This window comes from Hetaerina americana, unplaced genomic scaffold (assembly GCF_022747635.1).
Source record: "Hetaerina americana unplaced genomic scaffold, ioHetAmer1.1.p SCAF_2, whole genome shotgun sequence".
NCBI classification, from domain to species: domain Eukaryota; kingdom Metazoa; phylum Arthropoda; class Insecta; order Odonata; family Calopterygidae; genus Hetaerina; species Hetaerina americana.
The window spans coordinates 54,258,595-54,546,952 of record NW_027286763.1 but is presented as its reverse complement, the minus strand read 5'-3'; the positions used below and the strand labels follow the sequence as shown (position 1 = coordinate 54,546,952).

General features: G+C 37.9%; 7 protein-coding genes across 7 annotated transcripts; 6 read left to right on the top strand and 1 right to left on the bottom strand.

Moving 5' to 3' along the window:
* Positions 1–10,012: 10,012 nt before the first annotated feature.
* Positions 10,013–25,395, top strand: LOC139687512 (F-box only protein 6-like). The gene is made up of 6 exons (XM_071584704.1): positions 10,013–10,365; positions 13,564–13,735; positions 19,441–19,634; positions 21,878–22,130; positions 24,771–24,903; positions 25,065–25,395. The coding sequence occupies exons 1-6, from the start codon at positions 10,317–10,319 to the stop codon at positions 25,233–25,235; spliced, it is 972 nt and encodes a 323-aa protein (XP_071440805.1). The 5' UTR covers positions 10,013–10,316; the 3' UTR covers positions 25,236–25,395.
* A 9,302-nt stretch (positions 25,396–34,697) lies between these two features.
* Positions 34,698–36,202, top strand: LOC139688326 (F-box only protein 2-like). Its single transcript, XM_071585825.1, has 4 exons — positions 34,698–34,716; positions 34,818–35,070; positions 35,502–35,634; positions 35,883–36,202. Exons 2-4 carry the CDS (start codon positions 34,841–34,843, stop codon positions 36,015–36,017), a joined length of 498 nt encoding a protein of 165 aa, XP_071441926.1. The 5' UTR covers positions 34,698–34,716; positions 34,818–34,840; the 3' UTR covers positions 36,018–36,202.
* A 2,886-nt stretch (positions 36,203–39,088) lies between these two features.
* Patr-1 (Protein associated with topo II related - 1) lies at positions 39,089–77,960 on the top strand. Its single transcript, XM_071585003.1, has 14 exons — positions 39,089–39,199; positions 39,735–39,831; positions 39,944–40,047; positions 40,687–40,791; positions 48,547–48,768; positions 55,897–56,361; positions 58,578–58,671; positions 59,191–59,506; positions 63,125–63,383; positions 65,649–65,825; positions 67,974–68,099; positions 71,453–71,614; positions 72,000–72,281; positions 76,052–77,960. Exons 1-14 carry the CDS (start codon positions 39,149–39,151, stop codon positions 76,448–76,450), a joined length of 2,859 nt encoding a protein of 952 aa, XP_071441104.1. The 5' UTR covers positions 39,089–39,148; the 3' UTR covers positions 76,451–77,960.
* A 7,349-nt stretch (positions 77,961–85,309) lies between these two features.
* dia (diaphanous related formin 1) lies at positions 85,310–205,495 on the top strand. The gene is made up of 20 exons (XM_071584724.1): positions 85,310–85,492; positions 85,772–85,880; positions 180,186–180,368; positions 181,890–181,978; positions 183,759–183,968; positions 185,220–185,532; positions 185,684–185,794; positions 186,350–186,585; positions 187,005–187,132; positions 187,243–187,406; positions 188,721–189,089; positions 191,827–192,021; positions 192,156–192,389; positions 192,738–192,824; positions 193,742–193,894; positions 197,324–197,578; positions 197,764–197,928; positions 198,798–199,038; positions 200,496–200,562; positions 204,058–205,495. Exons 2-20 carry the CDS (start codon positions 85,848–85,850, stop codon positions 204,077–204,079), a joined length of 3,255 nt encoding a protein of 1,084 aa, XP_071440825.1. The 5' UTR covers positions 85,310–85,492; positions 85,772–85,847; the 3' UTR covers positions 204,080–205,495.
* A 7,525-nt stretch (positions 205,496–213,020) lies between these two features.
* LOC139688104 (uncharacterized) lies at positions 213,021–215,384 on the top strand. Its single transcript, XM_071585531.1, has 2 exons — positions 213,021–214,706; positions 215,361–215,384. Exons 1-2 carry the CDS (start codon positions 213,021–213,023, stop codon positions 215,382–215,384), a joined length of 1,710 nt encoding a protein of 569 aa, XP_071441632.1.
* A 1,766-nt stretch (positions 215,385–217,150) lies between these two features.
* Positions 217,151–238,771, top strand: LOC139687562 (uncharacterized). Its single transcript, XM_071584774.1, has 3 exons — positions 217,151–217,462; positions 236,198–236,317; positions 237,219–238,771. The coding sequence occupies exons 1-3, from the start codon at positions 217,327–217,329 to the stop codon at positions 237,305–237,307; spliced, it is 345 nt and encodes a 114-aa protein (XP_071440875.1). The 5' UTR covers positions 217,151–217,326; the 3' UTR covers positions 237,308–238,771.
* Positions 238,772–241,808: 3,037 nt separating this feature from the next.
* Positions 241,809–251,924, bottom strand: rept (RuvB-like helicase 2 rept). Its single transcript, XM_071584678.1, has 11 exons — positions 251,881–251,924; positions 250,483–250,596; positions 250,270–250,390; positions 249,950–250,100; positions 249,457–249,619; positions 249,023–249,251; positions 247,671–247,783; positions 246,269–246,489; positions 246,021–246,159; positions 242,094–242,196; positions 241,809–241,965 (listed from the first exon to the last, which is right to left on the bottom strand). Exons 1-11 carry the CDS (start codon positions 251,884–251,886, stop codon positions 241,934–241,936), a joined length of 1,392 nt encoding a protein of 463 aa, XP_071440779.1. The 5' UTR covers positions 251,887–251,924; the 3' UTR covers positions 241,809–241,933.
* Between the last annotated feature and the right edge of the window lie 36,434 nt (positions 251,925–288,358).

Here is a 288,358-nt window from a genome sequence, read left to right as displayed (position 1 = left end):
TCGCCGGATACAAATATCAGTTTTCACCTGTTTGTTGTGCTCTCAGTGACTCTCGAACGTCATTTCGCGTTTATCGCAGGCAAAGAAAGTATTCTTTTGATTACATGAGTTTACTTTATTTAGGATGTTTATGTTAATTTTGCGAACAATTTTGTAAAACATAATTTCATACGTAACTTTTTACGTTATTTCAACTACAGTGTCGTTTTATTTTATCCTCGCCGATGCAAATGTCTTATTTCGTTGAATAATTATTTCCGACACCCTACCCAAAATCAATTTGCTTACTTTTCGATACTGACTAGAGACTACTTTTAGCGGGATTTAATGGTAGTTATTTAAGCAATCATTTACTTTAACAAATGAAAAAGTGCTCACATTGAGCACTAGTTCATTTATTTCAGTCGAAACATTTATGTATATACAGGGTCTGTCCAATAAATACGCGAACTGAGACCATGAAAACTTTCTATAACAAAATTTAGTCTACATCGATTTTGCCCCCTCCAAAGTACTCTCCATTCGTTGCTATGCACTTATTCCATCTTCTTTTCCACTGTTTAAAGCACCCTTGGAAGTCTTCGGCAGTTATGCTTTTTTAGTTTTCTCGTCGTTTCTTGCGTTATTGTGTCCACATTTTCCCAGTTGTCCCCTAATCACTTACTAATTTTGGGAATAGGAAAAAGTTGCAGGGGGGCGAGATCTGGAGAATAAGGAGGATGATCATGAATGGTGATTGAATTTTTGCCAGAAACTGGCGAACAATTAATGCTGAATGTGCAGGTGCATTGTCATGGCCTTTCCATCCATTCATTGCCTTGAGTCAAATTTGGTCCCATGCGATCTCTCAAACGCTTGAGAACTGCAAGGTAGAACTCGGCATTTACTGTTTGTCCTTCCGGAAGAAACTCACTATGAACAACACCTTCGGCATCAAAGGAAACTAGAAGCAAGCTTTTGCTCATCAATCGGCTTCTTCTTAATTTTTTGGTTTGATTTAATCCACTTGAAACCTGATGTTTTCTTCGAAACATTATCACTACAAGCAGCTGTCAACATCTCAGTAAGTTAATTATAACTTTCACCGCACTTCACCAAAAACTTAATATTGATTCGTTGCTCCGTGATTTCGTCAATTTCCATTTTCGACGAGCAGTAAAAACAAGGACAAGAGAAACTAACATAACTGGCACCATACGCACAGCTTGACGATCCGCCAAGCCCAGACGGCTCATTGGGTCTCAGGCAACTAGCACCGCTAGTGGGCGTGGTCCACGTCATGGCCGCCATATTGCACCAGTTCGCGTATTTATTGGTCAGACCTCGTATTTATTATTTCTTTCGCAATTCTATGGATTCCATTGTTATTTTTACTATTGCAGATGATCCCCAAATTATCAAGCCCAACATGTAAACAAACCAAACAAGTTAATATTCTAAAACCATTTTAAAATCCCACCTCCAAGGTTCGGAAAATTAACATTCTGCCTGATGAGACAAATTTATTTGCAAAGTCCATGGACAGGGTATTCATAAAATCATGAGCGAGGGTAAATAATTAGGATCTCAAAAAAAGTAATTCACGCCACCACGCGAGAAGTCAGTTTATTGGTGAGGTAGTATGTACTACAGATCATACAGGAAAATCGAATGTCCTGAATGCATGATATTTCACTCCACTGCGGTAGTTAAAATTATTCCATGATAGATGACTTCTTTCAATCCAATGTGGTGAGCATCGACATAGTCCAATATGGCGAGGAGTTTCAACGTGACCACACCCATTTCGACTAGAGCCACCTGCTTAGGAGTTCATCATTTTAATGACACCTAAAAGCTAGTACGCACTGGGATTCTTTTTTCAGAATCCTTCTCGCAGACGCTCGGGTTCATGTCACACACTGTTTGCCCCGCAACATTGTCGCTCTGACAATCGTGTACGCATCTAGTTTGAATCTGAGCCATATCGAACGAGGTCGCGCTTTCAGGGATTGCAGTAGCACTCATCATGCAGTACATCACTCTCCGGAGTAAAAAAAAGGCTAAAAAGGAGCTACCGCGTTGTTGGATGCGTGGTTTTTCAAGGATCAGAATAAGCAGGGGCACAATCTTCTTGGCCCTCTCATTGGAGGATGAAATAAGATTAAGAAATTTTGTTCGTGTGAGTCCAGTCAATTTTGAATGTCTTCTGGAAATACCTGGCCATATATTTCGAAAAAGGAGACGAACTTTAAGGTGGCAGTTTCTGCTACCAACAGGCTTGCAGTCACTCTCCGTTTCCTCGCTAGTGGAGACTCATATACAAGCCTCATATTATTATTAGGTAATCTACCGGTTAAGGAAGGTTTTTGTATGGACATAATTACTAATCAAATAATTTGTGACCCCTAGCAAAACACAACATCCTACTCTACATCAGGTCCCTCTTCAGCTCTGAGTACTTTCTTCCTCCCTTCATCCCGTCCAACATCCCTATCTTGTTCCTTCCCTTTCCTCGCTTGCCTAGCATTCTCCCCTCAATCGCAGTCTTCAACATCCCACTGCCGGTCAATACACCCTTCATCCACTTTTTCTACCTCCATAGGATTTCTCCCAACAAACCCCTCTCTTCGCCCACCATACCAAGTACTTCCTCATTTGTTTTCTTCTCTGTCCATTTCACCTTCTCCATTCTTCTCCACACCCACATTTCAAAAGCCTCCAATCTACGTCCATCCTCCTGCTTCAATGACCACGTTTCCGCGCCGTACATAGCTACGCTCCATATCAAAGTTTTTACGAGTCTTTTCTGAACATCCTTACTCAACGTACCTCTCAACTCCCTCCTCCTTGTGGAAGCCTCTTTGCCTAGCGCAATTTTTCTCCTTGCCTCCCTACTACTTTGACTGTGTTGGTCCAAAACACTTCCGAGATATGTAAACTTTCCTACCTGCTCTAGTTTTTGCCCTCCTATTTTAATGTTTAGCTTAGCCTTTTTTTCTTGAAAATCGCATAACCTTTGTTTTATTAATATTGATTCTCATCCCATATCTGTCTCACTGAATTTCCAATTCACTCAGCAATGCTTGCAACCCCTTGGCTGACTGACAAACTAAAGCTTGGTCATCAGCGAACCTAACTGATTCTATGAATTCCCCGCCCACTTTCTTCCTACCTCCAGTTCTTCCCATGCCTCTTTAATCATTTCTTCTACATAAAGGTTGAACAGCAACGGGGAAAATGGGCAACCCTGCCTTACACTTCTTCCTAACATTGCCCATCCGGACTCCCCGTTCCCCACTCGCCCCTGAGCAGTCTGAGACATGTACAGGTTGCGGATTAGCATCCTTTCCCTCCAATCTATTCCTATTTTCTGCAATATACTCATTAGCTTTTCCCAATTCACTCTATCAAACGCTTTTTCGAAATCTACGAAACAGGCAAATACCTCCTGGTTGTGTTCTATATTCCTCTCGATTAATAATCTCATTACTGCAATGGCATCACGCGTACCTCTCCCCTTCCTAAACCCAAACTGATCATCCCCTAAGTAATCATTTGCCCTACTCTCTATCCTTTTGTTTATGATCCTGAGAACAACTTTAGCTGCGTGGGATATCAAACTTACTGTCCTGAAGCCTCATATATACTTTCAAAATTTCTTTACAGATAATATCTGGATTTGTTCCTGAAGTCTGCACAGCCATCGCCATTGCGTTGAGAATGTGTAGAAGGGTAACTTTTTTCTTGCATGGAGTAGGTACATGTTCAATTATTCCTCATTTTGCAATAAAAAAGGAAATATTATTTTTTCTTTGTAATTATTCAATTCTCAATTTACATTTTAAAAAAGAAATATTATTTTTAGAAATATAAAAATAAGAGATTTAAAACGAAGTTTACATTGGCATGTAATTCTTCACGTAGGAGGACGAAGAATGCGAGCCGTAGTCGAGTGTGCAGTCACTCCCACTTGGTGAAGGAGCTGCCCTAATAATAGGGCCATCAGAGTAGGATGCGGTGGAGTGAGAAGGGGTAGTAAGCAATGAACGTTAATTATCGGCGTATAAACCGCTTAGTAAATAAAAAATAACCTGAGTTATATTCTGCTTTGCCAGATTAACTTCCTACTGTGGTCTGTTGGCGATTCGTAAAGAATCACTCATGAAATCGGCAAAAATTGATTGACTATCCCTCATCGCAACCGCGTCAGACAAAGATTTCATGCATTGCAAAGCCTCAAAGCTGATATCATCAGGAGTGTTGCATACTTTTTTGCGCTTGGGTGGTAGAAAAATCGGACTCTCTGGTAGGCTGTCCGCACTTTCCACTTCTCAAATAACTGTAAAGTGGAACATGTTGTCCACATTATCACTGCTATCAATAGAAAAACGAAGAAAAAACAGTCAGGAAAGTGCGGAAATGGTAGAGAGGTTCACTCCGCTTGAGATTCACGTGCGCATTGACTCAATGCTGCGCGACTTTCAGTCAATAATCCCATTTCGGATGAGATTCAAAAAATACTAAAACGCTTCACACGAGATGCAAGAATCATTGTTATGGGGAGTCCCGAATGCAAGAAATGAATCCCAGACGTAGCTCGCGCGACAAAGAGTCCGAACAAAGAATCCCAGAATAATGCTCCGCAGGCCTGTTTTAAAAATAAGAAATCATCAGCTTTTGTCAATTAAAGGGTGCCCCTAATTGAATTTTTCGATGTAAATACAAATTAAATAAATGCTTACTTACTGTATCAGATGTGCAGTATATATAGCTTAGGGGTAGTTCCAGAAATTTTAATTAGCCATTGCTACATTACACACTACACATCGAAAATCGTAAGTCGTTTAGACGTTCTAATTCGCTTAACATAAATTTACCCACTAATGTGAAATGTAATGTAAAAATGTTACACTGTTTATTTAACTTGAAAACTTCTTGAGGGAATTCGTGAAAATTTTGTCCTTAGTACCGGAAATTGATAATCTGTCGTCATTCACACAAAATATTTCCGGATGCAGTATTTTCCTGTCGATTTGAGCAGTGCCAATAAGTTTGTAATTAAGACAATTGTTAGCTGGTAAATGGTTGAAGCGGCGCTAATGATAATGATGGGTTTATACAAGTGCGCTCACAAAAAAAACATCGTAAGAGCACTTTCGGAGAAGCTATGGATCTCAGTGATTGTCCTTTCAGGGGTACATTAAAAAAGTGCCATATTCACGGAAAAGAAAGTGCAACCGACATCTACTTCGGTGAATGATATATTGTCATTTCTGAAGAGATCGGTGAAAAGTTATCTGGAAGCGGTGAAACTAGAAGCAAAGGGTGAATTTGCTTCCTTACGTGTTTCTGGGCCAGATTCTTAAAAAGGCGAGCTATTAAGTTAATCTGGCCGTCAGGCCATTCTTTTTCCCTCAAGTTTCGATCCTCCCTCGGGGAAGTCTCCGCGATCAGCAACATCCAAATGGTTGTGTAACAAAAAAGAAATTATGACTAAATTGTAATGATACTATCTAAAACAAGAAGGAATCACGGTTAAATATATTATCAGACTTCCAAAGATTAAAAAATAAACTCTGTGACATAGACATTCTTCAAAACTGTGATCTGGAAAAGGTTGATTTTGTATGTTTTTCAGACCACTGGTTAAGTCTATCAGAATTAAAATGTGTTGACATCATGGGTTATTCTCTGGGAAGCTACTCTTGTCAGTGTGAATTTAAAAATGGAGGCACCAGCATCTTTTTTAAACGCGGTATTAACTTCAAATCTGTAAAATTTTCCAACATTGCAGTGATTCAAAATATTTTGAATTTCCAATTGCTCAAATACCAAAGCATAAAATGGCTCTTATCTGTCAGTACAGATCCCCTGTTGGAAATTTTGATATTTTTATAGAGAATTGAACGATTTTATTGGAGAATATTCAGCAGAATACCAGTCGCATTGTATTATGTGGTGACTTTAATGTAAACTTATTAAATATATACTATGAAAAAGACAAATTAAGTAAGTTATAGACTACTTTTATGTTCATGCATTAGTAACTGAGGAAAATAGGATAACAACCATTAGCAGAACATTTATAGATCAGGTCATGACAAACTTAGATAATTATTATGTTAATACCATGTACTTTGGCTTCTCAGATCACAGAGGGATTTTGCTTGACATTAGAGTCGGCAAATGAAAAATTGTAACTCCCAATGTGTTAAGAGAACTTCTCTTGAGGACCAAATGCAGCTTCTAAGTTTTGATTTAAAAAGTGAATCTTGGGATGAGGTTTATACAACTAATACTTTTGGTAACAAAATGAATGGATTTTTTGACAAATTCAACTTTTACTTTGGAAAAAATTTTCCAGTTATGAATTTAAAAGTGACCAATATACATTTTATTTTACAAAAAGTGTACCCAGCTAACAAGTGAAATAATAAACCTTAGCAAGAAAAAAGGAATTCATATCAGCTGGCCAAAACAACTGAAAATGAAACTCTTAACAAAATATAAAAAAATAGAGAAAATTCCTTAAGGAAATTGTTGCAAAATGCCATTATAATGGCATTTTGATCATAAATTGAAAAAATAAAATCAAGACTTCTTGGTAAATTAAACATAGGGAAACAACTGAAATTAGTCCTGACAGCTGGTGGTGTGCAATCAAATTCTACTGTCATTGTAAATACTCTTCATGATTTTTTAATGAGATTTCAGGAAAAAATATTTCCAATTCCATATATCTTACTTCTATTTCTGAATCTGTTGCCCATCCACATTCCATGTATTTATATCCTGGGACCAGAGATAAATTATCAGCATAGGCTATACTCTTGGCAACAAGCTTTGTTCAGGTAGAGATGATATATGGGACAAAGTAATTAAATTCTATCCCTCAATTTGCTAAGCCCCTTGTATATCTCTGCAACCTGTGTCTATCTCAAGATTTTTTTGTTTTTTAGTATTTTTCATTATACCTGAAGTTGAGCAAAGTTATACCAATACACAAAAAGAGCGATGTGAACGATAAAGGAAACTTTAAGACAATAAGTTTAATCCCTGCTATTTCTAAAATTTTTGAAAAGGTTATGTTAAAATATATTGTTAACTTCCAAGAAAAGTACTCCATTTTTTCCAACCAACATGGTTTTAGAAAAGGTAATTCAACATCTATAGCACTCCATAAATTCATTAAAAATGGACGATAAATATTTACCCTACAGTATGTGCCTTGATCTAACTAAGGACTTTTGACACAGTAAATCATGAGATTCTGTTGAGGAAATTAAAAAAATATGGTGTTTTGGGCATCTCAAATATGTAGTTCATCTATAGCACTCCATAAATTCATTAAAAATGGACGATAAATATTTACCCTACAGTATGTGCCTTGATCTAACTAAGGACTTTTGACACAGTAAATCATGAGATTCTGTTGAGGAAATTAAAAAAATATGGTGTTTTGGGCATCTCAAATATGTAGTTCAGATCATATCTTCGGGAAAGACTTCTAGTTGAAATATCCTATCTTAATCAAACAAAAAATTACAAAGTGAACTATAAATCAGTTAAAAAGGAGGTTAAAAGTGTTGTTCAGGGCTCCATCCTGGCTCCTTTCCTGTATCTACTCTTTAAGGAAACATTAGAGCAACTAAGGAAAAGGCATATAAGACCCTGGTAAGACCAATTTTAGAGTACTCATCACTTGTATGGGACCCGCACAAAGAAGGACATGGTACAACGAAAGGCTGCCCGATATGTACTGGGGAAGCATAGGAGGATGGAGAGTGTGTCTGAAATGTTAAAAATGCTGGACTAGGAACCTTTACAAAGTAGAAGAAAAATAAGCAGACTTTGTGGAATGTTTCGCATTCTGAAGGGAGCTTAGGTGGAACTAAGGAGAGAGGCAGAAAATTTCATAGGGAGGAATGATCACAAATTCAAGGTAAACTGCTGGGCACAAAGAATAAATTTAAAAGATTTCATTTCTTAATAAAACAATTGTTGATTGGAACAGTTTACCTGCAAAACTATTCGAGCCCTTTCCTGAGTGAATACTTTTAAGAAAAGATGTAAGCAATTTATATAATATATTTGATTGACGAGTGTCAAATTATATGTAACAGCTTCATTTTTTATTTTTTTCTTGCTGATTGATTGATGTTGATGAGATGGGGATTTTCTTGTTTTGTGTTTGGAAGTTTCCTTTAAGTGTACTTTTTTTTACTGACTGATTTTATTAATTATATTTTGCGATTACTTGGGACTTGTATGCCACCTAACATTGTCTATCTACAAATGTAAAGTTTAATAATAATAATAAATAATATGCCAGATTGTACCTTCAATGCCAAATCTATTCTTTTTGCTGATGATACTACCAATCTAATGAATACCAAAACCAGTCCTGAGCTACAACAAAAAGAAGATACCATATTAATATGCCTTCAAAATTGGTTTCAAAACAACTTGTCAATAAATGTACAAAAACAATATACATAAATTTTGGCAAAAATCCTTCACTTTTAAATTTTTTGGGTGTTCAGACTGAATTATCCCTAAAATGGTCTTTCTATACTGACAACTTAAAATCTAAACTTAATAAAACTATTTTTCACCTGAGGTATTTCTTTTTTAGTACTAGCTTAAATATCCTAAAATGTATTTATCATTCAAATTTTCAATCTCAATTATCATATGGCATTATATCCTGGGGTGGCTCAAGCCATAGCCAAAAGATTTTTAAAGTGCAAAAACTGCACAAGCTGTCTTAACCTTATCTTTCAGACACCCCTGCAGACATCTTCATGAACTGCAAATCATGCCATTGGCTGCCGTTTATATATTCAATCTAATCTTATTTGTTAAGAATAACATGCATTTATGTGAACAAAACCTAAATATCTACAATCATGAATCACGTTCTAAACTTGAAAAACAAATTGAGGCTAGATCGTCTGATTTGAGTGATGAAGGACCATGCCACCAAGGAGCCAATTTATTTTACATGCTACCACCAGATTTGAAAGTATCTTCTTCAAAATATTTTAAGCACAATCTTAAAGCATACTTGTTTATTAAACTTTAGTACTCAGATACTCAGTGGATGAATTTTGGGCATTATGTAAAGAAAGGTCTAAAATGTTGTTTGTTAAATATCCCTATATAATGTAATCTAAATAACCTTTTTTTCCTGTGATGTATACTAACAAAATTGATGCACATTTTTTTGTTACATGACAAAATCATGCTGAATCACCTTATGGGGAGTTGAGGAGTGAGAATGAGGAGTTGCCTGAAATAAAGTCAACGTAAGGTTAAAACAGCTGGTGCAGTTTTTACACTAGAAAAATTTGTTGGCTATGGTTTGAGCCACGCCAGAATATAATGCCATGTGATAATCGAGATTGAAAATTTGAATGATAAATACATTTTAGGATATTTAAGCTAGTACTAAAAAACAAATACCTCAGGTAAAAAAGATTTTATCTAGTTTATATTTTAGTTGTAAATATAGATAGACCATTTTAGGGATGATTCAATCTGAACACCCAAGAAATTTAAAAGTGAAGGATTTTTGCCAAAATGTATGCATACTGATTTTGTACATTTATTGACAATAAGTTGTTTTGAAACCAATCTTGAAGGCATATTACTTACCCTGGAGTGAAATGCCATCTAATTGGATATAAAGTCAGAAAGTATTATACATAATGCCATCTGACCTAATAATTAAAGCAAAATATAAGATAAGCATAATTTATATTAAATATAGTCCAATAAGAGAAAATGAATACCAAGTACCACACATCGCCCAAGTTACTACATCTACATAATACCCTTAATACATTAAGAGAAAGAAATGAAAACAATTAGAATGTCAGCCGAATGAATTGTGATGTGAACTGAGAATTACGCAAAAACCGTTTCACGGTTTTGCGACTGCACACAAATGTTTAAGAGCTAATCCATATATCTACATTCGGACCTCATCTGTTAAAATCTTTTTTTCGCTACATAGATGACAGGACTACTGCGCAGGATGTCCTGACCGTCTTGCCAAAGGAGTTAGCTTTCCTTGGTACAAACTCAAGCAAGTTTATCATTAGCCGCCAAATACTTAGGCACCTAAACGCATGCTGCATAAATGCGTGCCTCCTAATGCCATTTGAATTTGGACGCCGCATTAGTCAATCAACTTACATCTTTGCTCTTACCTAGAGCCAGTATATCCTTCAGTGTTGCGCGCGCATACTAGTTGCTTAATCAGCGTAGCGCCGCTGCTACATTAGCTCATCGTGACTAATCGCCGAAAAGTGGATAGTTTTGGTGAGACCATGGGGAATATCCCCGCAACAAATAGCAATGATGATTTAGCTGAAAAAGGTAAGATAATTGTCATGTGGTGAAGTTCTCACGTTATTTTACTTGCTATCACTGTCTTAATTTAGCCATTCGTACGTTGTGGCCCTCTCAAGTGCTACAATTTTGATGAGTATTTCCTAGCCTGTCGACTGATGGTATTCTACAAACGGCATCGAAAATGTCATCGTAAGTTTGTCTGTTTAAGCGTCCGGCGATAGCATTGTTTGCGAAGGATGTCATTCTAGTGTCAGGGACGAAATGGAGAAGAAAGAAGTTAATGCCATCTGCACGATGATTCAAGTTGATGTAAGGTTGGCAAAAGAAAAACGTATTCTTTCAATCAAAGGCATTGGTTGAAGTGATAGTTCCTAGCAATTGAAAAACAGCAGGCACGGATTATTTATGTTCAATGAATAGTGTTATTTACATATTCGTCGGTTCAATTTTTAGTCACATTACTCATAGTTACCTCGTAATTCATAATAATTTTAATGTCATGAATGTGGTAGGTAATAGGGTCTAATATAAAATTGCGGAACAAGAAATGTTAAGCACTATTTTGTAAAGTTTTCTCTTTCTCCGTGCATATCCATTTGCCTCTGTAAACATCATTTATGCCACTTGTCATTGATTAAATAAAATTTGAATACGGAGTGGCTTCATAAAATAAAATCAACTTAAGGCAAACGTAAAGTATAGAAATTTTCTTTCAAATTGAAACTCGAGAGCCTTCTAATGAAGTGCTATTATTCATTAAATGGATTTTTAAATGACAAATAATTGTTGTGCTTCGTGTTATTAATGCATACACTTAATGTATATGTTCTCTTTCAAGCATGGTCATATTTTTGAAGTATACTTGTATGTTGTACTTTTCTTTGTGTTATATGGCGCCTTTACCCACATGATACGCAGGTCAGTGAACAATAAAATATTATTATTGCCGTTTTAAAAGTTAACGACTAGTTTCCTGGCACGGAATCTCTGTCCAACACCTCGCAGGTACTCTATTCTCATCCACAAGCCATAGTTCGAGCAAAAGTAGCTGTTGTACAAAAAGTCATTTTTTTTTAATTTATCAAACAACAATGGGTAGCGGTAGTCCAGGGGTAGAGCGTCGGACCACTAACCGGGTGGCCCAAATTCGATTCTCGGGCCAGCCCCTCTGGGCACCTGCAGCTCCACCCAAGCTATGTGATCTTTCGGGTACCAGGCCTTCCTGGGAATCCATATTCAGTACAGGGAAAGGAACTGTCCCCCCCCCCCTTCCCTGATGTGTGATTTTCACATGGCATCAGGCTTAGTACTGGGTGAACTCTTATCATCACCTACCAAACCAACCTTTGGGTTGATTACTGTGTTAATGCTTATCAAACAATAATTTAATTCAAAATTAATTGCGCAAAAATATCAAATGATTACATTATGCAGCTTTATTTCATCCAATAATACAAACTACTTTCGTCCAACAGCCTAATCCTTTTCTTTCCCTTTCCTCACTGACCTAAATTTCTCCCCTCTTATCACAATCAATCAGTCTTCAATATCCTCAGAGAACTCAAAAAAAATGGACAGAATCTTCGTCGCACCCTACAAAATGAATTGATTGATTCTGTAGCCTTCTCTTTAAAGTTATTCAAACACATATTTTCACACTCTAGTAAACGAATAAAAATTAGCGGCATTAACTCCCTGAATTTTCATCAATTCTCATGTTTACATTGTGTTTTGTATGACAATTTTGGCAAGTGACTACCACAAAACAATGCATTTGCTGATGCTATTTCAGTGATGCCATTATGCCACTGGCTTGGCTGCCCGACACTCAAATAGCATCCAGAGATGTCATCGGCAACAAATATGGAATAACTTCTGATGCCATGTCACATTGCTCAGCAAATAGCATCGGGCGCCATCATTAGGGAATAACCCCTCTAGACATGGTAAGAAGGGCTAGTGCATTCTAATGACTTCTAGGGCTGTGGGTTGCCATATATTATTATCAGAGGTAATCTACCTGTGAAGGTACATCCACGCAATACCTCGCAAGCCATTGCAAGGGCATGTGGTAAATAGCCAGGTATTTGACATGTATTCCCTCTTATTTTATCGAGCACATGGCACCCTGCTATCCACCAAAAACCACGTGGAAAGGGGGCAACCCAACACCAGTCATGCAACATGCCTACACATATTACAATTGTTGCATAGTTTGCTGCTCTTCCTATGCCTGCACAAAAATTAAATGAAAAAACATTAAAAGAGGGCAGACATACATGCTGTTCAGTCACTCATTACTGGTTAGTATTCTACACATTCCGGACAGAAAATTGACAAAGACAATAGACTTTATATATTTCACCTACACCCCACCTAGAACAAGGGCTGACACCAGACTTTGAGATAGTTTTGTGGGAATTTAATATTGTATACCCTATTGCCAACATTGCATACCTATTACTTTCTTAGATGCTCCCCCTTCTATTGTTGCTGCAAATGGTGCACGGCAGAAACGAATACTTGAGCCTATTTGTTCGGTAGTCTTAACTTTTTAATTTTGTGACAATTGCAATGCAAATAGGGGGCTTAATATTATCTCCAATGTCGGATGCGAAACCACAGGCTTTATATCTTTGTAATTAGTTTAATCTAGCCCTGAGTCTTCACATATTTGAAGTCCCACCGCAGATTATGTATCAGGTGTGTGATGCTTTGTATCCTTACATACAAATTTTTCAAAAACCTAGCAGCCTTCCTCTGCACCCTATTCAATTCTGTAATCAATGTTTTTTGAAATGGGATCCACGTGCTTCACGCAAATTCTATGCGAGGACTTACTAAAGTAAAATTGCACTTTTCCATAGCTGCACCTTCCAACAATATGTTTGACAAATGTCAATTTGTTTTTAGCAGTACAGGGGGTGGAAATAGGTGCTTAAATTTATACTGTCTTGCTGCCTAATGAGTTTGAACACCCTAAATCGAGTGATTTGGGCTCCAAAATGACGAGTCTGGACACAGCTTTGCTGAACTTGGCCCACAAGGAGCTAGAACACAACTGCAGCAGGCAGCAGTCATGGGCTAGCTCCTCGTGGACCAAGTTAAGTTGACTTTTCTATCTCTCTCTCTATTAAGGGTTGATCAGTGAATTTGCAAACATTGTATTGTACTATTTTGTGATTCAGTAGCAGGCACATCTGATGCTTAAGTTTATTGCAGGTCATGATAGAATGGATAGTAGGGGGAGTGAAGATGATGGAAACTTTAATCCAGGAGATGGAGAAATACAAGGTGACAAAGAAAATGGATTATTCTTGTCATCATACTACATTCCTGAAGAAGTGCTTGGCCATATATTATCATTTGTGGACTCCCAGGCTCTTGTGTTTAGGTAATTACCTAGGTGCTTATTTGTTGTAATCTGTATATTTGTGTATGTGTGTGTGTATAAATATATATATTATTAAAGTTTCCACTCCCATGTTAAGACCAAGGGCCTTACTGAAAAGTGACACTACAGTGGTCATGGATATGGAGCGTAGTTATGTATGGTGCGGAAACATGGTCACTGAAGCAGGATGATAGATACAGATTGGAGGCTTTTGAAATGTGGGTGTTGATAAGGATGGAGACGGTGAAATGGACAGAAAGGAAAGCAAATGAGGAAGTGCTAGGTATGGTGGGTGAGGAGAGGGGATTGTTGGGAGAAATCATAAGAAGACAGGAAAAATAGATGAAGGGCTTATTGATTGGCTGTGGGATGTTGAAGACTGTCAAAGAAGAGAGAATCTTAAGCAAAAGAGGAAAGGGCAGGATAGGGATTTTGGACAAATTAAAGGGAAGAAGTATGCAGAAATGAAGAGGGGCATGTTGTAGAACAGGATGTTGGGTTTTGTTTTGTTAGGAGAGCAAAGTTTGTCCATCAAAACCTACCATAACCAGTTGATTACACAATAAAAATATATATATTCACATTTCACATGGAAATAGAAACAAGGAAAAGGGATAGGAGCATACGTAAAAGACAAACACAGGAGAGGTGAGGAAGGTGAAATCGAGCAGATCACAAGTGCCAAAATATTTCCTTGACCGGGACTTTAAACACTAGATCTCTTTACTTTTTCCTGTTCAACTTTCATCCTTGCATTCCAATCCCTTTTCCTTGTATCTAATTCCATGTGAATGAATATTCTCATGGAAATGTGACTTTGCCATATGGTGGGTTTCCATGTTTGAGCATATATATTTATATAAAATTATAGCTTGCACTGCTATGTTAAGACTAAAGGCCATACTCAGGAATGATACTACATTGGTCGCTACCACTACATAAGTTAATAACAGAATTAAATGCCACCATAATGTTGATACTTTCTCATGGTAATATTGATAAGTTTCACAATATATTTAGAAGCTGCAATGGGATTGGGAGTTGAAGCAAAGATGGACACGAAGTTTATTAACTAAGTATATTTTAATATTAATATCTCAGTGTACTTCCAATTCAGCCAAGTAGAAACCATAGTAATGTTCTAAGAGAGTAAATTTTTGATAATGTTGTATATTTGGCTCTTAGAGGAGGATGAATGTATTCAGTTGGGTACATAATGTGTATAACCTGGGCAATATGTCATGAAGAAACAGGCCCCGAGGAAAATACACATTTGAAAGAGCCGGGTGGCCATCCTTTTCGTAACCCTGACATAGGTCAAGTTTTGGGAATGAGTAGTCCAACATGACTTTGCCAGTTGTGTTGAAAGCACACCCCAGAGTTTCTTCGCTCCAAAATACCACTAACTAATTCCGGTGTCAATGTAATTCACGATGTTGACCCAATATTAGCTCCCATTCTATGAAAACTAATTGCCAAATGTTTGTCTTATTCATTTTTCATTTTTATTATATCCATGAAATTCTTGACTTATTTCCAGTACATGGTGCTGAAGTAAATATTGAATAGTGGAATTGTAAGCAGAAGGATGATCGCACTTATTTGAAGCAGTTCATATTTGAATAATACTTCTTGCACATAATACCAGTGTGAAATAGTGCTACTGCTATTTGAATACTGCAGCACCACGGAATACTAATATTGTCATCTTAAGGTACATAGCTAACTTGCCATAATTACCCGCATAAAAATAATTTTGTTTAATTTTTCTAAGATGACTTTTGCTTGACTGCATCACTCACAATATCATACTTCTTTAATTTTCAATGACTGTAAAAGTAGTGAAATTTTAACTAACTGTGACATGAAGTTCACATCTTGACTGGCATTATGTCAGTCTTAATCATGTTTCATTTTCCCCCTTAGTGCGGCTGATTTTTGTATTATATCATGGAAATTATCGCCAGCTTCACTCACAGGAGAATATAATGTGGCAAAAAAGTCAACTCTCCCACTACGAGATTACTTGTACTGCTGTCTCTGAATAAGGATTCGCAGTAGAAGCAACACTAGTATTCTTGCCCTATCTTAAGAATGAAATAAGAAAATTAAAAATGCATGTCACATTCTACAGTATCTATTCATATCACCTTAATGAGATTGGCAAATCCAGTAAAAACAAAAAAAATCAGAAATGTAGAGGGGAAATGAATTTAGCATTAAAAGTTTGATGTAAATCATATCCACCCAAAGTTAAAATATAGTGGAAGGACAACTAACCTAAGTAAACATTGTAAAATTTTCCCCCTGCTGGGTCATGATTATAAAGAAAGTAGCTCACCAAATAGCTTTTCCATCTTTTAAAGAAAGGTAGTGTATTGCACCTTGCATTATGTATAAATTAAATTGTATATAAAAATTGATGAAGTAAAGCCCATTTCAAATTGTCTGCAGAACATATTGAACCGCTACAATCCAAGCTATCGCATACATATGTGCACTTAGAGCTGCTTATGCCAAAACCTAAGAACTATGCAAAACTTAAATAAAACTAAAATTAACTATAAAAGATGAAATGTGAAAGTAAATATATGGAGGTAATCTTAAGAAGAAACAAATAGTGAATTCATTTTATTATAATGGATGACAGGCCATGTAAAATTAATTATTTTGTTCATTAGCATTTCCTATATATCCCTACTTATCTTTAATGGGCTTAGATTGTTCTCTTTATTGCTTGACTACCAAAGGTAGAATAACTGTAAAAGAACTGAAGTCTGAATTTAGTGGACAAAAAGAGGTGTCTTATGTTACTTTCTCCTCATGGCATGATCACTTGGGGCACATTTGTTGGAGTGCATGAAGAAGATAACATTCCTTAGGTTGGGTAGGAGTCACTGGGGTGTGATTTGTGCATCCAAGTAAAAATGTTCTTAAAGAAATTCCCTGTGAATTAAGTTGTGAAATTGGGAGAATTTTTTGAGCATGTGCATTCAAATGTTCTGAGGCCAATCACACCAGATACAATGGGGAGGTTGCATGTTCATTGGTGAATACTCTTTTAAGTAATTAAATTAAGAATACAAAGTATCTTTCCGCTGTCTTTTATTTGCGTACAACCGGTTTCAACGCTCAAGCGTCATCATCAGGTAGGGTACCTGATGATGAAGCTTGAGCGTTGAAACCGGTTGTACGCAAATGAAAGGCTGTGGAAAGATACTTTGTATTTTTAATTTAATTAAAATGAATTTCCACAAGGTTGAGCCGGGAATAATTGAACTCTTTTAAGTATTTAATGACCACCCCAATCCATAGGATGGCAAATGCTTTTGAAGTGTTTATGAAGCACCAGTCCAGGGTAGAATGAGAAAAAGGAGAGGAAGAAGAAGAAATTACAGTCTGACAATTTAAGGGAGTACACTGGATATTCCTTCAAGGGTCATCTGGAATGGAGTGGAATCCTTCACCATCTTTCCATTTCATATAAACCTCTATCATTAGTAAGAGAAAGAAGCTGAGGTTTATTTGAGGCAAAATGGGAATATATTAAAAAAGGGACAGTAGAAACAATAGGAAAAAGCAAGGAAATCATGGATTATGGGATGATTAAAAAATATGTGAAAGAAGGAAATGGAAGAACATAAACACAGAGTAATGAAAAGGATGTACCGAGTGTTAAATATTGAATTGAGATGGGTAACAAGTAGAGAGAAAGAAGTGTGGTGGAAGACAGAGTGCAAGGATATGGAAAGTTTGCAGAGGAAAGGTGAAATTTGTGAGTTATACTGGAAGGTGAAAACACTATGAGAAAGTAAGAAGGGAACATCTGTGTTAACAATTAGAGTTAAGTCTGGAAAAATACTGGTTAAAACAGAAAAAATCCAAGAGAAGTGGAAGGTATATGAGGTCTATCCAATAAATACACAAACTGGTGCTGTCTGGTGGCCATGATGCAGACTCTAACCCCGCCCACTAGCGGCGCTAGTTGCTAGTTGTGGTGTATCATCAAGCTGTGCAGATGGTGACAGTTGTGTTAGTTTCTGTTGTCCTTGTTTTTACTGTTTGTCGAAAATGGAAATTGACGAATTCACGGAGCAGCAGCATCAAGTTTTTGGTGAAGTGTGGCAAAAGTTATCAAGAAATTACTGAAATGTTGACAGCTGTTTACGCTGATAATGCTCTGAAGAAACCATCTGTTTTGAAATTTAATTAAACATTATTAGATTAAGCATTTTAAAGACGGCTGGCAAGATGCCAAGGATGATGCAAGGCTGGGATGACCTTATACCACCTGTGTTGGTGTCAACATTGATCGTGTGTGGTCCCTTGTCCTTACCCTTTCCAAATGATAGCTGATGAACTGAGTTTAGGAAAATCAACAGTGCATACTATTTTAACTGAACATTTGGGTTTTAATAAAATGTGTGCAAAAAGCATGCCCAAGCTGCTGACGCCAGATCAAAAGTTAAAAAGAGTTGAATGTGTTTTTGACTGGAAAAATTCACTTGGAAGCGATGCTGGATTTCTCAATAGGGTAATCACTTGTGACGAATCGTGGTGTTACAAGTATGACATTGAACTAAAATCGCGAAGCAAGGAGTGGAAAGCAAAAGATGACCCTTGAACCAAAAAATCATGAAATAGCAGATCAAAAATCAAAGTCATGCCCCTGGTTTTTTTTAATTTCAAAGGTGTTGTTCATAATGAATTTCTTCCTGAAAGACTAACAGTAAAGGCTGAGTTCTACCTTACCCTCAAGCGTTTTAGAGGTTGCGTGCGACCATATTTGACCCAAGGTGATGGATGGATCCTCCATGACAATGCACCTGCACATTCAGCTTTGATTGTTAATCAGTTTCTGGCAAAAAATTCAATCACCATTCTTGATCATCCTCCTTATTCACCAGATCTCGCCCCCTGCAACATTTTTCCTATTCTAAAAAGGTGATGAGGGGACATCACTGGGAAGATGTAGACACAATAAAGGAAGAAACGACGGGAAAACTAAAAAGCATAACTTCCGAGGACTTCCAAGGGTGCTTTAAACAGTGGAAAAGAAACAAATGGAGAGTACTTTGAAGGGGACAAGACCAATGTGGACTAAATTTTTCAAAAATGTTTTTATGGCCTCAGTTCCTGTATTTATTGGACATACCTCGTATATAGAAGAACTTAGGCCAGAAAGATTTGACAGAAAAAGAATGTGATGGAGATAGTGTAGGTCCGGACTTACTTACTGTAAGGTTGTAATAGGACTAAGGGAAATAAATTAAATTTGGGATTTGGGGAAATGAATTAAATAAAGAGGAATTTGTTATATCAATTGGGTTTGCTGATAACCAAGCTCTAGTTCGCCCATCAGCCAATGGGTTGCAAGCATTGCTGAGTAGGTAGAATGTTAGGCAAATGAAGATGGAGTAGGATTGGGATGTTGGACAGGATGAAAGAAGTATATGGAGATGAATAGGGAATTTGTTGTAGAGTAGGATGTTGGGTTGTGTTTTGTTTTGAGAGAGAAGATAATTATTTAGTAGTTGGTCCACCTAAAACCTACCTTAACCAGTAGATTACCTTTAAAAATAATATTTATGTATGTATGCATGCATGCATGCACAAGCACATATTAGATTTCTCTGTGGCATATATAAAAGGAAATTGTTACTCAATTAATGCAGTTAAATTATTAATTCTCTAATTTTTTTTAGTTGTAGATTTGTGTGCCACAATTGGAAATGTTTGGTTGACAGCTTGGCATTGAAGTGGCGTGCTGAACGAATAGGATTCAAGAATTTAAAAGAAAATCCTGGTCTGTTATGCAAGCTAAACTGGATAGACTACTATTGGCTCACCCACAAACTTCCTTTCGAGTGTAATTTATTGAAAAATAACTGTGGGCAAAGTAAGTTATTAAAAACTGGTGTATGCCATGCTTGAGTTAACATTTTAATATATATGCCTCTTTATATTTGCAACCTAATAGTCTCCCTTCAAGCATGCCTGTGCCCTAGTATTCAATTTGTAAAACTCTAGTATTATTGTTTAAGATCCTGGAAGTTGTTTTGTCTCTTGTCCTCATGTAATCCCTGTTAATCTAAATCAGTATTTTTCAAAAAACAGGTGGTATCTGACATCATTAGTCTAAGAGATCCTTGTTCAATATCTGACATTTATTAAACTATGAATACGCGTCTATTTTATTAAATTGACAAACAATCATTCTCATTTTGAAGTTGATTTTTTGGTCTATACCTATGTGTAATTATTGCTAAAAATCTTGTCAAAAAATCTTCTATTTGGATACACTTCTTTGTAAGAATTTTATTGACTCGATGAGGTCCATGGAGAAAGATCAAAGGCCATTATATTTTGGCCTCGCCAGTTGTTAACACAAGTAAAGAATAGCCATGGTTTCATAATAAGAGATCTAGTTCCTACTCCTTTAGAGTATTGGTTTTTGTTGTGTAATTGATTTTTTCTGATTGTTTTATACATGGCCTGGTATAAATTGAGCTTTACACAATTACTTCTATAAAAGCACCAGTACTTCAAATTTAAAGACTCTTGTTGATATTGTTTCCAGCTTTGTCGGAACAGAAGGATTGATGGGCAGGAAAAAAGCACAGGTTATCAATAAAAAAATTGTTGCTTATCCAAAATGTCTAATTTGCAGAAGTTTGTGCCTTTTCCGTTATGGTCTGCCAGGCAGGGGTCACCAATTAAGCCAATTCTGCTTGACTTGACTGCCTCTCCCTTGAGCTCTATTCCTCTTATAGCACACTTGACTGACCTCCAATGATTTTCAAGAAGGTTTACGAATTCAAGTGAAGAAGAGATCCAGTGAAATGGGTCTTTTAACCTTTGTTTAATATACCCTTCTGGCTGCCACAAGGTTGTTTAAATTTGTGCATCAGTCACTCACTCTGATATTCACTTGTGAGTCAACAGCATGCATGAATGAATTTACATACATTATTACATTTACATGAATTTTTATACAGCTAATGGCATCTGCTCCAATCAAATTATCGACCTATTTTAAAGCTAAGGTTTAGAGTCCATAGCAAATATTGTCTACTAGATATTACATGAAATTCCTATTGTTTTCCTTACTTCATTGTCTTCTTCAGTACTCCATACCGTCTACATGCCTTCACACCATCTGAAAAGGCTATTCTCTTCCTTCATGGTGATCCAATGTTTACTCTTCCGTTGTGGTAGGTACTCCATCGGCATTTGCTAGCTGTTTGTGGACCTTTAATTTCCTGGCTCTCAGTGTCATCGCAGGGTATCAGTTCTGGAATTTATTCCTGGCAACCATTATAGCTATCCTGGTCTTTTTCAGTCCTTTCATTGGTATTTATTACTCAGTGGATCTTTCTTTCTTTCGAAAACTGTCTTCAGTAAACTACTGTGCCTTAGAATGTAGTCGTGAGTTATCCTCTTCTTCTTATCATTTTCAAGTTATGCTTTTCTCTTCACTAGACTAAACAAAAAATATTATCTCTCAAAAACTGTTAAATTTATTATTTTAATTTGTACTTAGGCATAATTGGATCTCTGGAGATGGAATGTATATTCTTTGGTATCACCTAATTTTAATTGTGAGGATCCAAATGATGCAGTGGCTAATGCATTCACCTCCCACTCAGAGGGCCCAGGGTCGAATCCTGGAGGTAGCAGATCTTTATTATTGGTGTCCCAATCCCTACTTGAGGTGCTTTGTGGAGAGCACTTTGAGTGAGTACGCCCACCATTCCCTTAAATAGCTGATTGCCATAATAATAGTATATTTTAATAACATTCTCATTGGGAGGTTGAAACAAATAATTTTGTGTATTTTATAAATGATTGAACCTCTATATTCCTCCAACCCTTGTAATACATAATATCTGCCATTTCTGATCAATCATTTTCATATTTGGAGTGATCAGTAGTCAATTTTTTTGGATGAAAAGTCTCCTGTCATTGTGATATTTATTCACTATAGGTCATCCCTATAGCTTAGAAAATTTAATCTGTCATAATCTTTTCCTTTTTTTTAGTTGGGTTACTTTCTCCAGATATTGTTTTTAGGAATTTAATAATATATTAGTTCTTAGTAGGTTCCATTAATGCAATTTGCCCAAAACTTTTATTTTTCAGATAGTTTTGAAAGTTGGGTTATCGTCAAAAATGGTGGTGACGGTTGGAAAGTTGAATCTTGCCCGCAGGGAACTGAGAGTATTCCACCAGTCAATTACAGAGGCGAGTCACATCCTGATTTCATGGGCCTATCAAGCTGCTTTGTCACTTCATTCAGTACCTGCACTAAGTTTCAGGTCATCAACCTTAATAAGAATGGGTTGACTCCAAATTTTATGGATAATGTGCAACCGCCAATTCAAATTAGTGAATGGTAAGCAAAAATTTTAAGACTTGACAATTTTTCTTTGTAGTTGTCAGCTACAAGTAAGCAAATTGCCTACTATGTAATAAGTGAGTGGGATTGTAAACATCAGCTCTTTTTAGGATGCATAGAGTTAATGGAAATTCAGTTGCATATATATTGTTTCAATTTTGGTGTGTTCTCACTGTTGAAAGTCAATGTGTCAAAATGCTTAGGGATTATGGTAATGCTTTGAGTTTGAGCCATTTTTATTGTTGAAAATGTACTTATTGAGTCATTACAATAAATTATATAAAAGATGGTAGCAAAGACATTAGTAAAATGTAGATTACGATACATAATAGGTAAATCAAAGTTTAACTTAATTTTTATGTGAAAATAAATTGACAATATATTTAACACATGTTTCCAAATTCCATTGGGTATTTCACACCGTAGTTGGTCATCCTCAGATCTCATTGGTATGGCACATTGGATTTGGTACTTTCCTTTATTTCTACTGGATTGATTTAAAATTGAGAAGTGATGAGAGTATTTTGGGATCTAATGGACGGTAGAGTTTAGCAATATAGGCAATATTATCTATGCATCTGCAAGTTCATTAAGTTGGTTGTGTTAAAATTTGGGAGCAAATCAATTGCATCCACATTTTTATGATGGAATCAACACATAATTTTGCCTGAGAATCAAGTAATTGCAATCATTTTTATGAATGTGTTTCCAAGTATTTGGTGGAATTTTGTATATTTCAATCGATGGAGTCAACAAGAGCCAACAAATGTGAGGAACCTCTGAGCCTAGTTTCACATGTCTCCAAAGTATTAGCAAGAATAATCAGTTGGCAGGTGAAATAAAAAATTGAAGACACCCTGTCAGAAAACCAATCCAGTTTCAGGAAGAACAGGAGCATGACAGAGACTATACTTAGTCTAAGGATTATGGTTTGAAAAATGATTCATATCAACAAGCTGCTGATTCGACTTTCTAACAAACTTGGAGAAGATCTTGGAGATGATAACTTTGAGTAGAATCAGATGTTCAAGTTGCTGCACAACTTAGAATGGATTATAAACTCTATCAATTCTATGAAAACCAATTCGAGTGCAATGAGAGAGAGAAGAAAAAGAAATGTTGAAATAAACGAAAGGGTTAAACGAGGATGAAATCTCTTAGCTGCATGGTTCAACATGCACTGAGAAGAGACAATAATAGAAACACAAGGAATCTGCATTGAGTATATTAAGGTGAATGGAGAAGAAATTAACGTGATGGATTTTACAGAGGACCTAAGAGTCACAGCAGAAACCCAAAAACCTGCAAGCATCCTTGAACAGAATGAATTAAGAATTGCATCAATATAGCATGAAACTGAGGAAGAACATGCAGTGGTTTCTCTGGCCGGGTTCAAGGGAGGGGAGTCCCAGGAAAAGCTGTAGGCCAGTCGCAGGTGGCCTTTGTGGAATGTGGATCGTTTGTTTGCAAAACCTACAGGTATATTATATGACATTATGTTTCGTCATTAACCAGTTATTGGAACAGTGCTACACCATCAAATTTTGCTTGAATATGTATTACTGTTAAAAATATAAATCCTATGCTCAAATAAGATATGACAACAAACAAGAAAGTAATCTGTGAAAACATTCATATGGAATGTGATATTGTATGGATCAGAAACATGGAACATAGAAAAAGTTGACCAGAGGAGGATGGAAGCCTTCAAAACATGGTTCTGATGATTAAAATGACTGATAAAACCAAGGTGAAGACATGTTTTGAAGAATATAAGAGTAAAAGATCAAATAATGCCCCTTAAGCAAAAAAGAACCAGATAGATTGGGCACACCATGAGAGACAATGATAATGCGAGGAATATAATATTTGAGAAAAATAGATGGAAAGGTCCGGCAAGGAAAGCCAAGAGGGTTATAGGGCAGAAGAGCTTCCAGGACATAAAATTATTATGAGAAGGGGTGGAATGGAGGGCTGCAATGAAACTTGATGTTGCATATTGATATTGACAGATGTAAGGCTTGCATACACACACCAGCTGTGTATTGTCAGGTTTGGCTGACTAGGTGACCTTAAGGAGACAATGGTTTCACCAGCATTCTATTTCACATCCTCAAGTGTAACTGTTGCCACCTGGAGGTAAACTTTGCAGTGAAACCTTCTAAGGTACATTTCATGGTCTGCATGCTGCTGAGGGCTTCACTCCATACTGACACATGGTGGTGAAACTTGCCCAACCAGGACATATTTTCCAATGTCTGTTGTGTGAGTGTGTGGTTGCATTTTATTCCAAAGATAGGTATTGCATAGCTTCCTTCATCTTGTATGGGAAATTTACAAAAATGTATTGAAAAATATCATACGATAATGAATCACAATGATTAAATTGTGTTCAAGTACCTTTTTTAGCGTTGTAGATTGATGCTTGATGTCAGGCACAGGAATTTTTCAGTTTGCACTTTTAATTCTGTGTACTAAAATTTACAATACAATTCTTAGATAGGAAATGCAATATACTATCTTATAATGTCATTCAATTTCCAGTCTCTTACTTACCTCCCAACTTTCTGCATGTATTTGGTACAGGGGTAACTAAATATGTTAAAAATACAATTGTGCGTATTTTGTTACTTTTAGGACTGTTTGTCGACATGACTGTGGATGTATTTATGAGCTGAATGTGTCACTTTTGGATGAAAACATGAAGACTGTAACGCAGTTTAAGGCTAATGAAAATTTTCACCATCTTCCTAGAGAAATATGGCACCAGGTAAAGGCAAATAAATGTATAAAATAATGTGGGGGGGAGAAATCATCTGTAAAATGATTTTTATGTATATAGTATTTATTATTATTATTATTAGGTTATTCATTGACTATGTCATCAAACATATCACTTTCAACACACACTTCATTTCATATTACTTTCAGGTCAGTCATATATTCCAAAACTATGGTCCTGGTGTTCGCCATATTAGATTTGAACATAGTGGAGTGGATTCACAATTTTGGAAAGGCCATTATGGAAGTAAAATGTCTGGAGGTTCTGTCAGAGTACTGGATAGGATAAAAGAAAATACCTGGGATGCTCCACTTGAATAAGAAGACATGGTCTTGTTTGTTGATGTTGTGTAAATAAATAACTTATTTTTTAAATTTTATTTTGATAACTTTTTAAGTATTCCCTTTTGGTATTTATTTTGTTTAATGTACCTTACTTTGTGAAAGGTGATTAAAAAGCTTGGCTTATACTCTTGAAGAATATACAAGAATCAGTGTAGAACTTTTGACCTGGAAACCTTTTTCCCCAGACATAACCTTAAGCTCTGCAGTAAATTAAAATTAGACTCAATCAAACTTGGTTTGGTAATATCGAAGGCCATTGCATGGTCACCAATAATCAAACATTCCTTTGCCCGAACAATTTATGAGCTAACAGGCCTTTTAGTGCCCTCTGGTGAGCTGAAAGTGATAGGCCTGTCACTGCCAACAACCTAATTTAATGTTTACATTCATTTGTCTATGAAAAGGGATCAGTTTAACTGCTACTGTCAGACATTTATTTGGCCCCCGCATAAAGCTATTACGAACTGCTCACCGCCAGTATAGTTCATCTATTTGTGGTATTATACCATTCGAAATAAGTCTCACCACCTGGAGCGGTAATGAAAGGCGGAGAGAGACTGCTGGACAGTATTACTCCACCAGAAGGGAGTCTCAGCATCTAAAGCGATTACGAACAAGTTTCGGACTGAGTGATACCACTCTATGGGGCAGAGTTGCACCCCAGCCAGGTACCCTGTCTTTGGAATTCTGCGTGGGTATATTTTCAATATGGCAGCAGTTTGTATACATCAGTGGTCTTCACCTGGTGTATTAAAATCATGAAATTTGGGTGTTGAAGTGCATTAAACACTATTATTTTGTATTAAAAATAACCAGAACAGTTGACTAAAAACAGGTGGAGTAAAATCAATAATATTGGTTCTTCAAAAAAGTATTTTGTAAGAACTATGCTGAACATCTCTGTTTTATCAATGCATTGTAATTATTAATTTTTTTAGCGATGCCTATGTTATATGCGGCATATATTTAGTTAATTTTAACTCTGAGCTCTTTAATTTTAAATACTTTATTTCATTCGCATTGGTCGTTTGAGCAAAATTAGAGAAGTAATTCATGAAACCAAACGTTCCTGTTTTGAATGAATCCACAAAACTCCATTAAAAGTTATTGCTGTGGCATCCCCTGCAGTTTCTTGGAAAGGACATGCTCATGAATGCGGAATGGAAGTAACCACTTTGCAATAAGTAATTATGAATTTGTGAAGCATTGTGTTCCTGTACATAATTTGTTTGGTAGTAATTCTTGTGTACACAATAGTGATTTGCCAAATCTCTTCATCTATAATTTTCACATTCTTTGTTGATTATCCAGAGCTACTTTAATTATTACCATTCTTGATGAAGTTCTCTCGGGTCTTCTACTGGGTTAGGGGTCCCATGTTGGCCGACATTTCGATGCCAGACTCGTGCATCGTCTTCAGGGATGATGATTGCCACTCGGTTTTTGGCCGCCTTTTATACATGCTCGGACTCAGGTGACTGCCGATTGGTCCGACGAAGGGGAGCCTCCTGATTGGTCACCGGGTCGTTGTGCTTTACTCCTTTCTCTTTTCACCTCCATTAGCACAGGTTTCCACATGTGGCTGAGGGAATAGCCGGAATCCCTGTTGAAATTCCGTCCTGCCATTTTAATTTCAATGGATTCCTTGATAATGGGGTCCCAGTAACCACCGGCACGGGAAAGTAGCTTGGTCCCGTTGAAATCAATTGCGTGATCCATCCCGATGCTGTGTTGGGCGATGGCTGATTTTTCCACCTGCCCTTGTCGTAGATTTCTTTTATGTTCCTTTAACCTCATCTCGATGGTCCGCCCTGTCTCTCCAATGTAGACCTCCCCGCAGGCACACGGGACTTGGTATATGCCCAGGGTCTTTAAGCCAATTGGGTCCTTCGCTCTGACAAACAAGTTTCTGATTTTCCCCGTGGTTTATGGATTGCCTCGATTTTATGCCTCGCCAGTATCCTGGATATTTTCCCGGATATCGAGGCGATGTTCGGCAAGCAGGCCCTGGCTAATGGTTTTTCTTTTTCCTCCGCCGTGCATGGTTGCGGGTCAAAGGACCTTTTTAGGGCCAAGGAGATTTCACGTGTACTATACCCATTCTGGAGGAAGGTGGTTTTCAGGTGGTTAATCTCCTCCGGCAAGCTAGAGACCCAAGAGAACTTCATCAAGCAGATACACTGGGAAAGCACCAAATCTTACTATTACCATTCTGTTTATGCTATTACAAAAAGGCATAATAAAAGATTCCTGGGTTATGACCGCATCTGTGACTGTTTACAGGAATTTATTCTGTACCAGGGACCAAAACAGAGCACTTTCACTCACACATTCAAAGAGGGCCTAAATACTGGGTGAATATTAGTCAAATTGAACGAAGTCAAGGGATGGCAACAAACAGGGAAAGATGAGGGTGTGCGTTGGGTATGCATGTCCGGTAATGCATGTATATGGATATGCTGTATGTGTACCCTCAGCTTCACCCAAGCTGTGTGATTTTTCAAGTACCAGATTGTCCTGGGAAACCGCTGATGGCACAGAGAAAGGAACTCCTTCCTGCACCTTGATATTTGAATTTCACATGCTCTTGGGCTTAGTACACTAGGTGACTTCTACCCTCACCTATCAAACCTACCTTAAGATTGGTAATTGTAGTTTGATTTGGCAGGAATACAAGCTTTTGACATAAAGTCCTGTTCAAGTATAATGTCATTGATATTTTTTTAAATAGTTTTAGATGCTTAAGATCAGCAGAATCGATTAATAAGAATTCTACTATATTTGGTGCATTCTCTTGTATTTGAGGTATTTAAGCTGAATTTTAACACTTTTTTATACCTTTCTCTACATTTTATTTGATTCTGAAATTTGCTCATTTTGGTATGTTCCGAGGGAGCACATACCTTATAGTGGTGGGGGATGTCAAGATCATCCCTTGAGAATGGATACTAGCTTGTATAGAAAAATGAAGTCGCGAAAAGAAAGCTTAATAATTAGCTTCGGAAGGACATGCTGGAGAAAATATACCAAAACTGACTTGTAGAGTTTCATAACCATTGAAAGTGTCTGCAGTGTATCGCAAGGGTATCATATCCTCCAATACTAAAATGTCAAGCCAGTCTTGGATGACTGAACCCATAACTTAGATCATATTACAATTGTTCAATGAAAGAAGAATGTCAAATATAAAAAATTGATAAATGAAGTGCAATAGGTGTGCATGGGAAAGAAACAAGAGTTAGTGGTTGTGATGAATTGATTTGCTGTGATTATGTGAAAATAAATGAGCAAGTTTAGTGGTTGATGAAATATATGTGGATGCTTTTGCTTTGTGGTCAGGAGTTTCAGCAGTCTGCACCAAGGCTCGATTATATAGGAGAAGACTATGATGGGTTTAAGGAAATTCAAGTTAGTCTCTCCCAAATCACTCCTGACATAACATGAAAATAGTCACTTGAAGAATTGGTATTGTAACTTGCTGTATACCCTTGGATGGTAAGACTAAATGTGAGAAGTATTAGTTCTGTGGAAAATTGAGAGGATTTTTACATGATGCTGGTGAAATATAATTGTTTTATGAGATGAGAATGGTAGGGTTGTTGTTACGAGGGATATCCCTGAAATAGTGTCCCAATCACTTTTGTGTACCAAGAGAAAGTGGCAATAGTGAAGACGAGTTTTTGTTTTGAAAGAACAGTGTCTTGAATACGTACTTGTTTAAAACTTAAATTCTTTCAGTTGTGACATGGAAATGGGGCTATTTAAAGAGGATTGTTAATTTTTTGTACATGATGAAACAATGGGTAAATGAAAGAGAATTGCTTATAGACATGCTGGATGTGGAACAGCCTTGTTTGGTAGATCCAAAAGATGAATGCATGGTTGGGATATATGTCATGACTGGAAATTTTAATGTGCCCATTTTCCTGTATGCTGATGATAGTCTTAATAGCTGAGAGTCCATGAAGTCTTGGTTTATAAGGAGAAATGATTCCATTACAGCTTTTTAAGGGCACATGAGAAAATAATTGAATGTCTGGAAAGTCTGTATATCTTGGCAGAATGTTTGTGAATTATGGAGTGAATGAATAGATTAAAAGACTAGGGAATTCCCTTACATTCTTATGGTGGGCAGAAAGATGGAAGCTGCCTACCCATGCACGCAGTCCTTTGTTAAAGAGGAAATTGAGTGGAAGTTGATTGTAAAACTACAGGTGATATTATGTGTTTGATAAGGAGGACATAATAAAAGATTGGAAATAATATTTTTAAGCAATACACAATGGGGGAGGACTAAGAGAGTATAAGGTTGAAGAGGAAGAACAATTTAATGCTAGATTTTGTAGAAAATGATTAAGAAAGGTAAGGGATCATGTATGTGTGCCCAAAGAAAGCTTTTGATCAGGAAGATTGGAATAAGCTGTTTGAAGTGCTAAAGGAGGTGGGTGTACAGTTGGAGGAAAGAAAACCGATATGGAACTTATATAAGAATAATAGGCTGTTATAAGGGATGTAATGTGTGGGGAAGAAGTAAAAATAGAAAAAGGTGTCAAGTATGGGTGCTCACCCTTACTAAAACTCTTCAATGTATAAATAGAGAAAGCAATAGATGGCCTCCTTGGATGGATAGTGGGGGAATGGTAGTGCAGGGGAAGATGATCTGAATCCTTGATCCACTGACGTCATGAGTGTTGGAAGAACTGAAAAATACTCTTTCAAAAATAGAACACATCCTTAACAGCCAATATAATCTATGGCTGAATCAGCAATGTCAAAAGTCCTAGTTATTGGCCAAGATGGAGAGACTGATGTCAAAATTACAAAGTTGGGTGAAAGGTTGTTGGGGAAATTTAATGAATTTTTCTGCTTAGGAGGCAAATTAATTTCGGATGCGAAATGCTGAGTAGGAATTCTTGGAGCTAAGATTGCTGTTAAGAAAAGGAGACATCACTTCAAACTCCATCATCTTAACATTTGGAAAGAAGTCAGTCTAGATCTTTGTATACAGTTTACTGCTGTATAGTTGCAAGAATGGACTTGGGAATAAGCAGAGAAGAAATAACTGAAGGGACAAGATAAGTTTGGCAACGATGTTGAAGAATGCAAAAATATTAAGAGAAGTAGATGACGGATAGTCCCTGAGCAAGACAAACAGAGCATGGGGTGGCATCAGCTACAGCATGAACGGTTAATGAACCCTATGTTAGAGCAGAATAAAGAAGGAAAAAGTATGGAGGACTAAGATTGGAATACGTGAAGCAGATAATGGGGGACATGGATTGTGGAAGGTTTCCAGTGCTAAAAAGGATAAAAAAGATAGTGAGAAAGGAAGCTGTCCAAGCTAATCTTGATGGATTGATAACTAAAGGAGATGGAAGATAGCCGTAGTTTAACTGAAAAATATCAGACTTTGAACCATCGGCTACAAATTCTGAGGTTTGACTAAGCCAAGACATCTAACCACCCAAATTAACACCAAAAGTTGGCGGCGGTTATAGCTGGTACCCGCGGGGTCGGACTTACGAGGTTGACAAGGTGAGGAGGGAGACAAAGCAACTGCCTCTCTGTGCCCACGCTACTGGTCATATTGCTATGGATTTTTGGGAGTGAACAGTGGGACAATACCTCAGCAGCCGGAGGTCAATTGCTCTTGCTATCCTGATCAATCTAGCGGCCAGATTGTGTGAGGAGTGTCTACGTCGATGAGAACTGGTCTAGACCAAAGCGTAAGCCAGTTATTGCCATGCATTTGCATCGGGGCAAATGATTTGATGCACTAGGTTTTAATTAAAAACCCCGATAATGTAGAAAAAAAGCTATTTTTTCCGTGTAGATATTCCTCCATTCATTTAAGAGAATTCTTTTTAGCACGGCCAACGTAAGTTAAGACGAAATAATTCGCTTAAATTTGGGAATACATTTGCATTTCGGTAGCCGTTCCCTCTAAAACTCGCGCGAAATCTGAAAAAAAATCCGTGAGGTCGTAAGTCATTTGCGCAAGATGCCATTCTATCTCCTTCCATGCGTCACCAATTGAACTCTTCGAAGATGAATGAACTCACCGCGGTTTTAACGAAGATGATGAAGCGAAACTGTTCTGTGCGACTCAGAGCGTACCGCCTCGCGTCTTGAAATACTGACAAGTTAATATACAACATTTCTTCTCATAACTCTCGTCCGTAACTCAACTCACCAAAGATGAAAGAACCTTTAAATTGAGTAGTTAATACGGAATAATACTCTCAGCCACCTTGGTATCTGAATCTTTGGTGGCCTAACATCACTAACAATGAAAGAGGAATATTAACGAGGAAAGCATAACCAATTAACATGACGGTGGAATTCATCAGTGAGAGGAAGGATTCCACTGCTACATGGTGAAGATACTTTTTAAGTCTACTCTTCTTGAGGTTAATATAAAAAAGTTGAGCTGGTAAACAAGATGTTAAGGTGCATAAAATGAGATGTACGTCAAGTAACACGGTGCGTTTAGTCGGGATTAGGACATTAACTTGCTAAAAATAATTCTCTTAGATAAATGGAAGAATTATCTACATGGAAAAAGTAGCTTTTTTCCACATTTTCGGAGTTTTTAATTAAAACCTAGTGCATCAAATCATTTGCCGCTATGCAAATGCATTGCGATAACTGGCTTACGCTTTGGTCTAGGCCAGTTCTCATCGACGTAGACACTCCTCGCATAATATGGCCACTAGATTGAGCAGGGTAGCAAGAGCAATTGACCTCCGGCTGCTGAGGTATTGTCCCACTGTTCACTCCCAAAAATCCATAGCAATATGACCAGTAGCGTGGGCACAGAGAAGCAGTTGCCTTGTCTCCCCCCTCACCTTGTCAACCTCGTAAGTCCGACCCCGCGTGTACCACCTAGAACCGCCGCCAACTTTTGGTGTTAATTTGGGGTGGTTAGACGTCTTGGCTTAGTCAGACCCCAGAATTTGTAGCTGATGGTTCAAGTAGAGTTTTCACCTGATGGATTCACGTAAAAATACTATTGAGGTAGGCAACAGGAAACCAAATCAATTTTTGAAGAAAACACGAGAAACATGCAGAGCTCATCGAATTTATGCCATTAAACTTCAAAAAAAACTTAATTCTCCTCATAGGCATAAAATTTTCGAAATAGAATGACGCCAAATAATTTGAATTGTTCAAATTGAACTCAGCCTCACTCGAACCTTTTCAGCTTAGTTCATCGTTATTTAGGTGCTCATCTAGGTATTTTTAGGACAATGCTTTACCTTTTTAATGCCCATTGCACTGGTATTAGTTATTCGCAACTATGATATCTGCCATTATTTGTGAATCCGAGAAAATATTTCTTGACAATAATGATAACAAAATCGTACCCGAATATAAAATTAACGTAGTAACGTTAATATCCTGCGATTCGATTTTGAAGCTTTTACTCATTTAATACGCTCGACTGCTCATGTTAGTAACCAATCAAAATCAAATTTTAAGAATGAAATGATAAATGGTTCTAGTTTTGCCCCTTTTTGTGACAATGGTAAAAAAATCGACGGTACGTGATAATTCAATTGAAAGATTAAATACTTTTATTTAAATTTCCCATGGGTATTCTACGTTATAATGGAAGTAATAAACCTGAAGCAGATTTTTTTCCATATTACTTGTGCATCACCAAAACAATACTCTTGGCTGAATTTAATGTCCCTATGTTACACAGTATGGAAACTTTAAGGATTATTACGCATCTCATAGGGTATATTAAAAATTTAAAAGGAGCAATCTGGATTATCTCCGGAAAACACATAGATCAGCTAACAACCTGCATTACTCGAACTGCAATGAATCAATCTGCAATGACTTCGGGTTCCTCGTCTATGTATTTCATATGCTAAACTGTATATACATAAATACCAGTTTGAATGATTTTGCTGCTAATTCAAATATTCATTACCACAATGCCAAGAACGGAACGTAAGTCACACTACCACCCATTCGAGCTCAGAAAATAAAACCCCGTCATTAAGAAATGTGTTTAAGGTTTTATGATAAACCAGCAGAAAAAAAGCAATTGTGTTCATGGAATGAATGTGCGCACAAGCCTGTATTATTCCTAATCAAAAAATGTACTAATCCGTGAGTATTTAGGTTTTAAACCTTAATTTTATCACTGTATTGGATTTTTTTGAAGTTTTATTTCTTTATTTTCGTTTCTTTTCATTTTTCCTCCCTCCCATGACCTGACTGACGTGGTTTATACATTTGATTTTTGCAAGAACTAGTTTTGGGTAAATGAAGAGCTATTACTATTATCAATTGCTCCGGTTAAGATCTAGAGCTTAATTCCCAAGTTTTAATTCGTGTTCCATTCGGGAAAATCAACTTATTCGCCGAAGGGAGCGTGTCGTTGCGGTGTCCGGTGCACCGACTTATCACCGAGGTGACGAGCTCGTGCTCCGGAGATGAATATTGAATCGTTATCTCTCCGATTCCTATGTGATTAGGTTAGTAAAGAAAGTAAACCGATTTAAATTCGAAAAGTATAAATGATTTCGATAATTTTATCGGCAATATTTCAGTTCGGCTACCTCACACTGGCGTTTGAAATTAAATCTGATTTTCTTCTTGTTTCTCCCACTGATCAGAGATAAATTTTATCTCCTTCGAGATAGTAAGCATACCAATAGTTTGTTCCCCTTTTAGTAGGCAGTATCGGCACTTCCGCAATACTTTGACATGGCTTCCCTCTTACTCACATATATAGCATACTTGTTTTTGGGATACGTTATTATAACAATTATATCCCGTTGCGTGGGCGTCGGAAACGGAGAGGATGAAGACGACGGTGGTGCAGATACACCCGACAGCCCGAGCGGAGGTGGTGGGAAAGGAGATGGGAAATGCGACGGAAATTTATTGAGAAATAATTGTGGTCAAGGCGAGTTTCCTTAGATTTTAAAAGTTCATAAATGTGAGCTTGCCTCTCGTCATTGTGACTTCTGTCGGCAGGCTCTCGTCAGTTACCGTTTTCCTGGATTCCTATTCGCAGGAATCATGCCTCTCTTTGCGTCGCTATTCTCCCTCAACACGCGATTCTTACACGTAACTCTCGGCAAACTGAACACTACACTACACGTCATCCAACCTTTGCGAACCTGTGACTAAGCCACGAGTCCAACGCGAGTAGCCCAGAGTCTAGCACAAATGTATTTCTTCTGAAATCGATCATAGGATAGAATAGGAGCCCTCGTGAAAAATAAGAATTTTTAGAGGTCATTTTAAGTGTCATTTATTAGTTTAGCCGTACTTCATTACGGCAAACCCATGGACAATATGACTCCATGACATGGTAGGTTTAAGAGATTGCCGAAGCCCGCTTCATTTGTCCGGATTCCGTCGGAACTTCAACGGTCCCCTTAACACTTGTGTGTTTTTTCTCGACTGTACCGCTAACATTTCTGTTGAAACGGTGAAGACATCTGATGGGTTCTGTCGAGGATATTATCCTAATGAAGGTGCAATAGCATTAGAAATTAAACATCCACTTATGAGTTGTACATTAAATTGCAGATCAGCTACAGTATTGGACAGTGATGAAGAACCAAGGTGGTGGTTGGAGGATGGAAAGCACCCCCGTGAAATGCGATTCACTACCAACAGTTGACACGGACGGTAGTCCGATTAGGGACTTCGGCGGCTTTACGTCTTGCTTCGCCACACCCTCCGCTCTTTGTATGAAAGAGCAGCTGGTGGACCTAATCTCATGCGGTTTCACGCGTGAATATCTCGATAAAAACCAGCCCCCAATAGAGATAAGCGAGTGGTAAGTTTCCAAAATGTCACAGCATTTGCGGCAAAAGGGCCATAAAAAAATTTGAGGCTACAAACATTTTTTGGCCAGCATTTTCTCAGTCGTGTATTCCGTTGTACAAGAGCTATTAAAAAACAAGAATTTTTAAAAATTTCTGCTAATGGTGAGTTAAACATTAGCCATTTAATATTAAATTCTCCAGTCCAGGCAATATATGCATACTGTATACACTTCGGCGATAATCAGTCAATTCTCGGAAAAAACTCGAGAAATCTTCAGGTTAGAGGACGGTCAAGCTTTGATTGCTTTTATTTGATGGTATCATGGCCCCATCAAGCATATCGACCAGAAAATGTCTTAAAATAAGTGCATATTTTTTGTTTTATTTTGAATATAGTGCTTTAGAATTTGTGCATAATAATCTTAAGATGCTCTGCTCACAGGTGTGCTTGCCGCGACGATTGCGGAGGTACTTATCTTCTGAATGTTACTCTTCTGGACGAGAATAAGCACAATATGGGAAATTATCATGTTGAGGAAGACCTATCAGGGCCCAAGGGGAAGGAATGGAAAAAGGTAATGGAGAATTAATAGAATGCGATAGTAAGCCCTCTTTGAATTTATTAAATTTAGTCATGGATATATGATTAATGAGCTTTGCAATGTGTAACTGTGCGTTAGAATATAGACAATTTTACCGATTCTGTTTCGTTCAGGTTCAAAACATGATGGAACTTTTTTCTAATGCTCTTCATACATCCGAAAAGTAAAATATTGAAACAATCTATTCACGGCATCTAAATTAATTGCTAATTTTTTTCCAGGTATCGCATACGTTTTCGGAGTATGGAGAAGGAATACGGTACGTGTCCTTCAATCACGCGGGATCAGGTTCAGCACACACGCCTGGTGATTTTGGGAGTAAAATGTCCGGTGGGATTGTGAGAGTATTGGAGTGACCACAGCAAAACCAGTAGCGACAGCATTCACGTGCAAGAGAACAGAATATTGGATCATATTTGTGACTTTCATATCTTGTGAAACTATTAGTCGGTGGAAGATTGGAAATGTCTGTGAAACTGATGAAAAGGATCCTTTGTGACGGCATCCTCTTCAGAGTTACACATTTTTACGAGGAGTTTTGAAAAATGATTGCGCACAAAATTAATTTGCTCCACAGAATATACAGACTCAGTAACTTTGTTCTAATTCGTGAGTTTTGCCGTGCTTTGGATAGAGATATTGAGCTCCTTATCAATAAAAAATATTGTAAATTCAACCTTTTAATTAGAAACATAAAAAGTGTAATTTCTCTTTCGTGTCATTTCGTGCATTGTGTAAGAATTTTGACGTGTGTTGCGGAAAGACATTTACCAATAGCTTTTTTACCCATCAATGATATTAATAGTGACTTTAAATTCGTTTGTAGCTGGGATTTGGGACTCATAAAATAATGAGTGAAAGAGCTTTGAATATCAAGCTCGTTTTTTGTACAATCTAAACCTAACTTACCCTCGTGTCTTAGAGTATTGTACTTTGAAGTAAAGTTTAAAAGGTGAAGTCTTATGGATTATGCACTTACCATACGTTTTTATGCCACTCGATTTGATGACTGAAAGTATTCATTCTGGCACGGTTTGAAAGAAGAGAAACCCAATTCCACCGTGCGGTGAAATAATTGCTTCCAATCTGTGCTCTTTAAACTGGATAAACGATTGTATTGGAATTATGGTTCCCTTCTTATCGTTGCAATTGCGTAGTGCTTATCTAATTACTTGCCTCTTGTCGGCATTTTCCTTTCGCGCGTTCCTTTACAGCTGAAACTGAAATAAAAATAACCTCGAAACGTAAAAACTTCATTCAAACTTCTCTCATCTGTTTATATTTGAAACTGAAGTTCATAGAGCATAATAGAGACCAGGTTGGCCATTGGAATCAATTATTTTACCTGGCTCTTCATGGGAATGAATGATTCTGGGAGGTGTCCAGTGTTCTTTTCCTTCATGATTTAGTGCCTGATTTCGCTGTAAAAACGTCCCCTATCTTATAGAATTGCTAAAAGTATGGTTAATCTTCATCGTCTATCTGTCTTCGTCATATTTTCAAAGAGATCAATAAATGGAATACTTAGTATGGGTACATCAAGAGGGCGGTGGCAAGTAGCTTAATAGACTCCTAAGATACCCCGGGAGTTGTCCAAGTCTTGCGGAACACCACGGGGGGGGCATCATAGATATGTCAAAGAAGATATGGCGAGTGGTCAATATTCAAAAACATCTGGTCCATTGTTGCCGATTGCTCTAAGGATAGGTTTTCATCGTTAAAGTTTAGTAGTGCCAAAAGTGTTTCGTAGTTAGTAGTAGTTTTAAGGGAGGTGAACGACATCTAAGGTCATTTTCGCTATCAGAGATGGACAGGAAAGGATGACGGGTGGAGAGAAACCCGGCGTCGGCATTAGCCTTCTCCTAACGAAAGGCGCCAAGGGGTCCGAAGCTGAACGTCCCATCCGACGGACGGCGTACTCACTCAAAGTGCCCCACACAAAACACCTCAAGCGGGGATCGGGATACCGCTGAAAAATATTTGTTGTCTCCAGGATTTGAACCCGGGCTCTCCCGGTGGGAAGCCTGTATGTACGTTAGCCAATGCGCTATCTCGATCCCCAAGTGCTTCGTCGAAAGTTGCTTATTAAGAGGGTGACATTGTGGAGACTGCTCGGAAAAAAAATTTACAAGCAATATACCAACCAAATAGAAATTAACCTTGATACCTTGATTTACTTACTACCTCCGTATGAAAAGCACGGGATATTACTCTTCGTATGGAACGATGAACTTGATGTCTCCATTTTTCGACTTACATATCGTATTTTTTGAGGGATAGTATTGCTTATAGAGGAATTAATCCGATGTATTTGGACTGTCTATTCTCGCTCATTGCGTACTATATTTAACATGTGTTAATAGGACAATATACTTCTCATTTTAAGCTTTTTCCTCTACTTCGAAGATAATAGTTGTCCTGTTGGTACATTATTTCTGGCTCACCAATCAGCGGTGTCTTTTCACAAAAATAACTGTAGGGGTAGAAACCTGATATTTATCGTTGTCGAGGCTGTACAGAACAAGCAAATATTGTATATTTTATGTCGGTATTCCTCCGAAACAAGTGCTTTTTATTTGTCCAAAGAATATGACCTGCTATTACAAAGATATTGCATGAAATAAAATTTTAGAAATAGATTTCCACCTATGTTGTTTCAATGGGTGTGGTAAATTATTGACCAGTTTTTTATCATCCCCGAGTGAAACCTGCATTAACTTACATGAGCGGAATGGGCATAAACGCCAAGATCATATCTCACCGTAAATGTCAGCCATTTAGCTTCACCTTTTATTCCGCATTTTGCGACCCCAGAGGAACTTTGGTGGTCCGTTGGATTGATTTGCATCCTTTTCAACGTTTACTACCATCGAATGCTGACAGAGTTTTCGTCCTTACAATGATCCGAGGATAATTTTTATTGGCATAAAGAATACTCGCTAGCAGGAATCTTTAAATTCTTTTGTTCCCATGTTATCGCTCGTGATTGAGAAATGGTGGAGTGCGTCACATGATCATATACAAACATTAGTATCCTGAATTTCTAAACCTATACCCTCGTATGTAATGAACGGAAGATCTGCATACTCCGATCCCGAAAATAATACCAGGAAATTGGGCCAAAATGGTCTGACATATGATGTAGAATGTAATAATGAATCCTCTTTACCGGTCTCTGTTGAATATAGGAAACTAGCTCTAAATGTAACCAATAGGATAAAGAAAATTATGAAACAAAATTGTCCAAAAACAAAGGGGTATGAAATTAAATTGATATTTAATGAAGTAAATCTTTTTTAATCCGGTACGAATCACTTTAGTAGATCCTAGCAAGAGCAGCCGATATTGCGATGTTATTATTGGATTTTAATTCCCGCTTATTAGTGCATCAGTTTTCTATGTATGCCTCTAGCGGAGATTAATGGAACTTCAATCCGCCATGACATCTGATTTCCTATGTTGACGTGAGAAGACATGACATTTGGGAATGGAAGAACAATTGGCAGATTCCTTTTTTGGGTTCGACGCAACCTTATCAGTTAGTTTTATATATACGTTTTGCGTTTGCTGCGTTAATTTTATATCTGAACCATAGCATGGCAAGAAATAATAACCTAATACGAGCCAAGGTTCCAATTCTGCAACCACATGATTGATGATTTCTCTTTATATCATTACGGTTTCGTTTACAGCTGTGATGTTTACTAAATTCATACAATTTAGAATCAAAACTTGACTTTCGTTACCATTTCGAATAACCACTTTGTACTGTTGTACTTCACTAAATTGTCAACCAAAGCAAACCCGCGGCTTCAAAACGATATCTTCAGAAAGAAACCAAATCGTCATAAGTTGCACATTTTTATTGCATGTAAATTGGGAAAACATAACATTTAATGCTAAAACCTAACTCAATAAATATGTAAGTATTTCATGAAAAGGAAAAGCTTCTTGTCATGCCATGAGTTCAGTGCGTATTCGTACGTGATTCTGTTGGTGTAGAAAGTATGTGCCCAGATTACTGAAGCTATAGTCACTAAGCAGAACATTAGTTTAATCAATCTGTTGTGTAGGGTACACCTGATGACTTGAATGACGAAACTGAGGATGGACAAGACGAGGAATTTTACGATGCGCTGAATGAGGAGACTTTTGGAACTGATGCCGTCGGTAAGTTTCACAGTATTGCTATCCTTTTGTAGTAGATATTTTGTTTTAAAATTTGATACAATAGAGTTATATGTAATAATTTATTAAACGAGAATTCTCTTTGTAAATGCAGAGGGTGATTGGGAACAGGACCATGAAAAACTTGCTGAAATAACGGAGAGTGCTCGTGTGAGAAGTAATAGCTATAATGGAGCTGGGGATCGCTACAATGAAAATGTGAGTGAAACATTAGGAAGAATAGTAACTCAATGATATCTCTTGCCTATCTTTAAGAGAATATTTTTTTCAAGATTCAAAGGTATTCTGTATTAAATCTCTATTGCGTAATGTGGATAAGATATCAAGGTAAATAATTTTTCTTCACATTTAATATCATTAGAACTGCGTGAAATTATTTATGATTTGGTCTGTGTAATCATTGTATTCATATGGTTTTCACGCCTGCGTTTCTCATCGAGTTTTAAATAAAAATAATGCTTCTTTTTAAAATGTTCTTGTAGTTACATTCGTTGTTGTGTTGATAATGTTTACACTAAGTGTCCACAAGAAATTTGGAACAGAGAATGTTGATTCAGTAATAAACTCAAGTACATATTACGTTTAATTTAAACCAAAACCATGATTACAATAATCTGGTTCGTAATTTTCCCTGATGAACTTCTGAACCGAATCAGGTATTTGCAATCTTGTTTGTGGACACAGCAATAAAATTTGAACCAAAAATTTACTTTGAACACCACTGGTGCTACAATAATTTCTTACTCCATATGTTACTCTATTACAAAAATGTATCGTTTTAAAACTCTTAAAAGCGGTGTGTACTAGGCTTATAATTTAATGGACTGCTGTTTATAGGGTGCTGATCTCGATGGAGTGGTTGGGGGTGACAGTGATCTTGCGGACAGTATTTCTCGCATGGTTTTTGAAGATCAAGAAGAGATATTATCACCGAGCTCTAAGGTATGAGTCTTTCAGAATGGAAATAGATTATGAATTGGGAATAAGTAATCATGCACTCAGTGAAACACCATGGATTGTTGTAATTGTTGTCATTTTATTCTACATTTGTAGGAATCCATTTCAGAATCTTGCAAACATATGTTTTATTGCATCATGGCGACTAGAGACTCACTATCCTTCCAATTGTCATTTATTTTAAATATGTTTATGTGTTTGTTTCTCTCTACTTGCTGGGAGTAGGTAGACACTGTTTATATCATTTGCTTGTTATAACAAAGAGGAAATCAGTTGTTTAGTCTTGCAGTGAACATCCTGAAAGTATTACATATATGCAATCCTGAAAGGATTAAATAATCCTGATGTGAGGCATTTTGAAATCACTGCTAAAGTTATGAATTCCCTTCTGTGTTGGGTATTATTTATTCCTGCTCCCAATTGCTCTGCATTCCTTAGTTTTTGTTATGAATTCAGCTATATACTGATACCAAAGAACTGTCCACTAATAATGTTGATTCTGAACCCTCCTTTCCTATGTAGCATAAGTTGTCATCCTCAAATAATACGTAACTTACTTAAATTCTTCAAGAAACCATATTCATGTGATAATTTACCTGGCCAATAATTAAAGCATTTGAAAGTAATCCAGTTTGAACAGAGTGGCAGTAAATAGCCAGCTGCTGTGCTTATAATTTTTTAAGTATGCCTAAAGGTATTTGCTGGAAGCCAGTCAAAGTTTAGGCAAACCAAGAGTGGAAACAATGTTTACTCTAAATGTTCACAAGAAACATGGGAGAAAGAATATTGTTTCAACGCTTAAATTGTTGAATATTGTATATGTTTTCATGATTTCCAGTAGGCTTATTAGCTTTATGGCCTGCAAATATTAATACTGCATGAAGTATTATTAGGTTTTATTAATTCACTGAATGGCTAACATTTTTGGGTTCACATGGCTAAGCATTGCAAATGTGTAAACTTGGTTATTGTTCATTAGCATATTCAAAAAGTGGAAGTCCTTGTTCGCTAAATGCTTATTTTCATGATTCAAGCGATTTCTGGAAAAAATTTCTGAATGATTAATGGGTATAAATAATCTCCAACAATCCTCCACAAAGCACCTCAAGTAGGGATTGAGATACCATTTTTCAGTGGTGTCTCGATCCCTACTTGAGGTGCCTTGTGGAGGGCACTTAGAGTGAGTATGCCGTTGTTCGGGTGGGACTTTAAGCTACGGACCCCTGGGTGCCTATCGTTAAAAGTAGGCTAATGCTGATGCCGGGTTTCTCTCCACCCTTCATCCTTTCCTGTCCGTCTCTAATGGCACAAATGACCTTAGATTTCAGTTGTCTCCCCTAAAATACTACTGCAAATTTAGATTTTTCGAATTTCGTTGTTAAAATGTTTGGTTAGAAAATTAAATGTGCTCTTGAGTGATATCTGAAAAATGAACTGGACAAGAGTTTAAAATTAGAGTCTGATGTTGTCTCCAGTAAATAAATATCCTTAATTGCAGTGAATATTTGAGACACAGGATTGATATATTGTAATAATATTGAGACAATCCCAATAATTGAGACTTATCATTGGGTCATTCCAAAAACTAATTAGATGTCTTATTATATAAAAACATTATCCATCGAGTGAAAAATGAAAGTAGTGAAAAATTTTTGAAAATGTTGTAAAGCCTGCCAGATTTTCAACCAATTAAATGAGTCCTTGAATTTTCCTATTTGTAATTTTTTACTTGTTATCTGGTGTTTCATTCCGCAAGGAAGATTTTTCTTCAATGTTACATTAGGCCATAATTTCGTCTTGAAATTATTTAGGTTTTATTGGAAGAAAAAGTAATGTTGTTTAATGAGGCCCTCAGGGATGGATATAGTTGGTGAGCTCTTGTCTGATGACATATTCTCTTCCTTAGATTTGTAAACCTAGGTTCCTATTCAAGTACTCCTCTTTCTATTCATATCTGGATTGCTTCTCAATTTGTCACCAATCATTTTGGATTTCTCTCTCTGGTTGTGTAATGATTTCAATCATGGTCAGCATACCTATTGGTGTTCAAGTGAAAAGTGTCTTTTTGCTCCCTGGTATATATTAGAATTCTTTAGGTATTATTGTGCAGCTGATTGATTTGACTGGTTCTAAAAGTTCTTCTTATTCGGGATCTGGTGTTATTAAAATTTCATATTAAATTAGGTACTTGCAAAAGAAGTTTAAATAAATGACTACTCTGTGATTTAACACAACTAACCATGGCCACCAACACCATGTAAAAGCCCTACCCATGACATTATTATATAATGTGTAAAATTGTTGAATATTCAACTTATGCATAATTGTAGAGAAGTATGAATTGCTCATTCATGGTCTTAAATATGTCTCTCTGTATATTATGATTTTGTTTTCGAAGTATTAAAAATTCATCCAATGTAAGATGGTTAGCAGTGTATACAGTCAGAAAGGGTTGGAATTGGCTAATCCATCCATGTAGTAAGTTAAAAGAAATAAAAATAATAAGCATAATTCAAATTTAAAAATACCTATCTAGTCTAAATAATTAAAAAAAAAGTAATTTACCCTTATCTTCCTGCAAAATGGAACCAGAAATACCTACATGCTACATATTCGTATGTACCTACAAAAAACAAATGCTTTTTGTGGTGATGCATTTGACAAGTAAACATATTACATTATAATTTGCTGCTGCTACAAATAGTAAGCTACCACTTCATGATCTTATTTTTGCGTGAAGAAGTTAAGTGAATGGACTGTATCACAATGAAGTTTATTGTGAAGAGTGGAAAATTGGTACCAAGAGTCATTTTGAATGTGAGAGATCCTTAAGAGTGGCATATGTATTTGTAGTTCTATTTTGACTCAATTTCATCACAGAGTAACCATTTAAATTGGTAAAAACATAATTAACTTTAATCTTAGTTCATTCAACTGACTTTAGACCAATTTTATGACAGTTACCATTTTCAAATCATATTTTGTTCATTGTGAGATAAAATTTCAATAAAAAAAATTATTATTTCTGATAATGTTTTCATATACTGTAGGCAATCTATTTATTCAGTTTTTCTTAAACTTATTACATAATTTTTGTGTTCTGAGCTTGGAGATTTAGAAAATTCATCTTTTAACCGTTTGTAATTGACATTGGCATGATGTACCTCCTTCAGTATTCGGAAACAACTGTAAGACTTGGCATTTATTCACCCACATGTATAGAGGAATTAACCTAATTTACCCTTCTTGAAGAGCGCATTCTTTTTAATCATCTTTAATCTTGAATACTGTATTAGTCCAGTATTCCCATCGAAGGAGAGGACCTGGCCAATCACCTGAAAACCATCAAAATTGATTATGAGAGAAAATTCCAATAAATATCAGGAGATACTCAACAGTAACTTATTAATGCAGTTGTCCACTAAAGGTGCTTTACAATGCCACTATTCCATAGTGTGAAAATCATTTGCCTTGACTGATTCGAACTCGGATCATGCTGTCCAGGTTCAAATGCCAATCAAGGCGAATTATTTATTCTCTCTGAAATTGTTGCTTTGATTATGAGGAGTTGGAAATATGTGTGTAAGTTTAGGAAGCTATGAAATTGAGATAAGTTGTATACTTAGCTTTGAAAATCTGGAAAGTCTGGTACATATAACATAAAATCATGAAATGCCAAGATTTTTTCGGATGAAACTGTCAAAGAATATATTTTATCCAAAATATTAGTCTCTTAAATAGCGTTTTAAATTAGAAATATTTTTCCCCCAGCATTGGAGGAGGTTATATAATTATATTTACTTACCTCCTGCAAGCTACCTTAGGGACATGTTAGGCCATCAGCCATCAAAAGGAAAATGATGATTTTCAACATTTAGTATAGAAGATGGTAATTCAGTTAGTAAGCAGTTTATGTGACTAGTTACATCTAATATTTTATGTTATCATAAATGTGAATTGGTTTTAGGGAAACAGGCCATCCATGGGTTCAGTGGTCCATTTCTCCTAGTGTGTGACAGTGCAGACTTAACACTCATCTTCCATACTACAGAATATTTCCCTTTTTTTCTCATATTAATCACATGCTATAACCATTTTTCTGGTAGCATGTATTGTTTATAATCTTCTTTTATTTGTTCCTCACTAATATTTTCTAACCCTTCAAGTAAGAAATTACAATTTTCATTGTGTTTGATTTTTTTTACATTCCATTGAACAGAATTAATTGATTGTTTTGGCACCAGATCTCATATCTATTACTATGCTTAATTTAATTGTACTTGTAATTGTGAGATTTAATCTTTCCTTAATAGTTTCATTCAAAGTTTCTTTCGCTTATACTACAGAGATGTGGAATCGATTAAATATATGTGCTGCTGAGTGAGTTTAATGTAGAAATGCTGGTGACAGAGATGAATAATTTGTGCATTGTATTTTCTACTCTGATAAGCCACCATCAATGGTTTTCTTTGGAGTTAGCAAATTTTTGAACTGAGAAACGATGATAGAATTTTTAAATCCTGATAATTGATTTTTGACACTCATACTGCAAATGCGAGTTATTGTATTCACTCCTCTTTATGCATTGAATATTTGAAATTTGTATCTGTATATTTTAAGGATAATAAGCCAAAAACCCATGAAAATAAATGAAAGTAATGGTTGCTTTAATGTGTTTTCCTATCAAATATAAATTGCCCAGTTTGCTCTAGAAGCAGTGTCAGACTGACATAAAAATTGATTAAATAAATTTCCTGGATTCCTCCCATCCCTGTGCCACCAGGGTGCATTAAAATAGTAGATTCATATGATTCCTCATACATATTCCGACTTGGATGCTTCAATAGGTAATGGTTTGCTTTTGCATAATTTTCTGAGCAAACCAAGTACATATGTTCGTCTCTGGTAACAGCATTGCTGCTTAATCACATTGATGATTTTTTCTGTTCAATGTAATTTTTCCTGATATAATAATTAAGTTTACTGTTGTGATTGAGATTTAATATAGGCTTGCTCAAATGAACCAAAAGCTCTCCTAATGGCTATCATTCTATGGTCTATAGGTGTGATGTGGTCATGCAAATTCATTGAAGTTAATGTATTTAAAATATTTTTCAGTATATCAATAATTGAAATTCATGTTTAAGATCACCATATTTGATGGCATAAAGACACACTCTCATTTCAGTAGGGCAAACTTAAGAAAAAAGTTTTAACCGGCCACGTAAATGCACGACACCCTACCAACTTTTTTATGGTTCCTTATAGTTTTTTCATTCCAGTTAAGCCAAATAGATTGCACAATTGTGGATCAAAATGTCTTACTGCTACTCTGTTTCCATGCTCCCTAGTATAGTCTAACACAAAAACAGTTTAAAGTGAATCGTGTAGCTTAATCTCTTGTCTCCTGTTGTCATATTTAGTACAGTAATTTGAAAAATAAATAATTCCGCTCAGTAAGAAGAGCATATGCTGTTTTCTATGATCAGTTGTGATAAAATATGATTAAGTGCATTTGATATCTCACTTACACCTCTTTAGGCATCACACAAGCAAGCAACTTAATAGTCGCGTCACATAATAGGTTTGAGCTTAATTATAACAATCTCAACTACAACATTATTCAATTGAATAATAAACATTATATTTCAATAAATATAATGGAGCCGAAATAGGTAGTACTGACCATCTGGAGTAAAAATAACATTTGAGTATTGAGCATAAACCCATCCAGTCCAACCCTTCCCATATACTACCTTGATCAAAAAGTTCCCGGAATAACCACCGTGTGGCGCTCCCATCGTTCCGATTTGAGTTCTGTTTTTTTTTGTTAAATTGGTACATCTGTTGTTGATATTCCCTTTAAATCTTAGTGTCATAACTTGACATTTGCAAAAGTTACGTAGCCAAGAGTACATCTATCTCTGTGTGTGTTGGCGATTTTTTACAATTTCAGAAATGGATTTAAATTTGCAACAACGAACTTGTATTAAATTTTGCGTAAAAAACGGATTTAGTGGCGCACGCACGTTGGAAATGTTGGAAAAGTGTTTCGGCAACGATTCTCTAAAAAAACGGTCGTTTACCAGTGGCACGAGCGGTTCAGAAGTGGTCGTGAGTCAATCGAAGATGATGAACGCAGTGGCAGACCATCGACATCGAAAGTCGGTGAAAAAATTGATAAAGTAAAAGAAATGTTGGTCAATAACCGCAAATTAACCATCAGAGAAATAGCGGAGGACTTGAACATTGCCTATGGATCCGCCCAAGACATTGTGGTTAATGATTTGGGTTTCCGTCGTGTAGCAGCAAAGTTGGTGCCAAAAGACCTCAATTTCATGCAAAAAAGAGACCGTGTTGACGTCGCAAAAGACATGATTTGCGAGGCTGAATCCGATCCCACATTCATCAAAAGGATCATTACTGGAGACGAGACGTGGGTTTATGAGTACGACACGCAATCCAGACATCAGGCAAGTGAATGGCGTTCACCAAATGAGCCGAGACCAAAAAAACCACGTCGTTTTCAGTCAAAAAAGAAGGCAATGCTGACGGTTTTCATGGATTACAACGGTGTAGTGCATCATGAATTTTTGCCAGAAGGCCAGACAGTAAACAAAGAGTATTATTTGGGCGTTATGAGACGTTTGCGTGAAGCAATTCGCCGAAAGAGACCAGAAATGTGGGCAGAAAACTCGTGGATTTTGCACCATGATAACGCACCGTCGCACAGTGCTATCATTATTCGTAATTTTTTGACGAAAAATGCAACAAATACCATCCAACAGCCACCGAATTCACCTGATTTGGCTCCCTGTGACTTCTTTCTGTTCAATCGAGTTAAAAAACCATTACGGGGAACGCGTTTTAGCAGCCGAGAGGAAGTAATGGAAAAATCGCAGGAAGCACTGATGGACATACCGAAAACCGACCGTAACTTTTGCAAATGTCAAGTTATGACACTAAGATTTAAAGGGAATATCAACAACAGATGTACCAATTTAACAAAAAAAACAGAACTCAAATCGGAACGATGGGAGCGGCACACGGTGGTTATTCCGGGAACTTTTTGATCAAGGTAGTAAGACTTGGCCAAGTTTATTTAACCAAAATATTGGAAAAAAGTGTATATTATCAAAAATGGTTTATTGAAAGCATGCTAAATGAAATAATGACATCCACAAAAAGATTCAGGCACATGAGATATGAAAAAGTAACAACTTTAATTTGAGTATCATTTGACCAATGTATTTCATTGCTTAAATCAACGGAATTCATATCTCTGGAAACGTCCTTGTGTCAGATTTTCCCTCCAAAGTTTAAAAATGTGGTGTTTCTTTTAATGACTAATATTAGAAATCCAATTCACGGGATCAAGATGGTGTGGCTTCCCACCCTGAGGGCCCGGGTTCAAATCCCGGCGGTGTTGAATATTTTTCAGAGGTATCTCGATTTCTACTTGAGGTGCTTTGTGGAGGGCACTTAGAGTGAGTACGCCGTCCGTCGGATGGGATGTTAAGCTGCTGACCCCTTGGCGCCTTTCGTTAAGAGTAGGCTAATGCTGACGATGGGTTTCTCTCCTCCCTTCATCCTTTCCTGTCCATCCCCTATGGCACAAATGACCTCAGCTGTCGGTCGCCTCCCCTAAATACTACTACTCCAATTCACTCAATAAGCTCCCTGAAGACAGTTCAGTGCATTATTTTTTTACGATTGCTAATTTACATTTTATGTCCTCAGGGCACACGGAATTATCCATTGCAAATGGAAAACTTTGATGGCAGCTACAGTAGTTCTGCACCATCAGGATTTTCCTTATGGTCGAACGGTGGGCTGTCTAAGGGACCACAACACCAACCTGTTATGACAGTGCCAGCTGCTTCGGGTACAATATGGGACCCAGCTGTTTTGCAAACTTCTTCTGCAAAGGATTCTGGAAATGCCCTCTCCAGTTTAATACCAGTAGGTTATTTGCATTTTTAATTTATAAGATGCAATATCATTTTCATTTCATAGTCATGCCACATTTTGTTTCATTTTCTTCTGTCTCAAGATTCAGAATTTTTTGTAAGGTAACTGAATGCTAAGTTAAACATTACTCTTCAATATTATACTTTTGTTTACAGTCTGATTAATACCATAGCAGTGTTATGTTGATTAAAATTGACCTTGATATAAATTGTGAATTCATGAGGCAAAATATTGCTGAAGGAAAGATGTACTTTTCTGCAGGAATGAAAAGATAAGAAATCAAAATCTTTTGGCAAGATTTAATCTATCATATTAATTTCTCACAGAATTATTTGTTTGATCAAGTACACCTGACTTCACATAGGCGGTGCCTCATCACTCATAATTTTTTTATGTGCTAATACTACCTTGATCAAAAATTTCCCGGAATTTATTCAGAAAATTAAAAATACAAGTTTATTCATCTAAATCTATATTGTCCCCTTCAAAGTAATCCCCATCGACTGCAACACACTTATGCCAGCGCTTGATCCAATCCTCGAAACATTTTTTATATTCGGTTTTCGGTATGTCCATCAGTGCTTCCTGCGATTTTTCCATTACTTCCTCTCGGCTGCTAAAACGCGTTCCCCGTAATGGATTTTTAACTCGATTGAACAGAAAGAAGTCACAGGGAGCCAAATCAGGTGAATTCGGTGGCTGTTGGATGGTATTTGTTGCATTTTTCGTCAAAAAATTACGAATAATGATAGCACTGTGCGACGGTGCGTTATCATTGGTGCAAAATCCACGAGTTTTCTGCCCACATTTCTGGTCTCTTTCGGCGAATTGCTTCACGCAAACGTCTCATAACGCCCAAATAATACTCTTTGTTTACTGTCTGGCCTTCTGGCAAAAATTCATGATGCACTACACCGTTGTAATCCATGAAAACCGTCAGCATTGCCTTCTTTTTTGACTGAAAACGACGTGGTTTTTTTGGTCTCGGCTCATTTGGTGAACGCCATTCACTTGCCTGATGTCTGGATTGCGTGTCGTACTCATAAACCCACGTCTCGTCTCCAGTAATGATCCTTTTGATGAATGTGGGATCGGATTCAGCCTCGCAAATCATGTCTTTTGCGACGTCAACACGGTCTCTTTTTTGCATGAAATTGAGGTACTTTGCTGCTACACGACGGAAACCCAAATCATTAACCACAATGTCTTGGGCGGATCCATAGGCAATGTTCAAGTCCTCCGCTATTTCTCTGATGGTTAATTTGCGGTTATTGACCAACATTTCTTTTACTTTATCAATTTTTTCACCGACTTTCGATGCCGATGGTCTACCACTGCGTTCATCATCTTCGATTGACTCACGACCACTTCTGAACCGCTCGTGCCACTGGTAAACGACCGTTTTTTTTAGAGAATCGTTGCCGAAACACTTTTCCAACATTTCCAACGTCCGTGCGCCACTAAATCCGTTTTTTACGCAAAATTTAATACAAGTTCGTTGTTGCAAATTTAAATCCATTTCTGAAATTGTAAAAAATCGCCAACACACACAGAGATAGATGTACTCTTGGCTACGTAACTTTTGCAAATGTCAAGTTATGACACTAAGATTTAAAGGGAATATCAACAACAGATGTACCAATTTAACAAAAAAAACAGAACTCAAATCGGAACGTTGGGAGCGGCACACGGTGGTTATTCCGGGAACTTTTTGATCAAGGTAGTATACTACTTTCAAACCATTGTTGAGCCATATTTTCTTGCAAGTGACCCCACTTAGTGCACTGCCTCGAACAAGACTGTAGCAAATCACAGTCATGTTCCAGGAAGTTGCCAGATTTACGCTAATGGCAATTCATTTCTGTTAAAAATGCATTAGGCATGGTCCAAATTACTTAAATCTCTAGTATAGGTTAGTTATTTGTTGAGAGATTTGTTTGAGAGATTAATCAATGTCAAAAAAAAGAATTTCATGCATTTAATTTGATAGTGGCTTATATCATTTAATTTTGGGGTGAATTTTGGTTTTAAAATATTAAACTTCCGAGTATAATAAAAATTTATATGTACTATGATAGTTTAAAATTAACTCCTTTTGAAAATGCAACTTCATGATTGCAGATTCTGCATGATATATGCATCAGATGATATCTTCTCTATGTTTACATTCAGAAAATGTTTTTTGCAAGAATTTATTTTACTCAATGCTAATGAATTGGCCAAAAATTGCCCACTAGATGTGATCATTTTGCACCTTTAATTCAAGAACATCAGGTGGCAGTGGAAACATTTCCCTCGTAGACGTTGAATCCTAACTTTAAATAATTTGGGGTAATTTAGTATTTGGCCCTTCTACCTTGAGTTGGAAGTGTTTGCTGATTCTGTAGGCAAGCAGCTGACACATCAGTTTACTCTTTTTTTCAGTGTGTGAAAGATTAGGCCATATTATTTATCTCATTTTTTGCACATTCTGTGGAATGACATTGTATTCTGAGAAGTTTGAAAACATTTGTTCCTTTGCGAAGTTAAAATTGTCTAATTTTGTCATGAGCATTATTTGGGGGTGTGCAGTGAAGATTACTGTTAAACCTAAAATTTATATATTTCAGGGGACCAGTAAAAACATGAAATTTTGCAATGAAAAAGAAATTGAGGTCAATGGGATTGGGGGGATAAAAAAAAGTGAATTATTATGTTTAAAAAATTAAATATAGCCATTTTATAAAGAAATGAGGAATAAAAGCAAATTTGTTTATTTAAACATACAGTAAATGTAATGAAACCCTTGTATTTTGAAAAATAAAATGTGCAACTTCTCAATTTGAAATGAGAGGTCTTACCACAGTACGTTTAATTCACTTTGTTAAATTACGTAACGTGTTAATACAATCAATTCATCATTAAGTATTCCACTACCACAGGCAATACTTGCTGTCTGTAAATGCTTTCCAAGCAATTGAGGCCCTCTAGAAAAGGATGTTTTATATTTGAAATGCAATGTTCGTAGTTATTGTTCAGGACAAGCAGGGTGGAAGTCAACCGTAAGTAAACTGGCCAAATGACTGAATAACCCTAGATTATGAGGTAGTTATTGCTTGCCAAAAAGTTCTTTCCTATTTGGCCCAGTATTGGATTATAATTGTTCAACTTCCTGTCAAGTTTCCTTATATCCAAATGTACTTCTCATATAATTTTCAGCTTCTGATCAAAATTCAATGTGTTTTATGATATTTAAATCTATTAAAGTCAATCAAAATCCAGCTGAAATTAAATAATATGTTGTACCAAGATCTGTCAACTGGGACATAGCTAGCAGAAGAAGAATGTTATCTATGATATTTTTATCTTTGGTGATTGTGCATTGGTTGTGTGAATTAAATTAACTGAATTCAATGGTGATTTATGCCTAAGATACTTTATTGTCTTGTGTGTGTGTGTGTCATTCATCATCGTAATCAAGATAAAACACTTCATATCAACTCAGAATTTATAGATGAGTAAAAAATATAGTATAACTCATTGATTATGTGCATAGTATTTAGTTATTTAGCATTAGTCCAAAAACAGCACATTTTGACCTTTACATTGGACTAGCATCAGTGATGACAATGGTCACATTTCCAAAGACCCAAGCGCTAGGTGGAGGAAAACACACCCAGGCAGGAATCGAACCCACGACCCTTGGAATGGCAGACGAGGAAGTTACCTCGCCACCATCAGGGTCGGCATTAGTATGTGTGATTCCATTTGGAAAATTGTAAATGGGACTGGGGATTGTAGGGAGTAGGAAAAGGGTATAGGCTGAAGAATATAATTAGCAATATGGCACAAAGAAGGATGAAAATTTCAATTCTGAAAGAAATGGCATGCCTAAATATAGGCGTACAATTTGCTGTAAGAATGATATTTTTATGCTGCTTTCTGGTACCACTAGATTTGTTCTATTGCAGTAGATATTATTAGGCTCTTAGGCTGATGCTCATTAGAAAAATAAAATGATAGCAGCACTGGTAACTGCTTAAAGAAAATGTCCCATAGTGTCAAGAGGTTTCTTAAGTTCAAAGAGTGTGCTGGCTATAATTTTTAAAGGTTTTCAAGATCAATAGGTTATCTTTTCTCTTGATTGTAAAGATGTGGGAATAACCTTCCAAAACTCTGTCATAAAGCCAGGAGCATAAGTGCTATAGTAATTTTCACCTTTTTTCAATTGATAGTAAGGGTAGTATAACTGTTCAATCCGTTTCTTAGACACCCTGCTAGAGTAATGCCTGCATTACACTATTTGATTTCATCATATTTTTCCGGTACTTCGAGGATGAGCCTAAATATAGCAATTGCCTATATGTGCCAAAATGTATCATTGTTTTGTAGAAGATTGTTAGGACTGAGCAAGTTCAATTAACCAATAATTATATGCTATTGACCAAAATTTTAAAGTAGTTTTAGCAATTGACTTTGTATGGAAATGGTTCATTAAAAGGCATTCCTGAGACCTTAGTAAAATATTAAGACTCGGGAAGATAGGATGCAATTCATTCATATAAATATTGTTGTTTACCTTCTCACACCTGTAAGCACATTACAAAATTAGGAATTCCCCCATTTTATAAATACCTGTGATTTCAAACAGCTTCCAGAATATGCTCTTAAAATATGGTTTTTATTAGCAGTTCACGTATGTAAATATTTTATGGTTGAAGTGTGAAATCTGTTGGTTGACAGAATTTCATCTTTAGAATACATAGAGACTCATGTATGTACTTAGTTGATCATTGGACCCATTCAGTAAATGGGTTTTTGTGGGTCGATTAAGGTTGTATATGAAAATGACAGTATTCCTGCTACGCATGCACATTTGATAATCATGTTGTAGATTAGTATTTTAAGTGGATCAGAGATAAGATTTTGTATAAACCTATAAGTGGCCATGTTATTCCATGAGAGTAGTGTTAAGTTCAAAGATTTTGTAGGTATTCAACAATGCTCTCTTTTGTATCCGTATTTGGTGTCATAATCAAATTAATGTTAAAAATTATATCCTTTCAGTTCCATGATGGTGAATTGATTATTTTTTATTTATTGGTTGTTTTTGTGAAAATAGTTTTCCGATGTTTGCATCACCCAGTATTTACTTAGAAGTAAGAATAAGAATATTTACAGTATGGAGAAGGAATGAATTCCCATTGAATATTTTAAACAACATAATCATTACACTTTTGTCACAATGGAATCATAGACAAATACGTTAACTTTTTCCAGCAACATCATTAGGATTGTATGCAGGAAATAATGTAAGTATGATAACTCGATTTAATAATCAATACAAAATGTAATAACTAATAGTGGAGAATAGTGTCTACAGTTGGCTCTTGGTTTGGCAACTATACAGTCAAGGCCTTAACATACAGGGTCCGTACAATAAGTATCGTGACTGGTTTGCTGTAGCCTGAGCTGAGAGGTGGGTGGGGGTCTGACCAGTTGGCTCAGTAGAGGTGTTCCCCTGCACTCAGGCGCGCTTAAGTTCAGTTGCCTCCGGGCATGCATTGAGACAGGAGGTGGATTTTTGTGACATGTGATTGTTTGTGGTGTCGTCACGCCAGCATGGAGCGCACCATCAAGCAACACTACGCTGTGAAGTTTTGCGTTAAACCCGGGAAATCCACATCAGAGACCCTTGAACTCATTAAACAGGCAGGCTTATGGGGATGATGCCTGAAGCTGTACAAGAGTTTTTGAGTGGCACAAAATGTTTAAGGAAGGCCGGAAGCTCGTCAAGGATGGGCGCTGCGTCAGATGCCCGAAGATCACTCAAACCAATGCTCAGGTGGCCAAAGTGAAAAAAGTTTTGGATGCTGACAGGCATTTAACCATCACCCTTATCAGTGAGGAGACCGGCCTTTCAGTCAGAACCGTCTACACCATTGTAACAGAGGGTCTTGCAATTAAGAAAGTGTGTGTGAAGCTGGTGCTGAAAGTCTTGAGCGAGGAACAAAAACTGTCACAGGTGGAAATTTTGGACTGCATTCAGGAATATGAAGATTTTCTCAACAACGCGCAACCTCAAAGGAAAGCTCAAAAGTAGCTCAAAGGATATCGGTTTGACTCTACGAGGTGGTTCAAGCAGCAACGACAAAGGCTCTGAACAGTATTCCGGAAACAGACTTCCAGTGGGCTTTTGACGAGTGGCAGGCGTGCTGAACTAAGTGTATTAATGCAGGAGGAATGTATTTTGAAGATTATTAAGTAACTGTAATGATAACTGCGATAAATTTTGATTTTTGGAACCAGTCCCGATATTTATTGTACGGACCCAGTATCAAAAGAATATATAATTTGTAAGCAAATGAAGAATTTACTGGACTGGAAATGAATCCCCATGCTGACCTTACGTTTGAAGAGAGAGACATTTTTATGCAGGTTTCATGTTGATGATGATTGTGGATTTATAGTCATGCTAGCATTTAAGGTATTGTGACTTGCTTTAAATCTTTGGGCTCAAATAAAACTTCAGGATTCACTAGGTGGAAATTTTTTATATCCATCAAATGAAAGAGAGGACATACTTTTCCACAGAATAATCCTAGGGAAAAGTATGTTCTTTCTTTCGTTTGATGCATCCTTGGGTACAGATTTTCATAGTTTATATGAGATGACTAAAAAATATTTATCATGGTCATTTTTATAAAAAGGAAGGGTGTACAGTTCCTCAGTTTTGTGGCTCCACCCTTTCTCTCCATTAGCATTAAATATAATACTTTTGGAAGGATAACAAGGTGCTTTATTTATAATTATTTCATGCAAGAATTTTGCCTCGTGGAGTTACAACTTTTTTCTATTTTTATCCATTTGTATTTTAAATATAATTGACTCCTATGCTCACCATAGACGATGTTAAATATGCATTGTAAACCACTGTTCTGGAGTCTTAAAAATTTTACCCTTGGGTCTTGGGAGTAATCTGAATATTTAAATATTTGTAATGTATTAATATTTTTACTGTACCTTTTTTAAGGTATGAGTTTTCCTGTGATATGTTCTTTCTGATTTGAAACAATTCCTATCAAGGAAACTGTTTTGGGGGACCTCACAAAAATATTTCTGTGATTGTTATGTGATCAGAGCGTAAGGACAGTGAAGGACCTGGAACGTCACCTTCTCCACGGGAGGGACGGGCAGAGTGAGCAAAGTGCCCCCTCCCCCTCTGGTCCCTTGGGAGGCCCCATTGGTCCACTGCCGAAGCCATCTGCAGCGTGGCTGCTGGAGGATATCGAGAGGGAGCTGACCTCCACCTCGGTGTCATCCCAGACCACCACCACCGCTCCCACATCATCTGCTTCTCCTGCCTCAATTCTCCCCCCATCCACTACATTGTCGGCCTCAACCCTCACCCCGACACCAGCAGCAGCACCAGTGGTGACCCCCGTCGGCATGGGGAGAACATTTTCGACCCACAGGCCACCACTCAACCTCCAGAGAACTCTGCCCCATCACATTCCCCCCCACCAGCAACACCCTCCTGGCATCCCGCCCCCACCACACGCATTCCTCCCAGGAAATCTTCCTCCAGCAATGCTCCCACCCCAGGTTTGGATCATAATTTTGATGTCACCATTGAATTCTTGTTGATGCTTGGGAGCTAAAAGGGAGCATAGCATGCTTTGGCAAGTCTTCTGATTGCTATTACACATTTTTACTGGTTCAACCAACACATTTTCACTTCTATCTTGAAAGTATACAGAGGCACTGGTGGTCAGTACACAATATTTGTGCTTAAAGTAGTGGAAGCTTTCATTAGGCTAAGTAGTTAAGCTACAACCAAGACGTTCCATGTCATTTGTAATTTGTGCCAATTGAATACCGCTGTCTTTTTTAGAACTTGACTTTAGAAACTGATTAGTATATTTATTCAAGGTATTGCCTAGTTCACTAGTTAAGCTGCTTTTGCATGGTGAAATGTTTCAGGAAATCAGGTGCAAGAAACTTGTAGAAGAGCATAAATGACAAATAAATCGCATCCACTTTTAACTTGAATCGATTTGGACAGTTCACTACTATCCATCCAAGTTCTGGTTCTGGGCTTCCTTAAAAATTTCTTTTATGATATGTGATGCTGTTGACTAGAATTAATTAATCAAAACTCTCATTTGTAAAACACTCAGTAATGCACAGTTATTGGTCAGCACACTATGGAAGCCAGCTGAACCAACTTTTGACTACCTCAATAAGGGTCCAGTGTTGTTGAAGCTTATTAATGTGACTACTCTTTCTTTATTTATATTTTGACACATCAGCAATAAACGTTGTGTTTTATCACATGATGATTTAGTGGCTCTATTTCATAAAAGATTCTTTGATATTGTGAAATTGTCCAAGTTATACAGTTTATATGAATCAAACCATAAGAAACCCATGATTGCACTAAAGACATCTTGCTATCCTGAATTCCAATTTTTGCTTTGGGCTCTTTAATTTCTAAAAGACAAGGTTTTATTGTGTCATTAATAAATACACGATTGCATGAATATTTTATTATGGTTTTCACATGCACACTATGTTTTTCCAGCTATCTGAAGTTTTGATGCTTGACACACAATACTCCTAGAGCTAGACATTACGTTCACTGAGTTATACTCACCACTACTTTCAGCATACCTTTCTTACTTAACAATATTGTTTTGCTGCTGCATTTTGTGCTTCATAATGCTAGCATATTTCCTAAGTTTATGTTTTTGATCTTCCGTTGTGCCTTATTGTAAATAAAATATAACTGACAAACATGCATTTTTGGTGCCTTGGGAGTTCTTCTTTACATTTTTAAATGCTGTTTTTGTGAATTAAGTATTGTATATGTGTAAGAATTATCAATTCTCATGGCTCCATTCTTCCTTTTGACAGTGATGTGTTGTTGATTCTTAATAGCTAGGTCACTGTCCTCATATTTTAGTTACCTTTCAGCTATTGTTATGCATTTTTGAATCACTGAATGTCATTGATGGTTTTTTATTGCATAAAAAATGTATTTAGTTTTGTCTTCCCTCAGTTATGCTTAAAATAGACATCATCCATGGCATCCTTGTTGCTTATTATACAGCATGTCATACAAAGAAATTTATTACTTATTTATGTATGCATCTTCGTTACTTTAAGGAAATGTGAACTTAAAATTGTCTCAAGTAAAGGGTTAGAGTTTCTTTTTATTCTCCCAACCACAAGTTACCTATCACAACATGGATAGTTCTTGTTATTTAAATTACAAACTTACATACTGCCACAGTATGGAATTGCATATATTGGGATTGGGAATTAAAGTCAATTTGCTTTATCTCAACTGCCCTAATGAATCATTTTGTTGTGCTTGCATACTACTGTGTTTATCAATTTTCTCTGTTAATTTTCCTACTGTCTTCATATGGGTTTGCATGGGAAATAGTGCTTTTGCATGTGTGTTTTGGTTTGATGTTGAAAATTTTCAATGTGTGTGCTTTGTTTAAATTTTTATTTTAAATACATTATTCCTATATATGTATTTTCTTTGTAAATGATACAAAACTTATTGGCTTTCTAAAGGAGTAATGAAATTTAATATAGCAATATGTTGTACTATATAAATTTTTAACTTCACCAAATTTTAACTCTCTATTTTAAAGGTTTAGCACGAATGTTAAAAGAATGGCCTATATTAGGCCCTTTCTTGTTTTTTAAATAAAATTGTGTTCATAGTTCTATATTTAGATCCATTAGAATGTATCAGTGTTCCATCAAAATATTTGTTTTACGCAATTCCTTCTTTCTTTGGGCAGGCTTCAGCTCCCCCATTGTCAATAGTTGATTTGGCTGTTAGGCAAATGATTCAACCACCCCTAGCAGCCATTGCTCAAAACCAAAGGCTGATGGGTGAGTAGTAACAGTGTATTTGATTAAAGATAATTATACCTCTCTTTTTATCCAATTATCCTAAACTTTTATTCTCATCTTAGCATTTTTTAACATATCATGGTGAACATTTTCAAATTAATCTATTTCTTGTCACAGCAAGTGGACATTTTCTAATCATTCTCTAGTTTTGTTAATACCTTTTAATTCTTCTAAGTAACTTTTTTGGTTTGCAAGTAGTGCAATCAGAATCATTTGGTCTGGAAAGTTTATTCTTTTTCTTAATTTATTCCAGTTTTATAGCTCATTAAAACTTGCATACTTTTGTCTTCTACCTCTATCAATACTGGATTCAATTTTTTCACAGTTATAACCCGGAAACACTAAGTTATTCGCTTAACAGCTATTAAATGCATCACAAAATTTTTCATCAGAAGTGGCAGAGGATTATCATTTCATTAGGCTGTTAGATTAGGTCCCAGCTTGCTATAAATGCACGTAATCATATTAACTATTCTATATTACTTTCCTTTGTTGCAGGAACAGGAGGTCCTGCCAACATGCTTCTATTCATGTCCAAAGATGGAGGACCACAGCAGCGAGGTGATTCATCTAAAGGCTTTTTGGATGCCATGAGGGTCTCTGATCGGCTTGGCTCGAGAGTGCCACATCCTAATCATTTGCATCAGGGTGGTGTGCTGCCCAATTTTAACCATCCACTCCATCAGCACTCTCATCCGCATAGGGTGGGTCCAGACTTCGGACGGCCTCATGGCTTCCCTCCAGGTCACAATGGACAAATGCCTCGTTTCCCGCATCCTCCATATCCTATTCCTAACCAACAAATGCAGCATCGGTAAGTGTTTCCAGTATTTCACTTAGGGAGCAAAACTTTCTTCTACGTATACATACCAATGTATTATTTTCCCTCCGATGTATTGAGGACTCTCTGTTCTAATTTTGCTGTACTGCAACCTAATGGGATTTTTAATCTTGAAATTTTAGTGTGTAATTTATGAATTTGGGAAAATGATTTGATCTCCTTGCTGGAAAATTGGTTTAAATCACCAACTAAACAAATGGGCTGTTGTGGCCCATTGTATTGACTTAATTACAAATAACTTAGAGGTATATTTATTGATCCTTTTCAAAGATCAAAAAAGGTGAATAATTTTTTCCATTGGAAAAACAGCACAAAAATGGCCTTTAATTAACAAGGTTGTTCTTTTGAATCCTTCTGCTCCTTTTTTCCATAGTAAAGGCCTTCCTTGGGGATCGAATTCTTATATTTATTATAATCTTAACAGTTTATTCCCCTAAACCTCATCAAATACATATTTTTTTCATAGGTGTTGCATAAGGTTTAAAGAAGCATATTGTTTCAGTCTTCTTATGATATTATTTTAAGTTGTTTGTCAAACTTCAACTAAGGTGGTATTCTCTTTAAGGTACCAAGTTTCTCTCAAAACTTTTCCTTCAGATCTTGTAAAATTTTATGTTTAGAATTATAGGTTAAGACTACTTTCTGGGTTATATGGTAGAAACTTGATATTGCATAACAGCTGGGGACCATCAATACCAGTGTAACGTAAAATCAAGATTATTTTCATAATAACAAATGACCTTTGGTTTTCATGCATGCAGTAAAACCACTTATTATGATTATCTAGGGACCAAAGAAAAAAGTGTGAAATGCGGGAAAAGGAAAGAATTTACACCTCAATAAGCTTAGTTACTGAAGTCATTGTAGTATCATTAACATCCTAAATAACTGGCATAGCTAATAACTGGCACTGGCACTACATCACAATCAGCATAAAATCCTGCCTTCCTAAAGCAGTTACATATTCTAGATTCTGTAACTTACTTAGCAAGCTTGTGATAAATATGTTGTGTAAGGCATCTACGAGGGTAATCCTAGAAGTACCCAACCCAACAAAGAAAAAACAAAAATTTTGGAAAAAAATGTGTTTATTTTTCAACATAATCTCCTTTCAGCTCTATTCACTTTTCCCAGCAATGTTCAATAAGTTAGATACCCTTTTTATAATAATAACTCTCTTGCTCCTCAAAACAGCCATTAACTGCTGGCATCACTTCTTCACGTTGGAAAATCTCCGACCTCCGAGACATTTTTTCGAGTTTGCAATAAGAAAATAATCCGAGGGGTTAAATCTGGAAAATAGGGTGCATGAGGTAGCAATTCAAACTTAAATTCATGAATTTTGGTGATTGCAATAGCAAATTTGTGAGCTGGTGCATTGTCTTGATGAGAAAACACATTCCTCATTAGCCAAATGCTGCTTTCTCATAAAAAATTATTACTTCGGTTCGTTCCTGGTTACTCAATATGGAGACCCTTCAATGATTAATAGACAAATGATGTGAATTGCACCATTTCACATGAAACATTTTTTGGGCAAAGTAATACCCACAGATCACATCAGTGCAATCTTATCCATGCAAAGTAGATCAGTAAGTCTTCAGTCCTAATTCCTGATTCATCGAGCCAGCATAACTTCACGATGATTAAGTGCATAGGTAAAACATTTTCTTCACCAACATCTACAAATTTCATGCCATTTAGATTAAATTTTGATTAGTGGGGTGCCCCCTGCTGAGGGAATACTTATTACATCTAGGGATTCATTTTGCCATACACATTACTGTGATCACTAATAGAAGACCATCACCTGACTGAAGGTCAGAAGGTCCCCTTAGTGTGTTCCTGATCTCCTTGGCTTTAAAAAACCGTGAGCCGATGTGTCTATCGTGAGTCCTTCCATTATAGGGTAGTTCAATAAGTTTATTGGAAACTATAAAAGCCAAATCAGTATGCCAGGTTTTCTCCTTTACCCCTCCACCTTGCTGTATCTATGATTACTAGAAGGGGCAGGTGCTTTCTCTCTCAGTGGTGACCCATAGGAAATTTTTTACTACTTAATGACTTATTTCAAAAGCCAGGAGTCTATTAAGCTTGTGCTGCTGTTGTGTTCTCAATGCTTCAGAGTTAAATTACTTCATCATTAATCATTTTTGAAAATCATTCAAAATTGAAATAATTTTTTATAGTACTACGAATTCTGCTTTTGTTTTAAAGCTTCAGAGTCTCTCTTAAGGAGACATATTTTCTAAATATCTGTTTTTTATGATTTTTCTGATGCACTTGAAGCTTCATTGCACATATGATTTTCAATCATACAATATGGGTTTTTGTGAGTTACAAAGTAAATCTCAAATCCATTTCAATGCTGATTTTAAAATAGAATCAAAGCTAAAATAACAAGTTCCAAGATTTGTGATTTGAAGTGTGTATGCATCTATAATTCACTCAACTTTTGTGTATTACTGATACATCAATAATAATCCTTGATGGGTGTAGTGTATAGGTATTTTTTGTAATTATAATACCTAATGAATAATAATTTTACTATTAAAAGTAAATATGTATGAATTTTATCACTCTAGGTCAATATATTTTTGTGTTAATGTGCAAATTTCAAAATTACTCTTATTATTTTCATGTGTGTACATCCTATACTTATGTTAGTTTTATTTCCCTGTAAATGATGATCTTTTTTAAAGAAGCCTGACAAGGATTCACATCAGCGATCATTTCTTTATTTTGGGAATGTTTATAGCGGCACAGACACTTAAAAAACTTTTAAAAGTAGTGTGTGAATATCCCTAATAAATGGAGGACCATGTTTACAGAGGCAGATTTTAGTGGAACTCCGTGGTCATCAGTCATAATTAATTTCTTCTGCCTCTATTTTTTGGATGTGAAAATGTCAAATTTTATGACCTTTATTCATATCTATGTTACTCAATGTGTGCGAGAAGACTCAAATCACCTGGTAAGAAGGCCAGCATACAATCTGCCTAACCCAGTCCATGCTTTCTGTAATTGCAAAACCAATCATTCTAGACAATACAATAATGAAAATGAAAAACAGTACAATTGGAAAATAAAATATGAAAAAATTCACAGTGGAAAAAACAGTAATAGGTAAACTCCAAATGTTCCATTCATCTGGTGGAAAATAATTGAAACAATATTTGACTTATAATTGAACTTAAACAGAAGATCATCAAAAATTTAAGGTCAATAAGACAAAAATATTCAGTGGCAAAATTGGAACCCAAACACTGAACCCATTATGACAGCCTAACATATTACATTTCACCATTGTGGTTCTGCATTCCAACTCCTAGAAATAATGTATGTGAAGTTCTTCATACTTTTTGCTGTGTTTAATCATGAACATCTTATAAATTATGTATTATAAACTCAAAAGTTGTGTCCTTCTGTGATCAGAGAGATTAGGGGACATGCAATTATCATTAAAATGTGACCTCTCATCCTGATCCTATTGTTAATAATGTAGTTCACTCTCTGCACACCATTTGTGTAGCATTTAGCTCTTCAGTTCATGTTTGTGAAGCTCCTGGATAATATCTTCTCTCTGTTCAGGGGATTTTTTGCTGGTCGACAAGGGAATGCAGTTGGTAATTTCCAGCAGCAGTTTCACCAACACCATCATCATCCTCCACCTCATCTTATCCATGGCCACCTAGGTGGTCATCATCCTCATCTGCACCATCTAAATGGCAGTGAGGAATGGGATGAATACGCTGGTCTCATGACACAATGGGAGAAACAGTTTCTTCTCAACATTCAGAGAATGCAGTTGCAGTCAGATAGGCCATATGTGGATGACTATTATTACACAGTGAGTTCCTTTTGTTCTCATCTTAACATTATAGTTCTTGTCAATGACATATCAAGGGAAATTTCTTTGTCTCAAAAACTGCATGACTGATCAAATTTTATCTTACAAAAACAGGCCTTATTGCAATTCTGCCGACTTCATATCTGCATTTAGATATAGATTTACCACAGTTTTATTGTATCAAAATTAAATTGAGAATAGATTAAGAAAAGAATCTTTTTGTTCAATTTTGGTAGAGGTAAATACCCACAGTGCACTTTAGACTGAATAAATATATACTCCTGAAGGAAGTACAGTTGTATCCCAATTGATAGGAAGCTGAATCATGTTACTCTGTCTACGGGTGGTCAGGAGTGCACCTTAGCTGAAGTGTCACGTGAAATTTGTGCATTTGCTGAGGGCTTGGGCATTACATTTTTGTTGATGTTCACCCTCTATTTCGGTGGCAATATCTAGGTTAAAAGGTGTGTCTGGTACTTGGGCTTATACAAATTAGGCTTCCCCATCTCTTCAACTTCCTAATGAAGGGCAAAAGTAAGCTTGTCAACATTATGAGACCTTGTCAATATCATTTGCCAAAAAGCCTGTGATACCCACGAACTCGAGAGACAGTTGTTTCCAAAAAACCATTCGTTTGTTTTTCAACTTCTTCCCAGGATCCTGTGATAACTTATATTGTGTTTACATCAAGTGACAATGTATAGATGCATGAAAATAAGATTATTTTGCCCTAATGTTCAGAAACGGCTAAAGCTGAATGGTATTCTTAGACAGTGGCCAATTGTGTGTGGATTTGCCATAAGTCAAGGCTTGCATAACTTCAGGGGTCTGCTTTCAAAGTGTATTTTACTGACCAGTGCACTCATACCCCACCTATTTATTTAGTAGTTTGTGGGAAATGTCCTTTTCAAAGCTCAATTGTTTCCTATGGGACTTGAGTAATTTGTGTCTGCTCATAAACAGATTTCAGAAATTCTAAACATTGACAGAATCTTCCCACTTCAATTGATTTTGTTAGAAGAAATTGACAGGATGTTAAGCAGCTGGATAATCAGTATGATGAGTTTCTTATTAATTTGAAATCCATGCAAGTTAGTGGGAGATTAAAATTGTTCTGTTAGCTGGCCAATTTTAGATCAGACAGAGGAATAAGACGGTGGAATGATCATTGAAATGTGTGCCATGACTTGAAGAAAGTATTTACAGAAATACCACATATGTAATTTATACAAAGGTAATGAGGCAAGAAGTGTTTCTCAGCCTCCTTCCTGACACATTTGATGGTTAATGTGTGACAATAGACAAGGTGCAAAGATGATTATTGCCAAGTTCAGGAAAGAACTTTTTATCCACCTTCAAGTGTACAATTGCCTTTTCAGGTGAAATAGAGGTAATCAAGATACATTTAATGTTTTGATGTCTCATATTTATATCATTTTGGGCCCCTAATCTTTAGTCGCTAGTGGTTAGTAAATAATGGCATTTAAGAAAGACATTGAAATCCTGTTGAAATAAAAATGGTGTATCAAAAGAATTATAACATTATGAATAATTTCCAAGAAATGGTATATTGTCATGTAATTTAAATGTGATGTAACAGATTAAAGTGAGACTTTCATAACACATCTACAACAATAGCTCAATATTAAGAGGAATTCTATTCCAAAGAAACTGCGGGAGATGCCGCAACAGTAACTTTTAACGGAGTCATCCACTAATGTGCATTTCAATGCAACAATTTCAGAGTGTAAAAATCATTCACCTTGACTGGGACTCGAACCCAGATCCCTCAATATCCGGTCGAGTGCTTTAGCCACTTAAGCTACTGAGGCGTCCTCTTAAACTCTGAAATTTTGGGGCTTTTAAAGGAACTAGATGTTGTGACAAAATACCGTACATACAATGTCACATGCATTCGTAGTCGTGCGCGAGGTGCCACTGTCCACGAGGTTAAAGCCAACTTTAAACACTTATGGTGTTAATACTTTGACAAATTCCAATCCAAGGAATTCTATATTTGTGAAAAATTAGATTCTTTTAGTGATTGCTTCAAGAAATGAGCTTAATTAGAATGTATTCATATTTATGAGTTGCTACTTTGTATTATATTGTACATTTTTCTTCATTCTTTCCATCTTATTTCTGAGTTACCATTTGTTTCAGTAAAAAAAAGGCATAATCATCATAATTTGACTCGGCTTACATTAATTATTTTTAATTATGTCTCTGTGTTTAATGATTACCAATTACCTTTCATTACATTAGATGTATGCTAGAAGGAAAAAGGAGAGAGAGATGGCTGCTGGAGGAAAGGGTAATGGCCTGTTAGCACAGACAAAGTCTCTGGAACGTGAACATAATTTACGTGAGAAGGACAACAAAAGAACAGAGCACCACAAGTACACCCCAGCTCAGTTTGAAAACTCATTGGGAAAGCTACAGGTAATTTTATTTTTAAGTTTATAAAGTGTTACTCCCAGGAATATAAGCCTGTTTTGTATTTGAAGTATGAAGTGAAATATGATATTATTTTTTGGTTTTGTCAATGGTTTTTTCTGTCACTAATTTGTTTTCCTGATATATCTAAGCTGTCTTTATAAGATATTAAAATGAATTTATTGACTTTGTAATTCCACTCACTTTATTTTAAAAAATGACCCAGGTTTTGATGTTGAACGTCATCACTAGGTGGTCCTTATAGAAGCGAACTTCATCTAAATACCTTCTAAGGGGGGGTAGAGGGGGATAAAATGTAACTGGGAGGAAAAGAGGATTACATCTTTCGGTGTCAATCATTGACTTTGAAGAGTAGAATGTCTAGGAGTGGGCAGTGGGAGGGATACAAAATTTTGTTGGCAAGTTCATCCTTGCAACAGATGAGAATTTTTCAAAATTTCTAACTGCTCCAAAGCATTGAGCCTTTGACCTTTGTTTTCAAAATGAAGAATTTTAGTCTCAAAGTCTTTTTTGTGGTCACTTTCAATGAGGTGCTTCGCGAAGAGGGATGTTATGTTTTTATTCTTTACACATCTTTGGTGTTCTTTTATCCTTTCTTTAATTTTTGTCTTGTATGCCCAATATGCTTCAGGTTACATTCAGTGTGCTTTAATGCATGTACTCCATTCCTCATGTCTTTGGGAACTTTGTCTTTAGTTTAAGAGATAAGGTTCAGAGGCATGAACCACGGTAAAAGAAACTTATAAAAAATATTTTTATAAGTCTTATAGTGGAATGCAGTAATGTATATATGTACTATGTATCAGTTTTTCAATATTTAAATGTTAAAAATTGACGGTCATATTTGGGTGGTTTTGGATGGGCGCACATACTAGCCATCACTATGTTTCTAGGGTTTGCCTAATGAGACCCAAAGTGACACCATGCTTGGCAGGAAAACCTAAATCATTCTGCATACTGTCTACTCCCCTTCATTCCAGTCAATTTGCCTATCCTTGTCCTCCTCTCTACTATATTCTTCAACCTCCCATCCTCTATTAAGTTGCTGTACATATGCTTTTCTTGCCTCCTCTGGATTTCTCCCTTCAAAGCTTTCTCCTCCTTACCAGTCTAGTATTTGCATTTTTCATTTCCACCATCCATGGTGTAATCTGAAAAGTCTCTAATGTATGCACATCATATTGCCTAGACAACCCCAAGTTTTTTCAAGCTACACAATAAAAAGCTCCTCATCAAAAAATTTAATTAACTAACTTAACCTTATGGCACAACTAATTTGACCGCCTTGGTCCAAAACATTTCTAAGATAGGTAAAATGTTATACTGGCTCTAGTTTTTGCCCTCTAATTTTAACTTTTAACCAAGCTTCCTTTTTCTGAAAATCCCCTAACCTTCAATTTGTTTATATTGATTCTCATCTCATATCTGTTGCATGATTTTTGAATGACCTATGCAATGATTGTAACCCTTTGTCTGACTGACTAACTAAATCTTGATCATCTGCAAATCTTACTCAATTATAGGATTAAAATGGGGTGAGAAAACGTTCCTAGCTTTTTTTCAGAACTGATATCAACATGACCGGCAAATGAGAAAGCTGCTTCAGTGTTATCTGTACCCCAGAACATACTTACTGCAAGTTCCACTTCAGTGAGATGTTAAGTGTAATTGTAACATGGAATAAAACACCATGTTATATTACATGTAAAGAACATGTACCGTGTATCCTAACTCTTAACATAAAGTTTTGAATTTTTATAATTTTAATTTTTGTGTGGAAAAAGTAGCTTGACACAAACAGTTTCTAATTGGCTCTAATATGCTCTAATTATTTGGGAGCTAGGCTCTATCCTGAAGTGGTGCATCATTAGCAGCAAATGAGAAAACACACACTCACTGGCAACTCAAGTAGCAGCCATTCCCAGTAAATTGCATACTGAAAGTCACATTTCAGGGAAATGGTTTATGTTGTCTTTTACTCCTTGCATGGATGCTCACCCTATCAATAAGCATTACACAGTTCATAAGAAATTTGCAATAATGCAATATGTAAGGCTTACAGTTCAGGCTGAGCGTGGATGAGCTAGAATTTTCATTATTAAGGATAATTAATGTATTTTTCCATTTTAATAGGTGGTAAGTGTAATGGCTCCCCGTAAAATAATTGATCTGGACATGACTCCTCCTGAGAAATTAGAAACAGGAGGATCACAATTGACAGCAAGGGACTCAAGAAGAATCAAGTTGGAGATTGAAAGGGTAAATATTGTTTTCAAAGTTAGTTCTCATTTTTCTTTGTATTGTATAGGGGAAGTTAACACATTTTGTCCAAAATGCATATGTGCATTTTTTTATTCTGTGTATTATTCAATCTTGGAAATTATATGTATGCAAGAAGGATATTTGAATTAAATAGCATTTTTAAGAAGTTTTACTTCTGTTAGGCAAATAAAGAAGGTTCTTCTGTCACTTTGTCAGTTGATTGTCCATAAGCAATAGCTGCAATAAAAAGATATTTAGCTCCAAATATGTCATCAATTTTATTAATTTTGTCAGATTGAATTCAGTAATTTATTTTTACAGCACTTGGGAAAACAAACAGTCCCAGCAATGTTGCTTTATGGAATTGTATCTTACTAAAATATTTGCTTTTAAATGTTATTTTGTATGAAAATGTTGAAATAAGATACTTTCATTCCATCATACATTATTCTTTATGACTAAAAGTCTATTATTAAGAATCATGCATTTCTTTGAAAAATCTTTTGGGCAAAACTGCTATCAGCAAAGGTAAACTTGCCAATGCAGATTAATCTGATGAATTATTCATTTTCTTACTTACGGTTCTTTAAAATCCCATGGGAATGTGAACAAGGTTTTAAATGGAATGTTATTCCATTTGGGGTAAGTTTAATATAATATTGTTTGATAATACACATTTGTTGAGTTGATTGTCATTTATTTTCTTTTAAAACTGGATTATCATTTTTATTGCAATTATGGCATAGACTGACAATATTAAATAATATTTCCTTGAGCCATATGCCTTAGTCACCCTCTGCGGCTTAAAACAAATATTATTTAATATAGTTAGTCTAAAAAGAAGGCTGTGTAAGAAGCTCAATTTATCCTTTCAACGTGTATGACATGATAAGTATTAACATCAAAGTCATGACTAGGGTGTACAAAGTGGAAAAGTAGAAATGTCCTGATTTCAGGCATTTTTCCTGGTTGACTGAAAATGATGTATTCTTGGTTTTCAATTTATTTGATCTTAGATTTATATTATCACCAGAAAGTCGCAAAATCATGATCTAGCAATTATGTGCTATAATTCATCACTCTGGCAATGCTCCATACCATTTCCTTTATTAATGCAACACACTTCTGGTCAAGAGCAATATTACAGCTTCCTATTTCATTCATTTCTGATGCTACTTCAAACCACAGAAAATGGTTCTTAATTACTGTTTGAATTTTAATATGTGGAAATACCATGCAAAATATTGTGTACATGTGTATTATTTATTCATGGGTTGTTATCATCTTGATGGAGTAGTCTGGTGGTTAACGGAGGTTTTTGGTTGATTTGCTGCCCAAATACTGCTACAATTCTAAGCTCCGTCCAATGCAACACTAAATAAATACTTTTAAATGCCCTGAATCCATTTTTACTTCCTCCTGTAAATTTCTTATGGATATAATAGGTTTGGCAAACCCTGGCTAAACTGGACTATATAGGGCTGGGGGTTGTTCAGATTAGATTGGATCTGGATAATCCATGTTTTGACACACACAAAACCCCATGGAATGTTTTCCCCCTATTATTGTGCACTAATGCTGGTCAATGACTTCCTGCAGCTACATATGATGCTTTAGAGCCCCAAAATATAAGAAGATCCCTCTCAAATGTGGGATAAACTTATTTAAATAATAAAATATTGCAGATTTTGCCAAAAAATTGATTCTTTGGTAAATCATAAATATCTTTGGAAAAAACTGTCAATGAGTACCTTAAGTACTTCAAGCAATGATAAATTCCTAACAGAAACGTCAATATCCATTTTGTGGCAAAAATTCACATTGTTTTTATGCTCAAAGTTGTTTTATGTCACTGTCACTCTCATTTGGTGCTAATGTCAAGAGGTATGTTAGTTTTTCTGCCGCTAGACCCAACGTACAAGATATGTTTATCAGCAGGGTACAGCATTTATAGAATACAATCAGGATGTATTTGCCTGTTTTGTAGATTTCAAAAAGGCATTAGTTAAGTGAATTGTGAAAAATTAATGAATATACTGTAGGAATAGGAATAGATAGGAGGGACAGAGATTCTTGATGGGCAGTGTTAGGAAGAGGTATTAGGCAGAGAAGGATATCACCGGTGCTGTTCAATGTAAATGTGGAGGAAATGATTAAAGAGGAATGGGAAGAACTCGGGATAGGAATTAAAATCTGTGGGGAATCCATAAAATCAGTTAGGTTTGTTGATGACCAAACTCTAGTTTGTCAGTCAGCCAAGGGGTTGCAAGCATTGCTGAGTGAATTGGAAATTCAGTGCAATAGATATAGAATGGGAATCAATATAAATGAAACAAAGGTTATGGGATTTTCCTGAAAGAGAAAGGCTAATCTAAACATTAAAATAAGAGGGCAAAAACTAGAACAGGTGGAACAATTTACATATCTCGGAAGTGTTTTGGACCAAAATGGTAATAGTTGTAGGGACGTAAGGAGAATAATTGCGTTAGGCAAAGAAACTTCCATAAGGAGGACTTTAGGAAAAAGCTCATCAAAACTTTGATGTGGAGCATAGTTATGTATGGCGTGGAAACATGGTCATTGAAGCAGAATGATAGATGTAGATTGGAGGCTTTTGAAATGTGGGTGTGGAAAGGAAAACAAATGAGGATGTATGGTGGGCAAAGATGGGGGATTGTTGGGAGAAATTATAAGGAGGCTGGAAAAATGGATGAAGGGCATATCAATGGGCAGTGGGATGTTGAAGACTATAATAAAGGGTAGAATGTTAGGCAAATAAAGGAGGAGCAGGAATAGGATAGGGATGTTGGATATGATTAAGGGAGGAAGCAAGTACACAGAGATGAAGAGGGGCTTGTTGTAGAGTAGGATATCGGGTTGTATTTTGTTGGGAGAAACAAAATGTTTATTTGATGGAGGTGTCCATCCAAAACCTACCTAATAAACAGCATTGCTACTTCTCATGATCCCTTAATAAGCCACCTGCAGTACACATCAGGACTCTCCATCTGGATGATATGGGAGTCCAGATTAGCGAGGGTTTACCATATTTAAATTTAGGACCTATGCATTGGTAGGCACCATGTGTCAATGCCCTGGATTCTTACCTTAACTTTTACTGAACCCATTTGATTGGCATGAGTGCCCTCCAAGTGGTTTCCGCCTGGGTTCTACACCTACTAAATTAACTCAGCAGGCTTAAAGGACAATTTTTGTAAGCTAATATTTATGTTTAAATTTGAAGGCATGGGAGTATTCTAAACTGGCTGTGTAAATATTTAGTTTTACATTCATTAATGTTAACATTATGGAACTGGTCATTTATATATGTGGAATTTTTTTAATTACAGTTGTATACATTCCTTCTCCAAATTGAAGACTTAAAAATACCTTGGATTGAAAAACAGGATTTTACTACCACAGAGAGCAAAGAAGATCTTTTGGCCAAAATCCTCAATTCTCTCCAACAGGAAGAAAAGCTTTCAGCAATTTTGAATTTTAGGAAAGGAAAAGTGAGTATTGACTTATTCCTTATGGATATCAATCTTGAAACTAGAATGGTACATTAATCTTCCTACCAAATGCAAAATGAACTCATAATTTTGGAATAACAAGATTTCATATATTTACGATTGAGTTGTTTGGAACCTTAATTATTTACTATACTGCATACCTGTTAAGTGATTCCAAATGCATGATTAATTTTTTAAATACTAAGTTGGTTGTGATGATATAAACTCATTTGGGTAATATTTTATATTGTCAATATATTATGATTTAACATTGTGTCATATGATTAAATTCAAAGGCTTGCTACTTCATAAAACTTAAGGAAGCAGGCTTGGCTAAACAAGTACTGTTTGGGTTTGTTTCAACACACTCCTTCATATTTTCCAGATGCTGGTTGTGAGATTACTTCCACATTTAGAACCTGAATTGCAGACACAGCTATGGATATACTTGTTCAGAAATCTGCCAAGTGTTATTCGCAAGGATTCGGCAGATAGCTGCTTGCCCCTCTTCATTCCTCACTTTCAGAAGTGGGCCTCAGAAGTCGGTCCTGGTGCTCTATCGCAGATAGTGTCGACCCTTGTCCCCAACTCCACACTAGCTCATTCCCGCTCTCCATCCCCTCTAGTTAGCTCCAAGAATCCTCTAACAGTTGCACTGGGAAACAAGGTGAGCTAACTTCATGAATTGTAAATTATTCATTCATATGAGGTGCATTCTCTGAGGCTCATAAAGGAAGAGAAATGAGCTGTAATGAGATGGTTATGTTTGTTAGTTTTTCCTCCTTTTTCGCCATACCACTGACTCAGTTTCTCAGTTACATATTTTGCAACTTATTGAGTTATTTATTTGAACCAAGAATGCCTCTAATATGGTCAAACATAATTATTTCAATCCTACTTAATTTCAATTTGTGTATCTTGTCAATCTGTGTGCATTTTAGGCCAAATTTAGTCTGCTATTCGTTCCTCTCAAAATATTGTGTAGTTGTTAGTAGAGATTATTTGAAATTCTATTGTGAAGTGATCATTGATCTGGTCCTATTACCCTCAAATCATCATTTATTGCAAAATCATTATCGGAGATATTAAAGTAATGAATTTTTGTTTTGTGCTTTCAAATGCCAGAATGATTTTATTGAAGAAGTATATCTGATCTACTTTGACTTCAAGAGGGTTGGCTTAATAATAGATTGTTTGATAAGTGCCTCAAGAACATGAACAGTTAAAAATGGATCATTTGTGTAAAGTGGTTATATTGCCATTCTAAATATGAATGTAAATGTTCCCACTAAAAAGTAATATGCGAGTAAGAAGGATAGGATCTTATGCGTATTCCAGGTAGCAAGTAGCCCTTTTCATTAATGTAGTATTTATTTGCTCTTTATGGAAGAACAAGGTGAGCAGCTATTTGTGGACTTGTTCATATAATGCCCTTATTTCCAATTTGCAAACTTCTTGTGCTCTTCCTTTCCAGAAGTATTGCAGGAGAATGAGATAAGAGTTAAGTGTTCAAGTTGAGGGCATAACTACATGCATTTGCAAATTCTTTGGCTTTAGATAATATAAAGAATTCCATGTCGACCATTACAAAAATGGTCCTGTCTTCTATGTGCAGAAGTTCTTCATGCTACAAATCCACATTTTTGTGTCTAATATGTAGAAATGTTCTATACCATTAATTTTTAGTTGTGATGGAATGTCACGGTCATGTAGATATTTAATGCTTCATTTATGGTACATATTTTTGCTTGCTATGGTAGCTTGATTTTTCATTTCCCAAATGATCAAACAATACATGAAGCTCATGATAGGAAGTTTTTTGGTCTAATTGATGGTTGTGAGTATGTTGACTGCTTGATACATACTAGTCCTCATTGGTTGCATCCTGAAAAATTTTATAATGCCTTTTGAGTTAAAGCTTCCTACTTCAAAATGGATCCTCACAACAGCATGGTTCTAATCTTAAACTTTGCAAGCCATGACTTCCCTTAAAAACTTCTTTGGCAATTGATTCAGACATTTTAACAAGGTCGGCAAAAATCACTTTTGCCTTATCACAAATGATATTGTCATTAATATTGTCGCGTTGCAATTGCTTTTCCTGTATCCATATGAGAATCAACCTTTCAACATTATTGAGAATATGTGCCTGTCGCATACATACTCTAGTCACTATTTGAAACATCTATCTCCTTTATTTTGTCCTTCTTGAAGAAAATGAAAATCATTGATGCTAACTGATTTATAATGTTCATACAAGATCAGCCACGCTCACCCGATTTTCAGTGACTTTACTTTTCATTTCTACAGTTATTATTATTATTTCATGGCTTTCTTCTTGTGGATTTTTCTTCAGGGTTAAATTTTAAACTATGCACAAAACATTATGAAACTTAGCACCAAAGAATCACTAATATTAAGTCTGAACACAAGTTTAGAAAAATGTCTGATCACTAGCAACACTAAAATGCTAGCGGAGTGAGTGCTAAACATAAACTGAAGTAGCACGCATGCAATCATTCTGGGAATTCCCCTCTATTCTTTACGGATTATGCGAAAAGTCACATGTTAAGCGAGTTATTTTCAGAATCAACAAATTTGCTCTTTATGCAAATTGCTCGCTATGCAAGGTGCTCATCAAGCAAGATTCCACAAAGAAAAAATTCCTGCAATTTTAGGCATACAAGGAGAGTATGACTTAAATGAAGATAACTTAGATCTAGGCACTGAATGGCGAGATAGGAAGAGCATTAAAGGCATTGAAATCAAATATGATCATGGAAAGTAGGTAATATTCCTGTAGAACTACATAAGGTTTTAGGGAAATGTAGGGGAATGTTTTAATGGACTAATTTGTAGCATTTGCAAGGGAGGTATTTGATCAGAAGATTTAATTTGATCAACTTCAGTTCCTATACCAGAAAAGGTAAAGGCTACTTCATGTGAAGACTGCTGAACAATAAGTGTGATTTTGCACGCAGCTGAATTGGTTCTCAGGAACATCAATAAGAGGATGGAGGGTGGGACAAATGAACACCTAGGGGATAATAAGTTTGGGCTCAGGAAAGGGAAAGGCATGCATGTTGCCATAGCAGTAATGAGGTCACTGATAGATAGGAACATAAAAATCAATCGGGATGTATTTATCAGTTTCTTAGATTTGGAGGAAGCATTTGATAGAGTGTATTGGTTAGAATTAATAAATATTTTGCGGAAAATAGGCATAGATTGGAAGGATAGGAGACTTATCCGCAACCTATACTTGTCTCAGGTGCAAGTGGCTGATAGAGACAGGGGATGGGCGGAAGAAGAGTGAGACAGTTTCATCCATTATCGCATTTGATGCTCAACATGTATATGGAGGCAATGGCAAAAGTGGCATGGGAAGAATTAGGGATAGAAATGAAAGGCAGTTCATAAAATAAACAGGTTTGCCTGTGATCAAAGCTTCAGTTTGCCAGTTATCCAAGGTAATAGGTATAGGATGATAATAAATGTAAATAAGACAAATGTAATGGAGTTTTGGAGAAAGATGAAAGCTAAGTTAAATATTAAAATATGAGTTCATAAACTAGAGCAGGGAAACAGTTTACCCACCGTGGAAGTGTTCTCGACCAAAATGGTCAAATAAATAGTTACATAAGAAGAAGAATAGCATCAAGTAAAATGTTTTTACAAGGAGGAGGAATTGGTGTCAGGAATATTAAATAAAGATGTAAAGAAAATACTCGTTAAAATTCTGATATGAAGCATGGTTTTGTTTAATGTGGAAATGGGATCATGATGATGAATAGGATCAGCAAGATGATAAGTGTAGATTGTAGGCTTTTGAAATGTGGGTTTGAAAAAAGATGCAAACTGTGAAATGGACATAAATGAAAGCAGGCAAGGAATTGCCAGGCATGGTATAGGAAGGGAGAGGATTATTGCTAGAAATTTAATGAGGCATGAAAGATAGTTTTTGGGCATTTTGATTGGCTATGAGTAGTTGAAGACTGTGATAGAGGGGAGAACATCAGGTATGCAAGGAAGGGGTAGGAATATGATAGGCATGTTGGGGTGGATGAAAGGAGGAAGGAATTGTGTGGAATTGAAGAAGGGTTTATTTTACTTTAGGATGTCAGGTTGTTTTGTTGGAAGATGCTAGGAAATGTATCATTACACCATTTTTTAATCTGTGCCCATTCAAAATCTACCTTAAATGGTAGAATACCAATGATAGTAATGATATTGTACATTTAAATATGTTTTCTTGTGGCGTATGTATGAAAGCCACTAGTAATCCTCCAAGTTGTTTTTTTTTTATTATTAATCTCCCATATCTAAATTAAGTGTAATCCTCTAGTCTAGAATCTAGTGGCCTTTCTTATTATTTTCACATTTCATCTTCAATGCCTTACCTAATGATTACATTTTCATATTTATTCATTAATTTAGTTTGGGTCATCATCAGTGGTGACTATCGCAGAAAGGATAATCGAACTTCAGTCAAAGGGTGTTCTGAATGAAGGTACTATGGAAGGGGGTGGAGATAGGAGTGAACTATCCAGTAAGCATGGATTGTGGAGCAAGTTCCTGGATAGCTTATTCGATTCAGCAGCTGCAGTACCAGAAGCAGCTGCCACATTCAAGGGTTCAATACTCAGTCAGCATCGCCTCACCTCCACACCCAAAGGCCTTGGTTCTTCTCCTTCACCAACACTGCCTACTCTACCTGAAGGAGAGAGTTGGACAATCTCAGTTGAGAGATTGGCTGCACTCAGCAAGGCCCTGCACAGCTTAAATGAAGAGGCAGCGCCTGTCAAAAGTTCTGCCAAGTTGGTAGCAGACAGCTAGAAACAGGCTTTACTATGAGGACACATCAAACAAGTGCACTCAAATGCTTAATGCCATTTGTTTCAGTTAAGGAGTTTATTTATTTGATGACTGTATGTTCGCACACCATCCAAGAAAATGAGAATAATGTTTCTGCTGTTGGTGGCAGGTAATTTCAATAAGAAGAAGAATGAGCTGCTTTGTTTGTGCTATTTTTTATAATCTGTGAACAAAAGACAAGATGCACGCACACTCTATGTGCATTCTAACATTTTTTATGGATTAGTATCAGTTAAACAATCATGTCTGCCATTGAGTGGAATTACTTCATCAGTTAAATCAAGTGAATTATGTCATCATGGATGTTAAATTTTATTTCTGACCATTTTTTGAGTTATCAAATTCTTAGGTCAATTGTTAATATGTGCAATCAAGTTTTGGGTTAGCATTCCGTACAACTTGGCATGAAATATCATGAGGCAGTGTTGTTTACTATTTATTAAAAATGAGAGTCTTGTTGAAAATGTCAACTCTCACATATCTAGAACATTTTAAAATTGATTACTTTGATGTATGATTAAAGTGTTGCAAATAACTTCTTTGTCTAACAGTTGTATAAACTATCATTGGTAGACGCTAACCTCATGCTATTTTGGTAATTGCGTCGAGTGTGCTTAATTGGCATGTGTTATATTTCAGCTAATGTAAAGAATTAATTTTAGTTGACATCAAACATAAGGAATATGAAATCTACATGAGTTACATGTAAATAATTTTATGATTTTGCTATTGATTTTGTTGTTTTGTATTGTGCAGAGAAGTTTTACTATTATTGATTTGTTATGTTGCAGCTTGCTGGCTGTCTATGTTGTAAATGAGACTGATAATACCAGCACCGTTATGCATTGAAAGTGTGTATGGAGGAATAGCAGTGACATTCTTGTGGTAAAAAGAAATGTGTACATAAATGTTTCGTCTCCCCTTCAATGCATGACACAGTCTGTATGCCACAATCAACAGGTTTTACACTATTATTGATTTGACTTCAACTATTCATTTTCACTTCCAAGGATTCATTACTGTTATTATTTTATGGAAGCATTGCAGTGATAACACTTTAAATGGAATAAATACTCTTTAAGACAGGGATCTCAGGTTGCCCGGAAGAGAAGGAATAATACTGAAAATTAGGTTTAATTGTTAAGGTGTCTTAATTTCTTTAGTGAGAATCTTCTGAATCACAGTTCTTCTTGGTTTTTCAAGCAAACTTACTTTTCTTTAGTAGCATTTTTTGGTATTCATTTTGAATGGAGATCTGAAGATGGGAGATGCAAAGCTTCAAACCTGTCACTTAATTTTATGCATTAGAAGTGGGAAGTACATCAAATTTTCCCCGCTACTGTGATGAAATGGTTGTGTACAAAATTTGTAAGCCATTGTTTTCCCGTCTGATGTAAATACAAGTGTCCCATCATAATGCATGACATGAAGTTATGATTGATGCCGTGAATAAATTTGATTTTTTATTTAACCTGGATTGTTGTAATTGAAGTTGGAATTTATTTATAATTTGTAATCATCGTTAGGTGTTATAAAATATTAATTTTCATCTCCAGTAATAAAATCTAGTATTGTTCCACCTGTTCAAGTGTTCTGGGTGATAATCAGTTTTGGCATGAATTCATAACAATGACTCATTTATGTTAAGCTTAGTCATATGGGTATATGGGATCATCATATCATATGATGCTTGGGCAGCAAGATTACTTCCTACACCTCCTCCCCTCCAAATATTTTACCCTTGCATTTCATCAGTTGACCTCCAAAGAAGGGTAGCTTGGATATATCCTCATGGAGATGGTGAAATTGGTACTTTTCAAAGTTGTATGAAATATACTTTCTCCCCAGAGGAACTGAATCAGCCTTTAAAATTTTAAATCTAAGAAACTCTGGGAAATTCCATAATTGTAACTTTTAACAGAGTCATCTACTAATAAGCATTAGAATGCAACAATTTCAAATTGTAAAAATCATCCCAGTCAAGGGGAATGATTTTACACTTTGAAATTGTTTCATTGCTAATAAAATTCACCAATTTGCAATATAGACACATTCCTGTGTATTGCAAGAGGAGCAAAAGTATAGTTATGATCAATCTCAGTTGAATTACAATGATTTAAAAACTAGTTGACAATGGTGATGTGTAGGCTAAAGGATGAACTTGCCTCAAGACAAGGGTTGTGCATTCATGCATAAATACTACACTGTCCAATAAGTAGGCAAACTGAGGCCATAAAAACTATTTTGCAAAATTTAGTCTACATTAATTTTGTCCCCTTCAAAGTACTCTCCATTTGTTGCCATGCACTTATTCATTAAATATAAATTCCAGTTAATGACTGCATTCAATTTTCTTAACCACCACCCCTGCCTTATCCTTTTGAAATGAATGCTACACTTCATTACAGCTAAATTATGGTCAGAGTCCCCATGCCCTCGTGGGAAGCTGTGTGACACTGTTCCTAAATCTGTACCTAACTGTAATATAATATAACTAATACCTTTCTGAGTTCCCTGACATTTTCCATGAATATACAAGCCTTTTGTGGTGTCTAAGTGTTAGTGATTCCCTATCTCTTGCAGAATTCATTTTTTTTCCCCATGGTCAATCCTGGTACCTAAACCGTAGTCCCCCACCTCGTCACCATCTCTTCCTTCACCTTCCATTGCATTTCAATCCCCCATCACTATCAAATGTTTCCCTGCAGGAGCACATGCGATTATGTCCTCTTAATTGATCCAATACCCTATCAACTCCTCCCTCCTAATGATTGCTTGGTGGTATGTACAAGGTCTGTTTTATTTTGCAAAATTTCGTCTACATCGATTTTGTCCCCCACAAAGTACTCTCCATTCATTGCTATGCACTTATTCCATCTTCTTTTCCACTGTTTAAAGCACCCTTGGAAGTCCTTGGCAGTTAGGCTTTTTAGTTTTCTTGCTTTATTGTGTCCACATCTTCCCAGTGATGTCCCCTCACCACATTTTTGCAGTTTGGGAAGAGGAAAAAGTTGCAGGGGTGCTAATCAAGATCTGGCAAATGAGGAGGATGATCAAGGATGGTAATTGAATTTTTTGCCAGAAACTGGTGAGCAATCAATGCTGAATGTTCATTGTCATGGTGAAGGATCCCACCATCCTCTTTGATTCATGTGGTAGCACACAACGCGTGCAATCTCTCAAACGCTTGAGAACTGTAAAGTAGAATGCATTTACTGTTCATCCTAGAGGAAGAAATTTGTAATCACCAAAACCTCCAACATCAAAGAAAACCAGGAGCGTGATTGATTTTTGATCGGCCTTTCCTTGATTTTTTGTTTTGATTTAATCCACTTGAAAACAGATTTTTTCTTCAGAGAATTATCACCGTAAACAGCTGTCAACATTTCAGTAATTTCTTGATAACTTTTACCGCACTTCATGAAATTTCGTGTTTCCATTTTCGATAATCAGTAAAAACAAGGACAACAGAAACTAACATAACTAGCACCATACACACAGCGCAACGATCTGCCAAGCCCAGATGGCTCATTTGGTCTCAGGCAACTAGCATCACAATTGGGTGGGGCTATAGTGTGTATCATGGCAGCCAGATTGCACCAGTTCGTGCATTTATTACACAAACCACCTAGAACTTAAGGTACATGAAAAAAATTGTTAACTGGATAATACTTGAGGACCAAGTTTTTCCATGATTGGTAAATACTGTTTCCAAGTAACATAGGCTAGGTTTAGCCAAGAAGAATACTTGGGAATTTTCAATTTACAATATCCTGGTTGACAAAGATTTTATAGCCTACACAGGATAACCTAAAATAGGTCACAGTGTGACAGTCCCTAATTAGATATCTTTTAATAAGGATTCCTGGAGTTGATATTTCATTTTATAGCTGGCAGGGCATACAAATGTGATGACTTTAAGTTATAAGGATGTTTGAGTGAAAAGTTATTTGATGGCATATTATTGATCCTGTGGAGACTGGGTGAATGGGACCCAGAAATCAAGTAAGGTTAGTTATGGGGCGGAAAGTATGTTAGGCTCAATGGTCTGAGGCTTATCTTAGTAGAAATTCATGATTACTGAATACACGTTGGTAGACAATGCGTATTTTCAAAGTAAATTTGTTTTATGACTACCAGTTTTGATACATAGTTAACATTATATCATATTTCTGATGATGCCTATACATTGAAAATGGTGGTGACTAAATAAATTACTGTGGAAATGTACATAGTTTACTTATCCAGTAGTTATGATGGGATCATTTTTCATGGCCTAAAAATTAGTACACTCATGGGGAGGAAAAACAATAAGTTACTGTATTTTGTTATTGCCTAAACAATCTCTTCGAGTTTCTTACATAGCCATAAAAATGTTATCTGTCACTGCCCAAGTGCTCCGAATTAGATGCACGTACAATGATAATGAAAGTATGTTGGGTGATGTTATTCTTTTGAATGCAGAGGTAGGATAAAATGCAAAACTTAAATGTATTCAAACATTAGGTGTGATATTTTATTCGAGGTAATACCACTGTTAATGTTGAAATTGAGTACTTATAACTGTAATTAATTATGAGATGATGTTCTGATTAAAGCCATAATTGGCTGTTATTAGTAATTTCAAGATTTTAGGTTTTTGATTTGTCATATTTTTATATCTTTCCAGTTCCCTGTGCAAACAAGGACTTTATTACTGATTACTATGACTCAGCAATCAATTATCTTCTGGCCAAGTTTCTAGAACTTCGACCAGAAATTTCATCAGCTTAGCTTAGCCTTAAAAATTAGCTTGAAACTGCAATGTGGATAGAGCAATGAAATGCAATTATATAATTTGAATTTTTGAAAAGGAGCCATATTTTTATTCAAGCATTTTACAGTGTGACCACCCGTTCAGGAAAAACCTATGAAATAGGCTCCTCAGGAATTCGACCAGAAGGCCTGAAATTTGTGAAAATGTATTTCAATCTTCTAGTATCTTCAAATTTTCATCAACTGACTTATGTTTTCCACCACTCCCCTATCTCAATTCGTTATTTCTTTTGTCTTTTACCCCTTCCATGACTTTGCCAACCACTGCTGGGGTGCTGACGGAAGTCTCCTATCTTAGCTTTATCCACCGTTTAGGTATATTTAATGGGAAATATGGCACCATATCATCTGATGCACGGTATGCTAGGAAGACTAGAATTAAAGTAATACTGACTCAAAGTTCCCAAGATTTGCTCGCCCCCACCAGCCCAGCTTCAGGTTGGGGCAAGCAAATCAATATTACACAATATTGATCATATCGAATGATTTGATGTATAATTATTTTATGTATGATTAATATTAGGTATATAATAATTGATTGACATGATATATGATTTTATATCAAATTAATATTGCAATTTGATGTGCATTTGGCATGCATTTTTTATTGTGCAGTGTACCTTTCATTCATGCCAATGTTTCATTTCATCTCCTTTTATGTCCATTTTTAATTGCTACTGTTGTCCTCTTGGCATTTTGTATGATGTTGCTCCTTTGTTTGGTGTTGACTTTTCGAGGGCTAGCTAAATGAATGAAGTATGCTTTGTGATGGAGGAGATAGGACTTATGGGAAAGATTAGCAGAAGCTTGAAATTAATTAAGGCATTTGAAAGAGAATGCAAATAGCTTGAACTGAAAATGGCTAGCACTATTTTTTAATTGTTGTCTTTGTTTACCATTTTGAAAATGCAAAGTAAGAATTAGGTCTTCTTTCATACTTCTCTGCTTTGAGTGATGCAGGCTGTGAATCCCTATCATTTGCATAACTGCATGAAGCATTCAGGCAAACAATGCATGTGAACATTCGCAATTGTGGATATCTTATTCAGTAACCACCCATAAGGTGAAAGAACAACCCACTCATTTTGTTTCATCTCTAAATATTTGACAAGTTTTGAAATGCTCTGTTCTAGTTGTTTGACATTCATTAAGTCCTAAAAATCAGAGACAAGAACAAGAATTTCATTTTACTGTTTGAGTGGACACCCTGATATCAAATCATCTCAATTCACTAATGATGGCCAAGAAAAAATCCAAAAAAATGGAACCAAACGAACAAGAATACAACGAATAAATCTTTTTTATCTATATATAAATAAAGTATGGAGAATTTTAATGGATAGATAACAGTAGAGGTAAGAATGTGGCATTGTATAAATATTCTTACAACTTCATGGTAGATGCATCAAAGAATATTTTAAATGTTGGTCCTTTGGATGTCCAACAGATTACATGATATTGCCAGGAATACATGTATATTCCACCATTTCTCTTGGTTTGGCAAACTATGGGCTACTTTGTTTTTCATGTGCAACCTTGAGCTTTTCTCATCGACAGTTATACTGCTGTTGTGGCTGGTATTCTTAGGTTGGCCATGGCATCGAAAGAAAGTGTATGTTGTCAGTTAATCTCTAATAACCTGGCCCCATAGCTAAGAATGTCTCTAAACCTGAAATAAATGTACAGATTAGGTAGCTAAGTCAATTGACTATCTTATTTTATCTAAGTTTGTATTATGTTATTTTTTAAACAATCAAGTTACACATATCTTATTTCCTGCATGGTTTTTAGTCCGAATGCAGGTAAGCAAGCATATTCATGTCTTAAGGAATACAACCTATCATGTTTCTTAGTGCTGAACATGTCTTTGGATGAAAGCTATCTGAACTAAAAACTATTGCTGTCATGGAAGAAGTTTGATATTACTAATCAGCTAACCTCTTCTTTCCATTGGAAAATTGTGGATGTATGACAGAAAATATTTACCCTTTCACATCTGAAATGACTCCCACACTGTGGACACAAATGACTCCTTTTTGTGCCCTGGTTATTAGGAAAAGACTATGAGGGATAAATTATAGGAAAGTAACATGGAATGCAGATGTAAATAATATGTTTGTATCAAAACATTTTCAAACTTAGTTTTGGAGTAAAAGAATATGAAAATGTTTATAACTGACAGTTAACATCCATCTAAAGAAATCTCCATGTGTGATCCTTGTCCTGGTATTCTTCCATTAAGATGGATTTTGAAAGGACACAAACTTAACTCCCTGACAATTCTTAGCCTCAAATAAAACAGCCTGACTTCCTAAACTATAAGTATTTCAATACTATATGCTTTCTACCTCCCTTCATTTCATCAACATGCCTATTCTAATACTTCTTCTTCCTTACTTGCCCATTATTCACCCCCTGTTACAGACTTCAACATTCCATTGCATTTCGAAATATTCTTTATCCAGCTTTGCCTCCTTTATATTTTTTCCAAAATCTTCCTCCTCCCACACTATGCCTAGTATCTCTTCATTTGTTTTCCTCTCGATCCATTTCACTTTTTCCATCTAATTTTTTCTTGACATCCTTGCTCAACATCCCTGCCATTAATTTCCTCTTCTTTGTGAAAGCTTCTTTGTCTCATGCAAATCTTTTCATACCCATACTGCTTCGACCAATTTAGTCCAAAACATTATTAGTGGTCACCAAAACATTATTCATAAACATTTATAGAGAGAGGAATAGCAAGCATAGTATGCATACTATTAGAAGCAAAAGATGTAGTAATGCTGGTCATCTTTGCTGTGGCTAAAATATCTTGGTTTTGCTGGAAGTTGATATTTTAATTCTGAATCCAGTTTGCGCATTGTTAATATAAATTATTCTTGATTTATGAACCTATATAACTCTTCTTAGTAGTGCTGGTTAGGTGACTAGAGACAACAGAGGAAATGGACATGGGTTATTTAGAAATCATCATCTATATAATTTCTTTCCCAGCTTGAATGGAAGTATAATATTTGATTACGAATGCTAGGAAAATATTTTGTTGCAAATTGGCATTCATATAGTGTCAGTGGAGTAGTGATATGTAATATGTCTGATTAAGTTAAAGTATTTGATTGAGAAAGAATTCTTGTCAGAGTGAGGTTCATCTTTTTAAATTTACATAGTGTTGTTTTTATTCACTAACTCCCTTACCATGAGCCCCCCATATATTGATTAATGGCATGCCTTTAGAGTAAAAATATCAACAATATCTTTATCTGAAGAAATTTATACTAAATATACTTCCGTGCTAGATAATGATACAAACACAAATAATTGTAATCAAGTGTATTTTATTGAAATTATGGTTAGGTACCATAGTTTCAATCCGATATCACTGTTGTCAGCCAATTATTCATAGATTGCCACTCAAAATTATCTTTCCCTCAATGTGAATTTTCAAAAATGTTGTTGAAGTAAACGGAAGTTTGTAAATTCACAAAAGTTATTAAGAAGGAAAACACAGATAAAGTTATTTACGGATTGCAAAATAATTTTATTTGTCTGATAAAGGATTTTTGTTTGTTATTTTTCGAGATATTATTAGCAAAACTTATGTGAGAGAGAAATGTAACTGAATTTTAACATTGGATATCCATTTATAAATACAAATTAATATATACAATGTTAATGATATATGTTAACGTATATTAATAAATATTCGTTAATATATTATTTTTCATTCGTGTTTACAAAATTCAAAATTCGCACTGACGTATTTCAAAGAGCTAATTTGACAAGTGCTGCTACCTTTGAATATTTCTTGAACCAAACATATTGTAATTTTTAAGTTATTTGACGCAATGATGAGATATATAACATTTTTTATTTTATTTAAACCTTTTTAGAGGAAAACAGCAAAACTCACATAAATTGGTTGTCTCTCTGTATTACTTTTTATAAGAGCTCTCTGTTGGCCATACTGGCTCGATTACACAGAAAGTCAGCTTGTGGCAGAACTTGAAGTCGCTAGTTGATCTCATATCGCGTTTGAGTTGTGTCGGTCGTTGGTGATTTGAAAAGGTCGTTAAGAGTTTTCTTTATAAGGTTTTTTAAATCATGTCGTGTGCATTATTTCTTGTTCAAAGTGTTATTCTTGGATACTAAACCACTTGTAGGATTTGCTGTTACTTAAAACCACGGGTAAGTAACTTAGAACGAGTAGAAATTTTATGAAAAATGTACAGACGACTAGTTGTCGATGAACTTACAAATTCTTAGTTGTAAATGTAATTGAGCGATTGTTTACCTCTCGCAGTAATGGATATATCTTGTTAATTCAGTTCTCTTTGACTGTAGAACCTTTTGCATGAACATTTATTGCGTATTTTGAAACCCATAGGCAACTTTAACGGTATTGTGAGAATGCGTGTTATTGTTGTCAAATGTGAATGATTAATTTTGGGAATCCCTTCCTCTTAGGATACAAACGGAGCCTCTACAGCTTTAAGATTGACAATGTTTGGATTTGTGGGGAAAAGGAAAATATAGTTTTACAATGTCCAGGCAGGAAAAAGCCAAGTCAGGATTTGTGAGTATACCTTTCATCTTTTTCGGCGAACCGTTTTTTCAGAGCGAACGCAAAATATTTCTGAGGGTTTCTTATTTTTAAAATTTGTGATTTTTAAGCTTATAAATTACTTTTTTAGTTAACATTACTTTCAAAGTCTAGTGTGAGTGAGAGATGCACGATAATAATTTGGCTGGTATGTGGATAATCTTCATTCATGCTTACATCTGGTACATGCATACTTCTACTATTTTCTTTGGTAAAAACTGACATAGTAATGTACGTTGTTGCCCGAAAAGACAAATGACTTGTTGGTTTAATATCTTGTAATTTTTTTAAAATATTAAAATATTCCATGTTAGCTATAACTCGAGTTGCGACAAGGTGATTATTGCCATTATTTTTATGAAATGAAGTCCTCTTCTTCTTTCCGTCTCGTTTGCCCTTAAAAGTAACGGGCCATTTCTCTCGCCAATGGAACATATCGAACCTAGGCGCTGGGATTAAATCCATTGCAATGAGCTGTGACAACACTTCCGGGTAGTTCTTTCGTTCTGAATTGGTAATATACATACTTTACGCAGGTATCTTTTAATCTCATATGCACATGAGGATGGCAAAGTTGTTTTCATTTGGAGCGCTACATTGATCTCATGTAGCTTACTCAAATAAAATGTTGACGGTGTGTTTGTATAAGCTTTAAGATCTCTTTGGGGTGTTCCATTGTTAATGTGGCAAAGACTCCAGATTGCCGATCCCAGAATTTGCCCTGTCCCTCAATAAACGTTGCTATAATATATTCTCCTTTACTACAAATAATTGTGCTTTACATTTCATCCAAAATTTGAGTTTGGATGCAATAAGCCTAAAATGATTAGCACTGCCGGTACAATATTTTGATAGTGCTTTGACCCCTTGAATTTCGTTTTTATAATTATATAGAAAAAGATAGTTGGTTAACATTTTGTAATGACACCGCCCCTAATCTGTGAGACAGTGAAGGAATTTTGCAAATATGTGAGCACGCAATTTCAATGCGGAAACGAGATTCTATCCGAGAAACGAGTTGGCATATTTTATTTTCGTACTCTGCAGTTTAGTAATAGGAAGAAGTTGTATGACACCTGGCAGCGAAATGTTTCACAGAACGAGTCAATCTATGCGAATTTAAGCTCTTCGTGTCCTCTACCAGATCAATCCATTTTCCATCCCATCCATTCTGTGATGTACATTTAAATGTATTTACAATCTATGGCACAGTCGCCATTCTTAGTTTGCAATGAAAATATATTTCGCTTCCTAGTGTCTTCAGAATGTGTTGGCTCTGATGTGTGTTTAAAACTTGGTGTTAGGATCTGCTATTCCTCGGTACCTTTAGGGTACTGATATATCTTTGAACTCGTTCGTTTCAGTTTTCCCTTGTCATTCACGGATAACTTTGAATGGCTAATGTACCTCACAAATGGTTGGCAAGTGGAAGATTTTCCAGCATTCCAGCATTATTGTAAATACTGTGATTATTGTGAATTGCGAAAAATGTCTAAAATTTGAAATAGGCTTTTTTGCCTTTTGCCGTACACACCTGTTATTTCCGGGTTGGTTGAGACACAAGTTTGTGAGGTCAAGTTTGACTTCACAGACAAAATTGACTAGCCTGAGTATAATTGGCGACGAAAGGAAATTTATTTTGTGGTGCAGATAAGTAATTCTAGAGAGGCAGATCTAGAAACTTCCTAGAAGAAGTTGGTTGTTCTTTTAAGGGTCCGTTACCCCTTATAGATGGTCAGTATTGAAAATGGACCCAAATGTTTGCCCGAAACTGTGACGATATTTTTTTAAATTTTTGCCGCAGCTTGATAACTTTATGGCTATGAGTGTTGCAATTGGCAGCACGCAAACCTAATCCTATTGATTGATCCGAACGTTTTACGATGAGGGCAATGACGCGTCCTTTGTTCCTACTTATATGTATGGTGGTCATTTTGGTCATATCAACGACAAATGTGAATGCTTAATTCTTTGCCTGGACCTAATACTTCCTTTATTCATGCATATTGAAGTACATATGATATTTGCGAGTGATAACTCGCACTTAAATGGCAAGGATAATAATACTTCTCTACTCAATCATTGATTCCTTCATTTTTTTCGGTTTGCCTTGTTCATTGAGTATTAAGGAATTGGGAGAATAAAATGAAGAGTGTCACAATTCCTTTGGTATTGGATCTTAACCACGAGGATATGCCAGCTTTGGGCTGTAGGAATAATTTTTTTTAGAGGCCATCCCAATTGCTGATGTAATTTTGATCCATAGTTATGAGTTTTATTTGGAATTCAGTAATATTATAGGTAGTTGCGGCAGTATGGAGGGAAACTCTGTGTGAGGAATTGTCTCTTTCACTAATGATTGCGATTCCGAGTTAAAAGTTCACGCAACGCACACTTGTCGTCCCTGGAAATCTCCGCCACAAGGGATGTTGTTTAGGTGAGCTGATTTTGATATTAATGAAGATACTCCTAAGCCATTTTATACGTCATGGAATGAACAAAACTTTTCTCCGCGTATATATTCTCTTGAGTCTTCTCACAATGTCTGGGATGAGTACGTATTTTGCTGTACATAGTGAACGGCTGCGACACTCAAGCTGCGCGAGGCATATCCTCTTCCGAATTCTTTTAAAATACATGTGCTCTGGACCATGACATCTACGTGAGTTTCAAGTTGATATGCCTACCTTTACTCAATTAAAAAAGGGTAAACTAGGAAATATTTAACAGATTCAATCAGGTGAGAGGAGAATGTTTTGAGAAGACGGGTTACACTAGAAGTGTCTCAGGTGAATGTGTAGGAAGAGGCTCTCAAGGTACCGAATATTAGGGTTTTCAGGAACAAGAATACGTATAAAACATTTTAAGAATGTGAAAGGATAGGGTAGCGCAGAAGAAATAGCAGAAGAGACCTTTTCCTTTTGTAACCTAAATACAGGCTTTTCGCGACAATGGGGAAAGGAATCCTCGGATTGGGATGACGTGGGGGGCATGCAGATAAATTTTCTGAAGTTTAATATTTGTTGGCGTTGGGGGGTTTTTAAATGTATCTTCATATACGTATAGAGCTACCAGCTGTAAAATCTTCATTTACGCAAGTCACTCGTTAGACTCAGGGGACGGATGAGTTCGGGAGGCCTTAGGTCGGGCGCCTTTCATCTTTGGAGTGGTGTCGGTATATCTCCTAAACACATGAAGAGGAGGGACGAGAAGAAGGAGAAATCATTCTTCTCTCATTGTGGGAATAAATGGATCCCTCATCCTAAGATCGTATTTGAATGAACTTGTTGAGGGCGCGCCCTTTCTATGTGCGGCTACGTTTTTAAGTTAATGTTTTGGTGCCTCGAAAACTGAGATAATCTGCAGTGGGGCTAATATTCCAGTCGAAATCGAAAGTTATTACAAATTTAGGCGGCCACTTTTTCGATGGCCAGGTTATTTAATTGGATACGCATTTCTTCGGCTTATCCACTAAGGCGTTACCTCCGAGCCTCGAAGAAACGTATCGGCCCACCAGCGCTTAGACTATGAATACAAAAACAAATTTTTGCGTCATTTAACATCATTTGTAACGTCACAATGCTCTATAAGCTCGGATATTTTGTTCCGTCATGGTTTTAAGATGTTTTTTCAATGACAGCACTTCACCAGCTTCCTCGACACACATTTACTATGCAACTGCCTTGAGCGAATTTGCCATGGAATATCAATTTATTTATTTTTTATCAAAGTCGAGTAGTTATTAAACATCTTTTACTAAACTAATTTATTGTATACACCTCGTATCTGCCACTATCAAGGTGACGAATCAGATGAGTGGTCGTATACGAGTATACGAAAAAAGATTATATTAGGAATGGGTCCCGTATCTCGTAGGTATTAGGAAGAGGGGGGTTTAGGATTTTTTTGGTTGGATTGTTCTGAGAGTGGGGGAGAGATAAATCGAGGGATAAGGTGCGTCAGTCTCCACATGAAGTCACAATCTGATAACATAAGGAAGAGACGAGTAAACAAAGATATTTAGAAAGTCACTTTCCCACTTCTTGGACGTCTGCCGCTCCGTGAGAAGTTGGCGAATATGTAGGAGGGGAGAATAGGAAGAGAAAACGTGGTGATTACTAAGTGTAACACTGGAATGCAGGGCTATTAACAATTTAAAATAGTTCTAAGAAATCTATCTTTTGACCTCTTTTCATATGATTAACACTTGAGGGATGAGGAGGACTAAAATGTTTATTTTAACGAAGGTGTTTGGAAAAATTAGAATCATCGTCGCAAACAATAAGACAATTTATGTTAATTTCCTATATCCTTACATTTTCAGTTAGCCGAACCAATGTATTGAACACCACTATTCTCACACATCCTATTTCACCTCACACTTCTTTCCAGATAACACTTTTTATTAAATTTTGAACAATATCCTCTCCACATTTAGAGAATCATTATAATACATCCGATATATTTACTATAAATTTTGTCTATATATTTACAAATTAGACCCTTCTACGCAGGATCCCAAATGATGTGCGTGTATTAAGGGTGAGGTTTAACTACGCGTCATAACACCTTAACTTTTTCATTCGAGTGTTAGCGTAAGGATAAATTAATCAATTTCCCAAAAAAGATGCGCATACCTGTGCATTTTTTCATCAGCTGGAGACCCCAAGCCTAAAAGAATCGCCAATATTGTTGAGCTCGCTAGAATGATCCTCACAGACCATTTTATTTTTTTTTAAATATGGATATTTGAATTTTTAGATTCGCCGCTTCTCGCACTCTGCACGCCATTTTTTATATCTCCGGGATTTACAGGTAGTAGGCCTGTAGTCCTTTTGTTTGGCCATTTCTCTTTCAAATTTTCTCTTGCCATTTATTCCTTGGCCTCCGACCTCTCTTTTTCCTATCCTCCGTCTGCCAGTTCCAAGCCTTCAGTGGTTTTCTTGCCCTCGTTTATGAGGCGTAGATGGTCATAACATTTTAGTTGCTTTTCATTTATTGTACCTATGATTGTGTACTCCTCTGCGGTCCGTCGTCGTATTTCTTCATTTCTAACATGATAAGTTAGGTTAAACCGCAGCATCTTCTCCAATGCCATTTCCGCTCTCAGTAGGCTTTGTGGCATGCCATTACTTTTTATCCATACTTCGAACTCATACATCATTGCTTTTTCTATCCTTGATTTGTGTATAATTTTATTTTTTTTTGCGTTAAACTTTTGTTCCACAGAATTGCATAATCGTATGGTTGAGGTTATTTCTTAGTTAATTTCATTGATTCTTGAAGGGGATGTTGCAATTATAAATCTTGTGTAGGAAATCTGAATCCAGTAATCTAGCAACCATCCTATGGTTTTTAATCATCTCATTGTCCAGGTTACCCTCATGGTCCAGTTTCTCTCAGTTTACTTAACGACCGTTCGATGCGTTACGAAAGTGTTAGTTTCAATGCACGCGTTTCATTTATGTCATTTCTGAACCACATCTTGCCGGCAAAACGAGGAGGGGTGTGTGTGTGTGTGGTTTGATTTTCGAGTCGCGTAAAAGATTGCATCGCCTCAATCTTTAGTTTTTTTTAAATGGCATATCAATTTCTCTGTTCGTGGCTCTCCACCTGTGGTTTGCTTTATCTTTATCTCATTGGAGTTTCATTTGCATCTCCTCTAGGCTTAACCTTAGCAGAGTCGCCTTTCACTTCTTACGGAATCATTACGTTTACGTACTTATCCCGCTATTATTATTCACTGTCGGGTCCTTCTCTTTTCGGTAATAAATATTGCATCGGTGTCCGTTGGGAAGGGCTAGTTTTTTTTTTGGGAATGGTATCTATTTAAGTTTGTGTAACCTATGTCAAATAAATCCACCGTCTAGTTATTTAATGGTGATTATTAGTACGATAATTTGTTTCTTATACTATACCTAATATGCACTTCAAGCATAATTTCTGTTGGAGTAAGCACTCTCTTTAACACTTGTCCTAGCGTTCATGCCAGCAAGGCCGGAAGTGACTATCTCTATCGGGTGCGTAGAAAGATTTTGAAATCTTCTGGTCCAAAAGATACTTAAAATATGAAGGAGAGTAACATTTGATGTAAAAATTTGGTTGCTAGCTGTATACTCATTTGTCCTTTTCGTAACTGGAAAGTGAGGGTTCAGAAACTAAACCATCTCTATGTAATAGTAGCAGTAGCTGTAATAGCAGCAGTTTAATACGCTTTGAGTAGGCCTATTATTACCCTCCCCCATTGTCGTTCATATGTCAAGTCATTGTTCGGACACCGACGTAGTCGTATTCAGTGTAAATGCAAAAATTGGATTATATTAATTAATAACTTTTTCCAGTTAAATATTAATGTAACTGGGAAAAATCCTTCAACCGTAATCATTTCGTTTTATATCTGTCTTAAGTAGTTTTCTCCCGCAGTTAATGACTCATTAAAGTCGTAGCAACTCGATATTCGAGTGTTGTTGAAGTATTGATGTCGTAGGTATAAATGCGCTTATTGATGTGTTGTACGAAAATGGTGATCAACATTTCAAGTCTGTTTCCGTCAATTATTTACGTGACTCATAATTGCTACACCTTGGCACACCTAGCGCACTAAATATGCGGCAGGTTTTGCATGCTTACGTGTATATAGTTTTCCATCATTTCGGATAGCTATGGGCTCTTCAAGTTGTGTAACTTCAACTTCTTTTGCGCGCCAGTGGGTTTCAGCAGAAGTCTGTGTTATGTCATTTTCATAGTTGTTTCGATACTAAATTACATTAATGTGCACGGTTCGTCTCACTTCTTTTCAATATCCCGCGAAACCCCTCAGTTGTTCGTTCTTGGGCATAATTTAAAGTCATTCCCCGACGGGCGTAGTCTTCCCGTTGCCGAACGCGCATATGCTGTTGTCTGCCCCTCCTCGCCTAGGTCAATTACGTAGGACACAGACTTCATAAGAAATAATGGTGAATCCTAATACAGAAATGGGCCTTTCCCTTGGATGGATGTATGACCGATCAACGTATTCACATCGTTAATGCTCCTTAAATTTAGTATAAAAAGAAGATAAAAATCTCTATGCGTGGATTGGAAATGATTTTTCAATGGGTAGATCTCCTCAGGTCACTTTTTTCTTGCCTTCCCCGTTTTTGATCGTCATCTCGTCGGACATTTCGCGCCGAAGGATTTTTTTTCCGTGCCCCCTTTCCAACTCCTCTCCTGACTGCAAATGGAATGGATCGATCAGTGAATTTGCATAAACCGTGCGGGCATTGTGGTCCTAATCGCCCGCTTCAAAAGACGGGATCTCCCGAGCGCGGGTGCGGTCCTCAACGGAGGCAATTAATTTGCGTATTGTCGGTGGGAGGATGGGCGTGGGACGGGACGCGGAGTGGGAGGGGGAGATGGTGGGTGGAGGGTGGTCCCTCTGCGAGATCGCGTGGTCGACTTCACGTTAACGTCAGCCGGGCCGGACACTTGTTGCGATCCACTTATTCCCTATCTTCCTCCTACCCACCCTCTCCTCGCATCGTATACCCTCAATTTGGCCACGGAGAAAAAATAACCATACATATATATCCCTCTGGGACTCGCCTACGTTGTTTCTCTACGCGCATGCCTCGAGCTTCTGCGCTCGTTTGGATTTCTCGTCTCCTCCTGGTGAAATATGCGTTTCTTGTGCCAATGCATATCGTTGCCAACGAATAGGAAACACCTCTTCAAGAGGTGGAAAAACTCATTTTACCGAGAATTCGTGACGTGCACTCTCATCGCCCTTCGAAAGCAAGGCGTTGCGTTCATCATGTAGTCTAGGTTATGCATATTTCGGGAAAAAGTAAAATTTTCAGCTTTGAAAACTCCAAGAAGTGTCAATATTTTTCTTGAGTTATTGAAAATTGGCAACTTTCAACAGAATAAAATGTAATGCGACCGGTTTCAATGTAACTACATCATCATCAGGTTGACCTTTGACCTGATGATGATGTAGTTACATTGAAACCAGTCAATTTACATTTTGTATTGGGGAAAGTTGCTGTTTTAATTAATCATGATATTCCACCATATCACACCTGAACCGTCTCTTTTTATTTTTCTTGAGATTTCAGAAATATAATGTGGGGCTTCTGTTAATTTTACGTCGCTACCTCAGCCGGCTGTAACTTATAGTTCCTTAAATCTATATTGGTGAATATCATCTCTATAAATATGTCTACCCATAATATATATATATATGGGTAGATACCCATATATGTATATATATATATATATATATATATATATATATATATATATATATACACACACACTCGTATTTATATATAAACACCATAAAAACAGTAACCAACCCGCCAGTCGATTTATTAGGTGATGGTAGGGTTCACCCTGTCCTAAGCCTGATGGCGTGTGAAATTCACACAGCAGGGTCCGTTCCTTTCCCTGTGCCGGTTATGGAATCCCAGGAAGATTTGGCACATAGCTGGGGTGGAGGTGCAGGTGCCCAGAGAGGCTTGCCTGGGAATCGAGCCCGGGCCCTCCGGTCAGTAGTCTGTCCCTGGACTACCGCAGCCCGCACACACACACACACACATATAATATATATACTCGTATATATATATATACACTCATATATACAGAAACAGATATAAGGAAAAGGGATAGGAACACATATAAAGGACGAACACAATAGAGGTGGGGAAGGCGGAATCGAACGTTTCTGTATATATGAGTATTTATTCGCCGTTTGGCGGGATTTCGTGTTTGAATGTGTATTTGGCCAATGTGGCTCATCTCTTTCTTCTGGCTATGCGTGCCACGAAACGCACTGTTCCTTTCCTGTATGATGTTGTATGAATTCTAACCCACTGTCCTTTCCTTTCCTTGTGTATTGTCTATTTCTCCTTTGGTGGGTGAAACTGCCCCCTGACGCCATCTCTTGGCTGAAAGAATCGGGGCGCTTGGCGACATATTAGACCCACGGATCTCAGGGTAAATTGACTATCCTCGATAGCTCAAGTGGTTAAGAGCATCCGCCCGGCAAGTGGAAAGATCCGGTGTTCGAGTCCCGGTTGAGGAAATATTTTTACTCTTGTGATCCGTTCGATTCCGCCTTCCCTACCTATATTGTGTTCGTCCTTTATGTGTGTTCCTATCCCTTTTCCTTATATCTGTTTCTGTATATATGAGTATTTATTCGCCGTTTGGCGGGATTTCGTGTTTGAATGTATATATATATATGTGTGTGTGTGTGTGTGTGTGTGTGTTTTTTTTTGGTGAGTGATGACATTAACGTAATGCATATTCATGTGTATTGTATCGGATAAGGTATCAATATGCAGATTTAAAACCATTTTGAGGATCTTATTTATTTTTGAAACGTGCTCTAATACTTAATTTTGACTATTTATGGGTCGCCAATTTTTGAAACTATATGAATTCGGCTGCTTTTTCCCACAAATTGTTTGATATCATTTGAAAAAAAGGCTTGTAGGAATGCTGGTGCTGGAATGTTCACGCTAATACAAATTTACATAGTTTCGCTGATGATAACAACTTATGGTGAGAACGACATGTATTTCTGCGTCATTGATTGATAATTCTTTCGCTGTTAGTCCTCCGCTGCCTTAAGAGCATGTGTATAAATCTTCCATTTTAATTGTCATAACCTATGGAAACCAACGTTGTAAGATCCTGAGTTATCATCCTTATCGTATTCTTCCCATGGACGCGCATTCACGGCGGTCGCAAGGACGGGAGAGGGAGAGAAGCGTTCGTTTTTTTGATCTCTCCTCTTTCCCATCTTGTTTTTCCTCTCTCGCCGCCGAATAGAGATTTGAAAGTGACGCGGCTGCGTTATCCCATTCTTAAAAATAGACGTGATTATTATTCCCCCTCTCGCGTGGGGCCTTATCTCCCCCTCCCTCACTCCCCCATCCCTTTCTTCCTTTCCGCGGCCTTCAGCTGAACCTCATCGAATTGACCTTGACATCACCGTTAAAATCATTACGAAAAAATCTAGGCTCAAGACATTTGCCGTCTAGTCGGCGGGTGAAAATTTTTGGCATCAGTGCTCTGCTCGAGTTCAAAGAGACCTGATTGATTTGTGTTCGTCGGTGTCAAGGAACCCCCGAGCCATTACCTAAAGAACCGATGTTTTTCTATTCTAGACAACTTGAGTTCATTGAAATGTCTCGTTTCTTTTCCGCAAATTCCACCTTTGAAAGAAAATGTATACCAAATATGGCTGAAATGGCAAATAGTTTAGGGATGCCTTGTCAGGTCGTAAAGCATTTGTAAATGTACTGCTCGGGAACATAATTTACGGTATTAGGATAGGACTTGGGGCGTGTTGTTATCCGGAATCTGGAAGGAAATGTATTATCTAAGACGATTCGAAACGAATTGAGGGCGAGAAGAGAAAATATTAGACGAGCTTTGGGTGAGTGATGGGATCGGAAAGAAAATAAAACCTGTTGGCTCACATCTGGAGAAATGCTAGTTTATGACTGCCATTATACGTAATCTCTGCCCTCCGCCACCTGGGTGCCTCCTAGGACAGAGCCCGCAAAACCTTTTTTTTTCGTGGATCGTTGTTGATGCTCATCTCTCGTCACGAACCGTCTCCTCGCAGTTATCTCTGTCCAATTGCGGTGTGCCAATCCCCGCAAATAATGCCACCGAGATCCACCCATTGTGTTATCTTTTTATTTTGTCAGGGAATTGTGGAGGCTCTCTACCTCTACGCTCGCCTCTTATGATCTGGGAGAAATATTATTTGTGTATTCCAAACGCATTTCACTGGCTACAGATATTCCCACAGGAATATTGTTATTGAAAAAATGTAAAACTCCAATAGCCGTAAACAGTTAACCTTTCTAAACAAATTACAAATGATATTTAGTTGGCTAACGCCACAAGTCAAAGTTGGGCTAAAAGGTAAAAAGGAAAGGGATAAGAAAGGTAAGTACGAATACGCGTATTTCGGCCACAAAGTAGCCCTCTTCAGCGTACTGAAGGTGAATCGTCACGAGAAGTGAGTAATATTGTCATGCTTATATTATGTATAAAGGCTTATTATTATGTGAATGTTTTATTATCTTTTGAAAGGAAACAAAATTTCAATTGCCATATTTTGAAGGTAATAATTTAATCATGCCGGTAAAATTCAAAAAATCATGGTCAGAAATACCTGATTACGAGGTAAAATTGTGATTTTTGGACGTTATTTTTGGAAATTGTGAATATTAGACCGAAGAATTCCACATTTTAATAAACAACGGCGCTCTTCGAGAGATGCATGAAATGTTTTTCTTCTCTCCGATAATGTCTCACGACAGTTAAGCATCGTAGTGGTCCCTGCAATGTGTTCAGTGAAATGATAGCGGTGCCATGGCTCCCTAAGAGTAAGCTCATGGAAATAAAAATGTAAAAAAATCATATCGCCTATCACCTCTAGAAGTTATGCCTCTTCCTCTTAAAACACCATGTATGAAGGCCAAGAACATGTGCCTATTTATGTTCTTGTAGGAAATTACATACTTGTATACTATATAAACGCGGAAGGTTCTACCACTCTCACTTTTATCTTGCGTAAGTCTTGGTCAAAGTGTATGTAGCAAAAATGTTACTCCCACTTCTCTTAAATGACCTCATGTGTCGTGTTCTCGAGGGCAGGTGTTCTTGGAAGTAATTTCCCGAAAGCACACCTGCGTGCGCGGGTGAGAGGTAGAGCTTGTGTTTTTCACATTTTCAGTGTTTTCTGATCCTATAGGGGAGTAAAACAAAAACACTAATGATTGTGATAGGCACATTAAATATGAATTTGTTGAAATCCGTATTTAGACATTAATTAAAGACCCACGTGGAAGAACATATTAATGAATAATATTTTGAAATACGGAGTAAACCACTGTTGTCTACGTATTGTAACTCACGATCGGGCGATATTTTCACTCTGAAAAAATAATTTTGTTTTTTTTTTAATGCCATTTCATATTAGGTTTCTTCCTTTCTCTGTCCAAGCGCTGAGCATTACCAAAAGTTTTTCGAAGTATTACTTTTGGTTACACTGCAGTCCTTAAGCAAAGACATTCCATTGCCCTCGTAGCTCTATTTTTCTCATTGCATCCACTTCATACGATTTGCTGCAGCTGCGTTGAGTGAGGGAAGGAGTTCACGTATTCCCGCTAAATGAACTTTCTTCCTACAATTAATTAAGTACGAGAGTTTTTACTTCAAGACAAGTTTTGTCTCGCGATAGGAACGTTGAAACAGGATCGCGGTCAAACCTTTACTCTCAAGGGGTAGAATTGTTGACGACTAACCCTTAAGGTACCTGTTTAAAATCCCAAGTGTCGGCTTTAGACAACAAAAATAAAACATTCAAGTGGTGTGATTTTCTGGTTATTGTAACTTCGTTCGGAAACCTTATAGCGGTCAACCGGAAAGGAACTGATTCGCTTCATCCAAATTTGATTCGCATTAAGGCTCATAGTTCCGTGTGAGCCTCTCCTATCCAGACTAAACTTCGTAATTTGATTACCTTGGAATGGAGAAGGAATGTATATTTCAGGTGACTCGAAAACTGACTCTCGGATTAAGTGGAGTTTCCATGACTGCTTTTTTAAATTTAGAATATTCAACATTCAGTTACACTCGTGCTGAGCTCTTTTCATGGATTGCGTCCCGTCATTTCTTCGCACAGTTGGAAACGACGATGATAAGCGTTTGCATGAGTGGCACGTGTTGAAAGTATTTCCTGGGCAGGTGTGCAGGAGCAGGTACTCACCGCGCTTGGTTGTGTCCAGTTTTTAGTCCCTCCCTGGGCTGATGGTGTAAAAATACAAAGCGGAGGAGAAATAGAAGGCATTGGACTAGTCGCGAACCAGTATCAGACCCGCGCGTGTTTCTCTTCGTGTATAGTTTACGTCCACATTAGTGGGTGTTTCGTTTTCGGCTGTCGCAATTTGCGATGGCGTGCACTTGCGTTGTCGCCTCGCCAACTGCGTGCCGATGATCGTGCTTCGTGCTCCATTCCTACGCGATAGCGAAAGTTTGGATGAAAGCCGCAGTTGTCCGATTATAAAGGTCAATATTTTCTTCAGTCTTCGCTCCGCATATCCGTTCGCAGCTGTTATTCATATGGATCGCTGCACTTGAATTTCTTCTAAAGAGACCCAATTAATTATTTGCTGTATAAGTTGGGGTTTTTTGGTATTCACTGATATTTTTCTTCCCAATATGGTCTTGCGTAATAGTTCTTACAATTAGCTCATGGCGCATAATGTGGCCAATAAGCACACCACTTTGCTTACGTTATATAGTATTTCGAAGTGTGTCTTTCTTCTCCGATTCATAGAGGATCATCGTCGTTGTTAGCCTCATCAATCAATCAAATATTTTTAATATTTTCTTGCGATAAAACATTTAGAATGACCTGCTTTCGAATTTAACTTCCGTAAAAATTGATAAAGACTTATTTAAAAGTACGTGGGATATCGTAAACTTTTAATTATGGCTAAAAATAATCGAGCTTGAAACTTGATTTTTGTTTGTTATTCCCTACATAGTCATACCCAGAGTTTTACATTCACACCAGCGTTTCTTGAACTTACCATGGCCGTCATTATACAGGAACTGTAGAACCTGTAGAACTCAGCAGATTGTGTGTAAAATCATTGTTCCGCCTCTTAAATGAGGTCATTTGTGTTGTCAAATATCCGACCCCGCTATGGTTTTTAGAGTTCTGGGAATAAGAAAAAGTCGCTTGGGGCGATATCGGGATGGATTTCCCTCCATCTAGGGCTTGGTTGTATGTGATCGTCTTCAATATAATGTCTGTAATGTAGGGTTAGGTGGAAGAAGGGACTATTAGTCTCAACCTCGCCCAATTAAGTCGATAAATAAATAAATAAATAAAAAATTGCCTGTCACGCCATGGTCGCGATTGCAGGTCGCGCCGTGTTTGCCTCTGTTAAGGAATGTAGTCATGGAACCCAGCGTACTGACGCCTTTGACTTGGACAGTTCTTCGTGAATAATTTGCCATACACTTCCGTAACGTAGATCAGTCTCATTCATGGTCATTTGGATGGTTGCTCTTCGGTATAATGGGATAACGTCCACTTCCTTCAATGTGGTATTATCGTATGTCAGTGATAGTCTGTTGGAGATATTTGGCCAGTTTGAAAATTCCTTTTCCACCTCACAACTACGAGTATGTCATATGACGGGCTATCATTTCCAAAAACAGCCATGATATCATCGTGGATTTGTCGGGTACTCTGATCATTCAAATGAAGGAACTTAATCACTCTGCGAACCTTTTATCTTCTTCATACTGCGAGTTACATTAATCTAGGGCTCTCTCTCTAGGAAAGAAAGAAAATCAACGTTAATTGCTGTAATTTACAACATTATGGACATGCGTGTCAATTAATAAGAAAAATAAATTATATCCAGATATCGAGGCTATTTCTCAGTAAAAATTACTTGAAAACGTTACCCTCACGTATGCATTAAATTACTTAGCATGTAAAAATATACTTAAGTTAACTTAAATACTTGAATTTGTTCAGACAATCCTGTGAATGAATTGGATACTCCAGGTTCTGCCGAATACTGGGAAACACTTTCAAATGCATTCCCTACTTTCGCTTCTCGTTCCAAGTAGGATTAATGCGCTTCGTACGCCCTGGTTGTGTTATTTCCTCCCCCTTCGTCCACGGTACAGGCAGACGCAGGCGAGGGAAAAAAAAGGAAAACGAGTATCCGTTTAAGGGCTGTGATGCGTAACTTTCCCCGGCGGTAAGAAAGAACAAGTTGTCTGTAAATGTCCGCGGGCCGCAGCGTGGCGTCATTCTCCCAGGATTACGCATTTATGAGGATGACAACACTGAAGGAATGTGCAGTACTTGTTACTTCTTGTTGTTACGTGTACGTAACTAATTCTAAGATAACTGGAGAGGGAAGAGAGATGGTTATTTTTTATTTCCCACTGTGCACTTACGCTCCCTTTCTTTCAAATTGCGCCTCAAAATTCGCCAAGAAATTGTCCTTCATCGGGAGATTTGGGTCATTTGTGCGAATGAGTCACAATTTTATGTAATCTATTCAGTTCGCATGGCTCTTTGAATAAATTATGGGTGGTTAGATTTAGGTCTACGTGATATTTGACTGTTAATAATCATTTCCAAAATATTAACGTGAAGAAGTTGCTTTGACGAATATACAGGTAATTTTCATCATAAATTTTTCGTTGGAATATATCACAATAGTTTTGTAATAAAAATCAGCAAGGCGTATCGATCTTTTTAGAATTATTTGCTCTAAATAATGAAATACTACGTACTGGTTTCAGTTTTCATCCTGTCTATAGATTTCCCCAGGAAACAGACGTGATGTATGATTTGCCTGATAGGTTCTATCTTCTATATTTTACTCTATATATTTTTTATAATATCAAATTTTTTGAAGTTTTGGAATATAAAAATTTCCTTAGCTTCATTGAGGAAAGCCACGATTTTTGCAAGTTCAGGTTTCGGATAAATTATACGGAATTAATATATTTGGTAAAATTATTAATTTTAGAGCATTTATATTTCTAAATTAATTTTTTTGATCGACGTAATCCAGAAATAAAATGATTGCACGGGAATATTTGTCCAACGTGTTGTACATCGTGTGTGGTGATATGAATAGGTGAATGTTTATATCTTAAAGTTAGTAATTAGCCAAAAGATTATTATTTGGATTTGAGCTATAAGCAAACGGTTAGTGAAAATTTCGCTCTTCACGATATTTTCTCGACCTATCCGAACGATTTGATGGAAATTATCGAATTCACTGAGATGGCGACTGGGTTGGCGTCGAATGACATCCAAGCGTTGAACTCGTTCGTGATCGAAAGTGCTCTCGTGTACTTGCGGTTATGGTACAAGGAAAAGTCAAATTTCTCCTTGGACACGAACGTACGAGTGAATTCCTACGTAGACGCCGCCTGTGAAACTTTTCATTTTTTCACGTCTCGAACGAAAAGGGGTGCATTGCTGTTTTATTACCAATCTCGTTGCGTTTGGTGTAAGGAGAATATCAAAAATATGGGTAGAAACGCGACAAAAGTGAATGAAATGTCGATAGACGGGTAAGGTAACCTCTCCCAAGTCTTAAATGAGTCACAGAATATTTTTTGCTCCGTATGACGCCATACTTCTTTCGCCATCGCTGAATTCGCTTCCCGTAGACGTACTTACTCGGTGCTGTGCTCCTGTGTTCACCACCGCAATAAACCGTACCGCACCACCGCCACAGTTACTGAAAAGATTAGGATTTGACTCGTTTCTGTAGATTTGGTATTATTATAATTTGGAATCATGGGTTAGCTCTTGAACGATCTGATTGATATAAGTCGAATGGATGGAAAAAGATAATGCGACAGTTTTCGCTTCGACCGTTGGGTGCATCGGGAAAAAAAAACCGAGCGAACCAACGCCCGTCTCGTAGAGGGGAATGAGAAGTTAAATGAGAAGAAGCGTACGCGCGCTACTCCGCCTTGGGAGTTCGTTTTCAAGCGTGCGTTGGGTGCGGTAGAGATTTCACCATTCCGGGAAAAGATTCCATTCTCTGTTGCATGCGGAGTAGTCGGGAGTTGAAAAAAGTTTACTTTCGCCGCATGCGAAATCGAAGTGCTTTACTCATTCTCGGTCGCCATTTGTGAAGAACGTCATTCAAAGCCAAGTGCTAGGTCGGAATAATGGATTCTCGAGACAAGATGCTGTTCGTCGTGATGTACCTGCAAATGCTAATTGTGATTACCATTAGGATTTCAATTCGAATATTAATTGATCGCAACCCCTATTTAGTACCAAATCTCTTACGCCCTAATAGCTCTTCCGCCAAACGTTGTAATTAATATATGATAATTATATTTTCATTTAGCCCAGAAATCACATTGAGAAAAAGGAAACGGAACGGAAAAACTTGCATAATTAACTGGTTTTGGTGCTTTAGGTGACCTAAAAGGAATGACTTGGAGTGAGGTTACCATTAATTTCGCCCAGTAATTGAGTCACAAGTGAAAAATACGAGCGAAAAATCGTACCAACACTTGTTATTATAAACTCAGCTAAAATGCATTCTTGCTTCATTTATGTAAATAGCCATTTTTTTCACACTTTAAGGGGAACTTTAGGCATACCTAATTTTACAATGAGGCCGTTAATTTTTTTACAGAGTCGCACTATGATTGAGCAAAGGTAACAATTTACCTCCCATTATACGTTAAGAAAAGGATTTTCCATGACAGAGGTTTTGTAGCCACTTCTCATATAGTCTCAAAACTTTATTCGTTATAAACAGATAAATACCTCAACCATCTTAAGGAAGCCATCTTAGATTTAAAAATAAGCAAAAAAATGCTCGTGGCTATTTTGTGTACTCATTACTATAATAATTATATTTTTTGTAGAAATACATATGGTTTAACCGAGTCTAGTATTATTTATTTATTCAGAATTAGTCCGAAAACAGCACATTTTGGCCTTTACATCGAACTTTTAACAATGATAACAATGGTCACATTTACAAACACCCAAGCCCTAGATGAAGGGAAATTCACCCAGGCGGGAATCGAACCCGCGACCCTTGGAATGGCAGACGAGGACGTTACCCCGCCGCCACCGGGGTCGGCAATGGCAATTACATTTAACCAACCAGCTTTAATTGGCCTACGTACTTGTTCCTTGGTCTTCTTCCCGGGGCCTTCCCTTCTTACTTCCCATTAATGTGTTTCTAACAATTTCATTGTCTCAGGGTGCGCCCGTTCCAACTGTTTCCTCATTTCTTATTTCGCTTCTCCTTTTGATCTTTAGCGTCCGCCTCGTGCATCAGGTTTCCATAGCTTCTATTTTTGAATCCATATACACCTATTTGGAATCTTTGGAATAAATTAAGAACGATTCTCGCCTGGAGAGGAGTATTTTGTATAGGGTATAATTATCGATACATTTAATGCAATCCTTTTTGTGTTGTGATATAGTTTTATTTGCGAGGGAAGAGTGCCAGCATAATATTTCCAGGGTATATGAACGCAGTATGTAGTTTTATATAAGAATATCAATGTATGTCCTTTGAATAAAAATATTGGCGTCCTTCAGGACGACGCACTGAATTCAGTCGGCTATTTTTCCCCTCTCCGCGTACAACGATTTATACGTTAGCCGCGTGGTTCGCATCGGGCATGCATGGAAACCTAACCCTACTCAGCGCGGCGTATCATTTCACTCTTCCCTTACCACGGCTGCCTCTCAAGAGCGCCGTGCCCTACCGACCTCCTCACGCGGCCTACCACATCCATTCACTGTGATGCCTCCGCGCCTTTTATTTCGGCTGCATCCCTCTCCCTCTTCCTTCCGGCGGATGGATAGTGTTAGTTAACAAATAAGAACACCCACGTGAGGAGGTGGATTTCTGGTATTTAAGGGACTGTTATAATGGGAGCGATGCATGTTCACTTCTACATAATGTCCCATGGTACGAGCTTCAACAGCCGATTTTAACGCCTGTTGTGATCACGCTTACGTTCTGTATCAATTGTTTCATGGGGAACAAATTAGTTCCATTTCTTTGGCAAGGGAAAGGTCACATGTCATGCACAAGTTTCACTTAGCATGAACACATTTTCGTGATAATTGACTGATACCATGGCCGTTGTTCCAAATGGTTGCCATGGTCCGGAGTATAATGAGAAATGTCCTGAATTACGATGATTTGTGTTGTCAGTTCCCAGATTGATGTAACAATGTTTTTTTCTGACTTAGTCGAACATACGTTTTAACCATGTAACTGAGCGTGCATTGCTAATAATGAAATAATGGCTTCTTACATAAATTGGCTCCTTAGGTTTCTCACTCTTGCCTTTCACCGTGTGTACTATCTCGTTACTCATATCTCTTTTCATCTTCATAGTGACGCTGTGGATGTCAAACCCCGATTTTGTTATCCTAATCGAGAGTTAACATTCCAACATACTTCTCTTAAGTATGGAAATCCATTTATTTATTATGAGTTGCTGTTTTATTATTGATTAATCCCAGTGACTTTCGGTACAGTCAATTGAATACAGTGAACCTTTTTTACGTGTCATCAGGGGATTCATTATGCGATAAAAACCAATTAAGGAACGTAACGAAGAGAGAAGCACGATTTTGCGAAAGTTGTTTACAAGTGTGGGAGAAACGTATGATCTTGCGGCTCCTGGTTAACCATCCATTGGAATCCACCGAATGAAAACGATGGCGAAGATTAGGATGTATATTTTCCCAGGTAAGGCAGATTTTTGGTAAGGCACCACTAAATACTTCGGAATGGTTGCTCCTATTTACAGAACTTCTTCGATCTATGATAAACTTTGAGCATAACTTCAAAATTGCAATTGGAGTATTACGGTGCGACCTTTAGAGTTGGGGATATTCCTGCATAAAATGGGAGTTGACGTGGTCTATTCCAGGCATAAAACCTATCTTCAAGACATTTAGGTAGGTTATCGCCAAAATTATATTGCTCTCTTTGTTTTAACATGTTGGTTGAACATTTTATCTTTTTGAGTGTCGTATCCTAGAGGCTTAACATCTGATGTATTTACGTAAGGGCACTATATCGATTCATTATTGACTTATCTACCTGGTGATAACTTTTCAGCTCACGGTCTGTCGGTATCAGCGCTATCGTTTTACGCAGACAAAGGTTTCCCCTCATTCCAGAGAGCGTTTCTGCTCTCCGAGCAGACTTCCTGCCAGTTGCATTTTTGACTTTCTGTGGTGCGGTTCATATTGTCTGGAAATCTGCGGAAGCTACCGTTGGAATATTTATTTTGCTTTGGTGTGGTGTGTGTTTTTGCGTGGAAGCATGTCGAACAACGAGCTTTTAGTGATCTTTGCATAATTTACTGCTTACACGCCTTTTGATGAGTCCGTAGTCGGTTTCGCGTGTGATATTTGTGTTCGGTGGTTGGCATGGATCCTCGGGTGAATCTTCGGAGGAAATACAGCGTGCGAGTGGGAGCGATAGCCAGAGGAAAGGTAATGACTCATAATAATTGGTGCTGATACATGCGCCCCCAATGCAAAATCATTGGGCAATGCTTTCAGTATCCTTCTCGGTTTTTGCTTATCATCAAGTGTTTCGTCGGGATATTCATTCCGTTTATTATTAATCTTCTGGTTATTAGGTTCTTGGTTATTTAGGCATAGCGTGACGTGTACCCCATATTTTTCCCGTTGAAAATTTCTCCGCAGTGAGTCCCTCTTAGCATCCAAAGGTTACATATCCATTACTAATGGCTTGTAGCCCGTTCGCCTCGATTTCAGACTGACGAAACGGAGTTTTTTTTGCTCTTAATGTCTTGCCGAATTCCATGATCTTCTTTCTTTCCCTCATTTGCCCTCGGGAGTTCTCATTCCTCCAGAAGTTGGCGCAGGAATGATTGGGATCTCTCGAGTTTTCTCGAACTTCCCTCTCAGTTGAGTGCCGTGGTGTAGCCGTATAAATTCAAGACTTCGCTCTCGAACTCACTTCTCGCCGGCCGCATTCACTTGTATAGTGATAGCGAACCTTTTTAGTCCTTGCGAGACGTCGAAGGTCTGTGACGTATTCAAGCATGAGATCCGCATAATATTTTGCCAGCGACTGCGGAAGCCGTGAATTCATCCCACAAAGAGAGATCTGCCAAGTGACTCTTCACCATAAGCGATGTTCACTCCCAATGAAGCCTCATTCGCCCAAAAGTGCGGAAAATGAAAAAAAAAGCGTTATCAATTTAGGTTTGTATCGGCAGGCGTGAGTGTGACCGCATTCCGTGAAGTTCCTCTTGTGGCGGGCGGCCTTGGGACGTAATTTCTCAGGACAGAACCGCTGCATCTTTTGGAACGCATCTCGATTTTTCGCAATCAAGTTGCTGAGTTTCGTGAAATTTGTACGTGGTTTCAAGTTTTCTTTTATATACCGAAGTGGTTGCATTTATTTTCCTTTGTACTTCTGGGAACGTCATTAAGTATCAGTTAAATCGCGGAATCAAGTTAAAAGCCATATAATTTCATGTAATCCAATCCACATCTGACACGAGAAAAAGACATCGTGTGTTTCTTGTAAGCGGAAAATGTTTCAATGGTGTTCGCCATTTTGCGTTCCTAGGAATGACAGTAATGCTACCGGTAATGTCACTGAGCAAATTTTTCATGAAAATTGAGAATATTCCTAAGACCCACCGCTGCTCAAGAGTAGAAGTATTGCGAGAATGACGAACTATATGGTGTGTAAAATAACAATACGACTGGTAGCCACGAACTTATAAGAGGCATGGAACTTAACGGTGGAGGATGAAAATACCATAAAGATAAGGAAGAACCCGCGTAGATCGTGTGTAATCTTGGGGTAAGATTCCATGCAGAATAGCTGGATCTACAAAGACTTAAACCTAAAAAGAGTAATGTAGCCTTTTGAAGTAGAATCCGTCTAATACAAGCATGCGTGTATTGGCTATCGACTCCATTTTTGTTTTTTTTTATGGTTGATATTTTTATCTACAGTTTTGTGCTGATTACATCCCAGGTCTGCCTGTGATCAGCACATGCACCCCGTGGTGATAGGGGATACATTTTATCCTTTTAGAAGTTGTGCAAGCCAGCAAGTTATAGAAGATATGAAAGCAAAATTGTGGATTTATTTACTTCCTGACTCATCTATTTTAATATCTCTAACATTTACTGTTGCATTTGTCTTGTCAAATCATTTGATTAAACTGGCAAATGTTTGCAGCTTACCAATGTTATCACATAATAAATAAAGTATGCGGTTGCAATATCGTTTCGTATCCATGGTTGTTAGTGCGCTTGTCAGAGATTTGATCATGTGTGATGAGATTTATTATTTAAGATATCGATTAATTTTTCCTGACTCAGCAGCCCCGCTTGCAAGTAATATTGAGAAAATCGGTTCGGTGGGGCCGCTGGTAAATCGGAGAAATAATTCAGAGCTAACAGACTCAGAAAATATTTATCATTCAAACAAAAGTTGATATAAGATTTAATTTCGTTTTATGCCCTTAAAATGGATGTGAAAGAATGTTGTGAGAACCTATCGATTCGGCGCTCGGGAACATTTGTAACCGCTATGATGGCCCACCGACTCCCGATGATTCCCAAACGTCACTCGTAAGAGGCGTGGTCTCTTCAGTCACGTCATCTCATGTTTTTTTTTATTTACGGTGCTCTCTTTTCTCTTTATCTCGACCTACTCGCGAGCCTGTTGCGTTTCCACATCCGTCAATGTCGTTCAAGGAAATTATTGATTGTGCACGATCGGTTATTATCAGAAATAAGTTAAGTGACCATAATTCGGATTGAATATTTCATTATTTGGCAGAACTTACGAAATGCAGGCCAATTCTTTTCCCACTGAAATGCCTGCATGCCATACATTTCACGTAGCTGAGATGATAAATTGAAATGTTGGTTTTGGAGGTTAAGGTTTCAATTCTTAGTGTATATACTGTTTAGGTTGGTAGCAATCCTATGGAGGCAGCAAAAGTGGCTGAAGGGGGTATTGACCGGCAGCGGGATGTTGAAGACTGTAATTGAGGGGAGAATGTTAGGCAAACGAGGAAAGGGAAGGAACAGGATAGGGATGTTGGACGGGATGAAGGGAGGAAGAAAGTACTCAGAGCTGAAGAGGGACCTGATGTAGAGTAGGATGTTGTGTTTTGCTAGGGGCCACAAATTATTTAATTAGTAATTACGTCCATCCAAAAACCTACCTTAACCGGTAGATTACCTAATAATAATAATAATAATAATAATAATACTGTTTAGGAGAAAGTACAAGAATTATATTTCCGGTGGTGAAAATTTGCGAGCATTGAATGTATTTTTCGAAAATTTGAAATCATTATATTAATATTAAGAGAAACTACATCTTAGTTTTTCTTCGCTACGTACCGTTATAATTTTCCTGTTTGTCTGGGAAACATATTTACATATTTACCTGTATTGTTAAATGACTTCAGTTCCATGCCTTCACTTACCTTCTTTTCGTAAGCGCAATTGTTTAATTCGTTTTCAAATACTCCTTCCATTGATAATCAACTGTCGAAATTTTGAAAATGATTCGCTTATTCTCTTCTTCTATTTCCTATTCAAGTACGTTGCCATCTTGTTGCCTCTTGAGAATCTCGTTTTCCAGCTTACGATTTCGTGTCTCTGACCACAGATTTACGACGCTGACTAGCCATTCCAATACTTTGGCAGCCTCGTTAGTGGCGCAGTAGAATTATTTTAATAATTTTTTAAAAGTCCTGTGATATAGTCTAATCTATTGCCTTTTGCACCTTTTCGGTTCCGCCCTCATGTTGTAAACACACGTTAATGGAATGCCAGTGAAGGTTAAATGACTCAGGATGCTGTCACCGTCGTTCCTGGCTTTGGATACTTTCGTAAATAAGCATTTGCATCGCGACTAAAATATTTGTGCGATGACTAATTACTTTGTTATGTCCTGCGCACGCATATTGTATGTCCTCCGGGCTTCTTTATTTATTGGTAGAAGCGCTTCGTTTTTTTATGATATATATGTCACTTCTGTTGTGCAATCAGCGGAAATATTTTCGGGTTTTGATCATAATTTACATCTTAGCCGAAGGAGAGAGTATGCATTGGAACAAAGTAGTAAACAATTGGTGAAATGAGGAATCGATTTTCATAAATGGGTGATTGATTTTTATGTTTTAAATTGAAAATCTGGGTTGAGGTCACAGGGAGTCGGAATTCCATAATTTCCGTTTTAGATTTCGAAGTGAGGACAGATTTTTCTCAAATAGGGGACATATTTTTGTCCTTAAGAAAAGAGAAAAGCGGCCGTTTGGCTGCGGGTTGGTACCTTTCGCAATTCTGATGTTACTGGTTTGGGCTGCGGCAAAATACGTGTTTTATATTTTTGATATGACGCGTTTCGAACAGAAGTGATATTGCTGCTGATGGTTATCATTTGTTCTGTATCAGAGTTATTTTTCATTTATGTGACCATAATAAAGATGCAACATTATCATTGTAATGGCAATAATTCGTTTTCTAATAGCTTTAAAAGTAAAAATATCGGTGTTGCTCTAGAGTGATACAGACTTTTTTGATTTAATTTTTATAATAAAGTCATAACATTCCCATTCCCATTAGCCCTTCTCTTTCGGGGTAGGCAGAGCCATAGAAAGTCTGATGTTATGAAATGTGAGAAAACTTTCATTTACTAATTAATTTGTTCATTGTCATTTAGAGCTCATGCTTCTTCAGGCTCTGTCACCTGTTTGCATTTTCTTTCGCTAGACTAGAATTTCTTTCGTTAGTACTACAATTTCTTTTAAATTCTCAATTGAGATTCATGTATTCCAATATTCGATTTCGAGAATAGGGTAATTTATCTGTCGTAAATAATATGAATCCGCGTAGATTGGAAGCTACCGTATACAGCGAATAAAATATTTTGGCGATTGTCCCTCCGAAAGTGACGTGATGTGCTAATGTCGTGATTGTCAGCCTGTCTCTCAGGTCGACGCGAGACCATCTGCCGCGCGGTGTGGCGTTCATAGACATACTTTTGGGAGCAAATTTTGTTCATCTCCCTCGTGAGGCTCCCCAGGATTTCTCGACCGACTTCTCTTTTATTCCTCGACACGAGTCCCGCCGTGAACGTAGATTTAGTCTCAACTGTGGTAGAACATCGTCAAGGCAATTAGCCAGCCCGATATGTCTGCCAGAATCTCGTGGTAGACGGCCCACGAGATGAGTAAGGAATAGAAAAGGAATGAGCAGCATTTAGTGTCCTGCTGTACTCATGTTGAAATGTGAAAACAAGCCTGAGTTAGTTCATAGTGGAGACTTGTTTTTAAGTTGATTAATGCTGAAAATTACATCGCAGTGAGATGAAAAGCGCAACAAAACCTGAAATAATTTTGGCGCCATCATTACAGTTCGACGGAAAGGTTCAGGCGAAGTTTGATTGGTTTTGGTATTCGGGTGAGAGGACGTAGATTCAAAAAGAGCAGGTGTCACGAGATAGGTCCTCTAGGCGACCTTGCGTTCCTCGGCCATTCTTAGTTAGATTCCCTAAACCCGCAAAAGAAGATCATGGCCTGAATTTTAAGTTCCCATGGGGCTCTTTTTCGACTTGTCATCGAGTATCCCGGCGAGTGTTGTGCATGATGTTCTTCTTAATCGCAGATCACCCCAGGATATACTATGATGACGGGACGCAGGCCACAGGCGACAGCGTTTTCATTAGAACTCCGAAGTGTACTCTTTGAGCACTCGGGGGGCCGAATTGTGGGCCATCGAGGGAATGATACAGGACGGTACTCAGTAGAAGTCGAGACAATCTTCACCAGGCCCGAGAGAAGTTGGTGATGAGTAAGCGTCCGAGATGCTGAGCTGTCGCAAGGTCGTCCAGCCATCCCTGCTGACCTCTTCGCCCCTCCTCCGCTTCTAGGCATCCCCCTCTCTATCTCGCCGACTCCTTCCTCCTCACCCCCCCTCTCTCCAGCTCTTTCACCACCCGCCAGAGACGAGCACCGTTACGACCTCATGGGGGAGCATTCCCACGCGCCCTCTTGCATTCGTACGTGTACCACACGCGCGCAGGGCCCTCCTCCGTCCGGTGTTGGGGCGGTGGGCAAGGGATTCCTTTGGGGATATAGATTCCCCCCAACCACCTATCGGCAGCCCGCGGCCTCTTCTCCCCCCCCCCCCTCCCCCGCGTCTATACCCTTCCCCCTGCCGAGATCACCTGCGTGGATTCGAGAGAGGCAGGAGGAGGTGGGTGGCTGGTTGGGGTGGTGCGCCCACGTGACAGCTGGCCGACTGCGTTGCCAGATGTACAACGTTATAATACTCGCTGCCTCTCTCTCAACTTCTTCGCTCCCTCGACTGCTTTATTGCTTTTGATGGTGCGTGCGTTTATATGTGCGAAGTGGCGGTCGGACTAGAGTGGGCGAATTTTCAATAAACATTCTATGGACGTAATCCGCGGAGAAATTTAGAGCTGCTCTGAAGAAGTTTATTATCATTATCGAACTTCACCGGTGAAGTATACCGAGTACCCTGTGCTGGGTTGTGTGTCGAAATCGGAGAATGACGCTTGGTGTATTATTATTAGGCAAAGGCGTTGAAATATACTAACCGCCCAATATTAGATCATTTGTGTATTAGCCATAAATAACTAGGCGTATCGTTATCTGAGAAGACCGAAATTTTTCCCGATTTGCGTGATCGCACCGAAAATAGCCAATAAATGGAATGAATCCTTCTTCCACGAGGGAAATAAATGTGTGCCAACGTAATAATTTATGCAAGTAGTATTTATGTGAGTGTAGTTACTTGATTTTGTAAATGGCTATTGCAGATTTGTTTAAAAAATACTTCATAATTTTATGTTCCTGCCTTTTTTACGAGCCAATTTTCAGATAAATCTGATGTTATCTTTTTTTTAAATTGATTAACAAATTAAACTTCATTCGACGATCAGTTCGTGTTTGTGAATTCTGCAACCATGAAATGAATTTTATAGATTTTGATTCTTTATCCTAAAAGACAGTTTAATTGTTCAACATTACCCCACAATAGCATAATATTATTTGCTCAATATCAATTGTGAATTTATCATCATCTTCAGAGAAGTTCAGTTGAGATTGCATCAGCCGTTGGTGGTTTAGCATTTGGGATTAAATACTTGAAATAATTTGAATTTTTTCTATCCAGTAAGTGGGTTAATTTAAACTTCGATGGGGTTGAAAGTGCCATGAAGTAGCGCGCTGAGTTTTGAAATTAGTGTAATGCGTCTCGCATTTACTTAATTCCTGACAGTGTGCATGAGATGCGAGTGGAAACATTAAGTTAATTTTACATTTGTCAAGTGTAACTTAAGAATCTGCTGAAATATTGCATGATGATTAGAGTGGGAACCTACAGGTTCAATATCATACTTTTACAGTTACTTGAAGTAGCTTACAGCTACGGGATCCCGTTACTAAGCTGCATGAATTATGGCACGCATTGCGTGATGACAAGTGGGCTGGACGTAATGTTAGAAGTTGGGTTGACGTAAACACCAAAAACAACTTCAGTTAAGTCGTTCGGTGGGGGGGGGGTGACGAGAGATATAATTGTTTAACACCAGGGAGTATTGTTTTGATTAAAACGAAAACGCAAACAATTGGACGTCCAATGTTTCTATTACTTGTAGTTTGAATTCAAGCATCGCGAAAACTACCCATGATACCGCGAACCCATTCTCTCGCGAAGTTTTCTTTTGCTGCCGTTTTATTTTTTTTTAGCTCACCTGCAGAGTTTTTTCGGCTTGACGAGGGACATCTCCGCATCTGAAGCGGTAACTTCTCATTCCATCGCGTGGAAAAAATGTAGGCGGGGGAGCTCGCAATCAGGCGCAGGCTTTGGACCACTGTTTCGCTCCGCTTCGCTTGGGAATTCCTTGTAGAAATCCACAGCCCCTTTCCCTTGAATCCCCGGAAGTCCATCGTTTGGTATTGTGATGTACGGTTTTAACTGTATTCACGCGCTAGAATCGAACGTGCTTGTATCAGTGGAGGTATTCATGAATTCATTTGATTTTCATAGTCCTAGGGAGTGAAAAATGGGCGAATGAGCTCCTGGCGGTTATTTTCTGTTATTTTTCTAAACTACTAGTTCAGTTCGTTTGTCCCTATGTCAATTGTGCGAAATAAATGACGCACTCTGAGTGTTATTAAGAGATGTAAGGCTTTAATTTGCTAAGTGACGGATGATCACGTTCACTAATTTCCTTTTCGGGGAATTCACCTCAGAAAATCACCCTCCGTTGAATGCCACTACCCCGGAATCCTCCGTTGCTCTACGTCCATTTGTATCGTGCAGGGAAATTTTTGACGTAGTAAAAATGATCGCGTGATGAAATACCAATTAGGTCGTTGCGCATCACATCATCGCGCGGTGAGTCATTTAATATAATTTTTTTGTGAACTAGTGCCATCTCGTCCGTGGACAGTTGTGAAATTGAAACGCTCGACAATCAATCTTTGATAATTTTATCGGACAAAACTTTGGACATTTGATGATTTCATTCAAGATGAAGGGAGCCTTGCCACACGGGGATAGCAGCGTTTGTTGCTCTGATAACTTTGGTTTCTTAGAAACCCTAGCACGGAACCGTAGGTGTAGTTCTTATGTTGGGTGGGGGTGGTCGAGGGGTAACCGTTTCGCCTCCTTGAGCCTAACTACGCTCGTACCTGGGAAGATTTGTTGGACCGTACGCTTTCACTCAGGCGTTATGGCTCCCCACATGGATGAATTTTCATAACAAAACAAGTACGAAAGCAGACGCGCTTGTGGACCGTTTGAATTTGGTTACCGCGAAAGCGACGGAGCGTTGTGGACCGGAGGAGAGTGTGGATTGGCACTGTGGTTGTTTTGCGGGCGGGAGGGGGCGAGAGGGGTTGGGAGTTGTGTGGTGGCGAGGGCGGCAAAGGAGCGTGGAGGAAGAGGTCATGCGTACGCACGGACACACCCGCGGTTCCTTTTCATGCGAGAAGTCTCACTCAGATGGTCTCCGCAACCCGGAAAAAGGTCGAAGTACTGGGTTGCATTCACCTCTTGCCTCCCTGGGACCCCCTCCAACCCCGCAGTTCCACCCCACAAGACGCTTTCCCCTCCCGGTCGTCATCGCCCGACCACAGACGTCCTCTTCACTCCCGGCCTTCCCTCTATTTTATACCAACCACGTGAATACCCGAAGCCCCTGGAGAAGTCATCATTAACGGCTTCCTGTGTAATGAATGAATTATCGGGCATGATGACGTACATTTATGAGCGAGGCTTGCAATTTTGAATTCCCTGACCTGCTCACGTGTTTTCGGAAAAGAGGGCAACAAAGCGCCCAGCATAGTGTCCTGAATCTCGCGGGGGACAACTGCTTTAGGATTTACATCGTCCACTCGCCCGCTTGACGTAAATGCTGCAACCTGGAAGGGCGCTTGAAAGTTCGTTCTGATTTGACCGCCCGCCTTGGGCCATGACGGAATTTCATTGCGCTCCAACGCTAAGCTTGACTCAAGGGAACCTGCAAATGTTTTAGATTTGTTGCTTTCACTGCCATAAGCATTGTTTTGTTTCCTAGGAATCGAAACGGTGCGAGAACTAACATGTCCGATTTTTCAATAAGAAATAAAACAGTGGTCATTAGTTTTTGGTGGAAAATAATCTTTATCTCTATATGCAAGACCTTTACCGATGAATATCCCTTGATTTGACATAACCACAGAATCCGATGATACCCATTCTAGAAAATAAACTTAAGTAAACGTAGAGACAATATCACAGGTTTCAGTGACTTGACTTGATAGTGGAGCAAGCATCTAGTACCATGGAGTGAGATGCTGCTATTATATTTATTTTATTTTGGAAAAACGTGCATTCTTACATCTGAAATAGTTTGAAATTCCACTATTTTTTGAATCTATTGACAATTAAGCCATGAAAAGATAATTTTAAGATTATTCAATTTTAAAATGGAATTTTTCCACTCTTATGTAATACCGCAGTGCATAGTGGTTGCAGGCATAATTTGATTGTCTTGTATGATCGTGAAAGTTACTTAGCAAAAATTTCTTTCCAAAATAATAAGGCGTGTGTGCTTTTTACACAGTAATTCCTCCGCATCGAGCGGCTGATCTAACAACTGGCTATAAAATTAACTAATTGGGCCACGATTACTTGTGACCTGTGTTTAAACCCTTCAAACTCGGATTCCCTTATTGTTTTAAAATAGTAATGTGACTTTCCATGTTCTTCGTAGAAGAATGAGTGTGGTCCTAACGACTAGTAAGTGCTCGCTTGGCCACTGTTGTGTGGATCCAGTTTCAATGAACTCCTCTGTGTCGGAGATTGAACCGCCTCGCCATATTTCACATGTCGTAAGCTATATTAGCTCAAAGAGGACCTCAGCTGCTCACTTTGGGATTGGGTGGAGACGAGATTTTGTTAGCGCCGTGAGTAGAGTTATTTTCATGTTCCTTACTCTGCTGTTTCTCAAATCCCTGTGAGTCTGATTGCAAACTCCCGAGTATATCTCAAATTTTTACAGACTCGCTGTTCATATTGTGCCCATTTCAGAATAAAGGAAGTTTAAGAATTGTACAAATTTCGAGCGGATTTTAGCGTTAAAGGAGGCACTTATCATCAGGTATTGAACCGTCAGGAAGCTTGGAAACCGGGAAGGCATTTCTGAAGCTACTTCAGACTGAAAGTGTAAACGAAAAGTACTGTGTGTTGCTCACTGTCTCTGGCGTCACACTGTGGAGTAAGCGGTAACTGGAAAATAAAACAGCACTTTTCCACTTTACAAGGAAAATATATAATCCAGTGCGTGACTCGTCTTTGCAAAGCCGTCATCATGTAGTAATACGTTGTTACACAAATTAAATTTTATATTTCTTGAGTTGAAAATTATATTATATGTAATTTTTGGTTACGTAATTGTAAACGTATTCGACAAATTATGTTCAGCCAAAATTTCAATCAGAAGAAGCCTACGCAGTAATGTTCAGCGAAGTGCGTGCATATTTTTTGCATTTAACTGGGCTGAAGGGCAGAAAAATAGAGTTCATTCTTGGAAAGGAACATTTTGGTATTCTGACTGGTTTTCATCTATTCTTCCAGTAGAATAGTCTTCTGCGGGTATAAACGTGGTTTGAGAAGTGTGTAATATTTAAACTTCAGCTTAGAGGAGCCGTTCCTTTCTCTAACATTTAATGTAATATATAGTCCGTCGTCTTATATCCCAAATTCAACATGCCCATAGCGATGAATTAGATATTAAGGGCGTTTTTTTAGAGAGCTCCTCAATTCTGGATTGGGGAGAATCGAATCTGTTTTTTTCTTGGTTTGTTGACCGTATTTTTGTGAAACCACCGAAAGCGCACGGAAAAGAACTGCCCCTTCCCACCTCTTCTGAATGGGTGTGTTTGACGCCAGTTGTAGGACTAAGCACCTAGGAAGTTAAGACCATTCATCTAGCAAGGCTTCGGGTTGAATATTTTGATGGTTACGAATACGAACACGCATCTTGAAATTTACTTAAATTTGAAAGAATGCAGAGGATTTTCAATTTATTTCTCAAAAAAATTATATTCTCAATATAATTATTAGCGTATGGGCCGGTTTTTTACATAAGTTTCGTTTGCGCAATGTTTCATCAAGTTTAATTTGTACCATTGCATGTCATAAGTAAAGTCCTATCTCGCGATAACATTTTTCTCCGATAGCAAATGATTTACATGCCGCCCCATCGGTACACATAAAGCGTTTGTTGCGATACCAGTACTTCATTATATCCGTTTGAAAATGCCTATTAAAACTAAACTTGACATCTTTTTTAAGTGATATTTTAAAACCTTGGAAAAGATGCTGAAAGTCCGGAGCTGTCGCACTCCAATCTTTATTTGAGCGAGCATTTCATCCCCTTTTCTATTTTCGTCCGCGCCCTTTTTTAGATTTGTGAAATGCTTTTCGGTAGCGAAATTTATCTAGTTCTTTAGGTGAGTTATGAGTCTGGTCAAATTTGTCTTAATTTAGATGTACCCTTGCGTTAATATGTCAGTGTTTTGACTAATTGTGGAGATCTCCCTAGACCAACATATTTATGTTGAGTATAGCCTCTCTTGTGCCAGTGTGTTCCGGGGTATTCTTTCGATAAAGTTTCACAATTCGTCTTCATAGTTAGTATAATAAATTACCATTTGGAAGTACTCTTTTCGCTCCGACTGATTTATTAACTGTAAGAAATATACAAATGTGACAAGAACGTAACATGAAAGAATGTTGGGTAATTTTAAAAACGACTTGAGAATTGTAACGATTTATCTTAGGCTCTAGGTAGTTCTTCAATTTTGGAATGAGTGTATTTTTTCCCGCCAATTCTTTTTGCAGATGGTGGTCATCTTGCTGTGCTAACGTCATTTACCTCCGCCATCCTGTTCTCTCTCTCCTTTTGGAATCTATATTTAACCCCCTGTTGCATCTTATACGCCTCTCCTGTCTCTGCTATCGAAATCTTTTGACTCCTTCTTGGCTCCTCTTTTGAGTTAAGGCCGTAAATCATTCATGAAATGGCATAGGTTTCGGAAGTGGCACAGGTTTCGGAAGTGGCACCTCTCATATATTGCGGGCGGACCAAATACGTTTAAGTTCTTTAGCTTTTATTGACTTGTATTTCAGTGCGCGTTGACTGTTACCGAGATGAAAGACGTCTTGGGAGCCCTTTCTCTCTAGTAAGTGTTGAAGGAAGATTGAAATGAATGTTAAAATCAATTTACTCTAATTAAATTGAACAACCGCTAATGATAGGTGTTGACGTTATTTTTAATAGCAGACGAATTATTAAATATGATGTCATATTTGAATGTATAATATTATTCGTGAATGTTGAAATAAGCAAAAAAATTGAAAAATTGAAGTAGTAGTTTTGAGGGGAGGCGACCGACAGCTAAGGTCATTTGCGCCATAGGGAATGGACAGGAAAGGATGAAGGGTGGAGAGAAACCCGGCGTCGGCATTAGCCTACTCTTTACGAAAGGCGCCAAGGGGTCCGCAGTTTAACGTCCCATCCGACGGACGGCGAAAAATTGAAATAACTATTTCGCGACCATGAAAGGAAGCATGTACTCACGGACCTTACATTGGCTTTTTTTAAATTTGAAAGGAATATTTTTATCTTACATAGCTTTTCATGGATATGTTGATATTTTCTCTAGTTTGGAATCGAAATTTTCCATCGCTGCCTTCAGTTAAATTCATACGTTTTCTCGCCGACTATTTTGGATCTTTTTAAATAATGAAGAATGCGCCGCTGTGGCATAGTGTAGAATCCCGAATATGTGCGTGTTTTGTGACTGCCTGTTTCTAAGATTCCAAGATGAAACCTGGGAGATCTTTTGCTGCCCTTGACACTATAACGTTTTAGTCATCGGCTTTTACTTTCATTGTCCGCTAAGATCACCGCATTCCGTTCCTTATTGCAATTTTAGCGTCTTAAGAGACGCTTTGGGTGGATTTCCTTGGGTGCTATCAAAAGTCCCGGAAGTTGTCATTTCCTTAAGATAAAGTGGACAGCAACTGAGATCCTTCGCTTTCTAGAATACTCAAGCCTTTTGGGTTTCAAATGCGTTTCGTCTGTCCCTCCCCCCACCACCTCCCTGGTTCAGAGATGTGTGCTTGAGGCCCTGGGATCGATGGTAGGTTGAATTTCCACCTCTGGGAGTGATGGCTCGGAGGCATCTTTCTTGAATTTGCTGTATGCATTGGAGGTAATGAAAACGCGGTGGATCAACTCATCAAGTGTTTTAATGAAAAGGGTCTTATCAGTAAAATTGCTTGTACCCTCTCGGTAATTATAACGTGGAAAGGATACCCCTTGACGGCTATTTAGAAATGATGGCTACATGTTAGGGTTGTGAATCTGGGGAAATCGGGACCTGGCGCGGAGGGGGGTTTCGGGGTCTATATGGAATTCAAAAGTTAAACGTGATGATATGTGTGAATGCATGAAAAATTACGGTTATTTGAAATGTTACTCTTTACATTAACAGGAAAGAACAAGTTTGAGTCTCACTGCATAACCTATGTGTTTATCTCTGTTTTCTCAATTTCCTTGATAGGTCGTGAATTTATAACCCCAACCACCCAATGCTGATATTATGTATACATTGCAAAGGAGGCAAAAACCCTGCGAAAATTCGCGAACAGTTTTAAAATCGCAAACTTTATCAAAATTTACGTTTTTGTGGGTTGGATTCGTTCCAATATTTTATATGCCCTTTCAAGGGGGGGAGGGGAATCGGACGGAGTCGATCGAGTGGGAAACGGATCATTCAATTAGTAGAATAAAACTGTCGAACGTGTTTAGTTTTATCTTGAGCTCTGCTTCGTGTTAGCATGTATTAGTGTTGCCATTTTCCGATAAATAAGTCGTCTCATTAGTTATAATAGGAGCAATGTTGGTCAAGTCTTTTTTATTCTACCAAAGTGCTAAAGACACACTAATTAAGGGTTTAACATACTCATAGACGGTGAACATCTTCAAAGATGGTCTCGAAATGATCTCATCGAATCCCATTCAACAATCTTGGAAGTGTATACGTCAGCAAATTTGTGAATCCTAGGAAATTAATCATTCCAGAAGACTAAGGCAAATAAGAGAGTATCCCAGTCAAGGCGAATGATTTTTACACTCTGAAATTGTTGCATTGAAGAGAGTATTGGTTATCGGTATGTTGTGATCGAGGTCACCTTCAACCTGAAACAATTTTTACGGATCTCTCCGAAGAAGCCGTCATATATGCATGTGTGCTGCTCGCCCCTGCGCTATTCTCGTTGTCCATTTCGCTCTCCTGTGGGCTTACTTACCGTGCCGATTTCAAGTACCTTGAAGAAAACCTACTGGAAAGACCTGGGTGGATATCTCCCAATAGGAAATAGCGCATATGTGGCGAATTTGGGTTCGCCATTTTTTTTGGCTCGGGTGTAGAACGTGGTACGGCGGAAATTTTACTGGCTACAACCTGAACTGTCCCGCTGTTTCGATACAGTTCATAATTCAGATCGTGTCCTCCTTACATGTCTTTATACGTGCATCGTATTTTGTTATCAATTTGTTTACTTTATTCTGTAATAAATTAGGCGTCATTAAATTCGAACGCATATGCTTGTAGTCATAGACTTCATCGCTCGATATGTCCTAGGCTACATTTTTTCACTCAAAGATTGTGATACTTTTTTGCTTGTTTTTTCTGTAGCATTGGAGTTTTATTTATTTAGTTGAGCAATATCGCTACTAGATTTTATTTCTTACGCATTTACTTATAAGGGTAACACCAGACTTCACCTTTTACCCAGTCCTCGATCGTGCAAGACCTTGCCCCATATTTAGCGTCATAATAATCCCTTGCCTTCCACCTTCATAATGCCATACATGGCCAGAACGTTTGTGACGTAGTCATTTTGAATTAAGGTTATGCTATTATTCTATGCGATGGCTAAGGCGTAATTGGAAGTACACGAGGATTCAAATGCCCTGAAGTATTATTTGTTCTGATTCGACTGGCTTTATTTTCTCGATCTGTTAAGAAATTATTTTACAAATTGTGAAAAATTAGTTGATTGCAAATTTATTTTCCTTTGATTAAAATAACATGGAACATACAGCTTGGGGTGAATGAATATATGTGCATGTATATAGACAAATAATATTCCGGGGTCTGAATTTAAATAAAATTGCTCCCTTCGTTTTTATTATTAGTTTTTTAAACATATAAATGCATTTATTTTTATTATTGACTATGGTTAAAGTCAGGTTATACTAATCGATTTTGAAATTATAAACATTATGCAGTGTCGTAATTTCATATTGGAGGGTAACGACTGACATGAAGAGAGAATTAGTCAACCTGTTTCTGAACGAGTGCAGTATATTGTAATGCATTCATTTAAGACATTAATGTTAACCAAGGCGTACACAATTTGCTAACCAGTTTTTTCATTAAGCGGGACTATTCATAATGCCAATTCAGTAAAAACCTGTATTTTTCTCTAATTTTTTAAAAGTCACATTTTTATTTTTCAAAATGGTCGCCACCTCAGTATTGTGAAGTTACTCCTTAACACAATTGAATTTGAGAAGAGACTTTTTGAAAATGGTTTTACTCATTGATCTATATCGCGTATGTTTACAGACCATATTCATTATCCTCTGCTAAAATAAGTCTTGCGAGGGAAGGTTTCTTCCAACTATTTAAGATTAATTTTCGCGAAACATTGACCATGATTGAGTCGTTCTTTAATGCATTTACAAGTGAGCAGACTTTCGGCATGGCATGCCATTGCCACCCTGGGAGAAAGAGGAGGAGTGAGTTGTCATTCTGGTTCAAAAGCTGGAGTTTCATCCTTATTACCCTTTTTAAAAACTGCATCCGATGAATGTGGTCGTCAAGTGAGTCCGTTTTTTATTGTGTCAACTACGTGAAAGCCATTGCAATGAGAGTTATTTTAATGTGTACGTATTTTTCCGATATTTATGGGCAAAATCTTAGAGAGGTGACGCGTACCTCTACCCCTTTCTCTTCCATGTAGTCAATTATGGACTTTGTGGGGAAGCATAAATGGTCCAAAAGTTGTTACTACAGCAGGATAACACGCATATGAAACGAACGAAAATAGTGTTGCCGCAATGTGGCTGCCAAGAATTTGTGGTTAGGCAGTGGCGATGTCGGTGATGTAACTGGTGGGAAATTTAGAGATCTGGATTCCAACCCTGTTATGGTCAAACAATTTTTCATCATTAACTTGGATTTGTGAAATAAATTGGCGCTTCTGTTTACGAATTGTTAGAAAGGTGTCTCGTTACTCATTGCATTAGGAGAAAACTTGCAGAATAGGCGAGTATGAGGACATGTTTTGTTGCTAGGATTTATGTCGTCAAGTCCTCGAAGCTCAAACGTGGAAATTTCACGAGAAATTAAAGAAAATTGAATAAAAATTCTGTATTTTGCTAATTGTACACGGTCTCCATGAGGTTTTAAGAGTAATTTTGTAGCAGGTGCTGGTTTAGAGTTCAAGAGAATTTTCTTTCTCGCCAGCAAAGCACAACTGTGCGGAAGCTAACTTCTTGTCGTGCATGCGATTCCGCAAATGCGACTTCCTAGACATCCAGGTTTCACATGACACCTTATGTAATAAGGGCTTGTCATTTCCCTTGTGTGTGAGTGTCGGAGGCACTGAGGTGTACCCTAAGCTCTGGAACTACCCACTCTGTTGGGGAAAGATTCGCCTTGGCTGCTCGCTCAGAATCCTCTCCAAAAATAATACTCTTGCATTGCCTTCAGTCTTAGTAATCGTGATGTTACTATCGCGATAAGAATTGTGATTCTTCTCTTAATTTATTTTTTCGTTTATTTTCAGCAACGAATATACTTTCGACATTGTCTTCGGCAATGAAATGTTCCGTGTTGAAACAAATTGCGAATCACTCTAAGGCGGCAACTCAATTATCGTTTAATACATGAAACAGCAGTAAATATCCTAAACTCGTCTCTCTTTTAAAATGCCTTAAAAATTGCGTTGTGTAAAGTAATTTATTACTGCGGTATTTAGGAGAAATTATTATCAATTCTGAAGGTGTCTGTCTATTCGTCCGTCTGGAGCATAGAATCTTCCAACCATCAGTAGGTTTTGAAGATACTTCTCAATTGAAGATGCATTACAATCTTACGTGGAACCGTTGGTGGTCTCTTGATTGGGTTCTATATTTGATAATTAATGCTTTAATTTGCAACTATGTCATTCCTGAACCCAGCTACGTATTTGTATCTATTATTTTAAGCGTTATTGCTTGAAAGTACAAAAAATTAAAGCGGAACCTTTGATATGACATGTACTGTTCGTTGTATAATTCTCTAATCTTCCGTTGAGATGAATTAGGAATGTTAGTAGAACAGAGACGGCTGCTTGGAAAAATTCTAGGAAGGTAAGAAATGTATACGTAAGAGGTAATGTGAGGTAATCAGACTTTGAAGACTGTGATAGATGGGAGAATATTATGTAAAACGGGAAAAGGGAGGCGAGGTACAATAGTATAATGAATGGCTTGAAGGGATGTCATAGTTGAATGGAGCTGATAATAGCTTTATTTTAATGCAGGTTGTGGGATTTTTAATTCAGTATTAGTCGGGGCTCATAAGTTTAGCAGAGTTCAGTACATGATTGGCCTCCAGACTGTAGGAGATCCTCTGGGCCAATCAAAACCTTCCACTACTTGGTAGGGTACTTATGAAAACTGTTTAAACGCTATATTATTCAAAATAAATACTTTTGGATTTCATTAATGTCGTAAATGGATATTTTGGAGTTATTTGGGTTATGTGTAACGTATTTGGGGTGTACGCAACGTCTTAAGTGATAGCAAATAACCTACTACTCAAAATCTCTTCGATGGAGACGTGTGGATCGAAAAAGGCAAAGGTCAATTAAGAGTTTTTCGACTGAAATCATTTCGAAACATGGTGTTATACTGAAAATTGTGGAATTTGTTTTGGTCTCTTCCACGAAGTAACGTGTTGGGCAATGGATTTTTGGTTCAGAAGTTTCAAAATATGTCTGTTTTGTTACGGCGGCACGCACAACTCTTATCGCTTGCGTCTTAGATTTCTATTTTGTCACGCGAACTAAGTTGCTGGGACTACGCAATGGCGTGGATGAAATTTATTTTGCTAAGCGTCTATTGACTCCTTTAAGAAATCCGCCTCGTTTGACTTCCTTACTTCGGTACGCGTAAGTCTTCCGCCAATCAACATGAGGTTTCCTTAGCAAAATGACGTGAGAACCTCAAATTACTTGTTTTGGATAGCATTACATTTCAGGGGTTGTTCGGAGGACGTACTTAAAGAAGGATCAAGTCCACTTCGTACGCATTTGTTATTGTGGGTTCAGTGATTCTGTGGATTATATGCATCGAATTAGATCAATATTTTGCGAACGATGTCGTTGACTCTTTGCGGAGAAAACCATTAATCCGTTGTGTAATTCCGTAGTACGGTGAATTAGCACGCTTGAGGATTTTTGACGAAACCTCCCTCTCTTTCCCTTCCTGCCCTCCTCCGCTCGGTTTTATTTGATTGGCGGCCGTGGGAGTGAATGCCGAAGACCGTTTATCTCCGCGCTGTTGCATCAGTCAACGTAATTACTCGTTAGGAGGCACAAGCCCGCGTTATTAATTAAATTGCCTCGAAGGATGGATACTTTTTTTTGATTCTCCTCCTCTAGGGTTGACGAACGATTCGTTTGGCCGAACAGGATGTTTCTTTACGTTGACCAGACGGACTAATTGAGGCACTTAATCTCCTTAACGTCGATACTCCCCCCTCCCTCCACCTCCCTTCCCCCCTCTCCCTGTATGGAAACGGTGGGTGGCGATAGTCGTCGGCTGCGAGCGGAGTGAGCGGTTTGACTTTGGGTCTGTGCCATTCGTGATGGTAAGCCTCGCGTGCGTCATCTGTTCGATCAGCGAGAGTCCAGTGGCTTCTCGCAGGCGCCGTCCCTCACGATTTAGACGGGCGCAGATGCGTCTCCTTGCCCGCATCTCGGATGTGTCGCAAAAGGCTTGTGTCCTTTTTTTACCCACCCACCCAGCCACCCTCGCGGTCTGTATATCTTTATTAACCATCAGTATTCGAGTTCAAAGATTGGTCGGCTGCAGCTCTCCACTCTTTCCTTTTTAATGCAATGCTAACCTCCTTAAACGCCCTGATAGGCTTTACCTCTAGCATCTCTGTGTACTTGGCCTCCCTTTGCCTTCTTCTTGGCGACTTCCTTTCTATTGTGTCCCTGACATATCCATCATGTCTCGAGGTGTGCCCACTTCATCTGGGTCTTATCGTGCTCCATATCGTCTTTTACCCCTCCACCCTATTCTCCCTTCCTCATTTTGTCTGTTCTCATTTGATCTTCACCGTATTCCCCCTGTTTTTGGTTTCTAAAGAGTCTATTCTTCTCTGGTCTGGTTTGTGACGGTCCACGCATCTGGCACACAGAGTGTAGCACCCCACGCGAATGTTCCCCTGTTTGTAAACTTTTTCTTTGAAGATAGCAGTTTCCTCTTGGTGGTGATATCTTTCTTATGCCCTTACATGCCGCGATCAGGGAAAGAGGCTTCTTAACCCAAACCCCTGTTCAGGAACTTCAGGAGCTCAAATTGACCTAAAGGTTTCTTTTCCTTTTCAAAAAATGAAGAAGATTCTTGCCTACTTTTCGAATATTGTTGTTCGGGTTTAAAATATGTTATCTAATTCAGTGAGTAATTTTGGCAACACGGATATGGGTGGTAACACTTACACTTAATTGTTTAATATTCCTTGCCTTAGGTAAACATCCATTCTTCCTCATAAAAAGTGTCAACATCAAAGGTAACTCTCTTCTTAGATGTGTCTTAATTTGCCCGTCGTGTTGGTTTCTTAATAGATTTGTTATTTTTTCTTCTGTTTTATTTTGATTGGCAATGGAATGTTGAAGGCTTTGATAGAGGAGAAAATGTTAGGCAAGCGAGATCTGGGGAGGGAAAGGATAGGCTCTTTGAACGGGATGAATGGATTTAGATAGATGCGGAATTGAAGAAAGGTATATTTTAGTAAGGGGTGTCAGGTTGTATTTTATAGGTGAGATTTTGTAATGTGGGGGTATTCTGTCTTCCACCGTGGAATGTGATTCAAATATATCCATCCAGAACCTTCGTTAAATGGTTGAATACCAGATAATAATAATAACTAATACTTATCAATGTTTTATGGCTCTTGGTATGTACGATCCAAGTGTCCTAATTTTCATTTAGTCTTTTTCTGTTTTCATACCAGCTCATTGACCAAATTTTCTAACTTGAATAAAATCGATGAAGTCTCAATTTGAGCAAGCGTAAACGTTTTTTTTCCATTAAACTCTTGACTATCATCAAAAACACTATTTTTTCCGAGCTTAACCTGTCGACCCGAAAACAAACCCTCCGAAATTTCTTTCCGAGAATGCATTTTTAAGTTGGATAAATGCGATTTTCCTTTTTGCCAACACTCTAAAAAGAGATAGTTTAATTTTTGGAAAGTCGGTTTCATAAGAAACTGCGCATATTTAAATTACAGAGGCCCACCACGTGTGAGAAATGCGTAGAGATTTTCGTGTTTTAAAATGAAGGGAAAGTGTAGCGTGATATGTAATGTGCATTCTTCCCTCGCCTTGTTCATCCATCGCAATTCTATGACGAACACTCGTGACTCCATATGGAGCCCTGCGACTGGTGTACACTCTCCTCATTGTCATGCGTCGCTTATTTTTTTGCAATGTGTGAATCCTTTTTGGTGACCATAATTAGTCTCCCTTTGCTCACTTCAGACTTTAACATTGCTCAGTGATATCATCATATGTTGGCTTGCAAAACGGCATCTGCTTCTGACGACTTAAGATTTGTGCCGCCTTGCAAATGCGCATGAAGTTTGCTTTAATTGAGCGGTGTTGAATTGCCCATTTTATATTTATTCGTCAAGTCTTTTAGATTATAGTTCTATGCTCCCATCTTTCGCGCTCATCTTTTTACTGTCGCCTTAAAAGTCTTTCACTGGACACTCGCGTTTAAATTATCTCTATTCTTCACGGGGCTACCCCAACTTTTATCGATATCTTTGGCGTTCTTGATTCGGACTTCCGCTGCGGTATCATGTCTATGGGGCGGTTGTTGATTGTCGTAATTTTTCGCTGGAGACGGTGACTTCATTTCTAGCTTTTGTTGACTGTCATCCTGATTCCTCTGACTCAATGGCATTCTTTCTTCTCATTATGTTACCAAGCCGATGATTACCCCCAGCGTTCTAAAGGATTGGTCAAACCGATCCGGTTAACTCTATGAGTTAAGTATTCACCGGCTAATGGGTAGTTCTCGAGTTAGAATGCAACTTTGGGCGAGGATGAGTTTTTAAAATGGATTTCCTTGTTGAATCTTAAAAAAAATCAATATTTCGATTTGCTATGTATGTAACTTAAACTTTGCAAACTACGTGTCGCGACTGGTCTACCGCAAATATTTCCCAGAATAGTCAAAAAACATAATTAATCGTGATGAAATATGCTTGCTGCAGGTACGGCTGAAAAATACTCAAGAAATCTTTACAATTTGCAAAACTCTTGCTCGTGATGATTACGGTTTGACAAATTTCGAAGGCAATGCATTCCTGCAGTGTTTTCCTGCTCTTATATCCTCTCAAATTGTACATACTTAAAAGGCAGTGAATATTTATAATGGGTGATTGAATGGTTGAAATTTCCACTGAGGCCAGGGTGAGTGGAATCATGTATGGTACACTTGACTTTCTTCCTCCATGGTTTCCATGCGTAAAAGATCGAGAATTTCCTGGCATTGTACAAGTGTCACTTCATCTTTTTCACTTTTTCTTCCTCTCCATCGTCACGAGGATCAGATCATTTGACTAATTATGCTAAGAGAACAGATCGCGTCTCTGTCCACTTTCCCTTTGTTCACTTCTCGACGCTGACGTGTGATTTTCTGTCATTGATTTTGGCCATGAAAACGTTTGTGTGTCCTGGCAGAGATGCCAAGAAAAGGAGTGACTCATTTGTTTGAAGAGCCGCTCATTTTTTTCATTTATTTCTGCAGTGCCGAGAAAGGAGTGACTCGCCAGCCTTAACGTGATGTACGCGCGTCTTGTGTGCCCCGTCCCAGCATTTATAGCTACAGTGAAAAACGGATTTTCACTAACTTAGGATTATGATATCAATGAAATGCAAATCTTCCTTTGCATTAAACGTAGTAATTATATTCCTGCTCCTTATTTTAGCCAATCAGGTCTTAAGAATGTCTGGATATAATTAAAATATATATCAATTTCTATTTCACGCTTTGGATTGCAAACATGTCAGATGAAATTGTTTCTCCTTTCTTTTACTTAGCTTGGTTTCTTGTATTGTTTTCTCTTGGCGGAATATGGAAGCTAAGTGTTGGAATTTATTCGCATGAATGATTGAATGCTGCGGTGTGTGACTTTGTGTTCACTCAATCGTTTCAAGTCGTTATGACGCACGTGGTATTATCTTCATTCCCAGTGTTACTATTAGTACTGAGGATGAGCCTTGTTTTTTCTCCCAGTGAAGTATTTTCCGAACCCAGGTCTTGCCAGAATTGTGAGCGTTATTTTCAATCGGCCGCAGATGTTTACCCGAGGATAAAACCACCGCTTGATCGGAGTGAGTCTTGTGCTCATCAAGAAAGGAAACGCGTGTTTATTATTCTTCTCTGGGAAAATCCATTCTCGGCATGTTGCAATTGAGGCGCCCCCGTGTATATAACCGCTGGTGTCGGCGTTTTTTTATGGCCCCCTAGTCTATCGGACGCATGGAATAACAATTATCCACTTGCTGCAAGTCGCGCGTCACATATTGTGACCCCCTTTCGTGCTGGCGGTCCCTTCTGCCCCGCCGATGTCTCCCGCCTCTTCATTCCCACTCTCTCTCTCCCCCCCTTCGCTCTTTCTTTCATTCCATCCCCTCCTCCTCTCCCGTTTAGATCGGAATTCGCATGGGCGAGCCCCGGTCGTCCTCCCTCTGTTCATTGGACTCTCCTTTCTCGCTTGCCACTCTGCCCCGCGTGCATATTTCCCAGCGCCACGGAGAAGATCTCGCTTCGTTCCCCCCCACCCTCCCTCGCAGTCCATGTTCAAATAGTTTCTTCCCACCCGGCCCCCTTTCTTCCCAAGCGAGCACTGCTTGTCCCCTGGACTTATTTCAGGGACCGCTGTAAGTTGAAGATCGCCAAACATAAGGATGTGCGATTCGGCATTGAAAATCAAAGGTAGACACCCCATTTCATTCTCATTTCATTCATTTCAATCGCTTATTATTTAAGTTTCAATCCCAGATATCCCCAGGATACGACTCGTAATTGATCGATTTTAATCGAATCGAATAGCTTACCTCTGCAACTCGGAAGGTGGTCGTGCGTGCCAATCAGAGACTTTTGTTGCTACGGGATCGATTAATCGATACACTGTCCCAACTTTCAATAAATGATGAATGCTTTAATAACTGATTGTTGATTTATTGAATTAGTAATGTATTTAACGTTAAATGGCTGCATTAATGAATTTTTTTGTGGTTACGCTGTTTCTTAGTTCAATCAGAACGAGTTAGACGCAACAATGGAATCAATTCGGATGACGTCTTGAAAAACAGCTGCTCCAAGCATCAAATCTGACCGTGGTGAGAAGTGAACTCGTATGGGAGTGCATATGATAGACGTAATAGTGAATCCTTCAAGGGGACAAATGTGTAAGTTAAATGTTTGGAATCATCATTTTAGAGTGGTTTGATTCGACTACTTTCGGTATTTGGCGTTGCATCCACAATCCAATACGTCCCAGCTTTTTTCGATTTACAATTTGCCGAGTCGTTTTCGATGTTCGTGATGTCCTGGATCGATGATTAAAAATGAATTCGCTTCGCAATGTGCAGTCACATGCACGGCCGACAATATCGCACGGCTCTGCTCTTCTTTTATTTCCATCTCGGGTTTCTGGCATCGTTAGGCAGCATAATGTTGTACCTCGCGTCTCTTGCAATTTTTTTGCGGTCTCCGTCGAGGAAACGGTCGTGTTCCGGTGGTTTGCGCGTCCCGCACAAAAAATATCGAGCTCCCGACCTGAAGCGGGCTCTGGCAGCGCGGTGTTGTCCATCGGCAGGGGGGAATCTTGCCGGAAGATGAAAAGAATTCCTCCCTGCTTGTTCAGAGGCCTCGCGGTTTTCTCGTCTAGTGGCGAGCCCTTGGTCATCTGGGCTGGGACTTCGTAGTTCGCCGTCCGTTCGCGGTCATTCTTTTTCACACCATCCCCGGGTCTCCGCCGTTCGGTATGAGCGCCGGCAGCAGCAGCGAGACCGGCTGTGGGCCTCCGCCAAGTGGGCTGTGGTGAAGCAGACTCGTTGCCTGGGACCCGTATCTTAAAGCGAAAATTCAATTAAATTCCTAGCCGTTTTCTAATCAGAATAACTGTAGTCCATTACTTACCAGCTAATCATGCCAGAGCATGCAAATATGGTTAGAAAGCGCCATTTTAACGTCTATTATTTTTTAAGATGTTTGTTAAAATAATTGTTGCTTTGATACTGTACGAATTGTTGTTTCCTGGCTCACTCCATGGCGTTGACTTTCGAGGTCACTGTCAAACTGAGGTATATAATTTGGTAACCGTCAGAAGTTATCAAAGTGAAGGCATTTTTTATCAGAAGATGATGTATCTTTAGACACCGAATATAAAAAAAAACTTCGTAGTCATAATAGTAGTTATTAAGGGGAGGCGACCGATTGGGTAGGTCATTTGCGCCATTTAGGATTGGTGGCTAATTTGGTTGGGGTATAGACGTTTTGGGAATATGGGAAGGGCGGAGAGAAACCCAGCGCTGGCAGTCTACTATTTGCGAAAGGTGCCAAGGGGTTCGCAGTTTCACGTCCCAACCGTAGGACGGCGTAGTTCCCTGGAATTGCTGTCTAAAATGGCGCTCAAGTTGGGATCGGCATATTAATGAAGAACTCTGCTACTTCGAGGGTTCGAATCCGGGGCGTTGGATTGGGAAGCTAGCGCACTCGCTACATGACGGGACATTATGAGGTTGTGATATTCCAGAACTCCAGTACGACACTCAAGAGACGTTTTTCGTCATCGAGTGTCTTTTAAGATTGGAATCAGATCCAAAATGCACGAGAGTCGTTCGAATGTTAAATGTTTCTTTCATTTTTAGTGTTATTGTATTCCCTTTCAGGCGTGAATCCACTATAGAAAAAAATGCCTAGTTAATAGAGCTCGATTTTCCATTTCGTGATGGATGGATGAACATAAAGCAGTCGGGTGGTCTTGATCCCTAGACCCAGAAGGAAAATGTGCGCAGATTCCAGTTGCTCCCCATCCTTGCCCCACATCTCTCAATAATATCAATTTCATCTCCCTCGGGCTCCTTAGGTGCTAATGGTATTAGCAATTGTCACGCCTCTTCAAGCCTTATACGCTCCGTAGACTGGCTCCACAGACGCTTCCCGAGGCCAAGACACGATTGCAAAATAAATTTGAACACCAGCAGAACCTCCGCGCTCCCGTGTAGGACTTTGTGATTAACACATCGAATAGACTAGTCCAGGGAATGGCAGACTTTCCATTCTCTATTATAGTAATCCATATACTTTTCAGGTCTCAACTGAGCTTCAAGAAAAGTATTCATAGATAGTTTTAATGATTGAAATGGTTCTGGCTCTTACTAAATCGCCAGAGAGATAATTCGTACTATTTTAACGCTTTATGGCGAATGAAAGGTAAAGAGTAGCATTCAATATCTATCGCTTATCTGTCACTTCATAATAACTGCATGGCATCTTTTTTCATTATCTAAATATCATCATCACCATGCCCTTCCGTCGACTTGATTAATGGTGCTCAGTCATTGAAACCCTTTTGTGTTGAATTTTCTAACTATGATGTGTATATTTAATTTTTAAGGAAAAAAGCACGAAATGAAATGCCGCTGTTTCCAGAGGTGGCGTTGCCAATGGTTGCTGAGAATTTGGCATTGTGGCATTGTTCTAACTGATTTGTGAAAAAAATCTAACAGCACTTGCGTTCTGTTCCAAGGAAGAGACTATGACCGCTCAGGTTTTACTATTACCGCTCGGGAATGTCGGTGCTTTCATCGTTTGACAGTGTTGTACATTATCAGTACTGTATACCGAATGTTCAATTGTGATATCTTATGAATATCAATTATGACATCAATTTTTCTTCTCTAGGCTACGGCAATAGGAAAATTTCAATTTACCCTTTGATCAGACAGAACACAGTTCGCTTAATGAAGATGTGCCGGAGTTAGTTTTCCCGGCTGTGCGCTTCGTATTCCCACTCCTGATGCAGCTTCTTCTGCCCTTTCTCCTTTCTGATTCGATCTTGTCCTGGTTTCATAACCATGGAGTCTTTCATAAAGGTCAGTTAACTGAAGACCCAACTCTTTAATGACGTGACCTAATGAATACATGTGGTCCCACGGCTCGCCTGCTCCGAACCCTATTCCAAGTGAAATTTCCCCGACTTCGTACTGCTTTCCGGCCTCTAAGGTGCATTCGTAGATCTTTCAGAAGTGGAGTTATTTTTCCCAACTTTATGCCTTCGTTCATCCATTTCGAAGATAAATCCTGGACGATATGTTCAGGATCGTGTGGGATTTGGGTGAAACGTAATCGTGTCAGCCACAGAGTACTGGCGGAGAGAAAGAAAATGATGGCACTCGTGAGGCGTTTGGTATTTAGGGAGTCTTTCCTCATAGAAGAAACCTCTTTTGAGTAGTCTCGTCTTTTGGTGTCTCTCTTCCCACCTGTGATGTTCCGAAATTCAGAAGAGTTGGTGCACTTTCGGGACTCTTGGATAATCGTTACTTGACTATGTACGGTAGTATTTTTAATGCCACGCCATTAGTATTTAACCGAGGACCATCGATCATTTATAGGCTATAGTCCTCCCTACGTGGACTCGCGTTGGATTTTCATTGATGAGGCGCGGTGACAACCTGTTATATCAGCGAGTGCCTCCTCAAGGTACTTTCTCTCGGCTTTGTCCTCCAGCATTCAACCTTCATCCGTGAGGGGCGGGGTAGGGGATAGACACTCTACCATCCCCCACCCCCTTTCCTCGACCGTCTCGCCTCCTTGCGCATCTGACCGGCCGAGGAATCGCGAGAAATCGTACAGCTTTCGCCCGAGAGAATGTAAACGATATACTCCCTCTGTTTATTTGTTCGGCTTTCATCTCGGTTGGCTTGAGTGCACTGCTCAAGTCGTAAGGTTCTCTCGTTCGGTGTAGTTAGACCGAGAAGAAACGTATGAAGAATTTCTTTGTGGGACTCTTTTGAGGACCTTTGACTTACAGGAAACGCACTGCGTTTTCGTTTCAATTCACCGATCGCTACTGTTTTTTGCATCTATTCCTATCCGCCTTGAGTGTTGTGGTTTATGATTTTTGCACGCCTTTCGAAGAAAACATGTTGTATAACGACTTTAATAGCAACCTCTGTTTTATCCCCAAGAGTGGATATTTTTCCGTCACATGGGAATTTTATGAGAAAATTGACTGTTCTATCTTTGGTATGATTTCCAATCTTGGGCGTAATTGGAGGGTTGATACTTGCAGGGTCCTGTTGCATTGTTTCATGCTTGGAGATGCGTTTAATCACTCCAGGAGAATACACATAGATCTAGTTATCTTTTTAGGTAGGAAACGGGAGGCTAATCTCTGTTTAGAAAATTATAAAGGTGTGTTGATGAGTATATTTTGGTTGTGACCTGAGTTTTTAAAACTTAGATGAAATCCGAAATTATTTTACTCTTTGTTTATTTACAGCAGAGCGCACTATTTTTTTATCGGTTGAATAGTCCATTTGGTAAGTAAAAACTTTGACGCAATAGAATACTACCCAGAATCGCGTGTCGTAGAGTCCTGCAGGTAGTTAAGGGTGAGGCGTATTGAGGGCGGATTCCGTGGATTTTTAGTTCATGGTCATGGCACTGGAAGCACATACCTTTGAGTTGAAGAGTTGAGCCATCACACAATACAAGTTATATGAAAGTGAATGCTTACGGTGTTTTCAAGGAATGTATTTGATGGAACTAAAAAACTAAATGCACCGAGTCGGGGACCTCCGTCAAACACCGTATGTTTCCTTTATCATAAATGTATAATGAATGCTCTACGTGATGGATGCTTCGTGTCTTCAGCGATAAATTAATGGCTCAAAGATTGTGTAGTAATGGCGGGAAATTCGTCCCGGTGACCACTCTGGTCTAGTACTCCGAAACTCAATTTTCGCCCGGTGCCTTTTGGACCCGATATTAAAGATGCTGAACAATGAGAAAGATCTGATGGCGATTGCCCGATGGGCATAATATCCCGTAGATCCTCCTCTTTCGACATTCCTTGATAAATTGTGGGGGGAATTCGTTTTTCACGTCATTGTGCGGGAGAATGTGCTGTTTTTTGTATGTTCGAAATCATTCTGTGATTATGATTTATACGGTATTGCTATGACCTTTGTAAACATCCTGGTCATGACCTGGGATAGTTCGTTTTAGTAGCCTTCTGTCAACGGAGGTGGAGTGACCGAAAAATAAAAAAAATTAATGGCTTATTTTAGTTAAGCATTCTTGGAGAGTTATTTTGTAGTCACAAAAAGGCCAAAGTAGTTAAAGTTGAGCCAAATCTAGCTATTTCGGAATTATTAAGGCACGCTGATTGCAAACAGGATCCATATTCTTGTACAAATGGCGTTTTTTTACGAGATGTGCATGCTTGAGATGCAAATTTATAGGTATTATTTAGAATTTCAAAATGATTTTCGTGCCTATAAAATGTTAACGTCATTGGATAAAAAGTGGAAATCGGAAGTTCGGTTCTTCAATGTATTAGTAAAATATAAATAAAGCCGGTGTGTTTATCCCTCTCAGCACAGTGTCAGTTCGATTAGTAACCGGGGGATCGGGTTGGATTGGAAGAGCCACCGAGATCCACCCATTGCCTTGTCTCTCTATTTTGTCAAGGCATTGTGGGGGCTCTATACCTCTACGCACGCCTCTTATGATCTTGGAGAAATATTATTCGTGGTTTCGAAGCGCATTTCACTGCCTACAGATATTCCGACTGGAATCATGCTTATTATTATGCGAATGTTTTAGCATCATCATTTGAAAGGAAATGAAATTTCATTTGCCATGTTTTGAAGGAAACAATTTTATCAGACCTGTGAATCCAATAAATTATGGCCAGAAATACCCTTTTCCGAGGTAAAGTATGATTTTTGGGCGTTATTTTGGAAATTGTGAATATTAGACAGAAGAATGCCACATTTTTATAAACAATCGCGCTCTTCGAGATGCATGAAATGTTTTTATCTTATCTCCGATAGTGTCTCACGACAGTTAAGCATCGTACTGGTCCTTGCAATATGTTATGTGAAATGACAGCGGTGCCATGGCTCCGTAAGAGGAAGCTCATGGAAATAAATACGTAAAAAATATCGCCTATCACCTCTAGAAGTTATGCCTCTTCCTCTTAAAACACCATGTATAAAGGCCAAGGACATTTACATAAGGGGATAGGGATAGTGCGGTGGGTAACGTACTGGTTTCCCACCCTGAGGGTTCGAATCCTGGAGGTGACATATTTTTCAGTGGTATCCCGATCCCTATTTGAAGTGCTTTGTGTAAAGCACTATGAAGTGAGTGCGTCGTCTGTCGGATGGGACGTTAAACTGCGGATCTCTTGGCACCTTTCGTCAAGAGTAGGCTAACGGCTGCGCCCGGTTTCTCTCCACCCTTTCCCACCCATCCCTAATGGCTTAAATGACCTTAGTTGTCGGTCACCACCCCTAAAACGGTTACCCGATTAGTAACCTCTATTGCGATATTCAACTTCAGAAGTGTTAAATTCAAAGAACGGCACGAGATGACGTGACGGGTTTGAATCCCGGTCAATTGAATCAATGCGAGTAACTTTTACCCTTTGAAATTTGTGCATTTTGGAATGTTTCGCTTCAATATTACAAATTTCATTTTGATGTTACAAAATATTATTTTCTCAGGAAAAATTTTCTCAGTTCCAGGCTATAAAAATATTTGCCTTGAAACGCATTTTGCGGATAAACTACTGTCCAAATGAGTGTGCTGCATTTGTTTAGAAAAAGTTAGTGTGTCCATTTGATGTCGAACGACAAATTGATGTTCCTTTAAAGCAATGTACAGATAAAGTAGAATGTACGTAAACGAAATTTATTTTAATGATAATTTGCAGAAAGTGCATAACGGTTTTTCCCACTTAGCCTCCGGCGTTTATAGTGGAGGCCCTGATTTCGCCGAGGTTATTAGCTTACACACTTCTATTAATCTTGCTTACCATTTTTAAATTCCGCATCCCTTAACGGTGGACTTGAATTAGCTCTTGAAACTCCTATATCTGTTTTTGCTCATGCGTTATCAGGCGTATAAAGTTTCAACATGTGTGTCGTTTCGTGATGATTGTCGCCGAGCAGGTCGTCATCAGGAATTTTTCGATGATCATGCCCAAGACACCCGAATTTTCTTCCTCAATTTTCTTGATCCCCCCAACATCAGCTTTCCGCGACGTGGGAAATACCATTTTGCAATCTCAGGGTTTTCGTGATAGAGCCTTATAAGTATAGTCGTTGATAGATCGTTTAAAAAATTAGATTTTTACTTAAACACAGCTAGAATTAATTTTTTACGATTAATTGAAATAATGTGGCACCCTCGTGTAGGTAATGGGGATTTTACATTTATCCTGCTTGATTATAGTCACGTCATGAGGAAATACGAGCTCGTATGTACCGCTGGGTGAACGTAAATCCGCTAGTACTTAACGTAAAGGTGTTGAATTGCAGTGAAACTGGTTGTAATAAATTCATTCCATTTGCCTAATGCCAAAACATCCTATTTTTTTAACTTTCCATCTAGATGGAATTCCAGAAAGATTCGGCCTCGGCATTTAGCTGCGTGTAGGGAATAAAATATTTAGCCATTCAGTCGATCCCCAAAACGGCTCTAGGCTAAAATCGGGCTGTAATTAATAAGCAGTGCATATAATTGATAGAAAAAATAACGTAATAGGACAGCAACATGTAACAGTAAGTTTGAATATAAATGCAGAAAATAGAAGACGCTGATAGCAATAAAGAGAGAAAAGAATTAGAAGTGAGAAGGAACATGGGGTGTATTGAAATACTCAGAAGTTTTGGAGGTAATTTAAATGCGTAGACAATATAAGAATACTCTATGTATGTTCTAGTGGAAGATCTCAGAATTATTATAGTCCATTCACTTGCGTGTCCTCTCATCTTCTTGAATTCGCTAAGAAAATTGGAGTGATCCTCACACTGTTTTCGCAGGCCTGTTTGAACTGTGCTCGTGAGAACGTTCATATGTTCAAAGGGATGGATTATCATACTATATACGATATCCCTCGATTGCAGCTGAACATAACGGAAATTGCGACGGAGCTGCGCCTGAGTTCCAAGTATTTTGCATCTGTGAGAGGATGGTTTGCCGCGGGACATTCTCATTTTCCCCGCGCACGGGTAGTTTTCTCACCCTAACGGTATCCGTGATACGCTGGCGAGGCGAACCGAATATTTGGACGTCAAGGAATGCTGTCCGCCTGGCGCCCAACCACTTGAACCAATGGGCGGATACGTGATCAATCTTTAGCCGGTGCTCACCGTCAATACACAAAGCGACACTTAGAAAGGCATGCACGGACCATTTATCTCTAAGGAATGCTCTTCTTCTTCTCCAGAATGCAGTGTAACCCTAACTTACCTTTATTTTCAGGTGAAATGTCTTCCATATTTACGCATTGCAGTGAGAATGTGAAATATTTATTCGTGCCTGACTTCTGGTAGAATCGAAAATCATCGGTATGAACTGTGGTCGTGTATATTAGTCTTCGTTGATGACTCACGTCTAGTATATTCATGATAAATTATTAGGTCAGTAACTCCGCCGATGGATCCTCTTAGTTAATATTTATTAAGCTAATGCAACTAATACTATAGCGTATACTTCGCTTATTCGGGATCAAATGATCATTGTATCTTAAGATACCAATCGTTACGTATATATAATCCTATCTTAAGATACCAATCGTTACGTATATATAATCCATTGTCGCATTATGTGATACTCTTTTGTGATTTCGGTAAAGGAAACGAGAATCTTTCATATTCATGTGCTAGAGTCATAATCCATGTTTCGTGATTGGCGGATTTTGGTTTTGTCGAAGGTGAATATGATTGAGAGCCCTTTCTTGATACGTTGATTCGGAACCTGAACATTAGCCTGCTGTTCTCGTCATAAAATATACAAAATAAATCGAAGGAACTCGTATTTTGTTAAAAAACATTGTAGAATCGTAACGAGATGTTATTATTATGAATTTGGACCCATTTATGATCCAGCGTGCTAATATTTTCAAGAATAGAAATATTCCTCTAATAGGCTCTGATAAACATATCGTCCGATAAAACCTAGCAGTTTCGTGCGCTTGTCATTTCATTTCAGCACTTAATTCTCGGTTTTACTTTTGGCAATATTGGATATATGCCATTTTTCCAGTTTAGTTTCTTCTGTGAGTAACTGTGTAGCATTCAGCGGTTTCTATAATTTCCTATCTTTCCCCAAAACACAAGAAACTCATTAGTTAGCGAAGATCGCACTGTAAATACATTGCTTGGACACATTAATATTGACATGATTTCAGTCGTCCGTGGTGTGAATCAAATTGTATTCCCAACCGGTATCACTTGATATGGCGTACACCTCAGAGGATATGTGTAACCAGGAGTTAGTTGAGGTGTTGCCATGGCATTGTATGCTGCATTTTGTCGGCCTTCGAACCGACCTTCTCATTTATTTCTAGGTGTGGTGTGGTTTGTCACGGTTAAAGTTAAAGAGGAAATTCTCTATAGGATTACGTTAAGATTTCCTTGCTTTTTCAAATATCAACTGTATGTAGATTTAAATGGGAGGGATATTTTTAAACCTGAATAATTTAACTGAATAGTTTAACGCCATTGTTCATCGGTTGGCACTAGATCGAGTTTTGAAACAGTTTCTCATTTCGCAGTTTAAGAGTGGTACTAAAATTACTAGGCGCTCAAAAATTACACTGTTACCAATGGCGGATAGTGATCTGTAGATATCCGAGAGATTAGCATAGCTTGATAGGCATTAAAATCAATTTATCATTCATTTCTTTGGTCTAATACTTAGATAGTGATCGTCGGTCTCAATTCCATTAAGAATTGCATTCGACCTGTCCATGTATTGTAATCAAATTAAATTTATTTGGAGGAAATGTTTTCACAGTGACTGTGTGAGCTCATTTGTCCTAGAAAAGTGGAGTTTCTTCTTTACGTGGCTAATGAGCAACTAGGTTTGTTATTTCTGTGCATAACTGCAAGTTGGTCGGTATTATAGTGTTCGTCGTATTTAGATGGGGAATTCTAGTGTGGAAAACCGGGGAAATACTTGAGTAATATTAAAGAGTACCGGGAAAAGCGGTTAGTTATTAATTGGGTGGCCATTCATGCTTCGAGATAGGTGCCATTTTCAATGAGGTGTAAAATGCATTTCAAAGGTGACGTATCGCAGAAAGTTATTTGAGCTGCGTATTTTTTCCCCTTGAAGGACATTCATCTGTTCCGCACGGATACGCAAATACCTTGCAAAACGATAACGCTCATGGTATACTTTGACTTACGTAAATTAACTCTTCGGTATAATACGCTGCTCAACGGTACGAAAGCGTTAATTTGTCTGTTTGTCTAAAGGTGTCTCTTTGTCTGTAAGTAGTAGTTATTCATATCCCGTGCTTTTATATTTTAACATCATCAGGTCAATAACCGTTAGATCAATGCAATACTTGTAGGATTTCTACGAATTAGAAAAAAGTGCTAGCCGAAATAATAATAGTCGAAATAATTCATAGAGTAATTTTCGGAAATTCCTTTTCTTATGCCACATGTAGTTATTATCCTGGGAAAATGTCCAAGGGCAGCTGGAAATTAAGCAAGAAATTTTGTTTTCTCCACGTCTAAGCGTGTGGGAAACAAAGTTTATTTCCATTCCAGTGACGTGACGCCAGATACCATTGAATGTGAAAGACCTTTGAAGTGTTGTGGGTTGTAAGATTAAGAATTCTTTCAAATGAATATCCGTTTTTAGTTAAAAAATAGTCATTCACTAGCATGAATCATTGTTCTCTGTGTATTCTGGTCCATAGACACAGTTGTGATTTGGCAGTTCTCGTCTTAATCTGTCATTGAAAACGATGTACCTTTATATGCTCCGGCGAAATATCATATCTGTTTCGGCTGTGATGCGGACATTTGTGATTCATAATGTGGAAAAGTTAGGCCCAGAAGAACCCGAAACAGTTTATGGCAAAATTATATTTCTTCAATAAGATCGCTGGTCTAGCATTTTGCCAAATTTCAGAATACCCAGAAGTCTCCAAGTAGTAGTTGTAAGTAAGGAACAAAATATGATAGACGAACTAACGGACTTTTGTGTTCCATCACACCTTGATATTTGATGCCCAAAATGATATCATTGTAAATAAGATTTAATCTTTGCGGTTTACGCAACAATTAGTTGCATTTATTAATTATTGATGAAGAATGAATGCCAGTCGCGTGGAATATGAAATAAAATCGTCGTTTAAAAGTTCACTATGAAATGATGAGGTGGCTTAATTTTTCCCGCTAAGTTTTATTAACAATTAATGAATCTCGGCTATTGATTACTATAGCAATGTTAAATAAGTTTTTGATGAAAGATTAACTTGTAATTTTATTTGTTTACAAAGCCGTGCCACAAAGTTTTGCGAGATACAGGTAGCCGATGAAGTGATGATGAATAATTCAGAAGATTGGTCGGATCACGTCTAACTAAGAATGCATTACGCAATGCCGTGCTCGTTGGTGATTTTTTCACGAAATTAAAATTACGTTTACCAAATATAAGCGGAACTGATGAATCATAGCTGAATGCTCGTTCACGTTTTTGACTCCTTGATCTTTCGATCAAACGATCTCCGCGCGGCGTTGACCATGCACCATGGATGACGCAGCGGGCTAGGTGGTTTGACCCTGAGCAGTCAAAATCGGGGACAAGATATTCATTCCTTTTCGAAGCGGTGACGTTAAGCCATTGGCTGTAAATTTAACACAAACAGGGAAACTGCTAAAACCCTAAATGTTCCACTGAAAAACAAAAAATTACGATAAACATAGTTTTTACGATTTCCCTTGTAATGAGTGCCTTTTAAGGGCTTAAAAAAATGAAAAATGCTCGTTATACTAACGTAAAAATACTTGTAATTTAGAAATGTAGTGTTTTCACATAACGGCACAAAATAGTATGTGCATTTCATGTGTGACCCTCAAGCTCTGGTAGGTGGAATTTCTCGTGCTTACCGATTTGGAAAGAAATTAGTGATGCATAGGAATTGGCGATGGGGGATGACGAGATCGAGGCGTCAGTAGATTTAATCCCACATAACCATCTATCGTGCTAAAATCTCTATTTGAAAACTTTTTCAGCCAAGTGGGATGGATTTGTATTTCGTGCGTTTTAATGCGCCTGATTCAATGGCTGATAGCATATGCCTAAAATGCCTATAAATACTTAACTAACCACCATTCCATTATGATAATTCATTATGGAGTCAATTTCTAATGATGTGGAATAAAAGAGAGCAATCCGTAATGTGAAAGTCGAAGAGTACACCCCCAGTCATATGATGAACATTATTAAGTTTCGGGCGTAACTTAGTGGAAATTCTTCGCATCTATATTGCACGAGAGAAGAGAAAATCCTACTAACTGTTCACACCAGTTAGGATTGCTAACCGACCATGGTATCGAACGCATAAATGGCATCATCAGGATGAACAGTACACAACAGTGGACTTAACATTATACCGGAAGAAAGGGGGAAAGGAGTAGTGTAAGGGAACAGGAAAATGGACTTTTATCTTCCCAAAAGCCCCTCTTCTCACTCTCTCTCTCTCTCGTTGGGATTTTGTGAGTATGCGAGTTCTTCATCGAACGGAGAGAGGAAACCTAACAAATGCTACCCAGCAACCCTGCTGGTTGAGGAGATAAGATTGGTTCGCTATTGATTGATTCATTCATTCGGTTATGTCATCTTAGTGCTAAAACCATGGTTTTTTTACTCGTAGTAAACTAGTGTAGACATTTACCAATGTTTCCTCCTCTCTTATGCCACATTGTCTTCGTAATGGCTGGTGCGGAATTGGCTTATCGATACGTGGAGGAAACTGATAGCCATGCCATCGGAAATAATTTTTTCACGCGAGTACTAACATTTTCTCTTTGGCTTTATTTACTCTATAGAACGTTAGATAAGGTCGTGAAAGGGGATTTTTTTTTAAGTATAGCCGCGTAATTAAAGCTAAATCCCAGCAATGCGTCTGCTGTGGTTATCCGTTTCTCTATGTTTTGTGCTCTTTTTAGCACTGTGTGACCGCTGCTAAATGTTACAGAACTTTCTGCGATTACTATTTCATCTTGAAAGGTTTGCAAGTCACCCCCGGGAGTCTCTCAGCGGGACGGGATCATCTTAACAGAATATTAGTCGACAGCAACCTAATCGATGACTATCGCGCAGTGTTGAGTCAGTGTTTAGTAATTCCCCTTTAAAGTTCATGGTGTGTCTAATCGTGTTTTTATCTTGGGATTTAGCCGCGGAAGCTTTCCCCTTCCCTCGTGATAAGGCGGCCCAAAGCCAACGGAATGAAGGGTCTCACCTAGAAAGGCGACGGTGTTGGTGCGAACTTCCAACCGTGTAGGTTTATCTCCGGAGGAGACAATTGAGCCGCTTATCGTCCGTGTTGTTGGTGGGAAAATAAAAAAATCTCTCGAATCACTAGACTTGGTAAACCGGAATTTCTCCGAAAAAAATGCCATAGTTAATTCTTGGTTTACAACGCAGAAGAAATAAAGGGAGTTTTTTTTTGGCGAGAGAAACATACGCCACCCGCTGCGTCAGGCGAAAGGGATTCGCGACCTCGCGGTGCCCCGCTTCCCCTCCGTCCCTCGGGGCGCCAATCGCCGCGTTATTAGGCGGAATCGTCGCCCACGCGCCTCGACGATGGCTGTTAAGATATTTGTCGACGATGTTATCGGTCGTGTGGGATCGGAGAGGATGGAGTTTTCTTTTCTGTGTCGTATGTGCCGCCTTCTCAAGCCGCGGTAAGGGAGGAGCGTTGTCCTCGGCGAGTGTTTGACTCCGTGATAGGAGGGAAAGGCCCTCCCCTCCCCCCACCTCACTACCATCGCACAGGTGAGCTTCGTTCGAATTCACTGCGATGCAAGTGACTATCGCCAAAGCGCGTACGTGTGTGTTGGTCGATAAGTAATTTAGCCAAAGCTTTAAGATGCCTGTGGTTTAAGCGCATGGACACAATTGATTTTCTAGGTTGAGGAGTTTTGCTCTTCGATGAAAAAATCGATCATTTAGAAATCCTAAGTGTACATGCGGCTCAAGGTATGGTGTGATGAGTGTTGAAATATCGTACAAAGGCGTCGTAGATTTAAAATAGTGGAATTTGGACAAATATAGCCTTTCGTCTACCTTCCATCGTAGTGTCTTGCGCTAAATTTCCCCGTCAGTAGCTTCTCGTAGTTCATCCTGGGCCCTTCTGAGTAGGTTTGTGCCTTCTGTAATTCCTTACATATATGGCTCCTGGTGGCTCTTCTATAATTCTGTTCATATATGGCTCCTGGTGGCTATTGTGCCTCAGAATATCCCAATAAATTTTCGTCTTCCTGTCCGCTGCTTTGATCCACTTCTCTCTTCGTCCACTTCGAATAAAGGAATTTCGGCGCAAAGGAATGAAATACTTTTCACATCGCACGTTGAATTACTTACTTTTGTATCGGGTTCTATTAAAATAGTAAAAATAAAAAAAATATGTCCATGGCGTATAAAAAATACTGAAAGTGAAATAGTTCCTGGTGATCTTGGAAATTTAAGGAAGTTTATTAAAATAATTGAAAAATATAATGTTTTAAAAACTCCATTATTCAGACTATACATTTATTTGAATATTTCAGCAGCTCACATTCGTTTTTTTATAATCATCAAGTAGCACCAAGACCTGTTTCAGTGGCCTTCTTTACCTGCGGTAGTTTGATAGTATTTAGATAGTATATTTCTAAATAGAACTGATAATATAATAAGAATTCTAGGGTCATAAATATTAACTCTGATAAACTCGTTGCACCTAGTTGCTTGGAGCAAAACGGGTGGGATGGTATAAGAATCTATTTAAATAGTCTGGCACATTCATTATTTGGAGTTAAATGATTTTCATCGAATCAAATACCAAATCTACTCAATCTGGTCGATCAATCGTGTGCATACTTCCAAAATTATTAACTTGGTTGCATTTGTAAAAACACTCAAACCATCTTCAAGCTATGGGTGGACTATTAATAAGTAACTAGCCAAACTATTTATGCGGTCCACGGAAAAAATTAAAGAGTTGAATGCGTGCCGTTTACTCTTCCGATTGGCTTGATTTGGTCGGATTATTCTGACTCACTATTCACTCACGCGTAGAATCGACGCTTCACAGTTCGACATGGCAAGGGGAAATCGATACATCTCAGCATCGCCGAGCCTCAACGAGGCTCTCTCGCTCACACCCAATCGTTGGAGCGGTGATGTCATTCCTCCGGTCACGTTCCCGCCATCTGTGACTCCTCGTCTCCTCCCCCCCTTCCTCCTCTTCTTCCTCCTCGCCACACCTCCTCCACAAACCCCTTCGCCATCACCCATGCACCCACACCTCTCTCGCCGTCATCTCCGGGTCTCCACCCCCAGTCCCCGCGCACTCGTCTCACACCGACATTTCCTTCGAGCATTCATCCTCGGTTCACACTTCGTCACTCACTTCTTCCGTCATAATTCTCATTACTTCCTCACTTGGGTTGCTAGCAGCGTTTTGCCACTCAAGCAATGACTCTCAGAGATTGAATAGTTCATTCGGAATCAATCAATACGGTTCCTCGTCGAAGTGCCGTCGTTATAAATAATCGCCATGGACTTTAATCCAAAAGTAAAATTAGTGTCCTCAAAATCGTTTTACCAATTCCTCTGTCAATGAACCCAGTATGATACATTGAAAGAACTCTCGTAGACACCACGACTGTTACTTCAATGGAGTAATCTGCTAGTGTGCACTGAAATGTAAACATTTCATTTAATGGGAATTTCATTAATTCCCGTAGGTTCAAGTAAACAGATTCGTTACGCCAATTCGTTCAATGACAAATAATGTTAGGACGTGGTAAGATGATTAGCTAGAAGCACTTTTTCTGCGTCAAATTTGAGCTATAACTGTATTCTCGTCTCACTTTAATGATTCATTACTTTTTTTCCATGAATCTGGTTTATACCTCTTTGCTCTCGTCATCCTGAGAACATACATATTTGTGGATCATTATTATTTTAATGGTGAAAGAGGACAAAAACTATTTATTCAACAGGCCCTAAAAAGGATGCAAACAAATAACAAATCAAGTCCTAATTGGAAATAAATTATTAGTGAATCAATTTCTGATTTGGATGCGGATTGTGTGAAGGAGAATGATTCGTTATTTTGTATTCATTCAGAAAATGATTTCTTTCATTTTGTCTTTCCTTCCTTCATTTCGTCCAACATGCCTATTCTTTTCATACTCCTTCCTCGTTTGCCCAACTCTCTTCCCTTCTACCACAGTTTTCAACATCTTATCATGAACCAAAATGCTCTGCGTCCACCTCTCCTGCCTTTTGTTTTGACCCATCATTATTTTTCTATGGGTAAATAATTGAGGCGGTTTATGCGGAATTGAAGAAGGGTTTATTTTATTGTCCAACTTCAGATTGTGTTTTGCTGGAGAGTAATATAGTATAAATGTATCGTTGTTTAATCTGAGTCCATGCAAAACCCACCATAAACGGTATAATACCAGTGATAATAATTTTGTCCTTATGATCGAAAACGTTCATGCAGTGTGGTGTTTGAATTGAAATTAAATATAGAATGAAAATGAATTGAAATTAGCATCATCTGACTCCGAATCTTTCCGGTTTGAAGAGGTTTACTTCTTAGGTTAGCTAACAATTGTGTAGATTTGCTTGTTTTGACCACCTATCAAGTGCTCCCCTTGAAGTGTTGGTTATAAAGATCTTGATATCTCTCAGATTTTCTTTTATCGGTCTCATTTTAACCATGTCTACCGCTTCAGAGTGTCTTTAGCCGGAATTATGATGTTTTACCTTAATTCCTTTTAAATGTGGTAAAATATTTGGCAATGCCCTCCGATTTAATATTCTTACTTCAAATAATACGTTTTACGCCATATATTCGGGAATGGAATGTGAGCGCTACGAAAGCGTTGAGTTAAAAAAAAATAATTTGATAGACAATGCTGTCAAGGAACATTTTTTGGGGAAAGTTCATTGTTCGTCTTTTAAATCACGATATGAAGATAGTCAAGGAAGTATCTACGTTAGTCGATAATCGGAGAAAGCCAAAAACGAATTACCTGACCCCACTGGAATGATTAAATGAGAATGAATACCTATGTTCAAAGAAATGAAAGAAAAAGGAATGAATATAATTGAAAGGGATTCCACAGACCCTCTTACTTAATTGAACTTAAAATTAAACCTCTTGGCTTTTCCACATAAACAATTTTTTATTTACTCCTTAAGTTTCGTTATGGTATAAATTATGGTAAATAATTTGGTTTCTTTATGGTAAATAAAAATTTTTTCTATGTGGAAAAGCCAAGTAGTTTAATTTTAAGTTCAATATAAAGATTTTCCACCAAGTGACGCCAGAAACTGTTTTATTGCTCTTACTTAACTTACTTACTTACTTTACTTATTACGATTTTGGAACATTTGGATGATTTTCCAAGGAAACCTTTTTAATAGTGTCCTATTGTTTTACAAATACGTGTAAGATGTACAAAAACGTATAGGATAACTTGAAAAGTTCTCCGAATGGAATAAAAATAAACGACTTAGCTCGGTGAAACGTTTTTATTTTTCATTATAGTCTCCCTGTACGCTAATGCACTTGGTCCAGCGATGTCCTTCCAATGGTCTTATCTCGAAAATTTAGATTTATTCAGGCCTGAAAATACCCGTCTTCTTCGTCTGTTAGTTCTTTGTTTGAAGAGAATCTCCGTCATTCGAGGAAAATTTTGAACTTGGGGAAGAGATGGAAATCTGATGGAGTCATATCAGGTGAATAAGGCGGGTATGGTAACAATTTTTATCTTAGTTCACGTATTTTTGCCATGACAACTGCTTTTGTGTATTGGCGTGCATTGTCTCGAGGAAAGATAACATTCTTCCTTACCAAAACTGGCCTTTTTTCGTGTGTCTTTTGCTTTAGTTAGTCCAGGAGGTTAGCGTAGTATTGTCCAGTAATATTTGGCCAGTGGGAAGATAATCTATCTGCATAGTCCCTTTCTCATCCCAGAATACTAAAGCCATCTCCTTTCCAGCCGACCGTGTTGCCTTTGCTTTCTTTGACGGTGGTGAATCAACTTGTTTCCGCTGCTTTAACCGCTGTTTTGTCTCTGAGAGATAGTATTTGCCCCAAGTTTCATCTGTGGGCACGAACTGGCGCAGAAAATCTTGTTGGTTGCTCTTAAAACGGGACAAACATTAATAAAATAAAATGAAAACTCCTATAGCCGTAAAAAGTTCCAACTTATGACGGCTATAGGACTTTTCATTTTATTTTATTGATTTACGAGGCCGTAGATCTCAATTTCTTATATTTTTGGGTGAAAAATTGTTCGGAAATTTCCATTCTGATGCGTTTGTGATCCTGCGTCAAGAGTCGCGGCACCCATCTAGCAGATCATTTTCTCATATCCAATTCCACGGTTAAAATATCGTATGCCCTTTCAGATGACATCGCTACAGCGTCAGCGATTTCTCGTACTTTCAGTCGGCGATCCTCAATGACCATTTTATGCACTTTTGCAATGATTTCTAGGGTAATGGAACATTTCGGCCGACTACTACGTGGATCATCATCTAAGCTGTTTCGACCAAACCTTTGTCCACTTAGCAGCAGTTGGATATGACGGAGCTGAGTCCCCCAGAGTTTTCTAAAAGTTGACAGGAATATCCTTTGATTTCATACCTTTCTTTACGAAGTATTTAATCACCGCGAATCTCAATTTTTTCCATCTTCACAAATCGCTGGACGTGAACAACCACATATTCGTCCGCACCATAGATCTCATCCCAGAGTACTGAAGCGTTACGTGTTTACTCCTGAAGGATTACTTAATGCAACGCGGGGAACTCGTTGCGCTAGCGCTGACATTTGGTGGTGATGCCATGAACCTTCCAAACTACTATCGTATTTACAATCGGACAGTTAACGTCATTCATTACAAGAAATTAGCTATTTTTTTACACTTAGGTTAGTTTTCTTGCTGCAACGTAAAATTCACTGTTACGGAAATGATTGGAGGAACTTTCATTACCATTTATTATGCCTTCTGAATTAAGAGTTATTGACTTAAAGTTGTTATCCACTTTTGTAGTCCTTGCCAACTAGCCCAATTTTTTCTCTCGGTGCTAATATTTACTTAGATTGTGGGAAAAGTTGCATAATGACTTGTATCTTAGAGAAACTGGCACCAGGTTAGGAAAACTTAGAAATAATTCAATTATTATTTTACTATTGAAATGTAATGAAATAATTGACTTTGTAATTCCACACACTTTATTTAAAAACACGACCAGGTTTCGACGTTGAACTGATGATGACGTTCAACGTCGAAACCTGGTCGTGTTTTTAAATAAAGTGTGTGGAATTATAAAGTCAATTATTTCATTACATTTCAATATGTTATGCAAATTCCATAAAGTTACGCCTGAGACAACAAATATTATTTTACTAATTTAACAGGATATGATGAAAGACAGTTCCTGAGCAGATTATAACATTAGATTAATTATTATTATTTATTTATGATTGTTTATTAATCGATAGTTAATTTTTAATCTTAATAAATATATTTCAATTTCATTATTTCTGACAATAGTAGCCTATTCGTGGGCACTGCCCGAAGGGCCCGGTATTGACTCCTGATGACTTAGAACACCCCCCCTAGCTTCACCCCAGCTATTGAATTACACGTACCATGCTAGAAGATCTCTACCCCCACCCATTTAATTAACCTTCAAATTGATTACTGAGGCTGGTTTAATATTCAAAGAATGCGTGAGATGCGGCGATTGCTGACTTTAAGGGAGTCATCCGTTGATGAGCATCAAAATGCAAACATTTCTCAGTGTAAAAATCCTTGACCGGCTTTAATTTCTCATCTGCCTGAGTGAGTAAGTTGGTTTTCATGTCAGTCAAGTGGATCTTATGCCAGAAAACTGTTATTCACCTGTGATGCACCGACGTCGCTGCATGAATCATTTGCAAGGGCACGTTTGGAATGGCCTTATGTTGCCTACAATATCTATTATCTGAGGCTGGACCTCGGAAACTACCCGCATATGGTAGCCTCACGAGGCCACTCGGTGGCAAATGCCTTCATATTTTATCTTCAATTTGACTGGCGTGTAATTATATCTTATCCGTCGCATGTGTTTAAAAGGCATTGTTGTATATTTTTAACTTTTTCCGATGATGCTGGGACATGTGGGGTGCTGGTAGACCAAAACTCAGCTTTTCCTCCCCAGCTATGAGAGGCGTTGTTTTTGGAAATGATCATTGAAATTTGACTACAATGGATAAAATTGGCGATGCGTCATTCTATTTCCTTCTGTTAGCTGTATGCGGACCAACTTGCATTGTTGCGAAGGGGCAGGGGGTGAAGACTTTTACGACCAGCCCCCAAGGATTGTTCGTAATTCTTTATACCAAATAATGGAGTTAATGGGAAAATTAAGTTAGCTAAATTAATTACCAGTTCCCATTCAAATGGAACAAATTAGAGAATACCCATATGGAACTTATCTCTGACTCCTGAAATGATACATAATATATATCAAAGGCGAGTGCAGTGTTGGTTTTTTCATTTCACTGAGAAATAACTTATTCTTTGGTGACTACCTGGATTTACTTTTCCATCGTTTAGATTTCCACAAATCTCGTGGTATTACTCTCAACTTAGCGTCTCCACATCCAATTATACTTGTTGGTTATTTTGGTTGCTTCTCCACGCCATAGGGAATTGCACCTCATGATTGGCCGGGGGGACTGGGAAGAAAGAGTGAAATCTGCTGTCAACCGTAGCTTACATTTTACAGAAATGCATCCCTAATTCCACGCGTCGCAGGCTTACGATGACATACGTTAAAGTGAAGAAAAATATTAGTGAAGAAATAAACCAATTTATTCCAACATTTGTAATCTTATTTTGTAATTAGGAACGTTTGTTGGAGAAATAGGAAGTGGATTATATATATATATATATATATATATATATATATATATATATATATATATATATTTCTTATTTCAGTATCCCATTATTATTTTATCCTAATGCATTCCTTCATCAAGAACCATTTCTTTTATTTTGAAAGCTCTTGGCGGTTCGCTAGATCTACCCCACCCCCTCCTTGTTCTATTTTTTGCCTTATTAAAGCCGTCTGTCTATTCCGTCTCGCCGGAAACCCTATCCGCGATTTCCTCCGTCTCTTCCTCTGTTTTCTTTACCCCCCTGCCTTCCGTCAACCTAGCTTCCTAGGCTTCCCTCCAGTCAGCACTGTCATTTCAACCGTCTGCTTTCCCGCCCCTCTTCACCTGCCCTCCTGTTTTGGTTCTTAGAAAATAGGGTCGGGTGGAAACTTGGACGTACGACTGTGCGATATCGATTGCAATGGATCGAATGCTATACGGGATATCGAGCCGAACTCGCAGTCTCTGCATAAATCAGGGATCTGGATCCATATATCTTGTTAATTACACACCTTCGGCAAAAATATCGTGGTGATGATTTTACGGAGCGATTGCAGCGGGAAATGAAGACGATATCGTTAATATTGTGTATGGGTGATCTTACATAGAAGGTGCATCGAGGAATCTCAACGTTATCGATAAGTTCGTGTTTTGAAGTTAAGGTAGGATGCAAATCGTAGACCTTTGATGGTGTCAGTCAAGATTACTTTGTGTGCTCAAATGTGTCGTGGACCTGATGGGCTATCCGGAATACAGTGCCTTCCATTTGCATCACGATGTTAGTTAGGCGGAAACCTTTTACGATGATCAGTTGTCTGCAAAGTGCGGTGCTCAATTTCGAACGTAGGCGCGTTTCAGGGTGTGTATCTCCTAGAAGTGTAAGCGACGAAAGAGCTTCCTGCTGAGGGAATGCGAGGACTTCGGATCGACTTTTCCTCCGGAGGCCATCGAGAGGTGGGAGGCCGTAGGCGTTTTCCTTGGCCGCCCACCTACCCCTTCCCTGTCCACGTACTAATGTGTCATTCCATACGAATGGGACCTTTCGGAATGATTAAGAGAGCCCCCATGTAGCAAATTCAGTGGCATTCACGTGACGGTCGTGGTCACGTTCAAGCGTCATAATTTTTCGGGGGCCCGTTTCAAATTTGGTCATGAGGGAACATTCTTTTTACCCCGCAGTACAGGCGATAAATTTCACTCCAGGAGTGATTCTCAGGAGCACAAATACTTCGTTCCAGAATCTTATGGATCGTCTCCCGCAGCGGTTTCAATTAAAATATTCCCCGCATAAACTTGACGATCGCAACTAACAAAAATGTACGTCTCATACTAGGTTCATCATCTAATGAATTAAACAATGCTGAAAGGTCATTCGTTCCATCACTCTCCTATTTTACTAAAAATTCTTGGGAATTTTTTGCCCCGGACTCTTGGGAATCCCTTTCTGAGTTAATCTGACTAGTGAGTCAGTCTGACAACCCTGTTCATTCGTCGGTCAGCCTTGGTCATAATTGAATTGTTTTTACCCCAACGCGCCTTTATTGCAATTTACGGCATGTAGCACATTAGTCATGTGATGTGCCTGTGTATGGAAGCTGAAAGCGTGTTTAATCAACCAAATTTTATGTCCGTATAACTGGGTTGCAGGCGATCTGAAGTCAAGTCATTTTCGACGGCTCATTTAAAGCACTACGCGTTTGACGAGCTGAGTTGAAACTTACGACACCGGTGTTGGACGATCATCACGCCCACATTTACTTTGTTGGCCGCCTTCCGCATTACAATTTAAGAAATTGCTAAGCCCCAAATAAATTTTCTTGTGCCGTCAACTGTATTTTTAGTAATATGGTCATTTTAAACGTCTTGAACGGCCGTTGTATATTATTGTATCCCGTTTAAAGTTTGCATACAGAATTTTCTCTCGGAGTTGCTGATACACATGCGCATATATTGTGTTTTCTTGCTAGTCAACTATGCATCGATGAATTAATGTTTAAATATTTGCCATAATGTAATTTTTGAAGCCGTAAATGTTTTACAATAATCGCCTTCAAAATGTATATATTTAAGGTGCTGCTGGTGGACTTCCTTGATATAGGGATTTATAATAACTGACCTTTTATTTGGCATAATCAAAATCCATAGCTTAACACCAATGGCACCCATAAGTAGTGGATGGAAGTAACGAGGCATTATAGTAAGGGTTGGTGTTATCGTTTCTCATCCTCAACTTGGCGGTCCTTATTGAGAATGAGATGGCCGTATTTTTTCAGCCTATTCCTCACGGGCATCGCCTTGAATGGTCTTTGAAGTCTGCACCTTCGAGCGTAATTACTGAGATGCACGCACTTGCTTCGATTTGCTCGGTTTAATAACAAATACGGCGTGTGAAGCCAGAATTGTTGGACAGTAAGTAACAGGGGGCGGTTGTTGCATGACAATGCACCGGCTCGCAAGTCCATTATTGTAGGAGAGCTCTTGACGAAACGACAAATTATCAGACATAATCACCCTGCGTACTCACCTGATCTGTCTCCCAGACAATTTTTTGTTTCCGAAACTCTAATTGAAGTTGAAGGGGCAGTAATACACCTCAGTAGAGGCGATTGAAACGGCGGTGACTAAGCAACTGAACAGTATTTTATTTATTTATTTATTTAGTAAAAATTGTGCACATACAGCAGGATTGCCAATTTACAGTGACACATATAACAGGAACATATAAGGACACAAACATACAAACATCAACAAGACTATACTATTGAGGGAGGTGTGAGAGATGTGTCAGAGAAAGGTTTATGAATGTGTTGGCTGGGAGTGAGAGGGGGTCGATACTTTCGGGAAGGGAATTCAGTAAAGCGGGGAGACGGAAGAAAAGGGACCGTTTGGTGAGGGACAATCTGGGAACGGGTTGGTGGAATAAAGAGCGATCGCGGGTAACTCGGGGGGGAACTCTGAAATTGATAAGGGAAATTAGTTCAGGACAGTCGTTAATGGAGTTAAGGGTGTTATGCATGAGTTTTAAATCGGATTTTAGACGTAGAGTGGAGAGATTACAAATCGAGAGCGAGGAAAGAAGAGATTCAGTGGGCGAGTCCCGAAGATGGGGGACTCTGTACTTGACAATTTTACTGAAAAAATTAGTTATCGTGTTAAGGATATTAAGGTTAGATAGGGCAGACATTGACCATATAGGGGAGCAGTAGGTAGGGCAGTATTCCAGCACAGGCGTTCCAGGAAGCCATGATGAACCCGAAGATACGTGCTAGGCGCTTTATCGAATTGGGGAAGACTATGTGGAAGCCTGATACTAAATAGATATTTCATTTTGTCGCTTCATCTATGCGTTTGCAGTCCTGAAACGTTTTGAATACACGGTATACATGTAAACGGGTGTCGCGATGACATGGCTCTGTTTGTGTTTTCCTTCGTTGACCTCTTCCATTTAGTCATTTCTCTTATTTTACTTATTTGCTTTCCATAGCGAATGCTCCTACTATTGGCGTTCTACCTCTTGTTTTCCCTTCTCTTTAGTGCCTCTTCTCAGGATCGGTTTCTAGGTTCACTTAAATCTGATGAGATAAGGCCAGCAATCGAGGACGCAAGAAAAGTTACGTTCGTGAGGACATCTTTTTTTGGCGAGCAGTAGTTTGTTATTCACATTTATGGATTGTCACAGTCGCAGAAAATGTTTGTAACATTCGCCCGCGTTTGCGATTACATCGCTTCCGCAGTAAAATCAAAATTAAACTTAAATTTTACATAGTTTGTCTGCATTGCCAAAATTCTTCCTTGTACATTTCCCATAATTCGTCGCGTTGACCTGTAGTCATCCTCAGCGTAGCATCTTAAATTCACACTTTAAAACTTTGGACTGATAAGATACGAGTACCGGTGCAATCCGGTAGGAAAGTAGCTCGCGTTACTAGCTTCTACCTTTCGTGTAGTTCACCTTCGGGACAAGGTACGAACAGGGTATGACGGAAACATATTTTTTTGGTATGGGCAACAACCAGCAAATTATCCCTCCATTATTGGGGTGTTTTTGTCGTCTTCCTCTTTGAAGACCGCCTTCCCCACCTTCTCCTTTAACCCTTTAAATTTCGAAGCAACTCTCACCTCCCGTGATTCATCTTCGCCATTCGACTACCAGCTCCTCTCCGTTCCCCCCCCCCTCGTCCGTTGACGTACCACCTTGAGCAATGCACGACGTCTTTCAAGAAGGCGCGTAAACAATTGCCCGACGAGGTTACATCGTTCCCATTTCAAGCCTCGGAGGCTCCCTGCACTCGTCTAATATGGTTGCAATCACTTCCTCACGGCGGGATGAGACGCGGCCTATTTTTGAGGTGTTTTCCTGAGAGGCCCCCGCAAAACCGCCATTTGCCTCTCCGCACGACGCATAGCTAAATATTTCCGGACTTCGCCTCAGTCTTGAGGGATTTAATTTCTTTTCCTCTCGACTAGAAACCTCTCCACGTGTAACAGGCATTGTTTTTTAGAGGGATGCGTTGATGCAATCCGAAGGTTGTGAAAAGACGTTGACCCTTTATTTACCGAAGATGTCCCCAATGACTATTAACGGGGTCGGACAGAGTATTTTTGTAGCTTTGCTATTTTCATTCTAGAATATTATTGTTTGTAAATAAATACCTGGTCACCTTAAGCGCACGCTCGTACCATAAATGACATTATAGCCCTCATATTTAATGACTGGTTAACTTGGTACGGTAAAAATAATGCGGCCGTTACAATAGAAACATAAATTGAACTCTGAACTTTTGGTGTGTGACGACCAAGAGGCGGGCTTGCTATGTAGGAGTGCACTTACACGTCGTGTGACAATTTCTTGAGCGATGTAAGTCGAGATCAAAGGAGGTACTAAAGGCCGTATGAGTTAACATGAGCTGTTACTTTGAAGGAAGGATTTGAACTTCTGTTCTGGAACATTAAGAAAACAATATTAGTAAAAGTTATGCGTAAAGTAAAATATAAGTGAAAATAAGTCGATATTTCGAATTTATAATTATGATAGGGTGCTTGAAAGCAGGGACTCATAAATTTAAATGTACTGGTCAGAGAAAACGTTACCCACTTTCTGACTTATAAGGTTATGGTATAAGAGCTACCTTCTTAAGAAACACCAAAACCTGGAGTTACACACCGGAAGGGTTTCATAAAAATGACCTTAGTTGTCGGCCGCCTACACGAAGAACTGGTACTACCAGCAAAGGTTCCAAAAACTGTGCGTTTTACGTCGCCACAAAAGGGTGTGCCTGGTATAGGTTGATGCCTACACTATCCCCAGGAGGTGGTCAAATTTGAGTTGAGGATATTTACAGAAGTTTGATGACGCAAAAAAATTCTCCCCCGTGTATTCTGGGATATATCATGCTACATAAAAACCATAAACACAGTAATCAACCCGAAGGTCGGTTTGGTAGTTGATGGTAGAGTTTACCCAGTACTAAGCCCGACGGCGTGAATTCACACATCAGGGTAGGGAGGCCAGTTCCTTTCCCTGTGCCGGTTATGGATTCCCAGGAAGTTCTGGCTCCCGAAAAATTATAAAGCTTGCGTTGAGCTGATGGTGCCCAGATAGGCTTGCCTGGGTATTGAACCCGGGGTGTCCTGGGTCAGTAGTCCAACGCTCTATCCCTGGACTACCGCGACTCACATGATAGATATACCAGTGTTAATTTCCGCACGTTATTTATGTATTAACGATGGTTTCAGCCGGAAACATTATAAATGGAATAATTTAAATTACATTGTCATTTTCTCACTATGATCGTAAAACATATCCCCCATAGTAATGCCTGATACTATTTTTAATTGTATGTTATACTTTATTAAAAGCATGATTTATATTGCGTTCTTTATTTCTATAATAAACTTAATGTACTCCGATTTAAATGTATTTAAGGTTATATTATATCTTGAGAATCATGAAGAAGGCTGAAGTACCTGGCATATGCTATTCCATATGCACAGCACCCTCAATTTCTTCGCATCGTTTCGATTGTCTTTCGATGTCGTTAAGTCTTCAAGGACACCAGGACATTGTTTTCTTGGAGGTCGTTAATAATTGAGCGGGACAATTACTTGTGTCATGCTCATATGAGCCAAAAACGTCATTAAGAAGTATGTTGGTTCCTTTGGATTGTATGTTGGCAGCATCGTCTAAAAGCTACTGAGTATTTTCGTTTCTCTTTTGACCATGCCAAACAGCGGCAAGTGGAACCTCGCAACCTGGCTTGTTTTCATTGATCGAATGAGATTTATTAATAAGATTGGAATTATACAGGTATGTGCGTTATCTTGGCGGTGATGTTTTTCCAAAGGCTTATTCATAAAAAATAGTTACACGTCTCGTTGTTGAATATCAGATTCACGAAAACTTTTGATTTGTTGTCAGTGAATTATCAAGTTTTCATTTTTCTCTGACAATTTGGTCAAGGTCTCTTTTATTGACTTGAAAATGGCTAATAGTGGTATCATTATCATTACTGGCCATCATTCATGAGAGGAGTTTTCTCCGTAATTCTGTAAATTAACCTCGTCAAACCTAAATATTTCTTCTGTTAGACCTGTCATTATTTCTTCCTTATACTTCATCCGGAGTCTACCTGCCCTTCTCTTCCCGTTCAAATGAACTTATTGGTTTGCTTTAAAGAAATAATTAATTATTGCTAGGTTTTTTATGTAGTTGATCTGCCCTGATAGTAAAATTTGACATTTAGTCATCCATCGTTGGATTCAAAATCTGTTTCCGGTCTTGTGGAAGCATAATGCTTTATTTTTCAAATGCACACAATAATAATTTTTTTTTAAATATCCCGTTGACGAAAATGTGTCAGTGGCTATCATCTGGCACTGCGAACAGTACAATTTTTATTATGAAAATGTATTATTTTTGGAAAAATTAATCGCTCCGATAAATGCTCTTTCATATTTTAAGAGAATTGATATGGGAGGCGCACTATTTTTTGCGATTTGTTTTTATCGCTTGCGCTTAAATGCCCTCTCTGTTTGCTAGAGTTACTTACGTATGATTAAAACCTTGACCCAAACCGTATTTTTATCTCCTCGTCCGATGATGTATTGGCTCACAGTGAAATGTTATTACGCACTTAAATTGTATCCTCGACTTTCCTGCCAAGTTAAATTACCGTTGAACGGCTGTGAGTAGCATATGGGCGTCGTTTTATCAACTTTGATATTAATTTCATTTCAAAAAGAAAGATGAATGTTTGTAGAATTTTACGGAAATTGTCACATGTTTAAATCCAAATGTACAGTGTTAAAGGGAGGCTTGGTAGCATGGTGGGCTCTTGGTTGATCCGAAACTCCTGGGTTCAGGTTTGTGTGATCCCGTTGCGTGCCTCTAGCTTACACCCCAAACGGTGCGACTTTATGGTTACCAGAAAACTTTCTCGGCAACCATAAGTGGCTCAGATAAAGGAATGCTCTCTTTCCCCGCCCCCCAGCCCTTCCTGCTCTACACCTGTGAGAGTTTCTCATGCCGTAGGTCTTGATATGAATGAGGTGAGCTCCACCCTCCCTCACTTCTCCAACCGAGCAAATTTTCGAGTTGATTACGCTGAGCCTCCCACTCAGTTGGAAAATAGGAAAAAAGTCTGGAATCACTCACTTTCTCAAAACTTTTTGGGGAAAAATGGGGATAAGATCCGAATGAGTTGAGAATGTCCGGAATACAATATGTGAATCCGGAGTCACTGATGAGAACGATGTTCCATTCACTAGTGAAATTTGCCATACTTTGGTCATCATGCTTGCAGATCCTGGCGGAAACCAGAACTATTGAGTGCATCCAGTATATTTACGGAACTATGCTTAAATAATGTATATCATGCCCTGCGAGTAGCTACAAGTGGCAGGTGGTTTTAGGTCGCCAGGTATTAGATTCGGACCGACTTCGGTGACACTAGTGGCCAAAGCAGCGATGCATAAGGATTCGCAGGAAAAGTGCCTGACCAGATTCCATACAATATCGAAAAAAAATCGGAAAAAATGCGTGTGTAAGGAAACTGAGTATTGGGAATCTAGAAAATGAGTAGCCGTTCGGGTACTGTGGTACACGTACTTTTGCGTGTGCTTTTTATGATGGTAGAGCCGTTTCAAACGCGTCAAGTTTACGTACAACTCGCAACAAATTATGGTTTCCTTGTGGAACCGCATTGAAATCGTATAGAATGGTGCGATTAGTAGTGACGAGAAAAATATTAGACTATTTTTCGTACCGAGTTGAATTAAAACTGCCAATTAGAAGCGATCGCAGCCTAAATGCGTGATTTTTTGTAGCAAAACTACAAAGCAGCGCGCACTATAAACAAGTTGAAAATGGGCTTTAATGCCGTATAAAGTAAATAGATGCTGTAATAAAGACTCCGGAAATTTTAATCCTCAAGGTGGAGGAACATCTAGTCTTTGCAGTGATAACTGCGCAATAAACCCGTATTAATCGCGGGCAATTGTCGAGAACTTTGTTTTATGAGAGGGCGCCGCACGCCAAGTTGCTCATGAGTCGCATTGAAAGTTTTCTTGAATGTATGGAAGCTTGGTCAATGTGACATGGTCTTTGGGTTCACTCGGTATTGCATAATGACTCAAAATGCGGGGTCTAGAATAAAAAACTAAACTTTTTTAATGCAATGAGCAGGCGATTATGTTTGCACTTCTTTCACTCAGGGATGCTGCAGCAAGCACTGTTAATAATGCAAAATTCAAGGGTTTCGCCATCACATCGGAGCTAACATTTGAAAAACATGGGACATGTATGCGATGTTGACTAGACGAAGCTTGAGCTGTGAATTGCATGGTGTATCGATTTAAAAGTGAAAGGGGTATGTTATTTCTCAAAACTTGTTGCTACCCGGCATCACTTGGTGTAATACTCCTATCTCCATATGCTTGCCATTCTCCATTCAGAAAGTAGAAACAAAATTAGCGAGACGGACTGCGGAACGGATATATTTTCAACGTTTTATTTTTCCCTGGCGCCAATGCATCTACACCGCACTCTGCAAACTACAATGAGGACGTGTGGTTGGGGGCGTAAAGTCGCCAGCCATTAATTTAATCGGTGGTTATTGGCATTTGTTGTCGTTCAAATCTCGGATCGTTCAAATTGTCATACGTGAATATTTTTAGTGTTTTTGGTGAGTATTGTTGTGTTTTGCAAATACGTTGAAGATAACCCTAACGTATTAATCCATATCTTCCAATCAATAGGCTTATGCCTTGCCTTTCTTATGGCTAGTGTACCCCTTGTCTATATGACGTATTTTGGAGAATTTTGTCCAAATGGATGAAAATTGTGAGAAGAATTTGTACGATGAAAGATAATCTTCATGCATAAAGGTAAAGATTCAGAAAATTCGATTTTCAGATGACGAAACCAAAACTATACTACTTTCTTCATTTATAAGTTAATCTCATTCATATTTGATTGTTTCTTTAAATGATACAGCTGGAAAAGAAGCGCATGCTCTTGAAAACATTGACTGTAAAAATCGGAGAAAAGGAGGTTTTCTTTTGATGAAGTCATTTATTACGCGTCACATTTATCGTAACTGGCTTGGGAGATAGTTGAAGGCTCGTCGAACAGTTTTGCAAAAGATTTAATTGCCTTTTGCACTTAAATGGGAATAGATGCAGTAATACTCTCCCGCATCTTAAATATAAGGTTTCAGGAGAGAAGTTGTAGCATTTAATTGTGTAGTTGTTTGGGAAGTAAGATTTCAGTCGGTTGATTTTTTTGGAAGTATCGATTTATTTTGAATAAGTGGTGCCCTGTCTGCTTAATTGTGCATTTCTACCCTGCCTGCTGATGTAAAGTTCATGTTGCATGCAGGGATATGAGATAATTGTATGACGACGTGGTGTCGATATCTGTTGCATACTAGTATCATCCAAGTCTGTATGAATAACAAAGGTTATAAATAAATATTTGATATATTTGAATAGTGATAATGTTTTCAGTATAGTTATTTTGACAAGTTCTAGATTGAGATAATCGATATACTGTATGGACGATATTTGTCGAAATTTACCATTTACCATAAATTGTCGGCATTCCTCGGTGTGCCTTTCCATTACGTTCCCGTCGATATTTATTGTATATCGAGGGTCGATATTGGAAAATATCGGTCGATATTGCCGTGCAAGTATGCTGTCGTTCAGATCTCCAACAGGAGGAAGTGGAGGTTAAAGAACTCAAGGAGTTCCTACGGGAAATCCTTTGTAGTCTTGCGGGGGAGTGGTACCGGATACCCCCATTGTCATTCCTCTCCCATTTCCCCCTTGCCAAAGAGGTCCCATAAGACTCGGACGGCGGAAAAGGATAGTATCCGGCCGTTTCGATATCCTTTAAGCCTTAAATCAGAAGCGTGGTAGTTTAGTGGGGTAGAGCGCTCGCCCCTGATCGAAGAACCTCTAGTTTTAACCACCTCTGGTCAATCCCTTCTTCATCCAAGCTGTGGTTTTTTGGCTGACAAGATCTTCCTAAGAAAACGCAGGGGAGGAACTGCCCCCCTTGCATAAACATTTTGAACTTCACACGCGGTGTGGCTTAGTGAGAGATAAACTCTAAACTAGTCTATGAAACCAAGCATCGTCTTGATTACTGTTAGGTTAGTTAAATCAATTAATCAGCAGTAGACCGCTTTGAATCTCAGTGTCGGTGCTTCCCTAAGGCCAATTTAAAAAAATCCTAAATTGGCTTGCATGCTCTTATAGAGATTGGCCGTCCGACTTTGATATTGTGTTTTCCTCTTTTATCCTCGTCTCGACCTTAGAGAAAAGTTTACTTTCCTCACCCTTCCACAGCTCTCTCGACTAACTCCCTCAACGCCGGAGCGGCTCACCATTCACTTCTTAATTTGGAATGTAAACGAAGCTTGTACAGTCATTGTGTAATTATCTATATGCTGTCGAGGGTTCTTGTTCGCCTTCCTCTTCCCCCAAACAACACAAAAGTCTAAACGACCGACTCGAGGTCGGTTTGAATCTAATGTTTGTCGGTCTAACAACATTTCGATTGCGATCGACCGCTCTTGGGGCCGCGTCCATATCCAGGGATATTCTTTGCGGTAGTTTTAAAAGGTCGGCTCCGGTCGTGCTATTAGGCCAAGCGTAGGGATTAATCCATGTCCTGGAAGGTACACTCGCGAGTTATAAAGATGCCGCCGCGTAGAAAGGAAACATTTTGAGACCATTTTTCGTCTCTCCTTGGGAGTGTCTCGCTCAATAGCGCACCGGAGTCATGTCCCCTTTTCCGTTGAGAACCTCTCCTTTTCCGCAGTTCGTGCCCTAATTCTACTTGTATATAGGCATTCAAATTGAATTCTTTCAACTTGTATCGATCACCTTATCCGATTCTGCTGGATTCATTTTTGCTAAAAAATGCTTAATTAATTGTTTTTAAAGTGCAATGATTTGCTTTCTTTTGCCAAACTCTAAAACTTTCTATCTAAATTCGGGAGAACTCCCTTGGCCATAACACCATTTGTCACCAATATTTGATAACATTTTTGGTTAATACAATAAATGTGTCCGCTTAGTGCTTTTTTCATTAGTGCCTGTTTTCATTATTTTAGTTAAATGAGTTCTTTCTTCTTCTTCTAAAATTCACATTTGTGAAAGTTGTAGCAGCTCACTGCCACCTAGTAACTTCTGCGGTCGTGTCTTGAGTGCACCAGAAATGTTCCCCATCGGATTGTGCTCTTTTAAATTCGGTTATGTCAACAATCCACATGTATCTTTGTGAAGTCAGGAGCAATCGTCATCCTACTTTGGAAGCAGGTCACCCAATTCGGTACCGACCCTATTGCAATTGCACGGATTGGATATTTTCCCTACCTTCCTCTCAACAATGCTGATTTCCATTTGCGCGCTTCTGCGTCTCTTCCACTTAGTTGGCCCGTCCACGGAAGGTGCACATCTAGATCTCGTTTCAAAAAGATATCTCCTCGTTGATGGCAGACTTTCGCGAAAGGTGGATCAATTGTGTATTTAAGGTCTCTTCGGAGTCACAGATGGGGTGTTAAACTTAGCACGGGATGATTGCTGTCAAGCAAAAACAAAGTGGGACCGTTAAATTTTTATTTTCGGTGTGCCTTTCAGAGCGAGGCCGTAAGATTGAGAAAAATATTAGACTCTCTAACCTTCGCAGATCTTGAGAGAAGGGTTTGTGTATCTAGGATTCCTCTCTGGAAATGTTGAGAGGAGAGTCCCGTGGGTCATTTGGGAATGCATATCCTCCGAAAAGATATTTTATTAAATAGGAATAATAATGGTAGTGGGTAGGGGTAACAATATATGACATGCTTTCGCAAGTCAAAATTTCCTATTCCTACATTTCGAATGTTACGTATATTATTTCAGTCAGGAACGGCGTTGAGTGTAAAAGGCAAGTGTTGTGCAAAACAGTCGGGAAATTGCGATTGCTAAAATTGCCGTATGGCTGGGTACCATGGGCTTCGAGCAAATTTGGCGAGCGAGAGGAGTCAAATCTCTATTTTGAACGGATGACTCGAGCACTTCAATGTTTAGTGCCTTGTCGCCTTTCTAGGCTTGGGCTGGATGAGAGGATGAGCTTTCCAGCGAGTAGGTAATCTAATTTAAAAAATTATTTATTGCCGTTTTTATGACAGTCATCACTCGTACCGACCTTGGGCTCGAATGCCGTCCGTTCCCTCACGTTTGTCCCTGCACCAATATGGACATACACAATCCAAACTTTTTTTAATGCTTGGGCTAAGGTCTTGTTGCAACAAGACGCCTTAAACTAATAGTCACGGTCGCGTCTGCCTTTCTGATATGGTTTCGATAATCTGTTCCTCGGAATAGACGGCCAACCGCAAAAGAAGGTAGTGGCATGCAGTCATGAAAATATATGTGAAAGTTGCCTCTTTCGAGTAACTTTTGCCCCTATTAGTCATTGGGCGGGGGGATGAGGGGCGAGGTCACTTGCGCTGTTGATATATGTGGGCGCTTGGTATTAGAGTTCGGAGTAAGAACTTAAGGTAGTCCGTCGTCGGAATTTTTTTACTCAAACGGAACGAATTCGTCGAATTATTCCCTGTTCAAATTCTTTACCGACCGGGTACTGCAGTTTTAATGGCCCTTACGTGGCATCCGAGAGGGATCGGATTTTTCCATTAAGCTTGTGACCTCCGGGATTTCAAACCTGACCCTTTGATTGGAAAACCACTACACTGACTGTCCACCATGCTGATCCAGCCCTTGATTCACAATACATTTTTTTGGGTTCCATTGCATTCGGTAGTTTCATTCAACATCGTGGTATGACGTAGGTCGCTGCGCAAAAATATTCACGATATACTATTCTATTTAAGTCGTTAAATTCATTTCAAAGTAATTAGGTGGCACAAGTTTGTCAAACATTGCAAAATAGTCAAAACAATTTTTATTTACATTTACGCGATAGCCATTTTTGTCGTTGTTATTTGGAAATGTGATTTTACGTTTTTCCATGGAATGTGCACTTTCGAAACACGGTCCGCCGTTTCTTAAGTATATCCATGCGATACCGCCCAATCTCGTAGTTATCCGCCACATTGATAAATGACAAATAATTGTCTCGTGTCCACATTTGAGGGTGTGATGGTTATTTTTTTAAGCTTCCTGTAGGCTGCTGCCAGGAATATTTTGGTTTAGGGAATGAAGCAGTAGTTGCATTTATTTTCATTTCACCAACTCGCGCTACATTTAATTCCTCTTTCGCTACGCTTTAGTTTCGCTGGTTTTAGCTTTCATTTCGTCATGTGTTCGCAGACGTGGCTATAATATCAACGACTATTTGAATATACATGCGTTTGCCTTGAATGCCCGAATGAAGAAGAATGTGTTGCTGACGCTTTTGAACGCAAGAGCGTCGTGACCGTCTTGGTGAGTGGGCAGTAACAGAATCGGAAAAGAGAAAATAGGAAATATAGTCATTCGGGAGAGTTAAAAAAATCAAACTGACGGTTCAAATAACTAACAAAGAAGTTCTGCGAGAGTTGAAGAACAAAAAAACCAATAGAAACTTTATGAAGAATGGATAGCCTTATGGGATAGCGTTTTGATACACGAAAACCTGGTTAGATATTTGTCGAGGGAAAAGTTGACGAGAATGAATGCAGATTAAGGCCACAAATGTGATACCACTCACTGCAGTGATCAGTCGGAAAGTAGGTTTGATAGGTGAGGATAGAGTTCACCCAGCGAAACCTTAGCCAAACAGCGTGTGAAATTTACGCAGGGCGGGGAAGGGGCAGTTCCTTTCCCTGTGCCGCCTACGGATTCTCAGGAAGACCTGGTACCAGATCACTCTCTCAGCTTGGGTGAACTTGTAGCTGAGTGAGCCCAGAGGCGTTACCCGGAATCGATCCCGATCAGTAGCCAAGTGCTCTGCCCACTGGACTACCACGTCCCCCCGAATGAGATACGTGGATCAAATAATTACAGACACCAAAGTGGAGAAATAATGTAGTAATGAAGAGGAGGTCAGCCGATAGAAGAATTGAGTGGAGAAATGCGTAAAGTCAATCTAAAGATTGATGAACAGTGATGATGATGAAGCTATCTACTAGCTTTGATTTTTTAAATGTGTAAAATGAAAAAGGATTTAATCATTTCGAATTCGTATTGTGTTAAAATTTATCTAGGTTCATGCAGTTGCTTGCCTTATGATATTTCTTTGACTTTCTCCAGTTTTCAATTTTTCCTTCTACTCCTTTCTACGGCTACTACTTCTTCTTTTGAGTTTCACTCTCGCACAAATGTCCCAACCTGCCCCGTTCTATGCCATCCCTTCCATTTAAAAATTTTTATCGGTCCGTTAGTGTTTTTATAATTCCGCAAAGCTATTTTCAACTTTTTTTTGAAGGACTTTCTGATCAATTTTTTTAATGCACGCATATCCGGATGTTTTCAAGAGTGAGTTCATAATTACAGCTGAGATCTACAACTTCAACGTATTTTTTTTCAACTCCCCGAGAGACACGCACATCGCGTCTCTCCTCACCCCACTCTCGAAGTGAAAGACGAAATTTCGGCGCCTTGTTACAGGAAAACCATCTCCCGAGACCAAGCGCGGCATTCTAATGTCAGAATTGCAAAAATGGGTGCAGTTTGAAAGTCGGATGAGATCTTCGGGTGAAGGTTTATAAAATGAAGTTGTTTCTTATGTGATTATGTTTGTCAATCTTGGAATTTTATATATCTTTGAAGCACGTAATTCAATAGGAAGACATGTCCACATCTTGGAAAGCTTTGGTGTAATTGACGTGAGATACGGTCTCCGGTTCACATATACCGTTTTTAATTTAATATTTTGTATTTATATATATTGAATGATGTAAATCACAAGTATAATACATTTTTCTACATTCCATAATAAGCATTCAAAAATATTAAAGTCAGCCGCAGTGAACGTCATTGTGGTAATTTCATTTACAAGTGGAATTAGTCTCGCGCTTGTTGGATTATTGTCACTGATGGAAATTGATAGTATCGCTTTCAGAAACTAGTCCTCCTGGTCCAACCTGTAGTAAGTTGTGGTTTTCTCATTCTTCCCACCCAATATTATTTCTTTTTCGTCGGAAATCCTGTAAAATTCGGTTACCTCAACATGAGGCAATATATTAGAATTTGACTTGAAAATCCTTGGATTTGTATCAAATATTAATTACTCATTTTGTCTCTCTCGTGAGAGACGTTGGGTGATGTTTCAAGATACGTAGTAGAATGGTAGACATCATTTTATGATCGTTGCCAAGGTAAAAAATTGTCGGCCGTAAAAGATGAAGCCAAACATCCTGGACCAAATAACCTTTTTCTTTTGGCAGTCCAACTCGAATTTAATGGCCAGTTTTAGGACTTAAGTGAATATAACTTCCGCTCACTGCGTCCTTCTCATTGGACAATTCACGCCCCTCGAAAACAACAATTGACTCGGAAAAGGCGAAAGGGAGCGAAAAAAACGGTAAATTTGGACCTGAAGTAACCATAAATACTCATTTATGAGTCATTATCGGTAATCCTGAAGGATCTTTTGTCACAAAATGGTATGCAATGAGAAGTATAAATGATTGCACATATCTGCGAAGTTGTGACATAGTGGCGTTATGATAAAATGGCACCAGAACAATGGAAGACCAACCAATTTTCATGTAATTGGATTTTTAATGCCCTAGTTGCAGTGGAAATTTCAAACTAAGCAAGTAAATTGCAATCAGACAGAACACCGTCCTCGCCTTGAATAGGCGCTTACGTGATTTGGTGCTGGAATTTATCGTACATTCGTCTGCGTGACAGGAACTAGTTAAGCGTAGTTGAAGCTAGGTTGGTGAAGATTAATGAAAGGGAAGTTATTGACGATAAATAGAGTGATCTGAATATCAAGTTATTCTAGCCATGGATTTTTCGTCTTGTTTGAAGAGACTGGCCAATGGATGATGAAAGGTCTAAAGACGTCGATGGTGATTGAAGAGTATCACCCGAAAGACGTGTTCAGTTATCATGGAAACCGCTGAAAATGGAGTCCTGCTTCTATACAACGGCTATTTAAGCACTACAGCAGCTAGCTTTTGGCATATATTGGGTAGGTTATGTAAGATTATGAATTGGAAGATATTTTCTTTGCCCGATTTTTCGCAAAAGAAGGTATTAAAATACGAATTTATTTATTAGTCTCAACTGCTTTGTGCCTTTTTATATCCAGTTACGGATTCAATAAATTTTATGCTCCAAGGAACGACTGGAATCTTTCAGTAGGTCAAGGGGTTTGCGTGGGAATTTTTATTCGAGTAATAGCGGGTATGTCCCTCAGCTTCATTTGCTTTTTCACGGTGACCTGCGGGAAGCGGCGAAGTCCATTGATCAGTCTTATCTGGAGGTTACCCGCAGTGAGTATAATTGTCTGTCGTTAAAATATATACGTTAGTGTAAGGGGGTGAAGGTATCAAGCCGTATTGCAGGGAGAAGGCCTCTACAGTTTCGACTTCTCATTCCCAATGATACCTTCCGTCCTTGGCATCCAATTAATGCATCCCTCCCTTCAGGCGCGCTTTTACAAAATGCAACGCCTAATTATGCATGACTTTCTCCGATTTTTTTTGCCGCTTCTCTTGGGAAATAACGTGTGGGATTAGCGCCGAATGAAAAGGGAATACTTAACTCCATGAATAAATTAGGATAAAACAAGTGAACATTCCGTAGTGTCCGTAGGTTTCATGGAAGATATTTTGTGCTTTCCACGAGGCTTCATCAGGAAGTGACGGTCTACATTAAGAGAAGCTTACGCTATCAATTTTTGTTGGATCACACGTTAGCAACGTCTCTCCTCCCAACGAGTTTTGTCAGTGGTCAGCAAAAATTGGTGCATGTAGCAACGAAAGAATCGTTGGCACCGTAATCAATTCTCATAACAGTTAAGTTTCCAGTGCAGTTTAATGACGATTTACAATGGACTCGAAATGTTGAGTTATTTTATCTTAAATATCACGTTATCTCAGACTTGGGCGAGTGGATGGAGCTGTATACTTAAATCATTTTATTGTTGGGGTTTATTGTGTTATTTCGTGCGTCATTTCCCCTCACTAGAGAAAAAAACTAATTTTGTCTTATTTTCCCAAATTGCATGTAAAAGGGGCTATGCAACTTCGATTACTAAAGCGTGAAAATTTTGTGATTCTATTGCTGAGTCACTGCGTTGCATCACTGTCCTTTAAAAGATCCATGATTTATACTGCAAATTTACTTTTAATTCTTAATAACATTTTCGAATGAATCTAACCGTAATCCTGTTGTATTTTTATAAGAGAAAGTGGGTAATCCAACGTCAAACCATTTCAAATAATTTGAATAAGCCTTGTTTCCTTGTATTTTATATTTAAGAATATAATCTAAAACTGACATTTAGTCTTCAAAAAGTAGGTCAATAGTATTTTCTGCTGTACAAAACGTGCGATTTTCCAAACAACGGTTATCTAAAAGCTGAGCGTATCCTTCGCTGGACCGTAGTTTACTTTGACACCTCTGTATTTTCCCCAAAATTGTGTTTATATGGAACGAATAGCCAAGCGTTGGCCAACGCCGTATACGTATATGTTTTTTATGAAAAATGATGGTAGTGTACCCCTTGGCAACAGTTTCACCCATATATGTCTAATTTAAATGTATCTAATCGTAAGTATTGAAGTCGGAAAATACACAGTATTTACGTATTATTTGCCTAACGTTTTTGAATAGGTTTGAATTATGAGATGAGCAGATAGTTTATGTACGGTACTGAATACGTATTTACGAGTAAAGAATAATTCTCCATAATTATTCGTCCATTGTATAATGCCTTGTGACAGGAGAAAATATAGGCGCAATTGTAAAAGAAAATCCTTACAGAATTTAAAACTTAAAAATATAATTTCCGCCCCCAAGAAAACTCCGGAAACGGAAAATTAATCTCCTGACTAATCAAAACTTATATACACCTCTTAATAGTTTGCTTTGTGTGCCACTTGCCGAAAAAATCTCCAGTGTGTTTTCTCATGTGTTTGCTGGAAGATTTTATGTTTTCCTCGTCGAATTAAAGTAAATGAAGCTCAGAATAGAAATGGATGCATATCAGATGTTTGCCACATCAGTAGTTTTTTAAAGTGCTGGTAAAATGTGGATTCATAAAAAACCGGTCGAAGAGTCAAGTGAGGTTATTATGATGAAAACCACAATATCTTGGCGTTAAAATCAGGAGCCATTTATTTGGTGGTGTTTTAAGTGTGATTGATTTATAATAAATGAAGAGACGTTTGAAACAGGTTATGGACCTAAATAGCGATACAAATTTAAAGATACTGGTTAGTTGATAGATTTATTTTAAAAAAATGAACAGGTAACAACTCCAGGGAAAGAATCTAATCTAGAAATGCTATGAGCTCTCTACTTAGCAAATCTAGTTATTAAGGATGGCCAAAGGCATTCAGGTGTGTGTGTATCAGAGGATGAATACGGACTGGGGCGTTAATATTTTACAAGATGAACAATCACAGGGACAAATCATACAGGAGCCGATCCATTCCAATGGCTCAACCTTGAAGATACTCGGTAAAAATCCTGATTTTTAGGTGATTTCGGTAATCTCATTTCTTTTCATCGATTATGCCCATGCTTCTTCGCATTCGCGAATCATTTTATACATGCTCTTCTTTTCCTAAGACAGTCCTTGTCATTTGAGTATCTTCGAAAAACCATTTACTTTTCTCTTTCAATGCAGCCTGTTGGGTAATCCGCCTCTCATCCTTTCTCTCAACATTATGAAACTAGCGTTGCACTCTTCTTCCGCAATGTCTATTACGGGTTCATCCAATCTACATTCTTTTATGATCCACTCAAATCCTCAACTCTCTCTCTCTCATATTTTTACCACAAACTCTTACCAAGTCCGCCATACCCCCCCCCCCCCTCCCCATATATGATACTTGGCACGCATGGTCATCTTGTCATGCAGACTAAAGTGGACTTTTACGAAATAATTTTAGTTTTTGTGATTTAATATTCAAGTGAATGATAAAACCCTTCGTGAAAACACAAAATTTCCAGATCCATTGGTCAAAGCTTTTAATGTGACATTATGTCGATGTTGGTCTGCTAATGTTGGCTTTCTTTGCGTAAGTCGCAAATCAGTCACCATCAATGTTGTAATTAGTTAATAGCGATTACGTTTCTACTCGATATCAACAGGTTCTTAGAACCGGCTCATTTCGTAAAATTGCATCTCCAGTCGGGTCATTGGCTGGGTGAACGTCTCCCATCTCTCCTTCCACCCCTGTCAAAGAAATCGCTGATAATCTGAAAAAAATAATTTTTACGTCATTTGCCAATTTAGCTAGTGATGCGCGAAGTCTAGTGACCCAACACTTTTCGATCTCTATTTCGAACTTGGTCTATCATAGAAGTAATTAGCGTCAAAGCATAAAAGCAAAGGAAAGTCTCTAATATGCTCTACATGTGCGAACACAAGTAATGATAAAGTTGTGGAAAGAAAAATGATTCATCATCACGAGTTAGAGATATTAATCCTGATGAAATGAGTTCAAAAATAGTTTAATTTTCGAAGTCCATAAACCACTCGTTCACTTCTTAGAATTCAACCTTGATCATTGCTAATAAGGAGACAATAAAGCATCATAGTAATTCTAGTGCTGCCAAGAGCGATGCTCTCATGCGCTTGACCTAGATTCGATAAAGAATCCCGAATGGTTGACCATCCTGTGGTTGGGTGCAACGTAATTGATCCAACAATATTATGAGTGCATTTATGGGGTTATGTCGTGACATTTATTTTGTAATTTTAAAGTATTTGAGCCATTTTTAATTATCTGTTCCTTTTTACTTTGTGTTATTAACAGCTTATTTTGAGAGTGATAAGGGCACACTATACTGTATACACAAGTGCTTACAAATGGCTTGAGATCGCATGTTAGAAGATTGCATAAAAATAACTTTCGAGGATTATCAATGTTTATAAATATCTATGGTAGAAATAAGTTTGTCATGGAAAAAAATTGCTGTCCCAGTTAAGGAAAATCCAGCAAAACCATAATTTGAAAAAAAAATCTGCTATCCAACTATAAACTTAAAGTTAGAATCTCCATGAGCCTTTAGAAACTATTTATTCCTTATCGGGCTCGATCACTCCGAAAGTGTTAGTATTTTTTTATGAATTCGATAGGTGGATGTAAATAGGTATACTTATTGCTGGTGAAATATACCTTCTGTAATCAGCCGTTCACTTTGAAAGCGAAATGGAAAAGACTCATACCAAACAGTTAACGCTTACATGTTATGCTCATTAGGTCTTCGGAAATTTTACCAATAGGGCGCCTTTGTCTTTGAGAAGGAACTTATGTAAAATGCTTGTCTCGGCAAGATTAACCCAGAGCCCTGGCGATACGATGAAATATCCTCAGGACGTAAGAACCAGCTGTCCGTCCCTTTAAGTACAAGCGTTTCGTTATCCCTAACTTGGAAACCAGGTGATTAATGAAGGAGTTTTCGAAAAAAAGTTTAAAATCTCGCATCGTGTGATGCTTCCGTTCACACACTCTCTTAAGCCCAGACCGTACGATTTTCTCCGATTTAGGACTTCCTTGGAAGTCTCAGGTGGCGCAGATGCATTAACTGCCCACGCTACCCTGGTTGTATCAATTTCTTCTTTACGTATTTTGTACAACGGGGTTTACGCTTGTAGGTTCTACGCAAATGCTCTGTATACATAGCGCATATCCTAACGCTTAAAATGAAGTGTAAAACCATTGAAATGTCCTTCTTAAAAAACAAATAATTTTTAGACTAGCGTTATTCCATTTCTCTTCAAAACGAGTTTTTAGCCACAAAAATGTACACTGTCCCTGTAAACCTGGAGATAAACCAGGAATAAATTCGCGGCCCGCCCTGCTGTGTTAAAGAATTAGTCACCTGTTAATTCATGCGATTCGAATCAATTTAGGGAATCCGGTGGTCATCTGAGAGAATCGATCCTCTCGATTTACCAGAATCTTATTTTTTCTCTAGCGCGCGTCGCTTTCATTCGGACCGTGGGGTAATCTCCTCGATAACAATGTGCTGTCGGCGTCGAAGTTGGATTATTTATCTTAAATTTTCCCTCTCTCTCCTAATTTCACGCCCCTCCTCTCTCACTCCCTCCATCCCCCCCCTTACTCTCGGCGGGAGGGCCATCGGATCTGGCCCATGGCTGGAGCAATTCGTGCATGCTACGATCATGTCGTGTACTTACATACAAGGGAAGCGTCCCGCTCGCGGTCGGGGGAGCGTTGGCCATAAGTCACTCACCCTCTCATGGGAGGAGGGAGGGAGGGAGCAGCAACAGCTCACTCCCTCTTCCCTATGTGGATCTCCTTGATCTCGATGCGTCGCCGTGAACCTCCCTCTCTCTCCTCGCATGGGCTCTGTCTCCATTAGCCCGGCCCCGAGGGTAACGGCGGGAAAGGGATGGATTCACGCCCGGTTATGATGGCAGATGGATGGACCTTCCCTCCGTCCTTAGTTGCCTGTGGTCCAAGCGGCCTCCTTCGCAGCGCGTGACTCATTTTCGATTGTGTCGTCCATTCCTTTCGACAGGTAGACAAGGTCTTTTCTTATTCGTCTTTGGAAAATCATCGATAGTACAAATTTCATAGTTTAATTTTTTCTGGGGATCGAGATGGTGCGGGGGCTAACGTACTGGCTTCCCACCCTGAGGGCGCGGGTTCAAATCCCGGCGGTGTTGAATATTTTTCAGAGGTATCTCGATCCCTACTTGAGGTGCTTTGTGGAGGGCACTTTGAGTGAGTACGGCGTCCGTCGGATGGGACGTTAAGCTGCGGACCCCTTGGCGCCTTTCGTAAAGAGTAGGCTAATGCCGACGCCGGGTTTCTCTCCACCCTTCATCCTTTCCTATCCATCCCCTATGGCGCAAATGACCTTAGCTGTCGGTCGCCTCCCCTCAAAATTACTACTACTACTTAATTTTTTCTCATCGTTCTATTTCCCCAATCACTTGCGTGGTGTAAGCATCCTCGCTAAGAAATATTACGTTTGCATTACTTATTAAAATGTGGGTAGAGGAAATATATACAAAGAACAGATAGTAACAATTTTCCACTACAACTCTAGTGGAAAATTGTCTCTGTTCTTTATAATGTTCGAATTCCACCACAGGCATAAGTTACTAACAAATGGAGAGGAAGTTTTCTGCCTCAGACGATAGGACATTCTTGAGACACACAGAATATAATACAGGGTTCGTCCGGAAAATAAGTGTAATGAGCTCAGGAAAAAAAAATCATTACACTTTTACATATCTTAAGCTAATATTCCTCAAAATAGGACCCTTGTGAGTCGATACACTTGTTCCAGCGGCGTTCCCATTCCTGAAACGCTCCCGCGAAGGCATCATCGGGAACCTCTCGAAGACACGTCGTCACGGCCTCTTTGACGGCGTCCAAAGTCCACTTTGAGTCAGTACGCCGTCCGTCGGATGGGACGTTAAGCTGCGGACCCCTTGGCGCCTTTCGTAAAGAGTAGGCTAATGCCGACGCCGGGTTTCTCTCCACTCTTCATCCTTTCCTATCCATCCCCTATGGCGCAAATGACCTCAGCTGTCGGTCGCCTCCCCTCAAAACTACTACTACTACCCCGTATCGCGTTCCTTTCAAACTCCTCTTTATCTTCGGGAACAGAATGAAGTCCGGTGGTGCCAAGTCCGGGCTGTAGGGCGGGTGCGGCAGCGTTGCCACGCCGTGCTTGGCCAAGAAGTCCGACACGACAAGCGCGGTGTGAGACGGCGCATTGTCGTGATGCAGCCGCCAGATGTTTTTGATCGCTGGCCGGACGCGGGCGACTCGTTTTCGAAGCCTGTCGAGCACTTGGACGTAAAATGCAGCATTTACAGTTTGTCGTTCAGGTACAAATTCGTAGTGGACGACTCCCATTTTGTCAAAAAAGACAATGAGCATCGCCTTGATCCGAGATTTGCTCATGCGAGCTTTCTTTTGACGGGGTGATGATGGGGTGTGCCACTCCGCACTTCGTCTCTTCGACTCCGGGTCGTACTCAAAGATCCACGTCTCGTCACCCGAAACTACGTTCTCTAAAAAATGTGGATCATTTTTGCAGTGATCCGCAAGTTGTGTCGCGATTTCCAAACGATTGAGTCTTTGATCATCACTGAGCACTTTCGGCACCAACTTTGCACAAATTTTTCGCATCTGTAATTGCTCCCTAATAATCTTGTGCACTATTGTTTTTGGCACATTACACTGCTCTGCTATCATCCGAACACTAAGACGATCAGAGTTCAGTACATCGCGAACTTTTCGCACATTTTCGTCGGTGAGTGTCGTTGATGGGCGTCCAGGCCGTGGTTCGTCGTCGACCTCTACTCTGCCCTCCACGAACATCTTGTGCCACCGAAAGATCATGTTTCTGGACATGGCTGACTCCCCGTAAGTCTGGTTAATCATACCGACAGTTTCGGTAGACGATTTCCCAAGCTTTACCGCAAATTTGATGGAATAACGCTGCTTCGGCATCGCGTTCCGTGACGTGGGTCGAGCGTGGAGGTTCGCGTTAACAGAGCTCCTCACTACACCACAGCTCAGAGCCGACTGCCTTTTTCAGCGTCGCTTGCCAACATACCCCCCTCCGATCGCAGCCCGTCAGAGCGGTGCTGGGCGCGCCTGGAGCGGCGGGAAAAAATCAGTACACTTATTTTCCGGACGAACCCTGTAGTCGCTATACTACCTTGATCAAAAATTTCCCGGAATTTATTCAGAAAATTAAAAATACAAGTTTATTCATCTAAATCTATATTGTCCCCTTCAAAGTAATCCCCATCGACTGCAACACACTTATGCCAGCGCTTGATCCAATCCTCGAAACATTTTTTATATTCGGTTTTCGGTATGTCCATCAGTGCTTCCTGCGATTTTTCCATTACTTCCTCTCGGCTGCTAAAACGCGTTCCCCGTAATGGTTTTTTAACTCGATTGAACAGAAAGAAGTCACAGGGAGCCAAATCAGGTGAATTCGGTGGCTGTTGGATGGTATTTGTTGCATTTTTCGTCAAAAAATTACGAATAATGATAGCACTGTGCGACGGTGCGTTATCATGGTGCAAAATCCACGAGTTTTCTGCCCACATTTCTGGTCTCTTTCGGCGAATTGCTTCACGCAAACGTCTCATAACGCCCAAATAATACTCTTTGTTTACTGCCTGGCCTTCTGGCAAAAATTCATGATGCACTACACCGTTGTAATCCATGAAAACCGTCAGCATTGCCTTCTTTTTTGACTGAAAACGACGTGGTTTTTTTGGTCTCGGCTCATTTGGTGAACGCCATTCACTTGCCTGATGTCTGGATTGCGTGTCGTACTCATAAACCCACGTCTCGTCTCCAGTAATGATCCTTTTGATGAATGTGGGATCGGATTCAGCCTCGCAAATCATGTCTTTTGCGACGTCAACACGGTCTCTTTTTTGCATGAAATTGAGGTCTTTTGGCATGCTACACGACGGAAACCCAAATCATTAACCACAATGTCTTGGGCGGATCCATAGGCAATGTTCAAGTCCTCCGCTATTTCTCTGATGGTTAATTTGCGGTTATTGACCAACATTTCTTTTACTTTATCAATTTTTTCACCGACTTTCGATGCCGATGGTCTGCCACTGCGTTCATCATCTTCGATTGACTCACGACCACTTCTGAACCGCTCGTGCCACTGGTAAACGACCGTTTTTTTTAGAGAATCGTTGCCGAAACACTTTTCCAACATTTCCAACGTCCGTGCGCCACTAAATCCGTTTTTTACGCAAAATTTAATACAAGTTCGTTGTTGCAAATTTAATTCCATTTCTGCAATTGTAAAAAATCGCCAACACACACAGAGATAGATGTACTCTTGGCTATGTAACTTTTGCAAATGTCAAGTTATGACACTAAGATTTAAAGGGAATATCAACAACAGATGTACCAATTTAACAAAAAAAACAGAACTCAAATCGGAACGATAGGAGCGCCACACGGTGGCTATTCCGGGAACTTTTTGATCAAGGTAGTAGACCGTCCTAAACCTACTTTGAATAACTATTACTATTTACTTGCGGCCCTGTTTATTTTTCTATAATTATGTGTTGCTTCTCCACCAGAACCACCTTTTTCTCGAATTAGGATTTAAGATCCCTGGACCTAGACTATAATCTGTTCGCTTACTAAGTCATAATCAGTGAAAAATCCTAAGAAAGACCTGCTGTGCAGGTATGCTTATTTTTCTTCTAAGCTAGCTGCTTCATTTTTTCCAAAATTCCTATTGTAGCATCCCTCTCATCACCTAAATTATGTGTTTCGTCTATATCCCCCTATCCAATTCTTCCCATTCATTTTTCTAGTTTAGTTGCCTTAATCAGGCATTGTGTCTAAGTATGTACACATTTAATGTTTATGACCTAAATATGTTTGGGGGTGGAAAAAAAATATTTATATATATTTATAAAAAAACCATAAACACAGTAATCAACCCGAAGGTCGGTTTAGTAGGTGATGGTAGAGATCACCCAGTACTAAGCCCTATACGGCGTGTGAAAATTCACATATCAGGGTAGGGGGGCCAGTTCCTTTCCCTGTGCCAGTTATGGTTTCCCAGGAAGGCCTGGTACCCGAAAAATCACAAAGCGTGGGTGGAGCTGTAGGTGCCCAGAGTGCCTTGCCCGGACATCGAACCCGGGACCCTCCGGTCAGTAGTCCAACGCTCTACCCACTGGGCTACCGCGACCCATATATATATATATATATATATATATATATATATATATATATATATTTGCAGTACATATGCATTGCAGATGATAATGGGGTTTAGATAAGGTGCATGGACAAACGTGCAGTCAAAGCTAAAATTGTAATTTGGGTATTGTATAAAATCCATATGAAATACTAAGAACGATATACAAAATTCCTTTAAATTTCTAACTATTCATGCTATCAATGGGTTATATTTGAATTTTAAAAACCAGAGGGTTTTATCTATCTTTTTTTTTAATGTACGTGTTTTAAATATGCTCTGCTCTAAAGTCGCTGAGGTCGTGCTAGTTGTGCATTGATATATTCTCATTTCCAAATGTATGTAAGCGCGCCGAGGAGACAGGTTCCCCGGCCTCTCAGAGCGATGCACCACCGTAAAACCATCGCAGCCAAAGAGCTTCCCAGTCGCTGAATGCCAGCATAGCAATCGTCACATTTTCCCAAATTGGGCGCGCCGTTTACTGCCTACACATTTTCGAAATTACTGTACTTCTGACCCCGCACGCGGGCGTTGCAGGACGCACCGGAGATCGGACTGAACATAACGTTCGCATTTCAGCAGCCAAATGCGTTTGTATATGTCCCCGAGAGAAAGATTAAATATCACAATCGCAGTAATGTGTTTCCTTTCCAAAAAAATCATCCGGTTTTATTGACAGTGAACCACAGTGAAACTACAACATATCTGACTTGGTGTAGCAAGGACTCCGTTAATGCGAACTTAAAGTAAACAAATGGTTATATGATGTGCCAATCAAAATAGAAGCCTAATGGCTAATGTCCTCTGGGCCTGTTGGGAGGTACTTTTCAAAAAGACAATACTTTTTATGTAGTCATTTTTCGTAAATACGTGAATCGGCACAATGAACTTCCCTTGTGATGGCCAGCGTCTAATCTTCCCCTGGGGATTTCCAATTTCGTGACTCAATTAAACCGCCGTAGAAATACCGCGTGACTTTTTATTGACGCGGGAGCTCTTTCAACTTAGGGGATAGAGTTCGCACCACTTACCAGCGTCAAGAATTTCCCACCACTCATGCCGCAGATTTTATCGTCCAGCTGAACGAAAAGCACGACATAAATTCAGAATTATGCTATTATTTCGGTACCTCAGGATTATCGTTAGAAATATTTAAATTTTGGTAAACTTCAGAATGTCTGTCACATCATTCAGGTTAAGTGTATCTCATTGTAAATAGATTTATTTAATTTTACTTAACATTCACATTGACAGTTTTTAGTCAAATTACTACAGATATGATGGTATTTTTTGTTAATATGGCTGCTCATTGGCACTGAATTGTAGTTGCTGTTTGTAAGCTCTTGCATTCCTTTGATTCCTCAATATCTGTTTCACTAGGATGTATTTAATTTGATATATTCTCATATTGTGGGTCGCGGTAGCCCAGGGGGTAGAGCCGGGACTACTTACCGGAGGGTCCCGGGTTCGATACCCAGGCAAGTCTCTGAGCACCTGCAGCTCCACCCAAGCTATGTGATTTTTCGGGTACCAGATCTTCCTGGGAAACCATAACCGGCACAGGGAAAGGAACTGGCCCCCCTACCCTGATGTGTGAATTTCACACGCTGTCGGGCTTAGTACTGGGTGAACTCTACCATCACCTACCAAACCGACCTTCGGGTTGATTATTGTGTTTATGGTTTTTATATTCTTATGTATCCTTGCATCTTTACTCTCATGTTTACTGCCTTCGCGAGTATTTCTAAAAGAGAGTGTTTGCCGCTATCAATTTATACTCCTTGGATATGCCCAATGAGCCTCCTTTTCATTTAGCTGCCATAGACAATACTTTTCCAATATTATCCATTCTTGGCCTTCTCCAGCATTTGTGTTCAAGTCTCCTGATATAATTAGATTTACATGTGTAATTAGGCACGTACAATACACATTGCCTACTTCATTATCATAGTCTTGTCTTTGTTTCATAAAAGTTGTTCTGGATTTCATTGCAATCTTTACTACAACGGTTATTTCATTTAATTGAAAGAAGTTTTTCATGCTGTATAATGCCTACTCCCATATCCCCATTTGAATAGCTTCTGTGAATAACCCTTCCCTAAGCTACCACTCTGAAAGTCTTATTTGGGATGTTCTTTGCAAGTTCAGATACTAATTGATTAATCCATTTTACTGATGTATCGCATTTTGAGCAGACTCGTTCAGAAATCCAATTGCAGGAAATGTACCCAACAATATTTTACCCAAGAGTGATTCATCAGTCTGTTGTTTAAGTCAATAAAATTGAAAAAGGATCTGTTTAGTTGCTGCTCCTTCATGTAGTAATGTGGTGGCTACTCATTGCTGTCTATATCACAGTGCTACAGCTGATGAATCAATATTTACCATGCCTGCAGCGAAATGATGTGATGAGCTTCACCAGCGACATTGGTCTCCACCTTCACTCACGTATATGAGAGTTTATACTCCCAGCACCAAGAGCCCATTGTCTGGCGGCATTCAATCACCAGGTCATGGGACCTTCGTAGGACATCATAGAATATGAGATAGTGTATCCTAGGGTCCAATCAAGTACTTCCAAGTCCTTGTTGTTCACAGCTACTTATTCACATTGTATTCTGACTTATATTACCACTATTGTCAGTATCTTAAGGTCATCCCACCATCCAGTGGTCATATTTAATAGCTTATAGCTCAGCCATGAATTATTTTACTTAGTGCTTTAAAAATAATAGGTTTATAAATTTCCATTAATACCTCTGCACCTATTCATATTTTAAAAATAGTTTTTGTGTTGTATAATTGAGCATTTATGCAATTTTATTGATTAGGATTACATGGAGAATTCACTTCTCAGTCCTCGATAATGATGAGTGTATGCTGCATTTAATTTTGGGTTATAAGAAACTGTTATTATTTATTTTGTTTTCGTAACTATGGTAAATTGAAGCTTATCCAACACTCTTAAAAAGTGTTTTGGTAAAAATTGACCCCCAATGTGTTATAAGGATGAATAATATGATTAATGTTTTAAGAATAGTTATATGATTGATCTAACTATGCACAACTGTGTGTTACAGTAAACAACCAACTTTATATATTGTTATTCTACCTATATTTCAATGTATACTAACCAGTTGCTGAATCAGTTGTCTATTTTGTTTGTTTTTGCAGTTGGAGTCATGGTTTGGTCGGCCAAAGAAAGGGGGGGGAGTTGGAGGCCCCCGGAATGGTGGCGAAGGAGGGACAATCATCCGACCCCACTCAGAGTCTGACCTCAATGACTCGGAAGAGCTTGAATTTTCCATTGACTCTTTAGATGATGCCACTGTCAGTGAGATGTTTGAAAAAATGCTTGTATGTATTAATTTTTATTTGGATCTTATTAGTTTCTAAAGTTACAAAAAATCCTGTGTATATATATCTAAGTTTATTTGAAGTTCCGTCTCAAGTTAGTAATGGCTCTCAACTTTTTTTTCATTCTGCTGTAAAACCATTGCATGATGGTATACATTTATTTTTAATTTCACATTAATTAACCTCTTAGATTGATCATTAAACTGGGTATTCATCATGGGAAGAGAAATATGAGGATATATAGGCCAATTTTCAATTAACACAGGCTCAGTGGGAACATAATTCTTATAAGTATCTGAATTCTTATAAGTATATGTATAAAACTGTTAAAACTACGTGCCTCCTAAGGTGGAATGAAAACTCCAGATCTTGTTTTCCAAAAAACATGTTGTGAATGCTTTATAAATTAAAAAAAATAATTTTGCAGTAAAAAACAAATTTCAATGTTAATCTAACTGAATAACGTTTAAGAAGCACCTTTCATGTACAAAAATGATTCATTAAATTCGAAATGTGGTAATATTTACAGTGCTTTTAAAAATTGTGTAGATATTCTATCCCAATTCACATTATAAGACATCAATGGATAAAGTTTTTGTTAGCGTGATTCAGGGTAAATGAGGGAAGGATACATGAGTATTTGTATGAGGAGTTCAAGCAAGTAAAAGCAGTAGGGGAAAGGATCTTCATTATCCAGGGATATTATTGTTAATTATGTTATAAAAGCAAAAATTCCATTGCTTTTCTTCCCATTTCCATCTGTTAAATTTCAAGCCAGGTAACCCTGCATTATGCAGTTCTTGTATCAATCAATGTCATTGGATTTGGGCCACAAGATAATGATTGATCAAGGACTGTGCTACAGAAGCGCAAATGTTTTAATTAGTAGCAGTCGTAAATATTTCCAAAAAGAGATGCATGGTCTTGCCCCCAGTTATGACTCAACCTAAATCCATAATCATGTTCTAGCCTGTTAACAGTTCAAAAAACTTTCAATTTTTCAGTACTATTATTATCTTCTTTGATGTGGTGATCAAAATTTTGAACTGCAATTGAGTTAAGGATGTGGAGCATACATTAATGCCTATAATTGAAATATTATCATAGTAAATGAAGTTGAAAATGTATTTTAGAGTTATTTTTCAATAAGAACCAAAGATATTATTATCCAAAGAGAGAAAGTCTTACATATTAATAAAAGTAGATCTATGCAAAGCAGTACTATAAATGGAAAATTAGAGTAAAAAATATCACCATGGTCGCTGTAAATAAATCATGGAATGTCTTGGGATTTTTAAAATTTTTTGTTTAATTTTTCATATGGCATCTTCATTTTTAATGACTAGCCATTTATTATTATTTTGGTCATTGCTCCTTGTTTTAGAACTTCCAAAAGTATTGAAAGTTATGGCAATGATCATAGCTCTGTATTTTCCATTTTTTTGTTTTGCTAAGGCAATATATATTTTGTGTTAAATCCCTGTGAATTGTTTTTTTATGATGTTGCTTTCCCTTCATCAGGATGACATGAATTTGTCAGAGGAAAAGAAGGAACCTTTGAGAGCACATCCCATGTCAACTAAGAAGGAAATGCTTGGGTATCATGGGAAGTTAGTATACCTTTTATAAATTTATTTTTTCAACTTATTTTGTGCATCAATGGAATTGTAGAAATTATGATAATATCATTTGTTACAGAAATGTTTTTCACCCCAAGATCTCTTTTGTAATATCTTACTTTATTTTAACTGCTGAAAACATTTAGATGATAGATTATATTAAAAGGGTTTTTCAAGTACATTCCTGTGTAAATTCTTTTCTCAGTCAGAAATTCTATCTTCAGGTGAACATTGCTTAGCACTTACATTAAAATTATTATTTATTATCTGAATATATGCATACACTTAATGCTGAGAGACTAGTGCTGCACTTTCTTGCCTTTGTTTTGTTTTTCCTGTAGCTATGTAGTATTGGTAGAACTAGAGGGAATGAGTCACGTAATGCATGTTTTTTGAGTCTCCTTCATATTCTTGAAATGCTATGTACAAGGGTAGTTTGAAAAGTCAATGCAAAGTCAGAGAGATGGCACTACTGGTATAAATCGAAGTTACTTCCAGTCAGTGGCATCCCCTGAAGGAACACACAACACAAGTCTCAGCCATATTGGTCTATTATTCTCTGCTTAGCATTTGCTTGAATTGGCCAAGTCGAGTGATTACCAACTACTAGATGAAAGAGAATTTTGTGTTTAGTCCAAACCTAATTTTGTCAAAGGCAAATGGCTTCTGGAGACTGAAGAGAAACTTAATAAACATTGTGGTGAATCTGTGCCTTTGATTAAAATTGTTTATGGTGGTGGTTTCAAAATTTTCACTGTGGCCATATTATTGTGATTGATGATGAGCATCCTGGATGCTCTGTTTGAAGCCACTACTACAGAAATAATGAATGAAATCCATGATATAGTGATGGGCGATATAAGAGTGAGGATGCAAGAAATTGTTATCCATCCATCTTAAGTGAACAGAGGTACATAATATTTTACGTCAACATTTGGACATTAAAAAGCCTTCCACAAGATGGGTGCCACAATGTTTACAGTTGGCCCAAAACAAAATTTTGTGACATGTCCTATGGCTGGCGTGCATCTGTTTCAGTGAAATCTGTCAGAGTTCAGGTATTGTTTTTGCCTCTGTGGATGAAAGAGGGATACACTACAACATGACTGAAATCAAAGAACAGTCCTAGCATAGGTTGTCTGTTGGAATATACACTAAAGAAGCCAAAGGCCATTGCTTCAGCTGAACATGTTATGACAACTGTTTTTTAGGATTTACCACGTATAATTATCATTGGCTATTTGGAAAAGGGTCTAACTTTTACAGCTGAATTACAGTGCATCATTGTTGGACCATTTGAATACCCAGCTACAAGGAAAGTACCCACAATTGGCCCACATAAAGTTCTTTTTCATCATGACATTGCACCAACTCACATCTCTACTGTTATGGCTGCAAAATTTATGGAATTATGATTCTTAATTCATTCCCTAATCCCCCCTTCTTCAGACTTGGGTCTTTCAGACTACTACCTGTTCTCTCATATGAAGAAATGGCTGGAGAAAATTGGTGTGAAGGTTCTAAAGAGGACTGCCACAACTTAGTAGGTCCAAAGTTAATCTCAAAATAATTAGCTACTAGCCAAGATTTTATAAAAGAAAGTAATTAAGCTGGTGAATATTTTAAAGGAAAGTGGCTAATTCTGATTATTTATTATACTTTTCAGTGATTTGCTTGCGTTGAAAATAAGAATCCTGATAATACTTTAGGAAAAAATTTAGTATCAGAGTTTTATAGTTTATCATTGGCAATAATTATTATCTTTTTCTAGGGCTAAAATGCTGGAGAGTCGAAGTAGGTTTGAAAAGCCTGCTTATTACATCAATTACTTGTCGAATACCGAGCAGAGTGTGGAAAAACTTTACTCTTGTGTATGCTCTTTGAGGATATCTCTGACGAACAATCCAATTAGTTGGATGAGAGAGTTTGGGATTAGTGGAATCAACAAAATTCTTATCTTGCTCAATGAATGCTACAGCAAGTAAGTATGCATATTCCATTTCTACATTTGTAATTTTATTTATCATGTAATTCAATGTTATAGTATTAATGTATAGTTCTTAATACATGATTGGATTCTTTTGTGTTAAAAAAATATTTTATGACATAGTTATGAACTTTTCTGTATTTCTCACTTTTTATTGATAATTTCACTATGGCCATTTCAATAATTGTGTAAGTTAAAGAAGTATATAGTTCAACCAAGAAGTCCATATGATATAGCAAATATTGAATTTTGATGATAGGTAAATATTGTATCATGTTTTGTAAATCAGGGCTTTCAAAATTTAAATAACTCTATGAAATTTTTATTTGTGAAAATGATATATTGGGGAAAGTAGTAAATATAATTTTTCATGATAAGTGTGATATGTCTACAAATTTCTATCATATTACACTATACATGTTATTTCATATGGTTACTTTTACTATTTGTCTTTAGATATAATTTCCTATTACAGCATCCTCCGGCAATCTAATCTAGTGGTAACTTCACACTAATAAAATGTAGTTTGTTGGCAAAAAAAATTTTTTTTAATGCCAATCAAACTTTTGATGTCAAAGGCAGATGTGTTACTGTCATTGTATAATGTTACGTAACTTAAGTTCTCCATAGAATGGTTTAATTAGTATTTACCTCATGTGAAGCAAATGGTAGAACATGCAGTCAAGTATGCAACTGAGGCCTAACAACTCTCTCTCTTTCTTTAAGGTTTAATTTTGTCGTGAGTTATGGTCCTTTTTAATGAATAAAAAGAAACAAAAAACTTTTCATTTCCATAGAATAGAATTTTTGTCTGCTATTATTTGTTCTGGTCGTTCATTATAATGTAATTCTACATAAAGTATTGGCCTCAACTATCTCTAAAAAAATTCCACCTTTTTGTTTATTTAACTATTGTAATTTAATACATGAATGTTCATAGCTTAGCATCTGATCTTAACTTTACTTGGAGCATACCATGCTATCGTTCAGCCTACAGTTTTATTTAGAGTTCACCTGCTCTATTCTCACATGAAGATTGCTAGCAGGGGAAGCGTTTAGAACTTGTTCAGTGCATGATTTTAGTCAATGAGTACACCATACTAAGTTTATAAATTTTTGAAAACCTATTAAAAATGAAGTGATAGCTTGGGAAAATAGGCTGAAGGAGCTACATTTGTTTATTAAGTCTTGTTTATTGTAAGGTAGACATTGCAAAGCAATTCTAATGCATTCATTATTTTTCAGTTACTTCAAAAATCATGCACGACTCCAGCAAGAATGCATTAGATGCTTGCGTGCCATTATGAACAATACAGAAGGTTTAAAAATGGTGTTTAAACAACAAGATGCCCTAATGGTTATTGCCCAGTCTCTTGATCCCACAAAACCATATGTCATGTTTGAGGCTGCCAAGCTACTGGCAGCAGTATGCCTTGTGCAGCCCAATGGCCATGATATGGCACTGGCAGCCATTGCAACAAGTGGTGAGGTGAGGGGCAAGGAAAGGTTTGCTCCAATCATAGATGGACTTTTAATAAAATCCAATGATGCACTTAGGGTGAGTAAAATTAATTCATAATTTGTTGAGGAAGGATGGAACTTACCTTCTTTCCTTTAGGTTGAAACAGTACTTAAAATGGTATCACCGTAAATAATTTTGTTGGCAGCATGTGTATAGGTGACATAAAACCTCATTTTTTTATTGCCAGGCTGTCTGTATGCAGCTGATTAATGCAATTGTAGCGACTCCGGATGACATGGACTTCAGGATGCATTTAAGAAATGAGTTCATGAGAATGGGACTATCTGATGCCTTAGAGGTAAAGTTGGTCTATTTTTAGGACTAGTTTGATGCAAACCTCTGGTGAAATCTATAGAAAACATAAAAATGAGAATAAAAAAATCACATGAACCCTCTGATATTGTGATGCAATATTTTCGTAAATATATAGTGGAAAAGCTCCTCAATCTCTGAAAATCATTATCTTGGTTCTCATCATCATCCATCTTTGCTCACTTTTCTCATAATTTTTTTTACTACCATTTAAAATTGTTTAAAAATTAAATTGTGTATGCCATTCTCTCACATACTTGCTCAGAAAGTGAGGGCTATTTATACTATGCTCAGTATGTGATAAATTTCAAGAATACTAGCCCTTCAGTATGAAAAACTAGAAGTCATCACACAAGAGCATAAATTACTGTGGGTTGTTTGCTCACCACTAAAATGTGCACATTTGTTGAAATTCAAATTACCATTTAAAAGAAAACTTGGAAAATAAGGGTGTCATAAATAATTCAAGCATGTCCAAAGAAATTTTCCTTTTTTTTTTTTAAATTTTGATTGAATTTTTTTTAATTTCATATAAATCTAGATCTTAGGTAAAGATGCCAATGAAGATCTTGGAATGCAGATAAAAATCTTTCAAGATCATAGAGAAGGTGACTATGAGGAGTTTATGCAGCGTTTTGACAATGTTAGGCTAGAGCTAGATGATCCAACTGATTGCTTTGAGGTGCTAAAGAACCTAGTGATGGACACACCAGCTGAACCTTTTTTTCTATCAATCCTTCAGCATTTATTGTTTATTCGTGATGATGCAATGATAAGGTATGTTTTTATTGTATTTATAATTATTGAAATGCTTTTAAATATGTATAGATGTCATTGAATGCCATCGTTATAATTAAATATTCAGATTCATATTTGACGGTGTATTTTTATTTATTGATATCCTATTGAAGTTTTAATTAATTAGCTCCATTTATAGTCATAATGATAAGGTAATAATACCAAGTGAGAATTGTAAATTGGATTTTTTATACTGGTATAACACTATTAATTATTTGATATGAATAAGTCTTATGGCAAAATTCTCCTGATAACCTATACCTTGATTTCTTGCTAAGGCTACTTTAGAAACTATTGTGCTAACAATAAGTGTTCTCTTTGTAAGTACAAGAAATGACTGTCTAGAATTCAGCTTGGTATTTAATAGGCAAAGTAAATTATATTTGTCTTCCTTCTAGGCCAGCCTATTACAAACTAATTGAAGAATGTGTGTCTCAGATAGTTTTGCATCGCGGAGGTTGTGACCCAGATTTCAAGAAAAAGAATTTTAATTTGGATGTGGAGCCACTCATTGAAAGTTTAGTAGGTCAGTGCATTATTTGTGGCAGTGAAACTTAATTTTGTAATCATTGGTGTGTATTATATTTTGAATTATTTATTTACATTAATGTTTTTTACCCTCATTTGAATGTGTAGAAAGGTCCAAGGTTGAGGAGGAGCAAAAGCTGAATGAATTGAACTTAAAATTAGAGGAGGCTCTGTCGACTAGGCAAGAAACGGAAGCAAAACTGACTCATGCAAACTCTAAAATCAAGGAACTTGAAGAGTTAGTGGTTAAGGGCGGTGGGAGTTTACCAAAAGTAAGCCAGGTTTATCACATTTGTATTGATTGTATTTCATTATATCTTTTATCAAAACAAAATCTTACAATAATTTAGATTAACGCTGTAACTGGTTACATCTTAGGATGTAGACTTATTTTTGCAGTGGATTCTTTTGCTATAGAAGGAAATTTTACTCTTGTCTCATATAAAGCTTCCTGCTGTGCCAACATCAAATTGAACCATTGGTTGATGTGCTTTATTAATAAAACCATGGCAGAAATTATTCTGTATTAGTAAAGTTGCCTCTTGAAATGGGCAACTTAGAATATACACCATTCAAATTATTACAGCTTTATGAAAGAGGGGAGGAAGCAAATTTGATTAGTAATAACCCAGTGAATTCCTGAAGGTATGAGTAATTGTTGTACCACATAACTTTTTATTCTACCACATATCAAAAATATGTTGTCCGATATGTAATTTATGTAGATTAAAGCTCTGGAACAAGGGAGTCTAAAAATATCCCAAAGAGTAAAATTTTGGTAACATTCAATTTTTACCAATTAATTTATTCAGGTAATCACTCACGTCATGGTGAATTTCAGACTTGTCATCCAATGGTTGCTATCTCATAAATATTGATATCTCAAAGAAACTTGTAATTGAAGGACATTTTTACTATCTCAGGACAGATAATTTATTAATTCAGAGAATCAATTTGAAAACTTAATACTGAAGTGGGTCATGATAGTCCAGGAGTAGAGCATAGGACTACTGACCAGAGGGCCCGGGTTCGATTCCCAAGCAACCCTCCCTGGGCACCCTCAGCTGTACCCAAGCTATGTGATTTTTCAGGTACCAGATCTTTCTGGGAAACCATAACCAGCACAGGGAGAGGAACTGAACTTCCCTCTACCCTGATGTGCGAATTTCACATGCCATCAGGCTTAGTACTGGGTGAACCCTGTCATCATCTACCAAACCAACCTTCGGGTTGATTACTGTATTTAGGGTTTGGTATAGTTATGTATCATTTTGAGTTAGCTGTCGTTGCAACCATAGTATTGGTTGCCTTATCCATTTCAAAGGGATTGTTCCATATCTTTCCAGTGTGCTTACTGGATAATCCAAATGTTAATGGTCATCATCTCAATTAGCAGCATGTGTTTGTGGTACTGATAGCAATTTCTCTCATGAACTTTTTGAGAAAAGTATCTGCAATTAATTTCAGAAAAACTTGTCATGTTAAATATTGCCCAGCCCTTTGGAGAAACAACATCTTAAAGGGGAATGGTATATATCCTTTCTTTCCTGCTTGTTTTTCATCTCTATGTGATATTTTTCTTAAAGGTTGGATCTTTGAGCATTCCTGTGCCTCCACCGATGATGGGTGTCCCACCTCCTCCACCAATGCCTGGAATGGGCCCACCTCCTCCACCTCCCTTCCCTGGGGGAGGTGGTCCTCCTCCTCCCCCTCCAATGCCTGGAATGGGAGGGCCACCCCTCCCTCCACCCATGCCAGGGATGGGTGGTGGCCCACCTCCTCCTCCCATGCCGGGAATGGGCCCACCTCCCCCACCATTCCCTGGAATGGGACCACCACCCCCTCCAATGGGCATGATGGCTCCCATGAAGCCCCCAGACGTTTTGCCCTATGGGCTGAAGCCAAAGAAGAAATGGCAGTTGGAAGTGCCTCTGAAGAGAGCCAATTGGAAAAGTGTGAGTATTAGTTCAGACCACCACTCTTTACAAATTTGGGTATCTTGCTAAATTGTTTTCTTTTATTTTGGGGCGTGCGTATGCTGGAAAATGTTGGTGTTGCACAAGGATGTGGATAAATTTTTATGATTATAATAGATTACTTATGTTTTCTTCTCTCAATATGTTTATTTTTCTAAGTCTACATTAATAATGTTCCAACCATATGTGTATGATACAAAAAACTTGAATGAATGCTCTAGTATTCTGTAAAAAAAGTGCTGCACTTAACTTGTACAAGTTTTTTGTTGTCTCAGGCGTAACTTTATGGAATTTGCTTAACGTATTGAAATTAAATTAAATAATTTACTTTGTGATTCCGCACACTTTATTTAAAAAACACGACCCAGGTTTTGACGTTGATCGTCATATACCAAGTTTACTTCTATGAGGACAGTTCAACGTTCAACAGGAAACCTGGGGCATGTTTTTTAAATAAAGTGTGTGGAATTACAAAGTAAATTATTTCATTTCATTTCATTTCAATTGTACAAGTTTAGTCTTGTATGCATTATGGTCCAGAATGTGAGGTGATCAGTAAATGCATGCAAAGTTTATTTCAAATTTTAAGATAAAGTTAATTTTGAAAATTTTATTCAAACTTAAATGAGTTTAAATTTGCTCAAAAGTTTATATTTGCTCAAAATGGTGAAGTTACAATTCTTTTTCTTCATTCAAATACCTGCAATTGTGCACACTTCATTGTTGTAATACTGTGCTAATTATAGCTCAAAGTACTTTTTCTGTGTTATAGTGTGCATTTATTATGGGAAAAATGTTGTGCCCATTTTAGTAATAGATTATTATTCCCTTTTGTATTTTCTTGGTTTGATGAATTATGAATTACATTAGAGGTTACTTATGCTCCATTGAGTTTGGTACTTTTAGAATAATTGTGCATTTCTCTTCTGCCCTTAAATTTGGGCTGCAGTTGATTTCCCTTCCATTACATGTATAATCCTGATGAGTAACGAAATGCAAAATCCTGGAATTATGCTTAGTGTCTAAGAATATGATTAAATAATGGGTGTTTCACTATGTTATGCATCATGTAAAGGCCTTTGTGAGACATGTTTCTCAATTGTTTCAATTGTTGTCTCAAACTTTAAATTTCATTAATATATAACAATAAAATTGCAGCAAGTGGAGGTGATATTATGACCAAGAGAAAACAGCTTCTACAAATAGGGATACAAACTCTACAAATAGGGATACATTTTCAAGTAATGCATGTGGCCACAGTTTCCATAGTAAAGCCTGTTAACATGATTAGTTGCGGCAAAAAAGCTAGGTGCAATAAGTAATGAACATTTCTGAAAATACTAGTGATTTCATATGGGGGATAGGGATGTTGTGGTGGCTAACGTACAGGCTTCCCTTGAGAGGGCCCGGGTTCAAATTCTGGAGGCAACAAATATTTTTAGTGGTATCCCAATCCCTACTTTAGGTGCATAGAGGAGAGCACTTTGAGTGAGTATGACGTCCGTTGAATGGGACGTTAAACAGCAGACTTCTTGGCCCATTTCGACAAGAGTAGGCTAATGCTGTTGCCAGGTTTCTCTCCACCCTTTCTTTCCCATCCATCCGTAATGCTGCAATTGACCGTAGCTGTCGGTTACCTCCCACAAAAATACTACTACCAGTTCTGATGACCCTTAGAGCTGTGCTGGCGGGAATAATGGTAGTTGCTCATGTTAGGGTCAATGGTGGTTGCTCAGGTAGGGGAGTTGATTACAGAGGCATTGGGTAAGGATGTTAAGAAAAGACTCGTCAAAACTTTGATATGGAGCGTTGTTATGTACGGTGTGGAAACATGGTCATTGAAGTAGGATGATGGACATAGATTGGAGGATTTTGAAATTGAGGTTTGGAGAAGGATGGAAAAGGTGAAGTGCTCAGAAAGGAAAACGAATGAAGTGCTAGGTATGGTGTAGGAGGAGAGGGGATTGTGAGGAGAAATCATAAGGAGGCAGAAAAAATGGAAGAAGGGCGTATTGATCGGCAGTCGGATGTTGAAGATTATGATAGAGGCGTGAATTTTAGGTAAACAAGGAAAGGGCAGGAATAAGATTGGGATGTTGGATGGGATGAAGGGAGGAAGTATACAGAGATGAAGAGGGGCCTGTTGTAGCCGTAGATATGCGATGAAAAGCAATATAAATAAAACAAATGTTATACGGTTTTCTAGAAAGAGAAAGGCTAATCTGAACATTAAAATAGGAGGGTAAAAACTAGAGCAGGTGGAACAATTTATAAATCTTGGTAGTGTTTGGAACCGAAATGGTCAAAGTAGTAGGGATATAATAGAAGAATTGCATTAGGCAAAGAGGCTTTCACAAGAAAAGACTTATTCAAATTTTGATGTGGAGCATGGTTATGTACGGCATTGAAACATGCTCATTGAAGCAGGATGATACACATAGATTAGAGCTTGTTGCTAGGGATGTTGGACAGAACAAAGGGAGGAAGGAAGTATGTGGATGAGGAGGGACTTGAAGAGGAGGATGTTGGGTTGTGTTTTGTTAGGAGAAACATTATATTTATTTTGTAGTTGTGTCCATCCAAAACCTACCTTAACCGGTAGATTACCTAATAATCCATAGTATTCGAATTGGTTATTGAAAAACATTTGGTCTAAAATATCGTGAAAATTTTATGTAAATGCTCTTTATCTCTTTTATTTTTTGTTAAATTTCAGATTATACCCCAAAAAATGTCAGAAAAATCATTCTGGGTCAAAGTTCAGGAAGAAAAGTTGGCATCAAATGATTTGTTGTCTGGTTTATCAGAACGTTTTTCATCAAAGCCCACCAAATTGGTAGACAATACAGATGCCAAATCAGGTGACTCATCATCGTCTACTAGTTCTGGCAAAAAGGTCAAGGATTTGAAGGTAAGGCAAATAACAAATTGTAATGTGCAGGCATATGTGATTGGTTTCAAGCCTTCTAATGCTTCTTAAAAATTCTTCAAGTTTATCTTCAACACTCCATTGGAAATTGTATTTAAAGGAGAACATTTTTCCAGGTACTTGATGGAAAGGCAGCACAGAACCTATCAATTCTTATTGGTGGATCGTTGAAGCATATGAGCTACGAAAATGTGCGCCGATGTGTTCTCCGTTGTGATGATACATTACTGTCAGGCAGTATATTAGATCAGTTGATAGCATACTTGCCACCACCAGATCAACTGAAGAAACTAGAGGAATACAAAGATCGCTATGATGAGTTGACCGAGGCTGAACAATTTGCTGTTACAGTATGTAACTTTTCCCAACTCTGCCTAACCTTCATTCTAGGAATTATTTCATTGAAAATTATTGGGAAATTATCTCAATTTTGTGTGAATCGTTGGATGATTATGCTGATGAGGATTGTCCACACAATGTAAATTTTCATCTAATGCTGTATTACTTACACTACACTTCAGGGCAATAATTTTTATATTAATATTTTAAAATTAGAAGTAGAAATGAAGTAGTTTCAAGAAAAGATAAATATATTACCTCTTTCACACTCCAAGCTTTAGTTTTTTTTTTAAGTGAACCTTTCCACATTATAATTTTACATTTATGTTATTATTAAGGTAATCTTTTTATCTTTGCAGATTTCCGAGGTCAAGAGGCTACTTCCAAGGCTTAAGTCAATGAGCTTCAAGCAGCACTATGTGGAAATGGTTCAAGATATCAAACCTGTAAGGAATCGTTCACATTTTAATCGTGCCTGGTCAATGCACTTTAATATATATTATTAGCAAGTTTCATACAGTTCTTACAGCTGTTTCGTATATCCTGATTTCCATTTCTTGTGGTCTCACCACATTTTTTTCCACCTGTCATTTCCTTTTCATGGTCTGGAGGATGGCATTGTTCCATTATTTCCTTGGTCATCTCTCTTTTGGTTGCCAACTCCATATTCTCAGTGGGAGCCATTCTTCCATCCTTCATAAATTTTGATACCTCATCAGTTTTCCTGACCAAACACTTTTTTTCATTTTTACTTCCATTTACCTTCTCCTTCCTTCATTCTTTGCCCTAAAAATCCACTCTGGTAAGTTGACAGCTTCTTAATTAGAATTCCATTTCAGCTGCTTCCAATTTAAATCCAATAGTTTTACTTTCTTCTACTCCATGTGTGACACTGGAGGGAAAATACATATTCCATACTTTTTTGTTTAATAATTTTGCCATTCTAAGATCATCATGTTGGTGTTTCTTTTTGTCTTTTCTATTATACTTTTATTCCACTGTGTAGTGTATTGCCTTCCTGTAATTTCCTTTCACTTTACTTAAAATAGCCATATTCTCTCTTTAGATCTTGTCCTTTTCTGCCTAATACAGTTTGTTTTGTTTTTCCAATAGCGTAGTAATTATAATTCTAACTTTTTATGTAACTCTGTTAATTTTTTTATCATATGGGATGCATCCTGTTCATATTCCGAATGTTTTAGCTGCTCTTTGACCAAGAGTTTTCTGTGGGTGCAAAGGCTATCTATTACTTGTTTTATTGCCCTACATTCATTTTACCACTCTCATTTTTCAACAAATAGTTATTTTGTACTTAAAGCTGTTTTTCATCTTTTGATTGATATTTTGTTGATTTTTTTTAAAGGATATAGTTGCTGGAACTGCTGCATGTGAAGAAATAAAACAAAGTAAAAAGTTTGCCAAGATATTGGAATTAATATTATTAGTTGGAAATTACATGAACACTGGTTCAAGAAATGCTCAGGCATTTGGTTTTGAGATTAGTTTCCTTCCCAAAGTGAGTATTATGCTTTTTTTTATAAAATAAATGTTCCATACTTTTTTGTTTAATTTCTTTTTAATGTGACTAAAAACTTTTGTTGCCATTTATTACTCAATTGTACAATGTGTAACCAACCAAATGTTACAAATGTGAGGAAAAGTGCAGAACACTGACATAAACGTTTTGTGTTTTGCAATGCATGTCCGGATATCATCGTGAAGTCATTAAAAAGCCTACATTTTTCATTGTCGCAGTCTTGATTGCACCTCCTGAAAGTTTATATTTAATTCATAAACTGCTAGTGCATCATTCTTTACAAAGCTGACTGACTACCTTGATATAGCACAGTCGACATCATCAGCAGCTTGTTACCTGAATATGCTAAACATCATCTGCAGTGAATGGCAGGTTGTCTGACAAAGCATGCATTGTCAAATAAGGATAGCCTACCCCTACCTTTTCATTTTGTTATATTTTCTCTTTTGTAGCCATAATACACATGTGCTGTATTTCTACTTAAAAATCTTTGATATTCTTGGGGTGTCATTTTGGAGGTCAAAATTCATTTATTCATTTCTCACCTCATGGGTTGTCCCATTAAAACCAGCAATAGACATACCCATTGCTAATTATCTTGCTTAAATTAAAATCATTTTTGTTGAAACAGTTATCCCATTCTTCCTATGATTTATCATGCAGTTCCTCAGATGTTCTTCAAGCTTTGGCCATTAAGAGTACATGAACGTAACATTTTTTACTCCTATCCGCATTCAGTAAATCAATCCATTCTGATATCATCTTCGTAGTTGATGAACCAAAATGCCTTTCATCTGCCCTATTTCCATGTTCTGAAGTACGAGGTATGTTCATAAAGTTAGGGCTGTTTGGTCACAGGAAAAAATATACTCATATGAAACACATTTCATTGGCACTTATAGTTAGCTACAAACCTACTTAACTTCTCTACATAATCGCCATTCACTTCTAAGCATTTTTCATCCTGCTGCACCAGCTTCTTTAACCCCTCTGCATAGAAGCTCGCCGCCTGATTGTTGAACCAATTGACAACAATGTTCTTGAGTTTTTCTTCGGTTTGTCCACCGAGCCAATGTTTCAAGTGCAAGAAGAGGAAGTAGTCGCTAGGTGCAAGGCCAGGACTGGGTGATCAAAGAGTTCCCAACAAAAATCTTGAATTTTCTTATTGGTTTTGGCTGCAGTGTGAGACTGCATGTTATCGTGGAGGAGAATTATGCCAGATGACATTATCCTGTGTTGTTTGTTTTGGATCGCACGTCTCAGTTTGTTGAGTGTTGTCCCAAAAAACGGTAGCCATCGATTTTTGACTTGTGTACGGAGTTTGCTTCAATCTTTTTTGGTTTTGGTGAATATGAGTGTTGCCACTGTATCGATTGCTGTTTTTATCTGGATTGATGTAGGATATCCACGTCTCGTCCCCGGTAACAATGCGAGAAAACAAGTCATCTCCATCTTGTTGGTAACGGCCCAAAAACTCTTGTCCACTGGACATTCTTTGCTCTTTGTGGTGGTCGGTGAGCATTTTTGGTACCCACCTTGCACACAATTTGTGGTATTCGAGGTTTTTCGTGACAATATTGTAGACAGTAGTGCATCCAAGTTGAGGAAGTTGTTCAGCCAGACCATTAATCGATAATCAACGATCACATCACAGTTTTTGTTCCACTTGCAAAACAATTTCATCGATCATAATACTGGGCCTGCCACTTCGCTCTTCATCATGGACATTTGTTTGTTCATTTTTAAAATCACAGCACCATTGGCTAACCTTTCCTTCACTCATAACTGTACCATAAACTAGGCATAACTCCCAATGAATTCCAGCAGCCGACAATCCTTTTGCATACAAGAATTGTAAGACAAAATGCACTTCACAGCTGGCAGGATCAACGATTGTCGCGGACATTGTTGTTTGCATTCACGGACAAGCAAACGACTTCTGAAACAAAACAAATGCTGCTATAGCTTCTCAATGAATCAGTAGATGGTGCTGCTGGAGTAACACTGTGTTCTCGAGCACAAATATTTAAATATAAGCAAACAGCCCTTACTTTATGAATATGCCTTGTATAGTTGTATAAATACAAAGTTGTATGACAATCTTCTTGCTTTAGATCCCATGAGATTAATCTAATTGTAAGTTTTTATGCAGCAGTTTGTGAGAAAAAGCAGATATGCTCACCAAATAGAAAGAAATATATCATGTGTTGAATGACAATATCTTATGACTTATGTTTGAGTACCTGTAGAATCCGAGTTCACCATGAAAGATACAATGTTTGAGCAGAGGGGTAACATCCCCATTAGGTCACTATGAATAAGTTTCGCAGCAGCTCCACAAGTGAGATGAAGCTAAACGTGCTACATTGTATGGTTTTACGATTGATATGGGAAATTTTATAGGGAGTACTGTCCAGGAAATATTAAAGCTCCATTGCTTAATGTTAAATTTACAAGGAAATATTAAGTCTCTATTGATAATTGCTGGCTCAAAACACTGTCATTATCAACATTTGTAATAAAAACACCAATTTTGATGCCTGATGAGGGTAAAAATACTTAATAGTAAGTACTTTTCCCAGCAAATTGACTCGCAACTTCTAAGATGAGGTGACACCCCGATATCAAAAAACTAGAAAAGGTACAAAGAAAGGCTGCCTGATATGTACTCAGGAAGCATAGGAGGATGGAGGGTGTGTCTGACATGCTAAAAAAAACTAGAAGGAAAGTAAGCAGACTTTGTGGAATGTTCCGCATTCTGAAGGGGGAGAAAGCTTGGGCAGATCTTATGAAAGAGGCGTGGAACCCAAATTTTATAGGGAGAAATGACCACAAATTTAAGGTAAAATGCCTGGCACAAAGAACGAATAAAAAAACATTTTCTTTTCTAAATAAAACAATTGTTGATTGGAACACCTTACCTGCAAAACTATTCGAGCCCCTTTCTAACAGAGTGCATACTTTTAAGAAAAGATGTAAGGAATATATGTAATGATTTGATTGATGTGTGGTGTAAAATTATATGTAACAGCTTAATTTTTTTTTAATTTATCTTTTTTTTTTCTTGCTGATTGATTGATGTTAATGAGATGGGGATTTTCTTGCTTTGTGAAAGAGATTTGTGTTTTGAAGTTCCCTTAAAGTGTACTTTTGTTTAATAACTGATTTTACCTTTGTCATTATTTGGGACTTGTGTGTCACCTGACACTGTCATCTATCAGCACATGTGGATTTTTAATAATCATAATAATACTGTTGGCCTCTAAGATACAGGCCAGTTTTAGAGCACATCTTTGGAGTAAAAAAAGTGTGTCTTATGGGCTGGGGAATGTGGTAATTTGTGATTGTTTATATTTTTCTTGATAATGTTTCCTAATTATACTGAGTTCCTAACAATTTTTCTTTTAGCTAACTAGCACGAAGGATGTGGAAAATAAGATGACACTGTTGCACTTCCTAGTAGAAACAATAGAAAAGAAATTCCCAGAGCTCATGAATTTTGGAGAAGAACTGGATCATGTGAACCGTGCGGCACGCGTATCTACAGATTCACTTCAAAAAGCATTGAGGCTAATGGATTCATCAATTCGCAACTTAGAGACTGACCTGGCCAACTCAAAGGTGCCACAGTGCGAGGATGACCTCTTTGCCCAAGTCATGGGTGTATCCTTTTTGATGTACATACATTTACTTGTGTACTTAAGCTATAGGCTAATCTTTTTAAGCATTTCATATAATTTAAATTAATGCTGGTTGAAATAGACTGTTTTTACTGCATTAGATTATGATTTGAGTTAGAGAGATAGAAAACCTCCAGATGAATGTATTGCTTCCTTAATGAAACTTAGGATTTCTGTAATGCTGCAAGAGAGCAGTATGACATACTTCAGAGTATGTTCCGTAAGCTGGAATCTTTATACACTGACCTATCAGAGTATTTCTCATTTGATAAACAGAAATATACTTTAGAAGAATTTTTTGGAGATATCAAGATTTTTAAAGACAATTTTGCTGTAAGTATGATAGTTTTAATTGGTGTTTTGATTCCTGTAGTTTTCTTATTTTTAAATTAAAGTTTTGTTTTAGATGATTTAATATTTCGTGAATTTTGCTGAGAGAATTTTTTAGTATGTTTTTATTGAAAATAGTATCAAATTAGGCATAATGTACATAAAAATAAATCAAAATAACTTATTCCAAAAGATCTAATGTGGATAACCGAATGAAACACATCTAAAATGCTTGTTATATAAATAAGGCTGGAGTGGGATGGAACACAATTTCAAAATCAGTAAAAATATCTAGTCGTTAAGATCCAGTTTAAAAGCCTCCATATCTGATGTGTACCCTTTGGTTTTTTGTGTTTGCAAATCTTGGTGTGGACACAATATTTTGCTAGTGATTGAGTGAAGTGCACCCTCATTGCTGAACAAATTATATAGGTGTTAAATGATTTAAGGTCCCTTTTACACAAAAACCTTTTCAATAGGTGAGACAGTGGTACATTTGTGGTGATACTAATGCTACATTACATTCAGGTTTATTGGTGGCTTTCGTGCCCCAATTAACGTGATCATTTCAGTCATGTAAAGTGTCATAAGGGTATTTAATATCCTACGTTTTCATTTTCTTGAGCCACTGGTGGGGGGAGTAGAAAAAAAGTGCATAGATAGGCTAAATCTCTTTATTTCAATGTGCCTTTCAAAAAATGCACCAATCGGCTAACGGTAAAAGTTTTTTGCATAAATTCCTGAGGGAAAAAGGAAAAAAGTTTCATGTAATGTGCTTTTGTATTTGAGAACTCTCTTGAGTGGTCAACAAATGAGGTTTTCAGGGTACTAGGTAGTTTTTCATGGAGTGTCTTGATTATTTTCTTCTGCAGCAAGCACAGAAGGATGTCATAAAGTTGAGGGAGGCAGAAGAGAAGGTTCGTAGGGCGAGGGAGGCACGGGAAAAAGCCGAGGTGGAAAGACAGGAGCGTGCAGCTCGGAAGCGTGCTCTTGTGGACATGGATGCTGCAGACACACAAGAGGGTGTGATGGACTCCCTTTTGGAAGCTCTGCAGACAGGCTCTGCTTTCACCCGAGACCAGAAGAGGAAAAGGCCGCCACGTGTTGCTGGTGGTAAGGCTCTCTCTCTAGTTTACAAACCAACTGTTGAAATGCAGGGTCAAGTGATAAGGTATCCTTTAACCCTGAAATTGATTAAATTTCCCTGGCATTAATAGAAACTTAAAATCAATATAAATATGGAAATGCAACTCAGTCCTACTGCTTAAATAAAAAAATTGTTAAATAATGGGCCTGCAAATTAATATAAATCAATTTTAAATTCATTGGAAAAATTTACTTTTAACATTTTTGCTAAAGAAAGAGAAACCTTGCTGGTGTCTTTTCATAGTTGTAACGGTTCCTATGTGTTCTTGCTTTCTTGGTTGTATTTTTAAAAGGTTAATGTCTTGACATGGTCTGTTCTGAAATTTCAAAATCAACCAACCTTAAAGATATAGTACGAGGGTTGACCAGAAAGTAGTATCCATTTTGGAATTAAAAAATAACTAATACATATTTCTAGAAAAAAATGTTTTCTATGTTTCCTAAAAACCTTGAACTACTTCTCTACATAGTCACCATTTAAATTAATACATGTATCAAAACCTCTGATGAGTTTTTCTATTCCAATTTCATCTTCCTCTACTGTTAGTACATTGAGAAAAATAGTCACCCGTTCTTTCGGTTTGTAATCACTTTGAAATTTTGTTCCTGCCAAGAAGTTCTTTAGTTTTGTAAAAAGATGAAGATCTGAAGGAGCCAAGTCCCAGGCTGTAAGGGGAATGGTTGAAAATTTCAGATTTAAATTGTTGGATTAGTTGCTGTATTTTCCTATCTGCATGAGGCCTGGCATTGTCATTTAGGAGAACAGACAACTGAACATTCATCATCATGGATATTCTCCATCCCCAAGTTGAAGTTTCAGCACCTCTGCCAAACAGATGACTCCTCAATGACATTACCTTATGAACCTCCTATAATTGACGGTGAATATCACATGGTCGTGCATTTCTTGCATTAAGAAATCTGATCTCAGCCCTAACTTCACAAGTGGTGGCCTTTTTAATGTTCTTAAGCATTGATAAACTGAAATTAAATTTAAAATACTTTGCCTTTCCACATAAACCAGGTTTATGTGGAAAGGCGAAGTATTTTAAATTTAATTTCAATGTGAAGAATTTCCACCAAGTGATGCCAGAAACTGTTTCATTTGTCATTGATAAACCCTCACAGAAACAATGGAAACAATGGCAGCATTACAAAATTTCACACACACTGAGCAGAAAAACAACTGAAGGCATTTGATGTTGAGTGGCAGTTTATTCCACGAGCATTCCTTAGAGTACAAAAAAGTATTTCTTTCTGGTCGACCCCTGTAATTTGAACAATATATAATGTAATAATATATATTTTGTCCTGACAAGGAATAGAAATGTTTTCATTATATTTTATGTCCCTAGTTAATTAACTATATTAACCGCTTATTCTGTTTTGATTTTGCCTGATGATTTTTCTGTACTTCTTTTCAGCTGAAAGGAGGGCTCAGTTGAATAGAAGTCGATCAAGGACAGGATTGATTGGTCGTGAGTTTAATGGGTAAGTGGAGTGTATTTGAAATGCCTTGTTACTCATTCTGCCAATTGGCCTGAAGAATACAGAACAAATTTTTATATTCAGATATCTTATGAGACAGGAGAGTATATAATTAGTAATATACTCTCCTGCATTCATTTTTAACTTTCCATTTCTCAAAGAAGTAACTTAAGATGTATTTTTTGTGGAAAAGTATCATGTCTGTCACCATGAATATTCCATAAATTTTTGCCTGAAATGGCTAAATTTTCACGTTTGATAAATTAAGTTTTGTTCTCAACATTAGTGTCATCAGTAAGTTTGCTTCAGCTTCCTTATCTACAGAGTTATTAAGTTATAATTTTAAATGCTAGAAGGAAGTCCACACTTCTTAAGAACATACGAGGGTCATCCGGAAAGTAGTACCCGTTCGTGAAATAAAGACACAAAAGTAAATATTAACAAACATAAAAAATTTTATTTGAAAGAGGATACTTTAAACTACTTCTCAACATAATCTCCAAGCAAATTAAGGCATTTGTCATAACGTGTGACAAGTTTCTGTATTCCTGCTGCATAGTCCTTCGCCGCCAGCTCATTGAGATACGCGAGGGACCCATCTTGCACAAATTTTTGCATAATGCAGATGGTGTTTAACAATTTCATGAACAATTGTTCGAGAAACATTGGGAAAATGCTCACAGATGTCATCAATTGTGACGCGCCGATCGTTCCTCACGAATTCGTCAACTGAGCTCACCAGTTGGTCTGTAATGACAGATGGTCTCCCCGAACGCTCATCGTCGTGTGTGTTCCCCCTCCCCATGTTGAAGTTGCGACACCACCGCCGAACAGACGACTCGTCCATTACATTGTCTCCATACACCTCCTTTAATTGGCGATGAATATCACATGGGCGAACGTTTCTTGCATTGAGGAATTTAATCACTGCCCTCACTTCACAACTGGCGGCGTTCTCAATTTTTTTAAACATTGTAAACAATCACAGAAACAACACAGGCAATGCTAGCGTCACGCAACTTGGCTCAGAGAAGGCAGACAAGCCACTGAAGCTATCTGACCTCGTCCAGCGGCTACTCGCGTCGTCAGCACTTCATGCGGCACGAACGGGTACTACTTTCCGGATGACCCTCGTATATATTCTCTTGTTAATGCATTGTTTGTTTACATCAAGAACTGCATCTTGCCTGAAATATCTTTGGATTACCTAGGTGAATAGGCTTGTATGTTGTTTGGACAATTCATTGTAGAGAATTCCAAGTGCAGCAAACATACAGATTTGCACTAAGTAATGCATTGGAAGGAATGTTAATGAGAGCAGCCAGTATCCAGTATCTCCAACTGCTGGCATTGCATGGTACTCGGTATCTCACTGAATTTTTCATTTTTTGTGTGGGATAACTTTGTGGTAAAGCAGTATATTTTGTGAAATAGGTTTATAGAGTGGATCAGAAAAATATGTTTATGAATTTCAAATTTATTGAGAATTAAAGCTTACTGCAAATTTCGGCTGATTGCCTTTATGAGGCAAATCATTTCAGTTGGAAATATAATTTATTGGTTTTCAGATGGAATAAGTTAATTGTGCTCAGCTCATTGGCCAGGTTCACTTTTTAACAACATTATATGTTTCTTTCAAAAGATTTTCAATTTCCAGTGGCCAATGCTTCTGTAAGCAGTTTAAATTTCTATCCCTCATATAATGTGGTTTGTTCTATAACTCCTGAGAAAATCCAAGAGATGATGCTCACAGCATTTGAAGAAGTTTGCTTTTAGTAAGCTTCATTTATCACCCAACTGCTGTCATAGTTTAAGTTATATCCATCTTGTGGTTTAATTTTCATAGTTGATTGTACAATACTTTTTTATTTAGAAAAATGGAGACAAATAAGTTTTTTGTGGTGATTAAACAATTCTATTTAAAAGGCTTAGCTTAGATCGAAACCGAGTTTGATGAAGTTACCGGCACATATGCTCCTGTGTTATGCAACTGTTTACAATTAGATAAATAAGTATAAACGTGACTGTATGTCCACAAATAATAAACATTTTTTGGGACGTCCAGTGGAAGTAACTTTTTCTGAAATTATAGGCAGAATCCACAGTATAGTTACGAGTGATTGACAAATCAAAGTTTGCAAAATAGTTAAGATCACAGGAAAATGACAATGTAGTGTGTTCTCAATTTTGCATGAAAAATTGGGTATGAAAAAAATCTTGGCAGGATAGGTGCCACATTGCTCTTAGTGGAGGAAAAATGTGATCATGTCCATTCAGGGGCTGGTTTGGTGCTTTTTCATAACAGTGCTGATGAGGTTTTGTGTCAATACATTACTGTGGACAATACATGGACACACTACTATGCTCAAGAGACAATGGAGCAGTCTAAACAGTGGGTTTCTTAAGATGATCTTTCTCTGAAGAAGGCAAAGATAGGGAAATCAGCCAACAAGGCGATGGCCACGGTTTTTTGTGATGCGCATGGAATCATCTGCATTGATTACTTGTAAAAAGAACAAATAATGAATGGAGAGTGTTATACATCATAATTGCACTGATTGAGCAAAGGAATCAAGAAAAAAAGTCCTCGTTTGGCAAAGAATAAAATTTTCTTCCATCAAGACAATGCACAAGTGCACACTTGCACAGTTTTGATGGCAAAAATTATGGAGGTAAAGTTCAAATTATTACAATAATCACCATATTTCCCAGATTTGGCCTCCAGTGACATTTTTATTTCCAAACTTGAAAAAATAACTCCGTAGAGAACAATTCTAGTCAAACAAAGTCATTGGCAACACACAGATGGCTATTCTGAGGACCTCCCAAAATCCTACTTTTATGAAGTCAGAAAATTGCCCTTAAAAAGCCATAGAATTGCTGGGAAAAGTATAAAGATTAAAGGAGATCATTTTGTAAAAGTGAAAAAATCTACCAAAATAATTTGTTTTCTATTTTTTTGTAAGGACATGTTGAGCAACCCATGTATTACTAAACTCTGGGAATTTATCTACTTAAAAGACCCATGACCTCTAGGTTAGCCGCTGAGAATGTTACCGTGCTGGCTTTAGTGGGTGGTTGGGTAATGTCCTCGGCTGCCAACCCAGAGGTCATGGGTTCAATTCCCACCTCTGGGTTTTCCTCCACCGAGGGCTTGAGTGTTTGTTTCTTCAATGTTATGTGAAGGGGTTAGGTGAAAGAAGGTACTGTAAAGTCTCAACCTCGCCTTAATAAAGTCATTGAATAAATAAAAGGCCATATCTCTGTAAATGTATGCTGTTTATAGCTATCGGGTTTTAGTCATGCTTGAATATGGTAACAAGATGCACTCAGAATGTGTGTCTGGATCCTATAAAATGGGAAAAAACTAACTTTTGTTGGTTTTAGATGTATGGTGTAGTCATAAATATTTAAACAGCTTCAGTGAGGAAGAAGTGTTGTGGTGTTTAGTTTCTTAAATGATTTTTGTGTGATAATGATCTAAACTTTTTTTTTCAGTGAATTACTCAGTACTGCATAGCTAACGAGGCCCTCCATTAGCAATGGATCCTAATGGAGGGTAATGATAAGAAAATAGGAAGCACAACAAGGACTTAAAACAGTTTGGTGCCATTTCGAGTTCCCTTCAACTATTTTATTTTACCATACCAGAAGATGTTTGCCTTAGTGTGTTTGTGTGTCTTGTTTTTTTTTAGTGGTGAGCATTTGCTGTCATTTTTACGAATTGCCTCCTATGGAGTGCATGCTTTCTGTAGGGGCTTCCCCTGATAAATTAATTGATTCCAACTATTTGTACCTGTGGTTGAAGCAATATCAGCTAATTCAGTACTTCTTAGGACAAGAGATTTTAGTATGCAAATTCCAGGTGAGAATCCATTTGCAAAAGTGTACATTTGAATGAAGTTTGGTCTTCGTGCAATATTCTGTCACCTAGAAATTATGTGTGTATTTTTCAAAATGAAAATGCCATTGGTGGAAGCAGTTCATCACAAAAAACATGATTTTTAATGCAGGTAACTATTTGTGGATTTCGTATTTGAGCAGCCTCAAAGTTATCTTAAATTCAAACTGAAATTTCAATTGAATTATCCTGATATCTGATGAAAACCATGTAAATTCTTACTAATATGTCAGCATTTTATAAAAATTTTCCTCCCTCTACTCTTCATTCTACCATGTGATTTTTTTTATGATGGAAATATATTTCTGGATGAAGCACAAATGTCTTCTACTAAACTTTCAAACTGGGCCAGTATGGCATGCATTTATTATTATAATAATGATGGTAACATGGAGAAAGCGGCAATAATGTGTGATGGCCATTTTTTAAGATGTTAAAGTAAAATTTGAAGTGCTGTATTCGTGTGAATGTTTGATGAATACAGATGGTGTATATACATTGTTTCTCTTTGTATTCTAATGGATATACTCTAAAAATCCAAGTGTATAAAAAGAAGTTGGCATGCATTTCATGATGTAATAGATATAATGAACTCCCATGTTCAAAATGTTTTTGAGCTGCAGAAATTGTTGTGATTTCCATTTATCACATTTCAAAAATCAATCAATGTTTGCAGCTCAGTTATGCCTGTGATCATACTTAAAAGTCGAAAGCCACTTATTCAAAATACCTCTGTAAATATATCAGGATTGCATTGGTTGCAGTCCATTTCTCCATGTACAGAAAAATATTTTGTATATTTACTATCTGAATTTAATGAATCATCATTAGACAAAATTGAGATTCCAGAATTATAAATGAATGTATATGGTGAAGAGTAGTAAAATCCTGTTTCATAATTGTGTGCTTGTTTCTTTCAAAATAGAGTTAGGTGAAGCGACATCCAATCATGGGTTCTACAGTACAACATGGCCTTCAAGAAATTTCTATTAGTCTAGAGAATGAATGGGTCCGTGTTAAGTGTAGGCTAATTGCAACCGTGGAATTTTTCCATCCTAATTTAAGTCTGAATTTTTCTAGTCTTAGTAATTGGGCTAGCTTGATTTTCCTATTGTTTCTTTGCTAATTTGCCAATTTTGGTGCATGAAATTTAAACTGATCACGTAAGAATGGGAAGAATTGCATCTCAGCAGAGTTTTTCCTGACTATGTCTGAAGTTTTGGCCACCATATTTTGAGTAAGCTATGGCCATGAGTTTATTTGAACACTTAAGAATTTGGAGTTTATTTATGCTTTTAGCTATGTAATTGTGTGTACATGGTAGAGACAAGTACTACTATTATAGAATGTTTTACTGGCAACAGTTTCTCATATTTCTTAATTCATGGAATGAATATTTCCTTGTGGGGATAATTGTTTATTTATCCTCCTAAGTGTAATTATTTTGATGCTTCATGCACCCATTTAAACTTTGAATGATATTTACTACACTGAATCTAAAGAAAATATAAATTCAAAGACTGATCAAGGCCTCTACCCCTCTTTCTACAATTTCCGACAAAAATATATTAAACTCAGTATTTATCCATCTTTTTACCTATACCTTTCCTCACGGTGTGACACATATCAATTTCTTTCTCGTACAAATAAATTAAAATATTTGATTTCCCTTGTCATAGGTGGTACCCCCACTCTTCCGAAATCTCGAATATAGCAAATAAAATGCTCCTCTCCGTTGGAAGAAACCCAATCTTGACAGAACAAATGTCAACTCCTCATCAGATTTGAAGAACATTTAGCACATATCAAGTACAATAGACTAGAAAAATGCAGCACCACTGAACATTAAGTTTAGAGTCCTACCACTACATATATTTTGCAGATGTCTCTCTCCCATTACCACCTTCACAGAATCGCAATCTGTTGTGCAGTTATTCCGTAATCTTTCTTTGTCCAATGGATATGGCCTTGCTATTGAAATAGAATGGCATCTCCCTTTTTTTCTCTTCTTTCCCTTCCTTTTATTCTTTCTTAAATACCTTTCTTCCCCTTACCTTTACTTTTACCATACCACAACCACACCCTGACCACCCATTATCTCATGCTCTTTGAACTCAGTGAAAGTGCCACTGACATCCAGCTGGTTCTGCAGGCTCCAATCATCATGGATTCTTCACCAAGCATTCGAACCCTGTGAGTTACCATTTTCCTGTTTAATCCTCTCCTATCCATCATCTCACCCCTCTTCTTCCCCATTTATTTTCATTGGCCATTGAAGTCCAGCCAACAAATATGCATTGTATTGTTAGACTTACCCTTAGAAGTCGCAAATTGTAATTGTTTCAAATGACCTAAAGCTTTAAAAATTAATCAGACTATTATGAGCCACGGCAGGTGAAAGTTACAGAAAGTATAAAAGTAAGAAAACATAGGAGGATAATGTTTGTTAGAAATTATCATTCAAGTCTTGGACTCCTAGTATTATTAATTTGTCTTCTTGTATGAATTTATTCACTGAAAGAATACCATTTTCTAATGATACTGTACTTTTTCTACCAACCTCAGAAAAAGTATATTTTCTTTTTTTTTTATTCTGTAGAAAATGAGAAACCACATTTTAAAATTTCTGTTGACTCAGCAATATCAAGAATTATTGCTTGTTAGATAATATAAAATGCCAGCTGAATAATATATAGTTACTCATTTTCTTGTATTCCATATTCCTTGGAAGATATCTGGCTCTTTCTTAATTTCATTTTCATCTCCTTCAGAAAGAGGCAGTGATAGACAATCAATGTCATTTTGACAGTAATCAATCCAAAACCATTTAAGGGTAAAAATTGACTTGAAGTGCATTCATGGAGTTTGAAATGAGTTCTTGCAGTTTGTATCAAAAGTCCTGGAATTCATAAAATTTTGTCACTTGGATTGTAAATTGGACTGACTGATGGCATCGCCATAGATTTGAGCCAGGATCCTCTGGAGTGTACCCAAGAACTATCTACTGAAATACCATGAGGTATGATGTGTAAGATCTTAATTCTTGAGAGTCTACCTATTAGGTGATGATGTAGCTGATGCATTGAATAGTTTTAAATGTGTGGACACAAAATATTTTTAAATTGCAAATGGCTCATCCTTTGGCAGAAATAATAGGTCCAGGTGAGGTAGAAATGTCTCCTATATGACCACTTATTATAGAATATAACCCACTGAATAAGTAAACTATTTTTTCACGCTAACCCTTATTTCACTACTAATTGTTTTAACACTTGTGTTACCCTACTGCCACTAAAGGCGGCGAGAAAAGATGCATTTCTTTCCTCCCCTAACAAAACACACCCTGAAATCCAATACTTAAATTAACCCATCTTTAATTCTTTATACTTTCTTCCTCCCATCTTTCTGTCCAACATGTCTATCCTGTTTCTACTTTTTACTCATGTTCATCCTGTTTCCCTTCCTTGCTTGCTCAACATTCTCCCATCCATCATTGTCTCAACAACTAATTGCCAATCAAAATGCTCTGCATTTATTTTTCCTGCCTCCTTGGAATTTATTTCCAGCAATCCCCATTTCTCCCCTACCAATTCATTGTTTATTTTCTTTTCTGACCATTTCACCTTTTCCATCCTTCTGCGGTTGAAACTAACACTGTTCTGAAGAAATCTTCTGGCCAAATTCCTACCTAGTAAGTACAATGAATTTAACTATAAAAAATGTTCCTTCCAAGTTTTTCTAAACCCTTATGTAGTTCCACGGAAATGATATCTATACCCCAATGGCCTCATTGGTGAATTCCCGTAATGAATTTCCATATCTTGCAATCAAGTATGCCTGGACCTAAGCTATCCTCAACTACATATGTCAACTATGTCATATTACCTTTTTATGAGCAAGCTTGCTGGACTTATCTCTTTACCATATAAGTTCCCCTATTTATTCTTTTCATCTACCTAAAATCTTTTCTAGTTCAATGAATAATTTTCGTGACTTACATGTATTTGGTTGTTTACACAGATTTTCCTTTCTTACTGCCTGGCAGCGATTTCACTTTCCTTCATAAAGTGCACCAGTTTACCTATTAAGTCACCAGTGAGCAAATCAACTACTTCATTCGTTTCAGTCCTTTGAAGACTTCTCATATTGTCACTCTTTCTTTTCTACAATGTTTCTTTTGTCATATTAGTTACACAACTAGGTTTATTTTTCTACTCTTTGTACTTTCTTGTGCCTAACATCTATCTAATAATCTCATCTGTCATTGACTTGTAATTTACCATTTCCTTGTACTTTTTGTATTTACTGTTCTTCCCTCCCTGTTCCCTCACTTCTGTATAATGCCTTCTCAAAGTACCTTAAGTGTAAAACAGTATCAGGATGGTATTTTTTATTTCTTTCTATTAGTGTACTCATTACTGGAATGACATTATTTACCATCATTTCAACCCATCTCTTTATAATTTTTTGGTTTGGAAAGAGTTGGTGCCCCTATTGAGGAAGAGTCAGAGCAGTTCTCAAATTACTATTTCAGAAGACCAAGGAATACTAAGTATTTCTCAAATCTCTTGTCTATAACTTATAAGGTTCAGGAAAAAGTTCAGATCATACGTTAACTCATTTTCAAGTGTTTAACATGAGTACACTAGAAATTTTAGGATATATCAATTTTCAAGTGCTTTTCCATTCCATATTCTTGAAATAGAGCTGCAGTTGTCCAGGGGTTAGACTTACTGATCAGAGGGCCTGGGTTCGATTCCCAGGCATTCTCTCAAAACACCCTCAGTTCCACCCAAGCTGTGTGATTTTTTGGGTACCAGATCTTCCTAGGAAACCAGAGCTAGCACAGGGAAAGGATCTGGCCCTCCTGCCCTAACATGTGAATGTCACATGCTATTGGGCTTAGTATTGGATGAACTCTACCATCACCGACCAAACCGGCCTTTGGGTTGTTTACTGTGGATATAGTTATTCTTGAAACAATGATTTTCATTTTATTTAGAGGTTTTAAAATTTTTTGAATACATATGCTCTTTGTTAAAGCCTATTGGAATGGAAAAATCAATAAATGATACAGAAAGGCTCAACAAAGGTATTATGTTCCAATGCCAGCCATGACATTGATAGTGTTAATCAGCTCCCAGACCACAGTCATCTCCAATTTAAACGTTTTCCTCAGTACTACTAAGTATTGCCAACTCCGATTATTTTGAAGGGAATTAGTAACTAACAGTCATACCTACTATTTGTTCATCTCACTGGACCTGCTGACCACAATAGGAAATCATACTTCTTCATTGACTGAATTTTTTAATTTCCCTCCAAATTAGAAATTCAGCCCATGTTGTACATATTAACTTCATTTGGTCATGCCTTCCATGATGTTGTGGGTACCCAAATCACTCCCTTCACTCTTGTTGAGCATAATTTTCGGTTAAATGCAAACTGCTATCATTCTTGGGAGGTGACTCAATTGACAGAGTGCCCGTTTAGTGTAACGTAAAATAAGGGAGAGTGTAGCGATTGTAATAATCATCCATAGTCTTATGTCATAAAGTAAAATGCAATTCAAATTGCCTACCCATTAGGATATGTATGCCCTGATGACTCATTCCATTGGCCTAACTTTGCTCTAGGGGGCATAGTTTCAATGATAAAAAGAGGTTTAGAATTCATAAATAGTATTCAGAAAATAATTCAAAAAATAACATTTAGAGTATTGACGTATGATGGAAGAATATGGGATAAGAGTTTAGATAAGATTCATTCAACAGTGAAGCACATACAGACAAAAGAAATGTAAGAGCTCATTGGGACTGTGAATAGAAGTGCAAATAAGAGGAGGTGAAGACTATGTCATAGAGTATTGCATTGTTTTTGGTTGGTATTGGGTGTTTCAGGAATGAGGATGAATGCAGATTGAGGGTTTTTGAGATATGATCTGATGAAAGACTGAATACAGAGTTTTTTATGAGAGTGAATTGAGGCCATATTATGGATAATTCAATTGTATTAAATCTTTTAGGTATTTAGTATTTAAGGAAAGAGGATGACGATAAATTACATCAAATAAAAAGGTTTTGAGATATGAAAATTTGAAAAAAATGTGATTGGGAGAAATTTGCAAATTTATAAGTTTTATTTTAAACAGGCTTAGTATGCAAAGACAATTGAGAGGAGAGAAAGTGGAAGTGAATGAAGAAATATTGGGACATAGAAGAGCATTAATGGCTTTTAATAGAAGAAAGAATTTTACGCAAGCAAGAACGAGGAAGGTAGGTGTTTTCGGACTTTAAGATGGGCATACAAATCTCAAGGAGCTGAAAAAGGAAACTTTTTTAGAAAAGCGGTCTTCATATCGCTCACAAAATTTCACAATTCCACAGATGTGCAGAGATGGGTGATAGTTTTGACTGCCCAACACAATTCTCACTTGAAATCTAGACAGAAAAATAAAAATGCATAAAGCTATATAAACTGTAAGAAAATTATAAAACCGTGATCAAACAATACTTTTTAGTCTGAATTACATGTTATTAAAATAGTTTCAGCAATATAGGATGTAACCTAATGATTTCTTAGGTATGTTTTTGCATGAAAACTCTTGATGCTGTAACTGCACAGCAATAAATGGGAAAATTAAATTCTTATGCATGAAAAGTGAAAGAATTATATTTTGTAATTTCATTGAAAGGCTTTTTTCATACCATTGCTGTATTTTATCATTTACTTCCTTTTGCATTTCATTTATTATTTTCATGCTCAAAAATATTTTGGCCAAATTATTTTTGAAATTCAATGATTTTGATTGTGGGTCCCTTCCTTACTACTGGATAATAATAATTTTTATAGCACCCTTCTAGGTCCATGGACATAATTAGCTACTGAGTGATAGAAATCATACTTTTATGCAGATGCAGATGGGTGCTTCCATTCCCATTTCTACTCTCTTAAGAAATTTCCAGATAGAATCTGACCCTTTAGACCCGGGTTCAATTCCTGGGCACCCTCAGCTTCACTGAAGTTGAATGATTTTTCAGAAATCAGACACTCCTGGGAAACCATAGGGGGCACAAGGAAAGGAACTGGTCCCCATACCCTCATGTTTGAATTTGCACGTAGTTGGGCTTAGTACTGGGTGAGCTCTGCCCTCACCTCCCAAAACGGCACTCGGATGAAAAGTGTGATATGGCCCTTAGTCGTTTGTGTGTCAATGGATACAGATTGTTAGGAATATTCTTAGATTCTTACTCGAGTTTTTCTATAAATTATAATAAATAAATGTAAATAATAAATATAAAATTTAATATATAAAATGTAAATGTTTTACATTTTCGACGTTAAATGGTGTGGGATGATGAGCTTCTGGGAAAGGCTGCTAGTTATGCATACAGAGCGTCAGAGATTGCCGTGGAGGATTTAAAATTTGGCCTTTTTACCTTCGTAGCGAACATTAAACACCTTACGAAAATTACCTGAAGTAATGCCATATTTTTAAGCGAAATTTGGTTCCAGTAAAAGCGTTTAAATTCTGTGCGCAAGAACGTCGCATAGTCTTACAACGGCAATTCAAACTGCCGCGCTCTGGGAGAAACAGAAACAAAGCAATTTAACTGGCACTTTTCCTTCGACACACTTATCCTCTTTGCTCCAAATGGCGTGACTCCGAGTCTTCTTCCTTCACAATGGATTCTCGTAGTGACTTCGAAAATTTCTCTTTTCACGCAAAATTGCCAAAGTCAAATAATGAAAAAAATCAAGGTTATCCGTAACCTCCGCGTGTCTCTATTCTTTCCAATAAAAGCTTTTTTTTAGGGACGAATTGCGGTCACAGTCGACAGCACCGTTCTCAAGCCTAATACTAGTAAACGTTGGCCCTGATTTAAGCGCGTCTTCTCTTAGGGAGGAATAAAGCATTAACTCGTCAATAAGATGCGAGGAAAACAATTAAGATTAAATTTGGCTGTTTGCACTTTTTTCAGCATAAAAGCATCACACGATTAAAAGCTGAAACAGGAATTTTGTTGCTGAATGGTCGTTGCGAATAGTTACCAAAATGTTTATTTTTCCAACTTTAAATTTTGAGACATTTTGTTCGCTTAAAAGTAATATTTCCGACCAAAAAATATTCATCCTCTCTTTGGAGAAATATTTACTGCGCATAAACCACCCTCTCATGAACGAAACATCCGCTTGGTGAAAGGTGATTCCGAGAGACTTTTCGAATTAATCTGCCTTAGTCATCGCTTGAGGATCTAGGCTTGCTCATCTTGCGTTATTTATTTCTCAGGACGATGATCTGAAGTCAAGAAGTAGGAGCTTTAATCAGGTTAGCATTTGGATATGATTTTATAATTTTTCAACTACTAAAGAAATCTATGCATCTTTATGTGAAAAGGTTTTACCTATCCGTTTATGCCTCATTGATTAGCTAGAAATCATGCCAGAAATAGTGGAATATGACAGTTGCGGCGTGTCGTGTGATATGCCTTATTTTCCCCCTTACTTAATTTAAAGGGAAAGCAAAATCGATCCAAGGGAAACTTTTCTTTCCGGCGAAATGAAAAGTATTAAAAGAGACAGCGTATCGATAGAACAAGCGGTGAGGAACGTGTCTCAGGACGTGGCAGAGGAAGTAAGGGCCGAAGTCTCCACGTTCCTCAAGAGGGCCAAACCACCGAAGGCTAATCTTAAGCAAAGTGAACTCTCTGCCCTCCGGAGACTATCAAGGAACAAAGACATCACCATCCTGCCGGCAGACAAGGGAAACGCCACCGTAATTTTGAAAACAGAAGACTATCGGCGGAAGATTTTAGACCTTCTAGACGATGCGGCATACCGGAAGCTGTCCCGGGACCCCACGGAATCCATTACGAAGCGGACTGTTGAACTCATCAAAAAATCCAATATCCCTACGGAGATCTCACGGAACCTGCGGCCACAGGCACCAGCTCCACCACGAATGTATGGTCTACCAAAGATCCATAAAACTGGAATCCCGCTACGACCGATCGTCAGCGCCATCGGCTCACCAACATATAATCTCGCCAAATATCTAACAGGCGTTTTAGCGCCGCACGTCGGGAACTGTAGCCATCATGTGAAAAACTCCGCGGACTTCATCAACACTCTTCGGGGAATCCACCTAAATCCATCGGACATCATGATCAGCCTGGACGTAGTGTCATTATTCACCAGAGTGCCACTCCAGGAAACTCTTTCTCTCCTAGAGAAGAAGTTCGACGCCGACACAGTGAAGCTTTTTCACCACGCCCTTACGTCGACTTACTTCACCTTTGACAACAGCTACTATGAGCAGAAGGACGGAGTGGCCATGGGGTCCCCACTGTCACCGGCCATTGCCAATTTCTTCATGGAAGAATTTGAGGAACATGCGCTCCAATCAGCCCCCTACCGGCCAAAACATTTTTATCGGTACGTGGATGATACTTTTGTTATCTGGCCACATGGAGTTGACACCCTGAAGCCGTTCTTGGACCACATGAACAGCCGACACCCAAGCATCCAATTCACTATGGAATCGGAGGAAGAAGGAAAATTGCCATTCCTCGACATACTCATCCAAAGGAAAGAAGACGGGAGTCTGAGCCATAAGGTATACAGGAAGCCGACTCATACCGACTTATACCTGAACGCGAAAAGTCACCACCATCCAGCACAACGGTCGGCGGTTCTTTCATCCTTGCTGCATAGAGCCAAAGTCATTTCCGACCAGCAGAGCCTTCCTGCAGAACTCGGACATCTGAAGAAGACATTCCGGGAAAATGGTTTCAGTCCGCGAGAAATCTCCATGGCCCTGAAAAGGGCCTTCGGAGAAAAAAGGGAGAGACGTGAAGAAGAGCGGAAACCGTTGGCCAACGCATTCCTGCCGTACATCTCTACGGTATCTGGCAAGATTTCGCGCATTTTGCGCAATCATAACATACGGACAGTGCACCTACCACCCAAAAAACTAAGACAAGTCTTAGTTCGCGCCAAAGACCCCGCCGGACTGAAATTGCCTGGTGTCTACAGCATACCATGCGAGTGTGGCGAAGAATACATCGGTGAGACGGGAAGAACGATTGAGACCCGAATTAAAGAACATAAGCGTCATCTCCGACTCTACCAACCATCAAAATCGGCGGTTGCGGAGCATGCCATTGATTGCGACCACGCGATACGCTGGGAAGAAACCAAAATGCTCCACCATTCCAAAGGCTACTGGGACCGCCTCACCAAGGAGGCAATTGAAATACGACTCTCTAAGAATAACTTTAACAGAGACGAGGGTTTCAGCCTAAGCAGGACATGGAACCCGATCCTGAAAATGGCGGGAAAACGTGTTCGGCCTCCGCCAATCAGAAGGGACCCAACATGACCTATGCAGGACATGGGACCCAATCCTGAAAAAGGCGGGAAAACGTGCTCGGCCTCCGCCAATCAGAAGGGACCCAACATGACCACCGAGGATATATAAACCGGCACCTTCAGACTGACATCATCGGCCCTGATGACGATGGAAAAGGATTTCATCGAAACGTCGGCAGCGATGGAGATGGAGGAGATTACCCGGATGAAATCCCGAGAAGAATTCACAGCGTATCGAGTTCTTCCCTTAAGCCGCCGAGAGAAAGCAAACTACAAACCGAAAATAAGATGACATTCTTATCGTGCCATGGAACACAGGTGACTGCAGGAAGCGAACTAGAATTTGCTTATTTAAACCTTAGGCTGGCAGTCATTTGAACTCAATATCATACTTTACGGAATGACGCACATCATAACACACTTGGCGTTTAAGATTGAAAAAAAATCCTGACGTGGGAAAGACATCCCATAATACGAGTTTTGTAGTCCGTGCTCTTGTGATTTTTTTCATTTTTTTTCCGCGCCACAGAAAGGAATTATCAACGGACTATAGTTATCACGTTAAACAAATACGAAAAACCGATGCAGTAATATATCAATAGATTTTTCATGATTGAAACTTGACATCATTTTGAGAGACTGTTGTAGCGTGGTGATAAAGTTATGGTATAAGAATGGCATATAGTAATAATTTGTTGTACAATCTCTTGATGTTTCACACCAAGCGAGGAAAATTTATGAAAATTTATTTCTGCGTTCAAGATAGATCTTAGTTGAACTTTATTTCTAGGGCCCTCTTGTCCGCAAGAATACTGTTTCGAGGTTTCGCCTAATTTAAAGCTTCAAAGCGATTTCAATGCACCCTTCTTAATGAAGTAAATGCATTAAGTCAGGTTCTATTATTAAAACGCTTGGGTATAGTTAAATAATCGTAGAAAGGCCCTTTTGGAAACTGCTCGTATTATAAGGCTCTATTTTAGCTTTACGATTGATCCAAAACGGCCATGTGTAAATACTGCCTGTCTCGGAGAGAATTAAAAACGGCAATTCCCTTGTTTATCTACATATTTCGTTTGTGGGAAAGGGACTTAGGAGGATGGAATTGAAAGCTCGAAACTACCTAGACTGTTTTGGGGCAAGGCTCACTACTTTCACTAAAATAGTATGCTAACCTCCTCCTGCATTCATATTTCTCTTCATTGAAAATTACCCACTAGTTACAGGAAATCTCCATGAATTAGAAGGAATTTAAATCCCTTTCATTCTAAAAGGATTCGTGAATGACAACGCAAAACCTTGGTACCAAAGACGTCGACTCTGAAGATACTACATAACGAAATTATCAACTGACGATTATCATCTCAACTGTAACTCTTCCCGCAAGGTGAATGTATTCGTTATTCTACGGATAATTAGTTTTATCCATTGTAATTAATTTTTAATTATTAGATAGGTTTTTGTGCAATCCATTATCAAATAATCGCGTTACTTTCTTATTCGTACTAAATTTCGAACGATCCAAGGTATCACCTGAAGCTACAAAATCGCCTTACGGCGAATGGGAGTTCGAGATCTTTACTCTAAGAGAACTAAAGTGACATACATGATATTAAAAGAGAAATATTTTGATATTATGCCGCTACAAAATTTTCAAAATAGATCCTTACCTCTTCCTATTTCATTTTACTTAATTCTGCTTGCGAACTGTATGCACCCATTTACTTGTGCATGTGTACGTATGTTTATAGTGGAAAAGGACTTCTAAGGGATAGTACTGTGGGAGAGGGCTAGTGGAATGGACTGCAAATAAATATGAATTCGATGAAAATAAGTGAAATGATTTCAGAATTTTTCTCAGAATGAAGACAGAAAATAGAAATATTGCTTTTATTACATGTTTACACGAATAGCATACATCCACGCTCTTCTTGATGACTACCATAGCGACAGGCAGGTAAACAATGTCTGATGACGTGCGATAATATCTGAGAATATTGCATTTTTTTACCTGTTTTCGGAAAGCCAGTCGGAAACAAATATTTAAAAAAACTCGAGAGGCCAAACAATAATAAGCACGATCATAATATGAATGGGTGCGGTGGGAGTTCCCTTTTACTTCCAGAAAGCGGCCTCGCATTCCGCGAGCTCTCCAGAGGGAGGGGGGAAGGGTGGAAGGGAGACGTGCCGGAGGATGGGGAGAGGAGGTAAGTGGGGGAGAGAGTAGGGAGGGATTCGGTAGGGAGTGGGCGTTGCGATTTCCCCCTCTGCCCCCCTCTCCCCCGTGGGATGTGGAGGAAGAAGAAGCGGGTGGCCCAGCCAGCCGCCCGTGTTCTCGACGACGGGGAGATCGCGTTTGTTTACCGCCGAGAGAGCGCGCGCTTTCGTTCTGCTGCGATATCGTACGCCGACGCGTTTTAGTTCGCGAGTGGGAGAAGATAGAGAGGGAAGAAGAACCTTTTGGAGAGTGCGTGGAAGAAGTCGCCAGTGGATTGAGAATGAGACGCTACCAAGCCGGTGTCGTCCCCTCGGGGACCGCGATCATTGTTGCGGTGATATTGCTGGCGTCGCTGGCGTCCGTGCTGAGCAAGCCGACCATCTACAAGAGGAACAACAACGACAAATTGGAACCGGGTAATTATATTTTTTTAAGTTTCAGCGAGTTAAACGTGTGCTTTCCATATTTCCTCCTTTGAATCGGACGGTATAGATTTTTGGGATAATTGTTAGTCGTTTCGGTGGCATTTATGCTAAGGAACGGGGAAGTCAATGAAATGCGGGTGGATTAATATTTATTTCTCCTTCTACCATCTCTCACCAATCACGGAACAAGGGCGAACCCCGAAAGAGTTCGCGATGATTCATTCCCCCGCACGCTCAGCGCTGCGCCTTTTTAAATGGTTTTAATTTAATATATACCTCTGCGGTCTTTATAAATCGAATCGGACACATATCCATTGTCTGCATTAAGACTGGGTGGTTATAATTAAATCTGGACTCGGTGAAGAAATATTAGCAAGATAAAGCTGTACACGATCATCAATTGCCTTCAACATACAATTCACAGTTTCCAGGTTGATTTGTTGAAAGTGATTCACTATTAAAAAAATATATTAGCACTTTTACACAAAATGAGTTTTGATAAACTAAATTTTAGCACTGAATTAACATTTTCTAAAAATTTATTTTGCGGAAAAGTTCTAATATTCTTTTTTAATTACGTCATCATCTCCAGAAGTAAAGAAATAAATTAAACCCAAAGAAATCCCTCAGGAATGTATATCCATAGAGAAAAAAATCAGTCTCCTACGTTTTTCTTGTGGACAGTTATTGCGGAAGTGGGAAAGGTATATGAAGAGGACCCTTAATAAATTGGAGAGGTTGATGAAAAAGTGCTTGCTGAAGAGAATAGGTAAAACCAAGGTAAGAGTTAGTGGAAAAAGAGCGGAAGGAAACAAAAATATGAAACTGAGCCATCAAGAACTAAAAATGTGGAAGATTTTTGTTGGGTCTTTGCTGTAAGACATCCACAGGTATGATAAATCGGCAGCAGTGGAGCAAAGAAGATAGCATACAATGGAAATGCCATGCTACAGGAGGATGATGAAGAGCAAATTTATAGTTGGAATAAATTAATTAAATGTTTAAATAAGATTGGGAAAACGTCATCAATTTCAGAAATAAATCGAGAAACGACTAATTGCTGAGGAAAGCTTTCAAATTTCGGATTATGAGAATACACGGGATAACGATATAAACCAGGCCAATGATGGGCGAGGGGAAAGCGAAGAAATATGAAAATATGAAGAGCTTAGCCTGCAAAGGAATATATGTAGTTTAGAGCAGTATAAGATTGATGACCATTGAAATAGGTTGAGAAATTTCTTTAGAGAAATCGCGGGAATCTCCCACTCGGCCGTTGAAATCTCTACTTCAGCCTCCCTCGGTGGAGACGGCCATGGAATACTTGATGGAGCGTTTTCTCCATGACCCAGAGAGGGAAAAACTCACTGGCACGCTGTTTATTTACGAGCACGGCATCACTCTCGACTGTCGATTGAATCACTAAGAGTTTTACGTCGGGAAACGAATACACCTCTGTTTCGTTTTCCTGGCACAGAATTAAAAAAATCTTTCCGACGATCATTATTCTTATGACGACCATCTTACTACAGTAAAATCCGTTCCCAAACTTGAAACTTCTATTTCGCAGGATTCACAACTTTTTTACTATCGACTATTTTCGGGGGTGACTTTTAAATTTGAGAAACGGCCCCCGACTCACCCGAGTGGACTAGCGCAGTTTTCGGCGTACCCTCTGGTCCGTTCTTGTGGAATTTAGAGGGGGCGGGCTCAGTCGCTCCAGTCACTGGAGATCGGCGCCGCCGACAGGTGTTGGCGACGGTTTTGTGCGACGAGAGATTGCGCATTGCGCTGGCGATCCGTGACTCTCTTGACGTGGAAGAGCGAACGCGTCACTCGTCCCTGAGTTTTGTGAGGATGCGTTATCGTTGTTTCTTTGTCTACGCACACGCTCTCGATGATTAAGAGTTTTCCAGCTTAATAGGAGCAAGTTAGTTTTGATGACTAAATTTGGTTCACCAGGACTTTCTTTAAAAGAAATCTACGTCTGAGATTAGAATGTCAAGCGCAGCTGATCACTATTGGCGTTCTTACCACCGAAAATTTTTACGAGACCTTACAACTTAAAAAAAATATTTTCATGGCTATTTCGAGGTTGCAATTTTTTTCTGGGTTTCCAAGGCCAATCTCTTTATACGATCCGATCAGATTGGCGTATATATATATATATATATATATATATATATATATATATATATATATATATATATATATATATATATATATATATCTTTTCAATCGATTATCTATGTTAAGGGTTCAACTAAATATTCAAATGAATGGGGAGACTTTTTAGGCCCCTCTAAGTATGTCGTATGTATACAGAGAATCGTTCAGGGAGAGCGTCATAAACACCATCAGACAGGTTATATTGCGGATCTCAGCTGAGGTTAGCATCGGCCCTTGCGACTATTTATGGGCATATGGGGGCGCAGTAGAGAGGCTGCGAGATCAAAGGCTCTGCGTCACCCTCATGACCAAAAACTTCCGGAAAGAAAAATTTTGTGCTTTAATAGCTCGTATTTTGGAGGCAGAAAAAATGACCCTCACAGCCCTCATCTTAAGACCTAGTTCACACGTATAGTGATTAATTTCACACGCCTTCTCGCTCATCCTTAATGATGTTTACTTACTGATTTCACAGTAATTAGTAATTGATGCGCTTTCTAATTTTCTTTCAGCTTTAGTCTGGCCGGCATACGACACGGCTAACAATTAGCAACAGAGAGGTATCTTTGATCCGCTTTCTACTTATTCCATTTTTTTCACAGGAAATGCTCAACTCGTTACCTCAGAATGGAAAGTGGAATAATTTGCCGTGAAAAGTTTCCTTGCAGATTGTCAACCAATCGTCTGATTTATCAAGACATACAAACTCAAATCTCCTCTTGTGGCATATTTTCAAATATTTTTACGTCACATTTTTATTCTGAAGCCAATCAAAATGGGATAATTGTGCGCTCACCCCTGACTAAATTGTTGAAACGATACCCATCAAATATGCACAACAATGGATTTCAAAGTGCGGAACCGGCGTTGCATTTTCTACCGGCGGGATGGGAAGGAAGTGTGGCTACCCATGTAGGAGCAGCGTCCGGTTGCGCAATGCTACCAATTTCAACTCGCACCCCAAATCACCGTAATATCGCCTCTATTCGGTGCTATTCGTGTCAGATTAAGTACTTTCCATTGACCAGTGTGTATTCAACTCCACATTACTGTTGAAGGCCACGCTTTGGTTTTCTAGAGCATGAAGCTCGAGGAGGGGGTTAAATATATGTGTACTATGCCCTATCCTCTGATGTCATCCTGTTGGAAGCAATGACCCCAGTGAAACACCGACTCGCGGTTTCATTTCCAAAGCGCTTTGTCACAGCGCCAAAAGGACCGTCCTTTATTTCCAATCAAGATACCCACCACCACAGCTACATGATTTAACGAGATTTCACTTTTCCTGATGGACTATGAACGGCAGTCGCACCTGTTTGCCTGCAACTTCCAAAGGCTAGTGGTCATCGTTGAAGAGTAAAAACCGTCGTCTTCGTACTTCACTTTCCCGCGTTATTTCCCTAACCCCAATCCTCTCGAATTAATGAGGGAGGGAGAACTTTCTCTCCGTCGCGACCCGTAAGAGGAGGAAGGACGTAAAGTCCGCAGAGAGAGAGAGCGAGAGAACTCTCTTGATCCCAATGCCTCACGCACTTAATTGTTTCATTCCCTTTGCACTGGAATCCGCGGCTTCACGTCGAAATAGGCGGTGGCCATGAATCCGCCTCTCACGCACCGCATAAAGCCCTGAGACCTGCTTCTCGAGGGCGACAGATTGAGTCCAGCTTCGCGCGGACGGAACGTTCTTTGCGATGCACGAGAAACGCGTCCACTGAGTTTTATTTCGGTACATATCTTGCGAATAGCAAATTCTGGCCGTCGGATATTCTCATTGCTTGTGCTTCAAGGTCTCCCATATTTTGCCTAAAGAAGTAAATCTCATACATAAATTTATTTATTAAGCCTCCTTAATTCGAAAATATCCTATTTGGCCCTAAAATCGGATTTTTGAACTAGAAAATATCATCAAAGACAATGTCAAACATCGAAGTCCTAGATGGAGGAAAGAAAACAAACTAAGAAGTGAATCGAATCCCGCGACCTCTGGGTTGGCAGCCCGAGACGGTGCCCGACCGACACCAGGGTCGGCAATTTAATATATTAAAATTAACACAAATTGTGAATATTTAATTTTCCATGCCAACATTCACAGGACAACAAACATGCTTTCAACAAATTACTTTAATTTTCAAGCTACTCACACACACATGGATAATCCGGTACCGGGGGTAAGGTGATCGAGGGAGAAGACGGAAGTTTTATAGAGATTAAGAAGAATAGACAGGAGTGGGGACTACGGAAAAGACAAGTCTCCTAAAGGGAGGAGAGCTGACGAAGTTTGACTAGAAAATGACAGTTTACTGTCGAAACCATGGTAGCTCTCAAATAAACTGTGATGAGGAATATTAGTATGTTCATTTTTATATGGAACCTCATGACATTTCCTTAGACGGTATTCTTGTAAGTATTACCCAACAAAACCACAATAAATTTAATCTCAGCTAGAGTTGGTTTGATTTCACTGTTGTATTTAGATATCTTATTAATTGTACACGCATACTTTTCAATGTCGTATCTCCTATTCTTCTACTGCCTGCAAATCATGCATCCGAAATAGGCGCACGAATTATTTCTTTCTGTTCACTTCGTCTTCAGCAAGCTATCGCGCTTCAAACAATGTCTATTCATAGAATTAACGCTATCAAACTCATTAAATGTAAATTATTTCGTATTTTCACGACATTGGTACCACTTTTTCAATTTAAATACATAATTTTACCCATTTTCAAAGAAGAAATAAACCTAGTTGCTTGCAAATTCAAGGGCAAATTATATGTTCTAATCTATTTTTTCATTTTATAAAATGTTAATTTTGGTATTGAATATTTCTTATGGTTAATGAGAAGTGTGAAGAGAAATAGCTTCAATATATATTCCATATATGGTAGAGCAGGATCAAAGACATGGATAAAAGATAGGCCCAGCAATAGAGTAAGTACCTCATGTAGATTGAATATCAACCATAGAGAAGATATCTTCAACCGAGTATTCATTCGTTCCTATTTTGATTCATACGTTCCAACCGAAATGACTCAACAAACAACAAAAGAAGGGAAAATCTTGCCTGCTGCTATTTATTGGAGTTACATTCTCATAAGTGTCAAAATTATATTTTTAGCGAACTCACTACAAGTGGTCTTATCTTCCGAACCTACTCGTTTGGTCAGATTAACTGACCCTGACCTTTTAAAAAACATGAGGAAATTTAACAGATGGGATTTTTATGGACCAGCAGAAAAGGGAAGACTTTAAAAATGGGTTAAGAGGAAAGAGAAGGCGAATATTTATTTTTTTTGATGGCGTATAAGAGAAGGAAATCTGGCATTTCAGTGAATAATTGTATTGCTAAAAATGAAAAGGTCTTAGAGCTATTAGCTTCCAATAATTTACCACAAAAAAATATATATATGCACAAAAATATAATTTTGGACGACGTGGTAGTCCAGGAGGTAGAGCGTTGGACTACTGACCGGAGGGTCCGGGTTTGATTCTCGAGGACGCTTCACCCATGCTGTGTGATTTTTCGGGTACCAGATCTTCCTGGGAAACCACAGGCGGCACAGGTAAAGGAACTCACCCTCACCCGCCCTTATGCGTGCATTTCACACACCGTTGGGCGTAGTGCTAGATGGGCTCTGCCATCGCCTATCTTCCTGACCGACCATCGGATTGATAACTATGATTTGGTAAAAATAATTTTAATTTAACTGATCATATATCAGTTGCTTAATTGATAAAGAATAGTACGTGTCAGGCTTAGGTGTTTGTACTGGGGTAATTATTTGTCTACAAGTGTAGAACACAGATTTAAGGTGTCATTTTTTCCACGAACGATAAGGGATCAGAATAACATTGTCCGACCGCGGTAGGGGTAAAAATATTCGGGTCAAAATTAGTCTGGTTTGTATTCACTTCCTGTCTCACACCCCAGCGGTGGCTTGCAGGGTACTTAGAAAATACAAAATACAAATACAATATGTTCGCGGAATTGAGGAAATAAATAGTAAGGATAAAATCTGAGAATTACCACCAGGGTTGGCAAATGGCGTCATGATTTCTGTCTCCTGTAGGGTGGAATCTGAAATAGCGTACCGTCATGAACTCGCTGGTTCCAGCTTAATAATACCGTACTACGACGCTACATACAGGGGACCGATTAATCGGTGCGACCTGCAGAAAGAAATGGAGAAATCTCTCTTTCAATCATTTATTGTCGCTGAGTAAGTCAATTTCTATCCAAACTACAGAATAACGTAGCCTTACCTCCAGTTATTTGATATTGTGTGTGTATGCTTATGTATATATATATATATATATATATATATATATATATATATATATATATATATATATATATATATATATATATATATATGTGTGTGTGTGTGTGTGTGTGTATATATGTAATGAATATATATATATATATATATATATATATATATATATATATTTATACATAGATATAAGGAAAAAGGATAGTAACACATATAAAGGACGAACACAGATATTCAAGAAGTTCTCTCGGGTTTCCCACCGGGTCAGTTTGCAGTACACCGACGTTTCGAAGGCTGACTCTGCCATCGTCTTCAGGGTGAAGACGATGGCAGAGTCAGCCTTCGAAACGTCGGTGTACTGCAAACTGACCCGGTGGGAAACCCGAGAGAACTTCTTGAATACCATACGCCGGGAAAACCTGAGATCCTTCAGAACACAGATATCTTTGCGCTTGTGATCTGCTCGATTCCGCCATCCCCACCTCTCCTGTGTTTCTATCCCTCATATATATAACCATAAACACAGTAATCAACCCGAAGGTCGGTTTAGTAGGTGATGGCAGAGTTCACCCAGTACTAAGCCCTATACGGCGTGTGAAAATTCACACATCAGGGTAGGGGGGCCAGTTCCTTTCCCTGTGCCGCTTATGGTTTCCCAGGAAGACCTGGTACCCGAAAAATCACTTTAGCTTGGGTGGAGCTGCAGGTGCCCAGAGTGCCTTGCCCGGGAATCGAATCCGGGACCCTCTGGTCAGCAGTCCAACGCTCTACCCACTGGACTACCGCGACCCACCCTCATATATATATATATATATATATATATATATATATATATATATATATGTTTGTTCTATTTTCCGATTTTATGTCAATTCCACCTCCTCCCTCTCCCTCCTTGCCTATCTCCGCACCCATCTAGCCTCTCCTCACCCTTTCCTCTCCCTAACCATTCCTCTCACCCCTCCTCCGCCTCCCGTTCTCCCCTTCCCCTGGCCCCCTTCCCTTTCTCTCGCACCCCTCACCTCTACAATTCCAGCAGTCATTACTTCTATATCTTCAGATGAAGACGGAGTGTTTCCGTCGAAATATCAAGAAATAACGTGTGAGTGTTCTTCTTTTTTTTGTGTTTCTATATTCTGTGTTACTGTGTATTGTACTATATATATAAAAAAATATACATATGTATAATAATATATATGTAGTAATGACTTACTTCTATATCTCCAGATGAAGACGGATTGTTTCCGTCGAAATATCAAGAAATAACGTGTGAGTGTTCCTTTTTTTGTGTTTCTATATTGTGTGTTACTGTGTATTCTACTAAATATATATATATATATATATATATATATATATATATATATATATATGTGTGTGTGTGTGTATATAATATAATGTGTTATTATTATTATATATGTACACACACGCATACATAACGGTCCATATCTTAACGCACAACAGCTTGATGAAGACGTCCGAAAGTAAAAAGTGTTGGGAAGAACTACAGAAGAAAGCCGACAATGGAAGAACACCAACAATTACGAGATATGTAAAAGGTGCGAGGAAAGAAGTAATGAAGTAGTTCATAGAGAAGAGGACGGAGCTGAGTACTTAATGAACTAAATATTTGGTTTGTCAACTGAAAATGCCATATATTGTCGTGCATGCCAAAATTCGAGAAACTTAAGGACGAAGTCGTTTGGATAAAGAGTAAAAAAAGAAACTTAGAGAGATGTCTACAAAAATAAGGGGGAAACTAATATGATATACGAGCCTATCCAATACCATAATTTAAGGAACCACAGAAGGGCAGAATTATAGTGGAAGGCCCAAGGATGAATAACGAGGAGCAGGTGATGGCAGACGTCATTACATGTAACTATGAAGGATTGATGATATTGGCATGGAAAAAGATAGCTTGACGAGCTGGACTGCTATAAATCAATGATTGAATTGAAATAAATCAGAGACCAAAGGATAAAATCTGCACTGGACCTCCCTCAACAACGCATTTGCTGCAGCATTATCCTTCTTTGTCTCTCATCTTTCTAGTATAGGCACGATTTCAACTTGAGATGGTAATGATATGCCGTTAAAAAGTCGAAGAAATCATTTTAAGTAGCGCTTGTTCGTGGAAATTGATCGACATAATTTAATGTAATCGGCGACTGTCAACAAAATCAAGTGTTTGGGTCTGGAGGGAGAGGATTCCGCCTCTTTCTCCTCCCGGGTACCCTCGGTCCTGAACCTTATTATTCAATTCTCAGTTCCTTTAAAATCATGTAATAGCTAGTCTGAGTCATAAACTTGAGCAGAAGACTACAAACTGTTGCTCACCCAGTTAAGCAACACCCGTTCATTCAAATTCCAAGAATGTCTTCGCATGTGTCATGGAATTGATGACGCAATGGGGAAAGGAAGTTGAAAGAAGCCTTTAAAGTTGAAATTTTTCCTACCAAATTTCCCAGTTATTCCTACTGGTAATCCATATAAATGTCTACTTTTTCTTCGCCCTCCCCAAATGCCAAACACACCTCATATAAGTAAAGAGAACAGAGTTGGTGGTTTATTTCTTGTTGAGAATAACAAATTTTAACGTGGCGAAGCATGTATAGCATTAGCGTGAGTCTTGTAAGCCAGTCACACTGCAGGGACTTATGTACTTGTAATGTCCGAATTCAGTTTTCGGCATTCAATAAGACCGCTAGCGATTCAATTAGAATTTGAAGTCTCAAAATTGACTTTGAGCGTATAGGATACGGATCTGTGCGATGACATGGATACAAACTCCGGAAATGGAGGATTTTCAGAGTCATTCCGATCCTTGTTTGGAAAACGTGAAGAACACTTGAAGTGAACGTACTACATTTGACCGACTGAACTTGAAACTATGGTGGACCATCGCCTTTCATTAAAAGAATCGGGTTTCTCTCCATCCTTCCTCCGCTCCATAAAATCTTACTCAACCTAAAGGTGATCCACTGATGGGGTAAATTGACTCATCTGTTGGATTCCTCCTCAAATCAAATTGTAATAACCAGCTAAAAGCAGTAGGTTTCGCATACGAACTCGGTGAAATACAAGCCTAAGAAATTTTCGGCAGAGTAAGTAGTGACCTCGACCGGAAATTCGATCCTTTAGCATAACCATAGAAAATAACTAACAACTTAAACACTCTCTGCAATCGTCAAAAGTAACGAATACCGCGAGAACGAAACTAATCTGTGGTGAAAGTTGCTAAGTCGTCCGGCCATGTAATGAGAGATATCACCTCTTAGCATAAAAGAAAACTCTGAACTGCGTTTGAATTAGGCACACTTATACTCGAAAAAAGGGGAATGCGAGATCCTGGCGTCAGATTTCTCCTCTAGGTAATGAATGCGGGAGTTGGTGACAAAAGGTTCCTCAGTTGAATTTTACAGCGAGGTGAATGGATGTGTCGCGAGGCGAAAGTTGCGCCTTCAAAACCGTTAGAGGACACGGGAGTGAATGGAAAGGGGACGACATTCCTTTGGAAATGGACATACTTAATGTACATGGGATACTTGTGTCGTAAGGTAAACATACATACATGGTGCCAAACCACCCTCAAGTTAAATTATGAGATAACGAGAAATATCTATCATTAAATAATCCAGAGAGTCACCTATTTCCACATGATAAAACTATCGATGCATTTTCCCTCTCCATGGATAAATCTCACCTCTCGTCTTGTATTACGACCGCCTTTCGAGACATGAGTTTTCATTCCAGTGTAAAATCGATGCCTGTCTTTTAAAACTAGACGGCATTTGTGACTGATACGAAAATATAGGAAATAGACTTAATGAAGCTTTTCGAGAATTTCCATGAGGTGAGGTGTTGGAGATCCAGAGAGGACTTGATAAGCTGAATTCGTCAGAAAAGCAGGATATATTCCATCGAAAAATCATATGCAATCGAGATTTTTGAAAATTGAATTATAGTGTGACTGAATACAAGGTGTGATCAGAAAAGACATGACTGATTTTATAACTTGTTTATTTCGACGGATTGAGCTTAATCGAACTTGTAGAGAAATAATTCTGTGAATGGGACCTCAGTGTACGGCCAAATAGGAATAAGATTAAATAGACGGATTGCCAATGGTAATTAATTGAAAATTAATGGAAAGTTAATTAACCCACCAACCATATTACATGAATTACTTCTTAAAGAATTGCCCAATGGCATCGGAAATTATCGATAGTAATCCGATGAGAGTGTTATTTCAATTTTTTTAAATAAAGCCACGACTGTCATAGAGTTATGCTAATGTTGGCGAATTTCTCATGAACGATATTTAATTAATCTTATGACGCCATTAGAAAAAACATTTTATGCCACCAATTTCGCATTTTTTTCGCAGGTACCTTAGCTAGTACAAGCAAATACATTGAATGAATTGCGTGTGAAGTTTATGCATACTTAAGTTTGATTGGCTGCAGGCGAATAATTTCCAATCTAAGTTTCGCGTCGTTTCAAGTTGAACTCAGATGACATAAAATTTCAGTTCCTGCTTCTTGGTAAAAGGCCCACAAAGATTCGTGTGGGCACTATCGACCACTTTCTCTTCTTTTCCTAACTTAAATGAGGATTCATTTGTAGCCATTTTTTCGTTCCACTGGGACGGTTAAGAGTGCCAACTCAGAACAACTAATGTCTTTTCATTTAAATAAAATGCGTAAATGACTATGATGTCCCTCGTTTCTTAAGCGTCAATTCTGGGTTTGCTACGTATGATCAAAGGACCGGATTTACGATGCATGCTTATATTACTAAGCATTTTCCAGAGAAGAGGAGTTTTGCTCACACCTGCTCCGTAATTACGGGGTAGCTCAATTCTCAAACGATTTGAGGTGTGCAAGTAGTTAAAGCCAGGGACACTCAGATTTTAAAAGCTTGGGAGTTACTTTCCATTTAGGTGATCTGCCGAGAACAACATTCACGGACGATGAGCGTGGGAGGGGCAGCGGCCGGTCTTGCCTGGAGATTCTTTCGATCAGTGTGGAGGCCAACCCGTAAAGGACCGGCCATCGACGTCTTGAGCATCCAGAGTTCAGTAGTTTGACCTTTAACATCTAGTGACTACGATGCAATCTTGGGATGCTACAAACCTAATGCGTCGTTTCGCTTAGCGTCGTTCATTGAATTTCTAATAGCGCACCGAAGGAAAAAAGTTACTCGAAACACTACTCGAATTTTGTGGAACCTTCTTGCCTGCCTTCTTGAGAGTGCGATACAAACCTGCATCTGCTTAGATACGATCATTCAATTCATATCTCCCGTAATGGAATCGGAAAGTGTACTAGCGTTGCCTTTCTGCTGCCGATATCCAGACGACGTTCTCCCGGGGCGCGAATCATGCGTCGTGGTATTCCCACGGCGCAAGGCCATCGACAGTTTCCGTTCCTTCCCACGCTCTCGCGCATTAAAGGTCTTGTTGTTTGATCGGTGAAAAGTGTATCCCAGAGTTTTCTTTGCGCGGTATTTCGGACGCAATCGCTTTCAGGAGAGCTGAACATGAAAGGTTTCCCTCATCCAGGGAGTAGTATTAATAGCGGGCTTAAATTAAGATGGACACTGGTTCGCTCTCTGATCTCCTTCTCGCTCCGCTCTCTTATGACCACGCGCAAGACGAAAGTGAATAATTTCCTCAATCCCAGTTTTTTTTTCATCCCTGCTGTTAGCTAGTTAGCACCTCCGCCTGACGGTTTTTCGGTTGCAGGCAACTTTTACTCGAGTTTCTCGTCGCCACACGTCTCTCCCCCAATTCCACCCGACTGACTTTTGAGGTCGGTAGTTGGTCACGAGAGCCGGGAAGGAAAGAGTTGAACAATGGAATATTCAGCAAGGCCGGAATGGGAAAGGGACCGCCAATTGCCCCATCCCCAGCTTCTTCCCGTGCGATTCATAACGCTGCCCGTCAAAACCTCGCGGCCGAGTCGACATGGCATAGGATTTCATGAAGGAATCGAACGTCTCTCGGAAACGAAGGGGATAATTACACCTGTTGTCTTTCTTATCTCTTTGGCGTTTCCTTTGCAATTTAGGTCGGCACGTAAAGATCCCGTGAGGAGAGGAGAAAAAAAGGATTGGCGGGAAGGTAAAACGGCGAGACATTGCCCGTAAGTTCCGCGAAAACAATGGAGGATATTTCCACAAAAGAAAATTCAGCCTTTTTTCGAACTCAACGTCGCGTGTGTTGTTAGTGTTGAGGAGTGTCGGCTGTGTTCTTTCTATTTGAAGAGGAAAGATGTAGCCAGAACACCACCTAACATGGTGAATGACGGTGATAAGAAAAAGACATGTCCATAGATAATTAGCCAAAAGGATGAACGCAATGACGGATTGGGGGGGCTCCGTGACAAAAATAATTCTACATGCCGTCCAGAATTTAGGGTACTGTGCCAACCTAAAAAAGGAAAGACAATGCAAGAATAAACAGGTAATACATGTAATGAAACATCAAAGTTAATTAAGCAAAATTTCATCTAGCGGTAAGAATTTTTATTTAATTTTCAGGCTTCTTGAAGTAAAAAAGTACCGCATCCCATCCATATGTAAATAAATCTCAAGAATAAATAAATACGTAAGCAGCTGGCGTTAGCCGATCAACTCGCTGCTAGTGTTCCGATGGAGGTGGACGTTGGGTATCCCATAAAAAAATCACAGCAACCAACTTGAAGGTTGGTTTGGCAAGTGAGCATAGAACTTACCTTATACTAAGCCCAACTGGATAAATTTTTAAAATTGAAATTAAGCGGAAAACAATTGATTCGTCATTTTCCGAATACTTCACATAACGCGGATTCTATTTTGTCACCTCCATTTTTTGAAAGTTGGTTGCCTTGGTGGAAAATTCAAAGTCACGTGAAAAATAATGCCCCTTGTTAAACGGGTTGGTTGATTTAGAAACGCCAATGGAAAGATAATAAAATATGAAAACATTAGCGAACTTTTTGTTAACCCAAAGTCCTGCAAATACCTAACTTTCAAAATAAAGGGATCGATCTGGTGCTTTCTATCGAACAGAAGTCGAGATAATTTCGTCTCACAAGGGCATCACTCCACGGCGCTTGTCTTTAACTTAACTGCCACAGTTCTAATCCTCGAGTGTGCGCTTTTGTCTCGCCCTCCTCAACCATGATGGATGTTTTCTCGTTGTTCGCGGGGGTGGGGAGACACTTACCTTGACCCCAGAGAAAGAACGCGCACGAATATCACATTCTCCTGACGAGAAAATGCAAATATGGACACTCCCGATCGTGACATCACCGAAGGTGTGTGTGAGCGTGCGTTTTCGTACGATTGTGTGTGCGTGAGCGCGTGCCCGTGTAGGTGCTCAGGATCGCCCCGGGGAGGCTCCACTCCGCCCTATCTGCCCTTTTCCCTTCTTCCCTCTTCCGACCTCTGCAGGTACCCTTCATCTCCCTCGATTATTTCTCCTCACTCAACCATTCGGTGCCCCGAGGAAAAAAAAGAGGGGCGAATTCCTAATTTGGCACCTTCGCCTGACTTTCCGCGCCGCCATCCCCGCAAAACCCCTTTCTCTCTTCCCCGTACCCCGCTCATCCCGTCCCACTCTTCGTCCCTCGCCCCCACCCACGCGATTGCTGCTAGGAGCCGTGTTTTCGTCTGTTTCCGTGAGAGAGATGCCGGAGATTCGAAGTCAATCACGGAACAACCTCCCGCCTCTGCCTCCGAGCAGTGGAAATGGCTGACTGATGCGATCAAGGCCGAGAGCGAGGTTTTTATTTGCAACGAAGCGGCGACGGGGGCGAATTCCAGAGGTTGAAATTCAATTGGACCACATACGGGCCGAATGAATTTCAACGCGAGAAAATAATTTCCTACGCGCGGAAGCTTTCACTACCCTTGTCCCTACATCAGTAATAAAAGAACTTTACACAGCTTACTGGCACCTGACTGCACAATTGAACTTATTTTTTGCCTCTCACAGTTTTTTAATTCGATATAGAATAGAGGTAGTATCCCTTTAACAAAACTTGCTCTTAGCAATGACCCTTAGCCGGTGGTTTAGTCAGGTCGCTAATTTTTGGCTGTCTGAATTAAAAGAAAATATAACCTTAAGAAAAGACTTTCAATCATATTGCTTTCATAGCCATCGAAGTAAGATGATAGGCATTGATTGAAGTCTTTTGAAATGTGGGCATAATGAAGGGTGGAAAAGATGAAATGGACTTAAAGGAAAACAAAGAAGTTCAGGCATCGGTAGGAGGAGAGAGGATTGTTTTGAGAAATCCAAAGGAGGCAGGAAAGGTGGATACAGAGAATTTTGATTGATGATGGATTATTGTAAATTTTGATAGAGGAGAGGGCTTTAGGCAAGCAAGGCTGGGGTAAGAACAAGAAAGGGATGTTGGACAGAATTAGGGGAAGAAGGAAATATGTGGAATTTAAGAATGGTCTCTTGCAGTGTTGGATGTCAGGTTGCCATACTAGGCAAGACTTAAAAATGTTCTGTTCAGTTTCATCCATTAATAACCTACCTTAAATGGTAGACTACCTAATAATAATAATTATGGCCATTGGTCAATATATTACAATCGAAATTAGGTATTACATGCTTATAAAATGGAATTAAAACTATTTGAAAATACATGGGGATTCTTTAGCCTTCTCCCTGAGGCTATGCCCCTACACTAGATGACATCCATCTTGAATGCGTAAAAAATTGTCATTTTTCACAATAACTTAAATCTATAATGACAGTCCATGAGACTTTCAGGAAATAGGTCAAACATGTTCAAAACATGTGTCATTTACAGCTAAACATTACCATGTCAAATATGGCTCATCAGATTTTGAAGTTAAATTTAATATTTTAAGCAGGGAAAACAAGTAGAAATTCAGGAAACAAAGTAAACTGCATCTTCCACAAAAATTACAAAACGTCGTGATAGCACAAGATCCCAATGCAAAATACAACCATTCACTGCGGTTTGAAAAGAATCAGCCGTACCAATTATGGCAAATTGGGAGTCTAGTGCTAAATAAATAGCACATGCAATATACGTAACCTCCTGACGTACAAAATTATCACGCAAAACAAATGCCAATATGTCACAGATATTAATAGTCTAAATTGCAACAGCACAGTTATAAATGAATATTAATTACTGTAGTGATGCCTTTACAACATGAAGTATCAAGACACTCTCACTGATGAAAGCATTTTATAACCCTTAACAGTTCCTCAAGGCATCCTGGAGGCCCCTCTGAGGAGATTAGACCTACTGGGCCTTCCCTTGATGCATGCATGACTATTTACAATTATCTAAAATGCTTCTGAAGGTCTTTCTTCAAATGAAATGACAAAGGGTGACTTCACAGTCATTATGTACTGGATGCACTAACAGTACTGAACTTAATGAAAGAAAACTTGAGCATTCCTTCCTGGTAATTATTTTGATCGTTCATCATTTTCATAAGTTACTTGCTATTAGAATGCTCATAAGATATCCTTAACATCCACTATAAATTTATTCATGATTGGCTTTATAACTTGCATTATATTGTCTTATTTATATTGTGTTAAAATTGCATGATGGCAGAGATCCCCTAGTCAGCTGCTTGGAGTGGTAACTTATCTTCATTCCACATACATATAATACTCTACAACATGAAAATGCATTAAAATACATGTTTCCACTGTTTAATGATGATGTACATGATTGATGTGATTTGATACATTAATATATACTACCATGCTGTGCTACCAGCTACCACTATTGTCAATGAAACAATGGATTCAGAGTGAAATTTAAAAAGGTGAAACTTCAAAAAATCATACATAGGCTTTCTGAATTTATTTTTGCCATTAACATGCAATATATGCTCTGGGCAATACATGCTTTTTTAAATAATTAATATTTTAACAAAATAATCATTATACATGAATGTTGAGATGAGGTATGAATTTCCATTAAGAACCTGACAATGTTTGAAGTTCTTCAAATTCTAGAGAAATATGAGGATTGACATCCTCAAGAAATAAACACTAGATCTCCAGTGGCTGCTGTAATCTCAGATAAGGATACAGTGAATGAAGATGAGCCTGAACTTGTGGATAATCTTCGTGGAAGATTAATGAAGTCTACAACTGATTTGTACTTCAGAATGGGATGTTGAAAATGCATAATTCCTTTTATACTGAGGAACTCAAGGATTCAAGGCTATATTGTGAAAAGGACAGAAAATAAAGTTGAGAACCAAAAAGGATACACTAAGTAAATGTACTTTGGTGCTTGGATGACTTACTGCTTTAATAGTGTTTTGTACGGTGGATATGATGTTATCTGGGGAAATAGTCCTGTTACCATATTTGCAAAGATTATGGACCATGGTTACTTGGCATAACTCATAGGTCATGCCATAAGGTTTCTACATAACATGAGAATTAATGAAGAAGAAATGGAAGTATTGCTTAAAAAAGAGATTTATGGGAGAGAGATGTTTTAGGGAAAGTGTCTTGGATACGCAGAATGAAACAGTTGTTAGTTTCATGAGCAGGGACAATATTCTGGCAATACAATTCATAACTGAATCACAAATATTTTGTTGGTTGAGGGAAGAATTTGGAAAATCCATCCCATTATGGAAAACTGTGAGAACTTTTTATTTGGTCATTCAAGGCAAAAAATGGTCTAGATTTGGAGTACAACATGACTTTGTACTATGGCGGCTGTTGCATCACTGCTGTTTAAGAGTTAAATGGAGGCATGTGAAAAAGATTTGGTATCCAAAATGAATCATGGAATTAAATCACAATCCTGATGGATTCCATGTTCAAACATCACAATTATTATGTTCAAATGTATATAACATAGGCGGAAAAAAGTGTATATGAGTATTTAGGAGTTTGGACGTTGATAGGGGATAGATATGTATGATACCACAGTAATAATGAGATTACTAATAGAAAGGAACATAAGACTACAGCCAGAATATAACTGTATGCTTTGTGGATGTTGACAGAGCAAACTGGGTGCAATTAAATAACATTCTTTTGAGATAGGAGTAGACTGGAAAGATAGAAGACTTATATGGAAACTGTGCATGTCTCATACTGGACAGGTGCAGATAGTGAATAGTTGGGGTGGGCTTAGCTAGGCAGGGGTGTCTATTCTTTTCAATACTCACAGAATAAAAGGTAAGGGATGTATGAGAAAGCCTGGAGTGAAAGTAAGTGGGGAACTTTTCAAATCAGCCAAATTTATGGATGATCATGCATTACTTTGCCAGTTAGCCAAAGTGTTTTAATCATAACTTGGTTCCTTGCAGAATCAATCTGATAGTCATGAGATGAGAATTAAACATAAGAAACTGAATGTAAAGAGGTTCTCAAGAAATAGTAAGACTAACATTAAAGTTGGGGGACAGAAAATAGAGTATGTAGAACAATTCATCTATTTCGCAAGTGTTTTTGAAGAGGGTAGGCAGAGTAGCAGGGACCTGAAAAGAATTGTGTTAGGTAAAGAAATGCTTACAAAGAGGTGGAAGTTGATAACAAGCACCTTACGTAAAGATGTAAAGAAAAGACTTGCGAAAACTTCAATATGGAACATAAATGCATATGGCTCAGAAACTAGGTTGATAAAGGATGAGGATAAGTGTAGATTGGGGACTTTGGAGAAGTGGGTGTGTTAAAAAATTGAAAAAATATAATGGACAGAAAGGAACAACTGGAAAATTTATAGGTATGGTGGGAAATTGTAATGGCTGTTAGAAGAAATTCAAAGATAGGGTAAGTGGATGCAAGAGATACTAAGAGGCAATGAGAGGATGATAGAGAGGAGAATATTGAGAAAGTGAGCTACAGGGATGAAAAGAATAGGCTTTTTGGATATCATTGAGGTAGGCAGAAAGTATGTAGAACTAAAGAATGGGTAATTGTAATATGAGATTAAGGATATTTTGGTTCATCTTCTTTAGAACTTAGGAGTACAATAGTGTGTAGAACTAAGGCCTAACAAAAACCTACCATATCCTAGTGCTAATAATAATAATAATGAAAATTATGATTTTTGCAGTTTTGCTTATAATTTTTTGCTTGTTTTACACATTTATTACATTAAGCATCATTCATATTAGTCATATGCCATCATGGAGGACAAATAGCCCTGATGTAGATGAAAATGAAGCATTGTTGTACATGTAAGGTGTTTTATTGTTACCAAATTCTTCAAAAACTCTTAATCAATGAGTCAAAATTTGTATTCATTGTTATTTTCATTTTTAGTACTAGTGCCTGTATCGTCCACTGTCATCCCTCTACCAGTGTACAAAGTAGCCTATGGACTCGGTGTTGGTGGGAATGATAAGCTTTCCAAGCCATCTGGACCGACTAAATTAATAACTGGTAAGCTTTTTGGTGGATAAGAAACATGATTTGGAGAAATCCATAAATTTCCTAGACGCACCCAGAGAGATAAAAAAATGAAATGTAATTCCAAAGCAATGTCCAAAATTCATCTGTTTATCTAGACTTGCAAACATATAGAGGAGCAAAATAAAGCCAAATTGGATTTTTAAGTTTGAAAAATGTTTTGGATAAAAACTCTAGTTTTTGAATTAAAGTCCTCCCAGATGGTGATATCATTGCTAAAATCCTCTATTTTGCTGAAAACTTCATTATTTCAAGGTATTCAGAATATCAATCAAATAAAAAGTTATTGATTTTAATACAACTCTTTTAATGAAAACATTATACATGTTTGAATGTCTGTTTCACATTGAACAGAGACATTTTTCATCAACATTTGACCAATGGTGCCCTTTCTTGCACAAAATTAAGCAGTAACCTAAAGAATTTTAGTATTGATAGAATATTGAAACTGAGTTACAATTAGGTGTCAGAAGCCATCCCTGATAACTTACTACTGGTGAGATATTTTCTCAGTAGCATTTCACTTAAGTTAGCATTTGAGTGGCTGAATAATAATAATTAGTGATGCAGTAAAAAAAATGTTTATTTTCAAGCATACTATATATAAATATTTTTCTACTCTATCAGTAGTTTTTAGAGGAGTCTAAAGTACATTGTTTAAAAACCATATTTGAAATTAGGGAGCATGAATTCTGGCATAGGCATGTATGTACATCTATTTATGAACTTAAAGTTAAGTTTTAAAATTGATGCACTTTTATTAAAAAGTCATTCTTTTCGGAAAAGATAAAAGATTTTATGATAAAGCAGCAAATATTAGACCTATAAACTTTGTGATTAAAGAGTTAACAGTTACAATGAATTAATTTTTCAGTGAATAAAAAGAAAGCATTGACCAAGCCAGAATGGACTGATGGCAGCACAGATGGAAGACGTGGAAGATCAATTGTGAAAAAACTTTAAAAATTAAACAACAGATGCAAATTACAATATCGACAAAGTTGCTGAGAGGATGACCAACCATGAATCTTGTCCATTTTTCTTTTTATTCATGACACTGTAATTATGCACACTATCCCTGTGCATATATAAGAATTTGATTCTAAAAGAAATCACTTTCATGAAGGTGGCAAAATCAAATATATTGCAGCTGAAATTTTACCTGCTGTAATGACTGATAATTAGATTATATTTTTATGTATTATATCACATGAAAAAATGTATAACTGTAATTAATATGTAATATAGTTGTAAGATAATAATTCATATTTTTAATGTACGATTCAGTAAGTAAGGTTTTAGTTCTTGTGATTGATGTTTAATTTCTCCTTTGAAACCAAAGAAATTTAAAAAAATATAATTGGATGGAAAAATTCAAAACTAGCAAAAATAAACCACAGATAGAAAAAAATAAATATGAATTCCATCAAATCACCCTTGACCAAAAATTAAGTTAGAACAAGTAAAATTAAAATATAACATGCTAGTTACATATAAAAATATATGAAATGGTCCAAAATTAGCCATGCATCATGGTTAGATAATTATATTTCTGTGGACTATTCAACAAATGCTGCAGATTTTTTGAAGCGTGACTATAAATTTGACAGATTCGCACATTCACTTGCAGAAGACAGATGATTCAAATGTCAATAACCTAGGTGCATGCCAATTAAAGTTGAATTTGATAGCAGATTAGAAAATATGAATTACATGCCTGGAGGTGGCCTTAGCTAGCTGAAACCAAAATGCTTCAGCCACTCTAACCTGAATGACGTTCATAATTTATGTTTATTTAGTTTATCCATAATTATAATCGAATTTGGGGCAATGCCAATCAACAGTGAGGTTTAACTGGTGAAGAAAATATGTACAGGTGACTTATCAATCTGCAGTTAAAGCCTACTGATTTGGAACCACATTTCCAAATGACCTGCTATAATAGAAAAGATATAGGGTATAGATTGGATCTTAAGCTATAATTTGACATACATAAGGTAGTATTGAACATCACTAATGCACTGACTTCAATTCTGTAGGCAATCTTAAATATAGATATATTGAAATCTCTTATTGATAGAAGAGTTAGTTATGAAGTCCTAGAATCTCTATCATCTTTAATTCTATTTTTGACCAATTTGATTATTATTTAAATTGCCACACAGTCAACCTTTTGCTCCAAATGATACTAATATTGTGCAAAAATATTTACCATTTAACATGCCTGAACATCCTAACTTGGAACTAAAGTTGAGATACCTATTTTATAGGATAATAGCACACCGATCTGTTCATTGCTAATGCCAATAATGAAAAGAGACTACTTCCATGTAAATACTTAGGTACCTATAGACTTGTACTAAATATGTAATCTTTGTGAGAAATAAATGTATTAAAAATAAATATAACATTCAATTAAAATATACACATGCAATTATTGTCCAAACCAAAATTTTGAATACTTATATGGGCAAATGCACACTAAATCAGAGAAGATCTGACTTAATATTTTATGATTTTTTAATTTTTCAGCATTGTTAGAGATTTTAAAGTGAAGGAAATATTAAATTGTAGCCAGATATCTAAATGTATCTACTAGTACAATGCCGTTTGAGATATATGGTTCAAACTTGATGCAACTCACAATTGAAGAAGTTTTAAAATTCACTATCGCCTTAAGTAATAAATGCAAACAAATAGTTTCAGGCCCTTTATAAATTTAATGAAACACCATTTATTAATCAAGTAACTATAGATGACTTTTGCAGAAATAAAACATTAAATGTCATTTTTAAAATCATTTTGCCACCCTGCATAAGAAGGAATGATATGCCATTAAACGTTTACATTGACAATAAATCATACTGCTGCCAAAAGGCTGGTGTCTAATAGGATAGCGGCCTGAGAAAACAAGCAGTGAGCACCACAAAATCTGGTAATGTCTACCATTATGTCATTTACAATTTTAAAAAATGTAATAACTATAAATATAGTGTACTAAATTAGTGAAATGAAGAACCAAAAAACTGCATTTTAAGAACCGTTTTGCAGTTTATATAACTAACATTTCTTTCACAAACTTCAGATAATCACTGAGCTAATCACTGATAATCACTACATTGATTACCTGATAATACTTTCACTTTGTCAAATTACGTATGTACATAGGAAGTAGGAGTAGGAAATAGGAGTAGGAAGAGAAATAGGAGTAGGAAGGTAATTATTTCTATGAGTCTAAAATATTTAAATTGTAATATAGTTCATGATGTAATGTAATTATAAAAAAGTATTGATCAATTATGCAGTCTCCAAAAAACCATCCTTTCCGTCAACGGCATATTATGGAAATAAATACTTAATTTAAAAAATCTTTTTTCATATGGCAAAAATCTGAAAAGAGTAAATGTTAAATTTAGCTGATGGTCCCCTTGTTACTCCTCAATATGTGCATAAAACCTACTATGGGAAAACAAAATTATTTGGTGACAAAAATGATTAGGTGGCCTCTTTTGGCAGTTGGGACAAGCGACATAATTAACTACAAGATCTGGAATGGACATATCATTGACTAATCATGCAAGCCCATCCAGTCAAATTAAGATGTAGAAGACTATCAAATTATTTTATAAATAGTGGAAAAAGAGAACTTGTGTTGGGACAATTCTTACACTTATTAAAAGCGATTACTAAACATTTAATATTATTTTTTAAATGACCAAGTTGAATGATAAGATACTTTTATTCAATTATGTAGAAGAATAACATGAGAACACAGTGAAATATGCACAAAAGAATTCTGAATAAAACTGAATGGCAAAACTAGGGTTTCATATTTTTATTATATTAAAAATATTTTCTCTTTGACAGAGGTCATCAGATTTTTAGTGTAAATTAATAAATGAACCACAAATAAGATTGCTGGGATACTACAATGATATGATGCCATAACACACTTTAATTGTGCCAAGAAGACAGGCACATCCTACCAAAAGTAAAGGATCCCCACCCCCCCCTTAACTGCCTACGAAGGAGTCTTAGAAATAAAGTGCAGCTGTGAGAAGGCCTACATAGGACAGACAGGCACATCAATTAAGCACCACCTCCAGGAACACTAGGGTAAACTTGAATGACGTCAAGGTGTTCTTGAAAGTCATTTTACTACCCTTATCTCTGAAGCCAATGAAATAGTTCATTGGCATTCTAATGATCACCATGATTCTAACTCGATATAGAAAATGATAAGATTGGATTACAGCCATTTATTTCACGTGCTTCACTATATTTTCTTTTAAAATCATCACTTAAAAAGATGAGAAGGTAACCTTAAATAGTTACAGCTCAAGTGCTAGTTGAATTGGAATTAAAAATAATATGCTATAAATAATTCTTTAATATCTAAAAATAAAAAATTTCAACATAGCCCAACCAGGGCAACACCAAAATTCATAAGAAAGGACTGGAGAGACATGGAAAAATGAAGAACAAGCTCAAGCATAGAGGATCAAGTGTCTGGTAATAAACTAAACAAGTTTAATATTCAGTTGTAGCACTGTTGACTTAATGCATAGTTATTTTTAATTTATGAGCCCTCTTACACTATGCACTCTCTGAATAGATTCGTACCAGGTATACAGAAGTAAGCCCAAAGTTCAGGGGTAAAAACATGGTGCTTGATAGGACAATTCTTATGAGAAAATACTCGCTCAATTTATGGAATTATGTAAGACAGCAATAAAAAAACAAGTGCTTTCACAGCTGCTAGGCATTAATTTTTATAAATGCCTATCAATATTAATAGATAAGTTATTAAAAAAAACCATAAACACAGTAATCAACCCGAAGGTCGGTTTAGTATGGGATGGTAGAGATCACCCAGTACTAAGCCCAATATGGCGTGTGAAAATTCACACATCAGGGTAAGAGGGCCAGTTCCTTTCCCTGTGCCGGTTATGGTTTCCCAGGAAGATCTGGTACCCGAAAAATCACTTTAGCTTGAAATAAGTTATTACTACCATTAATTATATTTTTAGCGCAAATTATAAAATGCCTTTCTCAAACAATTTTAACATATATCCAGAAACCATTTAGAAATCGAAAAAATTCCAAACTAAACTGGAAATTTTTTATAGTAGTTTTCTAACAAAAAAGTTACAAAGAGGGTATGAACCATTGGCTTTTGAGTTATTAAGGTGATGATCCTTTAGCCAACACTGATTTATTATTAAGCTCATTACCAATATTTTGGGGTCAACTAGGTGACCATCCACCAGGATGTGAGCTTAACTACGGAGAAGACAAGTAAGTATGTAGTTGCATTAACTTGTAGAAAATATATCATTCAAACCAAATAAATTGAGACAATTCTATCAGTCGTATGTCCAGAACTATGCTGTCCCTTGAAGCCTTCAACAGAAATGATATTTAAGCTGTTTTATAGAAATAATTACTAGGGTTTGAGAATTAAGAAAGCTTTATTTATAAAAGAACAAAACATTGGATTATGAGAATCATGACTTTGGAATGATTGTTACACTGTTTTAAACACTACATTCCTGAATCATTACGTAAACTTCACAAAGGACTTCCAGGTCAACTGGTAGACACTTCCATCTTTGAATCTTCTGCAAAAGAGATATGTCATGAGTGAAAAGCCATATTATGCCAAAACATTAGGATTTAATTTTAAGTATGATATAGAGAAAAAACAGCACAGCATTATCAAAATCAGCTAGCAAATTGGCAAGCTTACCTTCGTTGAACATAAACTCATTTTGGTATTCTTTCAGAAACTGAGTTGACCGGTGCTCATCCAAAAACAGGGAATATACCTTTTTGATTTCCTCTATAGTAACCTATGAAGAACACAACACCAAGTTAAAAGTATTCAAAGGGTTCCACCAAGTTTTGCTCAAAATGATGTCCAACCAGTGCTAAATTCCTTTTTCATCAGATCATTCGACTTGATAACTTTTACGTATGTTATATTTTGAGTAAAACTTCAGGGAAAACTATGAATCTCAAATATACACCACCAAGATTGACTAAACTAGATAACAGCCAAGTGTAAAAACATTTTCGACATAAGTCTTAATTTTTTTCATGTCACATAATATGGATGTAGAATAAACATCTCAAATAGAAATGCTTGATTAATATTCGTTCGCAGGTTTCCGCGGCGATGAGTAGGTGATTTCCACATTTTTCGGGCTGCGTCCGCGTATGTCGTGTAAATCCACAACAGTTTCGCCAGCTATCCTGCTGGCGTCCTCAGGTCAAGGATAAAAAGAAGCTTGTTGTCCCGTCTTATATAGAGAAACATTGAACATTACTCACTTGAACATTGAAAACAGTGAACATTACTCACCTCTACGGGGAGGCGATTCACAGGAAGATAAGGAGATTCGAGAAGCTTAGAACGAGGAAGGGGCGACTTTTGACATCGTTGGCGTTCCTTCAACGATGCAGAGATACAGATACGATTCCTACCTGCGTAGAAGTCAAACACCACCTGAACACACCCAAGGCTAAGAAGATCCTCCGCCGCTGCAGCGAAGACCTTCTGAGAGAGAGAATTCACGATAAACGCAGGAACCTCGACCGCTTCTCCGAAGAATTGTACTATATTCATTTGGAGCTGGCTGCCACCCTACAAGCTGACGATTGGGACACAACCGAGCGGATTACGTACGACTCTTCCCGAGCCAGTCTAATGACGACGCGGGAAAAGCAAGACAATAAATTCAACAAACTTCATTGTAAGAAGCATTCACTGACCTCGATTAATGGGGCTGATAATGGCCAATCGGTTGTGAACCTGACGGACCTTCATTTAGATGAAGCCGCCCTCGCAGTCTTATCTAAGGGTCTGAACTTCGCTTTGACCCCAAGGACGATACCACTTGAGAAGATCATCGCGGAGGTAGAGTCATCGATCCGGAGACTTCCGAAGGCGGCCGCCGACGAAATCCGAGAAGATGTCGCACGTATCCTCCATGGCGCAAAACCACCAAGATCAAACACCACAGGCAAAGAAAGGAGAGCACTGAAGGAGCTAAGGGACAACGAGAGTATAATCATTTTACCAGCTGACAAAGGCAACGCAACAGTCCTGATAAACAGAGAGGATTACGAAGGGAAAATATCGCTCATCCTCAGCAGTCCGACTTATAGGAAATTGAAAAGCGATCCGACTGCAAAGACGGAGAGAAGCACAAGGGCTATCATTAAACGATCGCTTATTCCAAAAGAAGAGCAACGACGCCTGCTTCCGACTGCACCGAAACCACCGAGACTGTACGGCCTGCCCAAAATTCAAAAGAAGGATGTACCTCTCCGACCGATTGTGAGCCAGATTGACGCTCCGACTTACCGACTCGCCAAGTACTTGGCGCGGTCTCTGCAGGACCAAGTCGGACAGACACCCAGCTTCGTAAAAAACTCGACGCATTTCATTGACATAATAAGAAACATCACCATCCACGACAACGATCTCATGGTCAGCTTCGACGTTGAATCGCTTTTCACCAGCGTCCCTATCGAGGAATCGCTGAATATCATCAAGGAACTCACCTCCCGCGGAATCCCTAAGGACTTTCCAGGATTGGTGGAGCATTGCCTCCGCAATTCCTTCTTCCTATGGAATGGTGACCATTACGAGCAGACGGAAGGAGCTGCGATGGGCTCACCCCTCTCCCCGGTTGTGGCCAACCTCTATATGGAGAGCTTCGAAAAGAAAGCACTGGAATCCTGCGACAAGCGGCCCTCACTGTGGCTAAGATATGTCGACGACACTTTTGTCATTTGGTCACACGGAGAGGGAGAATTAAAAAAGTTCCTGAAACATCTGAACTCACAGCATCAAGCCATCCACTTTACTATGGAGGTGGAAAAGGATCATCAACTGCCCTTCTTGGACGTCATGGTGAAGAGAAATAAAGGGAATGGGAGGCTTGGACACAGAGTATACAGGAAGCCTACTCACACCGACTGCTACCTTAATGCTGCATCGCACCACCATCCCAGTCAGAAGACCTCACTGGTAGACACACTTGTCAACCGAGCATATAAAATATGTGACTCCGATTCTATTGCCAACGAGAAGAAACACTTGACAAATGCCCTGCAAAGGAATGGATACAGCGCTCATATGATCCAAAAAAGGGCCGAGAAGGAAGAAAAGAAGAGACAAACCACCGCTGTTCCTGACAGGGAGGAAGACTCCAGACCACGACCGAAGGCTTACGTCACCATCCCCTTCATCGCAGGGACTTCGGAAAGAATCGCGAGGGCTTTAAGGAAGCATGATGTGGTGACCAGATTCAACTGCGTCACCAAGATAGCTGACACCCTACCCGGACCCAAGGATGAAATTTCACCGTTAATATCAGAAGGCGTGTACCAAGTGTCATGCTCCTGTGGCAAATGGTACATCGGTGAAACATGTAGAGCGCTGAAAACACGTATGAGTGAACACCAGAGGGCAACCAAGGCCAAACAGTTTAGAGCATCGGCCATCGCTGAGCACGCCTGGAGTGAACCCGGACACTCTATTCTGTTCGACAACGCTAAAATAATAGCGAAAGAAGAAAAATACTTCCAGAGAATAATCAGAGAGGCCATTGAAATCGTTAAAAGGCCAGAAAATTTTAACAGAGAGGATGGATATCCACTCCACAGTGCGTGGAAAAGAATTATTCCGCGCAAATATGAGGACGTTCCCTGATTGGCCAAGAAATTTCCCGGTATTGGCGCCGGATTTTCTCTATATAAGACGGGACAACAAGCTTCTTTTTATCCTTGACCTGAGGACGCCAGCAGGATAGCTGGCGAAACTGTTGTGGATTTAAACGACATACGCGGCTGCAGCCCGAAAAATGTGGAAATCACATGCTTGATTAATACTTTTCTCTGTACTCATACCATGAAATTTTTATACTTTTTCAATTGTAGCAACACCAAAAGTCATAATCAATCACTTATATGACTGGCAGAGCTTGTACGTGGAAAGAATGTACCTTTCCCTGAGTGGCTTATGGATTCCCTGAAAGATATGGTCCCTATCAGTACCACAGGACTGATTATCAATATCAAAAGTTTATGATTTGCCGCAAAATCTATTTCCAATTTGTCATGCTTACTTTGTCTTTGTTGACAATTATTTCACAATGAGTTTTGCTAAATATTTCTTGGCCCAAATTTACATGCCCTATATTTTAGGAGACATGCACAGTAGAGTTTCATTTATTTTATGCAATTTTTTATTTTACATGACCAGAAAGTATGTACGTATTTAACTAATGTCACATTGCTATGCCTGCAATAATTTTATTGAATGATACTGCTGAGTCCCTCTTCCACAACATTTTGAATGATTTTTTTCGGCATGGATGCATTATCATTTACATTAATTAATACAGGAAAAATTGCTTCACTAAATGAGTGTTTCACATTATGAGGAAGATCCCAGGAACGAATTAAGCTAGTTGTTTGAGGTTTCACGGTATTGCCTAACTGAAATTACCCAGTATTTGTAATTTTCCCCAAATCAATATTTCTATAGCTCTGTCAAATCGAGAGACATGCCAACACATCAAAGTTTTTCTGCACTGGATTTTGTCAAATGAGATGCTGAATGTTTCATTTTTACTCATATTTTTATATGAAAAATGTCACTTACCTCCGTCTTCTTTCTTTTGCGTGCAACTAATCCTGATGTGGTTATTAGCTGAATTGCATACCGTAGTGATGTCTCTAAGGCTATTCTTGTGAGTACAATCATAGCATCATCAGACATCTCCACATCTTCTTCTTCGCATCTGAAAAATTCAATTTTGCAATAGACTTAGTGTTATAATCATTATTCATCAAAGAATACTCCTACAATAATACTTTTGATTGGTGATGAATCATATTAAAATAAATTACCGTATTTTTAGAATTTCCTTAAGCTCCTTATCCTTGTAAGGAGAGGTACTAATTATTATCATCCGATCAAGCAAGTCGATGGGAATTCCATGAGGCGAGCGATAGTTAGTGCCACGGATCCTGGTAATTCCTCGATTAGTTGCCATTATGACAACAGGTGCCATCTCATCCTCAAGGGCTCGATTCAGATAAGAGAAGCATTCAATGTCTAACATATGAACCTATATTAAAGAAGCACCATTAATAGATTAAATATATGTACATGTTATCAACATAAAATTATTTATCAGCCTGTCACAGTACATGAACTCAGATTAAGTTAACAACAATAAAAGTCGCTAGAGACATATCTAAACTACAATTGAATTCAGAGTTACATTACAGAATATTAAAAAAATGAGCTTTTATTATTTTCGTCTTCTGAAATACAAGTGGGGGTATTTGATTGGCAGAAATAGGAATGAACACAGAGAAATGGGAGCATAATAATGGAATTTTTATGAGATGCCAAATCACAGCAAATTACAGGTATTAATACTATCAACTCACATTTATGGCACATGTATACATGTACCACATACCATGTATATCAGAAAATGAATTATTAAGAGCCCTGGGAAAAATTTAAGAAATGCAATGCATTTTGCAGAAGGCTGACGATATGAAATAATATTTCTTTAAGACATAAAGGGTTTTTAAGAAACGGATTTCCTAAGGTAATTTTCCATTTTTGGTTTTCAATTGATGGAATTTGTTACGCTCTCATGACTGGAAAGCCATATTAATGGAAAGAACAGAGCTTCTCAAGGCCTCTTTTTAGACTGACTCTATTAACTAAAATATAATTTCCTTAAGCCATAAAGGGTTTAAGAAATTATTGTCCTCAGACTCTTTATGGATTAAGGAAATATTATTCAATATAGCCAGTCGAAATAGAGCCCATAAGAAGCTCAATTTGTTCTTTCCATTTCTCCATTTTGCAGGAGACCAACTTGGTATTTCAGAAGAGATAAAATGTCTATTAAAATAAATGCAAAATACATATGAATAATGATGATGAATAATATAAAAATAAATATTAGTAATTCCACACAGAAAATTAACTTTGATGGGATTTTCCTTTCATAAAATAATGGTTGACCGAGAGACAAAATTATCTTTCATCCAATTTTTGGAAATCATTCACCTTGTTTGTTACCAAAAGCAATGGTTAATACACCAATCATGCAGAAACTTGGTGTGTTCCTTGAAGAGATACAACTAACTGAAAATAACTTCAATATGCACCACTGGAGTCATCTTTCTGACATCTTGCATCAACTTTTCAAACCACCCTTATTTTTAGTGCACACATCTACCATGACTAAGGATACCATGATAAGAGTTGAATTAGTAAACTCACCTCATCTATGAAGAGAACACCAGGTACAATTTCTGCCTTGCCTTCCTCTCTCCACTCAGCTACTTTGGTATTTATTTGTTCACGTACTTCTGGCTTTATTTCTCCAGTGTCACCTACAATGCATTTGATAAAATGTTTCATCATTAAGCTCTACAATATAATAGCACCTTAATTTTTCACCCACAAGGGCATTTGCTGGAGAGGTTAGGTACCAACCATGACAGGGAGAGGTGGAAGTCTAAAATGCATATTTCCTTCACTTATTAGCTACAATATTTTCTGACCTCACTTTACAAATGTAGGTAAGCTTCTTCACGATTAAACTACTAAGGTTATCTTTCTGCATGCGATCAGATGCAGTAGATAAACCCAAATACGTACATATTTTGCATAATCAAAAACAATCATCTTAAAATGGTGTGCAACCACACATTTTAATTTCTAAATGACTAAGTTCTTGTCTTTAAATTTTGTCATCATCACAGTTTGATGTGTTTAGCTTTTGATTTAAATGCATTACTGATGCCATCAGGAATACCAGAAAATATTTGTATGAATTTGAAGTTAAGCCATTCACTAACACATTTAGTTTGTGGTCTGACAAGGTTTTGAATCCAGTTTTTATTCTTAGCTTTTCCCTCATTCCCTGATGCTGCATTCTCTTTGCACAGCAATTTTCTATTTGGCCCTCAATTAAAAATGTAACTGAAATTCAAAAATAAGACATATTTATCTGCTTATCACCTGATTTTATAACTCATAACTTAATAAATTAGCTCCAAGCTTTAAAAAAATAATTTCCATTAAGACTAAATACATAACGAAAATTATTTTTCAAGACTCCAAATTTGATTTCCTAAAAGTCTCCAACTTTTTAACCTTTCTTTAATGCATCAACTCATGTGTATGACTTTTTAAAACAATTTTTAACGATTATTTCAAATAGCGGAATACCTAATTCAGGTCCTCAGTTAAGTGAAATACATCCAAAATAAATGAAGTGGGAGTAAATTTTGAAAACATTAACATCAAGGACAAATCAATAATTCTAGGCTTAGTTGCTATAGCAATTTCAAGAGGGGTATTATGGACATCCTGTTGGTCCATTAATTGATGGGGCATGATTTGAAAAGTTATAAATGGAAGAATTTCATGCATGTCTAATATTTGTAAATGCATATGAACTATTACCCCATCAAAAATATTAATTTTTTGTCAATCAATTCAACACATGTGAGATGAACATGATTGGCACACAGTAAAAATGGCTCTGATTACATTAGATTTAATGTATAAAATGTATCAAATCCAAAATTTAATCATTCAAAATTAAGCCTTTCTCAATATCTTACCAGAAAAGAGAGCCAGGAATCCATGAGTGCGGCTATTGATCACATCTACTTCATGCAGTGTGACAGTATGGACGACTTCCTTCCGCTTCTGTAACTCACCCTCTGGGCACTGCACAAAGCGCAACTGAGCACCAGTGGCATCATAGTCACGGGCTCGAGTGAATGAGCGACCTAGTCTACTAACTTTTCCAGTTGCTTTGTCAATGGTGACCACATCCCCAGCTTGAACCTAAGGACAGAACATCAGTCTTATTGGAACTCAAGATGAAAATTCAAAATCATACATATAATATCATATACACTGAAATTAGATCAAATTTAGAACAAAAATTATTAAAATACATTTTCACTGTAATGAAACAAAAATTTGCAGTGATAAATCAACTCATCCTCCAAAACTTGACATCAATTATACATTCTGTAACATGACAAACCTTTTCCTTCATCAGAGATTCAATCATCTTGTTACCAAGATCATAGATGGTTTCCATTTCTGTAGTCTTGAGAGTGAGTTTTCCAACTTTAGCACCCACTCCAGTTGCAGGTCTATCCACCTGCACTTCCACCACTTCTCCTTCAATAATTTCAGTCTCCTCCCTAAACAGAAAAAAATATTAAAAAAAGAAACGGAAGGAAATAAAACATAAAAGATGAATGGCCCTTTTAATGTGAAAATTAAAGAATTTATTCCTTATTTCCAAGAACTTCATACAGCCTTAGAATTCTATCCCTACCCCACAAAAGGTTTCATTGGAATTATTGACAAGTTTACGACAATTACCATTTCAATGAGCAAAGATGGGATTAGAGGTGTTCACCAAGTTTCATCAATTTATACTGTATTTTTGTACAAATAAAAAAGCATTAAGTGAAAAAATATCACCATTTTATTCCAGAACCTTGGGAATTAAATTAAATTGTTCTTACTTGATCCGGACACCAATGGATTTTCGTATTGCTTGAGTAAGAGCTTCAGTTTTACTCATTTCTAGACTGTAAATTTCTGAACCAGCCATGCTGGTAAAAGGCGTATCTTGACCAAGTGCTTGAGCTAAGCCCATTGCAATAGCTGTTTTACCTATATTGATGAGCAAAATAAACATCTAATTAATTACATTATCATCACCTAATCCAATGTACAGGAATCAAATTCAAAGATGTTTCCTGATAATGGAGAATTTACAATATTACAAATGAATATTTCTGCATTCATAGAACCTCGCATATATACAAATATGAAATTTTACCAGTTCCTGGTTGTCCAGCTAGTAGAATAGACCTTCCAGCAATTTTTCCTTCCTTGATCATTTCAAGCACAACTCCAGCAGCCCTTCGAGCTGTGAGCTGGCCAACCATACCTTGGGAAACCTAACCACAAAAAAGTAATTACAATAAATACATAAAAAATTGAATGCATGCATTCCTAAATGGTTTTACATATCGACACAATCAGAACTTACATTTCTTGGCTCAAGGCAGTCATCTAAGCCAAGCCCTCGAATATGTGAATGGGCACCAATTCGTTCTATTCGAGTTATATCACGAACTTCCTGTACTTTAGCTACTGCACTGGCCTGAAACAGCAAGGAGAGATAATTATTAGAAGCACAACTTGTGTGATTATAAAGATGCTATTAAAGTTGAAGAATTGACATGGTCAGATTAGATGGGTTGAGGATTAGACTGTAATGTAAAAAGTTCAAATAAAACCTTAACTTTTGGGTAACTAAGAATTTAACATGGAAACAATACTGTTTTATTTTGAGCTTAATTTGTTACAATCATAGTCACAACTAACTAACTAATATTAGTCCAGTCGAGTTAAAAGATGATTCCTAATTGAATGAATAACCCTGTGGCAATTATCTTATTAGCAACGAAGTTATCTGAAAAGCAACTGTGAGTCTCTATTTTTGTAAAATATTTTGAATAGATGAAAGGGTTCTATATGCACATCCCAAGTTTTTTATGCTGCAGGTTACATTTAAGGGTTTGGTGGATCATGACTTGTCAATACATACTTCTGGTGTCACTTGATATGCATTCTGTTCACTAGTTTCCCTCCCAAGGAAGTGATAGACATTGCAGAAACCTTCCTTTTCAAAAGTCTGTGCCTAATCCCATCATTTGTGAACTATTTCAACTTCCAAAGACTTGCATGTCACAAAGGTACGTTTTGTTAACAGGTGTAATGGTGAATGTCGGCTTCCCTTCCCAGATTAATAAAATCATACTTTTAAACACAATGCAAATAGTCAGAACTCCACCCAAACCGTTTCTCATAAAAACCACTTTTGCTGCAATGCCCCCAGTGATATTCCGGTTGGGCCGAACAAGTTTTCTTATTTCAACTCCCATTCAGTACGGACTCAAGGGTTTCTTCTCACAGCCTTATTGGATATAATTACACTACTGATTGCACGATAAAAGAAAATGGTGTCATCGCTAAATTATGTGCCAAAACTATACACCCTGTCATTATTTGTGGGGACTATTTAAAAAGAGAAATCTTTATTCCATTTTCCGAGTTAGACGGTGAATTGAGGTAATCATAATATAAATAAAATACCATAATTTTACTCAGATTTTCCTAAAAAACTTATAAAAAGCAGAAATATCAATTTTAAAGTCTATCTCCCCATTAAAAACGAAAATTATGAATTAAAAAAGTAACTTTCTGAAGGGCCAAAAGTTGAATCACTATATGAGGAATAAGGATAGGAAATAAGTGGCGATAGACTTTGTTAGCCTAATTGTTAACGCCTACCCATAAGTTACTTCGGCAAAAGTATTCTAATTAACATATGTGAAGCTGATGCAACATGGAAAATATATAGCAATTAAAGACTAGCCCTTACCGCCATTCTCGTTTAGAGACCACGCTTGTTGACGCTATGGTTACCTTGTTTATTTTCACGGCCGGCGTACCTCAAATGTTCGAAACCTCCAGAAACTTTTAGGAGGCGGGAGAAATAAGGCTTTGAGAAGTTACTTTGCATATTACTGTTCTTCTAACGTTTGGTCTTTGCTTAATGTTCCATTTAATATTTGAAAATAAATGAAGAGATAACCCGAAGAAGAGTTTTAATGAAAAACTGCTTTATGACTTTTAACAACATCGTTCTTCCCTTCGTTCTACCCTTATCATTGTAGCTAGTGGGAGTGGGTACCACGGGAAGTTAATGGAATTGGGTTAGTCTTGGTATATGTTTCCGGAGAGGTTTTTGTGTCTAAAATATTTTACGTATATTTCAAGTGATTTTTCGAGGATAAATTAATTTTTCGTAATAATTATGTGCAATTCCTCGGTATTGATTGTTATGGTCGAATATTTGATTCGTATGCTTCTGCCTGTAATGAGTCCCGAGGCATGTTTAGGATTTCATTTTTATCTAGTAATTGTAATCAAGAAACTCAGGACTTGATGTGTCTTGGGTTTGCTTTTAGATAACAAGAATGATGCGAATATTCATGATAGCCTGTTGGCAAAAGTAAATTGTTAATTTTAATTTGAGCACGAGTGATGACGATTGTCTCTACGAATGATTAAGGGTAAATTTTCTGGGGTAAACGGTTAAAATCAAACGTGTAATTACAGGAGTTCACTGTCGTCTTTTGAATTATGCGTCAGTTTCGACAAATTAACATGCGCTTGCGTTCACGGCGTTGCTAAGCAACCGTTCATTTGAAAGGAATTCCATTTTCAACAGATATCGCGCGAAGTCTATTTCCGAGCACTTACTGTTAGGTCTTTTGAGTGTCAAGAAAGATTTCTGTTTCACTATTTTTGACGGAATGGATAAAAATCCATTGGAACTTAGTGTTAACACAGTTGAGGCGAACAATGCTTGCGTCGAAAGGGTGGAATTTCAAGTGAACAGTTGTGACGAAATTGGTGATCAGTCTGATGCTCAAGCTTTCTTAGAAATGAGAGTTGCAGAATTATGGAAGAAGCTAGAGGTATCAAAATAGTTTGAAGAGGATTAAATATGCGTGCAATAGATTAATCACTGAGCCTTTTCTTGCAGGAGACAAACGACAACTTAAATTCATGCGATACTATGCTGGAAACATACTGTAAAGCTGTGTCAGAGAAATTGACTCAAAAGACCTGCTCACATTGCCACAGAGAGTATTTTTCAAATCAGAGCGGTGAAAATCATTCAAAAATTGTATGAAGCTTGGTTATGCAGAGATATATTTTAACATAAGATACTGCTTTGCTGGCCAGCTTTAATTTTCTATGCACCTTTTCCCTGAAGGTAGCATCCAAATTTGAATGGCCACCTACTACTTTAATAGAAGAGATAACTAAAATATTTCAAAATGTACAAATTTATATCTATTCAATGGAAAATAACGACATCCCAGAGAGCAATGAAATGGAAATACAACCTGATAGTAAACAGGTATCTATCTACCTTTTTCTTTTTTCAATAAAGTTGATATTTTGTTTAAAATAATCCTTTTAGTGTTTTGTTAGAGGTTGAAAATGGATCTCATCCTTTTTTAAAACTAGGATCCTTTAAATTCAAATTAAAGTCAATGCAAATTCCTTTTCAAGATGTTTTAGCACAGTATGGGTCATGATGAGCCAGGTAACTCCCTCTACAATTCTAATTTGGTTTATATTTATTGTGATAAGCCATTTGTTGTCTCAGGTGTAACTTTATGGAATTAGCATAACACATTGAAATGAAATAATAATAAATATTACTTTAATTAAGTAATAATTCTTAATAATATAAGGTCTTAATAAAATAATAATTACAAAGTAAATTATTTCATTTCAATGTGATAAGCCATTAATTTTTGTAAGTACATACTGTATTATAGTAATATTTTTTATTTGACTTTGGGAGCTGCTGCTAGAAAGGTGAGTCTCTTGTTTAGCAGAAATAGTTTTCTTATAGTGCTTAGTTTCATTAGGAAAATATATAACCGAGGTATTAAAATCGGCCTGAATTCTTTTGGAGATGCAGCCTATTCAGTGCAATGAATAATATAGAATGCTACAATATTATGAATCATTAAGGAGACTCAATCCGTTAATTGATAATTACATTAAAGCTTAATCATGTTTTACCAAAGAAGTGTGGCTGAAACAATTTTTTTTGGAGGTACTCAAGGTATTATTTTAAGGATCCATATTGTTTTTTATGATCATTTAACTAAACAGAGGGATAAAACATGCCAAGTTTTTTCAAACTCTTGAGTTGGGCTTCAGAACAGTTTTTTGCTGAATTGACATGGCCCATATATATTAAAAACTAAACTCAAATTTATCATTAGAAATATAATTGATAAATATTTTCTTATTCAAATTTTTGTATGCCTTCTCTGACATGATTCTCTTAAAACTCTATTTGGAAATAACTTCCTCATTCCATTAGGAAATAGTGTGGATCACTTGATTATTCTATGAAATATATCCACATTTCTTGTTGGAGTTGTATATAGAGTAGCATAGTATCTGTTATAGTCTGGCATGATATCATATCAATGACTTTTCCTTTGCACATAAAAAGTTAATTTTCAGAGTTGGCCACCATATATGTCTTAATTTTCCCCGAGTTTCTAAAAACGCAAGAAAAGCGGTGTGAGAAGTTTGCTTGCTTGAGGTGTTATTTCATGGATGGAGAATATTTCATCATTCCTAAAATAAAATATCCACTAAATGCTTCCTGGACTTCGTCACAATTATCTTTAGCCTGCACTTAGTTACATTTCCAATGAATGGGTTGTGTTAGTAATGAATGAAAATTTATTTTCTCTGCCTCTAACTTGAGTGCTTTGCTAACAGGCTGGGGGAAGGTGTTGCTCTAGTCATGTGAAATATGACGGCTATTTTGAGGTCAGCTGAAAATAGTAAGTAGGGGATGCGACAACTAAGGCCAACTGAATCATTAGGGATAGGTGGATGTTCTGGTAGAGATAGGATGTTAAGGGGTGGGTGGAGTAAAACTTAGATTGGCATTAGCCTCCTTTTAAAAGAAGGTGCTTTAGGGTTTAGTATCCCATATGATGGATGGTATACTCCATTTGAAGAGCTCTCCACCTCCAGACTAGTCTTGTATGGAATGGGATATCTATGAAAAATGTTGCCACCCCTGGGATTTGAACTTGGTCCCTCAAGGTGGGAAGACGGTAGACTAGCCACCGCACTAAATCCAATACCCAGAGTCTAGCTAGGGTCAGCAGACTTGCAATACCGAGTTCATAGCAGATTCATAAGATAATTTGATCAATGTCTTAGTGTTGCATTGTTTAGGTGTTTTTTGTTGATGTCTATTTATTCTAGGATATTAGGCTGCTGATATTCCAATTCTTGGCTGCCAAACGTTGGTACTGGGTGAACTCTACCATCACCTACCAAACCGACCTTAGGGTTGATTACTGTGTTTATATAAAAACCATAAATACAGTAATCAACCCTAAGGTCGGTTTGGTAGGTGATGATAAGAGTTCACCCAGTACTAAGCCTGACGGCATGTGAAATTCACACATCAGGGTATGGGGGCCAGTTTATTTTCCTGTGCCAGTTATGGTTTCTCAGGAAGATCTGGTACCCAAAAAATCACATAGCTTGGGTGGAGCTACAGGTGCCCAGAGAGGCTTCCCCGTGAATCGAACCCGGGCCCTCCGGTCTGTAGTCCAATGCTCTACCCCTAGGTTGCGGTAGTCCACTACCCCGCAGACTTACAGGCGAATGTTAACCTTAGCTTTCATGTATCTCTGAGTGGACAGGTGGTTGAGAGGGTAGAGTGTTGGAAAGCAGTTCTGTAGTTGCCCTAGGTCACCACCCAGACCAGTCCACAAAGTGATCTGCTAACACTGTCGTCTATTTGCCCATTTTAAGAACTGCAAATATTATTTTCAAAAAGGGGATGCTTTGTCAGTGCCTCAAGCTTCAGCTCTTGTTTATTCCAAAAAATCTGGCTCAGGCTGCGTGTTCAAAAACTCACTCTGCCAAATTGAATACTATTAGTTTCATGATGTCGATAATATTAATTATCCATTAATAATTTTGGTAATGAATAACTTTATTATTAAATGAAACCTGAAAAAAATTGCTTGCTGACAGTAAATCTTTGTCAACAACATGTGCCCTCAACCTGCTAGCTTTTTGCCATTCAAGTAGCTGTAGCTCAGTCAATTAAGAAAATAATTTGATTTTATTGTTCAGAATTAGGAGTCCTTTAGTGTACCTTCTGTGTTGTGTGTCCAAATAATTGTTCATAGTAATTATTTATGAGAACCAAGAAAAATATATTTTCTTATACTTTTTCTTCAATTTTTTAACTTAAACAAATTTTTAACTGCTACAATATCTTACCTAATAAAGGGAATTTTGATGAGTCAAATTCTCTTGGATAATGACTCCTTGAAGGCAGTGGTGCAGTCATTCAAATAAAATAAAATTGAAATACCGATCCAATTTGAAGAGAGACTTGAGAAAATAAGTGGAAGCTATGATTTGCTTTGGGATTACACAAAACTTTAATTTATTTGGAAACGTCTCACATTGCTTGAATGTAGCAAAACAATAGAATTGTTAATTTATAAAAAAGTAGACTACAGGAGGCACAATAATTGGCTTGCAAAATCATGCAAAATGCTTTCTTTTGGATTTTGAATATATTTTAGGTGGAGGAGTAAAACCCTGGGAAGAGTTAATATGTATGTGGAAATAAAACAGGTCATAATAAATAATAAAAAGAGCTTAAATAAATATGGTATAGAGAATAGTTCTCACAAGAAAACAAGTAAGGGTTAAGTTTATTTGCCTGGATATCAATATGCAATACTGGAATCATTTTGTAGGTCTGCTAAGAAATTTAATACTAGCATGTGTGGGATAGGTAGGTTTATTAAGGGTGGCCGCTCAATCAGGAAAAGTTGGAAGTTATTCAGTTTCTTCTAAGCTTTAGGAAGAAATCAGGGAAAGGTAAATTTTTTGAAAAAGTAGGGACTTTGATATTTGCTTAGGGAATATGATATGGAAATTATGGATTCCTGGTGAAAAATATGCTCCTTGTAGTCGTGAGATTAGTTCATGTTTGATGCTAGTCATTTTGTATTGACCTGGAAATAGCCCTAATCCATCGTAAGATCGACCACTCATATACCAGAAACTTGTGTTGCAATGAGGGATAATCCACATAAAAGTTATCCAATCATTTTTTAGGCTCTTGGAAGGAAAATTTTGAAAAAAGATGGCATCTTCGCAAGGAAAATAGAAATAAAGTCTGGAATGGAATCTATCAAATGAGTAACTATTCTGATATTGTTATAATTGATAGTAATAACCTTGGGTGCTTTCACATTGACATTAGGCATGATTTATCCACTTTTGGATCAAGAAAGTTGATATGATATCAATTGTTTAATTATTCAGATAGGTACTCTGCTGCTACTATAAGTTGTTAGAAGCAAGAAGATGTGAGAATAAAGCTTTTGTCATCAGAAAATAAAAAAGGAATAATTGTAGTGGTATATGACACATATTTGGGTAATATGAGTAGGGGCCAGGCTTTGTGGATGTAATTTGCTGACTTCAATTGAACTGTTAGGATAGAATACATTCATACAATATGCTATAAATATGAATAGAGTTGACTTCTTCAGCAGGATTCAATGATCAACTGTCTCCAGAGCTTTAAAGAAATCAAAGAGCATGGATAGTATGTCAAGTGTGTTTTTAAGAGCTGATAGAATGTGTTCAACCTTTTGATAGGAAACAATAGAGGTTGATCATCGCTGTCTGAATACAGGCTGGAAAGGTAATAATAACATAATTTTTATCTATAAAGACTACAATATTGGTTAAATACATAACAGAAGGCTCATCAGGTGAGTATTACTTGGAAAATTGTCATATCTTCAACTGCACTAATAATATATAAAAAATAATCGCAAAATTATAGGTATACAAGAAATAAAAACAGAAAAAAAAGTCATTCAGGTATGATATCTCTTGATTGCCTAAATATTTACAGAGATTACATTTTGTTGAATGGGTTTTCTTCAGTTTAAGCTTAAAGTTTTGTTTACAATATATGCATTTTATGGTCTGCTAAAAGTTTGTTACACAATCATCCCATTTTATCTTTTTTATCATATGAAGAATAGTTGAGTTTTTGGCTTGATGTATTGCAGACATTGTAGATTTTCCATGTCTGAAACCATTCTGGCTAGCTAGAAGTAGGTTATACTCATATATACTCATATAACCTATAATCTAAGTATGCAGCCAGCTTGGTATCCATGACATTTTGGAATATATTAGAGAGAGCTTTGCACAACAATTGACCTGTAGTAACACAGCTCATTAGTACTGTTGCTTGCCCTCTTAGCTGCTTCAAAGTACTGGAGGGGATGAGAAAAGCTGTTCAGGTTTCATTCCTCAATTAAGGGAAATGTCCAACCACACCCCCTCTTGGTGGGAGATGGGCACCTTAGAGTGGCTAATGTGGCACTGGTGGCCAAATGAAGGTCGGTGTAAAGCTCCTCCTCCATCCTTCGATGGAGATTGGGTACTCCCTTGTCCCAGGGACTAGAAACAGCCCCTAAAGGTAGGAGAGCCACAAAGATGACCAATGGCATAGCATGGAGAAGGCAAGGAGAAACCACTCCATTAAAGATCCTCATGGATATCTCCCATTTATGCAGCCATGGACAATGGTTTATGGATTGTGGGCTTTGGAATCCAAGATCTGGAAGGAGAAAGAACAGGGCTTCTCAGGTCATCATCCAGCAAAATCCCTCTTAACAAAAAGAGTAAGGAAGGTGATTCTGGAATGTGAGAACATTACTGAAGGCAGGTAAATTAGAAGAAATTAAGTAATCCAAGACAATGCTCTAGATATACTAGGGATATGTGAAACCAGGTGGAATGGAGAATTCAGAAGTGATGCTTTCAAAGATATATATATCGAAGGAGAGAAGAGAGGAAAGAACGGAGTAGCACTAATTAAATCTTAAGTGGGTAAAACAGATATCTAGCTCATATATGGTAAATATTAAACTAATGATAATTAAAAGCAAACCTACTGACTTGGTGATTATACAAGCATACTTCCCACTATCAAGTTCAGAAGATGATGAGATAGTAAGAATGTATGAGGATATTGATGAGTTGATTAGGATGAAAAAAGACAAGGACAATATAATTATATTGGGAGATTTTAATGCTTGAGGGTTCTCCCATTGACATGAAAACCACAGGGCAATTCGGTCTAGGAAACTTCAATGAAATAGTTGAGCGGCTGCTTGAATTCTGCGATCAACACAACATGGTCATCACAAATACACGCTGTTGAGTACTGTTGAGAGGAAGGTACACTTGGGAAGCACCAGGAAAAATTAAAAGGTATCAGATTGATTACATCATTATTAAACAATGGTTCAGAAGTCAAATAAAATCCAGCCACAGTTACCCAGGTCCGGATGTTGATAGTGATCATAAATTAGCTATGGCAAAGTGCAACCTTAAGCTCCAAAAAATTAGAAGAGTAGTTAAGAAAAATGGCCAATGGGAAAACTGAAGGAGAAAGGAAAAAGGAGGAAGTTTAAAGTGAAGTCAAATGGAATAGCTGAGAAATGGGAAGAAGGAGTAAAGTGGAATGCAATTAAACAGGGAATAGTGATAAAGTCCTGGGTAGGAAGAAACTTGAAGCTCAGAAACCTTGGATGACAGAGTAAATTTTAAACCTAATTGAGAAGAGAAATAAGCTATGAGCAAAGAAGGTTATGGAAGAATACAGGAGAGTAAAGAATAAGACAGGAAATGTAGAGAAGAAAAGGGAGGTGGACAAAACTATGGGTGAAGGAAATGGAAGAATATATCCAAGCAAGAAAACAAAATCTAGCCAATCAGAAAATCAAAACTACATTATCTACCGAGAATAAGGTCAACAATGATTAATAACAAAGAAGGAAGGTTGTTAGTAGATGATAAAGAAGTGTGTGGCTGATGGAAATAATACATGGAGGAGCTATACCAATGCAAAGATATAGCTATAAGAGAAAATAATATTGAAGGTAGAGAAAAAGCAGGGACAGAAAATGGGTTCCCAGTTACGGTGAGGGAATTTGTGCATGCTCTTCAAAAGCTAAATGCTGGAAAACAATGGGCGCGGATAATGTACTGGCTGATATATTAAAAAACCTTGGAAATAAAATGGAAGAAAGATGCTTTAAAATGGTTTATTAATGTTATGAAAATGGGGAGATACCTAAAGACTTTGTTAAAAGTGAAACTATTATGATACCAAAAGCAGGAAAAGCAATTGAATGCATCAATTACAGAACGATTGCTATTCTGCCACATGCCTCTGAGGTTCTTTCACGTACTTTAGGGGACAGAATAAAAAAAAGTGGAGGAAAATGTTGGAGAAGATCAATTTGGCTTCCGGGAAGGTAAAGGAACGAGAGACACTAAACTAGCACTGCGCTTGATCCTAGAGAGGATGCTAGAAATGATCAGGGAAGTTTTCCTTACCTTCATTGATTTGGAAAAAGCTTTTGATACTATAGATTGGAAACTTATGTTTGAAATTATGAGGAGAAAAGGAATAGGCCACATAGACAGGAAATTTATATTTCAGCTTTATCAGAACCAAAGCATTTTTGTAGAAGTAAAGGGATGTGGGAAAGAAGCAAAGATAAGAAAAGGAGTAAGACAAGGATGTCCACTTTCGCCATATCTATTCAACTTATAAATTGAAGAGGCTATATAGACAATGAAGGAGAAAAATCAATGGTAGATTGATAAATGGAAGAAAGTTACACTGTATTAGGCTTGCAGATGATATTGTGACCCTGGCAGATTGAGCCAAAGATATGAATAGAATTCTCAAAACCCTGTCAACAGCTTTGAAAAAATGGAACCTGAAAATGAATGTGAAGAAAATCAAAGCTATGATAGTTTCTAGAAACAGGACAACACCCTGTAAATTTAGTGATAGGAGAATCAAGGATAAGCCAAGTAGAAGAGTTCTGCTACCTTGGTAATGTAATTACAAGAGACAAGAGATTAACCTCTGCAGTGAAAAGAAGGATAGCCTTGGCGGAGAAGGCATATGAAAATAAAAAGAATCTTTTGGGAAATAAAAACATTAAATTGGAAATTGGAAAATACTTTGCAAAAATGTTTATTTGGAGTACATTACTATATGGATGTGAAACTTGGACATTGGGAAAGAGGGAAAAGGTTTGGTTGGAAGCAATGGAAATGTGGATTTGGAGGAGGATAACAAGAACTACATGGACAGGCAAAAAAGGGAAAGCAACATACAAGTATTGAGAAAAATTAAAGAGGAAATGAATCCAATAAAAGAGATGGAGAAAAGGAAAATTAAATTTGGTGGACATGTTCTCAGACAATAACTTCCAGGAAAATATTATGGAGGGGAAAATAATAGGAAAAAAGAAAGAGGAAGGCCAAAAAGAAATTTATAGCTGGTATAAAAAGTACCATGAGAGTAACAACGTATAATGAACTGAAAAGAACGGGAATGAAGAGAGACCAATGGCTGCAATGACAAGGCTCTGCCTTTAGAAGATGATGACGATTAGCTGCTTTAAATGTTAAGGAAAACATTTGACCATTGTCTCTTTTGTTAGGAGTGAAAGAGGGACTTTCATTAGAACCAGACAAGGAAATATTATTTTACGAGACCTATGCCAAAACTTTGATTTTAGTTCAGTTAAGATTTTTTTCAGATTACCTTCTGCGCAGGGGTTAATAAAAATGATATAGGGTAATTGAAATATGACATGTGTTGAAGCTTTGGAGACAGATGTATTATTAAATTTGGTAAGTAAAATGTGAGGTAAAAAATTTGGCAAGGGTTGTGCCACCAATTGTGGAATTAAAACTTGGATCCAGAATCTGTGGAAGAGTAAAATGGGTGAGTTTTCCCTAGCTTTATAAGTGATTTCCGAGGCTGTTTTAGATTTTTTGCTGGAGCATCAATTTTATCATCATCATATAATAGGTTTCTAGTCTTGAGCAGCTTTTTATGTTGTTCTTTCAGGTTTCTAAAATATGCAAACTGTGTTTCTCATCAATATACAGTTTTGAAGATAAAGTTACAGCTTTAAGAAAAGTTGAAAAACTTGTCTCGAAAAATTGAAAATATTATCTGATAGTGGGCAATCATAAATGGTTGCTTCTATTTATTATGGAAACTTAATTTAAATAAATTAAAAAAATAAACTATTCTAGTTTATTTTTTAAAAGTATTTTTCCAAATGAATTGAGAATGGATATTTATTGAAAAGACCTGATAAGTGCTGTTTGTTCCTTCAATGAATTCCTATTTGAGACATATATAGAGCATGTCACATTGATTTAAAATATTCCAGCACACAAATGCAATTGGAGTTTGAAGACAAATGATAGTGACAAATAAAAAAGAAAACAGTAAACAGGAGCAGCAGCAGTGTTCATAAGAATAACAGAGAGACATGAATCCATCTGAAGTATAGAATTGATATTTTCTCAGGCACTGATAAAGTTTATTGAATGAAAAAAATATTTATTTCCCTTAGTTTTCTAGGTGACGATTTCATGAATTTCACACCAGCATAACATGTTTTCTTGGCAAACACAGCTGAGTTAAGGGCAGTTCTCCTCAAGCCATTACAGCCTCTTGTGCACATGAACATCAGCATTGGTTATTAAATTAAGCATGGCTTTGTTTTGTTGTACAATAGTTTGAGCATGAAAAATATACATACAGAAAATAGTTAAAATTTTAAATGTTTTAAAGTAAGGTCTACAACTTCATTCCCTTGGAACTTTACCTAGTATTCTTACTGCCCATTTTTGCCACCTAAAGAGATGCATGGAATCATATGAGTGCCACCACTTGGCAAGTCCCTATTTCAATCAACTATAAATGAATGCATAATTAAGTGAGAGAGACGTACCACCTTCAATGAGCTTCACAATTTTTCTCAGGAGGTAACATACACAGGCAACTTCAGATCTTAATTTATCAACTTGAGTTTCCCAGGATAAACTCATGAATATGTATCATAAGATATCATAGATCTTATACTTTTTCTTCAATTTATATATGAGCCTACAGAGTACTATTCCTTCTACAACATCGAAGATTTCCTGTTGAGTTAAATAGTGTGAGTAAAATATATGCTTTATTACTAGGTGTAGGTTGTTTGCTTTGGTGAAACTATCAGATTTCTGAAGGGTAAAAAGATAGAAGGCTAAATAATTTATCCAGTCATTTAATGATACTGTGTTCTTAAATTGTGTTCAGAGAGAAATGTAACTTAAACTATAGAAATTAAAGATTTTGTCAGTAATGCAATGAGTCTAGTGATTATTCCTTTAACATTTTTGAACAAAATTCATATTTGTGTAAATTAAATCCATTAATATAACTATAGCACTAAATAAAATTATTTCATTGCAAAAAAGTAAAATTTCTAAAATTGCATACGTATAAACATTTTTATTGATGATTTTGTCTTCATGTAACTTATCGTTTTCAGTGTGTAACCGACTTGATAATCATATTAGAGGAAATTCTCAGGCCTAATAGCTGGGTCAGTAAAACTCAAATATTTTAGGCCAGACCAAATGCAGAATGGCAGCTCTCGAATTTAAAAGGTTATTTATGAAATGTGCATTCTTGATCAAATACTTCCATGCCAATGCCACTCCTTGCATTACTGTTTTCATACTCGGGGCAAAAGCTCTCACACATTTCTTTACCCACGGTGACCCTTTTGGTATTCAAACTATGTTTGATTATATTCAACATGTGGTTCAAGCACCATCATGGGTGTAGAATAACATGAAAATTGCCAGAAAGTCAAGAAAACTACGGGTTAGATTACATTATGGTTATACATTGATTTGGAAACAGCATTATCAATTTGTGTAGTTTCCATGGCCATATGCATCTCTGGACCATACTTTAGTTTAGTTTTAGTTTTATTATTATAACGTACGTTGCAGTTATTCAGTAAGTAAAAATATGCAGGTCAATAATGTCAAAAGTTCATTAAGTCCAGGAAAAAGTGAAGAAAATTGTGACGGATTATTTACACGAGTGCTTTTGCTTTAAATTTCAAGCACACTCTCTTCATGGTAAAGGGTTCAAAAACATTTACAAGTACATTGTTTTAGTCAATGATTGTTTTGTTAATGATGGAGGATTTCCCTAAAATAATTCCAGGTGATTGATCTCACCCTATGGGTATTTTTCCATATAAAATTTGGCTTAGACCTTCTCATTCATCCCTTCTTACAGCTCTCCCTGTTATATTTGGTGAAAGTTTTCAATCACATATGTTTTCATGATTCTAATTAGCACAATCTAATACACTGTTTCTGAGACTCTATCTTACATTGCATATTGTTCTCCTCCTTTGGACCATTTCCAGCTTTCAAGTTCTTTCTGATGAGGGTCCCATACACTAGAGGGGTATTTTAGGATGGGACTCACTGTAGTTTTATAGCTAGCTCTTTCGGAATATTGTCTCTTTTTTTGGAATATAATGACAAAATATTAGTTATTATAGATTGCCTTTCTTATTTCCTCATATATTTGCATACACCATCCTAAATTGCTTGTATTCCCTTCAGCTGTGGTAGCATAATTATATTCTTGCCTCTCTATGTGGGATAAAGGTGATGGACCATGTCCCTCTCTTCCATGTCTTAAGACAAGGCAAGTAGAGGACTCTTATAATCCCCTGGCTACATTTTATTTCCTTGCATCTCGAGGAACAACTTCCTCTGAGTGCAATTCAATGGCTCACTAGTGGAGCTTTTAAGTCTAGAAATCAATTTAAAGATTATTTAATGTTACAGGTAGTATAACACTCATAATGTATTATTCCTTGTGATAATCTGATCAGTTTGGTTCCAAAATGTGGATGAATCTGTTGATTTTCAGCCACATAATTTTCACTCATTGGAAATGGAAAACAGTTGAAAAGTCGTCATATCGCAGAAAATGGAAAACAGTTGAAAAGTCGTCATGTGGATGAATCTGTTGATTTTCAGCCACATAATTTTCACTCATTGAAAATGGAAAACAGTTGAAAAGTCGTCATATCGCATGACAGTGGAACCGAAGTCCTAATTAGGGAGGGAGAAACCATTTTGGGAGAGCAGGTATTAATCCTCTCTTGGAAACTATGAGTTGGGGCTATAAAGATAAGAAAGGGCTCTGGGCATTTGTAGCAAGAGATGATATAATGTTCAAGATCATTATTTCTTCAGTTGCCCTGGTAAACTTACATTTCCTGCAGCTTGGGGATTGGCCACCATGTATAATCTTGCTCCATAGAAGGGAATTGGTTGATTTCTCTGTCATTTTGGGGCTCATCTAACCTCAGTTGAGTCATTATATATCTAATGTTTGGTGGTGGATGGTGTCAACCAACCTGGAAAACTCATGGAACTTTGCTCCTCTAGAAAATTCAGAAAGTTTGGTGAATGTTGTGACACAATCAGTACTTGCAACATTTTGTATAGGAAAGTTCCTCGTTGACAATAATGAGTTGCCTGGGTATCTCTGTTCTTTGCAGTTCTCGCACTACTTGACCCTCCATTGAGGGAAATATATACTGGTTTGAGATTTCATATTTTTCAGAAGTGGTTCATGCTGCATTTTCATGAAAATGAAGTCCTGAATATTTTATTTAATTTTTTTTACAAATTTACTTAGTTCAGTTTTGTTGCAGTACCTGTATCTCGCGCTTGTGATTATGTAACACAATGTTTCAGTTTATTCCTTGGCCATTTAGTTGTCAAGAAGTGATTTTCTTGTATTTGTGAGTGGTTTTCAAGCTTTATGTTGATCAATGGTAATAATAAAGTTTTATTGCAGCTGAAATGATGCTGCCCTCACTGCTGTTGAGAGGCCAATGATTTTAGTGAAACAGTGTATTAATAAATAAGTTCAGAATACTGATTTCATTTTCCAAGAATTTCATGTTACTTTAAGGGAGGACTGTTGCACTTTTGATAATTTTTATTTAATTAAGAATTTTAATCAGGATGATGTTATTAATGTTATTTACACTTTCACATATACTTACCACAAACAGCAGTAGTATGTTTTGTATCCAATTTCCCACAATAAAAGACCATGTCAAATTATTTTTATTTTCTCCTGTTAAATCTTCATTTTCTTATCCCTCACTAAAACTTCCAATCTAATTTTAATTATTTACAAAGTTATATCCAACCAATGATGTGTACAGTGCACCATTAATTTGTGTCCAAGGGCTTACCATGCAGGGTTTTCCAAATTACTCTAATTTTTTAATACTGTTATTAGAAAAGCTGTGAATAATTTCGTTAATATATGTGTTTTTCTTAATGATACTTGTAATGTTTAGAGTCATGTACTCTTGTTAGCCAGATTTAGTGCATTTTGAGTTATTATTTATTTTTTCATTTTTTTACTTTAATAACTGACTTTAGAAATGATTTATTTTGGTCTGCCCAGGGCTCAAAAGCAGTTGAATTTTTGCTGATTATGTTTCAAAATATAATTTCTGTCTCTGGGAAACTGAAACAATAGCATCACATTTTGTAAAATATTTTTGTGCTGCAAAATCTTTTATGGTGATTAGCTCTTAGGTTTTCGGAAATGGTGGAACCATACCACTCTATTAACATAATTATTATTAAGAGGGCTATTCTACTACACAAGGCAGGTTTTTCAGATCCCAGGACTTAGCACTGCTGCACATGTCTCTTAAATCTCTAAACTTCCTGCATTACAATAAACCTTTATTCAAATTCAGATACTGCCCATCTTAATTCTTTTCAATGTGCCACTTCCTTTTCTCCCTCGACCTTGCTTATTTGATATCCTTCCATTTATCTCAGCCTTCAACTTTCCATTGCCACCCCATATTCTGAGGATCCATATTCTCTGCTGCCTTTGAATTTTTTCAACCAACTTTCTTATTCTCTGCCATAAATTGAGCAAAATCATTTGTTTTTCTTTTGCTCCATTGCACTGCGTCTATCCTACTCTGCACCTGTGTATCAAATTATTTCAATCCATGCTTATGCACATGTCTCAATGATCAAGTTTCCAATCAGTACAATACCACACTCCATTTTGAAGTTTTCACTTGTATTTTCTTTTCATCTGCCTCTGCCATAAACTCTGTCCTTTGAACAATTTTCTTTACCTCTTGTAATTCTTCTTTTAATGTCATTAGTATTTTCCCCACCTTCATCTAAAATACTTCCTTAACAGGTGAACTGTTCTGTCTCTTCTACTTTATTTCACTAATTTTAATCCTATTTCTTGAGGACCTCATACCTTTCTTTTATTTTCATTGTTTCTTATTCCATACTTATTGCATTAATTTGTTAATGTGTCTCAACATAGACTGTGATCCATTGGCTGACGGCTTAATGAAAGATAAAAATCTTAATGAAAGTTTGATCGATGAGAAATCTGATGTAATCAATTCCCTACCTTCATCCTTCCCATGCCTCACCATTTCATGCAAGAAAGAATTCCCTACCTTCATCCTTCCCATGCCTCACCATTTCATGCAAGAATGAGAATGAGATGATCAGTATTTCTTGCAGGTATGAGGAAATCACATGATGATTGTGTCCTGTCTCACCCCCTGTCTGTTCTCTGTTCATTCTGAATCTTCAAATACTCCCTGTACTTATGCATTCCGAGACATGTTTTTGAATACGTTGCCTATCCCTTAGATGGACTCCAATTTTCTCAAGTGCATTTATTAATTAAACCAATTTTACCCTGTCAAATGCCTTTTCAAAATCCACTAAGCCAGCAAATATATCCTTATTATAAACCATAAACACAGTAATCAACCCGAAGGTCGGTTTGGTAGGTGATAGTAGAGTTCACCCAGTACCAAGCCCGACGGCGTGTGAAATTCACATATCAGGGTAGGGGGGCCAGTTCCTTTCCCTGTGCCGGTTATGGTTTCCCAGGAAGATCTGGTACCCGAAAAATCACATAGCTTGGGTGGAGCTGCGGGTGCCCAGAGTGCCTTGGCCGAGAATTGAACCCGGGCCCCTCTGGTCAGCAGTCCAACGCTCTACCCCCTGAACTACTGCGACCCACACATCCTTATTATATTCTGTTAATTTGTCTACTAAAAATTTATTTGGTGACAAGCAGTATGCAAATATTTTACAATGTATAATGTTGCAGAACGATAAATACATATTTAGTATGCATTATTGTTTTCCTTACATTAATACCTGCTTCTAGAATGGTACTTCTAGATTTTGGTAATAATGTCACGTTCCCCTCTTATTTTTACCTAAAGATTTACTAAGACCTACTATCTACTTACTTTAAATAAGGTGATAATATTTAATTGAATTCAGAATTTTCTATATTTGAAGTTTTAGACTAGCCTATATTTAAATGTTGTGTTGTATTTGTTTCTTCATTTACATTATTTTACTTCTTGTATTTTAGGATTGCAATGATGTGACAGCCTTCTGTAATGATATTTATGGCACAATGAGAGAACTTTTAGATAAAATGACACTTATAGAAACATGCCTTAAAGGGTTAAATCAAGACAGACATGGTAAAACATCTGAAAAGGATACAAATGGCAATGGAATAACAAGTGTTCCAATGGAAAGGGTAATGATACTGTGCAAATAGTAATAGTCAAGATATTATTTGGAAAAAAATGTCTAAGAATATCGAAGTCCTTGGCTTCAGCGCTTCATGAAATTAAAAAAGTAAAATTGGTTGAGGAGAATGCTTGGATAAAAATTTAAAATTTTTAGAGATATACGATGCTAAGAAATGATGATTTCTTAAGTTAAAACTAAAACTTAGGCTTAGGCACTTGGCACTAATGAAAATTTCATAAGTTTGGAGTGCTAGGAAGATTTAAAAATTAAGTCCCCAAAGAGGGAAAGTTATGGCAATATAGTTATTTTTTATTTTTGAATTTTATACCACTTACACCATATTATTTACTCAGAATCAGGAACTGTCAATGCCTGGTGACTTATCTCAAGGGGAAGATAATAAAAGTGAAGAAAATGAAATGGAATGCAAGGATGGAGAGAATTTGACAGCAGCTGATATGGTATGTTAATCTTTTGAATATTCTATTTTTATTCAAGCTTTTGTTTATTTTTGAAGGCAAATTGCAAATAAGGTCATTTGATTCTTTGATTTTTTATGCCTACTTGATGCTTCACCTATTATTTTGTTTATTCTAATTATTATTTCAAGCAAATTATTTTATTCATAGATGCCAAGAGGTCTCATTATATCTTCGTCAAATAATGTTTTTTCCCACCAGCCTACATAATTTGTTTCCCTTGATTATTCAGTTGCATATTAGCATTGAGAACCTTGATAGTACAAATGTGTCTAAAAATTCACTATAAGATATTGGTAATGGTGTAGGTTTTTAAATGGTTTAAAAAAGTAATTATTTTATTATATAATAATTTATTTGCATCAGAATACACAAAAATAATGGCTGAACAATATTGTCAGACTAATTAGGTACAGCATAAACTCTTTTTCTTGAACACATCAGTGGAAATCAATGATGAATGCTCAGTTATTTAAGTGGCAATGCAATAGGCTAGAATCGCTTACTGGTAGTGTTTGCAAATAAGGGATGTTGAGGTTGTAAATTTTTCATTTTCTAATTTTGCCATTCAATCCCTACAAGAAGCTCCCCTCATTAGCCAATACATACTAATGACCCAAGATTATGGTAGATCCATTTCGTGCTAGTGTGCCTGACTAAAATACTTCATTGCAAGTGGAAATTGTGGTACTTGTGTGCACCACTGTATGTATTACTCAGAAAATGTTTTTCCTTTGCTCAGTAATGCCCAAAATCATAACCAAATTTCTTGATAGTTGGTGATGCATATGCAAACTTGGTTATTATTGGAGCTTGAGCTGCATAGGTAAATTTGGTCCCTGCAACTGGAGTATAGGCTAACTTGGTTACTGCCTCTGGTTGGTGGTAAACTATTCTTGTCCATGGAGCAGCATATGGTATAACTTGGGGTGGAAATGAAATTGCCTGAACATCATATGGAATGGGATGGTGGTGGGCTAATGCAATTTTGGCTACAGGTTCAGGGTAAGGCAGTGGTGCAGCTGCATAGGCAACTTTTGTAACTGGGGAACTGTAGGCTAGGTGGTGGTGATGATGGGCAACGGCAATAACTGGTGTTGCAGCTGGAGAGCTGAATCCAAATCCAAAGAATCTTCTTCTTTCTTTTCCTCCAAAGAAGGTTGCACTTGAAATATTGGTGCAGGAGAGCACCAATATAACAGTGAATACCTGTGCACAATTAAAAATTATGATTAACTAAAATGAGTTATGCTAAAATGTAATTCTATTAATTGGTAAACGAAATTATTTCTGGCTCTACTTTATGGATCTCCATGGTTTTAAAAAGGTGAAATACTACCATGCATTTTCTCATAAAATTATTTTTTCATGATTTTTTTGATACTTGATGTTACTCTGTAAAAAAACCTGATCATGTAGGTTCAATGAATTTTCATATGGAAACAAATTATTATTTTGGGTTAGAACTATTGGTTGTATTTCAAGGATAGACAGGTGGAATTAATGGTTAATCAATTCTAAACTTCGTTTAATAAGGCGATAACTAATTTATCCTAAGTGTAAGATCTACTCTCTTGAAGCTGGAGTGCAAGAAACACTCCTGATAATATCAAATTTTGCACTCAAGAAAACTTTCAAATTTCAGCTTACATTTTTTTGAAGTTTTAATCATGCCTGTTGGCTAAAAATTAAGTGCAGGTAGAATTTTTATTCCCAGAGCGAGCAGTCTAAGGGTTGACTTAATGGACGAGGCAAAGAGGGATTGTCTTGCACTTAGCACTCATTATAACGTTTGAAGATCGCTGTTTCAAGATATTTATGCTCTGTGATACCCCACGTTTATATGCTGCTCTTGATATCACCGTGGTTGAAGAGTTTAGAAGTATCACCTGGGACCATATAATATCGTTTTGAGAATAAAGAATCTGTTAGAATACACATTCTATCAGGATTTTCGATAATTAAGTTTTTATTTTGCTGTTAATAATTTTCTGGAGTTCTTTAAACATTTGTGATTATGCTGAAATAAGCTGCGAGTGAAGCATTACGCTGTGTTTATACGTTTGACCTAATATTGAATGATGGCAAAGATAATGAATTATTAGTAGTCATTTAGTTTTTAACATACAATGAGGGCTGAAATTGCGTCACACCATTGACCCAAGAAAAACGCAGTACACCATATGCTTTTTGAAGCTACCATCACCTATCACTTAATGCTGTCCACTAGGCACCCTTTCCCACTTTTCCTTCTCCCCCCCCCCTCCGTTGCAACATTCTGACAAAATCCTTCGATAAACCTGCATTTACATCCATAATATATTTCATAACGTATAACCTCTGTTTCCCCTTCAAGTTCAGTTGCGCACTCCCCCGTCCTGCAGTAATTAGAGCAAACTATCGTTCATCTCTCCACCGTCGGTCCACTGGCTGCATAAATCATGCTTTCATTAATATCTTGACCTAGCTCTACCTTCTGGAGCTTTATTAGCTCTGCGTTACCACGATACATACTTCGAAATAAGACAATTTAGTACTCACCTGCGTCTTCATCCTCTCGTTTGCTTTTGCTTCAAGCTGCCGTTTCCTGAGGTGGTGAACTGACAAGTGATGCGTTGGCCCGAGCAATATCCGACTTAAATAGACCAGTCCCTGCCGACAAAAGATTCGTGCCCTCCCCACTCCTCATGTCCCCTGCTTTCCTTTAGGGTTCCTAGCCATTTAGCGCTGGATATTGGCGTATTGGCTTTCCCTCACGGCGAATTCCGCTTTAGCCATTCTTTTCGCCCATCTAGTATGGATCTCACGTACGCCGCTTTCATGTACAAATACTTTCGAAGACCAACGGATTTGTTGGCCCATTATATCGTCGGATGACCGATAGGTTGAAATAAACTATGCATTGGACGAATGAATTTATAACTAGTGAAACAAGTGATTTGCGCTTTGAAATCATTAATTCCATTACAGTTACACTCAGGATCAGAAATGTGTGCCGTCGAAAATATTGTTGAAGCATTATAACTGATGAATTGTCGTAATAACTAATTTTAAGTGAAAAATAATGATAAATGCCATCCGAAGGCTATAAATGTAACGCCATGCACTAGGATGAAATTGGAGTATCTCTTTTATTGTATATGAATTAAAAAAATCTTAAATATTTCCAAACTCTTATAATATCTGCTAATTACGTTTGGATATTAACGAGTTCGTGCTACTTGAGTTTCAGGCAGCTTATTGGCATTTATGAAAAAAAGTTATTGCGATTGCAACGAGGCTATTGTGGCATACTGTAGTATGTGATATTGTGATATTTTATCTACAGTTTTCATATAATATGATTTGAGAATTTTAAAAGGAAATGAAAAAGACGCAGAAAATCTAACATATGAGTTTGCACGTCTTTTTAACTAATTTTTGACATTAAAAAAATATCTTACTGTAACAGGCAACTCTTTGAGGTTTGGTATTTCCAATAATAATAAATCCCGTATGCCTTTTCTATTTATGGATCAAGGGCGGACGTTTTTACTGACGCCTTATTTCAAGCGTCTTCCACCACCTTCTCGAAATACTTCTATGTAAAACAAGCAGTGAATTTAAGGAATGGCAAGTGGTGAAAATTGAAGGATTTTAAAAGGTATTCCTCTTTTTTAGCAAGACGCGTAAAAATTATTTGGTAAATAATATGGATTTAAATTTTTTAGCTTCCATTAGTTATTTTTCGCAGTATAATATACTTCGAGAGGTTGCATCGCCACGTGCTTCAAATATGGGTAAATAAATGAGCGCTACTGAACCAAAAAAAATATTGATCGCATAGAGCGGTTTAGTTTCATTCCATCTCTTACGTTGAGAATAATCTCCCTCGAATATTCGCAGCCGTACCATAGCTATCGCTCATTTTTGAATTTCGCTCGCATATGGCTCATATATGTATTGTCTAGAAGAAAATGAGTATTGCTAAAAATGTTCAGTGATTAACATATACCTTAAATCTATACAAGCGTCATATTTATTAGAAACAAATATTCTATCTCTTCAATTACCGGCGCCTAAGTTCAATTTTTGATAATCCACTATTAGGAAAAATATATTTCTTATCGTATTTACAGGCAGGTGACTTTCAGGTGTATTCTGGGGACAACCAACTTCCAATGTAAAATATTAACGTAATGTTTCCACTTCCAGTATAAATGTACTGATCCTCACCGATTGTTCTGAAATTTTTCAATCTAACCAATATTTTATGCAAGGGTATAATATTTTATGAAGACATATTTACTATCGTATGAAAATCTGGAGATTCAATTTTTTATGTTATTTATTACAATAATTCATTCATGACGTAAATCGGAGCTTGCATGCTTCTCATACTTTCCAGTTTGCCAAAGGAAAAATAGTTTAAAAAATATTTATTCCAATTGTGAACTGAATCAATGACATGTAACGGTAGTATACAGCTCAATCTACTGCCTTTCAAGCCCCTTCAACTCGGGTCAAACTGGTTGGGTGTTAATATTACAATTACTGCATGTATATAGATTGAAGAGACCTTACAATCAATTTGAAATGTTAACGGTAATTCAACGTATTTGAAACAATGATAACGTGATCATTAAAAGTATGGTCTTACTAAGAACTGGTAACTTGAAATTTTAGATTTTTTTAGCAGCTTTCTTATGGGTGCATTTGTATTCTAATAATTTCCAATAAGAGACAAAACGCAGTAAAATTTTCTAAAATCTGCCTTCTAAAATTTTAAACAAAAATTAGTGGGTGCTATTCTATTTCTATCAGGTTTGAGACACCAATAATCAGGAGCTGCAAAATATATTCATTGTTGGTGGTTATGACTTTGAAAAACCAAAAAGTAAAAAAATATAAATTTTTTTGGCCATTGATAATATTTCTGTCTTCATGGAAGAATTCTAAATCAGCTGATATGCTTGCAATTTTTAAAAGAAAGTAGATGGATACATTTTCTTAGACTTCGATTTCTCTCTTTGAGTTCTCTAAGGATCGTGATTTGCGTGCTTCCGAAGTACCTCTTCTCCTCACGACGACACCACTGACCCGACTGTCATTGTTTCTTTGGGTAGGCCTGAATAGGTCGTGATTTTTCACTCCTCTCCATTTTGATACTATTAGAATGCTAAGCTGTAAAGTTTCTTAAATTTCCATCATTCAGAACGAGTGAACTGCACAGAGACTTATACAAGGCTCAAGTTTAGAGTTAATTATAAAATAATCGTGGAGTAAATTTAATTAGGGTGAAATAAATTGAGAATACATTTTACATTTTTTTTAAATTGTACTTTAACTACCCAGTGTCAGATCTATGACGCTATTTTAGGACTGTAAGGTGAGTCGCAAATGGAATTCATGTTTCAGATGGATCGTGTTGTTAGAATTGGTGGTGTACTGAACTCCCTTTTAATCTAAATGATGTGCACCTAACTTCATTCCCGGTTGTGCCACGTTCTTTCGGCAATAACACCGTCCCAACTTATTTTATGCTAAGGGAACGCTTTGAATATTCCATGTTATGATGAATTAGAAAGTGGAATCTACAGCGTTGCTCCCTTGGCAATCCGACTCCGTGTTTTTCCAACCTTTGTCGTTACGCCCTTGTTCTTCTTACCTTGTTCTTATTACCCACCTCTCCTTATCGGTAAAAGTAAAATCAACCTTCCAGAGTATCAAAAACGTACGACAACGAATGTCGCAGGTAGTCGTTAATTATAGCTAATCTTAAGCAAATTTCCTACTTAAGCTAGTAATTTTCATAATGCAATCATGGATACTTATAGAAACGAACTTGCAAATAACCATTACTTCATATTATGAAATACGTCATCTTTGTATTGGTTTCCTGGAACGATAGAAAGCCGGTTATAAAACGGGAGACAGGAACTAAAAATTGCAATTTGAGAATTTTGCACGCTTGTTTCAACCCGGAACAAACCGTGGCGTCTCGTCTAATTAATAAGGAATGAGAGTATGCATGTTGGATCGTTACGTGTCACGACTGTAACAGCAGGGAACTTTGCACCTCAAGAGGTTGGTAGTTCTAAGGAGCACCAAAAATTTATTTTTGTGTGAAGCTATACTCGGGACCTTTTCATTAGGAGCAAACTATTGCCATCACGTCTGAATCGATTAGGAAAAAGTTGAACCCCAGGGGACCACCGGAAGTACAAAAGTGTATTGGGAAAAGGATTCAGGGGAAACTATCGTTGTACTGGGGTTGTTTTCCCTCGCGACCGGAAGTGCGCTAACCCCTTAAGGAATTCAGTCAGTATGGTGCCATGGCGTCGGTAGCTCACGTTTGCTGTAACGGAAAGGATTTCTTCCTAGGGGGAACGATCGGCTTGCTTTCCCGTGTTCTGTCGTGCCGAATCAATGAGCTTGATCCCCTCAGTGCCGTGGAAATATGTTCAAGGGGCGAGTTCACGCCAGGGAGAGAGGGAAATCATCCGTATCCCCAATAGGTCGTTCATGAATCGTTAAAATATTTTATAAACTCGAAAGAGCCATTTTTATGAGCTAACGACTGAGTAATTTTGGATGCATTGAATTTACATGTTTTCTGAAGATTTAGTTTGCAGTCCAGTAGTCAGTCAATATCCCATAATTAATACGGTTAGCTAAAGCGTAAAATGACCCATGACTGAAAGAAAACAAAAAAATAACCGCAAATTGTAAGCTTATCAAAAAAAATGCGTAAGACAATGTTTCCCAACTAGTGTGCCTAGAATGGACGGGAATCATGCCACAAAAAACTTGATCGCCATGTTTCGGATGGTATAACTGGACCGGAAAACTAGGCTGCTTAGTTTTGCTTTGATGTTTAGTTTCTATTATTAAATAGTATTCATTGCATTAATAATAATCTATTATTGGAAGGTACGACAGAATAGGCTGTGCTAAGTTGAATATTTTATGTTAGGAAAATTATTGATTTATAATTCAGTAAATAAGTTTGTTTTAAAAATGATTCCAGAATGTATCCCCAATGTTTCCAACTTTAATTTACACACTACCGAAATTAATTTTCGCTTTTTCCAAAATTTTCATTTGATGAAAAAGACTAGAAAATAAAATTCAGCGGCTCAAACGACGAATTAATGATTTAGAATGTTATTGTAGAGGAAAAGTACAAAACATATAACAGATACGTTCAACTTCAAGGTTTGTGCCGCAGCAAAAAATAATAATAGTTTACTCAGTTATAATTCAAAGTAAAGAAAATTCTGCGGAAATAAAACTCTCAGAAATTTATAAATCTAAGATACACGAAAGAACTTCTGGAGGATAATTCGTTAGATTACTTTAAAGAAAGTTTATGAACTGTTATTTCAAAGATTTAATGTCTCTAAATGTGTTTCAAATGACGTTGAAAGTAGTGATCTATTTTAATTTGCTCTATTTCATATCATTTTCAATTATTTTTTTCTGTTTTTAAATTTTTTTTGAATTAGAGGGAAAAAAGCTTTTAAAATGTGGAAAGATTTTTTGGAAATTTTGACAGTAATTTTGACAGTGTGGGGATTTCAAATTGGGAGCCTTGTGAAAATAAATTCCAGCCAATTAATTAAAATGCAGTGATTCACATCCGAGCCAAAATAATGGGAATTGAGTGTATTTCCTCATATTCTGCTTCGACCCAGTTGATTGGTGTTTTTTATTAACCATAAATGTACTAAAAATAGATGCAATAATTCGTAGGGCAGAAGAAAAATATTCTTTATAATACACTTTAAAGACCAACATAGTCTTAATTCATGTGTGTGCTCGTCATTTGTATGCCTCATAAGAAATAAGGGTCGATTTTTTTACGCAGTAGGATGCGTTTTCCAGATCATATTTCTTTCCCCCAATTCCCTACTAGTCAATGAAATTTTTTAATTTTCGTGGTAACATTTTCTTTTTGGATGATTATCCACTCTTAATGTCCAGTGTATTACATTCATATTTATTTTATTGAAATTGTATAATATACTCGTATCGTTTGATATCTTCGAATGTAATGGAGCATCTTGTAATTTCTTGAGCTTCACATCTCTTCCATTCAATGACTTTTTATTTTATGAATTCTGCTTATAGAAATTTTCTATCAATCAATTTAATTTTAACAGATACCTAACCACAATAGTGGAGAAATATTAAAATAAATTTAACACATCTATTTAATTCACCAGCTAACGAGAGTCAACCAATGCCAAAGTTAAATTAAAAAATATCTTATAAATGGAGGCTTATCTAAAACTTAGCTTCCAAAAATTTCTATCCGTCGTTGTGCATCATATTGCTAGGAAGTATGCCAAATGAAGCAATGGTGCCAAATAACTAACGCCATTCTTAGGAAATTCCTGGAAGCAAGTGAATGGCCCTCAAGATCTGACATATTTGAACTCCTGAACGCAGTTATTCGAGACCAAGCGGGAATTTATTAGCTTATGGTAACGAATTAAATGGACTCAAAAGCAAAATTCACCTTTGAAAGGAAACACAGAAAGATGTTTCCATTGATAAACTTGGTCGGTGCTGCATTTCGAATCTTGGAAAAACGTACTAAAACATCAACAACTTAATATAAAACTAATATAAACTCATATTTTTGCAATTTTAATTTTTAATTTAAAATTATACAAATAGATGGAACCCTCCCATGGACTACAACCTTGACGTGGTGGAAGGAAGGGCTTGTGCGTATAAATGTCCCCTAAAGCTGTGCTGGTGGGAGCGAAGATAATTGCTCCTGATAAGGCACCCATTCCAGATAGGTCAAAGGTTAGGAGCCAGACGAAAGATAGTCCACGCAGCGTCCGTTCCTCAGTGAGGCGGCTGCAAAGGCGTATGACCCCAGTGGGGCGGCCATCGAGTGATGGTGTCATGCTAAAAACGCTATTGAGAAAGACAACGGGAAACCAACTCAATTATCATTCCCAAGAATATAATGATGGACTCTGTAGAGAATGAGTCCTGGCAACTACGGCACTCGGTACAATCGGCCGTGTGTCGTGCCCGGCAGCGGGGAGGCAAGGCTTCCGCGGTCCTCATCCCACGAAACCTTACCGAGGAAAAACGACAGCAGCAGGACAGAAGACGCAGGATAAGAAGACCACATTAGTTAGAATAGGAACTTGGAATGTTCGGAAAATGTTGAGGACAGGAAAATTAGAGAATATTAAGCGAGAGATAGAAAGAGGAAACATAGATATTTTAGGTTTATACAAGGTGAGATGGAAGGGAATTCCTGGAGTGGTAGTTATAGAATTATATAGAGCGGCGGGAATGAGAGTCCACGAGGGGTTGCCATTATGTTGAATAAAGAGGTAGGAAGAAGTGTAGTCAACATAGAACAAGCAACGGATGGAATATAGTATTACTGGTAGAGATTAAAGTAGAACCGACGAACTTGGCCATTGTTCAGGTATGCATATCACGGAGTAACCATAAGTAGGAAGAAGTCGATAGGATATACGATCAGGTGGAGGACATAATCGCGTGTGTTCCTGCAGGAAAACATTTGATAGTGATGGGGGATTGGAATGCGACGGTGGGCGAAGGAAGAGATGGTGATGAGGTGGGGGAATACGGTTTAGGCTCGAGGAATAACCGCGGGGAGAAAGCAAACGAGTTCTGTAGGAGAGAGGGTTTAGTCATCACTAACCCTTGGTTTACACACCACAAAAGGTGTAGGTATACATGGAAAATGCCAGGTGACGCTGGAAGGTATCAGTTAGATTATATTCTGGTTAGGCACAGGTTTAGGAACAGTGTGATCAATTCGCACAACTTTCCGGGAGCGGATGCGGACTCTGACCACAAATTTGTTGGAATGAAGTGTAGCATACGTTTCACAAAGATAAGACAGGGGCGGCGGGTTAGGAAATGATATGTAGAAGTATTAAATAGATTGGAAAAGAAGGAGTATCAGCAGGCTGTAGAGAATATCATGGATGAAGGTAAAGAGCTGAGTACAATCGGGAAAAAATTGGAAAACATATAAAAAGTGATACCGAAAGCCGCAAATGATACTATAGGAATCTTTAATGGGAAAAGAACAAGGAATGGATCACGGATGGGATGACTAGAAAGATGGATGAGAGAAGAAAATGGATGAATGTAAGCAAGGAGCTAGACACAAGGAAGTACAAAGAGTTGAATAATAAATTGAGACGTGCACCAAATAAAGCAAAACAAGAATGGTGAAAGACGCAGTGCGAGGGTATGAAAAGTTTACAGAGGAAAGGTGAGATTGGTGTGCTATACAGAAAGGTTAAATCACTATGGAACAGTAAAGAGGTAAGATCTGTGCTAACAGTCAGAGATAAGTCGAGTAAGGTAATAGTTGACACAGAAAAGATCCTATAGACATGGAAGGAATATATAGAAGAACTGCATAGTAAAGAACTTAGGCCAACGAGGTTAAACATAGAAAGAGAATATGATGTAGAGGAAGATAGAGTAGGTCCAAGCATAGTCGACGATGAGATGGCAAGGGTATTAAGGGAGATGAAACTAAATAAGGCCGTGGGGGTGGATAACATTCCCCCGGAACTTTTAAAATGCTTAGGAAAATGTGGGAGGAAGAGGCTATATGGGCTGATCCGTAGTATTTATGAGGAAGGAATCTGGCCGGAAGACTTTGTGAGATCAGTTTTAGTTCCTATTCCGAAAAAGGTAAAGGCTACATCATGTGAGGACTACAGAACAATAAGTTTTATTTCCCATGCCACTAAAGTGGTTCTCAGGATCATCAACAAAAGGATGGAGAACAAGGCAATTTATTATTAGGGGATGATCAGTTTGGTTCTAGGAAGGGGAGAGGCACGCGCGATGCCATTGCAGTAATGAGATCACTAATCGAGAGGACTATAGAATACAATCAGGACGTATTCTGTATCGTAGATTTTTAATAGGCGTTTGATAGAGTGAATTTGAATAAATTAATGAGTATATTGCAGATATCAGGAATCGATTGGAAAGACAGGAAGCTAGTCTGCAATTTGTACATGTCTCAGATTGCTCAGGTGTCAGTGGGGAACGGAGAGTCGGAATGGAACTCGTCAAAACTTTGGAGCGTAGTTATGAACGGCGCAGAAACATGGTCACTCAAGCAGGAGAATTGACGTAGATTGGAAGATTTTGAAATTTGGGTGTGGAGAAGGATGGAGAAGGTGAATTGGAGCGAAAGGAAAACAAATGAGGAATACTAAGTATGGTGGGCGAGGAGAGGGCTTTGTTGGGAGAAATCCTAAGGAGGCAGGTAAAATTGATGAAGTGCATGCAGGGTTCGTCCGGAAAATAAGTGTACTGACTCCTGGGCTGGGCGCGCCCAGCACCGCTCTGACGGGCTGCGATTGGAGGGGGTATGTTGGCAAGCGACGCTGAAAAAGGCAGTCGGCTCTGAGCTGTGGTGTAGTGAGGAGCTCTGTTAACGCGAACCTCCACGCTCGACCCACGTCACGGAACGCGATGCCGAAGTTTTTGGAGCAGCGTTATTCCATCAAATTTGCGGTAAAGCTTGGGAAATCGTCTACCGAAACTGTCGGTATGATTAACCAGGCTTACGGGGAGTCAGCCATGTCCAGAAACATGATCTTTCGGTGGCACAAGATGTTCGTGGAGGGCAGAGAAGAGGTCGACGACGAGTCTTCGAGAGGTTCCCGATGATGCCTTCGCGGGAGCGTTCCAGGAATGGGAACGCCGCTGGAACAAGTGTATCGACTCACAAGGGTCCTATTTTGAGGAATATTAGCTTAAGATATGTAAAAGTGTAATAATTTTTTTTTCCTGAGCTCAGTACACTTATTTTCCGGACGAACCCTGTATAGATCGGCAGTGGGATGTTGAGGAATGTAGTAGAAGGGAGAATGTTAGGTAAACGAGGAAGGGCAGGAATAGGATAGTGATTTTGGACGGGATGAAGGGAGTAAGGAAGTACACAGATATGAAGAGGACCTTATGAAGTAGGAGGTTGGGTTGTGTTTTGTTAGGAGAAATAAATATTTATTTGGTAGTTGTGGCCATCCAAAACCTAACTTTACCGGTTGATTATTTAAAAAAAAATCCTGATGGAAGGTCTCACGGATGTGAATAATAATTTAAACGGAGAAGCGAAATAGCGCTAGCAAGCAAAAACGTATACAGACCTGTATACAACTAGACACACCCACGCGCGCGAAAATATCCGATTCGGCCGTGACGTCAAAAAATTTAGGAAGGGCTAGTCCAAAGGAAGAAAAAAGCATTTTGTAAAAGTATTTTCCTACCCATATTGGCATGAAAAATAACAAATAAAATTTCTGTCCAATAAATACGCGAACTGGGGCATAAAAACTTTATTTTGCAAAATTTTGTCTACATCGTTTTTGCCCCATAAAGAGTACTCTCTATTCGTTGCTATGAACTTATTCCATATTCTTTTCCACTGCTTAAAGCACCCTAGGAAGTCCTCGGTGGTTTGGCTTTTTAGTTTTCTCGTCGTTTCTTGCTGTATTGTCACTGTAACACATCTTCCCAGTGATGCCCCCTTATCACATTTTTACATTTTGAAAATAGTCGTTAAAGTCGCAGGGGGCGAGATCTGGCGAATAAGGAGGGTGATCAAGGATGGTGATTAAATTTTTTGCCAGAAACTGGCGAACAATCAATGCTGAATGTGAAGGTGTATTGTCATGGTGAAGGATCCAACCATCGCCTTGAGTCATATGGTCGCACACGACGCACACAATCTCTCAAACGCTTGAGAACTGTAAGGTAGAACTCAGCGTTTATATTTTGTCCTTCAGGAAGAAATTTATGATGAACAACAACTTCGATATATAAGAAAACTAGGAGCATGACTTTGATTTTCGAGCGGCTATTTCTTGATTTTTTGGTTCGAGGTTCATCTTTTGCTTTTCACTCCTTGCTTTGCAATTTTAGATCAATGCCATACTCGTAAAACCACGATTTTTCACCGGTGATTAACCTATTGAGAAATCAAGTATCGTTTTCATGTGAATTTTTTGTCAGTAACATATTCAACTCTTTTCAACATTTGATCCGCCTCCATCAGCTTGGGCACGAGTTTTGCGCACATTTTATTTAAACCCAAATGTTCGGTTAAAATAGTGTGCACTGTTGATTTTCCTAAATTCAGTTCATCGGATATCACTCGGACAGTTTTTCGACGATCGATAAGGACGAGGGGCCGCACACGATCAATGTTGTCGTCAACACAGGTGGTTGAAGGTCCTCCCGGCCTTGTATCATCCGTGGCGTCCTGTCGGTCATCTTTAAAACGCCAAATCATCTTTTAAACGGATGTTTTCTTCAGAGATTATAACCGTAAACAGCTGTCAACAGTTAAGTAATTTCTTGATACTTTTACTGCACTTCACCAAAAACTTGATATTGATTCGTGCCTCCGTGTTTTCGTCATTTTCCATTGACGACAAACAGGAATAACAAAGGACAACAGAAACTAACATAACTGGTACCATACCCACAGCTCGACGATCCGCCAAGCACAGACGGCTCATTGTATCTCAGTCTATACTCCGCGTCATGACTGCTAGATGGCACCAAATGTATACTGGATGCATTGGCAATTGAAAAGTATGAAAGAAATACGTTACGTTGGTAAGGTCATGTTGAGCTAATCGTGATGAGGCGAATAGCCAAACATGACAAATTCTTAGATGGTTTCCGAGGAAATGGTGCCTCGAGAAAGTAATAGGTGAATGGTTGAAGAGACTTTCAAGACCAGGAATATTACAAGTTATAGAAACAGAAGAGCATGTACGAAACAATACTTTGATGTCGAGAGGAGAATCCCTGCGTCAGCAAGCAGATGCAAAAGGCCTAACCATCTTAGGACCGGCGATACCCACGCACGAACGAGGGGACGTTTTAGACATTGCGATTGCTCACAATGTAAGGACGTCCCTGAGTTTGTACACATGCGTGGAACTGTCGTCGGACCACAACCCGATCATCCTGGCAGTGGGGAGCCGAATCCCAGTGCTGTCTTCCACCCGGCGATTGGATCTGTCGTCGGCCGACTGGAGCAGTTTCCGCAACGTCATCGCTGAGGAGCTGCCAAGAGAGCCACTGGAGCCGACTTCACCGGAGATGGCCGATCAAATGGTCAGCCACCTCACCTCTGCAGTAGACGGCGCAATGAAGGCCTCGATACCGCTAAAGGAACAACGGAACTCGTATCTTCGGGTTCCACTTCCAGCGGCGGTTAGAGGCCTCATTGCGCGGCGGAACAACGTGCGGCGCCAATGGCAGAAATATCGTACAGCGGATGTGAGAAGGCAGCTCTCAGAGCTCAACGTAGCGGTACAGGATGCCCTCCGGGAGGTCCGATCGGACCACTGGGAGGCGCACCTGCGGGAGGAGCTCCTTTCGGAAGACGGCAACGAGGACCTGCCGTCGGTGTGGAAGATATGCCGGAGGCTGCGGGCCCCTCAATGACTGGACCCGATTATTACCGACGGAGACAGGGAGGCACGATCTCCTATGGAGAAGGCGGAACTGCTCGCTGATCACTTGGTCTGCAGCTTTTCACCCAATCCTGGGAATTCCGCTTCTGCCGAGATTGAAGAAGAAATCGAGACGTTTGAAAGAGCCGGAGACGCCGATCTGAAAGACGCCTCGGAAATTCCGAGATTCGACGAGAAGGACGTCAAAGAGGCAATACGTCGCCTCCGCACGAGGAAGGCCCCCGGAAGCGACAACATTCCCAATGTGGTCATTCGGGAGCTTCCAAAGGCGGCGGTGAGGTACCTGACAAAGCTCCTAAATGGCTGTGTCAGGATGTTCTACTTCCCCACCACTTGGAGAAGAGCGAGAATCGTCTGCCTGCCGAAGTTGCAGAAATTGGAGGTGGGTCCCGGAGAATTCCGGCCTATCTCCTTGCTCGACGGCTTCGGTAAGATATTCGAGCGACTGCTGCAACGGCCGCTGACTGATTTCGTCCGGGAGAATGACATCCTCCCGGAGGAGCAGTTTGGTTTCCGTGCGCAGCATTCCACAGTCCATCAGCTGGTGCGAACGGCGGATTTCATCACGGACAGCTTCAACAGGAATAGGGCGGTTGCTGGGGCCTTCTTCGACGTCAGTAAGGCGTTCGATCGCGTCTGGCATCCGGCTCTCTTGTTGAAGATGAGACGACTCCATTTCCCACCTTGGATTGTTCGGATGGTTCACTCCTATTTGAGAGACAGGACATTCACCGTGCAATGGCTCGCGGCGAATTCAGGGGTGCGTCGGATCTCCGCCGGCTGAATCCGCTGAATAACCTAAAATCAAACGTTTTTCACTTCGCCTACGTTGGAGGGGTAATCAAACGGTTGAAATGTTTTTTTACGAGACTATGGGCCGTGTTAAAAGTCGTCTTCATTCTCTGGGAGCTTCTAAGGAGTGTTCTACGTCGCAATTTCCCATGTGATTTTTACATAGAAAACTCCCCAGGAACTAACAATGCTGGGATTCACGTGGGAAAATTTAGCGTTGGAGACTTCTTAGTTGCTCCCAGTAAGGGGAGACGCCTATTGATAAAGACCTAAATTGCCTCTTGGATGAAGAAAGAACATACGGGCATAATCATTAGCAACGGCACAAGTTGTTGATATTATAGTCTCAGAAAAACGCATGAAAATAAAATGAAGATAGTTCCATATCTAAGATTTCTCCATAGTGGCACTAGCCACCCAATCCCGACTTTTCTGGACTGAGGTACGGACCGGTATGGTGTAACATTCTCAGTGATACCAACCCGTTTCGATCTCGTCCACATCGATCCCAACCACATTATCTTCCCATTGGTGGTGCTTGAAATCAGTGTAATAAAGCTCTTTGGGGTTGCTTTAATGTCGATTGCAATTTTTCAAACTACTATTAGCATTAGCAATCACTTCAATACGAAGAGTGGTTTGTCATTTTTCTCATCTTCGATCTCTTACAAAGACTTTTCATTGTTCGTTTTATTCTATTCATTTCTCAGAAGAGGCTGTCCACATACTTCTTTACACCTTAGCCTACTTCCCTTCTTCTCCTTGTTAAGCGTCATACATTTTAAATTCTGTATGCGATACATAGTCATGCCTGCTCCTTTTATTCTGTTCACTTTTTCTTATTTGGAGTCACTGTTTTCCCTTTGAGTAGTTGACGATAAGGCCATCTATGCACTAGAGGGCATAAGATTAACGTATTTTGACGTGCAAATCGTTTGGCGTCACATCTGCTGCAACACTCCAGGGATATTATTCACGACAAATCCGACGATAGAGAGGTTTTGATGTAACAGCCCCGTCAAATTCCTTTCGGTTCCCGAAATAAACGTTCCATGTCATCATGATCCATATGTTCCATGTTCCATGTCATCATGATCATATTTATATTTTTTTTGCGGGTTCCCCTTACCTTTCCCCATCCATTTGAAAATCCCTAACCCCCTCATCCCTTACCCTTTCCTTCTGGTGCTGCACCCCCTGCCACACACCTTTTTGGTGGTATAGGGTATTGATGTAGATGTCGCACTATGACGTCTTCCTTTCTTTTGAGTGTGGCGTATTGAGATGACCATTTCCTGAAATCGCGTATTCAGTATAATTCAATACATTTGGTCTTCCCACGTTGGCGCTAGCCTTCCAATATTTCTATATTTTATTTATCTGTATTTGTAACAGGATTCTCATTCATTCTCGCCATTAGGCTTATTCTTTGGTGTTTCGGTCTTCTTCATTGACACGTCATTCATATTGCGTCTAATCTTCTCTTTTTCCTTGTTGTCATTGTCTATGACTCCATATTTTATTAACACCAATGCAAAATGGAAACGCTTCAACTATGAATTTAGGAATAGTTAACTCTTTTTCCGAATCCACGGATCACACGATGTGGGGGAACGAGAGAAGTTACAAGGATTCACGGTGGCCGTTTTCTTAAGCATTTTTATCTTATAATTTATTGTTAAGATTAAATTATATTGGACACATTTATGTTCACATTGATAGTCATTTTAAATCATGGCGTGGTTACAATATTGAAACCTTTGCGATTGCTTGTGTGCTACTATTTTTGGCATGACGCCTGGAGTTTGAACTGCTATCGGGAGATGGATGCTCTCCTCGTACTTCAACCAACTTAGTCGATGTACTTAGTTGTTCACTTATTAGTAGGTTATGTGCTATTTTCTGGAACCGTGTTAGATGAATTTCCTCGCGCAGTAATTCAGCAGTGTTTTATTTATACGGTTGTCATCGGAAAACGTAAGAAATAATGGTTTTAATTTGCCATCCCCGTTTCCTTAGTTTTGCGCAAAAAACCAATTTCGTAACTAATTTCCTTTTGCTCATTATCACTCGATGCCTACTATGCAAGATATTATGTAAATGGTTCGTCTCATTTTCGAGAGAATGTGCTCATTTTCTCCGGTCACTCCTTAAATTTTCCCATCTTTAACAGTCTACACTAATATTTTTCCGCGTTTCTCACCAATTACCTCTTCTCCGCCCAACCCTGGAACTCTTCCCGTTTCATCACTCATACCAGCCCTCCCCCTTCAACCGTTCTCCAAGTTGTGAAATCTGTTATGCAAATGGAAAAAAAAATATTTCTTGTTAAGGAAAACGCAGGAAGCATAGATAAAAAGAGTTGATGTTATATTAGCTAAATTTGAATATCCGATTAGGATTATTACCTTCTGAGGTCGGGCTCGTATCCTTCATCGCAAGTAAAGGACGTACGCAATCTTACCTGTTTTTATTGACGTAAAATATCGGCGGGAGGTAATTTCAGCTGTTGGGCTGCCTAAACACACGATTTCTGGTAACGCCACAGGGCAAATTATACCTGATTAATATTTAGGTTGTGTATAGGGAAAGCATTGGATCGCAACGTAGTTAACTGGCAAAATAAATTAGATACTTCTAAGGCAACTTCTTGGAAATCGTTTTTAATTGTTGATATGCAAAGACAATTGTGATAAATTTTAAATAATGTATCCCATTATTAGCACAATGCAATAGTCAGAGGATTTTCAATTCTCGAATGAAAAAAAAACTCATCATAATCTCATTATCAGGGATGCCAGAATCCATCAAGATTCAGATCTGATTTTTTATTTACCGATGAATCCTTTCCCATATCTCTCGTGCCCTTACTTATTATGTACCGATGAGTGTGGCTTATTATTTTAATATCCCCTCCGGAGTCAATATCGAGATTACCGGACATCTGTTTTCTCTTACTGATCCAAAGGGAGAGCGTACGTGATCGATATATCATCCACCTTTCGTCGGGATTGGAAGTCACACTAGTAAATTAAGCCACGCGTCACTTTCTCCCTTATTTCAGCCAGGCAGACTTTCTTATCTCCAAGGAAAGCTGGGCGCCTTCTCATTAGCATTTTTCTTGTGCCAACGAAATAAGAGTCGGATTTCCGGAATAAGATGCGAGTTTTCTAATACGTGAAGTTCCGCATTTTCCGATTAATTTAAGTTGAAATAATGATTCGCGGATTAAACTGTGGTATCCAGTTTACTTGTTGCGCTCATTTTTCTAGTTTGACACACAGTTGAAATCTCGATGGAACCCTCATGTAATTTAAACGCATGGCAATATGTTCCACGTTGTGATAATATTAAACCATGGTGTTACTCAATAGAAATGTATAGTTTGAATATCCTCGTAACGTTTTTGTCCATCGATGGTGGCATTCAAATTCTCCCGTGTGTTTATTTCAAATATCCGATATATTGGATAATTAGTACATTTGTAATTGGGCATGGATAATTAGTACATACATATATTTCAATCTCTTAGGATTGTGACAGAATGAGAATACATGTAGTTTCACCATCAAATCCGTGACAAGGTAATGCGAAAAAATCCTTAGGGGAGAGTGATGAACTCATTTGAATGAAAAGTTTTTGTTTAACGGTCTATGTCGCGTAGTAATGCATCTTGAAAAGGCGATATTAAATTAGAATTTGAGTTCTGTTTAAAGAATCTTTGTTTAAGCCATGAAATAATGAAGCCCAACATTCTCTATTGCATAAACTATAGCGATTTACTACAATTTTCTGAAGTAGATAGAATTAAAGTATAATAGGAAAACTGATTACTCCCATAATCGTTCCGCCGTTAGAGAGAGTCAAGCTGCGGGCAAAAGCTTGTCCTGCTGTGCCAAATTTTTTA

Bases quoted from the DNA above. Each gene is read 5' to 3' on its own strand.
- LOC139688104 (XM_071585531.1), top strand. From the start codon at position 213,021: ATGAAAAGTATTAAAAGAGACAGCGTATCGATAGAACAAGCGGTGAGG. The intron at 214,707-215,360 runs GCAATTGAAATA...TCCGCGCCACAG, and splicing joins GGGACCGCCTCACCAAGGAG to AAAGGAATTATCAACGGACT.
- LOC139687562 (XM_071584774.1), top strand. From the start codon at position 217,327: ATGAGACGCTACCAAGCCGGTGTCGTCCCCTCGGGGACCGCGATCATT. The intron at 217,463-236,197 runs GTAATTATATTT...TTTCATTTTTAG, and splicing joins CAACGACAAATTGGAACCGG to TACTAGTGCCTGTATCGTCC. The intron at 236,318-237,218 runs GTAAGCTTTTTG...TTAATTTTTCAG, and splicing joins ACCGACTAAATTAATAACTG to TGAATAAAAAGAAAGCATTG.
- Patr-1 (XM_071585003.1), top strand. From the start codon at position 39,149: ATGGAAGAACAATTGGCAGATTCCTTTTTTGGGTTCGACGCAACCTTA. The intron at 39,832-39,943 runs GTAAGTTTCACA...TTGTAAATGCAG, and splicing joins TTTTGGAACTGATGCCGTCG to AGGGTGATTGGGAACAGGAC. The intron at 40,048-40,686 runs GTGAGTGAAACA...TGCTGTTTATAG, and splicing joins GGGATCGCTACAATGAAAAT to GGTGCTGATCTCGATGGAGT.
- dia (XM_071584724.1), top strand. From the start codon at position 85,848: ATGTCCAGGCAGGAAAAAGCCAAGTCAGGATTT. The intron at 192,022-192,155 runs GTAAGGCAAATA...ACATTTTTCCAG, and splicing joins AAAAGGTCAAGGATTTGAAG to GTACTTGATGGAAAGGCAGC. The intron at 192,390-192,737 runs GTATGTAACTTT...TTATCTTTGCAG, and splicing joins CTGAACAATTTGCTGTTACA to ATTTCCGAGGTCAAGAGGCT.
- rept (XM_071584678.1), bottom strand. The intron at 249,620-249,949 runs GTAAGAACAATT...TTTTCTGTTTAG, and splicing joins TCCATTGGTGTCCGGATCAA to GGAGGAGACTGAAATTATTG. The intron at 242,197-246,020 runs GTAAGTGACATT...TGTTCTTCATAG, and splicing joins GCAAAAGAAAGAAGACGGAG to GTTACTATAGAGGAAATCAA.
- LOC139687512 (XM_071584704.1), top strand. From the start codon at position 10,317: ATGGGGAATATCCCCGCAACAAATAGCAATGATGATTTAGCTGAAAAA. The intron at 19,635-21,877 runs GTAAGTTATTAA...TTTATTTTTCAG, and splicing joins GAAAAATAACTGTGGGCAAA to ATAGTTTTGAAAGTTGGGTT. The intron at 22,131-24,770 runs GTAAGCAAAAAT...TGTTACTTTTAG, and splicing joins CCAATTCAAATTAGTGAATG to GACTGTTTGTCGACATGACT.
- LOC139688326 (XM_071585825.1), top strand. From the start codon at position 34,841: ATGAAGAACCAAGGTGGTGGTTGGAGGATGGAAAGCACCCCCGTGAAA. The intron at 35,071-35,501 runs GTAAGTTTCCAA...CTCTGCTCACAG, and splicing joins CCAATAGAGATAAGCGAGTG to GTGTGCTTGCCGCGACGATT. The intron at 35,635-35,882 runs GTAATGGAGAAT...ATTTTTTTCCAG, and splicing joins AGGGGAAGGAATGGAAAAAG to GTATCGCATACGTTTTCGGA.